Raw genomic sequence first — 288,358 nt, forward strand, 5'->3', positions numbered from 1 at the left:
TCATGTTTTATTGTGAATTATTTGTGAATATTATTTGGACATTTAGGCTATTTAAAAATGTTAATCATTTATTAAGAAATGGATAGATGTTTAGATCTAGTAATTGAAGTCTGAAATTAGCTACAATTAGGTAACTAACTAATTATATGCTTTAATTTCAGGTCATCCAAGTAAGATTATTTTATATTTGTTTCAGAATGCTTCAATCTATGATAACTGAAAATTTCATTCAGTTCTCTTAATTTTTAAGAAAGTTATGGGCTTTTGACTGTTCACGATCACAGCTTTTTTGTTATGTCCATAGAAAATCAATAGGGAACAAGATGCTCATTTCCCAGTATGAAAATGGCCATAACTTTTTAAATACTTGAGATATGAAAGTGAATTAGGTGTCAAATTAAACTTATTTTTATGCTTTATCTGATGGGATAAATTACAGACTTGATTTTTAAAATCTCAAAATTTTGTAACATTGCTAGTGTAAGTGGAGCAATGCAATGTCGGCAGCTATAGAAAATGGACCAGGGAGAAATCAGCTCACAGTCAGTTGTCGGGAACAGTACTCTTGATGCTGACGGTCTCGTTGCTGACTCGTGGCCAAAGCGCCTCTAGAATCTTTGCTCATGGCCATGGCGCCCGGGGCCGTTGGAAAGGCGGGAGCCGCGCGCGCCCGGCGGGAGGGGGAGGGGGAGGGGCAGCCGCGCGCCCGGCGGGAGGGGGAGGGGCAGCCGCGCGCCCGGCGGGAGGGGGAGGGGGAGGGGGACGGGCAGGCGCTCGCCCGGCGGGAGGGGGAGAGGGAGGGGCAGGCGCGCGCCCGACGGGAGGGGGAGGGGGAGGGGGAGGCGCGCGCCGCCAACACCTCACCAAACAAACATGGCGCCGGCCAACGGCTGCGCGCCCTCACCTGTGGTCCCGTTACCGACTGACTAACTGAGCGGCTGCAGCGGGCACCACAGGTACAATCACCCAGATTTAAAAAAAAAAGAGACATCATATTTTGATATGGTCGTTTATATTTCATCGTGTATCGGAATGAAAGGGGGGCGTGGGGGGAGGGATGGAGCGTAGAAGCGTTGCCATGTCAACCGATGGCCGACACAAACTCCCACATAAAGCGTTGGGGCTGAACAGGCAGGCGGCGATCCCGCCTCTGGAGGGTTTAAATGGGCAACAAACTCCGAAATATTAATTGCCCTCACTTATAAAAATTACTTTTGCAGCAAAGACGTTTATGGTGGATTGGTGACGTGTCGGAATTCCAATGTTGGTGAGTGAATTCTATCCACGCATCAATGTTTTAATTAAAAAAACATTGACAAGAGGACTGAGGGTGGTAGTGGTTAAACCCATCGACTCTTCTTTGCACATCCGGCAGGAACCCGCATGTACTTTAAAAATATATTTGTTTATGCACTGGAACGCCGTCCCTGTTTAGAAGTTAGTACATTGCGGATGAGGACGAACATTATGCCCTCCATAATGTGTTGGACAAAGACAGATCATTTTTTTATTTGCCTCTGTACTCCGCAATTTGTGATTGGTAATAGAAAAAAATCATATGTGGTTAAAGTGTACATCATCAGATTTAAATAAAAGCCATTTTTATACATTTTAGCTTCACCATGTAGAAATTACAGGTGTGTTTACACATCGTCTCCCCATTTCAGGACACCTAAATGTTTGGCACACATGGCTTCACAGGTGTTTGTAATTGCTCAAGTGTGTTTAATTGCCTCAATGCAGGTAAAAGAGAGCTCTCAGCACCTACTCTTTCCTCCAGTCTTTCCATCACCTTTGAAAACTTTTATTGCTGTTTATCAACATGAGGACCAAAGTTGAGCCAATGAAAGTCAACAAAGCCATTATGAGACTGAGAAGCACGAATGAAACTGTTGGAGACATCAGCCAAACCTTAGGCTTGCCAAAATCAATGTTTGGAACATCATTAAGAAGAAAGAGAACATTGGTGAGCTTACTAATTGCAAAGGGACTGGCAGGCCAAGGAAGTCCTCCACAGCTGATGACAGAGGAATTATCTCTGCAATAAAGAAAAATTCCCAAACACCTGTCCGACAGATCAGAAACGTGCTTCGGTAGTCAGGTGTGGATTTGTCAATGACCACTGTCCACAGAAGACTTCATGAACAAATACAGAGGCTACAGTACTAGATGCAAACCACTGGTTAGCTGCAAAAATAGGATGGCCAGGTTACAGTTTGCCAAGAAGTGCTTAAAAGAACAACCACAGTTCTGGAAAAGGTCTTGTAGATAGATGAGATGAAGATTAACTTATATCATAACTTAACTAGTGATGGCAAGAGCAAAGTATGGAGGAGAGAAGGAACTGCCCAAGATCCAAAGCATACCACCTCATCTGAGAAATACGGTGGTGGGGGTGTTATGGCCTGGGCATGTATGGATGCTGAAGGTATTGGCTCACTTATTGTCATTGATGATACAACTACTGATGATAGTAGCATAATGAATTCTGAAGTGCATAGACACATCCTATCTGCTCAAGTTCAAACAAATGCCTCAAAACATTGGCTGGAGGTTTATTCTACAGCAAGACAATGATCCCAACCATACTGCTAAAGCAACAAAGGAGTTTTTCAAAGCTAAAAAATGGTGGACTGAAATGGGGGGACTGTATAAACACAGCTGCAATTTCTACATGGTGAAACCAAAATGTGTAAAAATGGCCTTTATTACAATGTGTACTTTAACCACATGTGATTTTTTTTTTCCTTCTCTATTACAATAGATAATAGGTGCAGGGTTAGGCCATTCGCCCCCCCCCCCCCCCCACCCACCCCTCCCCTCTCCTCCCCTCCTCTCCCCAACATTGGGAACATGTTTCCTGCCGCTAGTGTGTCCAATCCCTTAATAATCTTATGTTTTAATGAGAGGCCCTCTCATCCTTCTAAACTCCAGTGTATACAAGCCCAGTCGGTCCATTCTATCAACATATGACAGTCCTGCAATCAACCTTGTGAACCTATGCTGCACTCCCTCAATAGCATGAATGTCCCTCCTCAAATTTCCTCCACAACACTCCAGGTGTGGTCTCACTAGGGCCCTGTCAAACTGCAGAAGGACCACGTTGCTCCTATACTGAACTCTTGTTATAAATGCCAACATGCCATTAGCTTCACTGCCTGCTGTACCTGCATGCTAATGCCCCTGTCCCACGTAGCAAACCTGAACGGAAACCTCTGGAGACTTTGCGCCTCACCCAAGGTTTCTGTGCGGTTCCCGGAGGTTGCAGGTGGTTGCCGGAGGTTGCAGGTAGTGGAAGCAAGTAGGGAGACTGACAAAAACCTCCTGGAACCGCACGGAAACCTTGGGTGGGGCGCAAAGTCTCCAGAGATTTCCGTTCAGGTTTCCTAAGTAGGACAGGGGCATTACTTTCAGTGACTGGTGAACAAGGACCCCCCCAGATCTTGTTGTACTTCCCCTTTTCCCAACTTGACACCATTCAGATAATAATCTGCCTTCCTGTTTTTGCCACCAAAGTAGATAACCTCACATTTATCCACATTAAACTGCATCTGCCCATTCACCCAACCTGTCCAAGTTACCCTGCATCCTCATAGCATCCTCCTCACAGTTCATACTGCCACCCAACTTAGTGTCATCTGCAAATTTGCTAATGTTACTTTTAATCCCTTCATCAAAATCATTAATGTATATTGTAAATAGCTGCAGTCCCAGCACTGAGCCTTGCGGTACCCAGGGCTCTCAATTAAACTTTTTTTCTTTGTTGTCAGCCGGGCAACCTTGGCAGCTTTTTAGGTTGCCAAATGACAGTTTAGGTGGTAATTTAAGACGGCTTGCATGATGCGTGCGATATTGTGCTCGGACGAAGTGCGTAGTTACCAGTCGGAATTATGCTCAATGAAGCATTCGTATATTATTTCTGCTTCAAATAAAGTCACAAACTAAACATATTCACCAATCAAGACATGATATATACCACAATGACATGCAGCAAAATTATAATACAGTATCTCAACTCTTTTTACACGTTGCAATGAATGCAATTTCTATTATTTCTTTCCACTTCCAAACAGAATTCTGGTTGAATTATTCAGCGTATGATCAACCTCGGTGAGACCAAGCGTAGGCTTTGCGATTGCTTCGCAAAACACCTCCGCTCGGTTCGCAATAACCAACCTGATCTCCCGGTGGCTCAGCACCAACTCCCCCTCCCATTCCGAATCCGAACTTTCTGTCCTGGGCCTCCTCCGAGGCCAGAGTGATGCCCACCGCAAATTGGAGGAGCAGCACCTCATATTTCGCTTGGGCAGTTTACACCCCAGCGGTATGAACATTGACTTCTCCAATTTCAGGTAGTCCCTGCTTTCTCCTCCCCTTCCCAGCTCTCCCTCAGCCCACTGTCTCCGTCTCTTCCTTTCTTCTTCCCGTTCCCCACCCACTCTGAAGAAGGGTCTCGACCCGAAACGCCTATTTCCTTCGCTCCATAGATGCTGCCTCACCCGCTGAGTTTCTCTAACATTTTTGTCTACCATTCACACAAGTTCTGTTATCCCACTTTCCTCACCTACTCCCTACACATTAGGGGCAATTTTAGAGACAAGTTAACCTACTAAGCCAATGCATCTTTGGGATGTGTGAGGAAACCCACACACTTGCAGGGAGAATGTGTAAATCCACCACAGACAGTGCTCGAGGACAGGATCGAACACAGATCTCTGGCATGTGAGGCAGCAAGTCCACCAGCTGTGCCACTATATTTTATTTTCCAACACACAAAAAATTATACGGTGATAACTTTGGTTTCTAAAAATAAGAAACTAGCCATTTTCAGTCTTAAATCTCTGTGACGCTATGACCCCTTTTGCAGCTACTGTATGTTTTAATTCAGTTCAAGACTATGGGGCAGTACATTGGCCATAAAGTTGCTGCCTAAAAGTGCCAGAGACCCAGAATTGATCCTGAATATGGGTACTGTGTGTATGGAGTTTGCTCCTTTTCCCTTTGATTGAATGAGTTTTCTCTGGGTGCTCTTGTTTCCTTCCACATTCCACAAAGGTGTGCAGCAACCCAAAATGTAGTTTTTTCCTTTTGACCAGAGATTCTGTCTGACCTGTTGAGTTATTCCATCTTTTTGTGTCTATCTTCAGTTTAAATCAGCATCTGCAGTTCCTTCCTACACACACAATACTATACAATAGAACTTTATTAATCCCAGGAGGGTGTGTGTGTGTGTGTGTGTGTGTGTGCTGGGACGTGAGAGAATAAAACGCTCTTGACTCTTGACTTACGTCGCGAATGTATGGGATAGAACTAGTATACGGGTGATTGGTGGTCGGCGTGGACTCAGTGGGCATTAGGTCCTGTTTCCACGCTGTATCTTTAAATTAAACTAAAAACACTAAAACCAGAGGGAGTCTAAAGAAGGGTCTCTACACGAAACATCACCCAATTTCTTCTATCCAGAGATGCTGGCTGCTCAATGGAGTTCCACCGCACAATTAAAGCATGGAATAGTCTTCACCCTACCATAGTTACCCAACCAGACGCAACTAAATTTAAGGTAGCTCTTTTTTCCCAAGAACCCTTTTTTGCTTGAGTCCAAGTCAAGAGTCAAGAGAGTTTTACTGTCATGTGTCCCAGATGGGGCAATGAAATTCTTGCTTGCTGCAGCACAACAGAATATGAAAACATAATACAGAACAGGAGATAAAATTTAATGTGTTTATATACCATAGACCATTTATATACAATAAATAAACAGATAAAGTGCAATAGGCTGTTATTGTTCAGAGTTTGGTGATGGCCCCCCCACCACCTCCAGTTTAAATTTCATTTAGAATATTTTTTGAGGACCAGGAAACCAAGAAGCAAGAGTTACTCCAGCTCCAGGGAGTGATTCTGCGTTGGTTTTTGGCGGCAAGGCGGCGACCGGACAACAATGGTGACCAGATCTCCCACAATGCAAAGGGAGGGAGAAAGTGCCCGACGCCAACCAGTTACCTTGGCAGTGCGCATGTGCAGGGCGGCCGATGATGTGCTGGCCGTGACAGTGCGCATGTGCAGGAGGAGGATGTGATGGCCGTGACAGTGCGCATGTCAGGGCTCTCGCTTAACTTTTTTTCCCTGTTGCCAGCCGGGCAACCTTGGCAGCTTTTTAGGTTGCCAAATGACAGTTTAGGTAGTCATTTTTGCCGGATTGCATGACGCGTGCGATAATGTGCTCGGACAAAGTGCGTAGTTACCAGTCGGAATTATACTCAATGAAGCATTCACATATTATTTCTGCTTCAAATAAAGTCAAACTAAACATATTCACCAATCAAGACCTCATATATCCCACAATGACATGCAGCAAAATTATAATACAGTATCTCAACTCTTTGTACACATTGCAATTAATGCAATTTCTATTAGTTCTTTCCACTTCCAAACTAAAATGTGGTTGGATTATTCAGCGTATGATCAACCTGTGTCAATAAATCCTGGACCATGGTAACATATATGCTTAACCATGCACACTACAGATTGATGCAAGCATGTTTTCTGTGAAGGACTGAAAATTACCATAACATGGCCATAGCATGGGTCGTTATGCTATTGGTACAGAAACACTCTCGCTTCCCACATAATTTATCCACAAACAAAATATACAGATTGCAAGGAAAACATTACACTAGCTGACACTAACTGACAAGAGATGGCCAAAGGACATAACTGCAGCAAATGTTCTTTTGGTAATATATTTAAAGGTGTCAAGACGCCACATTTCCAGACATTCAGATTAGATGTACGTGTTGTGAACAGCAATGAAGATACCCAGTTTGTAAGCACCAGATTTAAATAAAATTATTGATAAACGCTTTTTCCATCATTCCCACTTCAGAATTAACATTAAAATTTCAACTGAAATATCTCCTGACCAAATTTGTGATGTATATGATCGACTGTAGAAGTAAAACCTGGATAAATCCAACGTATAGTTGTGAATGTTGCTCATTAAATAACTACAGTACTCCATATTAAGAGCATTGATTTGCCGTTAAAATGAATTCTGTAATAATGTGTCAACGGCAGCAGTGACAATCGAACACTGCGGTTTTAATGTTTCACGTGTTCACGTGATATAATTAATCCATCTTTATGGACTAAAACAAACATTTCCAGCACAATAGGGTCAAGGAGGGGTGTGTGTGTGAAACAGTGCGGGATGGATAGATGGCGGGGGTTAGAAGGCAGTCGGTGCAGAATGGATGGATTGAGGCAGGTGAATTAGTTTGTGTAGATTGGAGTAGGTAAAATTGTGAGGGGAGAGCACGGGGGATGTCAATGGTGTTGAATGGGGGGGTTCAGTACGGGATGGATGGGGGTAGACAAAAGTGCTGGAGAAACTCAGCGGGTGAGGCAGCATCTATGGAGCGAAGGAAATAGGCAACGTTTCTTGCCTATTCAGACTGTTCCCCCCCATTCTTCTTGAATGGGAGGATCAGCACAGGATGAATGGGGGGATGTGGGGCAGTACAGTGTGGATCGGAGGGTCTGTGCAGGATGAATGAGGGGTCACTACAGGATGAATGAGGGGAAGGTGCAGGGTAAATGGAGGGTGGGTCAGTACGGGATGAATGCGTGGATTAGTACAGGATGGATGGGGGATCAGTACAGGATGGATGGAGGAGAAGTGCAGGATGGATGGGAAGGGGGGTAAGTACAGGATGAATTGGGGGACCAGTGTAGGATGGATGAGGGGGGGGGTGGCAGGAGAATCAATGCGAGGTCGATAGGGTGATCAGCGCAGGATGACTAGATGGGGGGGGGGGGTAGATGGGGAGGGGAGCACAGGGGATGTCAGTGAGGAATGAATAGAGGCGGGAATGGGGATCAGTGCAGGATGAACAGGAGGGGTCCCAGGATAAGGGGGGGGGGGTGGAGGAGGCGTACAAGAGAGAGAGCGAGGGTGGGGGTGGGGCGAGGTGGGGAGGAAGGAAGGTCAGTGCCCCTCGGACAACATAGCCCCGCTGCCTTGGCCATTGGGATTTCCTCGCCACCGCCTCTCTCCAACAGCAAGGTGCGGGGCCGAGCGGTGCAGCTCAAAGATCCTATAGCTATGGGATCTTTGGTGCAGCTGCTTCAGAAGGGTTGGAGCGAATGACGGGTCCCACACAGTGGCAGCAGCGGCCGCGACAACGGCTCCATCCCCTCCTCCTCCCTGATAGCGGCCGCTGCTTGCAAATCCGCTAACGGCGCTTTCAAAACAAACCCTCCCGCACGCCGAGGCAGGGATGGGGAGGCCTCGGCGTGCGGGCGGGTTTGTTTTGAAAGCGCCGTTAGCGGGTTTGCAAGCAGCGGCCCTTAGGGCGGGCGGGGTGTGGGAGGAGATGGAGCCGCTGTCGCAGCCGCTGCTGCCGCTGTTCGGGCCCCGTCATTCGCTCCAACCCTTCGTCACCACGCACCTAGTATCTTTCCCCCGCACGACGGCCGTCGCCGACACGAAACGTCGCGTTCATTTTCTCCAGAGATGCTGCTGGACCCGCGGAGTTACTCCAGTTTTTTGTGTCTATCTTCGGTATAAGCCAAGTTGCCAAGCCGGGCAAAATGACTCGCCGTTTAGGTTGCCCGGCGGCACTTTGAGTGGTCATTGGCACCCGGGCAACCGCTAATTTCGAGCCCTGCATGTGAAAGGCGGCCAGCCGTGCCGGCAGATGAGGAGCGGCGGAGAGCGGAGAACCGGCAGCCCGGACACAAATGGTGGGTGGAGACGAAGAGCGACAGAGAGAGAGATAGAGAGAGGGGCACGCTCAGAGTTGAACGGCAGGTGTCCCGGGTGCTTGCCAAGTCGGGAAAATTGACATGACTTTTAGGTTGCCCAGCGGGACATTAGGTGGGCTTTGGCACCCAGACAACCGTTAATTTCGAGCCCTGGGTACCCCACCAGTCACAGCCTGCCATTCTGAAAGGGACCCGTTAACCCCTTGTTTCCTGTCTGCCAACCAATTTTCTATCCATGTCAGTACCCTACCCCCAATACCATGTGCTCTAACCTTGCCCACCAATCTCCTATGTGGGACCTTATCAAAGGCTTTCTGAAAGTCCAGGTACACTGCATTCACTGGCTCTCCCTTGTCCATTTTCCTAGTTACATCCTCAAAAAATTCCAGAAGATTAGTCAAGTGTGATTTCCCCTTCGTAAATGCATGCTGACTCGGACCGATCCTGTTACTGCTATCCAAATGTGCGGCTATTTCATCTTTATAATTGACTCCAGCATCTTCTCTCTCCCGCCTTTCTTAAAAAGTGGAATAACTTCAGCTACCCTCCAATCCACAGGAACTGATCCTGAATCTATAGAACATTGGAAAATGATCACCAATGTGTCCACGATTTCCGGGGCCACTTCCTTAAGTACCCTGGGATGCAAACCATCAGGCTCTGGGGATTTATCAGCCTTCAGTCCCATCAGTCTACCCAACACCATTTCCTGCCTAATGTGGATTTCTTTCAGTTCCTCCTTCACCCAAGGTCCTCTGCCACTAGTACATTAGGAAGATTGTTTGTGTCTTCTTTAGTGAAAACCGATCCAACTTGTGTGCCATTTCCTTGTTTCCCATAATAAATTCACCTGTTTCTGTCTTCAAGGGTCCAACTTTGGTCTTAACTATTTTTTTCCTCTTCGCATTCCTAAAGAAACTTTTACTATCCTCCTTTATATTCTTGGCTAGCTTACCTTCGTACCTCATCTTTTCTCCCTGTATTGCCTTTTTAGTTATCTTCTGTTTCTCTTTAAAAGTTTCCCAATCCACTGGCTTCCAACTCATCTTTGCTACTTCTCTTTTGTTTTTATACTCTCCTTGATTTCCCTTGTCAGCCACAGTCGTCCCTTACCCCCTTTAGAATCTTTCTTCCTCTTTGGAATGAACTGATCGTGCACTTTCTGTATTATTGCCAGAAATACCTGCCATTGTTGTTCCACTGTCATCCCTGCTGGGGTATCTTTCCAGTCAACTTTGGCCAGCTCCTCCCTCAAGGTTCAACTGTAATACTGACACTTCCGATTTTCCCTTCTCACTCTCAAATTGTAGATTAAAACGTATCATATTGTGGTCAAATTATGGAGTACGGAGGCAAATAAATAAATGATGGGTCTTTGTCCCTAGCGTTATGGAGGGCACTGTAAGTCTTCTGTAAAACAGATTAAACTCTTCATACTGCGTCTCTGATTTGTACATTTAATCCAAGGCGGAACTTGGAGGTTCTGCATTGTTAATTATTAAATTTGCATTTATTAATGATTGAAATTGCAATTATTTGATCAGCATTATCTGGCGGCCATGACCCTGAACTGGTATTGATCCCCGTTTGCATCGTTGTTTATAGCTTGGCCCAGTCACAGAAATCAAATTTGTGTGCTCTGGATAACATCTAGGGTAATGTTGCAAGGATGTCGGCCTGACATAACAGTTCTTCACGTGGTGTCCTTTTTCCAAGAATTCCCTTGTGAGCAGTAGAAGAAAATATTGAACCTTAAGTTGTAACATGCAACAGTTTTCACTGTTTTATTATAATATCTTACAGGGGTTATTAGGTTAAGACACATGTTGCAGATTTATTTACATTTTTCATTATAATGCAAACATTTTTACTTTCAGCAGTGATTGAGTACAGCTAACACCATGCGGAAGAGGACCCCACAACTTGTAATCAGTGGACCACAAGCATCAAATAGTGATATGCAAAGCCCGGTCTCCTCTGTTATAAATCCAAGGACTAGATCACCGTCCCCAACGAGTAGACCTCATACTCCAGATTTATACAACCCCTCTGATTTTGCCGTGCAGCAGCTTGATATCAGTGATGAAAGCGAAGGAGGATCTGCCATTACATATTACACTGGAAGGGGTAAGCATTTAGATTTTGCATAGTTTAAAATCTACATTAACCCATATTTTCCTGTCAACATACCAACACTAATCGAACTTGTTTTCCTCTAACACCTTCACAGTGCAGTAAGCGAGTTTGGTATTCCGAAAAACGGAAGGAATCATGGGATTTGTCAAAGGTCACTCGCTATAAAGAAAAAGCTAACAAAGCGCTGTCTGTATAAACTGTGTATAAATTCTTATCTTTATTCATGATTTATGTGTAAAAATATATTTAATCTGAGGAACGGGGGTGCCAGTATCAGGAGAGCGGGGTGTAACAGCAAGATAGAGGGGGCACATGGGGGCACATGTGAGTGGGAGACGGGGCTGGGGAGAGACTGGACCGGCGGCTAGACATTTTCAGCAGCTGCGTGCACATAGACCCGCGCCTCATCCGCAGCCAGGATGGAACCCAGGTCCCCGAACCGCCCTGTCCCCGTCCCCCCTCCCTGAATGCACCAGCCCGGAACAGCGGCCCCCAGGCCCACAGCCAGCGCGGAGAAGCGCCAACCCCAGCTCAACTCTGCCTGCCTCCGCCAGGCCAACCGACAGTCCAGAGACCTGGACTCTACCCCGACCACGGACGAAAGGCAGGTCTGCACCCATGCAGATTCACAGCTACCGAGAATGTTTATAGCGAGTGACCTATGACCTGGGCATAAGCTGTCGGAATATTGAACTCGCTTATTATGATGGTTACATTGCCATAATTATTCTTGCTGCTGTTTCATGTTTTAATTCTAATAGATTTTTTTAAATGATTAAATTAACTGGCTGATGATCACAAATAGGCTCCTACTGCAATGGAACTGAATTTAAGTGCACAATGTGGACTGTATAGAACGCAGCTGGCAACTTTCAATGGGAAATGATGATTCCTGTGGAACTGTGAGAAAGTGCTGTGCTCTGGACTAGCTTAAGAGATGATCTGGAAAAGATTAAAGATTGATACACTGATGGAACTCCAATTCACTGTGGTGTATTATCATTACATATGTGTATTTTTACAATACTGGAGCGATTTTGAGGATCAAGATTATTATTCAGGTTTTTACACCATTACACTGTTCTTAACAAAAATCTATCCATCATGTGAAACCTTACAAATAACAGACATCTCTATACTCTGATCTTGGATGTGGATGAGTGTGTGTGTGTTTATTTGTTTGTGTGTTGTCACATCTTCACGAAAAAACAATGCGAGAACGGTAAAGTTTTTACATATTCTGGTAGAGATTTTTCCCATGGAGTCCAAAATCGACTTATCTGAAAATTTCAGGCTTTATTGCTCAAATTATTACTGAAAATGTTAAAAAATCTGAAAATACTGAATTTAAAAACCGCTGTCTTTCGCTGATGATGTCACAATGGGTCTGCTCCATGCGCCCTTCTTCCACGCGCTGAGAGTGACGTCACCCCCCTCACCTCCCCCGGTTATTCAAAAGACTTGGCTGGCTCGTGTAGCTCGGGTCCGGCCCTCGGCCCGGCCTGGGCCTCCCCCCGCCCTCTCTCTCCCCCCGCCCTCTCTCTCCCCCCGCCCTCTCTCTCCCCCCCGCCCTCTCTCTCCCCCCGCCCTCTCTCTCCCCCCCGCCCTCTCTCTCCCCCCCGCCCTCTCTCTCCCCCCGCCCTCTCTCTCCCCCGCCCTCTCTCTATCCCCCCGCCCTCTCTCTCTCTCCCCTGCCCTCTCTCTCCCCCCCGCCCTCTCTCTCCCCCGCCCTCTCTCTCTCCCCGCCCTCTCTCTCCCCCCGCCCTCTCTCTCCCCCGCCCTCTCTCTCCCCCCGCCCTCTCTCTCCCCCGCCCTCTCTCTCCCCCCGCCCTCTCTCTCCCCCCCTCCTCTCTCCCCCCGCCCTCTCTCTCCCCCCGCCCTCTCTCTCCCCCCGCCCTCTCTCTCCCCCCCTCCCCCCCGCCCTCCCCCCCGCCCTCTCCCCCCCCCGCCCTGTCTCTCCCCCCGCCCCCTCCCCCCCCCCCGCCCTCTGACTCCCCCCTCCCTCCCCCCCCCCTCCCTCCCTCCCCCCCTCTCCCTCTCCCCCCCTCCCTCTCCCTCCCCCCCCCTCTCCCCTCCCCCCTCCCTCCCCCCCCCCCCCCCTCCCTCCCCCCCCCCTCTCCCTCCCCCCGCCCTCTCCCTCCCCCCTCCCTCTCCCTCCCCCCGCCCTCTCCCTCCCCCCCGTCCCTCTCCTCTCTCTCTCCCCCCCCTCCTCTCTCTCCCCCCCTCTCTCCCTCCCCCCCGTCCTCTCTCTCCCCCCCCCGTCCTCTCTCCTCTCCCCCCCCCTTCCTCTCTCCCCCCCCCGCGCCCTCCTCTCTCCCCCCCCCGTCCTCTCCCCTCCCCCCCCTCCTCTCTCCCCCCCCCTCCTCCTCTCCCCCCCCCCTCTCCTCCTCTCCCCCCCGTCCTCTCTCTCTCCCCCCCCCTCTCCCTCCCCCCCGTCCTCTCTCTCCCCCCCCCTCCTCTCTCTCCCTCCCTCCCCCCCGTCCTCCTCTCCCCCCTCCCTCCTCCTCCTCCCCCCCCCCCGTCCTCTCTCTCCCCCCCCCCCTCCTCTCTCTCCTCTCTCCCCCCCCCCTCCTCTCTCTCCCCCCCCGTCCTCTCTCTCCTCCCCCCCACTCCCTCTCTCTCCCCCCCCCCCTCTCTCTCCCCTCTCCTCCCCCCCCCCTCCTCTCTCTCCCCCCCCCCGTCCTCTCTCCCCCCCCCCCCCTCTCTCCCCCCCCTCTTCTCTCCCCCCCCGTCCTCTCTCTCCCCCCCCCCCTTCCTCTCCCCTCCCCCCCCCCTCTCCTCCCCCCCCCGTCCCTCTCTCCCCCCCCCCCCTTCCTCTCTCTCCCCCCCCCCCGTCCTCTCTCTCTCCCCCCCCCCCCGTCCTCTCTCTCCCCCCCCTTCCTCTCTCTCCCCCCCCTCCTCTCTCTCCCCTCCCCCCCGTCCTCCTCTCTCCCCCCCCCCCCTCCTCTCTCATCCCCCCCCCCTTCCTCTCTCTCCCCCCCCCCTCCTCTCTCTCCCCCCCCCCCCTTCCTCTCTCTCCCCCCCCTTCCTCTCTCTCTCTCCCCCCCCCCTTCCTCTCTCTCCCCCCTCCTCCTCTCTCCCCCCCTTCCTCTCTCCCCCCCCCCCCCCGTTCTCTCTCCTCCCCCCCCCCCCGTCCTCTCTCTCCCCCCCCCCCGTCCTCCTCTCTCTCCCCCCCTCCTCCCTCTCCCCCCCCTCCTCTCTCGTCCCCCCCCCTCTCCCCCCTCCCCCCCCGCCTCCCTCTCTCTCGCCCCCCCCGTCCTCCTCTCTCTCTCCCCCCTCCTCCCCCCCCCCCTCCTCTCTCTCTCCTCTCCCCCCCCTTCCTCTCTCTCTCCCCCCCCTCCCCTCTCTCCCCCCCCCTCCTCTCTCCCCCCCTCCCCCCTCTCTCTCCCCCCCTCCTCCTCTCCTCCCCCCCCCCCCGCTCCTCTCTCTCCCCCCCCCGTCCCTCTCTCCCTCCCCTCTCCCTCTCTCTCCCCCCCCTCCTCTCTCTCCCCCCCCTCCCTCTCTCTCCCCCCCCCCCCTCTCTCTCCCCCCCCCCGCCCTCTCTCTCCCCCACCCCCGCCCTCTCTCTCCCCCCCCCCCCCGCCCTCTCTCTTCCCCCCCCCCCGCCCTCTCTCTCCCCCCCGCCCTTTCTCTCCATTCTGGAGTTGGACATTTCCACCCTGGGGAAAAAGTTTCTGGCTGCCTACCCATTTTTTGCCCCTCATAATTTTATATACGTCTATTACGTCTCCCCTCAACTTCCGGAAGCTCCACAACGACCATTACGGAGACATTTTACTTACTAAAAAATCATCCCAAATCAAACCTTCTGACGAATCAATGGTCATCGATATAGCTCAAATCCATAAGGTAAAGTACTATTTAGATCACATTGTAGGTATGTTGCAAAACTTACCTTCAGCGTCGCTGCAGGTCTGTCGCTGCCCGTGTGCGCGATTTTGGCGCCTTTGAGAGGGGGGCGGGTTTAAAACGCGATTTTCTCTCGGCTATTCAAATCAAGGTTGTTCAGCCTACAATACAATACAAATTTATTGTCATTTGAGCCCCAGTGAGATTCAAACGAAATTTTATTTCCACAGCCATACAAACAAAAACAATGTCCTACAGACATACACACAATTAAGTTCACACAAACATCCATCACAGTGAACCCACTGTGATGGAAGGCAAAAGTCTTTTCTCTCCCCTGCTCTCCATGTCTCTCCCGATGTCCAAGCCCCAGGCGGGCGATGATAAGTCCCACGGCCATTTTAGGCCGTGCCGGGCGATTTACGGCCCCGCTCCCGGTCTAGAAGTCTCGAAGTTGGAGCCCCCGGCGGGCGCTGTAATGTCCCACGGCCACGAAGCCGTGCCGGGTGATGTACTTCCCCGCTCCGGGTCGTTCCAAACCCCGCGACACGGGCTGGAGAAGTCGCGTTGCGGGAGCTCCGGGAAGCGGTCTCTCTCTCCCCCCGGACCCGCGAGCTCCCGATGTCCCAGTCCACCGGACCTGCGGCTGCGTTGCTGGAGCCTCCGAGCCCCAGGAGTCGAGTCGCAGCAGCGAGTCACCACTGCTCCCCACGTTCCGAGGCCGGCCAGCCCCACGATGGTGAGTAGTCCGCACCTCCGCAGTCTCCCGAGCCCCCGGGTCGTTCAGGTTGGAGGCCGCTCCACGGTGCTAGGCCCCAACGACAACGGAGACCCGACAGGGAAAAGGTTGGGTCTCCCAGACAGGGAAGAGATTTCAAACAGTTTCCCCCTTCCCCCCCCCCCCCCCGCCCCCCACATATACACATTTAAAAACCAGTATTAAAAAACACCAACACTACATTTAACTAGACAAAAAATAAAAAAAAGACAGACAGGCTGTAGGAGCCGCTGCAACGAGTCGCGCCGCCACCAGGAATTACGGAGACATTTTACTTACTAAAAAATCATCCCAAATACTTAGTTGCTGACGAAAAATCGCTGCGACATTAGTTCGCTGCAGCTATTTTTAAACTATATTGGTTTATTTAATTGTTATAGTAGGTTAAAAATCATTCTCTAAACCCGCGATAGCCGCCAACGGGACGGATCTCATGTAGGGGACAACGCAAGGTAGGCTGTTTATTTTTACATTAAAAAGCACTTCTTAAGATCCCTTTATACAAAATTTTATGTTGCGAGTAGCTCATTTGGGGGCCCATTAAATCCTGCAGTATTTCTCTGGGCATATGGGGTACAAATTCACCGCAATGGGAACGTCCCAAACCATCGCGTTCCACACGATCCCACTCGAAAGCTGATTTAAATGGCCATTAATTTACAGCAATTGAACACTAAATTCCTTCCATTTGAACTATAAATTAATGTCAATGAGAATTAAAAATCATGTTTTATCGTGAATTCTTGTCTGAATGTTCTTTGGACACCTAGGCTATTTAAAAAATCTTAATCTTTCCTTAAGAAATGGATAGATGTTTAGATCTAGTAATTGAATTTTGGAATTAGCTACAATTGGGTGACTAACTAATTATATGCTTTAATTTCAGGTCATCCAAGTAAGATTGTTTAATATTTGTTTCAGAATGCTTCAATCTATAATAACCATATAACCATATAACAATTACAGCACGGAAACAGGCCATCTCGACCCTTCTAGCCCGTGCCGAACACGTATTCTCCCCTAGTCCCTATACCTGCGCTCAGACCATAACCCTCCATTCCTTTCCCGTCCATATAACTATCCAATTTATTTTTAAATGATAAAAACGAACTTGCCTCCACCACCTTCACTGGAAGCTCATTCCACACAGCCACCACTCTATGAGTAAAGAAGTTCCCCCTCATGTTACCCCTAAACTTCTGTCCCTTAATTCTCAAGTCATGTCCCCTTGTTTGAATCTTCCCTACTCTCAGTGGGAAAAGCTTATCCACGTCAACTCTGTCTATCCCTCTCATCATTTTAAAGACCTCTATCAAGTCCCCCCTTAACCTTCTGCGCTCCAAAGAATAAAGCCCTAACTTGTTCAACCTTTCTCTGTAACTTAGTTGCTGAAACCCAGGCAGTAAATCTCCTCTGTACTCTCTCTATTTTGTTGACGTCCTTCCTATAATTAGGCGACCAAAATTGTACACCATACTCCAGAATTGGCCTCACCAATGCCTTGTACAATTTTAACATTACATCCCAACTTCTATACTCAATGCTCTGATTTATAAAGGCCAGCACACCAAAAGCTTTCTTTACCACCCTATCTACATGAGATTCCACTTTCAGGGAACTGTGCACAGTTATTCCCAGATCCCTCTGTTCACCTGCATTCTTCAATTCCCTACCATTTACCATGTACTTCCTATTTCGATTTGTCCTGCCAAGATGTAGCACCTCACACTTATCAGCATTAAATTCCATCTGCCATCTTTCAGCCCACTCTTCCAACTGGCATAAATCTCTCTGTAGACTTTGAAAATCTATTTCATTATCCACAACCCCTCCTATCTTAGTATCATCGGCATACTTACTAATCCAATTTACCACACCATCATCCAGATCATTGATGTACATGACAAACAACAGTGGACCCAACACAGATCCCTGTGGCACCCCACTAGTCACTGGCTTCCAACCTGACAAACAACCATCCACCATTACTCTCTGGCATCTCCCATTCAGCCACTGTTGAATCCATCTTGGTACTCCACCATTAATACCCAACAATTGAACCTTCTTAACCAACCTTCCGTGAGGAACCTTGTCAAAGGCCTTACTGAAGTCCATATATACAACATCCACTGCTTTACCCTCATCAATTTCCCGAGTAACCTCTTCAAAAAATTCAAGAAGATTAGTCAAACACGACCTTCCAGGCACAAATCCATGTTGACTGTTCCTAATCAGACCCTGTTTATCCAGATGCTTATATATATTATCTCTAAGTATCCTTTCCATTAATTTGCCCACCACTGACGTCAAACTAACAGGTCTATAATTGCTAGATTTACTCTTAGACCCCTTTTTAAACAATGGAACAACATGTGCAGTACGCCAATCCTCCGGCACTATTCCCGTTTCTAATGACATTTGAAATATTTCTGTCATAGCCCCTGCTATTTCTACACTAACTTCCCTCAATGTCCTAGGGAATATCCTGTCCGGGCCTGGAGACTTATCCACGTTTATATTTTGCAAAAGTGTCAGTACTTCCTCTTCTTTGAATCTCATAGTTTCCATAGCTACTCTACTTGTTTCCCTTACCTCACATAATTCAATATCCTTCTCCTTGGTGAATACCGAAGAAAAGAAATTGTTCAATATCTCCCCCATCTCTTTTGGCTCTGCAGATAGCTGTCCACTCTGACTCTGTAATGGACCAATTTTATCCCTCGTTATCCTTTTGCTATTAATATAGCTGTAGAAACCCTTTGGATTTACTTTCACCTTACTTGCCAAAGCAACCTCATATAACCATATAACAATTACAGCACGGAAACAGGCCATCTCGGCCCTACAAGTCCGTGCCGAACAACTTTTTTCCCTTAGTCCCACCTGCCTGCACTCATACCATAACCCTCCATTCCCTTCTCATCCATATGCCTATCCAATTTATTTTTAAATGATACCAACGAACCTGCCGCCACCACTTCCACTGGAAGCTCATTCCACACCGCTACCACTCTCTGAGTAAAGAAGTTCCCCCTCATGTTACCCCTAAACTACTGTCCCTTAATTCTGAAGTCATGTCCTCTTGTTTGAATCTTCCCTATTCTCAAAGGGAAAAGCTTGATCACATCAACTCTGTCTATCCCTCTCATCATTTTAAAGACCTCTATCAAGTCCCCCCTTAACCTTCTGCGCTCCAGAGAATAAAGACCTAACTTATTCAACCTATCTCTGTAACTTAGTTGTTGAAACCCAGGCAACATTCTAGTAAATCTCCTCTGTACTCTCTCTATTTTGTTGACATCCTTCCTATAATTGGGCGACCAAAATTGTACACCATACTCCAGATTTGGTCTCACCAATGCCTTGTACAATTTTAACATTACATCCCAGCTTCTATACTCAATGCTCTGATTTATAAAGGCTAGCATACCAAAAGCTTTCTTAACCACCCTATCTATATGAGATTCCACCTTCAAGGAACTATGCACGGTTATTCCCAGATCCCTCTGTTCAACTGTATTCTTCAATTCCCTACCATTTATCATGTACGTCCTATTTTGATTTGTCCTGCCAAGGTGTAACACCTCACATTTATCAGCATTAAACTCCATCTGCCATCTTTCAGCCCATTTTTCCAAATGGCCTAAATCACTCTGTAGACTTTGGAAATCCTCTTCAATATCCACAACACCCCCTATCTTGGTATCATCTGCATACTTACTAATCCAATTTACCACCCCTTCATCCAGATCATTGATGTACATGACAAACAACAAAGGACCCAACACAGATCCCTGAGGTACCCCACTAGTCACCTGCCTCCAACCCGACAAACAGCCATCCACCATTACCCTCTGGCTTCTCCCATTCAGCCACTGCTGAATCCATCTTGCTATTCCTGCATTTATACCCAACAGTTTAACCTTCTTAACCAACCTTCCATGAGGAACCTTGTCAAAGGCCTTACTAAAGTCCATCTAGACAACATCTACTGCTTTACCCTCGTCAATTTCCCTAGTAACCTCTTCAAAAAATTCAAGAAAATTAGTCAAACATGACCTTCCAGGCACAAATCCATGTTGACTGTTCCTAATCAGACCCTGTTTATCCAGATGCTTATATATATTATCTCTAAGTATCTTTTCCATTAATTTGCCCACCACTGAAGTCAAACTAACAGGTCTATAATTGCTAGGTTTACTCTTAGAACCCTTTTTAAACAATGGAACAACATGCGCAGTACGCCAATCCTCGGGGACTATTCCCGTTTCTAATGACATTTGAAATATTTCTGTCATAGCCCCGGCTATTTCTACACTAACTTCCCTCAATGTCCTAGGGAATATCCTGCCAGGACCTGGAGACTTATCCACTTTTATATTTTTCAAAAGTGTCAGTACTTCTTTTACTTTGAAACTCATAGTATCCATAACTACTCTACTCATTTCCGTTACCTCACATAATTCAATATCCTTCTCCTTGGTGAATACCAAAGAAAAGAAATTGTTCAATATCTCCCCCATCTCTTTTGGCTCTGCAGATAGCTGCCCACTCTGTTTCTCCAATGGACCAATTTTATCCCTCGTTATCCTTTTGCTATTAATATAGCTGTAGAAACCCTTTGGATTTACTTTCACCTTACTTGCCAAAGCAACCTCATATCTTCTTTTAGCTTTTCTAATTTCTTTCTTAAGATTCTTTTTACATTCCTTATACTCCACAAGCACCTCATTTACTTCATGCTGCCTATAATTATTGTAGATCTCCCTCTTTTTCCGAACAAGATGTCCAATTTCCCTTGAAAACCAGGGCTCTTTCCAATTTTTACTGTTTCCTTTCAACCGAACAGGAACATAAAGATTCTCTACTCTTAAAATTTCCCCTTTAAATGTCCACCATTTCTCTTCTACATCTTTCCCATAAAACAAAATGTCCCAGTCCACTTCTTTTAAATCATCTCGCATCTCATCAAAGTTAGCCTTTCTCCAATCAAAAATCTCAACCCTAGGTCCAGTTCTGACCTTCTCCATAATTATATTGAAACTAATGGTATTGTGATCACTGGACCCGAAGTGCTCCCCAACGCATACCTCCGCCACCTGTCCTGTCTCATTTCCCAACAGGAGGTCCAGCACTGCCCCTCCTCTAGTAGGTACCTCTATGTATTGCTGCAAAAAACTATCCTGCACACATTTTACAAACTCCAAACCATCCAGCCCATTTACAGAATGTGTTTCCCAGTCTGTGTGGAAAGTTGAAATCTCCCACAATCACTACCTTGTTCTTACTACTAATATCTGCTATCTCCTTACATATTTGCTCTTCCAATTCTCGTTCCCCATTTGGCGGTCTATAATACACCCCTATAAGTGTTGCTACACCTTTCCCACTTCTCAGTTCCACCCAAATAGCCTCCCTAGATGAGCCCTCCAATCTATCCTGCCAAAGCACTGCTGTAATATCTTCCCTGACTAGCAATGCAACACCTCCACCTCTTGCCCCTCCAATTCTATCACACCTGAAGCAACGAAATCCTGGAATATTTAGTTTCCAATCACAGCCCTCCTGCAACCATGTTTCACTGATCGCCACAACATCATACTTCCAGGTGTCTATCCAGACTCTAAGCTCATCCACCTTTCTTACAATGCTCCTAGCATTAAAATATGCACATTTAAGAAACCCCCCGTCTCTTCTTCTCTGTTTATTTCCTTTTTTTTCTTTCTCCTCTTGTGTCTGAGTGCTTCCCTTTTCTGCTTCCTGCCTCCCATTCTGTCTACTAGCTTTCTCTATTTGAGTCCCTCGCCCCAACCATTCTAGTTTAAAGTCTCCCCAGTGACCTTTGCAAATTTCCCCGCCAGGATATTGGTCCCCCTCGGGTTCAAGTGCAACCCATCCTTTCTGTACAGGTCCCACCTTCCCCAAAAGAAGTCCCAATGATCCAGAAACTTGAATCCCTACCCTCTGCACCAGTCTTTCAGCCACGCATTTATCCTCCACCTCGCTCCATTCCTACTCTCACTGTCGCGTGGTACAGGCAGTAATCCTGAGATTGTTACCTTTTTGGTCCTTTTCCTTAACTCTCCTCCCAACTCCCTAAATCCTCCCTTCAGGACCTCTTCACTTTTTTTACCTATGTCATTTGTACCAAAATGTACCACGACCTCAGGCTCCTCTCCCTCTGATTTCAGGATATCTTGGATGCGTTGAGACACGTCCGAGACCTTGGCACCAGGGAGGCAGACCATCATCCTGGTCTCCCGACTGCGTCCACAGAAACGCCTATCCGACCCCCTAACAATAGAGTCCCCAACTACAATATCTTCTTTTAGCTTTTCTAATTTCTTTCTTAAGATTCTTTTTACATTCTTTATACTCCTCAAGCATCTCATTCACTCCATGCTGCCTATAATTATTGTAGATCTCTCTCTTTTTCCGAACCAAGTGTCCAATTTCCCTTGAAAACCATGGCTCTTTCCAATTTTTACTATTTCCTTTCAACCGAACAGGGACATAAAGATTCTGTACTCTTAAAATTTCACCGTTAAATGTCTTCCATTTCTCTTCCACATCTTTCCCATAAAACAAACTGTCCCAATTTACTTCCTTTATATCCTTTCGCATCTCCTCAAAGTTAGCCTTTCTCCAATCAAAAATCTCAACCCTAGGTCCAGTTCTGACCCTCTCCATAATTATATTGAAACTAATGGTATTATGATCACTGGTCCCGAACTGTTCCCCAACGCATACCTCTGCCACCTGACCCGTCTCATTTCCTAACAGGAGGTCCAGCACCGCCCCTTCTCTAGTAGGTACTTCTATGTATTGCTGCAAAAAACTATCCTGCACACATTTTACAAACTCCAACCCATCCAGCCCATTTACAGAATGTGTTTCCCAGTCTATGTGTGGAAAATTGAAATCTCCCACAATCACTACCTTGTGCTTACTACTAATATCTGCAATCTCCTTACAGATTTGCTCTTCCAATTCTCGCTCCCATTTGGCAGTCTATAATACACCCCTATAAGTGTTGCTATCCCTTTCCCATTTCTCAGTTCCACCCAAATAGCCTCCCTAGACGAGCCCTCTAATCTATCCTGCCAAAGCACTGCTGTAATATCTTCCCTGATAAGCAATGCAACACCTCCACCTCTTGCCCCTCCAATTCTATCACACCTGAAGCAACGAAATCCTGGAATATTTAGTTTCCAATCACAGCCCTCCTGCAACCATGTTTCACTGATCGCCACAACATCATACTTCCAGGTGTCAATCCAGGCTCTAAGTTCATCCACCTTTCTTACAATGCTCCTAGCATTAAAATATACACATTTAAGAAACCCACCCTCTCTTATTCTCTGTTTATTGTCTTTTTCTTCTCTCTCCTCTACATTTTGGGTCAGAGTGCTACCATTCTCTGCCTCCTGCCTCACACACTGACTGCTAGCTTTCCCAATTTGAGTCCCTCCCCCCAACCATACTAGTTTAAGGTCTCCCCAGTAGCCTTTGCAAATCTCCCCGCCAGGATATTGGTCCCCCTCGAGTTCAAGTGCAACCCATCCTTTCTGTACAGGTCGCACCTTCCCCAAAAGAGGTCCCAATGATCCAGAAACATGAATCCATACCCACTGCACCAGTCCCTCATCCACTTATTTATCCTCCACCTCGCTCCATTCCTACTCTCACTGTCGCGTGGCACAGGCAGTAATCCTGAGATTGTTACCTTTGCAGTCCTTCTCCTTAACTCTCTACCTAACTCCCTAAATTCTTCTTTCAGGACCTCCTCTTTTCTTACCTATGTCGTTGGTACCTATATGTACCACAACCTCAGGCTCCTCTCCCTCCCATTTCAGGATTTCTTGGACACGTTCAGACACATCCCTGACCCTGGCACCAGGGAGGCAAACTACCATCCGGGTCTCCTGTCTGCGTCCACAGAATCGCCTGTCCGATCCCCTGACTATAGAGTCCCCTATTACAATTGCCCTCCTCTTCTTTTCCTTACCCTTCTGAGCAACAGGACCGGTCTTTGTGCCAGAGGCCCGGCCGCTGTCGCTGCCCCCAGGTAGGCTGTCTCCCCCACCCTTACTCAAACAAGAGTACTTATTTTCAAGGTGTACAGCCACCGGGGTACTCACCAGTCCCTGCCTCTGCCCATTGCCCTTCCTAACTGTGACCCAGTTTTCTATCTCCCGTGGTCTTGGAGTGACCACCTCCCTGTAACTCCTTTCTATGACCTCCTCGCTCTCCCTGAGCAGACAGAGGTCATCGAGTTGCTGCTCCAGGTTCCTAACACGGTCCCTTAGGAGCCCCATCTCGACGCACCTGGCGCAGATGTGGACGTCTGGAGGGCACTCAGACTCCATGACCTCCCACATCTGACATCCAGAACAGTAAACTGCCCTGGCCCTCATTCTCCCCCTTATCCGAATACAATAAAGCCTTACCTGGGATACAAGCCAATCAGCTGCTTCCTCTGGTCCTCTTCCACCAATCAGAGGCTTCCACCAGACTCCTTCTCTGGAAGTGAGATGGAACGTTGCAGATTTGGGTATACTCACAGCTCCAGGTAACTCCTCCTCTCTCCAACGGCTCCCCGGGCCTCTGTAGAAGCAAGCCCCGCGCTGTTTTTATACTCACAGCTCCAGGTAACTCCTCCTCGCTCCAACGGCTCCCCGGGCCTCTGAAAATTTATTTCAGTTCTCTTAATTTTTTATAAAGTTATGGGCTTTACTGTCCTCGATCACAGCTTTTGTGTTGCGTCAATGGAAAATCAATAGGGAACAAGATGCTAATTTCCGAGTATGAAAATGGCCATAACTCTTTTAATACTGAAGATATGAAAGTGAATTAGGTGACAAATTAAACTTATTTTTATGCTTTATCTGATGGATAAATTGCAGACTTGATTTTTAAAATCTCAAAATTTTGTAACATTGCTACACATTGGTGAAAATGTTTTGAAGGAATTTGAAATTTGACCCCCTTTGTCCCATTATTGTGTGCAGTACTGTAAAAAGACACATATATAGGAAAGTATTGGGAAACAGTTCAGTGTGCAAGATAGTAAATGTATTTAAGTTACTGAATTTGGTGTTGTAGGAAAATCTGAACTGTGCATATAAATGCAAGTGGATGTTCCAGAAATGTAAGTGACGTTCCGTCAAGTTCCCCACCACCAATTTTTTAATTGTAAAGTTGGTTATTTATTTCGTTTTTCTATGCAAATATGTGGTACAAGTGAAAGTCATGAAAATGTATAGTACATGTATGGGGTTCTCAAAATGGTGACACAAAATAACTGATCAATTAAGTTTTCCGATAATTTTCTTATGATTTATGCGTTTTGAGGGTAAACCAAGCTGCAACAATATGCCAGCAGCCCTAAGGGAAAAACGGAGTGGGAGTGGAATTGTGTTTCCCTGTCTATGTCTAATAGTTCAGCAAGGTTTTTTTTCATACAGTACATTGTGTATCAATGGAAAAAACTAAAAGTATCATGTTTTGAAAGCACTCTGATCCATACAATTATGGGAGAAGTTGAAATGTAACTAAATATCATGCAGTTTTTTTTTTCCTCCTTGATCATGGCCTCCTCTTTAAGTTTTCTTTTGTGATGGGCCTGGCTTCCACTTAGGCAAGAGAACTTCAGAGAAGGCTGCAGGACCCAATATCTCAAAGATTGGAATTGTCGGGTGGTGTTTTCCAACCCCAGAGCTTTATGTCAATGAGCATGGGTCCAAAAAGAAGCTTTCTTACCTCTAACCCAAACAAAGTACAAGACAGATGGTTTTGCCAAATCCAGCTCTTTCTCATGAGAGAGACGCAAGGATCTGCAGATTCTGTAATGTTGCATAGAATACAAAATAACACAGCAGGTTGGGCAGTATCTCTGGCGGATGTGGATAGGTGTTGTTTTAAGTCTGGACCTTTCTTCAGGCTGTTTCCCGTGTGGACATGGGAACCTCACAAATCCTTCTCAAACCAGTCTGCGGAAGGGTCTCGATCTGAGGCATCACCGATTCCTTTTCTCCAGAGATGCTGTCTGACCCACTGAGTTACTCCTGCATCTTGTTTGGCCCAAAGTGTTTGTGCCAAACATACCTAGCTGAACTGATCTTTTCTGTGTGCACATGATCCATATCCCTCTATTCCCTGCACTTTGAAATGCCTATCTAAACGCCTCTTAAACACCGCTATTGTATCTTACAACACCTCCCTTAGCAATTTGTTCCGTGCTCCCGGCAGCCTCTGTAAAAAAAAATTGCCTTGTTCATCTCCATCAAACGTTTCCCCTCTCACCTTGTAGCTATGCCTTCTGGTGTTGGACATTTCCACCCTGGGGAAAAAGGTTCTGGCTGCCTACCCATTTTATGCCCCTCATAATTTTATATACGTCTATTACGTCTCCCCTCAACTTCTGTGTTCCAGTTTAAGTCTTTCCAACCTCTCCCTATAGCTGACTCTCTCTAATCTAGGCAGCATTTTGATAAACCTCCTGGTAAAACACTAAAGCTTCCACATCTTTCCTGTAATGGGGTAAAGTCCTATAGAACTGCATCATGACTTCCTGACTCTTATATTTGATGCCCCGAGCAACAAAGTAAAGCATGACATATGACTTCATTACCACTCTTTCTACTTGTGTTGCCAAAATATTGAATTAAAGGTCAAGCGAAAAGGTCAAGGCCTTGAACTCAAGTTGTTGAATCTTGTTTGAGAACCTGGCTACAGAGTTTATTATTTAGAATCATCATGACCACATACTTGCATGATTTTAGGGCAACCTGGGCAGAAAAAGGATATTGATTGATAAATCAAAACTGCATTCTTTTAACTTTTCAGATACAGTTTCTAAGAGCCCTGGAATCCGATACATCACTGAGAACCTGATCAAAAAATTGTCAAAACAAGAACAGTTGAGTTCTGTCCAGTCCCTCAATCTTTGCCTATCGAAAGCAGGAGGGAAGAAGTTTAAGGTAATACATAGGATTAAGTGCATTGATATAATGATTCAAAAGATTAAAGGGGACAAGATTTAATAGGAATCTGAGGGGTAACTTTTTCACACACGGTGGTGGTGGTTGTCTGGAACAAGCTGCCAGAGGAGGTAGTTGAGACAGGGACTATCCCAACATTTAAGAAACAGTTAGACAGGTACATGGATAAGACAGGTTTGCAGGGATATGGACCAAACGTGGGCAGGTGGAACTAGTGTAGCTGGGACATGTTGGCCGATGTAGGCAAGTTGGGCTGAAAGGCCTGTTTCCACACTGTATCACTCTATGACTCACGTAACCTGAATTAGGTTGCTGAAAAATATGAATTATATTCCATTTGTAAAGGTATTAGTATGGCGCATAAGTTGTACAATATCTATCTATCTATATATTACTAAAAGTCTGATCTTGACCGCTTTTGGTTCGCTGTGGTGTGATTTCCGAGGGAACGCTGCCACCCACGGCCGTCATTTTTGGCCACCCTCCGCCTTCCTGGACCAGAGGGTTTTTCCCATCGATGAAAAATCAGAGAGATATTAATGTTTTTAAATAATTTGCCATTCTCTCTGCTGCCCCTGCTGGAGGGAGGGGGAGGGACTATAAAACCAGGAGTGTGCCTCACTCAGTCTCTGCAAGATGGAGGAAGCCAGAGGGTCACGTCTCTCTGAGCTCTGAATAACACTGAACACATGTCTACTCCACGGTGAGTGCCCTTAATGTGGTTCTAAAATGCTCTGTCTCTGGTGAGTGTGTTTGTTGGGTGTTATTTAAAGCACGTTTTTGCTTCATCACCAACAGGAGGCTTTAAACATTCGTTTTACACACTGTATATTCAACACGTTCTGAAGTTACTTAGCATTTTAGTATTGGGTGTGTGTGAGTGAATGAGTCTGTGTGTGAATGAGTGGGTATGTGTGAATGAGTGTGTGTGTGTGTGTGTGTGTGTGTGTGTGTGTGTGTGTGTGTGTGTGTGTGTGTGTGTGTGTGTGTGTGTGAATGACAAGGAGCAGAGTGGGGGGGGGGGTGAAGGGAGGAGGGGTGACTGAGTGAACTGCCAGCATACCAGGCGTGAGTGACTGCACTGCCAGCCCACCAGCCGTAGGTGAGTGAACTGCCAGCCCAATAATCCATTCAGTCCACCCTCTCCCCCTTCTCTCTCACAGTCTGTCACCTGTTTTGGGCAGAATTTCTGGCAGTTTCTCAGCTGCCAGCCTGCCAGGTCCGAGTGACTGTACTGCCAGCCCAAGAATCCATTTGGCCCACAATGTCTATACTAGCCCTCTGGAAACCAGTACCTTTGGCCCACAACACCCATATTAGCGCAACAGAAAGCCCCCCCCCCACTGGCGAGCAATATTGAAATTGGTGGAGAGGTGGAATATTGCGTTGGGTGACAAGCCCTCCTGTGTGATGCTGGGACCCAACGGGTCCCACTTAGTCCAGTATTTACTACTTTCTTGTCGGGGGCACCAACATATTGCATATCACTCAGATCTGTCCAGCTTCATTCTGAGTTGTTTTACATTAATATTTGAAAAGCAGGCTACATTCTCTGTCACACCCATCCAGTTTGTTAACTTCTGGGAGATTTGATGCTAATTGCAGTGACAAAGAGCAATTGTAATCTCAAGGTTGCAATGGATAAGAACCTAGACAGTGCTGCAAACAACCATCCCCCCCCCCCCCCTCAATAGATAAGGAAGCCTACTTTTCAGCAGGGTGTATTAGTTTTAGCTATTTTAATTAAGGTGCGCTGTGAAGGCAATATACATTGACACATCTATTTATTACTGTCCTAACATTCTATGTTGGACATTTTTGCCATCATGCTTCCCCAGTATGTGAGCTCTAGGTTAACCAGACTATAACCTACTCATCAATCTATACATAATTAAAACTCTGATCTTCTGCTCTTCCGGTTTGCGTGTTTTTTCTATTTGCGCAAAAACGGTACGTGATAGGACTGCGGTTGTTCGCCCCCTTACTCATCATTCTCCTGCGATGCGAGTGTAACAAGTTTCGTTCCGATCGATGGTATATTGTAAAGGTTATCAAGTTATAAAAATCGTAAAAAACGCGCTTGCGCAGATTGGTCTCTCCTGTCAGTCAGGAAGGAGCGTTGCGTTGGGGAACGGGTTGCATTGGGGGACCAGGCCTCTCGTGTGACAGGGACCCAACGGGTCCCACTTAATCTAGTCTGCCTTATAATTTTCAAATTTCCGACAACAGGTATGAACATTGGATTCTCCAATATTAGGTAGCCCCCTCACTAACCCGTCTTAATCTCCCTCTTCCCTCCCATGTGCCTCACCTGGACTCCCACCTATTTCTCCCTTCTACCCACCCACCCTCTCGCTCACTTTACTCCCTCCGGCTTTGCAATCCGTAACTCTTCAAACGTGTGTTGCACCTTCCTTCCTTTCTTGTCTCTGGCCTTTGTTCCAACCATCAGCCTATCAACATCACCCCCCTCCCCTGCCACCTTACATTCGTACAATTAGTGTGAAGAAGGGTCTCCACTTGAAATGTCACCAATGTCCATGTTCTCCAGGGATGTTGCCTGACACACTGGGTTACTCTTGCACTTTGTGTCCTTTTGTTTATTAACCAGCATCTACAGTTCTTTGTTATTTAAATTGTTCACCTCATATCACACAATCTCCAATTGCTGCACAAAATATAGGTTTCACTTCTGTTAGGAGGCCGAGTCGCCGTTGCCTCTCCCTGTGTGTTTCATAATTCAGATTTAAGCAATCCATGTTCAACTTCGGTTCCACTTCAATTAACGTTTTGCATTCATTTTCTAACCTAAGAGCACAGGTGATCTTGAGTCTTAATCTTAAAGGAAAAAATAAGAGAAAAGGCTGATGGTTAATGATGCCTTGCTAAAATACCGGTCTAACAATAGAAGGTAAATTTTAAATTTCCTCAGACTGACATTGTACTAAACAAAATAATGTTTCAAGACATTTTGCTAACTGGATTTGAATGTTCATTTCAAATGGAAGTCAAACTTATAAGCTCATAATATTTTACTCAGCAGTAAACTATTTGCATTTTCTGAAGAATTTATTTGGGGAAAGAAAAATTGTGAAAATGTTGTGCATGGATGCGTTCATTGAGGAGTAAATTCCAATAAAAAACAGTATTTAACTTGTTAATTCCTGCAACTATTAGTGAACTAAGTCATAATAATGTTTTGTGTTTAGTTTATAGAAAAGCTAGAAAAATGTGACCATCTACTTGTCCTGAATTTGAACAATAATGTTATTGAGAAAATAGAAAAACTGGACAAACAATTGAAGCTACGTGAACTTAGTCTTTCATACAATCGAATCCGGTGAGTAACAAAAGATGCATACATCCACAAAGTAAATGGAGAAACAAGATTAAACTCTTGATTAAATGGAGCATTTTATATGTTAAAGACAAAAAGTGATTTATTCACTATTTGATAAGTAAGCCAAATGTCAAGATTTATTCTTAATAGTATGAATCATAGTTTTATTCTATGGTGAATTATATTGGAGGTCTGTGCATACCTAATCAGCTGATACATTTCATGCCTCTTGACTTTTCAAAAAACAAAATCAACTTTTTCCTGCATATAGTAAAATTGAAGGTCTGGAGCACATGGTAAACCTTCAGAATCTGATGCTTGCTGGAAATTATATTGAACAAATTCCTGCATGGGTTGGAAAGAAGTTGCGATCTCTTCATGTCCTCAGCCTCAAACAGAACAATATTACATTGGTAGGTTAATTTCATTTATCAGTACCGCAAGGCATTTTATTATTAATAATATTTTGAAAGTTTGAAGGAAAATCGGGTCAAGGAGTAAGTCATATTTGTCTGATGCGAACTAAGAGAAGATTAAAGGTAGACAAAAATGCTGGAGAAACTCAGCGGGTGAGGCAGCATCTATGGAGTGAAGGAAAGGCAACGTTTCGGGTGGAGACCCTTCTTCAGACTATGTACTAGTTCGCTTTTACAGGATCCAGCTTTTAAGAAATTCACTAGGTCTCAATTTTAAGATTGAAACAACTATTACAGTGTTGGAAATGCTGAAAAAGGACATATGTGGGAAAAAAAAGTAACATTTTGGGAAACTGATCATAATCATTTCATTGCATTGATGAAAGACCACTGACCTGAAATGTTAATTCTATCTGAACAATTCTAGCATTTTCTGTTATGATTTCTCAGTGATATGATGCCACCTTGACTTGTTTCAAGGAAAACAGTAATAAAAAACATGTGTAACTTCAGATAATGGGAGTTGGGCAGTGAGATCTAATGATGCAAATGAAATGCCAAACTTTATGAAGCACATAGAAGATGAATCTCCAATTATCTGGAGTACTTTATTTCATCTTTACATTTTGATTACAGTCCTGGCCGTAACGTTTCCGTTTAAAGTCGTTTGCAATATGAAAATGTTATTTCTGTTTAGACAAAAATAATAATTTCATTGACTTCAAAGCTTCACAATTGATGTTCTTCCTAATATTTTTTCTGTTTTCTTAGCTTCAAGATATATCCAAACTGAAATCTTTGAAAGAGTTGACTTCACTAATCCTGACAGATAATCCTTTAGCTAGTCTTCCACATTATCGACAGTATGTCATATATCACTTACGCTCTTTGAACTATTTGGATGGGCGGCCAATAACATTCCAGGAAAGACAAGAGGCTCACGATCGATTTCATTTAGGTAAAATCATATATTATTTTATGCTAATAGTAATTCTATTTTATTTTAAATTCCTTCATGCGATGTAAATGTCATTGGCAATGCTAATAATTTATTGTCCATCACTTATTATCCCAGAACTGAAAATACATTTAAAAAGACATTTAAAGACGTTGGTAGTCTGGAGTTGTAGGAGATGATAAGGTTTTACAATCTTCCAATATTTTCAGGGTCATCATTCCTACAACTAGTTTAAAAAAAAAAAAATTATCTAAATTTTGTGGTGGAATGGAACGCTAAGCCTTGGGTGTTAGTTTTAGTAATACTGGCAGTTCCCAAGTAATGTAAGAATTCAAGGACGGCACAGTGTCGCAGCAATAGAGTTGCTGCCTTACATCGCCAGAGACCCGGGTTTGACCCTGACTATGGGTGCTGTCAGTACAGAGTTTGCACGTTCTCCATGTGACCGCGTGGCTTTTCTCTGGGTGCCGCGGTTTCCTCCCACATTCCAAGGGCGTGCGGGTTTGTAGGTTAATTGGCTTCCGTAAATTGTCCGAGAGTGTAGGGTAGAACTAGAGTATGGGTGATTCTTGGTTGGTGTAGGCTCGGCGGGCCAATTTGGCCCAAAGGCCTGCTTCCATGCTATATCTCTAAACCAAGTATAACTTCTATTCCTGAAGACTGTGAACAGATTTTTCCATGGTTCATTTCATATAGCTAACTATATTGCATTGCTCTCCACACACTTGCTATAATTATTGTATCATCACTCATACACTACCCATATTCTTTATTCAGTCGCTAATAGGAACCAAGAACCAGAGGACAACGGTTTAAGATGAGAGGGGAAAGATTTACTAGGAACCTGGGGGGCCCCTTTTTCACAAAGGGTATTCGGTAAGCTGCCAGACAAAGTAGTTGAGGCAGGTACTATCGCAACTTATAAGACACTTGGGCAGGTGTATGAATAGGAAAGATTTAGAAGGATATGGGCTGAATGCAGGCAGGTTGGACTAGTGTGGATGGTTGGCATGGGTAAGTTGGGCCGAAGGGTCTTTTTCCATGCTGTATGATAAATGAATACCAGGAAACATTTTCTTCTTATTGTCTTGAAAATGCTTTAAAAATGCATGGGAGAATGTACATAAAGTTTGTATTTCCATAAGTCTGATTGTCTGTAACCCAGGGTGTCGCTGGATAACCAATATGGCGATCAGTAGACGGGTAGAAATGTATCGTTGATTACACAAGGATTAATTGTATGATATGCTACATGAAATGCACTACATTTCTAAAATTTGGTTTCATTGACTTCATTGGAATCAAATTTCAGAAACAAAGTAAGAAAATAGTCTTGAATATGTCACATGTTGCAGTCATGGTTGTCGGGACAAATTTTCAACCCTATATTTTTACGCCAAAATAACAAAGATATGATGCTAATTTACTTGATGTGCTCTTGAACTTTTGTTTCAAGTTTCAGGTTTTCATGAATTATCAATTTATAAAATGAATCCCTTATGCTTTGTGAATTGCTTAAAAATGAAATTCTGATATTGTAAAAATGGATTGAGAAGAGTCACTACAGTTTTCAGTGAGCAAAATTACTGTGTCGACATCCATCTGTTTTTAATTGTTTCAGTTGGGTTTCCAACACTTCATACATACAATTTATATTAAATACAGAAGTAATAATAAGCACAATAAATAAAACCAGGCACTTAAATGAGAAAAAATATGTATGAATAACCAGGAAAGCAATTTGGAGTGAACAAGCAAAAAGAAACAGGAAGACAACAACAATTGTGCTCGCTCAATCTCATCGGCAACAATTCCCAACCCTTCCCAATACAGTACGTGACGATTGTTCAAGCAGCATCTGTCACCTTCCACAAATGTCAAGACAACCATCCCATATCCGTGTTGGCCCTCAACAAGCCAGAGAAAATATAGTTGATCATTCTTTTTGGCTAATTTGTTTTTATTGTGTCGATGCAGAGGAACTAGAGAATCTTGAGAACGAACTTGAAAGGAAGAAGAAAGAGATTCAATTGTTAGAACAGAAGCAATCCAAAACAATGGAGAACGTCAAAAACCAAGAACAACTGAACAAGTCACTTCAGCTAGAACACCAACAACAGAAGAACAGCTGCAATAAACTGGAGACAGAGGTGGAGACCAAGAATGAGCTGGTATGTTTGAATTAAGAGTAATACGTAATCAGGCAGTAATTAAAAAGGGAATATACTGTTGGGGGAAAAAACATGTAATGGAGTGGATTTAACGGAAGTAGAATCTAAACATTATTCCCTTATCATGTATCTATACACTGTAAATGTCGGCGGTAATCATGTATTGTCTTTCTGCTGACTGGTTAGCACACAACAAAAACTTTTCACTGTCATGTGACAATCAACTGAGCTGACTTGATGTTGAAATGTTTTAATTTTATACTCAATTTACAAAATGTTCTGAGTGGCTGATGCAGAATTCAAATTTCTGGGGTTTTAAATGTCATGGATAGTTTTATGGAAGTATGGTGTAAATTTCTTGAAGAAGAAAATGTTGTGCAGCCAGTTTGCACTGGTTTCACACAAAAATATGATGATAACAAATGCTCACGTTCAAGTTCACATTTACTGCCACGTGCACCAATTAAGGTACAGTGGAATTTGATTTACAATGCAGCCATACAATAAAAAAATAAAAAAATACTCAATAGAATATAACATGAACATCCCCCACAGTGGAATCAACATTCTGGAATAACGTTCAGTCAGTCCTCCTATGTTCACGCGTGGTCGAGGCCATGAACCCTCCATAATCGCCGCTACGAACGGCCTGATATACAAGCCTTCTCGTCGGGATGCTCGAAACTCCGACGACAGGACGGATAGACACTCCGCTGCTTGGAGGTCCCGAATCGGCCACTTCCTACCGGCGACCGCGGCTTCACGATGTTATAGGCCACAGGCCGGCGGTCAGAGCTCTTCTCCGGCGATCCCCAGCAAGGGATCGCCCGGCTCTGCGATGGAAAGTCCGCGCTGCGCACGCTGCTGAAGTTCTGGGCCCAACTCCAGGAAAGGCCGCAACGATCCAAGTTGTTAGGCCGCGAGGGAGGAGAAGATGCGATATGGAGAAAAGTCACATCTCTGTCGAAGTTAAGTGACTGTTCCCCCCTATTTCCCCCCCCACCACCCCCCACACTAAAACACGCTTTTAGACATACTAAAAACAACAAAAATAACAGCCCATGTTGATATTTTGGAAGTTAAAATCCCTCACTATTATAACCCTGCTATTCTTGCACCTATCTGTGATCTCACAAACGATAGAATATGGAAAAGGACAGCACAGGAACAGACCCTTAAGTGTAAAAACCTTGCTTGCACATCTCTTTAAAACCTTGCCCTTTCATCTTAAAGCTATGCCAAATGATCTTTAACATTTCCACCCTGGGGAAAAAGGTGCTGACTGCCTAGCTTATCTATGCCTTTCATAGCCTGTTTCCATGCTATATTTCTCAATGACTCCATGTCATTATACTCTAATCCTCCTACAGTAAAGCCATTGGACCATTTGCCTTCTTTAATGCACACTAAACTTTCCTCTAAACATCAAAGATGTTACCTAAATGTTACATAATAGTAATGACGTAGAAGTCATATTTTTTGTTACTGGTCAAGTGAGTACCTAATCAGGAAATTAAATTCCTCTCCAGTAGACCCCTTTTAAGAGTGAGCAATTGTAAGACTAAGTTAAAGGAGAATTTAACTGCGACTGGAAATCTTAAACAAGCTGTCTTCAGAATTATAGGATGTTCATGGACTTTGCATATGGATTGATTGAAAGCCGCAGTATGAACACAGGCACATTGGCCCTCCTTTTCCATGTCAATTATCGATCATCTGTTCACACTAGTTCTGTGTTATCCCACCTTCACATTTAATCCGTACAAACAAGAAGCAATTTACCGAGAACAATTAACCTACAAACCCGCATGGCTTTGGGATGTGGAAAGAAACCAGAGCATCTGGAGGAGGCCGTACACATTCTGTACAGTCAGCACCTGGTCCAGTTGGAATTCAGGCCGCTGGTGCTGAGGCAGCAGCATTGTGCCCCAAATATCTTTCTAGTATGTTTTTCAGTGTGCTTAAAATTATGTACCAGAGTTTGAAATTAAATTGAGAGTTCCAGATGATACCAAAGCCTTTAGACTCTGGTGAATGTGTTTGTATTAATAAAACATCTAATAAACTGTCTTGCCATCAGTTTGGTAAGGCTTTAAGGTACTCAAAAGTGTAAACAGAATTGAGTAAAATAAGTTTGCATTCAGTTCTGGAAGGAAATGGTGCTGCAAATGTTTTTGTACCATTTACAAATTGTATTGATGACTGTGCTTGATTTATTTGCACACTACATATTTCAATGCACACTACATATTTGTTTGCATATGAAGGCAGTTTTTTTTAATAAAGTAAAACAAATTTGATTTTATTCTTTTCTGACCCGTTTGCACAATTAACTGAATCTTGTTTAGTTTATTATTATTGTCATGTGTACTGAGGAAAGTGAAAAGATTTTGTTGCGTTCTTTGTCCAGTCAGAAAAGACTATACATGCTTATATCAAGCCATCCACGGTGTACCAATAAAGCGTACAACATTTAGTGCAAGGTAAAGTCCGACTAAAGATAGTACAAGATCACCAATGAGGTTAGGACCACACTATCTCACGAGATGGCAGTTCAGTTGTCTGATAACAGCTGGGAAGAAACTGTCCTAGAATCTGGAGGTATGCAATCTGTACCTCTTGCCTGGTGTGAATGGGGTGAGACTGGTCCTTGATTATGTGGGTGGCTTAGCCAAGGCAGCGTGAAGTGTAGATGGAGTCAATGGAAGGGAGCTGCTCCCAAACCATGCTGTCTGTGATGCATTCGATAAAACCCTCAACATATATAGAAATTGGTGAAGGTTGTAGGAAACATGCCAAACTTTCGAAGTCTTTTAAGGAAGTAGAGGCATTGATGTGCATTCTTAGATATAGCTTTGATATGGCTGGTCCAGGACAAATTGCTGATGATATTTATTGCTAACATTAGCAGACATTTGAGAATCGAGTTTTTTTTCTTGAGCACAACTAGGTAACGTGTATACACACATCAAGACAATGGAAGATTCATTTTTTAATTTAATTTTTTGAACAAAATGTGTTTTAATTGAATATTTCTATGGTAACAATTAGTATAATTCTCAAAGCTTGCTTCATTTTACTCGGTTTTCCTTTAACCTGTTGCTTTTCTTCAGTTTTTCCTGCCGATGTCTATTGAAGCCTTGCTGCACACTTGTCTTCAGGTATCTGGAGCATGTAGCATTTAGGTTGCATGTCACAGAGATCACATAGGGATTTATTAGACTAATTCAAAAAATATTTGAAGCTTTTATATTATAAAACATAAGTGCTATAGCAAAATAAGTTGTGACTTGAAAAACCTTTAGTATTGTAAAAAAGGACTGTGATAGTTGATTTTCACCAGTTTTGTGTTTGGCCATTAGTAGCAATATTCTGCATTAAGTTGAAAAAACAAACAGCTGGACTATCTGTGGGTTAGGCAGCATCTATGGAGAGAAATATTCTGCTAATAATATTCTATTGCTCATGATATCCATAGCATTTGGGAATAGCAGAATATGTTGTATATGACTGAGGGATGTGCTGTGGTTGGCAGGTAAATGAAGCTTGGTGGGGAATAGGGAGGATTAGTGTTGAGTTACTTGGATTTATTGGAGTTGGAACAATGGGCAACAATAGGTATACGCCAGTGGGATGTTGGGATCAGAGATGCAGTAAGGTAGCCCAAATTGCATTGTTAACACAGGTGCTGTGAACATAAAACATACTCTTGAAGCAGGACCTACTTCACTGATTCAGACCTTGTACTATAAATGCAGACTAAAATTTAAAACTCGCATGCAGATAGCTTTTGTACAGGCATGCTGATAGCTGAATTGACTTTAGAGGGCAGAATATTTGTGGAGTGGTGATGTGCTGGGATAGTATCTGTGGCACAGCATGTAGAGCCTCACTCCACTGATGTAAACATGACCTGTGCCAGCTGTGTGGTGTCTACACAGTCGCTCTGTGACCACGTGGTTTGTCCTGGGTGTTCCAGTATTATCCTACATCTCAAAAACACTTGAATTGGTAGGTTAATTGGTTATTCCAAAGTGTCCTAAGCATGTAGGTTAGTGGAAGATACTTGGAGAGGTGGGCGATGGGAGTTGATGGAAAAGAACAATGGGGAGGGAGGGGGTTGAACAATGGACAATGGGGACCCTGCGTGGGGGGAACCACTGTGGGGGAGGGGGGGGGAACAAAAAAGGACCCGGCATACTTTGTAACTTTGTCAGTGCCGTAGGTGGCCACTATTTGTATACCAAGCAAAGAGTTTAATGGTGCCTTGTCCCATGCGACAATAAAGTATTCCATTCCATAAAGCATGCCATTCCATTCCAAATGTGAAGAGAAAATGGATTTTGAATAGATTTATGTCAATAGGGATACCTGGTGATTAGTGGAAACTCAGGTGGACCAGAGTCTGTATCTGTGTAAGTCTCCAACTTTATAATTCTTGTTTAAGAGATGTGTAGAGTTTTATTAGTTAAGATTTCGACTCCTTCATCAAACCATTCTTAAAAATAACAGATATTTTTCAAAATATCCCTAGTGTGATCTCTGTGTTGTTAAATTGTACTGTTGTGTGTATGTGCATGTGGGTATACATGCATGCATGTAGGTCATGCTGAGTTCCTCCAGCAATTTTGTTATTTGTTGATGGAGAAATGTTAATACCCGTGGAGCTGTTCAATATCAAAATTATAAATGTACACAGTGAATGCCACAAGAAAAGCAGCATTTCTACATAACCAGGTTGCCTGCAAGTTACAGTAGGGTACTATTCCTGTGAAAATCTGAACAGTATGCAAGTCAGAAATGTGGATGCAAAATGAGTTCTGAGTTGGCAGATGATGCCTGCAGCCCTGTAGCAGCCTGCAAATCCATAACACCCCTTCCCCAAATGCTCCAATGTATGTTGGGCTACACATACGTTGGCTGTTTGTAAATTAGGGAGGGCCAGTACTAAGGAATACATAACATATATTGAAGATTACTTTGTGTAGGAAGGTTTGATCTTTGAAATAACTTTAATGCTTTATAAGACATTGTTTCGCATCTTGCTTGTCCCCATTGTAATTAGAAGCTTGAATGAGCTAAAGTAATTTCGCTTCAGAAACTAAAATGTTAAATAAATAAATAATTATTCCTAGGTGGTAAGTAACCATGTTAGCTTAGCTGCATGTTATTGAGAACTTTATGTAGGATATTCTAAAGCCAAACCCAATCAGTTGCTACAGTTGGGTTTATTGGGTTTCCCATTAACAATCTCCCCATTGTTGGGTTTATACAATAATTCAAATAGAGTCTGAAGAAGGGTTTCGGCCCGAAACGTCGCCTATTTCCTTCGCTCCATATATGCTGCTGCACCCGCTGAGTTTCCCCAGCAATTTTGTGTACCTTCGATATTCCAGCATCTGCAGTTCCCTTTTGAACACAGTTGCTACAGTTTACTATTTCAGTTGAATGAACAATGTTCATCCACATTTATCATTGGGGATTTTTTATAAATGACTAATAATTCGGGGGGGGGAGGGGGGCCTGGTGTCACATGGAAGGGCTGGTCCCCAAACGCAATATTCCACCATTCACCCATTGCTCCCAACTGCGCAGGCGCGGCTAACAGGTTCCCGTTGTGACATAGAAGATGGAGACATTACTGTGCAAGCTAAGTGCAGACCCGTTGGGTCTGCTCCCCAACGCAAGATTCCACCACTCACCCGTTCCCCCAACGCAAGCCGTTCCCCCAACGTAATATTGCACCACTCGCGCATAGCCCCCAACTGTGCTAACCAGATTGAGAGAGAGAGAGAGAGAGAGAGACAGACACACACACACACACACACACACACACACACACACACACACACACACACACACACACACACACACACACACACACACACACACACACACGTCCCACACACACACACGTCCCACACACACACACGTCCCACACACACACACGCCCCACACACACACACACAGCCCCACACACACACACACACACACAGCCACAGAGAGAGTTTTAGTTATAGATAGATAGATAGAAAGATGAACCTTAGATGTTTGAATTATTTGGGATAATGCTTTTTAATTGCAATCAATACTCCGTATCTGCTGAATTCATGGTTCTTTGCATTCACAATGCCATTGAAATCTCCTGCTGTAACTCCCACACTGAAATAATTCAAATAGACTCAACAGATTTACTTGATTCCACAAATTGCAAGTCTTAGCATTCAGAGACAATAGTTATACAGGGCTCTAAATTAACGGTTGCCCGGGTGCCACAGACCACTCAAAATGCCGCCGGGCAACCAAAACGGCGAGTCATTTTGCCCGGCTTGGCAACTTGGTTTATACCGAAGATAGACACAAAAAACTGGAGTAACTCCGTGGGTCCGGCCGCTGCTGCCACTCCGCCAACGGCGCTTCCAAAACAGACCATTGGAGGAGGGAGGTGTCGGTCAGAGGCGGAAGTAGAGTAGGAGGGAGGGGAGGCTGAGGATAGAGCGCGGTGATTGGAGGAGGGAGACGAGCCAAAACACTCTCGGCAGATCTGCACCGCAGCCAGGATTGATCCCGCTCTCCGGTGCTGCAATCGCTGCCGAACCGCTACTGGACCATCCCCGTCCCCGCCCGAGAGCCCCCACCCCCGGGGGTGGCCAGAGGCGTCGGGAGTCAGACGGGCGCGGCGCCCCCAGCCAGCACAGAGAAGCAGCGTTAAACCCAGCTCACTCTGCCTATCCCGCCAGGTTAACCAACAGCCTGTCTGGATTGAGACAGGGCTGTAGGCGAGACAGGCAGTTCAGCTGCATTTAGCGCTGGATTGAGCTGAAATTAACGTTCACAGAAGCCTCGCGAGTGTGTGTGAGTGTGCGCATGCGCGTGCGGCCGCCAAGACATTCTGTCCGCGGTCCCCTCCACGGACCCGGTCCGCGCTGGCCTTCCTTCCCACCTCCTCTGCCCCTTCCTCTCTCTCTCTCTCTCTCTCTCTCTCTTGTACGCCCCCTCCACTCCCCTTATCCTGAGACCCCTCCTCTCCATCCCGCACTGATCCCCATTCCCCCCCCCCATCTATTCATCCTGCACTGATCTCCCTAGCCACCTCGCATTGATTCTCCTGCCACTCCCCATCAATCCTACACTGGCCCCCCAATTCATCCTGTACTGACCCCCCTTCCCATCCATCCTGCACTGCTCCCCCCCATCCATCCTGCACAGATCCCCCCCATTCAACCCCACTGACATCCCCCGCGCTCTCCCCTCACAATTTTACCTACTCCAACCAACACGCACTAATTCCCCTGCCTCAATCCATCCAATCCTCACCGATTGCCTTCTCAAGCCCCCCCCCCCCATCTATCCATCCTGCACTGATTCATACACTCCCCCTCCCGACCCTATTGTCTTCAGAGCTAACATTGCATTCCGTTATCAAACATAGTCAATCAAATATGTTTTAATTCCCGATGTTGTTATTTGTTTTAATCCATAAAGATGGATTAATTAAATTGTGAACACGTGAAACATTAAAACCGCTGTGTTCGATTGTCACTGACACGTTATTACAGAATTCATTTTAATGGCAAATCAATGCTCTTAATATGGAGTATCAGTACTGTAGTTATTTAATGAGCAACATTCACAACTATACGTTGGATTTATCCAGGTTTTACTTCTACAGTCAGTCATATACATTACAAATTTAGTCAGGAGATATTTCAGTTGAAATTTTAACATTCTGAAGTGGGAATGATGGAAAAAGCGTTTATCAACAATTTTTTTTTTAAATTGTGCTTACAAACTGGGTATCTTCATTGCCACATACATCTAATCTGAATATCCGGTAATGTGGCGTCTTGACACCTTTAAATATATTACCAAACATTTACTGCATTTATGTCCTTTGGCCATCTCTTGTTAGTTAGTGTAATGTTTAACCTGTCAGATGGTTATAGTCAGTTTTAACAGCTATTATCATAAAATGCCTTTAGAAAATTCCTTGCAACCTGTATATTTTGTTGTGGATAAATTATGTGGGAAGCGAAAGTGTTTCTGTACCAATAGTAATAACGACCCATGCTATGGCCATGTCATGATAATTTTCGGTCGTTCACAGAAAACATGCTTGCATCAATCTGTAGTGTGCATGGTTAAGCATATATGTTATCAAGGTCCAGGATTTATTGACACAGGTTGATCATACGCTGAATAATCCAACCACATTTTTGTTTAGAAGTGGAAAGAAATAATAAAAATTGCATTAATTGCAATGTGTAAAAAGAGTTGAGATACCGTATTATAATTTTGCTGCATGGCATTGTGGTATATATCATGTCTTGATTGGTGAATATGTTTAGTTTGTGACTTTATTGGAAGCAGAAATAATATGTGAATGCTTCATTGATCATAATTCCGACTGGTAACTACGCACTTTGTCCAAGCACGTGTCATGCAAGCCATCTTAAATGACCACCTAAAATGTCATTTGGCAACCTAAAAAGTTGCCACGGTTGCCCGGCTGGCAACAGGGAAAAAAAGTTAAGCGAGAGCCCTGTTATAGTTTGAAGCCTAAGACGAGATCTCAGCATTTGATCTAGAATGTTCCTCGGTTTAAGATGTGGGCAGTGCTATACTGTTGATGGTTTCATCTTTCAATGTGAAATCAAACTAAGTCCCCATCTGCTTTTTATATTAATGTAAAAAATGATTTTAATCGAAGAACAATAGAATTCTCCCGTTTCTTGGCCTTTGCATATCCCACAATCAACATTACGCAAAGAGCTTTTATAGTCGTCATATCATTGTTGCTTTTTTGTATATAGGTTTCTACATAACCCTACGTTGGAAGGCTGTTTATTTAATTTGCTATTAAGTGATTGGAGACTTCCTAAGATCATGAAATCGCACTGTATCAGACAATTTTTCTGTCACTGAACAGAAATAAAAGAGATGGATATCGTGTTCATTTTCCATCTATTTACAGTCTCCTGCTTTGCTGCTTATGTTACTGGCTGATTCACTCTTTTGCCTTCCGAGAGATCAAATGTTTAATTAATTTCACAATATCAAGAGGAGAAAGAAAAATGCATTCAGAGAATTGAAAAAGTTTTCTTTAAAAAAAAAAGTCAAATTTTTCATGATGAAAGTGTACAATTTTCCATATTGTTTTATTTCCGTTACAGCTTAAGCGGAAGACAGCAGAACTAACGCGGGCTTGTCAAAAGCAATACCAGCTGGAGCAAGAATTAGCATTTTACAAGATTGATGCCAAGTTTGAACCGCTGCATCACGTCCCAACTGAAGTAATATGTCACCTTTAGTTTGGAGGCTAATTAACCAGTCAAAAATAAAATATCCAGATCAGTTTTAATAATAAAAGGAATCCCAAGGCGATGGCATACATTGGTGAATGCACAAACAGTGCATGGCACAATGGAACAAATGTAAAACATGGAAGAGCTGTCAATTTTGATAAGACACTTTTACTTCTGTTCCATTATATCCTTTAATTCTTACCATAAAGTAGATTAAATGCCTCATAGTAACTTATTAGAATTCTGGAATCAAATCTGTCCACCTATTCAATTGCAGAATGCTGTACAACATGGAAATCATGAAGGTAGAACAGATTTTCCGAGCAATGAGATTTTAGTATCTTTGCAAATGCTTTGCTTTTCGGTGTACTTTTCTGTTAAGATTTACACATTTTCCAATGGTTCATCTTATTTTTGGTACATAGTACAAATTGTACTGGGTTGGACTGGAATTAATGGCTCCAGTCAGTGCAACCAACTATTTCCAGCAATTGAAGTTGCATTAAGTCTTTACTTCCACACATGCACTGGTCAATTTAGAAGTTTGAGACCTTTTGAATAACAGAAGAATTCAAGGTGCTGGAGTTTCTGATCTTACACCAGGATAGATCAGGCATGTGATTAGAGAGCCGTTTAGTATAGAATGCAAGGAAAAGAGGAAGGTGATTTTTTTTTTAGTTTACTAATTTAGCATTATATTTTTTTTAATCTTGATTTAATTAATAACTATGAATATGTTTTGATTTTAAATGTCCTCAAATGTCAGAAACATATTTAAAATAATTATCATAAAACAGACACCACCCATCTTTGACTGCCAGCAACATGCTTGGCCCAAGCAGTATGCCACCTCAGATATCAACATCTGACCCGAGGTTAGATTGGCCTTTTCAAATGGCAACGGTAGTTTTATTGCAGGCAAGTGCCATCAGGAATCTGACTTTCATTTTTCTGTTCCTATTCATAAACTTTGTGTTCTTTCAGGATTTCATTTATTGTCATCTAGTTTTCAACTGAAAAACATCAGTCTTCCTTTTCTAAATCTCACCATCTCCATCGCAGGCAGACTACTGACCGACTTTTACTACAAACCCATTGGCTCCCATAGCTATCTTAACTACACTTCTTTCCACCCTGCTTCCTGTAAGGACTCTATCCCCTACTCCCAATTCCTCCGTCCAGGGCGCATCTGCGCCCAAGATGAGGTGTTTCATACCAGGGAATCTGAGATGTCCTCATTCTTTAGGGAACGGGGGTTCCCCTCTTCTATTATAGATGAAGCTCCCACCAGGGTCTCCTCTATATCCCACAGCTCTGCTCTTACTCCCCATCCCCCCCACTCGTAACAAGGACGGAGTCCCCCTTGTCCTTACCTTCCACCCCATCAGCCGTTGCATACAACATATAATCCTCCGAAGTTTTCACCACTTCCAACGGGATCCTACCACTGGCCACATCTACCCATCTCCTCCCCTTTCTGCTCTTGCAGCCGGCAGGCAGGCGGCAGTTCCCTCCGTACATCCCTGGTCAATTTGTCCCTTCCTACCCAAACCACCCCTCCCCGGGTACTTTCCCTTGCAACCGCAGGAAATGTTACACTTGCCGTTTTACCTCCCCACTCGACTCCATCCAAGGACCCAATCAGTATTCCCAGGTGAGGCAAAGGTTCACCTGCACCTCCTCCAACCTCATCTACTGCATCCGCTGTTCCAGGTGTCAACTTCTCTACATCAGCTAGACCCAGCACAGGCGCGGCGATCGCTTCGCCCAACACCTCCGCTCAGTTTGTACTAACTTCCCCCTCCCATTCCCAATCTGACTCCTCTGTCCTGGGCCTCCTCCATTGCCAGAGTGAGGCCCAGCACAAATTGGAGGAACAGCACCTCCTATTCCGCTTTGGTAGTTTACACCCCAGTGGCATGAACATTGATTCTCTAATTTTAGATAGCCCTTGCTTTCTCTCTCCTTCCCCATCCCCTTCCCAGTTCTCCCACAAAGCCTACTGTCTCCGCCTCTTCCTTTCTTTTTCCCACCCCCTCCAACATCAGTCTGAAGAAGGGTCTCAACCCAAAACATCACCTATTCCTTCTCTCCATAGATGCTGCCTCACCCACTGAGTTTCTCCAGCATTTTTTGTCTACCTTTGATTTTTCCAGCATCTGCAGTTCTTTCTTAAACAATCTTAAATCTAATAATCTGTATTAACTTGGAATTCCATATACATAGTACAGCACAGATACAGGCCCTTAGGTCCACACTGCCTGTGCCAAACATGATACATATCTGCCTGTACTAATTTGTGCCCCTCCACTGCCTAATCAGCCACGTGCCTATCCAGAAGTCTCTTACTTGTCATTATCATATCTGCCTCCACGATCACGCTCAGCAGTGTTCCAGGCACTTGCCACCCCATGTGTAAAAAAAAACCTTGCCCCACACATGTCCTTTAAACTTTGCCTCTCTCACCTTAAAGTTATGCCTTTAGCATCTGATATTTTCATCTGGGAAAAGGTTTAGACTGTCTACTGTATCTGTGCCTCTCATTTTATATACTTTTTATCTATCCCATCAACCTCCGGCATTTCAGAAAAAGCAATCCAAGTCTGTTCAATCTCTCCCTGTAGCTAATGCCCCCTAATCCAGACATCATTCTAGTAAACTTCATCTGTACCCTTTCTAAAGCTTCCACATCCTTCCTGCAATGGACAACCAGACTGCAGACCGTAATCTAAATGTGGCCTAGCCAATTACCTATAAAGCTGCAACATGTCTTCCTGACTCTTATGCTCAATGCCCTGACCAATGAAGGCAAGTATATCATATGCCTTCTTTACCACTCTATCTACATGTGTTTGCCTCTTTTCATCTTCTTCTTGCGTATGGCGTGCACAGCCTAAAGTTGTAAGAAAACTTGTTCTGTTTGATCTTCTGTTTGTGCACGCCAGGTTGATTGCATTTGTCGAAACAGGGTGGACCACACGAAGGTTGCAATCTCCCACCCCGCCTCTTTTCATAAGACGTGGGAACGGAGTTCGACTGAGCAGCTCATCGAGCCTACGCCGCCATTTTATCATGATTGATTTATTTTACCCTCTCAACCCTATTCACCTGCCTTCTGCCTTTGATGTCCTTCCTATTCAGGGAGTTATAGACTTAGGCCCCATGATCCCTCTGTACATCAGTGTTATTGATCATGCCAATAATTGTGTATATATTCAATAATTCCCCATACATTCAACCTCCGAAAGTGCAACACCTGTTGCTCGTATTAAAAATGTTTTTTATTAATTGAACCATTTTACAGAATTTTGATGTGGATGATATTCCAAATGAGAGTCCTTACATTGGGAAGGCCATGTACAAGAGAAACCAATACATCCAAGAAGCACATATCCTTGCCCCTGAGCAGCATGGAAACATTGGAAAAATTCAATTTGATGTCGATGATGAACAAAAGAATGAATTAAGAGTAAAACTTAATCAGGCACTGGATGCCCAGCTGGAAGACAAGGAAAAGAAAATTCTGAAAGGTAGAACCATTGAGATGTTCTTAAACAATTTATAGCTTCTAAACATCTTCGATCATTAATGCAATGACATTTTAAATTAAAAACTAGAATCTGTTTTGATCACAGATCTGGCTAGTTTTAAACTGACTAGTTTGATTGGAAGCATTCATAATTGGTTTTGGAGAACTTGGTTAAAAGTAAATATGGTAGTAATGTAGACCTTTGGCACGCTGGTCTTCAGTCAGGGAATTGAATGCAGTAGTTGGAACTATATGTTACTATTGTGCGACATGTTAGTGAGGCCGCATTTGGAGTATTGTGTTCAGTTTTGGTCACTCTGCTATGAGAAAAATTCTATGAAGCTGGAAAGAATGCAGAGAATGTTCACAAGAATGTTGTCAGGACTTTAAAGCCCAGACGAGAGGGAGAGGTTTGGCATGTCAGGATTAAGAGGTGATCTTGTAGAGATGTATCAAATCATCAGGGAAATGGGTAAGGTGAATGCACAGCCTCTTATTTACCAGTGTAGGAGAATTAAGAACTAGTGTATATACATGAGATGGGGCAAGATTTAATAGGAATCTTTTTCACACAAAAGCTGCTGAGCATATGGAATGAACTGCCAGTTACAGTTATTGAGGCAAGCACAATAACAACATATAAAAGACATAAAAGTCCATGGGTAAGAGAGGTTTAGAGAGATATGGGTCAAGCACAGGCAAATGCAACTAGCTTGGATGGAGCATTTTGGTCGGCGTGGATGAGTTGGGCCAAGAGGCTTGTTTCCATGCTGCATTGCTCTGTGATTCAAAGTAAGCAATATTTTCCATTGCAAATTGCTGTCATTTGATTTTTTTGGGCAAATTTTCTTTGGAATGACCTAATAGGTTGAGGTCTGAATCATGCTCTGTTTGATGCTGCTAATCATCAGTGTCCACTATCTTGTCAGAAATTGAGACTAGCTGCTTAAATGAGGTTGCACCATTGGAACCCTTAAGAAAATTTGAAGTCCTTTTTAATTTCTTTAAACTTGCATAAAGTTTAAAAACTTCTGTTAGAATTTTGAAAAACAAAAATTTGCCTCAAAATAAAGCGGTTTGAAGCAATGCAATGTGACAACTTCCACTTATTTTTTTCAAATCTTTCATTTTTAATATGAAGCAGTCAACATCAGTGCGGTGACCTATTTATGGTGATGTTTTGAAGGAATGCCAAAATCAAATAAAAAGTGTAACCAGATCTTCATCTATATTACTAAAAGTCTAAAAGACCGGTTTTGGCCATCTGTACTGCGATTTCCGAGAGAACGCCGCCACCTACTGCTGTCATTTTTGGCCACCTTGCTCAGAGCCCCCCTCTGCCGCATGTGTGCCGAGGATTTTTCCCGTCGATTAAAAATGACAGAGATATTAATGTTTTTACAAAATTCCCCATTCTCTCTGCTGCCCCCGCTGGCGGCAGGGGGGAGGAATTATAAAACCGGGAAGTGGTGTGCCACACAGTCTCTTCAAGATGGAGGAAGGCAGAGGGTCACGTTTCTCTGAGCTGTGAATAACACTGAACACATGTTGCAAAAAAGCTTGCAAAAAAGTGTCTATTGGTTCTAAAGCTTGCAAAAAAATGTCTCTATTGGTTCTTAATCTTGCAAAAAAATGTCTCTTGGTTCTAAAGCTTGCAAAAAAAATGTCTATTGGTTCTAAAGCTTGCAAAAAAAAGTCTATTGGTTCTAAAGCTTGCAAAAATATGTCTATTTGTTCTAAATCTGGCAAAAAATATGTCTATTGGTTCTAAAGCTTGCAAAAAAAATGTATTGGTTCTAAAGCTTGCAAAAAAATGTCTATTGGTTCTAAAGCTTGCAAAAAATGTCTATTGGTTCTAAAGCTTGCAAAAAGTGTCTCTATTGCTTCTAAAGCTTGCAAAAAGTGTCTATTGCTTCTGAAGCTTGCAAAAAATGTCTATTGCTTCTAAAGCTTGCTAAACAATGTCTATTGGTTCTAAAGCTTGCAAAAAAATGTCTATTGGTTCTAAAGCTTGCAAAAAATGTCTATTGGTTCTAAAGCTTGCAAAAAAATGTCTATTGGTTCCAAAGCTTGCAAAAAAATGTCTATTGGTTCTAAAGCTTGCAACAACAAAAAAGACTATTGGTTCTAAAGCTTGCAAAAAAATGTCTATTGGTTCTAAAGCTTGCAAAAAAATGTCTATTGGTTCTAAAGCTTGCAACAAGTGTCTCTATTGGTTCTAAAGCTTGCAAAAAAAATGTCTATTGGTTCTAAAATGGTTCATACTAGCGCTCTAGAAAGCGCCCCTCCCCCCCTCCCCTGGTTGGCTTGGCTTGGGTGTGTCTTGAAATTGAAAGGCACTACTTACTGCAAATGGTGGCATGAAGTTGAAAGGCACTACTTACTGCAAATGGTGGCTTGGGAGCTTTGGCTTGAAGTTGAAAGGCACTACTTACTGCAAATGGTGGCTTGGTTGCTTTGGCTTGAAGTTGAAAGGCACTACTTACTGCAAATGGTGGCTTGGGTGTGGCTTGAAGTTGAAAGACACCATTTACTGCAAATGGTGGCATGAAGTTGAAAGGCACTACTTACTGCAAATGGTGGATTGGTTGCTTTGGCTTGAAGTTGAAAGGCACTAATACTGCAAATGGTGGCTTGGGAGCTTTGACTTGAAGTTGAAAGGCACTACTTCCTGCAAATGATGGCTTGGGTGCAATGGCTTGAAGTTGAAAGGCACTACTTACTGCAAATTGTGGCTTGAGTTGAAAGGCACTACTTACTGCAAATTGTAGCTTGGGTGCTTTGGCATTAAGTTGAAAGGCACTGCAAATGGTGGCATGAAGTTGAAAGGCACTAACTGCAAATGGTGGCATGAGGTTGACAGGCACTACTTCAAATGGTAGCTTGAGTGCATTGGCTTGAAGTTGAAAGGCACTATTTACTGCTAATGGTGGCTTGGTTGCTTTGACTTGAAGTTGAAAGGCACCTCTTACTGCTAATGGTGGCTTGGGTGTGGCTTGGGTGTGGTTTGAAGTTGAAAGCCACTACTTACTGCAAATGGTGGCGTGGGTGCATTGGCTTGAAGTTGAAAGGCACCACTTACTGCAAATGGTGGCATGAAGTTGAAATGCACTACTTACTGCAAATGGTGGCTTGGGTGCTTTGGCTTGAAGTTAAAAGGCACTACTGTAAATGCAAATGTACTTCCTGTTTGCACTGTATATTGATTTTAAATAAAACGCTACCACTTACGGCTGTGATTTTTGGCCATCTTACTCAGTCCCCCTCCGCTGAGCAGATGCAGAGAATTCTTCCCATCAATGAAAAATAAAAGTGTTATTAATTTTTTTTAAAATGTTGAGAATCTCTCTCCTGTCAATCACTCCATGAAAGCCACATCTTTTCTGGGGGGGGGGGAGGGGTTTTAAAACCCGGAAATGTGGGTGTGGCTCAGTCTCTGCAAGATGGAGGAGGGAGAGGTCACGACTCGCTGTCTTTAGTGGCTTTGCACCCTACTTCAAATGGTATGAAACTGCACTTGAATTTGGTGGCCTTGCACCCTGCTAGAAGTGGTAAGAAACTGCACTTGAATTTGGTGGCCTTATACCCTGCTTGAAATAGAATTTCAAGGATTAGCCGTGAGTCAACTACCAGCCCACCAGCCGTGAGTGAGTGAGTTGCCAGCACAACAGGCTTGATTGACAGACGCCAGCCCAAGAATCCATTTGGCGCACAATTTGCATACTAGCCCTCTGGAAACCAGTCCCTTCAGCCCACAACACCCATACTAACGCTCCAGAAAGCCCCCCCCCCCCCAACTGGCCACCAATATTAGAATTGGTGGAGAGGTGGAATATTGCGTTGGATAACCAGCCCTCCTGTGATGCTGGGACCCAACGGGTCCCACTTAGTGTAGTAAAGAGCTAAAATGTGTATTGTGGAAAGTTTTTTTCATATTATTAGATTTGAAAAGGTCAGCAAAACAGTATCAATAAACTGTTATTGGTAGATTATTGTGTTTAAAGTGTGACTTGTTTTAGCAAAAAAAAAATTGTAGCCCTGCTACTCAATGTTCAGATTAAAAACTTCACAATGTAATCTGATTATTGTTTGAACTAGGACCCTGAAAGCCGAAACACTAATGCTGCATAATCTTCACATGAACTGTACTAAACTTATTTTTTCCCATAGCTGAAGAGTCACTAAGACAACTGCAGGATGAAAAAGAAAAGACACAACAGCAAGTTTTGAGAACAGTTGAAGAACTAAAAAATCTGGAAGAGTTAACGGCACAAAAACAGGTCTGTATAGTTCAACAAAAAGTTAACGTTTTAGACCTACATATCTACAGTTAGAAATAATGTAATCAATTGTGCTTTTCCCACATTAACTAACTGGGTTGATAAGTACAACGCAAATTTATTTATTTATTGTTGGTCAAATGGGTCCGAAAATTTGCTTTTGAAGTAATCAAAGCATTTAAAGCACTTTTAGCTCTTGGTGTAATATTGTTCACAGTGGAATCACAGGTGGAAATGGCAATATGCTCTAAGCAATTGTGCAGGCTTGTTGAAAGTGAAGTGTTTCTCAACACGAAGGAAAGAAGTTGCATCCGAATAGACTTTTTGCTTTAATGTGCATCCTGGCAGAAACCTTGCTGATGGTTGCCTACCAAATCTTTTATTTGCGAATAACACAAGACACGGTGCTGAAGTAATTCAATGGGCCAGACAGCATCCCTGGAGAACGTGGATAGGTGATGTTTAGGGTCAGGGCCCTTTTCAGACCCTTGGGAATGATGAAAAAAAATTAAATGAAAGGTGTAATTTAAAATTTCTGGATTAATGCAAACATAAAGACAGTACGATGAAGATAATGAAAATCTATACAACATGATGGGAGAATATTAGGATTTCCATTCAGAATCGACCTAAAAAAAATTGCTTTTTCCTATTTAACAAAGATTTCGGAACTTGAGAAAGAGCAGCTACAACAGCAGTTAGCTGAGAAGCTCCAGCTTATTAACCATTTGCGGAAAGAGACTGAGAAAGTGGAGCAGCAGATGGAAAGACAATGGAAAGAGATGGAAAGAAAACAGCATGAGATTCTTGATCTTGAAAGGGACTTGAAGTCTGTTGATCCTAAAGATCCAAAACATGTGAGTAAAATTAAAATGAGATACAAGATGGGCATTTTGTTTCTTTTAATTGTGGATCAAGCTTCTTATTCCCCCTTTTTAGTGTTCATCAATGGGTGAACAACGTTGCAACATCTAATTGGATGTTTTTGGCTCCATTGAGTACGTACTATTAACTTAAGTCCATTTTTAACATGTGTTCATAGCTTCTTTATTTTGATAAATAATAAATATGAAGACCACATGATCTTATTTACATAATGTATAAACTCTAGCCTTCAAAGAGAAGTTCTTATTGAAAATCAGTGCCAAATGTAATTGGTCAGCTTTTGCTGCAAAAGATATGTGTAACGGGTGATTATCTTAATTACAAATTCCCCAGCATACTTTTAATGAAGAATGTCACGATGATGAATCAAAGCTACTTGTACTGCTCTTGTTTTAATTTTATGAAAATTATTTTCTTTCTAATTATCCTTTCATTTTTATCGTGCTTTTGTGTTGATTTGTATTTTTATGTTGACTGTTATTACATATCCCACACAAAATTAATTTTTATACTTAATACTAAGTACCCTTTTAATGATGTGATAATTGTGAAAATTACATTTTAAATGTGCATTATTAATGGGTGAAGGCCGTATATAAATCTCACCTCTTAGTTTCTTTTTTTTCTCCCCTTCCCCTTTCTTGCCCTATGACTGATGGCACAAGGGACTTCTTAACATCTTGTCCTGTGTATTTGATTCTAAATTCATCTTCCTTTTTCAAATCTTTCTCGTTATTTCTCAGTTCTTTAGTTTCCATATATATGAAGACACAGTAAAACTCAATTAATCCAGTGTCCGACCATTGGGAAATCCCGAGGGTTTGCCTTTGGGTTCAGGTGAAAGAAAGAAACGAGGCAAAGGGCAGGTGCAGCTATTTTAAATGGCATCTTTGATTACCCCGACCAAGTATGAATGGCATCTCCCTGTTCACTCACCTGGATCCCGCATGCACCATTCACTTAGCAGGCCCATGTTCTTGAGACCCGAAACGTCACCTATTCCTTTGCTCCTTAGATGCTGCCTCACCCGCTGAGTTTCTCCAGCATTTTTGTCTACCTTCGATTTTTCCAGCATCTGCAGTTCCTTCTTAAACAGTTTATTTTGTAATGTCATTATTATTCACACCTTCCCAGCCAAAAACTATACAATACAATCATAGGAATAGGCCACTCAGTTTCTTTAGCTTGCTCTGCCATTCAATAAATTTCGCATTCCATCACCCAACCGTGCCTTTTCACACCCTTGTTTCTCAAGAATATAACCACCGCTGCCTTGAAAATATTCAAACACACTGAAACACTCTTCCTCAAAGAACGGTGGAAGAAAGACTCGCAACACGCAAATTAAAAAAATTGCCTTCTCATCGTCCCTGTTTTGAATGGGCAATCGCTTAAATGGTGATTTCTAGTTATAGATTCTCTCATAAAGGGAACCATCCTCGCTACATGCGCCCTGTCAAGACCACTCAAGATCTTGATTTTCTATCAAATTTCCTCTCGCTCTGCTAAACTCCAGATACAAGCATACCCAGTCAAAAATTTCCTCATAAGCCGACCTGCCTATGTCAGGTTTTAGTCCAGCAAACTTCCCTGATCTGCTAAAAATGCACTGATATATCTTCTTAAATAAGGAGACCAATACTGTACACATTACTCCAGCTGTAGTCTTCTTAGGTCCCTATTTAACCTCAATATGTTTGTATTAAATTCCTGTACCAAAAGTGGAAGTGTAGAAAAAAAACTGCTTTCTATAAACCTGCATAACCAGAACTGTTCAGAGCAATTTGGCATTCCTTATTAGTTCTTATACCAATACGCTTGTCATTTATGAATCATGTATTAGGGTATCTGCATCCTTTGCATCTCAGAGCTCTGCAGACTCTCGTCATTGGAATTTAAGTAAAACTAGTAAGTGTGGGAAGGCATATCGGAAGCTCTCTTGCAAATCTATCACGTTATTTATATTTGGCTGAAAGTTGACATTTCTGTACTCTTTATGAATTTGTGTTTTGATATAAGGCTATCTTTTAATCTTGTGTGAATGTTACAACCTTTATAAAGTTGCTCCATACATTTTATGAAGTTGCTGTGGAAAAAGCTTTGGTAATTTGAAATGTATTTTTGACAGGATTTTGTATACATGCAGGTTTAAACATCAGAAATTGGATTAATAAAAGCGGGGTTTATAATATAAAAGAATTAATGAAATGAGGCTACATAGGTGGATGTGAAAAATAAGAAGGGGATGCTCGTTTTAATGCAATTGTACCACAGCTTCTCAACAGTCAACAGGTGATGGAGGAGGAAATATGTAATGGAGATGACAGATGGCTGCAATTGGGTGGTGATGGAGTCATAGAGTGATACAGTGTGGAAACGGGCCCTTTGGCCCAACTCGCCCACACCGGCCAACAATGTCCCAGCTACACTAGTTCCACTTACCTGCTCTTGGTCCATATCCCTCGAAACCTGTCCTATCTATGTACCCGTCTAACTGTTTCTTAAACGATTTGATAGTCCCAGCCTCAACTACCTCCTCTGGCAGTTTGTTCCATACACCCACCACCTTTGTGTAAAAAATTACCCCTCGGATTCCTATTAAATCTTTTCCCCTTCACCTTGAACCTATGTCCTCTGGTCCTTGATTCCCCTACACTGGGCAAAAGACATCCACCCGATCTATTCCTCTCATGATTTTGTATACCTCTATAAGATCTCCCCTCATCCTCCTTCACCCAATGGAATAGAGACCCAACCTACTCAACCACTCACTATAGCTCACACCCTCTAGTCTTGGCAACATCCCGTTAATCTTTTCTGAACCCTTTCAAGCTTGACAATATCTTTCCTTTAACATGGTACCCCGAACTGAACACAAAATTCTAAAAATCAGTCTCACCAACGTCTTGTACAACTGCAACATGACCTCCTAACTTCTATACTCAATACTCTAACTGATGAAGGCCAAAGTGCCAAAAGCCTTTTTGACCACCTTATCTATCTGTGACTCGACTGTCAAGGAACCATGCACCTCTACTCCTAGATCCCTCTGCTCTACAACACTACCCAGAGGTCTACAATTTCCTCTTTTAGTTTATTCCGTAGTTCCCGAAACTCCTCCAGGGATGCACTTGATCCCAGCTGCCTATACATGCCCCATGCATCCTTTTTATTTTGAACTAATGTCTCAATTTCCATCGTCAGCCAAGCTTCCTTACGTTTGTCCTCTTTGTCCTCTAACGGGGACGTACACATCCTGAGCGTTCTTCAGTACACTTTTAAAAACATCTCACTTGGCCGATGTTCCTTTCCCCTCTAATAACATGCTCCAGTCAACTTGAGCGAGACCTTCTCTCATACCCTCAAAGTTGGCCTTACCCCAGTTGAGCATTGTGACAAGTGGACCCACCCCGTCCTTATCCATAACTATCTTAAACCTAATCAAACTGTGGTCACTGGTCCCAAAAGGCTCCTCCACACACACTTCATTAACTTGTCTTTCCCAATGCTAAATCCAGCGTTGCCCTCTCGCGTGTGGGGGCCTCCACATACTGCTAAAGAAAACTCTCCTGAACACTTTTGAGGAATTGCACCCCATTTAAATCCTTCAAGCTATGATTTTCCCAGTCTATATTGGGAAAGTTAAAATCCCCTACTACAACAATCTTATTTAAGCTGCAGCTGTCTGCAATCTCACGGCACATTTGTTCTTGTAATTCCTGTTGACTATTTGAGGGTCTGTAGAACACCCCCAATAAGGTGATCATCCTTTTCTTGTTTCTCTGCTCCACCCATATAGCCTCACTTGACGAACCGTCCATGATGTCACCTCTGAACACAGCCGTGACATCCTCCTTAACCAACAATGTGACCCTCCTCCTCTTTTTCCCTCACCCCTGTCTCTCCTGAAGCTCCTGTACCCCGGAACATTGAGCTGCCAGTCGTGCCCCTCCTTTAACCAGGTTTCAGTCATGGCTGCAACGTCCCAGTCGCTCGTACCTATCCGTGGCCTGAGCTCATCTGCCTTACCCGTCGGGCCCCTTGCATTAAAATACGTGCAGTTTAAACCAACCCTCCTTCCTCACACTCTGCCTTTCACCTGCCTTTTCTGTCTACTAACCTTTCCCACACCACCCTCCATACCAACTTCTAGCCTCTCTCATGCCTCTGTCCTGCACGAGATCCCACCCCCCCCTGCCAATCTAGTTTAAAGCCTCCCATGTAGCATTAGGAAACCTTCCTGCTAGGTGATAGTGGAGGATTTTAAGTTTTAAGAGAATCCAAAGAAGGCATATGAGAATGATCCCAGGGATGATTGGATTAACGTATGCAGAGTGTTTGATGGCTCTGGGCCTGTACTTGCTGGAATTTAAAAGGATGAGAGTGGACCTCATTAAAACTTACCAAATAACAAATGGATAGAGTGGAAGGAGAGAGGATGATTTGTCGAGGGGTCGGCAACCTATGGATCCGGCACGTAACCCAAAATCATGCGGCCACAGGCGTTTTTTTTTTTCAATTCGTTTTCGCGACCTGGGAACTGCAGCCTGTCCCGGGACTCGCAGTCGACATGGGAACTGTAGCCAGACCCGGGGCTCGCAGGCGACCTGGGAACTACAGACAGTCCCGGGGCTTGCAGGCAGCCTGGGAACTGTAGCCAGACCCGGGGCAGGCGACTTGGGAACTGCAGACAGTCCCGGGACTCGCAATCGCCATGGGAACTGTAGCCAGACCTGGGGCTTGCAGGTGACCTGGGAAATGCAGCTAGTCCCGTGGACGCGAGGGATTTGGGAATTGCCGAAAACTAATTGAAAAACACATGAAAACTAATGCGAAAAACAACACCAAGTTTCACACTAGTTAGTATATATTATTACTAATTTATGTATTATTGGTATGTATTATTACTAATTATTTATTTAGTTAGTATGTATTATTATTAACTCCATTTATTAACTATGGTGATAGATGTAGCGCACCATTCGCTCACAGACATGGGTCCCGGCCCCTATGCAGAACAAGGTTGCCGACACCTGGTCTAGAGCAAGAGCGCACAGCCCCAGAATTAAAGGACGTACCGGTAGAATGGAGAAGAGTTAGTTGGTGAATCTGTCTAATTCATTACTACATGTGGCTGTGGAGGCCAAGACATTGGAGGGTAGCTAATGTTATCCCACTTTTTAAGAAAGGCAGGAGAGCGAAAACGTAATTATAGAGCAGTTAGCCTGATAACGGTGGTGGGGAAGATGTTGAATTATAAAAGATGAAATCTCGGCACATTTGGATAGCAGTAGCAGGATCGGTCCGAGTCAGCATGGATTTACGAAGCGGAAATCATGCTTTACTAATCTACTGGAATTTTTTGAGGTTGTAATTAGGAAAATTGACAAAGGAGAACCAGTAGATGTAGTGTACCTGGACTTTCAGAAAGCATTTGATAAAGCCCCACGTAGGAGATTCCTGGGAAAAATTAGAGCACATGGTATTGGGGGTAGGGTGCTGACATGGATAGAAAGTTGGTTGGCAGACAGGAAACAGAGTAGGGATTAACAGGCCCCTTTCAGAATGGCAGGCAGTGACTAGTGGGGTACCGCAAGGCTCGGTGTTGGGATCGCAGCTAATTACAATATACATTCATGGCTTAGATGAAGGGATTAAAAGTAACATTAGCAAATTTGCAGATAACACAAAGCTGGGTGGCAGTGTGAACTGTGAAGAGGATGCTATGAGGATGCAGGGTGACTTGGACAGGTTGGGTGAGTGGGCAGATGCAGTTCAATGTTGATAAATGTGAGGTTCTCCACTTTGGTGGCAAAAACAGGAAGGTAGATTATTTGAATCATAGAATCATAGAAAGTAGGTGCGAGAGTAGACCACCAGGTCCGTCGAGCCCGCACCGCCATTCGCTCATGGCTGAACACTAAACAGACACACTTACCCACAAACAGTAGACACAAGACACAGAACACAAGACACTACCCTCCCCTTTATACCGCTATCACCCCTCTCCACCCCAAGAACCGCGTGATCTCCTGGGGGAGGCAAAAAAACGGATAAAAACCCAGGTCCAATTCGGGAAAAAAATCCGGGAAATTCCTCTCCGACCCCAATCCAGGCGATCGACACTTGTCCAGGAGATCACTCAGGTCTTACTATACTAACCATACCTAGGTCCATATCCCTGCCCTCTCCCCGTAGCCCCTTATCCCCTTGGCAGCTAAAAAACCATCTATTTTTGATTTAAATACATTTAACGTTTCTGCTTCCACTGCTCCCTGGGGCAGTGAATTCCACAAACTAACCACCCTCTGGGTGAAGAAGTTCTTCCTCATCTCAGTTTTAAAAGAGCCCCCCCTCACTCTGCAACTATGTCCCCTAGTTCTAGCCTCCCCGATCATTGGGAACATCCTCGGTGCATCCACCCGATCAAGGCCCCTCACGAATGGTGTCAGATTAGGAAAAGGGGAAGTACAACAAGACCTGGGTGTCCTTGTACATCAGTCACTGAAAGTAAGCTTGCAGGTACAGCAGACAGTGAAGAAAGTGAATGGCATGTTGGCCTTCATAACAAGAGGAGTTGAGTAAAGGAGCAAAGAGATCCTTCTGCAGTTGTACAGGGCCCTGGTGAGCTACACCTGGAATTTAGAAGGATGAGATGGAATCTTATAAAAACATATAAAATTATTAAGGGATTGGACATGCTAGATGCAGGAAACATGTTCCCAATGTTTAAGGGATTCCAGAACCAGAGGCCATAGTTTAAGAATAAGGGGTAAGCCTGTTAGAACTGAGATGAGGAAATACTTCTTCACACAGAGAGTTGTCAATTTGTGGAATTCTCTGCCTCAGAGAGCAGTGGAGGCCGATTCACTGGATGCTTTCAAAAGAGATTTAGATAGAGCTCTTGGGGCTAGTGGAATCAAGGGATATGGGGAGAAGGTAGGAACGGGGTACTGATTGTGGGTGATCAGCCATGATCACATTGAATAGCGGTGCTGCCTCGAATGGCCTACTCCCGCGCCTATTGCCTATGTATCTAACTGCACTAGGGTTGCCAACTTTCTCACTCCAAAATATGGGACATAGGTCAAAATAAGGGGAAAATTGCCAACGGCAATTCATTGACCGACTCGGCCGTGGCTAGGTGAATGATGAGTCGGCCCGGGTGCTGGACTGCACACGAAGCCCAGCCGGCGGGCCAGCTGGGGAGTTTTGGCCCGGGCCACGTGACATCACGTGCAAAGTCTGGCACCCCATCCAACTTATGACCCGATGATCGGCCATGAGAAGGAGGGGTGGTGGTGTCGGCGGTAAGCGAAGGTCCGAAGGTCGTACAGCTGGCCGGGCTGCCAACCAACGGGGCCACGGGCGAGGCACTGCTGCTGCACTCCATGGGCTGCACTATGTTGGGACTGGTGAAGCAGGGCCGGACGCGACGCTCCTACACGACAGTCCCCTCGACCTGAGTAGTAGCAGTCAAATACGGGACAAGGGCAGTCCCGTACAGGGCAAACCAATTTAGCCCAATATACGGGATGTCCCAGCTAATACGGGACAGTTGGCAACCCTAAACTGCATGCAGTACTTCAAATGCGGCCTAACCAAAGTCCTATGGAGCTGCATCATGACTTTCTGACTCTTATGCTCAATGCCCCTAACAATGAATGCAAGTATACCATACACCTTCTATACCACACTATCTACTCGTGCAGTTGTGAACTTGTACTCTAAGATCCCTCTGCATATCAATGCCGTAAAGTTGGGAGAAGGGGAAGTACAACAAACTCTGGGTGTCCTTGTTTATCAGTCACTGGAAGTAAGCATTCATTCAGGTACAGCAGGCAGTGAAGAAAGCAAATGGCATGTTGGCCTTCATAACAAGAGGAGTTGAGTAAAGGAGCAAAGAGGTCCTTCTGCAGTTGTACAGTGCCCTAGTGAGACCACACCTGTGCTGTTTTGGTCTCTCAATTTGAGGAAGGATATTCTTGCTATTGAGCGAGTGCAGCATAGGTTCACCAGGTTATGATGGCGGGACTGTCATATGTTGATAGAATGGAGAAGATGGGCTTGTATACTCTGAAATTTAGGATGAGATGGTATCTTATTGAAACATATAAGATTATTGAGGGTTTGGACACGCTGGAGGCAAGAAACATGTTCCCGATGTTGGGAGAGTCCAGAAGCAGGGGCCACAGTTTAAGAATAAGGGGTAAGCCATTTAGAACTGAGATGAGGAAACACTTTTTCACACAGAGAGTTGTTAGTCTGTGGAATTCTCTGCCTTAGTAGGTGGAGGCCGGTTCTCTGGAAACTTTCAAGAGAGAGCTAGACAGAGCTCTTAAATGTAGAGGAGTCAGGGTTTTGGGGAGAAGGCAGGAACAGGGTGCTGATTGTGGATGATCAGCCATGATCACATTGAGTGACGGTGCTGACTCGAGGGGCCGAATGGCCTACTCCTGCACCTTTTGTCTATTGTATTTTTAAAGCTGAGTTCATGATTAACAAGGACAACGAGAGTTAGTCAGCATGGCTTTGTGCATGACCAAGAAGATTGATAAGGGCAGTGTGGTGGACGTTGTTTTCATGGACCTTAGCAAGGCTTTTGACAAGGAACCACATGACTTTTGGACAGGAGGTCTATAATAAGTGTGATATCACACGGAGCGATGCTGGGTGCACAGATTTAGACGTGAGTGTAGATGATATGGTAGTAGTTTGTAGGTGATATAATATCGGTGGTATAGTGAACAGTGAAGAAGGTCACTTGTGGCATCTTGATCACTGAGTCAATGGAAGGAGCAATGGTGGATGGAGTTTAATTCAGGTAAAATGCAAGGAATCGCATTTTGGTGGGACAAACAAATGCAGGATTTGTATGGTAATTGGTTGGGTTCTGGGGAGTGTTGTGGAGCAGAGACATAGAGGTGCAGGTAATTCCATGGAAGTAGCAACACAGGTGGACAGGATGGTGAAGGCTTTTGGCATGCTTGCCTTCATCGTTCAGAGTGTTGGACGGGTGATGGGATGTTGTCTACAGCCACATTGATACGTTGATACTGCCACATTTGGAGTAAAGTATACAGTTCTGGTCGCCCTGTTTTTAGGAAGAATGTCATTAAACTTGAAACGCTGCAGAAAGGGTTTCCAAGGATATTGCTGAATCAGGAGGGTTTGTGTTATAAAGTGAGTCCGGATAGGCTAGGTCTTTTTTCCCTGGAACGTAGAAGACTGAGGAGTGGCCTTTATAGAGGCTGAAAAATCATGAGGGGCATAGATAAAGTGAATCGTCACAGTCTTTTCCCAAAAGAAGAAGTGTAAAATTAGAGGATGCAGGTTTAAGGTGAGAGGATAGATTTGAAAGGGACCTCAGGAGTAACTTTTTCACAGAGAGGGTGGTGCATGCATAGAACATACTGTCAGAGGAAGTGATACAATTTAAAAGACAGTTTAAAAGACACTTAAACAGGTACATGAATAGATAAATGGTAGATTTCATCATCGGTGTTCATTTACCACATGACTAGGTACATTTCTTTGTTTCCACATGAATAGAAAAAGTTTAACGGTATCGAGCCAGGCACAGGCAAGTGTGGTGTTAGGCAACTTGGTCAGCATGAATGAATGAATGAATGAATGAATGAATGAATGAATGAATGAATGAATGAATGAATGCCCTCTTTCTGTGCTGTTTAGCCTTTGACTCCAATGTTTGAAAGTAATCACCAGGCTGTTTTTGGAACCACTGTGTGATTCTATCTGAAGCTGCAGTAGTTATGCGTGAGTAGTTCACAGTCATGATGAACACTTTAAGGTTGCTGAATTCTGCTGTGGGTGCATTTAGCCCATCTGCTGAACAATTGTGTCCTGAATTAATCTTGCAGTTAATGGACCAGAACTTGGTGCCTATGTTTATTAACTTACTGGCAAATTGAGTTGAATAATGCCTACACAGTGTCTCACAAAATGGATATAGTGGTTTAATCCTCAAGGCACAAATGAGCCATGACCAGCAATATTGCATATCTTATTCAGGCAGTGCATCATTCTTAGCAGAATCCAGACCAATTTCGCGATGGATTTGTTCAAGGATAAACAGTTTAGCATTTTTAACACTTCAAATTCGCAATTCTTTGAGTGGTTTGAACACGGGATTGTTTACATAACTTAAAGAGGAAAATGTTGTTTCTAGAACAAAGATCACTTCTGCCTCAATCATTGAGATATAATATGTGCATCCACTGAAGCTATTTTTCACATCATTGCTGATTACTTCTTCACTGAAGTGCACGTAAGAATGGGTTAAACATACGGAAGATAAAGCTTTTCACCAGCTTGTTCTTGACACACCACTGCATTCCTTACCGATCAAGGACCATTTAACGATCTTTGTTAAATAACGTCAAGTTTGATTTAGAAACATAGAAAATGGGTGCAAGAGTAGGCCATCTGGCCCTTCTAGCCATTCAATATGATCATGGCTGATCATCCAAAATCAGTACCCCGTTCTGGCTTTTTCCCCTATATCCCTTGATTACCTTAGCCCAAAGAGCTAAATCTAACAATTTGAAATTGAAAAGGGTCCCAACACGAAATGTGTCCTATTCATGTTCTCCAGAGATGCTGCCTGACCTGCCGAATTATTCCAGCACTTTGTATCTTTTTCAGTTTTGGTCACCGTGGATGTCATTAAGCTGGAAAGGGTGCAGAGAAGATTTACGAGGATGTTACCAACGTTCAAGGATGAGCTATAGGGAGAGATTGGGCAAGCTTGGACTATATTCATTGGAGTTCAGGAGACTGAGGGATAATTTTACAGAAGTGTTTAAATTCATGAGGGGAATTGATAGAGTGAATGCACAGTCTTTAACCAGGGTAGGAGCATCAAAAGCCAGAGGACCTAGGTTTAAGGTGATTAGACGGATATGGGCCAAATGTAGACAAAGGGGACTAGCTTAGATGAGGCATGTTGATCGGCATGAATGAGTTGGGCCGAAGGGTGTTTTTCTGTACTGTATGACTCTAATTTTGGTCATTCTTCCTATTTTGGATACCTGTTAAATGGGGAAACATCAATGATAAAATCTACCACAGCCTTCAGTATGCTAACTCAACCTCTTCAGACCTTAAATCTGATACTAAACCTGATCTATAAAATGACATTAATCCGTGCTCTACTGTATGCATTGGACACCTGGAGAACTCGTTGATAGGCTTTTCAATGAAATCCTTCAAATTCACTGGTAAGAAAGGCAAATTAACTGCACTGTTTCCATCCCGACATCTGAACTGTCAACTGTCATTACCTGAAAATGCTATGCCACATGACCATACTGCTGAAACATGAACTCTGCGTGGTCGCACACTGACAGAAGCATCCAGGAAGGCACACAGCATTTCGCTCAGTCCATCTGGTAGCATATGGAAGACAAGCACATAGTGTACAACAGTCCAAACCACACAGTCACCTGCCTTTTCAAGCTCCACCTCTCCCATCTGTGCCACACTCTGTGGATCCTGCAGGGAACTCATTAGTCAGGAGGGAGTGCCTAACAAGAAGATGATGGCTTAATCTGGCTGAAACATTTTTGTAACTTGATTGACAACATTTAATGTAGTGTTCAATGTGTAGTTATATCACTAGGTTTCAATCGTATCTTTTGGCCTACATTAATAAATTGGTAGTATAAACATGCTTTTGGAACGTTCTGGTCTTTTTTTATGTAACATGTTGATACTTACCATCTATCTAAGTTTTACGCAAGTAGTATTTTTTAGGGTTCTGTAATTAGATAATTTGTGAAATCCAGTAATATTCAGAATTAAAGCTGTAGCAATAATGGGAAACAGGAGCACATAAGAGGACAGGTGAGCCCAAGAGTGACTCTCAAGGAGAAAAGAGGGTGGAAACTTAGGAGCAGCTTTGATCAGAGAGAAGCTCAGTTATCACGCTGAAAAGTGAGAGATGATTTGTCCATATGTGCAGGTTGAAGAGTAGAAGAGCAATGGCATGATTTAAAGAGGGAATTGATAGAATCCTGGCGAGTTAATATCATTGGAAGGGAAATGTCTCTTGGAGATGAGAAGCTGTTCAATCAGGTGTGCTTGCTTTGGGTGAGTTTTATTGGAAGGGGAGTTAATCATATGTACATGCTCTAACTCCATTTGCAAGTTTGTAGATGACACCACCGAAGGGGGAGAGATCTAAAACAATGTTGAAATAGTACAGTAAGGATATTAAGTTCAGTAACATGGTGTCAACCTCTCCCTCAATGTCATTGAGATGAAGGGACTAGTTAGTGACTTGAGGAAAAGAGGTGGTGTACACATCCCAGTCAGCATCAATAGCACTGAAGTAGAGATAGTCAAGAGCATCAAGTTCCTAGGCGTAAATATCACCAACAATTTGTCCTGGACCAGTGATAATGAAGCTATAGCCAAGAAAGCATACCAATGCCTCTTCTTGTTTAATAAAGAACTACAGATGCTGGAAAAATCGAAGGTAGACAAAAATGCTGGAGAAACTCAGCGGGTGAGGCAGCATCTATGGAGCAAAGGCATAGGTGAAGTTTCGGGTCGAGACAGAGTGAGTCTCACCGCAAATTGGAGGAGCAGCACCTTATATTTCACTTGGGTAGTTTACACCCCAGCGTTATGAACATTGACTTCTCCAATTTCAGGTAGTCCTTGCTTTCTCCCTCCTTCCCCTTCCCTTCCCAGCTCTCCCACAGCCTCCTGTCTCCGCCTCTACCTTTCTTCTTCCTGCCCCCACATCAGTCTGAAGAAGGGTCTCGACCCGAAACGTCACCTATTCCATCGCTCCATAGATGCTGCCTCACCCGATGAGTTTCCCCAGCATTTTTGTCTACCTCCAATGCCTCTTCTTCCTCAGAAGACTAAGGAAGTTCAACATGTCCCCAATAACACTTGCCAACTTCTACAGATGCACAACTTCTACAGATGCACTAAAAGCATACAGCACAGCTTGGTTTGATGACAAATCTACCCAAGACCATAAGAAATTGCAGAAATTGGTGGATATAGAATAGTCCATCACACAAACCAGCCTTTACTTTCCTCCCCCCCCCCCCCCCCCCCCCCCCCCCCCCCCCCTCTCATTGGACAGAAGATACAAAAGATTGCAAGCACCTACCACCAGATTCAGGAACAGCTTCATCCCCACTGCAATGAATCGTCCTCCTTTAAGCTAACGGTATAGTCCCAGTCTTCCAACCTACCTCATTGGGGTTTGCACTTTTTGTTTATTTCCATTCTATAACTGTAGCACTAATACTATATACTGCACTCTGGATTTTTTATCTTTACACTTCATCTTGTACATGTAATGGCATGATTGTACTCATGTATAGTATAATTTGGCTGGTTATATTTTTCACTGCAACTTGGTACACATGACAATAAATATTTGGTATGTGTACCGAATAAACTTGGAACACATACCAAAACCAATGATTGTAGGGGAAGAGAGAATTTATTTACCCAGAGAGCAATAAATCATTTGAATTATGTGCCTATGAGAATGGTAAGTTACGGTATGATCTGTTTTTTCTATATAATTCTTCCTAGGTTTTTGGTCTCACAGAAATGGCAGATGAGATAGTTGAATTCTCATCCTGCAGGAATTTAAAAGTTGGGGATTTCCTGTGCTCCTGAGGACTTAACCTGCAATAAGTGTGTTCAGCAGCAGCTCCTTAAGGGCCATGTTCAGGAACTGGAGCTGCAGCTGGATGACCTCAGGATTACCTGGGGGTGTAGGAGTGTCATAGATAGGAGTTCTAGTGAGGTTCAGGCAAGAGGTAGATGGGTGAACACCAGGAAAGGGAGGAGGCAGAGAGGGCAGGAATCCCCTGGGCGGTTCCTCTGGACAATAGGTATGCTCCTTTGGATACTGTTGTGGGGGAGAACCAGTCAGGAGGGAGCAGCAGCAGCAGCAGTCCAGTCAGCAATGACTGGCCTGGCTCGAAGGCACAGCCAGGAAGGATAAAGTCATGCCAAAGCCATATAGTAATGGGAGATTCATTCGTTGGGGGGGGGTCACAGTGGAGATTCTGTGGCAGCAACCAAGACTCCAGGATCCTATTTTGTCTGCTTTGTTCCATGGTCCACGATGTTTCCAAGCTGTTGCAAAATATTTTCAAGGGGGAGGGCGAGCAGGTGGAAGTCATTGTGGCACTGGCACAAATGACATGGGTAGGAAAAGGGATGAGGTCCTGTGAAATGAATATCGGGAGTTAGGCAGAAGATCAAAACGCAGGGGTAATAATCTCTGGATTACTCCCAGTGCCACATGCTAGTGAAGGTAGAAATAAGAAGATAGAATAGATAAATGTGGCTTAGGAGTTGGTGCAGGGGCAGGGATTCAGATTTTTTAACTATTGGGATCCCTTCTGGGGCAGAGGTGACTGCATAAGAGGGACGGGTAACATCTGAACTGCAGGGGGCCCAATATCCTTACAGGAGGTTTGCTGGTGCTACACAGGAGTGTTTAAACCACAGAGTCATGGGGGTGGGAATCAGAGCAGTAGGTCAGAAATTGTAAGTGATAGGATGATGGCGATTAAGACCAGTAAGTCTCAAACAAAGGACAAACGGGAAGAGAAGGAATATGGTGAAGCTGATGGGCTGAATTGTGTTTATTTGAATGCAATGAGTATTGTGGAGGAAGCCGATAACTTATAGTCAGGATCATTGCTTGGGACTACGATATTTGGACCATTGTGGAAACGTGGTTGTGAGAGGGACACGACTGGCAGCTCAATGTTCCAGTGTTCTGATGTTTCACACATGACCGAGAGGAAGGTAAAAGAGGTGGAGGATTTGCGCTACTAATCCTCCAGACTGCCACCACGGCACTCGGAGAGAACAAGCTGGAGGGTTTGTCCGTGAGATGATATGGGAAGACTTAAAGTGCAAGCACTCTAGTGGGATTGTACTATAGGCCTCTCACAAGCAAGTGAGAAATAAAGTGACAGATACATAAACAGATTAGTGAAAGATGCCAAAGCAACAGGGTTGTCTTCGTGGGTGACTTTTGCTCATTGCATTAGGTAGAGCAACATTTGTGAGGTATATTCAAGTGGGTTTGTTGAAACAGTATGTGGATAATCCAACCCAAGAAGGGAACCTACTGGACCTTGTGTGTAGGAAGGAACTGCCGATGCTGGTTAATACAGAAGATGGACACAAAGTGCTAGAGTAACTCAGCAGGTCAAGTAGCATCTCTGGAAAAAAGGATGGATGACATTTAAGGACGGAACCCTTTTCTTTGTGTTGGGCCTGGCCAGGTGACTGTTGGAAGGGCATTTTGGGGAATGGGATCATAACTCCATAAGTGGTAAGATTGTTTTGAATAACAAGAAGGTTGGACCTTACAGGAAGGTACTTAATTGCAATAAAGCAAATTACAACGTTATTAGGAAGGATCTTGGGAAAGTACATTAGGAGGAATTGTTATTAGGCAAGAACACATCTGGGAGTCTTTTGAAGGCCAGTTGATTGAAGTTCAGAACAGGCATGTTTCAGTAAGGAGGAGGGATAAAAACAAAGTAAGGGAACCTTAGCTGACAAAGGAGGTTATAAATCTGGTAAAAAAGAAAGAGGAAGTGCGTGCAAGATGTAAGAGCTTGGAATCAGACAGGGCCTATGGTGAATATAGAAAAAGAAGGAAAGAGCTCAAGCGGGCGATTGGAAGGGCCAGAAGAGGCCACCAAATGGCTTTGGCAAGTCGGATTAAGATAATCCAAAGCTTTTTATACCTATATTAAAAATAAGAGGGTAACCAGGGAGAAGGTTGAACCTCTCGGGTATAAAGGAGAGGATTTGTGCTTGGAGTCTGGGGATGTAGACGAGGTACTAAATGAGTACATTTTATCTGTTTATGAATGAACAGAGTGGCGGCGCCTTGTGGCTATGGCTCACCTGCAGTCCATCTGTCTTTCTTCTTTCTTTCTTTGTCTTATCGTTAATGTTAGATGTATGTTTTAGTCTATTTTTAGATGTATTATGTGGGGGGTGGGGAAACTTTAAAAAAAATGTCCTTTTTCCATGTCATATCTCCGTTTGCGCTGAGGCCTAACATCGAGGAGCTAGAGGCCTCCAACTGTAATCGACATTGAGGGCTCCGGTCACAGAGTCTGTGGACTTACCATCACGGAGCTGACTAACTTTCGGAGGCTGTGGTGGCTCTGCAATGCGGCTGTGACTCGACTTTGGAGGCATTGGCCCCGGGCCCTGTGGACTGCAACATCGGGAGCTCGCAGGTCCCATGTTGGTGACTGATTTTCGGGAGGTTCAGCAACAGCAGCTTCATCTGCCCCGAATCGTAAGGCTTGAATCGTCCTTTGGCGGGACCTTTCGTCGCCCGGCGCGGCTAAAAATCGGCCGCGGGATCTTCCATTGCCCGGCGGGGGCTTCAACGTTGGGAGCCTCAATCGCCTCGACGCAGCAGTTTGACTGCCTGACCGCTGGAGAAGAAGCAAGGAAGAGATAAGACATGTTTTAGCTTCCATCATAGTGAGGAGGTGCCTGGAGGAGAGTCACTGTGATGGGTGTTTGTGGTTCATTGTGTGTTTTGTTGCTTTTTTACTGTTATGACTGCATGGTAACAAAATTTTGATCAAATTTGATCTCAATGATAAATAAAGAAATTCTAATTCTTAAAAAAGGCACATGGTATACTTGCTTTCATAGGTCGGGGCAGTGAGTATAACAGTCAGGAAGTCATTATGCAGCTTTATGGGACTTGGGTTAGGCCGCATTTGGAGTATTGTGTACAGTTCTGGTCACGCCATTACAGGAAGGATGTAAGGCTTGGAATGGGTGCAGAGGTTGTTTACCAGAATGGTGCCTGGATTAAGGACCATTAACTATAGGGAGAGGTTGGACAGACTTGGATTGTTTTCTCTATCAGATCTGATAGAAGTATGTCAAATGATGAGAGGCATAGATAGGGTAGACAGGCAGAACTTTTTTTTACCCAGGATAGAAAATTAAATACGTGATGACGTAGCTTTAAGATGAGCGGGAAGTTTATTTACATAGATGATGGTGAGTGCCAGACACACTGCACTGGTGGTTGAGGTAGATCCAATAGTGGCATTTAAGAGACTGTTGGATAGGCATATGGCTAAGCATTGAATGGAGGGATATGGATTATGTGCAAGTAGATAAGTGATGGTCTTGGCCACATGTTTGGCACAGACATTGTGGTCCGAAGGCCCTGTTCATGTACTGTACTGTTCTTTGTTCTGTGTTCAGTACAGGATAAACTTGAGAGGGATTTGAGCAATTCTCTGTTGATTTGATTAAAGTATTGTTGTGTTCTATGTGGTTGTCCAAGAGTGTAATGTAACTGGATGCTGTTAACAACTTTGGATTCATACGGAAAAGATACAGATAAGTTCAAACTATTTGTGCCAAGCTAGTATGTGGAATGCTATCAATAGTAAAGTAGCATAAACTTATTTTTAAATGTATTTCTAGAGGAGTAACTGTGTTAATTTGAATAGATATATTAATACTCACAGTTGGGCTCCATCATTGGTAGTTCACAAAATTCAAACATTCTGTGGAATTGTGCCAAGTAATGTGGTGAATTTATTAGGATGTGTTAATTGATTATATGTAGTGTACATTTACTGTACAATGTGGTGTGCTGATGATTGGTCCGATGCTTTGTTTAAGACTTTAGAGACTTGAGCGGCTTATCAGCTAATCTCGTTTGCAGAACATTCTTAGTTTGCCTTTGTGACAGGCTGTCAGTAGTAACGTGGGCTGTGGTATTTTGCAACTGGTAGTGCTGCCTTTGGGGAGAGCTTAGAGAAGCAGTTAGGTCAGCTGCTTTTGATTGGCTGCAGAAAGCACTTCCCGTGTTGTGATTTGAAGCATATGGTTCATTTACAGTTCTCCGGAAAACATACTGGCTGAGATCACTCGCGCAGTATAGTTGCAAAAAAAGTGAAGGCTGAAACGCTGACCAAAGTTTTAAGAAGTGCCTTAAAGCCGTAAAGCCTAGGGGTCGGCAAGACCAACGTGAGTAATGAGAACAGGAAGTTAGAAAGGACTGTGACGTTTGACTAGTTACTTGTTCAAAGATCTTGCTTTGTACCTTCTTAAACTTCATCAAATTTATCTCATTTTAAGGGGCGATTCAGGAATTGTACTGTCTAAACACTGAGCACAAAGGTGCCTGTCCCTATTTACTTACTACATTTATTTAGTGTCTTTGTTCAGATAATCGGTGTCTTTGTTTTATGTGGCAATCATAGCACAATTAATGTATTAGTTATATTGTGCCGTTGTGGATTATAGTAAAAGGAACACAATATACAGTTGTTAAAGTAGTTATTTATACTCTCTTTATTTAAATATTCACAAGCCAGTTGCACTTTAGCGTTTCAGGTGTTGATAATGGTTTACAAATTGTGGAATTATCTTTGTACTTTTAAAAGTAATTAGGTGCCATGTATGCAGATAGAAGAGTTTTTCAAGTAAGACAGTAATTTTTGAGCCTCTACATAATGGATTGCAGATATATTCAAAACCGAGATAGATCTTTGGATTTTAGGGATAAAATGGGGGGGGGGGAAGTAGGTGAATCTATAACTTGATTAATCTGGGTCTTACTAAAAAAAAGACCAGATTTGAGAGATGATATTCCTTATGTTTCTAATTCAATCTGCAGAAGAGGCAATATATCAGCACAGTGTTATAGATCTTGATGTTTTTGTTTGTAAAGCTGATTTTTAGATTATTTCAATGTTTTAACTATTAAAAATGTGCATTATTCCAACAATTATTTAGAAAACAGACCAGATTAGTGTGACCATTAGTAGTTTAGAGTCTCAGCAATAATAATTTGTAGGCATTCAACAGTTCCTTGCAGTTGATAAAGTGATTATCAAAAAGGAGCTGACTATAGGAATCAGGACATATCAAAGCTGATGTCAAAGTTGACAGAATTTGGACAGATTGCCGATGTTGGATTGAGTATAGGCTGACAGCAGAGCTAAATCACATCTGATTTGGGATAACCATATAACCATATAACCATATAACAATTACAGCATGGAAACAGGCCATCTCTTATCTCTTTTTAATTTGGGAATTAGATTAGATCTCTGCCAACAGTAGTGGTGATATTAATAAGGTGGTGTTGGCATATGGTCAGCATCGCAGAATGAATAATGGACCTTCTTAATCAAGGTTAGCAATTGCTTTATATAGGAAAACAATTCAGAAGTTTGCCAAAAACATGCAAATCCAGCTCTTTATAAAGATTATTATTTCAAGACAGATCCTGATAGACCAGTTTTGACTTGATAATTATGATCGATTTAAATATGATTGATACATTTGAAGTGAACCACTGAGCATTGCTGTGCAGGTTTTGCTTCACTAATTCCTACCATTCTTTGAAAATAAAATGTATATCTATATTGATGTGTTGAAAAAGGCATTTTTTAATTGCACAAATTTGCAATCTAAACCCTAAAAATATTTAAATGACCCTTGACTCTTACTGAAAGCGTAAGGGAAATGCAGATCTCATTTAAATTTCATTTTCTTAATACCCTGTCATTTTGGGAGTTGGTAAGGAAAAGAAAGAGTGGTATTGAAGATAAAGCATGTTAACTAATATCCTAAAAATACTAGATTAATTTTGAACATTTAAAATCCGATGTCTGCCCCTGTTTTTCCTTCATGCTTCATCTAGTTAATTACTCTGTAAAAATGGGTTTAAAGTTGATTTGTGGACCTTACTAACTGCATACAAGAAACAAGATTAATGTACTTATTCTTTGTAAACCTCTCTATACCGTTTGTGGGTAATTCATTTATGAGGTCACTTTAACCTTGTCGTTTGCTGACTATTTTACCCATGTAAGCTGTTTATTTATTGTAAATATGAAACAGCAGGAAGGACAATTTCTGACAGGATGATACCATGTGTTATGACATTATTGCTGGTCGAGTTTAGATCTAGTGATAGTGGTAAAAATACAATTTGCAGGTGCTGTTTACTTTTCAAGTGCTAGTCATAAAGTGATACAATGTGGAAACAGGCCCTTCGGCCCAACTTGCCCACACCGGCCAACAAGTCCCAGCTACATTGGTCTCACCTACCCGCGTTTGGCCCGCATCCCTCCAAACCTGTCCTATCCATGCACCTTTCTAACTGTTTCTTAAATGTTGGGATAGTCCCTGCCTCAACCACCTCCTCTGGCAGCTTGTTCCATCCCCCACCACCCTTTGTGTGAAAAAGATACTCATCAGATTCCTATTAAATCTTTTCCCCTTCACTTTAAACCTATGCCGTCTTGTCCTTGATTCGCCTACTCTCGGCAAGAGACACTGTGCATCTACCCTATCTATTCCTCTCATGATTTTATACACCTATTTGCTACTATTTGTGAATTTATTGATTTTATGATAATTAGTGATATTGTAGACAGTGGAAGTTTATCCAACATGACAGTGGGATTTTATCTACTGGGCCAATGGGCTGAGCAGTGGCAAATGGAATTTAAGATAAATACATGATGTTGATTTTGGTAACACAAGCTCGGGCAGGACTTGCATGGGGAATGATGTAGTTCAGAGAGACTGAGGGATACAGTTAAATAGTTCCATGAAGATGACGAAACAGCTTGGTAGGATTATTAAGAAGGCATTTGGCAGGCTCTCATTCATCAGACAGGTAGTGCAAGAGTTGGGATGTCATTTGATAGGTGTACAAGACATTGGAAGGCCACGTTTGGAGTACTGTACAGTTCTGGGTACCATGCAAGTGGAAGGATATAATTAAACTGGAAAGGATGCAAAAAAAGATTTACAAGGTTGTTAATGGGTCGGGAGAGTTATAAGGAGAGACTGGATAGACTAGGTCTTTTTTTTCCTGGAATGCAGGAGGTCGAGGTATATAAGATCATGAAGGGCATAATTAGGTGAATAACCACAGTCTTTTCCCCATGGTATTGTGTATATAGAAAGAACTGCCAGAGGATGTGATACCTACGACTGCACACCTGTACATGGTACTAACACCATCATCAAGTATGCAGATGATACAACGGTGATTGGCCTCATCAGCAACAATGATGAGTCGGCCGATAGGGAGGAGGTCCAGCTCCTAGCAGCATGGTGCGCTGACAACAACCTGGCCCTTAACTCCAAGAAGACCAAGGAGCTCATTGTAGACTTCAAGAAGTCTAGGGGCGGCACGCACACCCCCATCTACATTAACGGGACGGAGGTGGAATGTGTTTCCAGCTTCAGGTTCATGGGAGTCAACATCTCCGATGGCCCCTCTTGGACCCACAATACCTCAACTCTGGTCAAGAAGGCTCACCAGCGTCTCTTCTTCCTGAAGAGACTAAAGAAGGTCCATCTGTCTCCTCAGATTCTGGTGAACTTCTACCACTGCACCATCGAGAGCATCCTTATCAACTGTATCACAGTATGGTATGGCAACTGCTCTGTTTCCGACCGGAAAGCACTGCAGAGGGTGGTGAAAATTGCCCAACGAATCACCGGTTCCTCGCTCCCCTCCATTGAGTCTGTCCAAAGCAAGCGTTGTCTGCAAAGGGCGCTCAGCATCGCCAAGGACTGCTCTCACCCCAACCACAGACTGTTTACCATCCGGGAGGCGCTACAGGTCTCGCCGTTGCCAGACCAGCAGGTCCAGGAATAGCTTATTCCCTGCGGCTGTTACACTACTCAACACTGTACCTCGGTGATTGCCAATCACCCCCTCCACCCCCCCCCCCCGGACACTCCTCCCACCACTATGACTGTATGCACGTAAACAGATGTATTTATTGCTCATATTTATGTCGCTCTTCTAGGGAGATGCTAACTGCATTTCGTTGTCTCTGTACTGTACACTGCACAATGACAATAAAGTTGAATCTGAATCTGAATAGGGTAGACTCATGACATTTAAGACACTTGGACAGGTACATGGATAAGAAAGGTTTGGAGGCACATGGGCGGGGCCCTGGCAAGTGGGCCTAGCTCGATTACGTAAATTGATCTGCATGGCTGAGTTAGGCGAAAAAGCCGATTTCCCTGCTGTATAGCTCAATGACTATGACTAATTAAAATTGAATGTTTTACAACTAAATACATTATATCTGCCTAAAAATCGAAACATTTTCAACTGACTCTTCTTAATTCACATTTAATTTATAATTCCTCCAGGCATAGCAGGGTAGATAATGTGTTGTAGTGTGCCATGTGGGTGCTAATGTGATCCGAAAATTGATCACCTCTCCGGGAAGGTAAGAACCTGAAAAAAAGTTTCCCCCCCCCCCCCCCCCACATTAAACAAACAGAAGAACATTAAAACAAACTTTAAACAAATGCTAAAAATAACAAAAGGATGAAAAAAAACGAACAGACTGCCGGCAGGGCCGCCATCTTGGTTCTTGGTTTCTTGGTCCTCCAAAATATTCCAAATGGAATTTAAACTGGAGGTGATGGAGGGAGGACTTAAGCCAGAAAGGGTTTTTGGGAAGAAAGAGCTACCTTAAATTTTGTTGCATCTGGTTGGGTAACTATGGTAGGATGAAGATTATTCCATGCTTTAATTGTACGGGGGAAGAACGAATTGCTGTACACATTTGTCTTGGTAGCTGGAATCTCAAATTGGATTGAATGCCCTCGTCTGCTCCTAATTGATTTGGGTTTGGTGTAGGTCTTGTAATTTATGTCGAGTTGACCATTTAACATTTTGTAAAAATAGGTCAAACGGTGAGCTTCACGTCTGTCTTGGAGAGGGTTCCACACCAGTGAATTCAGAAGTTTGGTAACACTCGCTTTTCTCTCATAGGTGTTAGTAACAAATCGAGCTGCCTGTCTTTGGCCATCTTCCTCCTCCGGCGCTCCCTAATGATTTACTGATATTTACTGATTTACATTTACTGATATTTTGCTGATTACGTAGATAGTACCGTTAAATTGGAAAAGACTATATCTTTCACATAAAAGGACTTCAAAATGCCTGCATGATGAAAATGCCTGCTCTCAGATTTTTATCTTTAATTAATCTGTGAGTTGTTCTGTTCTGCCAAGAACATGTCTGCCATTATTCCACAGAATGTGATGGGTTTATTGTTTGTCCAAAACCTTTATTGGTTTAGTTAGAATACGTATGAAGCTACTACAGTATGTTTCATATATTTTCAAAATGAACTGTGAAAGTAAAGATTTGTTATGTTTTCAATTATTTTAATGGTTTGTACATTAAATTTAAATATATTAAATATATTGCACTGGCTGTTGTTATTTTCAACATCTCAATTCAATGGGATTCTTTTTAGGCACATTTGAGAGCTCAGATGGTGAGTAAAACCCAACAGCTTGACATGATGTCCAAGCAATACAAGCAGTTGGAGAAACACCTAGATGAAATGCTTTCTAGGATTGTGAAAGAAACTGAGAGCATCAAAGATCTGGAAGAGCAGCTGACTGAAGGTAGGTGTTAAGAATTTGAAGTTTTTTCTCAGGATGGAGGGGAGGGGTGTGTGGGAGAATGAGATTCATCAAAAAAATATTGTAGTATTGGTTGGATTGCAGCCCTTGAAACATCCTGATGAATGAATAAGAATGTTACTGGTGCACGAGGATTAACAAATTAGAATGTTTTTTAACAGGCCAGATAGCAGCTAATGAAGCATTGAAACGAGACCTGGAGGGTATTATTGCTGGATTGCAGGAGTATTTGGAGAGTGTAAAGGGACAGGCAAAGCAAGCTCGGGAGGAATGCACAGAGTTGCAGAAGGAAAAGGGGACACTATTGCATCGACTGGCTGACCTGGAACAACAGAAGAATCAACTAGAAATAGTTGCCATGGATGCAGATAACTTGAGAAAGGTCTGTATGTGAATGGCTTAGAATTGTTAAGGTGTTGCACTGAAAATGTAATCATTGTTTAATTATTTAAAATATAGTGAGTTACAATTCAATTATATTTTTGTTTTAACTCCTGTCAATTTGTGACAGTTTTGGGTAAAGTATTAATGAATAACAGCTTGACTTTAAATACAGGGCCACAAACATTTTATACATTCAGTACTATGATTATGTAAATAGCATTTTGGAAGTAAGATGCATTTGTAATTATATTGCACTATTCAAAATGTACCTTCATTTCTAGTTAAATAATGAATTCATTTGAGCAAGTGCATCTGTACATAACTCGCTTTTAATTTATAGATGTAAAGAATACATTATTTTTTATTGCAGGAACTGTCTGACATGGAACGTTCTTTACAAGAACAGCAGGAATTGAATGAATCCTTGCGCCATGCTCAAGGTGACTTCAGTGAGTATGAGGCTGAATTAGAATCTCAACTTCAAGCAAGGGACATTGAAGCAAACCAACTAAGAGAGGAACTGGATCGACTGCGGAAGCTCAGTCAAGTAAGTGCCAATCTGAGTGAAGAATTCTCAGGAAGTATTTCCCAAGTAACTATTTAACTGAAATTAGACACAAAAAGCTGACAAAAGGTCTTGACCAGAAACATAATCTATTCCGTTTCTCCTGAGGTGCTGTCTGACCCGCTGAGTTACTCCAGCTTTTTGTGTCTATCTTCGGTTTAAACCAGCATCTGCAGTTCCTTCCGACATATTTAACTGAAGTATTGAATTTAAATATTGGTGAAACTTGGGGTTGAGTGACATTCTACATACTTGCATATATAAGTAGCTGGACTTTAAAACTTTTCTTTTGAAGTTGACCTTGGACCTCTTAAGGGTTTTATACTTTTATTATCACACACAATTACTAATGTACAGCTTTAAAATGACTGAAGTCTATTTTCATTGATTCTTTGTTCTTTTGTTAACTATGAATTGCTGTCTTAGTACAATCAAATCAATTTAATAAATCAACTTTCAGTTAGTGCTACATAGTCTGGACAGTAACAGAGTGAAAATATTTTTTGCACATTTCTAATTAAAAACATTTTGTGGAATGCAAACTTCCCATGTAAAATCATTTCAGATTATAGGCACGTCGTGTTTTATGTGGAGGTTACATGCGTGAAAAGTGATGTACTTCAAAAATGGGTAAATTAAACATACGCAATTATGCTGTCCATACTAAATTTGAGCCCATTACTCCCAAAATACCAACACACAAATCACGCTTTAGTATTAAAGGAACAAGCGCATTATTTCAAAAATGCATAAATCAAACACATGTTAAACACAAGCTGCCTGTATTGGTTAATTTGCCCTTATTGTTACTCCAGCATTTTGTGTTGCTCTCATTGTTTATCTCTTTTATTGTCTTCTTTGATGAAAGCTTAGCATTTTAAGTAAAGAAACATAGTGTTCTGAGGATAGACACAAAATGCTGGAGTAACTCAGCTGGATTGGCAGCATCTCTGGAGAGAAGGAATGGGTGACGTTTCGGATCGAGACGCTTCTTCAGACTGAGTTCTGAGGAAGAATGTTGACAGCAACATGGACATTCAGTCATTGTGGCATTTTAGTAAATTGCCATCACTGATCCTTAATAGAACTTCCCCGTAAATATATAAATATAAAATGAGAATGACAGTGCTTTATAGACTCTGAAAGCCAAATTTAATATCTTGCCTTAGTAAAGGAATTACAAGTTCATAAGTTATAGTAGTAGAATTAGGCCATTCGGCCCATCGCGTCTACTCTGCCATTCAATCATGGCTCCGAACCCCATTTTCCTGCCTTTTCCCCTTGACACCCGTTACTATATTATACCCGTCACATTAAATTGTCTTTGAAAATTTTGACATATGCTTTTGTATTTATAGGCATATGGACATGCAGGGAATGGAGGCATATGAGTTATGCAGACAGATAAGATTTGGTCTTGGCATCATGTTCAGCATATAAATTGTGGCCCGAAGGGGCCAGTTCCTGTGCTGTACTGTCATAGGTTCTATTTAATTTGAGATTTGAGTCTCAATTTTTGAGTCTGCCTACCTATCAACCATGAGCTGGGAAGAGTTTCTACAAATGGAGGATTCTCTATGATAATTTCCCTAAGTGTCCAATGTCTGTGTGCTGAACATAGATAGTTCCAGTAGGGTGAAATTACTGGAGATTATAGTCAAGCACTATCCTTTATTTCTCAATTCACAGTTCCAATTTCCAATTTGGATTGGATTCCTCCACTTTTACAGTTGATAATTAATAATTATATTGGCTCAAACAAAATAAGTTAACAGCACATATTGAACTCATATCAAGACTTTCCAAGGTCCTTTACGTGCAGTTACTGTTCAAATTATCATTTCACTTTGAATTTGAAAAGCATGTCTTCTGCCGTCCTTTGGATCAATTTACAATGTAACATAATATAACTAGTCTCATGTCACATGGCTGATGCCTACTACTAGAATGCATCTTTGACTGCGAGAGATGGAGATTAACGTAAGCATGCATGTAACTCCTAGTTTGCTTAATGAATATATTTCTGTGTTCATATGGGAGACAAATCTGTCAAATAACAGTTGTCTGGTTTACTTTCTAGATGGAACAATCTGCCCTGCAAGCTGAATTGGAAAAGGAAAAACAAGCATTGGAGAATGCTTTAGTACAGACTCAACTAGTGGCTGAAAAGGAGCATGTAAACAAAAAGCTTGTTGCACAAGTAAAAAATCTACAGGTAAAGCTTGTTCATTTGCTGAACTCTTTTACTGTATAAAACATACGGTGATGTCAGTGATACACAATAATAATAGTAATAATATAGGATTTTCTCACAAGTTAACTCGATAAATGGAAATCTAATATGAATACTTAATTTGGTTTCTGAAAAATCAGGAAGGTTATCTCGCAAAAATTATTTTTCCATGTAATTATTTTTTTAAATAACTAAAAATAATTTAAGTTGTTTAATTTTAATTATACAATTAAAAATTGTACATGTACTCGTATTTTTACTTTTACTTAAAGTTAGGTTGTAAGCGTAAAATACTCAAAATATATCTTATAGCAAAATATATCACTCACAATCTATATTTGATAGGCAGATTAATGTAAAGAATCCTGTAACTGAATATCATATGAATCACTCAATTAAATTCACCCTAGCATAACATATTCTTAAAGCAAATGCTGTTTTGAATGTTTAAGAAGGAACTGCAGATGCTGGAAAATCGAAGGTAGACAAAAAAGCTGGAAAAACTCAGCGGGTGAGGCAGTATCTATGGAGCGAAGGAAATAGGCAACGTTTCGGGCTGAAACCCTTCTTCAGTCTGAAGAAGGTTCTCGACCTGAAACGTTGCCCATTTCCTTCGCTCCATAGATGCTGCCCCACCAGTTGAGTTTCTCCAGCATTTTTGTCTACCTGCTGTTTTGAATGATTTGACTGTTTTGTAGATTAAGGTTATGTTCAATATCAGAGATAGAAAGTTATTCCTATTGTTTTGCAAATGTATTTCTAATAGTTTAGTGGTTAAGGCTTCCACATTTCATTCAATTCCATATATGGGCCAAAATCAAGCAGATGATTTAGCTTCCATATAAATGACAATAAAATAGCATTACAAATAACAATTAACTCATCTCAGAATCAAAGATTCACCTGCTGTTAAATTACATTTCTGAAATCTTGGCTACTTCTGTTTTTTTCTAACATAATGGCACGGGTATGGTCTACATTCAAAGAGGATGTCACTGTGAGAAATATATACCGACTATATTATCATCTATTAATTTGAAATATGCTGGCTGTTCAGATTTCTTAGTTTAATAACATTATTTGTGTTACTAAAAAAAACTACTTTGCCAAATTAGATTTACAAAATTATTATGCTCATAATACCCACCAAATGTAAATATAGAACTACATTTTAAAAGAGTATAACGTTGTAATGTGAGTTAGTTATCAAATTGAATTTCTACAAGTGAAAGATTATCATTAATTATAAGATTTTCCTTTCTTAGTTGCAGTCACAACATTGTTTGTAATTAATAATTGGACTTTGATGGTTACCCAGCAGAAGAAGCTTTACTTTGTATTTAAGCCCTGGCTTTCCCAGATCTGGCATTGCTCAAAACCCACAGAAAGTGTCAGTAAAGGATAATTACTATTCCCAGCTCTATTGTTATTCCTTTCTCTAACTTAGTTTTTTGGAGTTTTTGTATGTGAACAGTGTCCCCTCATGACTGATGCATTTGTGACCAATAGCATTGTATACTTTAAAATTACAAGTTAATATCCAATGTGTTAACTAGTCAAGAGTGAAAATATTTTACAATAGATGTTTAGTTTATTGTCACAGGTGCAGGGAAAAGCTTTTATTGCGTGCTAAGCCATCAGCGGAAAGTAAATACTTGATTACAATCGAGCTATTCACATGTTAAATGGAATTAATAACGATATTAACATGATAACGTGAATATTTGCAACAAGGTAGTTACATTTTTTCCAGATTGATAACTCCTTGTTGAAAGAACAGCTTAAGGAGTTACAGTCTCGCATGAATCAAGCAAGCAAGACCATGATTCACCCAGATGAGGTGTCTGCTCGTATCTCTGAACTTCGAAGAAAACTGGATTCTGGTATTTGGGAAATCAGGTAAGAATATTTAGTATCAGTCTATTAAACTCAAGTTACAATACTTGCCCATGAGAATATCATGACGGAAAATGAGGAATAATACTTTTTTTTGTAGGCCTTATAACCAAGGAGATACTTTGGGGAGGAACCTTGCCGAATTGCAGAAGCAGTTGAATGAAATTCTAAGGCGTTCACAACAAGAAAAAGAGGAAGTATTATGTCACTGCAGGAGATTAGAGCAGGAAATGATGACATTACAGGAAGAATTGAAGAATACTCAGGAGAATTCCAAAAGCGCTTATGAGAAAGCAGCAGAGACATTGGTAATAAAATATGCTTGGTTTAAAAAGTAATCAATGGCATAGCTCAACCAATATAAAATTCATTTATAAAGGTATATGAGTGAATAATTGTAAGAAAAATAAATATTTTAAGTAATTCACTGACAATCGTCAGGAATATTTTCATACAAGGTGATATTACAGAAAACCCTCGTTATAACGGACCATAACAGGGGAGATGGTGCCCATGGCTGCTATATCCGAGTAAGATATTATCATTGTATATAGTTGAAGCAAAGAACTGCCGTTGATGTTTAATACACAAAAGGACACAAAGTGCTGGAGTAACTCGGTGGGTCAGGCAGCATTTCTGGAGAACATGGAAAGGTGACACAAAACCCTTCTTCAGTCCGATTCAGTCTGCTGAGTTTCACCTTTAAACTAGGCGCCAATGCTGATGGGCTGCACCAGCGAACACTTCGAGGTTGACGCGGCTGTTGTAGCGGCTAATGTTGTAGACGCGCTTTCTTCAGGCCAACGCTACGGACTAAATGCACGTGGTCACCGTGGGGCTTCCTCCCCTCTCACCCGTCGCTTTGTCTGCACGCCTCCTCCTTCTCCCCCACAGTCGCCGATATCTTCCAAGGTGGAGCATGGTGGCGACTGGGGGAGGAGGAGGCGGTGGTAGAGGGGGAGAGCAGAGAGGCTGAGTGGACAGTGCAACGAGAGAAGGTGGAGGAGGCTGTGGCAGTTGGGGGGGGGGGGGGGGGAGGGAGATGTTGAGTGGAAAATACAATGGTCAAATACGCTGGCGAGAGGGGAGGGAGCCCTACGATGACCAAACGCGTCCTGTCAGTGGCAGTGGCTTGTGGAAAGACTGTCCCCAGAAGGCTACAACTTGAGTAGCAACAACAGCCGTGTCAACGGAACCCATACGGTGGGTGAATAAAGGCTCGCTGGTGCACATTGGGGGCCGGGGATTGCATTTGAAACCGGTGCTGGGAGGGCGGTGTGAGCCGGGGTGGCATCGGCAGGTCGGTCGCTAAAATAGAAGTTCATTACAAAGTGGTCCATTAAAATGAGCGTTTACTGTATTGTCCTTCACTCATGAAGTAAAGTAATAGTTTGCATCTTGATAGTTTAAGCACCCTAAGATGCATTAAGGAGAGGCTAGTTGTACAAGATGTTGGCATGGCCGCACTTGGAGTATTGTGTTCAGTTTTGATCACCCTGCTGTAGGAAAGATGCCAGAGCTGGAAAGTGGGTAGAAAAGATTTATGAGGATGCTGCCAGGACTCGAGGGCATGAGCTATAGGGAAAGGTTGGGCAGGCTAGAACTCTATTCCTTGGAGTGCAGGAGACTGAGGGGTGATCTTATTGAGGTGTATAAAATCATGAGGGGTATAAATAGTCTTTTATCCACAATAGAGGAATCAAGAAGGTTTAGGTTTATGGTTGGAGAGGAAATATTTAATAGGAAGTTGAGGGGTAAACTTGCACACACAGAATGGTGGGTACTTTGAACACGCTGCCAGAGGAAGTAGTTGAGACAGGTTACTATAACCACATTTAAAGGACATTTGGAAGGTTGCATGGATAGGAAGAATTTAGAGGGATATAATCAAGGTTTTGGCACACGAGACTAGCTTAGATGAGGCTTCTTAACATGTTGAGCCGCAGAACCAGTTTCTGCGCTGTGTGACTCTAATCGTTGTTATAACTCTTGTCCATTTAATGTTTAATATATGATGGAAATTGAGCAGTTATATGTGGAACTAGAATTTCTATTTGTTAATCTCGAGTAATATCCTGCAAATACTGCATTGTGGTTATTCCAGTTAGCTCCTGAATGACAAAGTTAGCAATAAAACCAAGAGATTAGGAAGCCAAGAAGCACAAATAAATACAGGCATCCATTGACAAATTATCAAATATTTTACCACACTTATCCCAATAGTCCAGGGATTCTGGTTTAGAAATATTTTCTGTAAAATGGGAAGAGTATTCAACTTTATTTCTCATTGAAAATATATATTTTTTAGGTAGACAATAGACAATAGGTGCAGGAGTAGGCCATTTGGCCCTTCGAGCCAGCACCACCATTCAATGTGATCATGGCTGATCATCCCCAATCAGTACCCCGTTCCTGCCTTCTCCCCATATCCCCTGACTCTGTTATTTTTAAAAGCCATAACTAGCTCTCTTGAAAGCAGCCAGAGAACCTGCCTCCACCGCCCTCTGAGGCAGAGAATTCCACAAACTCGCCACTCTCTGTGAGAAAAAGTGTTTCCTCGTCTCCGTTCTAAATGGCTTACTCCTTATTCTTAAACTGTGGCCCCTAGTTCTGGACTCCCCCAACATCGGGAACATGTTTCCTGCCTCTAGCGTGTCCAAGCCCTTAACAATCTTATATGTTTCAATGAGATCACCTCTCATCCTTCTAAACTCCAGAGTGTACAAGCCCAGCTGCTCCATTCTCTCATATGAAAGTCCTGCCATCCCGGGAATTAACCTTGTAAACCTACGCTGCACTCCCTCAATAGCAAGAATGTCCTTCCTCAAATTAGGGGACCAAAACTGCACACAATACTCCAGGTGTAGTCTCACTAGGGCTCTGTACAAGTGCAGAAGGACCTCTTTGCTCCTATGTTATAAAGGCCAACATGCCATTCGCTTTCTTCGCCGCCTGCTGTACCTGCATGCTTACTTTCATAGTGTTTAAGAAGGAACTACAGTTGCTGGAAAATCGAAGGTACACAAAAAAGCTGGAGAAACTCTGAAGAAGGGTTTCAGCCCGAAACGTTGCCTATTTCCTTCGCTCCATAGATGCTGCTGCACCCGCTGAGTTTCTCCAGCTTTTTTGTGTACCTTTGCTTACTTTCATAGACTGATGTACAAGGACCACCAGATCCCGTTGTACTCCCCTTTTCCCAACTTGACGCAATTTAGATAGTAATCTGCCTTCCTGTTTTTGCTAGCAAAGTGGATAACCTCACATTTATCCGCATTAAACTTCATCTGTCATGCATCTGCCCACTCCCCCAACCTGTCCAACTCACCCTGCATTCTCATAGCATCCTCCTCACAGTTCACACTGCCACCCAACTTTGTGTCATCTGCAAATTTGCTAATGTTACTTTGGTGCTTACAGAAAAGTATAACATGTATTTAATTACATTTTTCCACATTTTATGTGACAAAAAAAAAGTTTTGTAATGATAAAAAAAAAACAAGAAAATAATGAATATTTTACTTTTCTGTAAGCACCAAACTCATTCCAAATCCTTAACATGTATGCTGTGCTAATTTGATTCAACTGATCCAATGGTTTATAATGGTTCTTTCCATATAATAGTTGTGGTTTCTGTGACAGATAAAGTCTGAGAAGCGGATTGGTCAAGCTCAAGCACAGCAGCTGAAGAATAAAATTGCAAGTCTCCAGGAGCAATTGAGAAATATGCAAGAGTTACAGGCTCTTGCCGACAAGCAGCTCCAGGAGGCGGACGAAGACCGGGATCAACTTTTACAAGAACTTGAAGATAAAGAGAACAAAGTAACTTGATAATTTAAAAAATACTTGCAATTGGATGACCTGTTTTAACCCAAAAATCACGTAACACTTTGCCGCTGACACTTCATATGAACATATCTCCTGTGATTTATCACTCTGTTGGGTAATTGTAATAATAGAAATCTCTTCACAGAATTTGTGGGGCTTGATTTGGGCCAGCCCCACATTAGCAGTTGACACAGTATCAGTTTTCATGATTTTAAAACGGATATCTGCCCTGAGGTGCTTTACAGGGTATAAATCTAAAAATGGAATGAGAGCCATAAAAGAAGAAATTTGTGGGAGTGATTAAATGTAGAGCTCCTTTGATGGAAAGGCTTTGGAGAAGCTTAGCACAAAAAGCTGGAGTAACTCAGCGGACAGGCAGCATCTCTGGAGAGAAAGAATGGGTGACGTTTCGATTGGTCCGCCATTTTATGTGAGAGAGAGGGCGACAGAGATAGTGCCTCTGACCAGCAAACTGCTGGCTCAGTCCAGTTGGAACATTCGCCAAGTTGCTGCAAAACAAGCTCATCACATAGCTGGTCCTGACTTCCATGACAGATATGGAAATGTTATCCTGGCAGGAGGATTAGTTTTCTGTGTTTCAATTTGGAGTTATGTTCGTACGCAGATTGGGATCACTTGGAGTTCCTTCTTACACACTTTGGAGAAGCTTGCTTGGTTAATGATAAGGTTGCAGAGTTGTGAGATGAAAGGAGACACAAGGTACTGCAGATGTTGGTTTATACAAAAAAATGACAAAGTGCTAGATTAACTCAGCAGGTCAGACAACATCTCTGGAGAATATGGATAGATGATGTTTCTGGTTGGGACCCTTCTTCATTCTGATTGTGGAGAGGAGGAGGACATACATGCGAGAGGAATTTTGATAGACATTTGGTTGGACAAAACACAGAGATAAAAAAACAGAAGGCTAGGACTTTATCCCTTGGAGCTCAGGAGGTTGAGGGTGTTCTTATGGTTGTGTATAAAATCATGAGGGGTCATCGGTAGGATCTTTTACCCCAGATAGGGAATCAAGAACCTACGGTGGACGTATGTTTAAAGTGAGAGGGGAAAGATTTAATAGGAACCTGAGGGCAACTTTACACTCAGAGGGTGATGGGTATATGGAATGAGATGGTTAACATGATTAGTGGTTGACTTGACAGCATTGGGTCTGTACTCGCTGGAGTTTAGAAGAATGAGCGGGGATATCAAATAGTGAAAGACCTGAATAATGTGGATGTGGAGAGGATGTTTCCACTATTGGGAGAGACCAGGACCAGAGGTCACAACCACAAAATAAAAATACGTACCTTTGGAAAGGAGATGAGGAGTGAGTGAATCTGTGGAATTCATTGCCAAAGAAGGATGTGGAGGCCAAGTTATTGTGTATTTTAAAAGCAGAGATTAACAGGTTCTTGTGTGGGAATCAAAGGTTACGGTGAGGTGGTTGGAGAATAGGGTTAGGAGGGAAAGATAGATCAGCCAAGATTGAATGGCAGAGTAGGCTCGATGGGCTGAATGGCTTAATTCTGCTTCTATCACTTATCAAGTTAATCAGGAGGTCTTGTTCTGCACATGATTAGGTATGAGCCTGCTTTGTTCAGGAAGGTCTTGAAATTAGAAATATGAAAGTGTCAAAACAAGAATGAATTTAATGAATAGATAAATGTTGGCATCGGGCTGCAAGAAAATGCTGCATCAGTGACAATTTCTTCCCTCCCCCCCCACTCCACCGATGCTATGTAACCTATTGAGTTCCTCCAGTAATTTGCTCTTTGCTCCAGATTCTAACTTCTGCAATCTATATGTCTCCAGTATTTATTGTAATTCTTTTTTTTTTTTTAATGGTTACATACTTTTTTGAAGCATTGAGTTTATAAATGTATTGATATTGGGGGGGAAAAACGCTCAATATGTTACATTGTTTTACTGTTATTTGCAGGGTAAAATGGAGGATGCAAGAACTCACTTAAAGTTGTGTAATCTTGAGAAGGAGGTGAAAGACTTGAAGGCAACCATGACTGCTTCTGACAAGATGGATTCCAAAGAGCTCTTCACGGCCAAGGACCGCATGAGAGCTCTTCGGGGAACTGTTCAAAAACTCAATCAAGAGAGGACAGAGGTGACATACATTGTAGACAGTTCGGCCCATCCAGGACTTCTATTTTCAAATGTATCCAAATTGTTCGTCAAAGCATATTAACTCTCAATTTTTTTTCTGCTGTAAATCACTCTTCTCGTTTTAGGAAATGGAAATAGCAGAAAAGTTCCACGCTGAATCAATTCGGGCGGCTCGAGGTCTTGCCAAAGCAGAGGCTGAAATTGAGCTGCTGCAAAGCCTACTAAAGGACAAAGAAAACCAGGTGAGGGCTGAAGGTGGAAAGCAAAGGTTACTTGAAGTTAGAGAAGTTAATATTCATGTGTAGGAAGGAACTGCAGATGCTTGTTTAAACTGAAGATAGACACAAAAAGCTGGCGTAACAGGCAGCATCAATGGAGAGAAGGAATGGGTGACGTTTCGGGTCAAGACCCTTCATCAGACAAAGTCACGGGAAAGGGAAACGAATGATATAGAAGGTTATGTAGAGAGATAAAGAACAATGAATGAAAGATATGCAAAGTAATGATAAAGGACACAGACCATTGTTAGTTGTTTGTTGGGTGAAAATGAGAACCCGGTGTGACTTGGGTGGGGGAGGGATATAGAGAGGGAATACCGTAGTTACTTGAAGTTAAATAAATTAATATTCATACCACTGGGTTGTAAGCTGCCCAGCGAAAAGGCACGGCTCGCAGTTTTCCGTTGGCACCGCGCTCAACCCAATGCGAGGCCGAAGTCCCCACCACCGAGCACCTCCAGTCTGTGTTATCCCCTTGACTTATCAGTAACATTTCAGGGTTAACAATTCGTAGTAATTGCGAAAAGTAATTACAGTAAACCCTTCTATTATGGACCTCTTTGGATTTTGGTTGTAGCAGATGGACCTTGCCACTCCGCTGATCCTTGCCACACCCCTGACCACCAGCAGGCTGGGGCTGTCAACGCATCTGGATTCCAGGCCCAGTTCCAGACCTAGAGTCTGAAGACGGACCTTGACCTGAAATGTCATATTTCCATGTTCTCCAAAGATGCTGCCTGACCTGCTGAGTTACTCCAGCACATTGAGTCCTTTGTTTATTAACCAATATCTGCATTTATTTGTTTCTACTGCAGGTCCACCACCGATTTTGTGGCAACTGGTGGTCCGGCACCTCCTTTAATCCCACCACCCCTCCCCCCACCCCATGGTCCTTTATAACGAGTGTTTACTGTACACAAATTTGCAACAGAATGTTCACTCAAGGTTACTATTGAATGCTCCCATTCGATCCTTGTGGCCAGAATCTATTTACTGTTGCCCTGTAGCCATCTAGTTGCTCTCCATTTCTCATGCTATCCCTTTAACCATTTTCATCCAAGGAGTCACTACACAATAGGTTACAACCTAGCCAATTCCTTTCAAAGTTAACAGTATTTTACAAGTAGGAAAGACGCTTGCAGTACATGGTGTACTAATTCATATGTACCTTTTTGTATCCATGGATGACTAATGGTTTAGATTCTGGATGAAATGCAGACTTTTGAATTTGGAGCAAAAAGTGTGAATACCCAGCAGCTGGAAATTGAAAGACTAAGTCGAGCTCTAAATCGACAACAAGCAGAAGTGAAGCGCCTCCAAGATCATCTGAATCATACAAGAGAGGGTGCAGTGCAAATACATTTTATTTTTACATAGCTTTGTGATTGTGACTGTAGGTTTCTTTATATATGCACATATATAAGGCTTGTAAGTCCAGTTGACAAAATTTCAACTGTTACATTTTCTCTCCATTGTCAACTGAGCCATTTGTCTTTGCATCGAAAGACCAGAGAGTCTGACGCTGGTAATTTTAAAAATTGAGTGGGCATAGATGTAACCATAATTTGATTCCACACGCAATAAAATTATCAACATTTTTACATTTGTCTGAAACTGTTCTGGGAAGTTTTAAAACTTATTAAATATTTGTTATGTCTACCATTGTTTCTGAGTTCACAGAAACTTTCCCAATTTGGTTATGAAGTGGATTATCAATTTGCTCACAGAATCCTATCCTTGTAAAAACTCCATGATTTACCGACGGTTAAGGTGATTGATCCATACTACCAACTTCATGCCCCTCAAAGAAGTTGAAAATGTAACCTTAATATTTATAGGAGTTATTTATTAGTTTAGAGGTACAGCATGGAAGCTGCCCATTGTCCCCCCCCCCCCCCCCCCCCCCCCCTCCCGAGGTCACGCCAGCTATTGATCACCCATTCACACGTTCAATATTATCCCATTTTCGCATCCGCTCCCTACAAATTTAGGGGGAATTTACAGAGGCCAATTAAGCTGCAAACCCACATGTCTTTGGGATGTGGGAGGAAACCAGAGCATCCGGAAGAAACCTCACTGGAAAAACGTGCAAACTCCACACAGAAATCATCCGAGGTCAGGATTGAACCCAGGTTACTGGCTCTGTTAGGCAGCAGCTCTGCTAGCTGCGCCACTTTTGATTCTCAATTTATTTAGTCAGGTCCAATTAAATTTTAAGTTCATACAAAAAGCACAATATCTCTGAAGGCAACTGTAAAGAAACTGTTTAAGTTTAAAGAATGATAAAATAAAATTTCTGTTTGTGTTCCAATTGTATATCTACATGGATATGCTACTTGCCATGTTAAAACCAAGTGTCAGGTCCATAATAAACAATACGCTCTGTCGCCATAAGGATTTCTCACTGATGGCTCCTTCCAGTCCAGCTGACATGATTTTACAAGTGAATATTTTTGTCTTTTAGGTAATTTAACTGAAATGGAAGACTTGATGGATGAAATCTCTGCTCTCAGAAATATCCTAAGCAATCAGAATGATTACATTACCAGTATAACGGATCCATTGAAAAGAAGAGGGTACTGGTACTTTGTGCCGTCTTCAACAAAAGTGAGGCAAATACAAAATTATCAATGTTTTTGGTTGTCATCAATTTTTTCATAATTTTAGTACGTGCCAAACCGGTGAGAAAAAAATAATTTCATATCTAATGAGTTATGTTTTTAACAAGTAAAGCACCAATTTTAACATAGAACAATACTGCACAAATACAGGACCTTTGACCCACAATGTATGTACCAAACATAATGCCAAGACCACCTCTTATCTTTCTGCACATAATCCCCTCCATTCATTGCAGGTCCACATGGCTATCCAAAAGTCTCTTGAATGCCTCTATCATATCTGCTTCAGCAGTGTATACTAGACATTCACCACCCTCTGTGTAAAAAAATAACCTGTCCCACACATCTCCACTAAGCTTTGATCTTCTTACATTAAAGCTATGCCCCTTATGTATTTCATTTTTCCATCCTGGGGAAAAAGGTTCTGACTCTTTATCTGATCTGTGACACTCATCATTTTATTTACTTCGACCAGGTCAACCTACAACTGGCGGCATTACAGAGAAAACAATCCAAGTCTCTGCAACTTCTCCCAGTAGCTAACATCCCCTAATCCTGGCATCATTCCGGTAAACCACCTCTGCACCCTTCCAAAGCCTCCACGTCCTTCCTGCAATGGGACGACGACCAGAACTGTACACAAAACTCCAAATGATGCTTAACTAAAGTCCTATAAAACTCCTTCCTGACTTCCGACCTTTCTGTTTGCCCCATATAACACATTCATTTTGTTTTCTATTTTGAGGGTTTGGACTTTTTAGAATTATATAGTTCATTTCAAGGTGTCGTGGCTTTTTACGTGATTGCAATTAAGTCACTTTGTAAGGTACTCTAGATTTATTTTAGTTTAATTTAGTTTATTAGTATCACATGCATTGAAGTACTGTGAAAACCTTTTTGTGTGCTATCCAGTCAAAGAAAAAACTATTTCTGATTACATCAAGCTGTCCACAGTGCACAAATAAAGGATATTGATTACAACAATAAAGGATAAAGGACAAAAAGGGGTCAGGAAATAGCTAAAGGCAGATAGCATTAAGGACAATCCCAAGAGATTTTATAAATACAGAAGGGAAAAGGGTAACCTGAAAGAGATATTGGGACCCCTCAGGAATCAAAGCAGTCAACTCTATGTGGAGCCACACAGATGGCCAAGGTCCTCAGTGAGTAGTTCTCTTCTGTATTTACCGGGGAGAAAGACAGGAGGGCAGAGGTACTTGGGACAGTCAATGGAAGTGTCTTGAGCGCAGTCAGTGTCACGGTTGAAGAGGTGCTGAAGGTACTATCATGCATGAAGGTAGACAAATCTCCAGGACCTAATCAGATATATCCGAGGACATTGTGGGAAACCAGAGAGGAAATTGCGAGCCGTCCTTAAATACAGGAGAGGTGTCGGAAGACTGGAGGGTGGCAAATGTTGTGCCTCTATTCAAGAGGGGCTGCAGGGAAAATGCTGGGTACTAAAGGCCAGTGAGCTTAACATCTGTAGATGGAAAGTTACTAGAGAGTATTCTGAGGGATAGAATATGCAGGCATTTAGACGGACAAGGGCTAATTAGGGATAGTCAACATGGGTTTGTACATGAGAGGCCGTGTCTCACAAATCTTTTTGAAGACGTGAGCAAAAGGGTCGATGAGGGCAAAGTTGTCGATGTTGTATATATTGCATCAAAGCATTCGACAAGGTAGGCTGCTCTGGAAGGTTAGATCGCATGGGATCCAAAGAGATATAGCTGAATGGATAGAAAATTGGCTTCATGGAAGGAAGCAGAGGGTGATGGTGGAAGGTTGCTTCTTGGACTGGAGGCCTGTGACTAGTGGTGTACCTCTAGGTTCAGCGCTTGGCCCGTTACTGTTTGTAATCTATATCAATGATTTGGATGAGAACATGCATGGCAAGATGAGCAAATTTGCAGAAAATACAAAAGTGGGTGGTTTTGCAGACAGTGAAGATGATTGTGAAAAATTGCAACAGGATCTTGATCGATTGGCGAGGTCTGCTGAAGAATGGTTGATGAAATTTAATACAGAGAAAATTGAGCTATTGCATTTTGGGAAGTCTAACATGGGCAGAGGCAGGGTCTCCACAGGTAGGGCTCCACAGGTAAAACAGAGGGATCTAGGAGTGCAGGTGCATGGTTCCTTGAAGGTGGAATTGTAGGTAGATAGGGTGGTCAAAAAGGCATTTGGAACTTTGGTCTTCATCAGTCAGAGTATTGGGTATAGAAGCTGGGAGGTCGTATTGCAGTTGTATAAGACTTGGATGAGGCCACATTTAGAATATTGTGTTCAGTTCTGGGCACCATGTTCTAGGAAAGATGTGGTCAAGCTGGAAAGGGTACAGTTACGATTTACAAGGATGTTATCCGGGCTAAAAGGTTTGAGCTATAGGGAGAGTTTGAGTAGGCTGGGACTGAATTCGCAGGATGATGAGGGGTGATCCTATTGAGGTGTATAAAATCATGAGTGGCTAGATCAGGTAGATGCGCAGAGTCTCTTGCCCAGAGTAGGTGAATCAAGGAACAGAGGACATAGATTTAAGGTGAAGGGGAAAAGATTTAATAGGAATCTGAAGGATAACTTTTTCACACAAAGGGTGGTGGGTGTATGGAACAAGCTGCCAGAAGAGGTAGTTGAGGCACGGACTATCCCAACATTTAAGAAACAGTTAGACAGGGACATGGATAGGACAGGTTTGGAGGGATATGGACCAAACGCAGGTAGGTGGGATTAGTGTAGCTGTGACATGTTGGCCAGTGTGGGCAAGTTGGGCCGAAGGGCCTGCCTCCACACAGTATCACTCTATGACCAACATTTAGTCCAAGATGAAGTCCAATTAAAGATAGCTCAAAGGTCTCCAATGACATAGATATGAGGTCAGAACAGCACTCCATATGATGAGAGGCCAGTTCACTTGCCTGAGAAGAAACTGTGCCTGAATCTTGAGAGATGCTTTTTCAGACCCCTGTACCTCTTGCCTGATGGGAGAGGGGAGAAGAATACAGGGGAGTGAATACAGTCGTATCATCTCAGGGCTCTCGCTTAACTTTTTTTCCCTGTTGCCAGCCGGGCAACCTTGGCAACTTTTTAGGTTGCCAAATGACAGTTTAGGTGGTCATTTAAGATGGCTTGCATGACGCGTGCGATAATGTGCTCGGACGAAGTGCGTAGTTACCAGTCGGAATTATACTCAATGAAGCATTCACATATTGTTTCTGCTTCAAATAAAGTCACAAACTAAACATATTCACCAATCAAGACATGATATATCCCACAATGACATGCAGCAAAATTACAAGACAGTATCTCAACTCTTTTTACACATTGCAACTAATGCAATTTCTATCAGAATCAAATACACAGGACAAGATGTTAAGAAGTCCTTTGTGCCAATAGGTGGGGAGCATTTCACGACATTCGTTGATTGTTGAGAGTGGTAGACGCTCAACATCGGTGGGGGTTCTTTCCACTTCCAAACAAAAATGTGGTTGGATTATTCAGCGTATGATCAACCTGTGTCAATAAATCCTGGACCATGGTAACATATATGCGTACGTATAGTTGTGAATGTTGCTCATTAAATAGCTACAGTACTGATACTCCATATTAAGAGCATTGATTTGCCGTTGAAATGAATTCTGTAATAACGTGTCAACGAAAGCAGTGACAATCGAACACTGGTTTTAATGTTTCACGTGTTCACAATTTAATTAATCCATCTTTATGGATTAAAACAAATAATGGGAATTAAAACACATTTGATTGCATTCCGTTATCAAACATAGTCAATGTTCGCTCTGAAGACATTTCCAGGACAATAGGGTCAGGGAGGGGGTTGTGTGTGAATCAGTGCGGGGTGGATAGAAGGCAGTCGGTGCAGAATGGATGGATTGAGGCAGGTGAATTAGTACGTGTTGGTTGGAGTAGGTAAAATTGTGAGGGGAGAGCACTGGGAATGTCAGTGGTGTTGATTGGGGGGGTTCAGTACGGGATGGATGGGGGTAGGCAAAAGTGCTGGAGAAACTCAGCGGGTGAGGCAGCATCTATGGAGCGAAGGAAATAGGCAATGTTTCGGGTCGAGACCCTACTTCAGACTGTTCCCCCCCCCCCATTCTTCTTGAATGGGAGGATCAGTACAGGATGGATGGGAGGGGGGGGGGGGGGGGGAGCTCAACGCAGGATGAAGGGGGGGGGGGGTCAGTACAGTGTGAATCGGAGGGTCTGTGCAGGATGAATGGGGTATCACTACAGGATGAATGAGGGGAAGGTGCAGGGTAAATGGAGGGTGGGTCAGTACGGAATGAATGCGTGGATTAGTACAGGATGGATGGGGGATCAGTATAGGATGGATGGAGGAGAAGTGCAGGATGGATGGGAAAGGGGTAAGTACGGGATGAATTGGGGGACCAGTGTAGGATGGATGGGGGGGGGGGGGAGGGGCAGGAGAATCAATGCGAGGTGGATAGGGTGATCAGCGCAGGATGAATAGATTTGGGGGGGGGGGGGATGGGGAGGTCCCGCACAACGGCGTCCCGCACAACGGCGGCTGCGGCAACAGCGGCCGCGACAGCTGCTCCATCACATCCTCCTCCCGCCCCCCGCCCGCCCTGATAAGGGCCTCTGCAAATCCGCTAACGGCGCTTTTAAAACAAAACCCTCCCGCACGCCGAGGCCTCCCCCTCCCTCCCTCCTCCCGGCCTCGGCGTGCGGGAGGGGTTTGTTTTAAAAGCGCCGTTAGCGGATTTGCAGGCAGCGGCCGCTATAGGGGGGTGGGAGGAGGAGGAGATGGAGCCGCTGTTCGGGGCCCGTCATTCGCTCCGACCCTTCCTCACCCCGCACCTAGTATCTTTCCCACGCAATACAGCCGTCACCGCCGACACAACATGTCGCGTACCTTTTCTCCAGAGATGCTGCCTGACCCGCTGAGTTACTCCAGTTTTTTGTGTCTGTCTTCGGTACAAACCAGTATCTGGTTGCCAAGCCGGGCAAAATGACTCGGTGTTTAGGTTGCCCGGCGGTGCTTTGAGTGGTCAGTGGCACCCGGGCAACCGTTAATTACGAGCCCTGCATCTCATCAATAGCTACACATAAACCCCTTGATCTTCAAGTACAACTGTCCAACTAACCAAAGCTGGAGGTATAATACCTCATATTCCACCTGCGTAGTTTTAAACCCAACAGTATGAACAGTGAATCCTCCAACTTTAGGTAACTACATCACCCTCTCCCTTCTTCCCATAGATAACCCCATCATGGCCCACCTGGACTTGCACTTATTTCTATCCTCTCCTTCCACCTACATTCCTTCATTTAGCTTCACAATTCGCAACTCTGCAATTCTTTTCTCACACCTTCTGTCTTTTCATCTTTTTTGTCTTTGTCCGACCACCTGCCTATCAACCCCACCACCTGTATCAATCGTTTACCTGCCATGCTTTGTTTTGCCCCTCCTCTCTTCCAGTTTTCTAACTCCTCTCCCCTCTCCCCATCAGTCTGCAGAAGGGTCCTGAAATGAAACATTATCCATGTTCTCTAAATATGCTACCAGACCCACTGAGTTGCTCCAGCACTTCCTATCTTCTAACCAAAGTTTAACTTGGTATTGTAATCTGCAACGTTAAGGCCAGGAAAATGCTTCCTGGCAATTAATCCTGAATTGACAATGGGAAACTCATCAATTAACTAATCGGCACTGAATTTTATTTTGTGTTGAGATGCGATTAGACTCTGTGTGTAAACAGGGTTACTGAATTGCATTTTCTTATTCTTTTATTTTAGCCATCAAGCCTGAAGTCTCAAAACAGTCACACAAAAGATTCTGGATTCAGTTCTCTGCATCAAGTTCCACCATCTCCAAGTCCTGGATCAATTCCTAGAAGAGGAGGCAAGGAAGAGTATACGTCATCAGTTCCAGGAGGCTACTGGGTTTATTCACCAATAAGACGTACCTCACAATGGACTCGTATCCATAGAGGTATGAAACATAGCAGAAGAAAGGAAGTCACTACTTATTTAAAATATCGTACTGTGGAGAATCTTTTCTTTGATTGTTATTAAAGAAAGCAATGAAACTCAGAAAAAATCATTAGAAAAGTAGCATAATTTGACGTTAAATATTTTGGATAATGCTGTATGTCTAAAGACACTATTTATAATCCAGAATTTTCCAGTTGAAAGCGTGCTTAAGAAACTAAATCAACATTATTTGGGTCACATTCAACAAAGATGACAAATAAAGGAACCGCAGATGCTGGTTTACAAAAAAATACACATAATGCTGGTAAAACTCAGTGGGTCAGGCAGCATCTCTGGAGAAAAAAGTTTTAAAATTACAATTGTATTTAACGGAATATAAATAGATTTTTTATCATAATTGGCATGTGCAAATGTGATAAAGAAAATAATGGATTAACTATTTCAAATGTTATAAGACTTTTAAAATATATTAGCAGGTGATGAAGAAGATAGTGGGACCGAAAGTGATGAAAATGGAACTCCTAAACAAGCATTTATTGCCCCACCTGGATCAGTTATTTACACAATGTACCCTGATGCTACTCCTTTGCCGCAAGGGACTGTAGTATATGGACCTCCACCTGCACAACCAGCCAATGTTACACCTGTCTGCCCAGGCACAATTATTTATGGACCACCACCACCTGGTACACAAGTTGTTTATGGACCTCCTCCTGTCAACTTTACCATCCCTCTTATTCCTGACGGTGTTCTTCACTGCAATGTGCTGGAGCACCATGATCTGGTGAGATGTCTGTGTTATGTTGTCAGTTGCTTATACAGTCTTGTTTAAACTAAACTCTGGTAAATATAGTGATATATAGAAAGATTAATTTTGTTGCAATATAATTAGCAGTCCTTCAGCTAGATTTAAAAGTGTATTTCCATGACATAACTCAATTTTTACATTCCTCTGTCCTTTAGGAGAATGAAGTCAGTAAACTAGAAGATATAGTAGCACATTTAAGATCTCGTAAATCCAAGGATCCAAAAACAACTGCTTCCGTAGAGCGTCATCATGAGCAGATTGAACAACTTCGTCGTGACATCCAAGACCTATTGCATGACAGGGAAGAGTTGGAGCAAGAAGTTGAGGAACTGCACAAGGTGGTCCATAAACGCAGCAATCAAAAGTAAGAAACAGATCACTGAAGAAAGGGTTCAGTACTTTGCTAATGGTATGCCAGAACCTAAGAGTTGTTGCATTTTAGGCAAGCTTTTGACAAAGATCTAGATTTTTTTAAAGATTCATAGGAATTGCCTTTTTGGGACCAATACAAATCACAACACATAGTTGAAAGGGTGCTTAAGAAACTAAATCAACATTATTCGGGTCACATTCATCAAAGATGACGAATAAAGGAACCGCAGATGCTGGTTTATAAAAAAATATACATAATGCTGGTAAAACTCAGTGGGTCAGACAGCATCTCTGGAGAAAATCTTTAGGTGACATTTTGGGTCGGAACTCTTCTTCACGCTGACTATGGTGGTGGGAGGGAGAAAGCTGGAAGAGAGGTGGGGCAGGACAGAGCCTGGCAAGTGACATGTGGATGCAAGTGAGAGGAATGTTTTGATATAGGAAAAAAGACAAAAAGCTGTGAGATAAGGAGATGAGAAGAGATGTGAAAGCATTTGGCAACTAATTCATCGTTATTTTTTGCTACGATCTTACAAAATTAAACAAATACTGTTCCATTAATTTGTCTTTTAAGTAAATGTTAAAGGGAATCTACCTTGGGTCAAATGTAATAATTTTATATATTTAGAAATTATTCATAATCATAATGACCTGGATCATACAGCTACCCACATTTTTGGTCGTCTGGCTTCAGGGCAACTTATGGAGCTGTTCTCCAGAAGTAATCTTCATTGGGGACCCTTTTGCATTATAGGTTAATTGCGCTTAGAAACACCAGTAAAATGAATTCAATGGATTTATTTTCCTTATGTCTCATCTATCTCCATGGACCTTCCCATAGATCTGTAGTAAGAAAATTGGGAAACTTGCATTGAAATTAATGTCCTATGATTTTTGTTGCTAAATCTGTCATTGAACCACCTGCAACCACTCAATCACTATCAACAGTGTGGGTAATTGCTTCCTAGATTTAATTAAGTTTTAAATTTAAATATATTCAATTTCATTTAATCGCATTCTAGTGTTTCTAACTGCAATTAAATGTGTTAAGTGTTTTAATTGTGATACCTGTGATATATAATCAAGTTAATTTTATTTAGATGCTAGACCATCTGGGACCTGTTGGGTCCCTGTCACATGGGAGGCCTGGTCCCCCAACGCAACCCGTTCCCCAATGCAATATTGCACCACTAAGCCATAGCCCCCACGGGAGGTGTGGTCCCCCAACTCAACCCGTTCCCGAACGTAAGATTCCAGCACTCCCCTGCCTCCCTCAGCAGTTGACTTTATAAAAATTTCAATTGGACTTCCTCTGCCTGCCGCAGCAATTGCAATACCAATTGGCCCTTCCCTTCCTGTTGAAATATCCCATTGAGGTGAAAAGTTCAAAGTGTTCCTGTATTGCAACTTTGTATTGATGTGTGTTAGAAGCTGGCAGGAAGGATTTTAACAGTAAAAAGTGGGCATTAGTGAAGCTTTAATCATGAATAACATGAAATATAGGATGAAATCTTAAGTGAACATGCTTACGGCGTGGAGGGGGAAAATGTGAGTCATAATATGTAAAAATATAAGCATTAGCGTGTAGCGTTTTGATGAAGATACACAACATACATCACACACGCACAAGATTAGACTTTTATAGGTATATACTAGACTGAGTGGGACCCGTTGGGTCCATGTCACATGGGAGGCCTGGTCCCCCAACACAACCCGCTCCCCAATGCAATATTCCACCACTCACCCGTTCTCCCCAATGCAACCCGTCCCCCCAACGCAAGATTGCACCACGCACACACAGCCCCCAACTGCGCAGGTACGGCTCATTTCCCCTCATCTCTCCTCTTCACCCCCCCCACATCTTTCCCCTCTCCTCCTCCCTTCCCCCAATCCCTCCGTCACCTCTCCAGGGCTCACACTGTTTTTTTCTCTGTAGCTAGCCGGGCAAGCTGGGCAGCTTTTTAGGTTGCCAAATGACAGTTTAAGTGGTCATTTAAGACGGCTTGCATGACGCGTGCGATGTGCTCGGACGAAGTGCGTAGTTACCAGTCGGAATTATGGTAAATGGAGCATTCACATATTATTTTTGCGGAGGGAGAGGGGGAAGAGTGTGGAGAAAGGGGTAGGGGGGAGAGGGGGAAGAGTGTGGAGGGAGGGGGAGAGCGGAGAGAGGGGGAAGAGTGGGGAGGGAGAGGGAAGGGAGGGGGGAGGGAGATGGGGCGGGGTGGGGGGAGATAATTGGAAGAATGGGGAGGGAGGTGGAGAAATGTAGGGGTGAGGAGAGGGGGAGGGGGGAGTGGTGGAAGAGGGGGAAGGGGTGGGGGGGGGAGAGAGGGAAGGAGGGGGAGAGAGGGTGGGGGATGGAGGGAGAGGGGTGGGGGAAGGGGGGAGATAAGTGGAAGAGTGGGGTGAGAGGGGGAGTGGTGGAAGAAGGACAGAGGGGGAGAGGGGTGAGGGAGGGAGAGGGGTGGGGTAAGGGGGAGAGGTGGGGTAAGGGGGAGAGAAGTGGAAGAGTGGGGAGGGATGAGGAGAGTGGTGGAAGAGGGGTAGGGGGAATGGGGGTGGGGAGAGAGGGATGGGGGTGGGAGGAGAATGAGAGGGGTTTGGAGAGGGGTGGGGGTGGGGGAGAGCGGGATGGGGTGGGGGGAGGAGTGGGTGAGGGGGAGGAGAGAGGGATGGGGAGGAGGGGAAGAGGTGGGGGAGGGAGGGGAGGAGGGAGATGGGGTGAGGGAGGGAGGGGGAAGAGTTTGGAGGGAGGGGGAGAGGGGTGGGAGGGGAGGAGGGAGATGGGGTAGGGGAGAGGGGGAAGAGTGTGGAGGGAGGGGGAAGAGAGGGAAGGGGGTGTGGGGACATAGGGAAGGGGGGTGGGGGAGAGGGAAGGGGGGTGGGGGAGAGGGAAGGGGGTTGGGGGAGAGGGAAGGGGGGTGGGGGAGAGCGGGATGGGGGTGGGGGGAGGAGTGGGTGAGGAGGAGGAGAGAGGGATGGGGAGGAGGGGAAGAGGTGGGGGAGGGAGGGGAGGAGGGAGATGGGGTAGGGGAGGGAGGGAGGGGGAAGAGTTTGGAGGGAGGGGGAGAGGGGTGGGGGAGAGAAGGGAAAGAGTTGGGAGGGAGAGAGGTAGTCCAGCTATTCCCCATTCCCTATCACCCCCAATCCTCTTTCTCTATTCCCACACACGTGATCACGCGCTTCGTCACAGGCTGCGGGGGTGGGGGGGGGGGGGGGACTGGGGTTGGGGCTGGTGCTGGTGCAAAGGCATATGTAAATGAGATCCATTTCGATTGGATATCTGTGAGGGATGGCATTGTGACATCACACGATGGAACGTTCACCAACATTCTATGGATGAGAGCTGGGTTTTTTTTAACATCTGAATTTTTTTGGGGGGGGGAAGGATTTTATTAAAAATGTGTACATAAACACGATGAAATGTAATGAGGAGTGGATTAGTGAATGTAAAAGTGAAATCTCTACCGAAATGGAAAAAATCTCGGAGTTTCAGCGTGTGGTGTTGGCCGACCAAGGAATCAAAGGGCCTAATCTGAAAATGGAATCTGACATACACCCACAAGCGCGCGCTCTCACACACACACACACACACACACACACACACACACACACACACACACACACACACACACACACACACACACACACAGTTTTAATATATAGATAGATATATTCATACACTAGACCAGTGCAGACCCGTCTGTTTCCCGAATGTGCGGTAGAGGGGGAGAGAGGGAGGGGGGGAGAGTGAGGGGGGAAGGGAGGGAGGGGGGGAAGGGGGGGTGAGGGAGGGGAGAGAGCGAGGGGGGGACAGAGAGGGGGGGGGAGGAGAGAGGGAGGGGAGGCAGGGGGGGAGGGGAGATGTAGGGGGCGAGTAGAGAGGGAGGGGGGGAGGAGAGAGAGAGGGAGGGGGGGAGGAGAGAGAGAGAGGGAGGGGGGGAGGAGAGAGAGAGAGGGAGGGGGGAGAGGAGGGAGAGAGGGGGGGAGGAGAGAGGGAGGGGGGAGGAGAGAGGGAGGGGGGAAGGGGGAACATACAAGAGGGGGGGGCAGCCGTCTCGCAGCGCCCCCACCAACCTACGTCTTATTTTGTAAACCAACATCTGCAGTTCCTTGTTTCGCCAAATTAATTTATTTGCTTTCTCCGCGACTGAAGTAAATGGAAACAATAATAGTTGTTGAATAGTAAATTTTATAACCAAAATAGCTCAATTCTTGCAGATTGGGAAAGAAGCTCGACTATAGTGTGGTTTCTGCATAATTGTCAAATGTTATGGACATGTGAACAGTACATTACTTTGAATTGTGCATATACTTTGATTTCAAGTTATCCCCATTTATTTTATGCAGGATGCATTCATGATAAATTCAGAATTAATAAATGTTACTGGTAGTGCTGGATTAAAAAGTAACTGCATCACATTTCTGACAAATGATCATTATTTTTCACAGAGACTTTTTAGATGGCCATATAGATCTGCTTGTGAATGAACTTGAAGTAGAAAAGTCCCTGAAGAGACATGATGATGTCATTGATGAAATTGAATGTGTTGAATTAACTCTCTCAAAGCGAAGGGCAGAGTTACGAGAAGCCGATAGACTATTAATGGAGGCTGAGACGGATCTCAAAAGTACGAGGGAAAAGGTAAATCTGCATTCAATTAGTTTTGCATTAGTGACAATGCAAACAGAATTCGACATCTTTTAGTTATGATGGACTGAGAATTGTGCTTTCTTTGGGCCATGAACACCAATGGTAGTTGTTGAATAGTAAATCTAATAGCTAAAATATATCACCTTGCAGAATTTGAAATAATTTATTGCCAAATAAGTTATCTTAAATAGCTAATGCCTTGGAGAGTTGCCTTGAGCTGTGAGAATCATCCTGATATCTAAGGAAATGTGGGGAAATACTTAACAGGGCTGACAGCATCTGCAGAAATGGGCTATGTATAAACACAGCTGTAATTTCTACATGGTGAAACCAAAATGTATAAAAATGGCCTTTAATAAAATCTGTCAATGTGTACTTTAGCCACATGGCATTTTTTTAAAATAACATAACTCAAATTGTGGAGTACAGAGGAAAATAAATAAATGATGGGTCTTTGTCCCAAACATTGTGGAGGGCACTGTAGGTACTATGACAACGTTTACAAGATGTTTGAACAGGTACATGGACGGGAAAGGTTTAGAGGGACATGGGTTGTTTGGGCACGTGTGACTAGCATACATGGGACGTCTTGGTTGGCATGGGCAAATTGGGGCGAGTGGTCTGTTTCTGTGCTGTAGGACTCTTACGTGTTCCTCCTCAGTCCATTCTTGCATGTCCTGAGGGGAGCATTATGCTTATAACTACCAATTGACAGAGTTCTTGACCCAATCTATATTTTCACCTCTTCAGTTTCCAAACAGAGCAAGGATAGTTCCCCTAATCCTCACTGTACTCCAGCATCTGCTTTTAACAGATCAACCTTTTAATGTTTGCAACCCATGAGATTCCACCACCAGACACACATTTCTCTTCCTCTACTTTTTGAACATTCTGAGAGGACCTTTACCTTTACTACTCTGTGCTCTGCGTTTCTGTCATCTCCAGCCACTCTCTTATGCAATTACAGGACATGCAACACTTATCCCACTATCGCTTCCCTTTTCACCATCCGGGGTAAAAACTTTCAATCCAGGTGAAGCATTACCTTGAGGGTCTGAGCAATGGGAAAAGGTTGGACAGACTAGGGCTTTATTCCTTGAAGCACAGGAGGCTGAGGGTTGATCTTACAGAGGTGTATAAAATCACAAGGGGAATAGATGGGATGGATGACCCTGGGTTAGGAAAATCAAGGACCAGAGGACATGGGTTTAAGTTGAGAAGGCAAGATAGGAACCTGAGGGGCAACCTTTTCACTCGGAGGATGGTGAGTATATAGAACGAGCTGCCAGAGGAGGTAATTGAGGCAGATACAATAACAGCCTTTCAAAGATGTTTGGACAAGTACATGGATGGGAAATGTTTAGAGGAGTGTGGGCCAAACACAGGCAAATGGGACATGTAGATGGAGCATCGTGGTCAGCATGGACAGGTTGGGCCAAAGGACCTGTTTCCATGCTGTATGGCTCTGTGACGCTCACATTTATACTAATCTGGTATACAACACTGGAGAAACAAAAAGCTGATTCGATTATTGTTTTCAGTTCACAGGGGGAATCCAGAGCTCCTTGTTGCGTTAATTTAAATACTTTAGACTTTAGAGAAACAGCGTGGAAACAGACCCTTCAGCCCACTGTGATCATCCCGTACACTAGCACTAATTTACACACTAGGGACAATTTACATTTTTATCGAGGCCAGTTAACCTGCAAACCTGTATGTCTGAGTGTGGGAGCACCCGTAGAAATCCCACGCTGTCACAAGGAGAACATACAAACTCCATACAAACAGCACACGTAGTCAGGATTGAACCCAGGTCTCTGGCACTGGAAGGCAGTAGCTCTACCGCTGTGCCATTGTGCTGCCCTCGTTCCAAGTCTTCTCTATCCAAACCTCCTATCAACCTATCAGTTTGTTGCTTCCTATGCTGCAATGATGAAGTGTGACAATTTTGAGGAGCAATATTTCATGTTCTGCCTGGGTTTCTTGAATATTCAATATTGAATTCAGCAATAGAAAATGCTGGAAATCCATTTTGACAAAGAGTCTTCAACCTGAAGCGTTTAACATGTTTCCAGCATTAGAACATACAGTGCCCTCCATAATGTTTGGGACAAAGCCCCGTCATTTATTTATTTGCCTCTGTACGCCACAATTTGAGATTTGTAATAGAAAAAAATCACATGTGGTTAAAGTGCGCATTGTCAGATTTTATTAAAGGCCATTTTTATACATTTTGGTTTCATCATGTAGAAATTACAGCTGTGTTCTTCTTGCATATGGCGTGCACACCCTAAAGTTGTAGGACAACTTGTTCTATTTGATCTTATTTGATTGTGCACGCCAGGTTTATTGCATTCGTCGAAACAGGGCAGACCACGTGAAGGTTGCAATCTCCCACCCCCACAGCTGTGTTTATACATAGTCCCACCATTTTAGGGCACCGTAATGTTTGGGACACATGGCTTCACAGGTTCAAGTTCAATTTCACCTTTATTTATCACATTTATTTATTATACATAGTCCCCCCATTTCAGGGACACAGCAATGTCATGCAAATTAAAGTAGTCATGTTTAGTATTTTGTTGCATATCCTTTGCATGCAATGACTGCTTGAAATCTGCAATTCATGGACATCACCAGTTGCTGGGTGTCTTCTCTGGTGATGCTCTGTCAGGTCTGTATTGCAGCCATCTTTAGCTTGTTCTTGTTTTGGAGGCTAGTCCCCTTCAGTTTACTCTTCAGCATATAAAAGGCATGTTCAATTGGGTTCAGTTTGGGTGATTGACTTGGCCACTGAAGAATTGACCATTTTTTAGCTTTGAAAAACTCCTTTGTTGCTTTAGCAGTATGTTTGGGATCATTGTCTTGCTGTAGAATGAACCGCCGGTCAATGATTTTTGAGGAATTTGTTTGAACTTGAGCAGATAGGATGTGTCTATACACTTCAGCATTCATTATGCTACTACCATCAGCAGTTGTGTCATCAATGAAGATAAGTGAGCCAGTATCTTCAGCAGCCATACATGCCCAGGCCATAACTGCCCCACCACCATGTTTCACAGAAGGGGTGGTATGCTTTGGATCTTGGGCAGTTCCTTCTCTCCTCCATACTTTGCTCTTGCCATCACTCTGATATAAGTTAATTTTCGTCTCATCTGTCCACAAGACCCTTTTCCAGAACTGGGCAGTCAGTGGCGCAGCGGTAGAGTTGCTGCCTTACAGCAAATGCAGTGCTGGAGACCCGGGTTCGATCCTGACTACGGGTGCTGTCTGTACAGAGTTTGTACGTTCTTCCCATGATCTGCGTGGGTTTTCTCCGAGATCTTCGGTTTCCTCCCACACTCCAAAGACGTACATGTTTGTAGGTTAATTGGCTTGGTAAATGTAACAATTGTCCCTAGTGGGTGTAGGATAGTGTTAATGTGCGGGGGGCGCTGACCCGGTGGGTCGAAAAAGCCTGTTTCCGCACTGTATCTCTAAACTAAACTAAACTGTGGTTGCTCTTTTAAGTACTTCTTGGCAAACTGTAACCTGGCCATCCTACTTTTGCGGCTAACCAGTGGTTTGCATCTTGTAGTGTAGCCTCTGTATTTCTGTTCATGAAATCTTCTGCGGACAGTGGTCATTGACAAATCCGCACCTGACTCCTGAAGAGTGTTTCTGATCTGTCGGACAAGTGTTTGGGGATTTTTCTTTATTATAGAGATAATTCTTCTGACATCAGCTGTGGAGGTCTTTCCTTGGCCTGCCAGTCCCTTTGCGATTAGTAAGCTCACCAGTGCTCTCTTTCTTCTTAATGATGTTCCAAACAGTTGATTTTTATAAGCTTAAGGTTTGGCTTGGTTCTTGGTTTCTTGGTCCTCCAAAATATTCCAAATGGAATTTAAACTGGAGGTGGTGAAGTGAGGGCTTAAGCCAGAAAGGGTTATTGGGAGGAAAGAGCTACTTTAAATTTAGTTGCATCTGGTTGGGTAACTATAGTTGGGTGGAGATTATTCCATGCTTTAATTGTGCGGGGGAAGAACGAATTGCTGTATACATCTGTCTTTGTAGCTGGGATCACAAATTGGATCGAATGCCCTCGTCTGCTCCTAATTGGTTTGGGTATGGTGTAGGTCTTGTAGTCTATGTCAAGCTGACCATTTAACATTTTGTAAAAACAGGTCAAACGGTGAGCTTCACGTCTGTCGGAGAGGGTTCCACCCCAGACGTGAAGGCTGATGTCTCTAACAGTTTTATTCTTGTTTCTCAGTCTCATAATGGCTTCTTTGACTTTCATTGGCACAACTTTGGTCCGTATGTTGATAAACAACAATAGTTTCCAAAGGTGATGGAAAGACGAGGAGCTGAGAGCTCTCTTATACCTGCATTAAAGAGGCAATCTGAAACACACACCTGAAAAATTACAAACACTAATTGTCATCGGGTGGCACCGCAAACGGCAGCCTCGCCAGCAGCGTGTTCGGCCTTTCAACTTTTTTTGTTTTTTAGTATGTCTAGATGTATGTTTTAGTGTGTGGTGTGGGGGAATAGGGGGAAACCGTCTATCAGTCACTTATCTCGACGGAGATGCGACTTTTTTCTTTGTAGCATCTCCGCCCCCCTCGCGGCCTAACAACTGGTTTGACGCGGTCTTTCGCAGAAATCGGCCCAGAGCTTCAGTAGCAGGCGTGGCAGACTTACCATCGCGGAGCGGGGCGATCCCTTGCCTGGGATCGCCAGAAGAAGTGCTCCGACCGCTGTCCTGCGGCCTATAACATCATGCAGCCGCGGCCTCCGGTAAGAAAGTATCCGATTCGGGAACTCCAAGCCGTGGAGTGTTCCGATCTGTCCCGACGTCGGAGTTTCGATCATCCCGACGAGAGGGTTTGTACATTGTTGAGTCCGTAGCGGCTGCTACGGAGGGTTCACCACTGGTGAACAATGGAGGAAGATTGACTAAATGTTATTGCCTTCCATCACAGTGAAGAATGTTGATTCCACTGTGGTGGATGTTTATTAAATTCTATTGTGTAATGTGTTCTTTTTCATTGTATGGCTGCATGGTAACTCAATTTCACTGTCCCTCAATTGGTGCATGTGACAAATAAATGTGAATTTGAACTTGAACCTGTGAAGCCATGTGTCCCAAACATTACGGTGCCCTAAAATGGTGAGACTATGTATAAACACAGATGTAATTTCTACATGGATAAAAATGTATTAAAATGGCCTTTAATAAAATCTGACAATGTGCACTTTAACCACATGTGATTTTTTTTCTATTACAAATCTCAAATTGTGGAGCACAGAGGCAAATAAATAAATAAATGATGGGCCTTTGTCCCAAACATTATGTAGAACAGTGCAACACAAGAATGAGTACTTTGGCCTACTGTGTTTGTGCTGACCATGATGCCAACAAACTGATCTCATCTGCCTGAACTTGATCCCTATCCCTCTATTCCTTGCATTTCCATGTGCCTATCTAAAAGTCTATTAAACCCCACTATCATATCTATCATATCTGGCCCTACTACCACTTCTGGCAATGCAATCCAGGCAACATTCTCTGTGTAAAAAAAAAACAATTTCTCCAAACTCCCATTAAACATTCCCACCTCACCTTGTTGCTATGCCATTTAGTGTTGGACATTTCCAGCCTGGGAGAAAGATTCTGACTATCCTATCTATGCCTCTCATAATTTTATATAGTTCTAGCAAATCCCCCTTCAACCTCCAATGTTCCTGAGAAAACAATCCCAGTTTATCTAACTTCTCCTTGTAGCTGAAACCTTGTAGCTGAAACTCTGATCCAGGCAGCTTTCTGGTCAACCTCTTCTGCACCCCCTCCAAAGCCTCCACATCCTTCCTGTAATGGGGTGACCAAAATTGCATGTAATAGGCCAATTGCAGCCAATTGCAGCCTAACCAAAGTCTTATAGAGCTGCATCATGATATCCTGACTCTTATACTCAATGCCCCTAACAATAAAAGCAAGCTTACCATACACCTTTGTTACCACCCTATCTACTTGTATGGCCACCTTCAGTGAAATATGAACATGCACTCCAAGATCCCTCTGCACATCAATCCTGTTAAGGGGTCTTGCATACTTCCCCCCCCCACCCCCTACATTCAACCTCCCCAAGTGCAACACCTCACACTTGCTCGGAATATACTCCATCTGCCATTTCTCTGTCTATTACTGCAGCTAATTTATATCCCGCTGTATCTTCTGACAGCCTACCTCACTGTCTGCAACTCCTCCAATTTTAGCATCATCTGCAAACGTACTCACCAACCCATCTACATTTATGTCCAAGGTACACAAAATTGCTGGAGGAACTCAGCGGGTGCAGCAGCATCTATGGAGCGAAGGAAATAGGCGACGTTTCGGGCCGAAACCCTTCTTCAGACTGATCAGTCTGAAGAAGGGTTTCGGCCCGAAACGTCGCCTATTTCCTTCGCTCCATAGATGCTGCTGCACCCGCTGAGTTCCTCCAGCAATTTTGTGTACCTTCGATATTCCAGCATCTGCAGTTTCCTTTTGTACATTTATGTCCAAGTCATTTATATATATATATATCACAAACAGCAGGGGTCCCAGCACAGATCCTTGCAGAACTCCACTGGTCACAGACCTCCAAGCAGAATATCTTCTTTCCACCACAACCCTCTATCTTCTATAAGATATGATTCTAAATACCATCTATAAGCCAGTTCTGAATTTATACGACCAAGTCCCATGCATCTTAATCTTCTGGATACATCATCCATTGCCATACCTTTATCAATCTTCTTCGTCACCTTGTCAAAAAATCCACCTGCTGCTTTCAAAATCATGCTGGATATCCCTAATTAACCCATTAGCTTCCAAATGGGAGCAAATCCTATCTCACAGAATTCTCTCCAATAGATGTGAGGCTCACCAGCCTATAATTCCATGGATTTTCTCTAACAACATTGGCCACTCTCCAGTACTCTGGGACCTCCTCCCCTGTGGCTAGAGAGGGAACAAAGATCATCCCACAATCTCCTCTGTTGCCTTCCTCAATAACCCAAGGTAGATCCAATCAGACCCTGGAGACTTATCCACCTTGATGCTCTTCAAGAGCCTCAGCACCACCCTCTTCTCAACCTCAAACTGTCGTAGCATATTTGTATTTCCCACACTGCTCTTGCTGTCCTCCAAGTCTTTCTCGGTGAATGTAAATACAAAGTATTCTTTTTGCACCTCACTTACATCCTCCTTTCACCATAACATGAATCACCCAGCTGGATTTGTTTCCCAACACAAGGTTGTTGTGGTCCTTCCTCAAGTCGGACTGTCAACATACTATTTAAGGAAACCTTCTTGGATACATTCCAACAAATTGTCCCCTGTCTAATCCTCTTGCACGGAGTAAATCCCAGTCAATGGGACTATTAGGGATTTTTAAAATTAATTTCCAGAATCTGAATTTTAAATTTTCATTGAATTCAAGAACTTCAGTTTACTTGCTTCTCTGCTGCAGAACTGGCCAGGAGGTTGTTGGCTGAGTTATTCTTTCTTCAATGGCACTTCTGACCTTTGGGCAATTTGTAAGCTCTACATTTCACAGTTGTTGTGTTCCTTTGTTGAGCTCTCTTTAACTGCCCTTGTTAACTCGTCAACCAGATATCTCAATAGCTTATTACCATGTAGACCTTGAGTCACAAAAGCTGCCATTTCACTTTTATTGTTGCTAAGTTGTCAGCAGTAATTTATTGAGTTGATACCACCAGCAGGATAGAATAGAAACAGAATAGTAAGTAGCCCAGTCAACCACCAGCCCCCATGTAATGTAGAACTGTCGAGTCCTCACGATGGTTGGAAATATATTTGTAGCAAATCACCAAATTGCCATCTAAAATGGGTTCATCTTGGGTTTTGTTTCAAATTTGTGATATTGTTAGTGCATGCCTTCCAGATATTATTTTTAATTTAATAATTATTAAATCAAGCAGACTAAATATAAACCATTATCTAATTACAGATCAAAGCCAATGCGTGGCACCAGTTTGGCTCTTTGCTGTAAAATTATGCCTCATAGCCCTGTCCCACTGTACAAGTTCATTCTAGAGCTCTCCCGAGTTTAAAAAAAAAATCAAACTCGTGGTAAACACGTAGAATGTATGTAGCAGGTACGTCTGAGCTCGGGGACGTCTCTTAGCGGCTCGTAGCGCTAACGGCAGGTACTCGGGGAAACGCGGTAAGCTCGAGAAGTCTCGTGAACATTTTTCAACGTTGAAAAATGTCCACGAGAGCCCCGAGTACCTACGAGCGGCCATTACCGTAAATCTCCGAGTTTGAATCAGGGCAAACTCGGGAGAACTCTTGAATGAACTCGTACAACTGACACTGTAAATAATTTCTTGTTTGCTCCAAATTTACTTCCGCCGTAATTTAATAGATTATTAATATGCCTTGTAAACCCTTGAAAGGGGTTTCTGAGAATCTGGCGTTGATGGCTCAGTGAAACAGATATACTTCATGAAGTAGTTTGTATTCAGATTTCCATTAAATGCATGTTATTCTTACAGACAAAAGAAATGCTCCAACGATATGATGATTCCAGAAAACATTTGGAAGACACTCAGAAAGATGCAGAAGAGCTGGAGCAAAGGGCACATGACACTGCAGTTAAATTAGTTAAAGCTGATAAGCAACTCAGGTACTGAATAGAGTTCCAAATTACAACAGACATGAATTTAATAATTTAAACAGATTACAGTAAACCCTTGTTTTAATGGACCTCTTTATAAGAGATTTTGGTTATAATGGACGAACCAGCTCCTGCTTCTTTCTGTTGGCAATGGCTTTGTCCACTCGGCCACCACCGTCCCTCCACCACCGTCTTCCTCCTCCTTTTCCCATGGCTTTGTCCACTCCACTGCTCTCACCTCCACTGCCGCCTCCTCCTCCCGTCGCTCTTTCCACTTGCGTAGATTCTATGAATGAAAATCAAGAGCTTTATTTGTCTTTTTACCAATATTATGTCTTGCTGAATGTTTATTTTAGCCTTAAATGTATTAGAAGTGAATTTAAATAGTGTTCAGGATATTCAGAGCTGCTGAGAAAAAAGAACTATTTATAACTTTTGGAATATCAGATGGTTGTGAAATTATGTTTTTTTTTAAATTCTACATTGATATGGTCAGATAAAGAAGCAGGTATATACATCTGATACTACATGCCAAAACGATGAAGTATTTTTCTCGCCTATTGAATTTATTATAGTCTGATCAGGATTACAACATTTAGATTTATCTTCATTTCTTAATTTCTTGATTTCTTTTGACTAACTCATCTGCATACAGCTAAGATTCTTTAGCAGAACTGATATTATCATATTTGTTGTTCAAGGTAGTTCTTTTTATATGGTGAACTTGCCTTTATCTTTTGGCAGCTGGACAACATTCCTCTAACACCTCATATCTGTCCTTAGATGTTCACTCATTATTTCTCCATGTTTTCATTTTTCTCTAGCGATCTTCCATCCATTACCATCATTATCTTAACCCTTCACTTTCCACTTCTACCTCCCCCTTAAGATTCACCTACAGTGTTGTACGTAATTGAGATAATGGAGTTGGAAGTAATGCATAGAAGATCGCTAAATTAAAAATGAAACTAATGACACAGTTTGAGAGATAAAGATAGGCCACTATTTATGGCTGCCTGTCCTTGCCCAAGGAACTTAATTTCCCAATCTTGACCTTATTTTTCTTCCCCTCAGTTCTGGAGGTATACTGGAGCATTTTGAGATCTATAAGTGTTGTTGGATCACTTGAAGATCATTTAGGTGGATAAATCCCCATGGCCTGATGGGATCCATCCCAGATTTTTGAGGGAAGCAAGAGAGAAGATTGTTGGTGCTGTGACGATCATCTTTGCATCCTCTCCAACCACATGCTTGGTCCGGGAAGGCGAGAATCGCTATTATTGTTCCTTTTGTTTAAAAAGGGAAGTAGTGACAATCCTGGAAATTATAGGCTAGTGGACATCTCATCGAGGAAACTATTTGGGAGAATTCTTGGGGATAGGATTCAGTCGCATTTGAAAGAGAATGACCTAATTACAGTCCACATGGCTTTCTGCAGGTAAATCATGTTTTACAAACTTGATTGAGTTTTTTGAGGAGGTGACAAAGATGATTGATGAGGGTAAGCCAATTGATGGTTTCTACATGGATTTCAGAAGGCATTCCACAAGGCATCTCAGGGTAGGCTGATACAGAAGATTAAGATGCATGGGATCAATGGTACTTGCTAGCTTGGATTCAGAACTGGTTTACCCATAGAAGACAGAATGTAGTGGTGTTATTCTGGCTGAAGGTCTGTGGCCAGTGGTGATCCACAGAGCTCTATGCTGTAATCTCTGTAGTTTAAAATATACAAAAATGTAGATGGGTTGGTTTAAGTTTGCAAGCAACACAAATATTGGTTGGGTTCAGCTACAGTATTTCTACATTTAGTTCTTAAGAGATCCATGTTTTATTCGATTTAGTTATTTCATTTTTCCATTTTACCTGAATCATCACACCTCTGTCAAATATCTGCTACATCCACCTTATTGTAAATCTTCTTTTTCTTCTTAGAAACATAGAAACATAGAAATTAGGTGCAGGAGTAGGCCATTCGGCCCTTCGAGCCTGCACCGCCATTCAATATGATCATGGCTGATCATCCAACTCAGTATCCCGTACCTGCCTTCTCTCCATACCCTCTGATCCCCTTAGCCACAAGGGCCACATCTAACTCCCTCTTAAATATAGCCAATGAACTGGCCTCGACTACCCTCTGTGGCAGGGATTTCCAGAGATTCACCACTCTCTGTGTGAAAAAAGTTCTTCTCATCTCGGTTTTAAAGGATTTCCCCCTTATCCTTAAGCTGTGACCCCTTGTCCTGGACTTCCCCAACATCGGGAGCAATCTTCCTGCATCTAGCCTGTCCAACCCCTTAAGAATTTTGTAAGTTTCTATAAGATCCCCTCTCAATCTCCTAAATTCTAGAGAGTATAAACCAAGTCTATCCAGTCTTTCTTCATAAGACAGTCCTGACATCCCAGGAATCAGTCTGGTGAACCTTCTCTGCACTCCCTCTATGGCAATAATGTCCTTCCTCAGATTTGGAGACCAAAACTGTACGCAATACTCCAGGTGTGGTCTCACCAAGACCCTGTACAACTGCAGTAGAACCTCCCTGCTCCTATACTCAAATCCTTTTGCTATGAAAGCTAACATACCATTCGCTTTCTTCACTGCCTGTTGCACCTGCATGCCCACTTTCAATGACTGGTGTACCATGACACCCAGGTCTCGCTGCATCTCCCCTTTTCCTAGTCGGCCACCATTTAGATAATAGTCTGCTTTCCTGTTTTTGCCACCAAAATGGATAACCTCACATTTATCCACATTATACTGCATCTGCCAAACATTTGCCCACTCACCCAGCCTATCCAAGTCACCTTGCAGTCTCCTAGCATCCTCCTCACAGCTAACACTGCCCCCCAGCTTAGTGTCATCCGCCTACTTGGAGATATTGCCTTCAATTCCCTCATCCAGATCATTAATATATATTGTAAATAGCTGGGGTCCCAGCACTGAGCCTTGCGGTACCCCACTAGTCACTGCCTGCCATTGTGAAAAGGACCCGTTTACTCCTACTCTTTGCTTCCTGTTTGCCAGCCAGTTCTCTATCCACATCAATACTGAACCCCCAATGCCGTGTGCTTTAAGTTTGTAAACTAATCTCTTATGTGGGACCTTGTCGAAAGCCTTCTGGAAGTCCAGATACACCACATCCACTGGTTCTCCCCTATCCACGCTACTAGTTACATCCTCGAAAAATTCTATAAGATTCGTCAGACATGATTTACCTTTTGTAAATCCATGCTGACTTTGTCCAATGATTTCACCACTTTCCAAATGTGCTGCTATCCCATCTTTAATAACTGACTCTAGCAGTTTCCCCACTACCGATGTTAGACTAACTGGTCTGTAATTCCCCGTTTTCTCTCTCCCTCCCTTCTTAAAAAGTGGGGTTACGTTTGCTACCCGCCAATCCTCAGGAACTACTCCAGAATCTAAAGAGTTTTGAAAGATTATTACTAATGCATCCACTATTTCTGGAGCTACTTCCTTAAGTACTCTGGGATGCAGCCTATCTGGCCCTGGGGATTTATCGGCCTTTAATCCATTTAATTTACCCAACACCACTTCCCGGCTAACCTGGATTTCACTCAATTCCTCCAACTCCTTTGACCCGCGGTCCCCTGCTATTTCCGGCAGATTATTTATGTCTTCCTTAGTGAAGACGGAACCAAAGTAGTTATTCAATTGGTCCGCCATATCCTTGTTCCCCATGATCAACTCACCCGTTTCTGACTGCAAGGGACCTACATTTGTTTTAACTAATCTCTTTCTTTTCACATATCTATAAAAACTTTTGCAGTCAGTTTTTATGTTCCCTGCCAGTTTTCTTTCATAATCTATTTTTCCTTTCCTAATTAAGCCCTTTGTCCTCCTCTGCTGGTCTCTGAATTTCTCCCAGTCCTCCGGTATGCTGCTTTTTCTGGCTAATTTGTACGCATCATCCTTCGCTTTGATACTATCCCTGATTTCCCTTGTTATCCACGGATGCACTACCTTCCCTGATTTATTATTTTGCCAAACTGGGATGAACAATTTTTGTAGTTCATCCATGCAGTCTTTAAATGTCTTCCATTGTATATCCACCGTCAACCCTTTTAGAATTAATTGCCAGTCAATCTTGGCCAATTCACGTCTCATACCCTCAAAGTTACCTTTCTTTAAGTTCAGAACCATTGTTTCTGAATTAACAATGTCACTCTCCATCCTAATGAAGAACTCAACCATATTATGGTCACTCTTGCCCAAGGGGGCACGTACAACAAGACTGCTAACTAACCCTTCCTCATTACTCAATACCCAGTCTAAAATAGCCTGCTCTCTCGTTGGTTCCTCTACATGTTGATTTAGATAACTATCCCGCATACATTCCAAAAAATCCTCTTCCTCAGCACCCCTGCCAATTTGATTCACCCAATCTATATGTAGATTGAAGTCACCCATTATAACGGTTTTGCCTTTGTCGCACGCATTTCTAATTTCCTGTTTGATACCATCTCCAACTTCACTACTACTGTTAGGTGGCCTGTACACAACACCCACCAGCGTTTTCTGCCCCTTAGTGTTTCGCAGCTCTACCCATACCGATTCCACATCCTGCAAACTAATGTCCTTCCTTTCCATTGCGTTAATCTCCTCTCTAATCAGTAACGCTACCCCACCTCCTTTTCCTTTCTCTCTATCCCTCCTGAATATTGAATATCCCTGGATGTTCAGCTCCCAGCCTTGGTCACCCTGGAGCCATGTCTCCGTGATCCCAACTATATCATAGTCATTAATAGCTATCTGCACATTCAACTCATCCACCTTATTACGAATGCTCCTTGCATTGAGACACAAAGCCTTCAGGCTTGTTTTTACAACACTCTTACCCCTTATACAATTTTGTTGAAAAGTGGCCCTTTTTGATATTTGCCCTGGATTTTCCGGCCTGCCACTTTTACTTTTCACCTTGCTACCTATTGCTTCTACCCTCATTTAAAACCACCCGTGTAGCAGTGGCAAACCTGCCTGCCAGAATGCTGGTCCCACACCTGTTAAGATGTAATCCGTCCCTTTTGTACAGTTCCCCCTTACCCCAAAACAGATCCCAGTGATCTAAGAATCTAAATCCCTGCCCCGTGCACCAGTTCCTCAGCCACACGTTCAGGTCCCGTATCTCCCTGTTCCTGCTCTCGCCAGCACGAGGAACTGGAAGCAAACCGGAGATAACAACCCTGGAGGTCCTGCTTTTCAGCATTTTTCCGAGCTCTCCAAAGTCACGCTGCAGAATATTCATCCCCTTCTTTCCGACATCGTTTGTGCCGACATGCACTACCACTTCCGGATGTTCACCTTCGCCCTTGAGGATTTTCTGCACTCTGTCCGTGACATCCTGGATCCTGGCACCAGGAAGGCAGCACACCATCCTCGCATCCCGTCTGTTGCCGCAGAAACCCCTGTCCGTACCTCTCACAATGGAATCTCCTACTACAATGGCGTTGCCTGCCTTAGGCCTTTTTGGTTTTGGCTCAACAGCCCTATTCGCATCACAAGCTAGTCCGCCGCCCAGTGTAAACACCTCTTCTGTCCCGACAGCTTCTAAGTGGGTGAACCTGTTCACAAGAGAGTATTGCAAGAACATTCTTTTCTCCCCTCCTCGTTCCCCTTGCCTCTTACTTTGCTTTGCACCTTAGAAGTTATGAAGCAAAAAAATTGTACTGAGCACAGAAAGGTGTATTTACTCAGCAATACATTTCACCAATGATTATTTAGTTTGGAGACTTTTTGCTGCATGACTCTACAGCACATGAGGCCCTTCTACGAGGTCCAAGTATTTTACCTGGAATACCTCCTGCGATAGGCACCCAGTCTGAGACTCCATGACTCTAACAATGAAATGCGTCTTAGCCTTTTGAAGACTTTGGTCTGTGTGAATGACTCACCCTATCCACGGATGCATGGACCAAAGTCGTGTATGTGGCATCTAATCCACTGTTCAATACCCCTGTGCATGTCCAGCAGCTTCATGAGGGAGGGACTTGCTAAGGAACCTTGAAAGACAATCACAATCTTTGTGAAGCTCTCAGAAAGCTTCTAATTTTCTAATGAAAATTGTAGTGCTCATAAACATTGCATTACACTATGCAATTTAGAGCCTGTTGTTCAATTTAACTGACTTGAAACAGACACTTTCTGACTGCCTGAGTATTGCAAGAACATTCTATTTTTATTCCAGATTTCCAACATATGCAGTGTTTTCCTTTTGTAATATTTCCCAGCATTATTGCTGTCCTGATGAATATCTCATGAGACTCCAGCAAGCGATGTAATCCTTTTCGTCAAACCATTTTAAGATTAACTATGTTATAAAAATATTAAAGTCTTTCATAGCTATACTTATCCTGGTGATAATAGAAGTTGTCACCATCAAGCTGGTATTTGATTTCTTCATTAGGATTTCCATTAGCACAAACAGCTGTGAAGATAATGCAAGTATCAAGAGTGTTTTATTGTCCATCTGCCAAAACGGAACAATGAGATTCTTACTTGCAAATGCAAAGAGCTAAAACATTTATAGTAATGCAACACGTTTTTTTTAAATTTATAGACTAATGAAGAATGATTTGAAAGACCTTGAACAACATAAGGCAGAACAAGAGAGTATGCTGAGAAAAGTTAACAAAGAAGTATCTACAGGAAATTTAGAATTACAGACACTTGTACAGAAAATGGAAAACATGACTGAAAGGTATGTGGTTAGAACTGTTAAATGAAACTTTTTGCCGCTTCATTTTTCATTTAGGATTCTGCTGGGTTATTGCTTTAGTATGCCACTTAGTCACTTTCAGTACCTTGGAATCTTTAATGTCTGCATCTGACTCCTCTACAGCAGTTGAGACATGTGATGCCTACCTCCAACAGACAGCACGTATAACTGATGCTATTCACTGTGTGAGGTATGCTCTTCTAATCTGAAGAGGAAGAAAGGTTAGCTTTACGTAAAGGCCAGTGAAATAAGCCGGTTTGTCGCACAGAGAAAAGTAGAAATAAGAAAATAATAATTGGGTTGCAGTGACACAGTGCAATAAAAACCACTCCCAGGTTACGAACATCTGATTTATGAACATCCTGTGCATACGAACTATCTCCAATGAATATTAGTATATTTAAAATGGGGACCAATATTGGAAAATAAAAATTACATTTAAACCCCTGTCTCACGGTGCGAGTCGACCTACGAGTGACCCCGAGTTTAAAACAAAATAAACTCGTGGTAATCACGTACAATTAACGTAGCGGGAACTTCGGAACTCGTGGACGCAACTTAGCGACTCGTGGCGCTAACAGCAGGTACCCGTGAAACTTGTACACTCTTGAAAAATTTCAAACATGTTTAAAGTTTTCCATGAGTCAAATTTACTCTTGAAGTTAAAAACTGAAACATTTAAACTCGTTGTAAGAACGTAGTAGCCCGTGAGTTTACCATAGTGACTCGTGAGTCTACCGTGGGCACTGTTTAACTCAGCGGGCAGGCAGTATCTCTGGAGAGAAGGAATGGGTGATGGGATGACTTTTCCAAATTTCTGCAGCGTCTTTGTGTTACTCCAGCACCGTGTGTTCACTTTTTGTCAACCAGCATCTGCCCTTTCTTGTGTATGACATTATTAGTATCCGTGGCAGTTGATTGTCGCTCCCTTCAGTTTCCCAGGGGGTCGGGACGGACTGGAGTTGGGAGGGAAAGGTGTCTGGGGGGAGGAGGGAGGGGATGGGTTGGGGTGACTTAGTACGGGAGACAAGTGTACTGACTGTGTGAGCAGACACTTTGGTAGTGATTGCCCATAGGGTTCACTGTCGAGGACTTCATAATGCAGAGAGCATTATAAACAGTGGAGCGATGAACCCTGGAAAGGGGGGAGACTTCTCTCTGAGTTGGACCCAGGAAACTGAAGCAGGAATTTTCTTGAGGTTATTAACGACAGATAAATGGATGGGTAGGGTTTAGAGGGCTATGGGCCACATGCAGGCAAATAGGACTACCCCAAGACTCCAACTTCGACGGCACGACTGGGCCGAAGGACCTGTTTCCGTGTTGTACAGCACCATGACTAAGGCCTATCCAGTGGGATTGACATATTTTGTATTTTTCCTTTCTAAAGATGCAGTGTATTTTGGTGATTATTGCACACTGCAGACCAGAAGCGCCTTCAATACCCAGAGAGAAGGGATGGGCGGGTTAGGTGAGCAGGAGAGTGGGGTTGTTTGCACTTGCAGAGGGAGGGGGCAAGAGCAGTACAGTACAGTTCCCAGTCTCAGCTCCTGTTCTACCGAGCGTGTGGACATGGACGGGTGGCTTCGTTGGCGGTGGCCCATGGTGTGGCAAAGCCGGCATGCCCGCTGACTCCCCCCCCCCCCCCCCCCCCCCCCCCCAGAAACACCGACGTGCAAAGGAGACCTACAATAGTGCATGATCTGTCTTGCGTTATGGCGGGTGATTGTCGCCTGCCCGCTGTTTCTGACGCTAAAGCCTTGGGATCGTTGCCCTTCGTGTTGGCGTGGAGGGGGAGGGGGTATTGCGCTTTGATCGCCCCCTGCTATCCCAGGGACAGGGAGACACAGTGGCTTTTGAGACTGGTGGTCGATCACTACCAAAGTCACTACCTACACTTGTCTCCTGCACTAAGTCACTCCCCTCCCCCAGAGTTTTAAATCAAAGTTTTAAAAGGTATATGATATACAAACCACTTAGATCAGCTACAAAAGAGGCAGGTAAAGTTTAATCCAAGCAAGTGTGAGGCATTGCACTTTTGAAGGTTGATTGTAAAATAAAAAAAATAGTTTAGGACAAGAACCAAGCTACATTTGGAGTAATGCGTGCAGTTCTGGTCACCCTATCAACGGAATGGTGTGGAGGATTTGGATAGGATGCAGAAGAGGTAATCAAATTTATAAGTAATCGTGTTCAAATATCTTAATTCCTGGCTAAACCCAGAGCTCTCTGCAATTGTGAAAACTTGTGAGGAGACTTATTTTATTTACATTAATGAACAGAACACTGCAATGTTGGCATTGTCTGTTGGCCATACCTTTGTCCACGGTTTCATAAAGCGCAGCAGTTTTGATTAGGCTTGTGAGATAGACCTCTAATCAAAGACAATTCACTATCAAAATATTCATCTCGTTAGCCAAGAGATTTTAGAGTTTTAAGTAAAGACCATGAAAGGATTAATGATCAATAGGGAAATGCAGCATGCAGTATTCCTGGTTACTGAGGAGGAAACCATTTTGGAGCAAACAGGCAGTAATTAAACGTGCCTTAAGTTATTGCAAATATATATCAAGAGTTTATGTTCAAGGCTTTAAACATTTTGATTCATCTATAAAATTGAATTTGTAGTCCAATGACAATTTAATAGTTTTAAAGTATGCTTGTCTTTGGATTAATAACAATTGGTCATTTGTTGTTATGAATTGCATATTATGTTTTGCAAATAGTAGGTCACATGCCATAGAGTTTACTAATTGGCCTTTTTTCCTATTCAGCCTAGAAAAACTGCAAGCTGAAATTATTTTTGCAGAAACCAAAGAGAAACAGCACTTGGACATATTGAAAGAAGCAGCAATGTTGTTAGAGGAGAAAAAGAGTGAATTGGAAAGATTGAATAGCGAGGTACTTACAGAAAGTGCGACTAAACCCAATTAAATAACATTATTAAAAGCATGACCCATCCTTGTGTTATCTAAAGATATTATACATTGTGTGGAAATAATGATATTAATTGTTGTAATTGCAATAAATGAGATGCCACAAGTTAAAATATTCTGAAATAATTAAATAAACAGTCACATTCTCCGTTATTTCCAGTGATAGATTAGTATTGTTAGAGATTTGAACGATGATGCACTGGTGAGTCCCATAGCCCAGTTGTTGTTAGTGGGATGGGAAGATTTTACAGCCAGAGAAATGGCTCGCAATAAGTATTTTTGAAATAATCATACATGGTGGGTACATGCAAAGCAGACTTAATTATATGCCATCCAGCTGTATTAGATCAATGGCCAAAGGTAATTTATTAGAGGATTTGTAACAATGATGTATCTATTTGTTCCTTCACCATTAGGTTAAAGTGCTCCAGGAAGAGTTTGTGATGTTGGACAGATGTTCGGGCCAAAAGAAAGAAGAGCTTAACTTCCTGCAAAATGATATTGACAAGAAGAAAGCAAGCCTTTCAGAGGTTCTTTTGGATGGTGAGGCAGAGGTGGTCAATAAACAGCGACAAATTCGGGTCAGTAAATGCATTTGTTTTGCAAAGGAGATTTTTGTGGAACTTTTACTATATATATTTACTATATTTTTATTTTTATTGCTAAAGAAGTGTGTTTTTCTTCAAGTTAAAGTTATTTAGGAAAATTCTGTTTCACCCCACGTAATCTGATTTTATGCCTATATAGGAAGTACAGGATTGTTGCTTAAAATTTACTTGAATTTTGGGTAACCCAACTTGCTTGGCCTCGTGCTTTTGGATGGATTTGTTCATCTCTACTTTGGACTGCCCCACTAGAGAATATTAGCTGTCTGTCCTTTATCTGCTATGTGCATTGAACCTGCCTATAGAACATTTAGAGTCATGGAGTCATACAGCATGGAAACAGGCCCTTCAGACCAATTTGCCTGTATTTGGTCCATATTCCTCTAAATCTTTCCTATCGATGTACATGTCCAAATGTTTTTTAAAAGTTGTTATAGTACCTGCCTCAACTGCTTCCTCCAGCAGCTCGTTCCATATATCCACTACCCTCTGTATGAAAAAATTGCTCCAGGTTCCCATTAAATCATTCCCCTCTTACCACAAACCTATGTCCTTTGGTTCTTGATGTCCTTACTCTCGGTAAAATACTCTGTTAATTCACCCTATCATGAACTTGTGCACCTCTATAAGATCACCCATCAGCCTCCTGCGATCCAAGCAATATAGTCCTAACCTGCCCAACCTCTCCCTATAGCCCAGACCTTCAAGATCTGGCAACATCCTTGTAAATCTTCTCTGCATTCTTTCTAGCTTAACGACATCCTTCTGTGGGGACCAAAACTGAACATAATTATCCAAATGTAGCCTCACCAATGCCTTCTACAACTGGAACATACCATCCTAACTTCCGTATCCTGACTGATGAAAGCCAACGTACCTAAAGCCTTTTTGACCCTATCTACCAACGGCACCATTTTCAAGGAACTATGTACCTGCACCCCAAGAACCCTCAGCTCTACAACACTCTCCAGGGCCCTGCCAGATCAAAGTGCTTGATCGCTCAGACCAAACTGCTTGATAAATTACCCAGTAAATGTGAAATACTACACTCCATTGAAGTTAGTGGAACTACTCCAAGGACAAGTCATCTTTAAGGCGAAATCTCCCCTGCGTACAACAGGGTTCCGTTCCATTTAAATAAAAATATGAAATAAGTCCATCGCGCTGGTCTGTCAAGCCCCGTATGTATAGACTGTTTGTAGTCTGGAGTTGGACCTTGACCGCAACTTGTCCATAAAATCTCCATGGTGGGTTTGAGAAAATCACTTCAAGTAATAGGACGAACACTGCTGGATTTACTTTCTATCCCCTCCATTATTTATGCTAACCAAAAGTGCAATCTCGAAAAATTCTTCCCTGGTAGCAATAGAGTGTTACATTGAAGTCTTGTTGAAATTTTGTTCCATTAATTTAAATGGGACTGAATTTTTGAAGCACCACACCATGCACTGGTACTGCCATCTTTGAAAGACGTGCATTTTAATGTGAATGTCTTCACTGTTTAAACCTGAAATGTGGGTGTTGTAGAAACAAGCAACTGGTGGTGGTTTACAAAAAAACACACAAAGTGTTGGAGCAGCTCAGCAGGCCAGGCAGCATCTCTGGATAACATGAATAGGTGACGTTTTGGGTCAGGATCTTTCTTCAGATTGATTGTAGGGAGAGAAAGAAAGCTGAAAGAGAGGAGGGGCAGAACACAGCCTGGCAGGTAATAGGTTGATGCATGTGAAAAAGTTTTTTTGATGCGGTGGGGGGGGGGTGGTGGTACGAGAAAGAGAGAATGGGTTATGTTGGGGAATAAGGGACGGGGAACGGTTATGTAATTACCTAAAATTGGAGAATTCAGTGTTCATACCTTTCCTATCGAAGCGGATTATGAGATGCTGTTCCTCCATTTTGCATGTGGTCTCATTCTGGCAATGGAGGAGCCCAGGCCAGTATGGGAATGGGAAGAGGTGTTCAAATGGTAAGCAAGCGAAAGATCCTGCAGGCTGGTGTGTGAAAGGTGAGGACCAAGGGAACTGTATCCCTGTTCCATCTGGAGGGATGGGGAGCAAGAGCAGAACTAGGGGACATAGAGTAGACGAGGGCAGCCGGAGGAAACCACATTTACTAAAGAAATACAACATCTCAGATGTCCAAGAATGGAAAGCCATAATTTGGGAGAAATTGAGAGTAGAGGATAGCATCTTTACAATATGTAGGTTGCAACAAGTTGTAGTCCAGATAACTGTGGATGTAGGTAGGTTTGTAGTAGATGTCAGTCGACACTCTGTTCCCTGCGATGGAGACAGTGAGATCAAGAAAAGGGAGGAGGCAGCCCCGATGTGGAAGTCGATATAGCAGAGAAAGAGTTGGGGGATGATGTCACTGTACATTTGGAACAAGGACTGTTCCATGTAATGTAATGTTTGTTCTTTGAAGAGATGCTGATTTATCTGAACGTTTTCAACACTTATTTGTTTTGATGAGCATGTTGGATAAAATATTTTGAATGTTTTCAATGACGAGCAAAAATAAATCATGCTCTACAGGAACTGAAGGCATTGCTTGAAGAGATGAGTGCAAAGAAAGGAGAACTGAATGCTCAAATTACCGAGAAGAGTTCACACCTCTCCTTATCAAAGCAAGAAGTGACAAATGGGGAAGACAAGCTTCGGAGCATCCAAGCGCAGATAAATAAGCAAAGGACAGGTATATTTCCCAAGATGTCATAGTACATAAACTGATTTAAAAACTAGTACCTGAGACATTATAACCTTTAAATGTTCTGACTTCAATTAGGTAACACAGAAAAGTTCACAGAATGGTATGTTTATTATTTTAATTGCTTAGAAATTCAGGAAGCTGCCTTCCATGCTTTTTAGGGATTGTGCAACTGTGAAGGAAAAAACAGTAAAAGATGTACAGTGCCCTCCATAATGTTTGGGACAAAGACCCATCATTTATTTATTTGCCTCTGTGCCCAACAATTTACGATTTGTAATAGAAAAAATCACATGTGCACATTGTCAGATTTTAATAAAGGCCTTTTTTAATACATTTTGGTTTCACCATGTTAAATTACAGGAGTGTTTGTACATAGTCCCCCCCATTTCTGGGCACCATAATGGTTGGGACACAGCAATGTCATGTAAATGAAAGTAGTCATGTTTAGTATTTTGTTGCATATCTTTGCATGCAATGACTGCTTGAAGTCTGCGATTCATGGACGTCACTAGTTGCTGGGTGTCTTCTCTGGCGATGCTCTGCCGGGTCTGTATTACAGCCATCTTTAGCTTATGCTTGTTTTGGGGGCTAATCCCTTTCAGATTTCTCTTCAGCATATAAAAGGCATACTCAATTGGGTTCAGATTGGGTGATTGACTTGGCCAATCAAGAATTGACAATTTTTTAGCTTTGAAAAAAAGCTTTAGCAGTATGTTTGAAATCATTGTCTTGCTGTAGAAAGAACCACCGGCCAATAGGTTTTGAGGCATTTGTTTGAACTTGAGCAGATAGGATGTGTCTATACACTTCAGAATTCATTAGGCTACTACCATCAGCAGTTGTATCATCAATGAAAATAAGTGAGCCAGTATCATCAGCAGCCATACATGCCCAGGCCATAACACCCCCACCACCGTGTTTCATAGATGACGTGGTATGCTTTGGATCTTGGGCAGTTCCTTCTCTCCTCCATACTTTGATCTTGCCATCACTCTGATATAAGTTCATCTTCGTCTCATCTGTCCACAAGACCTTTTTCCAGAACTGTGGTTGCTCTTTTTAGTATTTCTTGGCAAACTGTAAACCTGGCCATCCTATTTTTGCGGCGGACCAGTGGTTTGCATCTTGCAGTGTAGCTTGAAGAGTGTTTCTGATCCGTTGGACAGGTGTTTGGGGATTTTACTTTATTATAGAGAGAATTCTTCTGTCATCAGCTGTGGAGGTCTTCCTTGGCCTGCCAGTCCCTGTGCGATTAGTAAGTTCCCTTTGCGATTAGTAAGCTCACCAGTGCTCTCTTTCTTCTTAATTATGTTCCAAACAGTTGATTTTGGTAAGCCTAAGGTTTGGTTGATGTCTCTAACAGTTTTATTCTTGTATCTCAGTCTCATAATGGCTTCTTTGACTTTCATTGGCACAGCTTTGGTCCTTATGTTGATAAACAGCAATAAAAGTTTCCAAAGGTGATGGAAAGACTGGAAGAAAGACTAGGTGCTGAGAGCTCTCTTACACCTGCATTAAGGAGGCAATTAAACACACCTGGGCAATTACAAACGTCTGTGAAGCCATGTGTCCCAAACATTATGGTGCCCTGAAATGGGGGGACTATGTATAAACACAGCTGTAATTTCTACATGGTGAAATCAAAATGTATAAAAATACCCTTTAATAAAATCTGACAACGTGCACTTTAAGCACATGTTTTTTTCTATTACAAATCTCAAATTGTAGAGTCAAGAGGCAAATAAATAAATGATGAGTATTTGTCCCAAATATTGTGGAGGCACTGTATGAGATGCTGTTCCTCCAATTTGCGTTTAGCCTCACTCTGACAATGGAGGAGACCGAGGGCAGAAAGGATTGAAGACTTCCGCTTTCCGAGTCTCCACTCCCTCATCTTTACTATGGACGTTCAGTCACTCTGCACCTCCATCCCCCACCAGGAAGGCCTTAAAGCCATCCGTTTCTTCCTCGACCGCAGAACCATCCAATTTCCATTTACTAACACTCTACTCCGCCTAGCGGAGCTGGTCCTCACCCTCAACAACTTCTCCTTTGACTCCTCCCATTTCTTCCAAGTCCAAGGCGTAGCTATGGGCACCCACATGGGCACCAGCTATGCCTGGCTCTTTGTGGGGTACGTTGAACAATCCATGTTCCAGGCGTACACTGGCCCTCTCCCCGAACTCTATCTCCATTATATTGATGACTGCATCGGTGCTACTTCCTGCACCCATGCAGAACTCATGGACTTCATCAGCTTCACCACCAATTTTCATCCTACACTCAAATTTACTTGGACATCACAAGAAATAGACTATTGACCTACGTCTATTACAAACCCACTGCCTCCCACAACTATCTCGACTGTCAACTACAGTTCTTCCCACCCTGCTCCCTACAAAGACTCTATCCCCTACTACCAATTCCTCCGTCTACGCCACATCTGCGCCCAAGATGAGGTGTTCCATATTAGAACATCCGAGATGTCCTCATTCTTTAGGGAACGGGAGTTCCCCTCTCCCATCATAAATGAGGCCCTCACTCGTGTCTCCTCGTTACCCCGCACCTCTACCCTTGCTCCCCTTCCCCAGTCCTTACCTTCCACCCCATCAGCCATCGCACACAACTCATAATCCTCCAAAATTTCTGTATCCTCCAAAAGGTTCCCACCACCAGCCACATTTTCCCATCTCCACCCCTTTCCGCCTTCCGCAGCGACCGTTCCCTCCGCAACTCCCTGGTTAACTCATCCCTCCCACCAGAACCACTCCCTCCCCAAGCAACCGCAGAAGATGCAACACCTGTCGCAATACCTCCTCTCTCGACTCTGTCCAGGGACCTCGACAGTCCTTTCAGGTTAGGCAGAGGTTCACTTGCAGCTCCTCCAACCTCATCTACTGTATCCGTTGTTCAAGATGTGGATTCTTATACATCAGTGAGACCAAATGCAGACTGGGCGATCGTTTCGCGGAACACCTTCTCTCAGCCCGCATGAACAAACCTGATCTCCCGGTTGCTGGACACTTTAATTATCCTTCCCATTCCTAAACAGACCTTTCTGTCCTTGGTCTCCTCCTCTGACAGAGTGAGGCTAAACGCAAATTGGAACAGCATCTCATATCTCATATTTCGCTTGAGCAGCTTACAGCCCAGTGGTATGAATATTGATTTCTCTCACTTCAGGTAGCCCCGACATTCCTCTCTCTCTAACCCTCCCCCACCAAAGTCGCACTAACTTCTCATGTTCACCCTACAAACAGCTTACAATGGCTTGTTTCCTTTATCATAGTTACTATTTTGCATATCTTTCGTTCATTGTTCTTTGTCTCTCCATATCACCGTCTATAACTCTCGTTTTCCTTATCACTATCCCTAGTATGAAGAAGGGTCTCGACCCGAAACGTCACCCATTCCTTCTCTCCAAAGATGCTGCCTGAGTTACTCCAGCTTTTTGTGTCTATCTTCGGTTTAAACCAGCACCAGTAAAATATGTGATTTTCAAGTCTTCACTGTGAATAGCACAAGCATACGTGAGATGCAATAGCTCAAAATCTAAAGTCAATTTGAAATTAATGTGAAGGCATGTTTCTTTGTGTTTTTATATTTCCCTTGCTTTTTGTATTTTTGTCCAATTAGATTTTAATTACTATAATTTTTACCCTAGAACTGAAACATGTTGTGAAAATGGTGCAGTTAGAAAATGATCAACTCTTGGGATTGAAAGAGCAGCATGATAAGAAAATCATGCAACTGGAGAGGACACACGCTACGCTGCAGAAGGTCTGTAATCTGCGTTACAGAATATGCTTTATCCACTAACGGAGGAATGAATTGCCCTTGTATAGCAGCATTACCAATGAAGCTCTTTGGAATACATTTTGTAATGTTGCTGCACATACGAACCAACACAACCTCCCCATGGGGACGGTTACCACACAACAAAGGACAAGCTGAGGCTCCCATGAGAATCCCAGCAGGAAATCACTGAACACTTTCCATTGTCCCTTATCTGCTTCCTACCCTTTAGCTAATTTCATTTCTCAGTAGCAAATATCCCTTGCAATTCAGTTTGCTAATGACGATGGCCACTGACACTCTCCTCCGGCCACTGACACTGACACTCTCCACCCGGCCACTGACACTGACACTCTCCACCCGGCCACTGACACTGACACTCTCCACCCGGCCACTGACACTGACACTCTCCACCCGGCCACTGACACTGACACTCTCCACCCGGCCACTGACACTGACACTCTCCACCCGGCCACTGACACTGACACTCTCCACCCGGCCACTGACACTGACACTCTCCACCCGGCCACTGACACTTTCCTCCGCCTAGCGGAGTTGGTCCTTACCCTCAATAACTTCACGTTTGACTCCTCCCATTTCCTCCAAATACAAGGCGTAGCTATGGGCACACGCATGGGCCCCTGCTACGCCTGCCTCTTTGTCGGGTACGTCGAACAATCCTTGTTCAATACGTACCAGGGCCCCATCCCCGACCTCTACCTCCGTTACATCGACGACTGCTTTGGTGTCACCTCCTGCACCCACACACAACTGACTGACTTCATCCACTTCACCACCAACTTCCATCCGGCACTCAAATACACCTGGACTATTTCCGACACTTCCCTACCATTCCTTGACCTCACTATCTCCATCGCAGGTGATAGACTTCTGACTGACATCCACTATAAACCTACTGACTCCCATGGCTATCTGGACAACACTTCTTCCCACCCTGCTTCCTGTAAGGACTCCATCCCCTTCTCCCAATTCCTCTGTCTACGCCGCATCTGCTCCCAGGATGAGGCGTTCCACACCAGAGCATCTGAAATGTCCTTATTCTTCAGGGAACGGGGGTTCCCCTCCTCCACCATAGATGAGGCTCGCACCAGGGTCTCTTCCATACCCCGCAACACTGCTCTCTCTCCCCATCCCCGCACTCGCAACAAGGGCAGAGTCCCCCTAGTCCTCACCTTTCACCCCACCAGCCGCCACATACAACAGGTAATCCTCCGTTAGTTTCGCCACCTCCAACGTGACCCCACCACTTGCCACATCTTCCCATCTCCCCCCATGTCTGCATTCCTCAAAGACCGCTCCCTCCGTAACTCCCTTGTCAATTCTTCCCTTCCCTCCCGCACCACCCCCTCCCCGGGCACTTTCCGTTGCAACCGCAAGAGATGCAACACCTGTCCCTTTACCTCCCCCCTCGACTCCATTCAAGGACCCAAGCAGTCGTTCCAGGTGCGACAGAGGTTCACCTGTATCTCCTCCAATCTCATCTATTGCATCCGCTGCTCTAGATGTCAGCTGATCTACATCGGTGAGACTAAGTGGAGGCTGGGCGATCGTTTCGCCGAACACCTCCGCTCGGTCCGCAAGAACCTACCTGACCTCCCGGTGGCTCAGCACTTCAACTCCCCCTCCCATTCCCCGTCCGACCTCTCTGCCCTGGATCTCCTCCATGGCCACAGTGAGCAACACCGGAAATTGGAGGAACAGCACCTCATATTCCGCTTGGGTAGTCTGCATCCTGCGGGCATGAACATTGAATTCTCCCAATTTTGTTAGCCCTTGTTGTCTCCTCCCCTTCCTCAGCCCTCGGGCTGTCTCCTCCCATCCCTCAGCCCTCGGCTCCTCCTCCTCCTTTTTCCTTTCTTCTCCCCGCCAACCCCCATCAGTCTGAAGAAGGGTTTCGGCCCGAAACGTTGCCTATTTCCTTCGCTCCATAGATGCTGCTGCACCCGCTGAGTTTCTCCAGCATTTTAGTGTACCTTGCTTATGACGATGTTGTGGCACTTGTCGAGATATTTTTAAAAGTTGACGAATCTTAAGTGTGCTACACTTATGGCCCCAAACCATTGCATATGTCATCCTTAACAAATTGATTAACAACCTAATTTTCTTTAAGTGCCGATTAATTTTGCCCTGAGTTATTGTCTCAATGTTTTCTCTACTACTGATGTTACACTGATACCCCTGTGGTTGCTGGTTATGTAACTTATTCGAACAAATGTGCAGCATATGTAGACTACTGGCACCAGCCCCATATCTAAGAAGAATATTGTGGACAAAGCCCCTGTGATTTCTGCTCTTCTTTTTAAACTAGGATCTATTCAGCTCTGAAAGCATTTAATGTACTTTCTCTATCATTTTATTCAATTTTACATGATCTTGCTGTTCATGAAATTGATAGGATCCTATCATACTATGTACCTGTAATGATATAGTAGGAAGTTTAGCCATTGGTTCATGCTGGCTGCCAGAGAGCAGTTCCGTTAGCACATCTCCCCTCCTTATTTCCCTGTATCCCTGAAATTGACGTGTATCAGTCTGTTTAAATAAGTCAGGTACGATGTACTCAGGCAGTTTCTGAGCAATATCTCTTTTAGTAAAAGTAATGACTTATCAGGTTTGCTTATATTTTTATATCAAGTATTTTTGTGGTAACTGTTACTAGTTATTGAGTCAGTTGAGACAGCATTTTTCTCTGTTTTCATTTATTGGGACTGTAAAAGTAGTATTAATAGAGAAAAATGCAGCATCGTGCAATGCACTTTGAGTCACTAGCATGAGTAGAATGTGCTATAAATTTAATAGTAGAATCTACCTCAATTATTCAATAATGTTTTATTATTAATGTTTTATGTGTCATTCCTAACTGTCACTGTATGTTGTTGTCACTTGCGGGCGGAGCACCAAGGCAAATTCCTTGTATGTGACTACTTGGCCAATAAACTTAAGCTCATTCACATTCATTATTCACTTATTAAACATAATCCAGATAAAATAATTTCTCTTGCAGAACTCAAGAAAAAAAGGCTGGTACATCTAGTTTATTTGTGGGTAAAATGATAACACTGTGCTTAAAGCAGGGCATTCTCCCATCTGGTGGTGTGTAGCACTGGACATTACAATGGGAGGTAATCATCAAAACATTGAATTTTTAATCAGCATAAATGATCATTTATTTGATTCAGAAAATGTGCAAGATGCATGCATATTCATTGAGCAAACGTGTGTATAATGGGATTTTTTTAATGGAATTTTAAACTTACTCAGATTCTAGAAGGGTGTGAGACTTTGGTCAATATTACCACATTAATTTTCACAATATGCACTAAATGTCGATTTACTTTAGGAGAAGAGTGAACTGGAAAGCCTGCAGCTTATCTCCCAGAATCAGCAAGCAGAAATAGAAAATCTGAAACAGGGTTTTGAGAAGGATCGGCAAGAAATAGACCAGCTGAACTCAAAGAAAAATTCCCTTCGGCACAATATTGAATCTCTGGATAAAGAGAAAAAACACATTGGGGAGAATTGCCTTGTGCTGGAGAATAAACTTTCTCAAACAAAAAGGTCAGTAATTGGGCAACTTATCATAGGTATGTTGCAAAGCCTACCTGAAGCGTCGCTGAAAATCTGCCGCTGCGGTGTGCGCGATTTTGGCGCCGTTTAGAGGGGGGCGGGTTTAAAACGCGATTTTCTCTAGGCTGTTCAAATCGAAGATGTTCAGCCTAGTTAATTATTAACGGGAAATCGCTGAAAGACCCCGTCGCAAAAGCTATTATTAGTTTTAAAGGCCTCGTAAAATAGTTATAGTAGTTTAAAAATCAATCTCTAAACCCGCGAACACCAGCAACCGCAGGGTCTCATAAAGCAAATATCTTAAGGTATGCTGTATATATTTACATTAAAAAGGGCTTCTAAAGATCCCTTTATACAAAGTTTAATATTGCGAGTAACTCATTTTGGGCCCATTATATCCCGCAGTATTTTTCTGGGCATTTGGGGCACAAATCTACCGCAATTTGAACGTTCTAAACCAGCGCGTTCCACAGGGACCCACTGGAAAGCTGATTTAAAATGGACTTTAATTTACAGCAATTGAACACTAAATTCCTTCCATTTGGCCTATAAATTAATGTAAATGAGATTTTAAAATCATGTTTTATTGTGAATTATTTGTGAATATTATTTGGACATTTAGGCTATTTAAAAATGTTAATCATTTATTAAGAAATGGATAGATGTTTAGATCTAGTAATTGAAGTCTGAAATTAGCTACAATTAGGTAATAACTAATTATATGCTTTAATTTCAGGTCATCCAAGTAAGAATATTTTATATTTGTTTCAGAATGCTTCAATCTATGATAACTGAAAATTTCATTCAGTTCTCTTAATTTTTAAGAAAGTTATGGGCTTTTGACTGTTCACGATCACAGCTTTTTTGTTATGTCCATAGAAAATCAATAGGGAACAAGATGCTAATTTCCCAGTATGAAAATGGCCATAACTTTTTAAATACTTGAGATATGAAAGTGAATTAGGTGTCAAATTAAACTTATTTTTATGCTTTATCTGATGGGATAAATTGCAGACTTGATTTTTTTAATCTCAAAATTTTGTAACATTGCTACTTATCAACGTTGATAATTTCCAATAAAACTTAACACAAATATTACCGATTACCTGGTTCTTCAAGTTCAAGTGTTCAAGTTCAAGTGAATTTATTGTCATGTGTCCCTGTATAGGACAATGACATTCTTGCTTTGCTTCAGCACACAGAACATAGTAGGCATTTACTACAAAACAGATAAGTGTGTCCATATACCATAATATAAATATATACACACGCGAATAAATCAACTGATAAAGTGCAAATAACAGATAATAGGTTATTAATAATCAGAGTTTTGTCCGAGCCAGGTTTAATAGCCTGATGGCTGTGGGGAAGTAGCTCTTCCTGAACCTGGTTGTTGCAGTCTTCAGGCTCCTGTACCTTCTACCTGAAGGCAGCAGGGAGATGAGTGTGTGGCCAGGATGGTGTGGGTCTTTGATGATACTGCCAGCCTTTTTGAGGCAGCGACTGCGATAAATCCCCTCGATGGAAGGAAGGTCAGAGCCGATGATGGACTGGGCAGTGTTTACTACTTTTTGTAGTCTTTTCCTCTCTACGGCGCTCAAATTGCCGAACCAAGCCACGATGCAACCGGTCAGCATTCTCTCTACTGTGCACCTGTAGAAGTTAGAGAGAGTCCTCCTTGACAAACCGACTCTCCGTAATCTTCTCAGGAAGTAGAGGCGCTGATGAGCTTTCTTGATAATTGCATTAGTGTTCTCGGACCAGGAAAGATCTTCAGAGATGTGCACGCCCAGGAATTTGAAGCTCTTGACCCTTTCAACCATCGACCCATTGATATAAATGGGGCTGTGGGTCCCCCTCCTACTCCTTCCAAAGTCCACAATCAGTTCCTTGGTTCAAACGATCTTACTGTTGCAAATCCTTGGAGTTTAATTCTGATGATTAGGCTAATTAAGCCATTTCTGTCATGGCTATGGCTCATGTTCACTCTCACCTTTGCTCCTCTGCAATGCTGAATCATGAAGTACATAGAACCCCAGAGACAAAAATGGAGAATGTGGAAATCTAAAACAAAAGCATAAACACTAGAAATGCTTCATCAATATCTCTGAGAAGAACAATGAATTTCTACATCTGTTAGACAGTTCACATCTAAAGCAGTGTGTCATAGGTTAAGTCCCACACCAGGGAATTGCACACAATGCAGACAACCATTTTGTTAAAGTACTGACAGTGTGTGGAACAATTTGAGGTGCTGTCTTACAGATGCAATGTTAACTTTATTTGGTAGATGTGAAGAATTCTGCAGCATTATTCAGAGTGACTGGAGAAGGGGGGAGTGGCATGGAAATGTTGCTGTATATTTATTTCACTGCTGTTTGTGGCACTTTACCTTGCACTACTTGACTGACGTGAATCCTACATCACAACATGGACTCCACTTAAGAAGTACTTCATTAATTGTAAAAGTTCTGAGGTTGTAGAAGTGCGACGTTCGTGGAAGTTTTTTATTTACTTTACTGTTACAATTTATTTTTGCTGCAATGTTGCACATTATGTAAACACTGCCCAGTCCATCATCGGCTCTGACCTTCCTTCCATCGAGGGGATTTATCGCAGTCGCTGCCTCAAAAAGGCTGGCAGTATCATCAAAGACCCACACCATCCTGGCCACACACTCATCTCCCTGCTACCTTCAGGTAGAAGGTACAGGAGCCTGAAGACTGCAACAACCAGGTTCAGGAATAGTTACTTCCCCTCAGCCATCAGGCTATTAAACCTGGCTCGGACAAAACTCTGATTATTACCAACCACTTTCTGTTATTTGCACTATCAGTTTATTTATTCATGTGTGTATATATTTATATCATGGTATATGGACACATTTATCTGTTTTGTAGTAAATGCCTACTATTTTCTGTGTGCTTAAGCAAAGCAAGAATTTCATTGTCCTATACAGGGACACATGACAATAAACTCACTTGAACTTGCACTTGAACTTGAACATTTGGATCAGTGTACTATTAACATTACGCAATATCCTTATTTTCAGTTTTGCTGGAGAATCCAATAAATTGCCCCCACCTAACTTTTTCATATTTCTTTGAATACATTTTGATAAATAAAAATACTTAAATTCAATTTAGATATTTTAAGTTGTAATTTACTTTTGTGTTATTCCAGAGCTGTTGAAGCCACGGAAGGTCTCAACAGAAATGCTCTATCTAAACTGCAGAAACTACAAACAGAGATGAGTGAACTGAATCAGGAAATAAATCAAATTAAGATCCAGAAGGACGAATTAAATAAGAAGACAGCATATACACAAAACTGTCTACAAGGTATAACAATTACTTTAGTAAAGTATATTGTATTGAAACTGGAAACCTCTGTACATGTCATGCTGCCTAACTGAATGGAGATTACCTTTATCTACTTTGGGACTTGGAGGTTTGCTTCTGCTTGCCAGATCATTAAGAAACAATAAAATCAGAAGCTATTGCATGACACACGGTCTACCTGGCAACCAATGGTGTAGAAATAGTTGCATGGGAATGGAAGTAATTAAAGCTAAATGAATGTTTAAGTCACCAAATTTAGTAGCATACTTTACAATGCTCTCACTTAACTTTTTTTCTCTGTTTCCAGCCGGGCAACCTAGGCAGCTTTTTAGATTGCCAAATGACAATTTAGGTGGTCATTTAAGATGGCTTGCATGACGCGTGCAATAATGTGCTCGGACGAAGTGCGTAGTCACCAGTAGGAATTATACTCAATGAAGCATTCACATATTATTTCTGCTTCCAATAAAGTCACAAACTAAACATATTCACCAATCAAGACATGATATATACAACAATGACATGCAGCAAAATTATAATACAGTATCTCAACTCTTGCAACTCCTACACGTTGCAATTAATGCAATTTCTATTATTTCTTTCCACTTCCAAACAAAAATGTGGTTGGATTATTCAGCGTATGATCAACCTCGGCGAGACCAAGCGCAGGCTTGGCGATCACTTCGCACAACACCTCCACTCAGTTCGCAATAACCAATCTGATCTACCGGTGGCTCAGACTTCAACTCCCCCTCCCATTCTGAATCCGACCTTTTTGTCCTGGGCCTCCTCCATGGCCAGAGTGAGGCCCACCATAAATTGGAGGAGCAGTACCTCATATTTTGCTTGGGCAGTTTACACCCCAGCGGTATGAACATTGACTTCTCCAATTTCAGGTAGTCCCTGCTCCCCTTCCCAGCTCTCCCTCAGCCCACTGCCTCCGTTTCTTCCCGTCCCCCCACCCACCCTCACATCAGTCTGAAGAAGGGTCTCGACCCGAAACGTCGCCTATTTATTTCGTTCCATAGATGCTGCCTCACCCGCTGAGTTTCTCCAGCATTTTTGTTTACCCATTCACACAAGTTCTGTTATCCCACTTTCCTCACCCACTCCCTACACATTGGGGGCAATTTTACAGACAAGTTAACCTACAAAGCCAATGCGTCTTTGGGATGTGGGAGGAAACCCACATGCTTGCAGGGAGAATGCATATTCAACACGGATAGTGCCCGAGGACAGGATCGAACACTGGCGTGTGAGGCAGCAAGTCCACCAGCTGTGCCACTACATTTTATTTTCCAACACACAAAAAATTATACGTTGATAAATTTGGTTACTAAAAAAAATAAACTCCAGTCTTAAATCTCTAAGTGACAGCTACTTTTTTTTTAATTCAGTTCAAGACTATGGGGCAGTACATTGGCCATAAAGTTGCAGCCTAAAAGTGCCAGAGACCCAGAATTGATCCTGAATATGGGTGCTGTCTGTATGGCTTGCTCCTTTTCCCTTTGATCGCATGGGTTTTCTCCGAGTGCTCTTGTTTCCTTCCACATTCCAAAGGTGTGCAAGAACCTTTTTCAGACCCAACCCAAAACGTAATATTTTCCTTTGTCCAGAGATTCTGTATGACCTCCATAGGTGCTGCTGCACCCGCTGAGTTTCTCCAGCATTTTTGTGTACCTTCTGTCTGACCTGTTGAGTTACTCCAGCTTTTTGTGTCTATCTTCAGTTTAAACCAGCATCTGCAGTTCCTTCCTACATACACGGTACTATACGATAGAACTTTATTAATCCCAGAGGGAAATTGTGTGTGTGTGTGGGTATATATATCATACACACACACACACACACACACATATTTATATAGTTATTTATTCTTATATGAATATACACTGTTGGTTTCTCGTTTATAACATTGTTTACAGAGTACTATGTTTACATATTCTGTTGTGCTGCTGCAAGTAAGGATTTCAATGTTCTAACTGGGACGTGAGAGAATAAAACACTCTTGACTTGCGTTGCTAATGTGTTGGATAGAACTAGTGTACGGGTGATCGGTGGTCGGCGTGGACTCAGTGGGCCGAAGGGCCTGTTTCCACACATTAAATTAAACTAAAAACACTAAACCCAGAGGAAATCAAAGAAGGGTCTCTACCCGAAACGTCACCCAATTTATTCTATCCAGAAATGCTGGCTGCTCCATGGAGTTCCCCCGCACAATTAAAGCATGGAATAGTCTTCACCCTACCATAGGTACCCAACCAGATACTTGTTTGCTTAAGTCCAAGTCAAGAGAGTTTTATTGTCATGTGTCCCAGATAGGACAATGAAATTCTTGCTTTGCTGCCAGCACAACAGAATATGTAAACATAGTACAGGACAGAAGATAAAGGTTCAGTGTGTCTATATATCATAGACCATATATATACATAATAAATAAACAGATAAACTGTTACTTTTCAGAGTTTGGAGTTTGGTTGTGGAGGGTCCACTCCAGTTTAAATTCCATTTGGAATATTTTTGGATGAGCAGGAAACCAAGAAGCAAGAGTTACTCCAGGGAGTTTCTCCAGCTCCAGGGAGCGATTCTGCGTTGGTTTTCAGCGGTCGTGGCGGCGATCGGATAGCAATGCTGGCCAGATCTCCAACCATGCAAAGGGAGGGGAAAAAGCGCCCGGCGCCGATCAGTTGCCGTGGCAGTGCGCATGTGCAAGGCGGCTGGAGACGGAGAGTGACAGAGAGAGAGAGATAGAAAGGGGGGCCCGCTCAGAATTGAACGATAGTTACAATTTACGTTTCGGTACATATGACAACAAAATGCTCTTGACCCTCTCTTTTCCGTGTGAGTGGCAGTGATTGCAGTATAAGTACTAAATAAATTAATGAAGATAGACACAAAAATCTGGAGCAACTCAGTGGGACAGGCAACATCTCTGGAGAGAAGGAATAGGTGATGTTTCGGGTCAAGGCCCTTCTTCAGACTGGTTAGGGACAAGGGAAACGAGTGATTTAGACAGGCGCGTGAGATCCCAAAACCCCGCAAAAGCGCTCCAATTTTTGGCCCACCTTACTCACCATTGTCCTGGGATGTAAAAGAAACAAGTTTTGTTTGGATTGATGTTATATTTTACAAGTTTTTGACATTTTAAACTTTACAAAAAAATTTCAAACCACTTTCCCACTTGCCCTGCCTGTCAGCCACGTTCATCGAAGTCACAATGGGATCACAAATCTCATTGACATAAAAAATCGTGATTTAACAAAAGTCTGTTTTAGTCAAATTCTTCCGTTTTTATTCACAATGATGTTGTCAAAATGGATTGATGTTATATTTTACATGTTTTTGACATTTTAAACTTTACAAAAAAATTTCAAACCACTTTTCCACTCCCTGCCTGTCAGCCACGTTCGTCGAAGTCACAATGGGATCACAAATCTCATTGACATAAAAAAATCGTTTTTAAGAAAACCTCCATTTAATCAAATACTTGTGTTTTTATTAACAGCTAACATTGTGTTTAGGTTATTTTAAAGAAAAATCACGATTTTCATTGTGAGGGGGTGGGATAGGGGAGAGGTGAGGAGCAGGGGGATAGAGGGAGAGGAGGGGGAGAGGAAGGGGAAAATGGGGGAGGTGAGGAGGGAGAGTGGGGGTAGAGGGAGAGGTGGGGGAGTGGAATGGGGGGAGGTGAGGAGTGGGGGAGCAGGAAGATAGATGGGGTATGTAGGGGGGTAGGGAGGGGAGAAGGGTTATGGAGGGAGGGAGTGACTGAGCGTATGGGAAGGAAGAGGTGAGGGAGGGAGTGGGGGAGGGGGAGGAAGTGCTGGGGATAAGGGGGAGTGGAGGAGGATAGGGAATAGGATGAGGGATGGTGAGGCGCAGTTGGGGAGGGTTGCCGTGACTCGCAACACAATGGGGATCTCTGGCGTCACAATGGGAACCCCTCAGCCGTGCGTGTGCAGTTGGGGTCTGTGGGTCAGTGGTGGAATATTACCTGGGGGGACAGGCCCAACGGGTCCGCACCTAGTCTAGTGCATTCTAGAATTAATGGGTGTGGGTTTTAGGTGAGAAGGAAGAGATTTAAGAGGTACAGGCTTTTGACTTTTCCCTTCAACCGTATAGTCCTTTTTGTCTGTGGAATTCTCTGCCTCAGAGGGTGGTGGAGGCAGGTTCTCAGGATGCTTTCAAGAGAGAGCTAGATAGGGCTCTTAAAAATAGCTGAGTCAGGGGATATGGGGAGATGGCAGGAATGGGGTACTGATTGGGGATGAGCAGCCATGATCACATTGAATAGTGGTGCTGGCTCGGAGGGCCGAATGGCCTACTCTTGCACCTATTGTCTATTGTCTAGAGTGACTTTTCACTCTATGTTTAGTCTGTATCTGGAATGAGCCTCCAGAAAAAGCTATAGAAACAGATGCAATCATGGCTTTTTAAAGATATTTTAACATATGTATGGCTAGGAGGCGTTTTTAGGGCAATGGGCTAAAAGCAGGACTTGGGACTAACTCAATATGCCAACTTGGTCAGCATGGATAAGATGGACCAAAGGGCTTATTTCCGTGCTGTACTGCTCTATGACTCGATGACCATATTTTTGTCATTTGATTTTTAAGTTGCTTTGTAGAGATATCTAATTTCCTGCAAAGTATGAAAATATCTTATTTGTTTTAAAGTATCTTATTTGTCAACATATACTTTTGTTGAATAGAGGAAAAGGCAGACCTGGAAAAGCTAATTGATAACTTCCGAAATACTAAAGATCAGCTGCAGTTAGCTGAACAGGTAATTACATTATTTTGTTCTAGGTTGAATCTGCAAACTTCGCTCTGGACTTTACTGTCAATTTTAAGAACTCACCTAAGGAGGAAAATGCACAAGCCATCCTGAAATGATTAAGACCAAATTTAGAATTTTAATTCAGATGAACTTTCTGAGTTGATTTGTTGCTGTTGATTTTCTTTTTACGTTTATTTAAGTGTTGAATGGTGGGCAGGGTTGATGTTAATAATAAAAAAAGTGTGGAAAAAAATGGAATGAGAAAATAATCAAATTTCTTGCAGGAATAAAGGAAGTGAAACTAAAATAAGGGTAGGTGGAACAAACAATATCTCTTTGCAGAGAGATCAAAAATCAGGGACAGAAATGTCAAATCATTGGGGAGAGGGGAGACGAAATCATTGAAATTGAGGGGAGACGAGGTGATATTATTTTCACCCAGTGCTAAAGATGTGGAACTCACTATATCCAGCACCCTGACAAAGCCGAGGAAATTCCATCATCTCACAGTTTGTTCAGATGTGACTCATCTCAGTCTCATGCTGATTACTGACATTGTAAGCAAGGCCCACATCTTATGCAAAAAGAATACCATAGAAACCATGTCAATATTAATTTAATTTATAGTAACAGCACCTTTCATTTTAATTTACTGTTTATTAGTAAAATATAGGTCGGAGTAGACTGTGGTCCCTCGGACTTTCAGCAAGATCATGACTAACCTAATTCGAACACCATTTTCCTGCCTATCCCCATATTTTTGTTTGATTAATGTTAAGAAATTTATTGATCAGTGTTTTGAACCCCATCAGTGACTGAGCTTCCACATCACTGCAGAGCAGAGAAGTCCAAAGATTCATCAAGAAGAAATGTTTCAGTCCTAAATGGGTTCCAAACATTGAAGTTACTGTTTAATTTTTAAAAATCTTGCAAAACTCTTACATTTTCAATTGTAAGATTAACTGTACCATGGTGTTTTACAGAATTTGTGTTAACTAAGTGGATGTTAATGCCAGAATATCATTTACATGTTATTGTGGTCTCAGGATCTTCAGAATGTCACTAAAAAACATGACATGTTAAAAGCTGAGCAGCTGACTTTGAAAGAAAATGTTAATCAAAGCAAAAGTAAATACCAATCCTACCTGGAGAATGGAAAAAAGAAAGCACAAGAGTTACTACGAATTCAGCAACAAATTGAAGAAAAGCAGTGCGAACTCGCAGAACAGCAAAAGGTATGTAAATTGATAGTGTTATAAAACTATCTCAAAGCCAGAATTGACCAGAAACATACTAAAGTTAATGAAAATGAGGATATTGACAACAAAGCTAAGGACATTAAAAGTAATTTTAAGAATAAGAAAGATTTCAAATTTATTCCTTTGAATTTAAACGCTGCAATTTTGTATTATTTTGTGTTGATGCTGCATTTCCATATGTACGATTCTCGTGATCATTTTCAGTGATTTTCATCCTATTATGTGTTCAAAATCATTCAATGATTTTTAAAATGTCATATTAATAAGTTTTTACCGTTCCTCATCACCATATAACCATATAACAATTACAGCACGGAACAGGCCATCTCGGCCCTTCAAGTCCGTGCCGAACACTTATTTTTCCCTAGTCCCATCTACCTGCACTCAGACCATAACCCTCCATTCCCTTCCCGTCCATATACCTATCCAATTTACCCCCAAATGATAAAATCGAACCTGCCTCCACCACTTCCACCGGAAGCCCATTCCACACAGCCTCCACTCTCCAAGTAAAGAAGTTCCCCCTCATGTTACCCCTAAACTTCTGTCCCTTAATTCTCAAGTCATGTCCTCTTGTTTGAATCTTCCCTACTCTCAATGGGAAAAGCTTATCCATGTCAACTCTGTCTATCCCTCTCATCATTTTTTAAAGACCTCTATCAAGTCCCCCCTTAACCTTCTGCGCTCTAAAGAATAAAGACCTAACTTGTTCAACCTTTCTCTCTAACTTAGTTGCTGAAACCCAGGCAACATTCTAGTAAATCTCCTCTGTTATTCATCTTAACGGCATTGAAGTGCAGAGGGATCTAGGAGTCCAAGTTCCTAGCTTAGTGAAGGTGGCAGCACGTGTATCACTAGTGTGAACAGTGTTGGAATCAACATCTGCTTGACCTCGCGTGATACACAAAGGGTTTACTCGCATTTCTCATTTATTCTGTGTAGATGTTGCAGTGTATTAAAAAGGATGTTAAATGTGAGGAGACAAAATTGGAGCAATCTGCAACTAAAGTGAAGGACCAGATCCAAGGTTTGGAGGCCGAATTGTCAGACAAGAAAAATGAACTGGACCAGGTAGTTGCGGAAGTGAACTTGATGGAAGAACAATCAAGAAAAATACAACATAATCAGCAACAGTGCGTTGTTTTGGAGGGCCAAATTGTCACCTTGAGTAAGTCTAGAGTTTCAGTTATTAGTAATAGTAGTTCCAATTGTTTCCATGCCTTGATATGTTTCTTGAATAAATAGCTGAACCATAGAGAGAGAGAGAGATCATGGCCAGAATGATTAGTCTATTTCAATCCAACTAATCTCAGTGGGAGCGAGTTAGCCTTGGTCGCATTATGTTGGATAAAGTAAAATGTCAAGAGTTCTGGCATTTGGTCACGTTGTGTTTGTTTTATGATAGAAAGTTTGCTGATTTGAATGTTAGGTCTACCATATGAAGAACTCACGATAGATAGGTCTAGTATGTGAATACTGGCACGTTAATCCATAACCAAAGAAAAATTGATAAAGGAGATGTGCAAAAATTGTTAAGTCTAAAACGTAAAACTGAGTATAGAAGTTGGGATGTAATGTTAAAATTGTACAAGGCATTGGTGAGGCCAATTCTGGAGTATGGTGTACAATTTTGGTCGCCTAATTTTAGGAAGGATGTCAACAAAATAGAGAGAGTACAGAGGAGATTTACTAGAATGTTGCCTGGGTTTCAGCAACTAAGTTACAGAGAAAGGTTGAACAAGTTAGGGCTTTATTCTTTGGAGCGCAGAAGGTTAAGGGGGGACTTGATAGAGGTTTTTAAAATGATGAGAGGGATAGACAGAGTTGACGTGGAAAAGCTTTTCCCACTGAGAGTAGGGAAGATTCAAACAAGGGGACATGACTTGAGAATTAAGGGACTGAAGTTTAGGGGTAACATGAGGGGGAACTTCTTTACGCAGAGAGTGGTAGCTGTGTGGAATGAGCTTCCAGTGAAGGTGGTGGAGGCAGGTTCGTTTTTATCATTTAAAAATAAATTGGATAGTTATATGGATGGGAAAGGAATGGAGGGTTATGGTCTGAGCGCAGGTATATGGGACTAGGGGAGACTATGTGTTCGGCACGGACTAGAGGGGTCGAGATGGCCTGTTTCCGTGCTGTAATTGTTATATGTTATATGTTATATGTACCCAATTTACTTTTACTGATACAGTTTAGTTTATTGTCACGTGTACGGAGGTACAGTGAAATGCTTCAGTAGTGTGCTAACCAGTCAGTGGAAAGACAAAACATGATTACAATCGAGCCATTTACTGCATAGATACATGATAAAGGAATAACGTTTAGTGCATGGTAAAGCCAGCAAAATCCGATCAAGGATAGTCTGAGGGTCACCAATGAGGTAGATGGTAGTTCAGGGCTGCTGTCTGATACAAAACTCGATACTTTTTATAACATTTACCGCACCGATGAAGACGCACCTGCATTTTGAGTTGCTAAATTTTGGGGGGGGAAAGGCTGGCGGGACATAGAATTCCTCACGCCCAATAAATAAATAAATAAATATATAGATACATAAATATAAAGAGAGTAACAATTCAATTTGCCCTAGGCTTCCAGATCTCTTCCACTCTGAATGGGTGGAGGGTGATGGCAGGTGGAGATATGGTGGGAAAAATGGGAGCACACTGGGACAGGTTGAATCAGTTGTGATCTTATTCAATGACAATACTAGTTGAAGGGAACAATTGAGGTTACTCGCGCTGACACAGGAGTAAGCTCCACCGTCCACTGTCCTGTTATCCATTGTCCGCTCTATGATCTTTGCTCTTGAAAGAAGACAAGTGAATGCCATGCAGTGTCACCCAGCGCAGCAAGTGAGGCCATGTCCTGCTCCCGGCAGCAGTCAGAATTTAAGGGTTTGCGGGAAGCGGTTGACATGAGTGAGGCCGGCGAGCGGCAGGAGAGAGGTGTTCAGACAGAGAGCAAGTCAAGTCACATTTATTTATATAGCACATTTAAAAAACAACTCTCGTTGGCCAAAGTGCTTTACATTTGTTATAAGAATAGTATAAACAAACAAACTACATACATATAGCCCTCGCTCAGAGGACGTCAAGAAAGGCTTGGGAGTACAGATACATTTTTAGTCTAGATGTAAAGGAGTCGATGGAGGGGGCAGTTCTGATGGGAAGAGGGATGCTGTTCCACAGTCTAGGAGCTGCAACCGCAAAGGCGCGGTCGCCCCTGAGCTTATGCCTAGACCGCGGGATATTCAGCAACCCCAAGTCGGCCGATCTGAGGGACCTGGAGGTGGAGAGCACTGTCAGAGGTGAGCGGGCCGGCAGAAGGCGCTGAGCTGGAGGCCGGTCCCGGCAGCCGCTCGCAGCCACCTGAGCTCCTTCCCACCCTGGCCACAATTTGGTGGCTCCGCGCCCGGAGCGCCGTGGCAGCGGTGAGTGAGTGAGTTGCTGACATGATATCCGAATCCCTCCTTCTCAACGCTCCTGCCCGTGCTGACCCCTCAGCCCAGCAGCGCTGTTGTTTTACTTCCCACTTCACAGCCGCTTTCCATCAGCTGCCAGCACTGTTCTTGATGTTGCTGTACTGAGAGATAGCCAGGTCTATCTTTCATGGCTAACAACCTAACCTTTGGCCTCCAAGATGCAGGTAAATTTTCGTGCCTTATATTTGGGCAAAAAATAGCGTCATCATTGCTGGGAAGTACGGTAATCAAACATAAGTATTTGTTTCGATTATTTGAATGATGATACACAATCATAAATCTATTAATGGTTATTCATTTTGATGAGCACACCAACTCTTGCATTATTTAGAGTCATACAGCGTGGAAACAGTCCCTTCGGCCCAACTTGCCCACACCAGCTAACATGCCCCAGCTACACTAGTCCCACCTGCCTGCGTTTGGTTCCTATCCCTCCATCCATGTACCTGTCTAACTGTTTCTTAAATGTTGGGAAAGTCGCTGCCTCAACTACATCCTCTGGCAACTTGTTCCATACATCCACCACCACCTTTACTGCAAAGTGACCCTACTACAGAACATTTAAGCTATAAAAATTAGGTACTGCGTCAATTCCTATAAGTGGTACTATTAATGACAAAGTAAGTAGATTTGCTATCCTAGTGAGTGCCTGTATTACATTTGAGAGTAGAATTTAAAACATTTCTTCTTAACCTAGGAAGCAGCAAACACATATGTTAGCTGTAAAACCTTTCTTGAACTTTTCTTGACGAATATGAAGGTTTAATTTTACTGCAGGTTCAAATTATGATTATCAGATATACTATTTTGTTGCAGGGCATCAGCTCTCTGATCGGCAGCAACAGCACCAGGAGACAATGAATGAACTGTCATTTCTTCAAAAAGAAATTCAGTTCTCAAAAAACAATGTAACCCATCTTCAAGAGTGGATTCATTCAGAGAAGAAAAAGACAGAAAAGCAAGTTGCAGTCGTCACAGAAGAGTCCAAAGCTCAGAGAGCTCAGCTGGAGAAGGCTCTTAATGTAAGCAAAAGTACCATCCAATTCATCAGTTCCAGTTAACAAAAAAGTCCAACTCATTGAAAATATGACTGTTCACGTGTTACTTTTATTGTGTCTACCATTACATGAAAAGACAAAGAACTTTCAAAATACATTTTTAAATATGCACCAATAGAGCAGAAAGGTTAAGCACCCGGGTTTCCTGTACAGACTAACAAAAAATGTGAAGTAATTTCTGTTACTCTTGTTCTCAACATAGGAACAGAAGTACGCAAATAACAGACTGCAGAAGGAATTATCTTCAGTAGACCAGGTTGCTCGTGATAACCACACCCGAGCGGAAAGTGTCATGAATGAATTGAGTGAGATGAGAGAGAAATATTTTGAACTTAAACAACAGGTACATGATAAACCCCTCTAATTTTCATATTTAGTTGAAACTAACTAAATAACGAATTGCTTGTTTCAGTTTTTGAATATGTATTATTCGCATGTATTCAATATCCCAACGTCCGATCAAAAAGTTTGCTTTTTTTTATAGTTACAAATTAGGTTCAACTGATTAATTGTCCATAGACTATATAATCTGACTTCCTGGTGGCATATTAGTTTGCTAGTAATTATCTGTTTATAATCTAGAGATTTATAATGGAGAAAGAAAAGGAATGTGCAAATAAGACACTAGGAGGCAGAATATTAAATATTTAATAATTTATGACTGGAAAAGTGATTGGTTGGGCTTTGTTTATTTGTGAACTTTTAATATATCATGTGCTTCTCTCGTTTATATTTGATTAATTGATCCTTTAGCTGAGAAGTCAGGAACAAATGGAGCAACGTCAGAAAGAGATAAAGGAAGCAATAAGAATACTTCGGTCCGATGTTAAAGCAGAAATTGGCCGTGGTTTGAAAGATTTAGATCCATCTTATGTGAAACCAGTGAATGATGTGGATACCACTTTGGAAGAGGCAGAAACTCTTCTACATGAAAAAGAAAGCCTTAAGGAGAATTTCCCCTTTCCTGCCAATGGGAGCAGGTACCCCACGTATGATGAGAAATTAAGGACGAGCAAGTACAATTTTAAGGTTTGCAAGTAATTGTGTATCCTCATAAGTTATAGATTCATAATTCATACCTGTCTGATAAATTACAGATTCATAATGAACACCCGGATAAATAGTTCAATGGCCATTCTTGTGTCTATATGTTGATTGACCCAGTGAACGCATCACACACGATGAAAATAATTTTGATAGTGGATTCACTGATGGGAGACCTCTTTACTTGGAGTGGTCTGAGCTACAATCATAGCTTCTCTGATAGGAAATGTAAAATATTATAGAGAATGGATTTTCAGTTTTTACTTTTGAAAATTGCGATTAAAAACCTGTCCTCAGCCTGAATTGGTTGATTCTGCATGAATTAATTAATACGTTATTGTCACATGTGACAAGTCACAGTGAAATTCTTTGCTTGCATACCCAAGGTATACAAATAGTCGTCCATAAAGGGTGCTGATTTATTACAGAGTATCTGAGCTAGGTCCCCCTTTGTTCTCCCCCCTCCCCCTACTTCACGGCATCATCACTCCACATGGTCCGGCCTCGTCCGTCAGTTGGCGCCATCATCGACTGCTGCACCAACCTCCATTATCGCTGCCAGGTCCTCATCGGACGCCTCTGTGGCACTGACCCCAGCCACGTGCTCCGCCGACCCAGGCTTTGTCAACTCGCGGTGTGCGGGCTCCGACCTCAGCCGCGGGCTCTGCCGACTCCGCCAGCCGTAGGCTCCAACCCGTGGGCTCTCCCGCCTCGGCTGATTGATGTTAATGCATAAAAACCATAAACCAGTATGTTTTATGAGGTGATTCTTATGTTTATAAACATCTCAATGTCAGGAAATCCATAAATATTGCTCTAGATATTCTGCTTCTTTGTATGTGGAAGTTTGTTATCAAAGTCTTTTAATACCACAAAATGACTATCATAGATCACACAGAGAATAATGTGTGAAAAAGACACCCAGGATAAAAAGAACACTTCTGCATTAAAGGGAAATAGAAAGATGGCAAAGGCAAATAAACAATAGCTGTAGTTGAAGATCTACAAATATGAAATAGAAGCAGGAGAAACATAAGGCCGCTCACACTTGTGCCACATTTAATGATTGGCTAATTTTACCGCTCATCCTGAATTGGTGCCACGTATCAAAATATCTATCGTTATTTATTTTAAATGTATTCGGTGACTGAGGCTCCAGGATCCACTGGTTTCTGAGTGAAGACATTTCTTCTCATCTCTGAATAACCAAATTCTTATATTGAAATACTTACCCATTTGGTTCTTCACATTCGAGCTAGAAGAAGCATTAATTAAATGTACCCTGTCAAGTCTTTTAGGAATTTTGTTCAATGGCTTTCCTTAGATAATCGCAGGACAAAATATAGTAGTGTGGGAATAATGTCTACTTCTTGCTTAATGATGTAAGCATTCATCAATGAACAAATGTTATAGGAACTTTATTATTTCTGTATCCAGGACGAACAGTGGCGAGGAGAGGTGCTAAGAGAAAACCTACGACAACACGAAGATCGTCTTAAGGTTGCTAGATTTATCTATTGTAAAATTATCTTTATATAACGGTGATAATACTGCTTGTATTTGTAAAAAAAGATTTAACTTCAGTCTTAGATATATTGTTATTTCCATTCCATCTGAAAATATTCATCACTTTATATGAGTACTGATGTTTTGAAGTATGAATGTATCAGAATGAATAATTCAATTCATGCAGGTGATCTAAATTTGCTGAAGGGCAAAGCCTGTCAGAGATCATATTTCATCCTGCTTTATTACTTCAGTTTACTTTAGTTTAGAGATACAGCATGGAAACAGGCCCTTCGGCTCATGGAGTCCACGCCGACCATTGATCATACTAGTTCTATGTTATCTTAGTTCCTCATCTAATTCTTTCAGGTAGAGACAATTTACAGAGGCCAATTATCCTATAAACCCACACGTCTTTGAGATGTGGGGGGGGGGGGGGGACCAGAGCACCTGAAGGAAACCCACACGGTTACAGTGAGAACGTACAATCGTGCCAGAGTTCGGGATCGCACCCGTCGGGATGAAAACATAGAAACATAGAAATTAGGTGCAGGAGTAGGCCATTCGGCCCTTCGAGCCTGCACCGCCATTCATTATGATCAAGGCTGATCATCCAACTCAGTATCCTGTACCTGCCTTCTCTCCATACCCTCTGATCCCCTTAGCCACAAGGGCCACATCTAACTCCCTCTTAAATATAGCCAATGAACTGGCCTCGACTACCCTCTGTGGCAGAGAGTTCCAGAGATTCACCACTCTCTGTGTGAAAAAAGTTCTTCTCATCTTGGTTTTAAAGGATTTCCCCCTTATCCTTAAGCTGTGACCCCTTGTCCTGGACTTCCCCAACATCAGGAGCAATCTTCCTGCATCTAGCCTGTCCAACCCCTTAAGAATTTTATAAGTTTCTATAAGATCTCCTCTCAATCTCCTAAATTCTAGAGAGTATAAACCAAGTCTATCCAATCTTTCTTCATAAGACAGTCCTGACATCCCAGGAATCAGTCTGGTGAACCTTCTCTGCACTCCCTCGAAGGCAATAATGTCCTTCCTCAGATTTGGAGACCAAAACTGTACGCAATACTCCAGGTGTGGTCTCACCAAGACCCTGTACAACTGCAGTAGAACCTCCCTGCTCCTATACTCAAATCCTTTTGCTATGAAAGCTAACATACCATTCGCTTTCTTCACTGCCTGCTGCACCTGCATGCCTACTTTCAATGACTGGTGTACCATGACACCCAGGTCTCGCTGCATCTCCCCTTTTCCTAGTCGGCCACCATTTAGATAATAGTCTGCTTTCCTGTTTTTGCCACCAAAATGGATAACCTCACATTTATCCACATTATACTGCATCAGCCAAACATTTGCCCACTCACCCAGCCTATCCAAGTCACCTTGCAGTCTCCTAGCATCCTCCTCACAGCTAACCCTGCCCCCCAGCTTAGTGTCATCCGCAAACTTGGAGATATTGCCTTCAATTCCCTCATCCAGATCATTAATATATATTGTAAATAGCTGGGGTCCCAGCACTGAGCCTTGCGGTACCCCACTAGTCACTGCCTGCCATTGTGAAAAGGACCCGTTCACTCCTACTCTTTTCTTCCTGTTTGCCAGCCAGTTCTCCATCCACATCAATACTGAACCCCCAATGCCATGTGCTTTAGGTTTGTATACTAATCTCTTATGTGGGACCTTGTCGAAAGCCTTCTGGAAGTCCAGATACACCACATCCACTGGTTCTCCCCTATCCACGCTACTAGTTACATCCTCGAAGAATTCTATAAGATTCGTCAGACATGATTTACCTTTTGTAAATCCATGCTGACTTTGTCCAATGATTTCACCACTTTCCAAATGTGCTGCTATCCCATCTTTAATAACTGACTCTAGCAGTTTCCCCACTACCGATGTTAGACTAACTGGTCTGTAATTCCCCGTTTTCTCTCTCCCTCCCTTCTTAAAAAGTGGGGTTACGTTTGCTACCCGCCAATCCTCAGGAACTACTCCAGAATCTAAAGAGTTTTGAAAGATTATTACTAATGCATCCACTATTTCTGGAGCTACTTCCTTAAGTACTCTGGGATGCAGCCTATCTGGCCCTGGGGATTTATCGGCCTTTAATCCATTCAATTTACCCAACACCACTTCCCGGCTAACCTGGATTTCACTCAATTCCTCCAACTCCTTTGACCCACGGTCCCCTGCTATTTCCGGCAGATTATTTATGTCTTCCTTAGTGAAGACGGAACCAAAGTAGTTATTCAATTGGTCCGCCATATCCTTGTTCCCCATGATCAGCTCACCTGTTTCTGACTGCAAGGGACCTACATTTGTTTTAACTAATCTCTTTCTTTTCACATATCTATAAAAACTTTTGCAGTCAGTTTTTATGTTCCCTGACAGTTTTCTTTCATAATCTATTTTTCCTTTCCTAATTAAGCCCTTTGTCCTCCTCTGCTGGTCTCTGAATTTCTCCCAGTCCTCCGGTATGCTGCTTTTTCTGGCTAATTTGTACGCATCATCCTTCGCTTTGATACTATCCCTGATTTCCCTTGTTATCCACGGATGCACTACCTTCCCTGATTTATTCTTTTGCCAAACTGGGATGAACAATTTTTGTAGTTCATCCATGCAGTCTTTAAATGTCTTCCATTGCATATCCACCGTCAACCCTTTTAGAATTAATTGCCAGTCAATCTTGGCCAATTTACGTCTCATACCCTCAAAGTTACCTTTCTTTAAGTTCAGAACCATTGTTTCTGAATTAACAATGTCACTCTCCATCCTAATGAAGAACTCAACCATATTATGGTCACTCTTGCCCAAGGGGGCACGTACAACAAGACTGCTAACTAACCCTTCCTCATTACTCAATACCCAGTCTAAAATAGCCTGCTCTCTCGTTGGTTCCTCTACATGTTGATTTAGATAACTATCCCGCATACATTCCAAGAAATCCTCTTCCTCAGCACCCCTGCCAATTTGATTCACCCAATCTATATGTAGATTGAAGTCACCCATTATAACTGTTTTGCCTTTGTCGCACGCATTTCTAATTTCCTGTTTGATACCATCTCCAACTTCACTACTACTGTTAGGTGGCCTGTACACAACACCCACCAGCGTTTTCTGCTCCTTAGTGTTTCGCAGCTCTACCCATACCGATTCCACATCCTCCAAACTAATGTCCTTCCTTTCCATTGCGTTAATCTCCTCTCTAATCAGCAACGCTACCCCACCTCCTTTTCCTTTCTCTCTATCCTTCCTGAATATTGAATATCTCTGGATGTTCAGCTCCCAGCCTTGGTCACCCTGGAGCCATGTCTCCGTGATCCCAACTATATCATAGTCATTAATAGCTATCTGCACATTCAACTCATCCACCTTATTACGAATGCTCCTTGCATTGAGACACAAAGCCTTCAGGCTTGTTTTTACAACACTCTTACCCCTTATACAATTATGTTGAAAAGTGGCCCTTTCTGATTTTTGCCCTGGTTTTGTCTGCCTGCCACTTTTACTTTTCACCTTGCTACTTATTGCTTCTACCCTCATTTTACACCCCTCTGTCTCTACGCTCACACATTTAAGAAACCCTTTCCCTTTAACTCCATCCTCCACTATCCCATTCGACACCCCACCCCCCTTATTCAGTTTAAAACCACCCGTGTAGCAGTGGCAAACCTGCCTGCCAGAATGCTGGTCCCCCACCTGTTAAGATGCAATCCGTCCCTTTTGTACAGTTCCCCCTTACCCCAAAACAGATCCCAGTGATCTAAGAATCTAAATCCCTGCCCCGTGCACCAGTTCCTCAGCCACACGTTCAGGTCCCGTATCTCCCTGTTCCTGCTCTCGCCAGCACGAGGAACTGGAAGCAAACCGGAGATAACAACCCTGGAGGTCCTGCTTTTCAGCATTTTTCCGAGCTCTCTAAAGTCACGCTGCAGAATATTCATCCCCTTCTTTCCGACATCGTTTGTGCCGACATGCACTACCACTTCCAGATGTTCACCTTCGCCCTTGAGGATTTTCTGCACTCTGTCCGTGACATCCTAGATCCTGGCACCAGGAAGGCAGCACACCATCCTCGCATCCCGTCTGTTGCCGCAGAAACCCCTGTCCGTACCTCTCACAATGGAGTCTCCCACTACAATGGCGTTGCCTGCCTTAGGCCTTTTTGGTTTTGGCTCAACAGCCCTATTCGCATCACAAGCCAGTCCGTCGCCCAGTGTAAACACCTCTTCTGTCCCGACAGCTTCTAAGTGGGTGAACCTGTTCACAAGAGGTACAACACCCGGGGACGTTGGCATTCCATGCTTCCCTCCCGTTCTCACTGTCTCCCACCTTCTCGCTTTCAGTACCTTAGGTGTAACAATCGTACTGTAGGACTTGTCGAGGAATGACTCCGTTTCTCGGACGAACCGGAGGTCATCCACTTGCTTCTCCAGTTCCCCAACACGGCCCTTCAGGAGCTCTACCTGGATGCACTTCTCGCATTTGTAGCAGCCAGAGGCACTAGCGGTGTCCTTGACCTCCCACATACTGCAAGCATCGCACTGAATCAGCTTGCCTGACATTTCCTTCTTTTGTCTCCTCGCCGAAGACTCTCGAGCCAAAGACTAACACTTTTCTCACAGGGCCGCTCACTCACTGCCGCTCGCTAAGAGCAGTCTTGCTTAAATTGACTGATAAATTGCCTGATTTACCAATTTACAAACCAAGTTGCCTGATTTACAAACCAAATTCCTCAGTTTTCAACTGTTTTCCCAGCACTGACTCACTTCTCTCCTCCCACTTGGGCTAGAGCCAATCAGTCGTATCTCTTGCTAATCTCCTGCTGCTGTTGCTCCCAAACCTACAGCAGTTCTGAGTCAAGTCTGCCTGTCCTTGGCCTCTACTTTAACTGTTTTCACTTCTCTCCTCCCACTTGGGCTAGAGCCAATCAGTCGTATCTCTTGCTAAACTCCTGCTGCTCCCAAAACTACAGCAGTTCTGAGTCTTTGACCGGGTCTTTGGCGCAGTTAGGCGGCAGCTCAACAAGCTGCACCAACGTGCTGCCCAAACGTGACAGGTTGTTTATATCCCTTATCTTTCTGCAGCAATTTCCTAAACTGTAAATTGGGCTCCAGCTAAAATTTACTAAACTCTTCCATTTTCAGTGTTCAAATTTATGAATTGCACTTGGAAGTAAAAGATGCTGAGGTTGAATGTCAAAAAGCAAAACTTCAGAAGCTCACAATCATGACTTCCCCTTGTACATGTTCATGTCCTTTTTTTGCAAGCGGAAACATTTTTGACTTCTCATGAGAAATCTTGGACAACCTAATTCTTAAGAGACCATTGGTTGCATGTCGTATCAAGCAGCCCACACAATGAGAACAGTTTAATCAGAATTGGCATGATTGCTTGAAAAGCAGAAATTAAGAATGCACAGTGAATACTAAAATATCATTTAACAGATAGATTGAGATTTACAACATTGACCTTGAGGTCATTTACTTTTAATGAGTTGAAGTTTGTGATTGATGATCTGCTTTCTCTTGTTTAGGCACAGATTCGTCAATGCATGTCAGAACAGGCTGAAGTACTCGGTATACGAAAGCAGCAGACAGAGGGTAATCTGACCAGCCTGAGAAAGCGAGTTGATGCCTTGGATGAACTTGTTACCAGCATGAATGTAACTTCGTTTCAGCAACATCAACCCTCGTTGAATGATGGTCCAAATAAGGTAGATTACAATGTAGAGACAAGGAACTGCACGCACTGGTTTACAGAAAGAGACACAAAGTGCTGCTGTAACTCAGCGGGTTAGGCAGCATCTCTGGAGAACTGGATAGATGACTGGTTGTGGCCGTTCATCAGACTGATTGTGCTAGGGGTGGGGACAAAGCTGGAAGAGAGAAGAGGCAGAACAAAGCCGGACATGTGATGATAGATACAGGTGAGAGATGTTTTTGATAGGGAGATGGGTGGACAAAGGCCAAAGATGAAAAGACAAAAGGTGTGAGATAAGGATAAAAGACAGAGGCAGATGTAGGCAGAGGAAAGTGCGTAGGTGGAGGGGGGGGGGGAAGAAACGTTGAGAATCCATGCAGGGCAAAGGGAAGGGTGGAAAGGGAAGGTGGGGGGTTTGATTAGTTACCTAAAATTGAAGAATTCAATGTTCATACCATTGCGTTGTAATTGTCCTAAATGGAATATGAGGTGCTATTCCTCCAGTTTGCATGTAGCCTTACTTTGGCAATGGAGGAGGCCCAGGACAGAAAGGTCTGTACGAGAGTGGGAAGAAGAACCAGGAGATCCAGTAGGCCTTGGTGAACTGAGCGCATTTGGCAAAAAAGTCTGCACTTGGTCTTACCGATGTAAATGAGGCCACATCAGCAACACTGGGTGGTGTAGATATGGTTCGAGGAGGTGTACGTGAACCTCTGTCTCACCTGAAAGACATGCTGTGGTCCAAAGGAGGCCACATCGAGAACTCTGGATGCAGGAGATGAGATTAGAGATGGTGCATGTAAGCCTCCACACCCCACGAGGAAGGTCTCAGAGACACACCAGTTCTTTCTTGAACAGCGACCTAATCAGTTTCCCTCTACTAACACCGCCTGGCGGAACCTGTCCTCACCCTCAACAGCTTCTCCTTTGACGCCTCTCACTTTCTCCAAGTTAAAGATGTAGCCATGGGCACTCGCATGGGCTCCAGCTATGCCTTTTTTTGGTTGTTGGTTATGTTTACAGGCAACATCCCCCAACTCTTTCACTGCTACATTGACGATTGCATTGGAGCCGCCTCCTGCACCTGTGCAGAACTTGTTGATTTCATTAACTTCACCACCAACTCCCTCGCATTCATTTACACTACCTTTAACACCTCGCTCCTCTTTTCTTCATCTTCCTGCCTTCATAAGACTCATTTTAGTCTAATACAGCCCACCGTCTCCCACATTTATCTGGATTACAATATATGTGTATCATTAACAACAGAGATCCCAGTAGACTGTGGGCCGAGCATCAAAAATGTGTCTAGAAATCGATTTTCGTGACCCACGTCATGGAACTACATGAGATTTTCCACAGATTTTGATGAAATATCATTGAGAAGAATGTCATAACTCGTCAGTGCCAAAATTTGCACATTAATTAATTAAACTTAATTAGAAAATGAGATCGGGAAAGTAAGCGCCATCTAGTGGCCAATGCCCATAGTACACCATGGGCAGGCTATTTCCGTGTTCTTGGTTCTTGGGTCGTCCAAAATATTCCAACTGGAATTTAAACTGGAGGTGATGAAGGGAGGGATTAAGCCAGAAAGGGTATGAAGAACACACACTATAGAATTTAACATAAAACATCCCCACACAGCAGAATCAAAGTTTCACACTGTGTGGGAAGGCACCAAAGTCAGTCTCTTCCTCCACTGTTCCTCGTGGTCAGGGCCACCCCAAGCCCTCCGCAGTTGCAGCTACGGGCTGCCCGATGTCCAGGACCGCTCGCCGGGGTGATACAAGTCCGACGTCGGGGCTGCGGGACGTCCTCAGCGGCGTGGACACCAGAGTCGGCCCCCTCCTACCGGAGTCGGCGGCTTCCAAAGTCCGCAGGCCGCGCCGGGTGGAGACTGCTGCTGTAGGCTCTCTGCAAGGCGCCCCAGAACTCCACGATGTTGTTCAGCGCCGCCCGCGTTGGAAGCTCTCCGCACCATAGCTCCACGATGTTGGAGCAGCGGTCCAACGCTCCGGAGCTCCAAACGGCGACCCAGGTAGGCATCGCCCGCTCCGCGGTGACTCCAGCGCTGCGCCGCCGCTTTAGCAGCCCTGGTCCGGTTCCCGGTCCCCGGCAGGAAAGGCCGCTCCGATCCAGCTGGTAGGCCGCGAGGTGGGGGGCGAGGACGCGACTCGGAGAAATAGTCGCGTCCCCGCCAGGAAGAGACTGGGAAACGGTTTCCCCCTTACCCTGCCCCCCTCCCCCACATAGAAAAGTTAAAGTTTCCCCCAACACAAACTTTAGACTAACTAAAAATTAAAAAAAGATTGAAATAACAGACAGGCTGTGGGTAGAGGCTGCTGCAGTGCAGCGCCCCCTCCTGTGTTGCAGTCCATTTAAACTATATTAGTATATCTATATATATATCTTGTAAATATGACTGTAATCATATATAATTAAGTATAATATATTATATAAAATAATATGATGAGTGTTTTTTTAATGGCACTGTTGCAGAGGTCCTGCTCCTGAACCAGCCTAATTAATGGGTGAGGGCAGTTCTTGTGGGTTCATCCCTTTACTGAACCCCACTGACTGCCAGTGTGCAGAGTGGGGGTCACCGCCATAGTGGGACTGGGGCAGTTCCAATCTGGGGGACAGTCCTGCAAGGCATTTTCCAGTTGCTTTAATAGGAACTGTAATGAGACTGCAGCAGAGGTCCCAGGTTTTAAGGGCTCATGCACCTGCCTAATTAAAGGGTCAGGACAGATCATATAATAACATATAACCATATAACAATTACAGCACGGAAACAGGCCATCTCGACCCCTCTAGTCCGTGCCGAACACATAATCTCCCCTAGTCCCATATACCTGCGCTCAGACCATAACCCTCCATTCCTTTCCCATCCATATAACTATCCAATTTATTTTTAAATGATAAAAACGAACCTGCCTCCACCACCTTCACTGGAAGCTCATTCCACACAGCTACCACTCTCTGAGTAAAGAAGTTCCCCCTCATGTTACCCCTAAACTTCAGTCCCTTAATTCTCAAGTCATGTCCCCTTGTTTGAATCTTCCCTACTCTCAGTGGGAAAAGCTTTTCCACGTCAACTCTGTCTATCCCTCTCATCATTTTAAAAACCTCTATCAAGTCCCCCCTTAACCTTCTGCGCTCCAAAGAATAAAGCCGTAACTTGTTCAACCTTTCTCTGTAACTTAGTTGCTGAAACCCAGGCAACATTCTAGTAAATCTCCTCTGTACTCTCTCTATTTTGTTGACATCCTTCCTATAATTAGGCGACCAAAATTGTACAACATACTCCAGAATTGGCCTCACCAATGCCTTGTACAATTTTAACATTACATCCCAACTTCTATACTCAACGCTCTGATTTATAAAGGCCAGCACACCAAAAGCTTTCTTTACCACCCTATCTACATAAGATTCCACTTTCAGGGAACTGTGCACAGTTATTCCCAGATCCCTCTGTTCACCTACATTATTCAATTCTCTACCATTTACCATGTACGTCCTATTTTGATTTGTCCTGCCAAGATGTAGCACCTCACACTTATCAGCATTAAACTCCATCTGCCATCTTTCAGCCCACTCTTCCAACTGGCATAAATCTCTCTGTAGACTTTGAAACTCTTCTTCATTACCCGCAACCCCACCTATCTTTGTATCATCTGCATACTTACTAATCCAATTTACCACACCATCGTCCAGATCATTGATGTACATGACAAACAACAGTGGACCCAACACAGATCCCTGTGGCACCCCACTCGTCACTGGCCTCCAACCTGACAAACAACCATCCACCATTACTCTCTGGCATCTCCCATTCAGCCACTGTTGAATCCATCTTGCTACTCCATCATTAATACCCAACCATTGAACCTTCTTAACCAACCTTCCATGAGGAACCTTGTCAAAGGCCTTACTGAAGTCCATATACACAACATCCACTGCTTTACCCTCATCAATTTCCCGAGTAACATCTTCAAAAAATTCAAGAAGATTAGTTAAACATGACCTTCCAGGCACAAATCCATGTTGACTGTTCCTAATCAGACCCTGTTTATCCAGATGCTTATATATATTATCTCTAAGTATTCTTTCCATTAATTTGCCCACCACTGACGTCAAACTAATAGGTCTATAATTGCTAGGTTTACTCTTAGACCCCTTTTTAAACAATGGAACAACATGCGCAGTACGCCAATCCTCCGGCACTATTCCCGTTTCTAATGACATTTGAAATATTTCTGCCATAGCCCCTGCTATTTCTACACTAACTTCCCTCAATGTCCTAGGGAATATCCTGTCCGGACCTGGAGACTTATCCACTTTTATATTTCTCAAAAGTGTCAGTACTTCCTCTTCTTTGATCCTCATAGTTTCCATAGCTACTCTACTTGTTTCCCTTACCTCACATAATTCAATATCCTTCTCCTTGGTGAATACCGAAGAAAAGAAACTGTTCAATATCTCCCCCATCTCTTTTGGCTCTGCAGATAGTTGGCCACTCTGACTCTCTAATGGACCAATTTTATCCCTCGTTATCCTTTTGCTATTAATATAGCGGTAGAAACCCTTCGGATTTACTTTTACCTTACTTGCCAAAGCAACCTCATATCTTCTTTTAGCTTTTCTAATTTCTTTCTTAAGATTCTTTTTACATTCTTTATACTCCTCAAGCACCTCATTTACTCCATGCTGCCTATAACTATTGTAGATATCCCTCTTTTTCCGAACCAAGTGTCCAATTTCCCTTAAAAACCATGGCTCTTTACAATTTTTACGATTTCCTTTCAACCGAACAGGGACATAAAGATTCTGTACTCTTAAAATTTCACCTTTAAATGTACTCCATTTCTCTTCCACATCTTTCCCATAAAACAAACTGTCCCAATTTACTCCTTTTAAATCCTTTCGCATCTCCTCAAAGTTAGCCTTTCTCCAATCAAAAATCTCAACCCTAGGTCCAGTTTTGTCCCTCTCCATAATTATATTGAAACTAATGGTATTGTGATCACTGGACCCGAACTGTTCCCCAACGCATACCTCTGCCACCTGACCCATCTCATTTCCTAACAGGAGGTCCAGTACCGCCCCTTCTCTAGTAGGTACTTCTATGTATTGTTGCAAAAAACTATCCTGCACACATTTTACAAACTCCAACCCATCCAGCCCATTTACAGAATGTGTTTCCCAGTCTATGTGTGGAAAATTGAAATCTCCCACAATCACTACCTTGTGCTTACTACTAATATCTGCAATCTCCTTACATATTTGCTCTTCCAATTCTCGCTCCCCATTTGGCGGTCTATAATACACCCCTATAAGTGTTGCTACCCCTTTCCCATTTCTCAGTTCCACCCAAATAGCCTCCCTAGACGATCCCTCTAATCTATCCTGCCAAAGCACTGCTGTAATATCTTCCCTGATAAGCAATGCAACACCTCCACCTCTTGCCCCTCCAATTCTATCACACCTGAAGCAACGAAATCCTGGAATATTTAGTTTCCAATCACAGCCCTCCTGCAACCATGTTTCACTGATCGCCACAACATCATACTTCCAGGTGTCAATCCAGGCTCTAAGTTCATCCACTTTTCTTACAATGCTCCTAGCATTAAAATATACACATTTAAGAAACCCACCCTCTCTTATTCTCTGATTATTTTCTTTTTATTCTCTCTCCCCTACATTTTGGGTCAGAGTGCTACCATTCTCTGCCCCCTGCTTCACACACTGACTGCTAGCTTTCCCAATTTGAGTCCCTCCACCCAACCATACTAGTTTAAAGTCTCCCCAGTAGCCTTTGCAAATCTCCCCGCCAGGATATTGGTCCCCCTTGAGTTCAAGTGCAACCCGTCCTTTCTGTACAGGTCGCACCTTCCCCAAAAGAGGTCCCAATGATCCAGAAACTTGAATCCATACCCACTGCACCAGTCCCTCATCCACGCATTTATCCTCCACCTCGCTCCATTCCTACTCTCACTGTCGCGTGGCACAGGCAGTAATCCTGAGATTGTTACCTTTCCAGTCCTTCTCCTTAACTCTCTACCTAACTCCCTAAATTCTTCTTTCAGGACCTCTTCTCTTTTTTTACCTATGTCGTTGGTACCTATATGCACCACAACCTCAGGCTCCTCTCCCTCCCATTTCAGGATTTCTTGGACACGTTCAGACACATCCCTGACCCTGGCACCAGGGAGGCAAACTACCATCCGGGACTCCTGTCTGCGTCCACAGAATCGCCTATCCGACCCCCTGACTATAGAGTCCCCTATTACAATTGCCCTCCCCTTCTTTTCCTTACCCTTCTGAGCAACCGGACCGGTCTTTGTGCCAGAGGCCCGGCCGCTGTCGCTGCCCCCAGGTAGGCTGTCTCCCCCACCCTTACTCAAACATGAGTACTTATTTTCAAGGTGTACAGCCACCGGGGTACTCACCAGTCCCTGCCTCTGCCCATTGCCCTTCCTAACTGTGACCCAGTTTTCTGTCTCCCGTGGTCTTGGAGTGACCACCTCCCTGTAACTCCTTTCTATGACCTCCTCGCTCTCCCTGAGCAGACAGAGGTCATCGAGTTGCTGCTCCAGGTTCCTAACGCGGTCCCTAAGGAGCCCCATCTCGACGCACCTGGCGCAGATGTGGACGTCTGGAGAGCACTCAGACTCCATGACCTCCCACATCTGACATCCAGAACAGTAAACTGCCCTGGCCCTCATTCTCCCCCTTTATCCGAATACAATAAAGCCTTACAATTACAATACAAATACAATACAAGCCAATCAGCTGCTTCCTCTGATCCTCGTCCACCAATCAGAGGCTTCCACCAATCAGAGGCTTCCACCAGAATCCTTCTCTGGAAGTGAGATGGAACGTTACAGATTTGGGTACATTTACAGCTCCAGGTAAGTCCTCCTCTCGCCAACGGCTCCCCGGGCCTCTGTAGAAGCAAACCCCGCGCTGTATTTATACTTACAGCTCCAGGTAAGTCCTCCTCTCGCCAACGGCTCCCCGGGCCTCTGTGGAAGCAAACCCCGCGCTGTATTTATACTTACAGCTCCAGGTAAGTCCTCCTCTCGCCAACGGCTCCCCGGGCCTCTGTGGAAGCAAACCCCGCGCTGTATTTATACTTACAGCTGCAGGTAAGTCCTCCTCTCACCAACGGCTCCCCTTGCCTCTGTACAAGCAAACCCCGCGCTGTATTTATACTTACAGCTGCAGGTAAGTCCTCCTCTCACCAACGGCTCCCCGGGCCTCTGTAGAAGCAAACCCCGCGCTGTATTTATACTTACAGCTGCAGGTAAGTCCTCCTCTCGCCAACGGCTCCCCGGGCCTCTGTAGAAGCAAACCCCGCGCTGTATTTATACTTACAGCTGCAGGTAAGTCCTCCTCTCACCAACGGCTCCCCGGGCCTCTGTAGAAGCAAACCCCGCGCTGTATTTATACTTACAGCTGCAGGTAAGTCCTCCTCTCACCAACGGCTCCCCGGGCCTCTGTAGAAGCAAACCCCGCGCTGTATTTATACTTACAGCTGCAGGTAAGTCCTCCTCTCACCAACGGCTCCCCGGGCCTCTGTAGAAGCAAACCCCGCGCTGTATTTATACTTACAGCTGCAGGTAAGTCCTCCTCTCGCCAACGGCTCCCCGGGCCTCTGTGGAAGCAAACCCCGCGCTGTATTTATACTTACAGCTGCAGGTAAGTCCTCCTCTCACCAACGGCTCCCCGGGCCTCTGTAGAAGCAAACCCCGCGCTGTATTTATACTTACAGCTCCAGGTAAGTCCTCCTCTCGCCAACGGCTCCCCGGGCCTCTGTGGAAGCAAACCCCGCGCTGTATTTATACTTACAGCTGCAGGTAAGTCCTCCTCTCACCAACGGCTCCCCGGGCCTCTCCCAACGGCTCCCCGGGCCTCCCCAGATCCTCTGGGTTCCCCCGTTTACTGAACCCCACTGACTGCCATATTGGGGCGGATGGGTGTAACGGCCATAGTGGGACTGGGGGCAGGGCCAAGCTGGGTGACAGACCTGTAAGAGACCTGTCTTATTTCTGATGTAAATGTCACATCCTGACCAAGAATGGAATGCTCTGATGTTTACTTGATGAGTATTCATTTTAAGGTACAATGAGCCTATATTTATGTTAGAGAACCCCCCCCTCCCCCCCGATGGTGCCTTTGCAAATGAGGGCTATTACCTTTAACCTAAAATAACTCTAAAAGTGTTGCATTGTTTGAGTATCTGTAGTTTGTGTGTGTGTCTGTGTATACCTGTCAAACATGTATATGTGGATGTAAGTGTGTATGTATGTGTGGATGGATGTATGTGTGAATGGATGGATGTGTGTGTGGATGTATGTATGCATGGATGTGTACATGTATGTCTGCATGCGGATGGATGTGTGGATGTGTGTGTGTGGATGTACGTGTGTGTGTGTGTGTGTATGCATGGAAGTGTGCGTACAGATGGATGTGTGTGTGGATGGGTGGGTAGACTGTCACACTGTCATTCACCAGTACGCCATTATCATAAGTAATTCACTCATTGTTCCAATAATTTGACCAAATAAACAATGAAACAATAGACATTAAAATAAAACTTTATATAATCATTTATTTCCCCAATTTATTTGTTTACATTACATCTGATCTTCATTTGAATATTCTTCATCAGATTCCAAGTCTTTTGATAAGTTTTGATGTCAATTTCATTGTCCTATCAGGGACACATGACAATAAACTCTCTTGAAGTTAGTTCAAGTTCAAGTGGAGGGTCAGGCAGAGGCTACAAAAAACCCCATCTCATAGTCATTAAGTCTGCATGGACTTCAATTCATAAAATGTCAACCTCTTCTTAATGTTAATGAGAATAACACTGTTACTACCATAGATAAATTAGTTCAAGTTCACATGCACCAATTCATTTCTACATAAACATCAGCCATTTCTGAGCATTTCTCACTCCAATGGAAGCCTATAAAGTGCAATCAATATTCCTCAGTTTTTCTCCCGTGGTCGGCTCCTGGAAACGGCCGCTACGGACGGCACTATGTACGGCCTTCGCCCCCCCCCCCCCCCACCCGCGGAGATGACCCAAACACACTCCGCGTTCGCGAATCGGCCGCTTCTTAATTGAGATCGTGGCTTCACTATGTTAAGTACATAGGCCCCGCACTATTATCGCAGGCAGCTCCGAGAATAGATGTTAAAGAAAACTTATTAGACTTCAACAAGCTGGCATTAGAGAAAATGTTTAATTTACTTTGTTATGGATACACATAGTTTAGGCCCTCAACTTCATGATTGAATGAGTGAATGAATGAGCGAATGAATGAGCGAATGAATGAGCGAATGAATGAACGAATGAATGTGCGAATGAATGTGCGAATGAATGAACGAATGAATGAGTGAATGAATGAATGTACAGCCTCCAAATCTCATTTTTCACATTATAAAAGCGTGCAATTAAATTAATTAAAGTGCATACAGATTAATTTTCATAAATTCAGCATTTAGATCTTACCTTTCAGTTCCAGTTGATTCACAAAGTTTGACTGCAGCACCTCAGCAGGGACTTTGCTTTCAAGGCTTTGTTGCACTTCTATCCACTTAGCTGCACATTCTTCAGACTTCTTAATGCTTTTCTCACTAAATTCAATTACCCTGCTGCAAGTTTCCACGACATGTATTCCACAGAACAACAAAGAACCTTCATCGGAATCTCCAGTAAAACTGGCATCAGTAGAAGTACTCTCAGCCATGTTGTGTGCTCCCTGCTTAGCTAGCCTGAAACAAAGCGTGTGATTGGCCTACTGGCGTCCGACTCAATGTCAAACGTGCTTTGATTGGACAAAAAATACCCAACAATTTTCCGCTTTTTTTTCTAATTTAATAAAAAATGTGCAAGTTTTGTTCATGACGAGTTTCAGGGATGATTTATATAATATTTTTACACAATATGTGAAAATTTCATGTAGTTCTGTGAGTTGGGTCATGAAACTGCACAAAAAAGCTCCTCGGCCCACAGCCTACAGTTTATGTTACTCGAGATATGATTGTTCCAACGTAGAAGCAAGCAACTGCCGATACTGGTTTACAAAAGCAGCAGGAATGAGAGAGGGTCTCTCAGAACTCCGGTTGGAGAGAAGAAGTAGCCATACTATGACTTTTTACAGTGGAACAGTGAAAATCTGAAAAATGGTCCTGACTCAACACATGTTCCTTATCCATGTTCCCCTGAGATGCTGAATGACCCGCTGATTTACTCGGAACTTTGTCTTCTTATGACTGGCCCCACAGTTTCCACCCTTCATAAATGTTATCTCTGTTTTGCTGATCTTTTCCTAATTTGATGCACAATTATTCACCCTGCTTTGCTGTGTTCACTGATCCATACGAGAGCAGAACACCAAAAGTTCAGTTTGAATGAAAATGTTTCATTAATTTTACTTTTTTCGATTGCCTCAATGTGCAAACTGCTTTGACCCTACAAATCTCCATGAGCTCAATATACCTTTGTTCATCTTTAACATTGCTGATTTTAATCACTCCATCTTTCATAAGTGATAGGAGCAGAATTAGGCCAATCAGCCCATCAAGTCTACTCCGTCATCAATCATGGCTAATCTATCTTTCCCTCTTAACCCCATTTTCCTGCCTTCTCCCCATAACCCTGACACCCGTACTAATCATGACGTCTTTGCCTTGAAACTCATATAGTGGTGAGTTGAGCAGTATGTCAAGCATGTGTCTGGAGCTTAGTATTCCCTTCCAATGCCTCTCATTCCACCATTCTTGAAATATTCTTTGTTGTTCAAGCCATTGCTGAAATTTTGTTTATCAATATCTTCTCACGGCTTAACTCTGTACCACTTGATAATCTTTGTGAGGCATCATATCTGAAGCATTTTACAGTGCAATGTTTAATGAGCTAACTGCAAGTATTGTTGTTTCAGACTCCAGTCCACGGAATATTGAGGTCACCTTCCAGAAGACCAAGTGAAAAACCTTCACAGACAAGGAGTTCCCATTTGCTTATTACTGAACCACGAATTTCTGAAAAAGATCCAGGTAAAGAAGGACTTGAGCAATGTATTTTTTTAAGCTTGGTTTTCCAATTGCCTTTAAGGTCAGTAAGATATTGCAAGGGTTTCTACATGCATCCGAATGCATGGGGCAGATCGAGAATAGGCAGCACGGCATTGAGAGTAAGAAATGATGTCTCATGAATTTAACTGAGTTTTTTTTGAAGCGGTGACCAAGAAAATCGATGAGGGCAGTATAGTAGATGTTGTCTACAGACTTCAGCAAAGCCTCTGATATGGTATGTTGGTCTGGAATGTTAGATCACATGGGATCCAGAGCAAGCTAGCCAATTGGATACAAAATTGGTTTGAAAGTAGGCAAGGAAGGGTGGTGGTAGAGGACTGTTTTTCAACAATTGGTGGTGCGTATATGGATTGAGCTGCCAGAGGAAGTGATAGACGTGGGTACAATTACGACATTTACAAAGTCAAAGTCAATTTTATTCGTCACATACACCCAAAGGTGCAGTGAAATGAATTTGCCACAGCGATACACTTAAAAAGAACACACAATACACAGTAAAATTTAACACAAACATCCACCACAGCATTCTTCACTGTGATGGAAGGCAACAAAGTTCAGCCAGTCCTCCTCCTTTCTTTGTTCACCTGTGGTCGGGGCCATAAGCTAAGACTCTTAGACAGCTATATGGGTATAAAAAGTTTGGAGGCATATGGGCTAGGTATAAGTAAGTGGGACTGGCTCAGTTAGGCAACTGGGTCAGCATGGACAAGTTGTTCTGAAGGGGTCTATTTCTGGGCTGTATATATCCATGAGTCAATGAAGATTCTACAACATTAAAAGATGTTACTAGGAATATTTATCCCAGCTAACTGACTTCAAGGTAAATATTCATCCAGATTAAAACTTTCTGCAGTAGTTTCAGTTGAATAGAAGTATGATGGGGGGATTTCATTGAAACCTACCAATTAAGGAAAGGCCTAGATATAATGGATGTGGAGAGGCTGCTTCCACTAGTGGATGAGTCTAGCACCAGAAGGCACAGCCTTAGAATAAAAGGACATACCTTTAAAAAGGAAATGTAGAGGAGTTTCTTTAGCCAGAGGGTGATAAATCTGTGGAATTCATTGCCACAGACAGCCATATAGACTTGATGGGTCGAATGGCCTAATTCAGCTCCTATGTCTTATGAACATTAATAATTTGCTGCAATAAAGATGTTAAAACAACAAGCACAGGGCCACGGGCAAAAATCGTCCATGTCGAACATGATGCCAAGTTAAACTAACATTTGCCTGAGTTTAGATTAGTTTAGAGATACAATGTGGAAACAGACCCTTCAGCCCACTGAGTCCGCACCGACCAGCGATACCCGCACATTAACACTACCCTACACGCACTAGGGACAATTTACATTGCTACCAAGCCAATTAACCTACCAGCCTGCACGTCTTTGGAGTGTGGAAGGAAACCGACGCGGTCATGGGGACAACGTACAAACTCCGTATAGACAGCAACCGTAGTCGGGATCAAACCCAGGTCTCTGGCGCTGTAAGGCAGTAACTCTACCTCTGCACCATCGTGCCGCCCTGGGCATGTTCAATATCCCTCTATTCCATGCATATATACAGTATGTGCCTGTTTAAAAGCAAATCGCACGTTTCAGGCACCTACCACTCTAAGTGATCTAATCATCTCCTTTAAACTTTGCCCCTCTCACCTTTGCCATTTTCACCCTGGGGTAGAAGGTCCTGACTGTCTACCCTATCTGTGCCACTCATAATTTTACTCACTTTATCAGATCTCCTCAACCTCCGATGTTCTAGGGAAAACCTCTAATCCAGACAACATTCTTGTAGACCACTTTTGCACCCTTTCCAAAGCCTCCACATCCTTCTTGCACATAATGCACAGATAAAAGGACTGAAATATTCCCAAAATTAATCCCCAAAATAATGCAGCCTAACCAAATTCCTGATTCTTATTCTCAGTGTCCTGACAAATGAAGAAAAGCATGCCATATGCCTTCTTTACCACTCTATCTACTTGTGTTGCCACTTCCAGGAAGCTGTGGCCTGGAACCGAAGCCCCCTCTAGGTGTCTGGCCTGGAACTATACTTTCCCCTTACTTCACTTTGGGAGGTCAAATGTATCACATACAGGTGCACAACCTTTTATCCGAAAGCCTTGGGACCAGACACTTTTCGTAATCCGGTATTTTTCGGCTTTCGGAATGGATGATTTTTAGCGTAGATTTTAACGGCTGGCTCAGTGGTAGAGTGCTCGGCTCATATCCGCAAGGTCGCGAGTTTGCGCCTCGATCCCGGCAGTTACTCGATCGCGAGTTTGAGTCTTCAATGTAGTTTTTTCTTGCAGAATAGGAGAGAATAGGGAGGGTTAGCCTGGGATCATTCTCTGCGAGATGATCTTAGTGCGGGAGACAAGTGTAGGAGAGGTGTACTGACTGTGTGGGCAGAACTTTGGAAGTGATTGCCCACCATTCTCAAAAGCCGCTGTGTCTCCCTGTCCCTGGGATAGCAGGGGGCAATCAAACAGCACAATACCCCCCTCCCCCTCCAACTCCAGAGGAATCAGCTCCCCGATGGGCCGCTACGGCGACAAGTGGCAGTTCGCCCACAGCCCGAGCTGCGCCCCCTCATCCGCCACCCCAAGAACAAGACGTACCTTGCACACCATCAGCTTCTGCCCCTACGGGGAGCGTGTTCCTCTGGAGTTGGAGCGGGGCTGGGCTGGAGTTGCTGATCTGGGATCTCCGTGCTTGCAGTGGGCCTGGGGGTCGGTGTCCCAATGAGGGGGCGCAGCTCGGGCTGTGGGCGAACTGCCACTTGTCGCCATAGCGGCCCATCGGGGAGCGGCTTCTGGTGGTCCTGACGTCTCCGGCCAGTTTGCAGTTTTCCTCTGGAGTTGGAACGGGGCTGGGCTGCTGCTGGCTGTGGGTCTCTGGGATCTCCGTGCTTGCAGTGGGCCTGGGGGTCGGTGTCCCGTTGGTCCTGACGTCTCCGGTGACTGGCACTGACCTGCTGGCATCGCCGACGTGAAGACAGTGCAAAGCCCCCGCGCCGGTGCAATGGGCGGGGAGCTGGAGAGGGGAGGGAAGGGGTCACACACATGGCCGGGAAGCAGAGGGGTGTAGGTGGGGTGAAACTGAAGGGAGCGACAATCTGCTGCTGCCTGCCCGCTGAGTTAAAATGTTCCCACGCAAGACTCACGATACACTTTGTATCGTAAGTCTATCGTGGGAACTTTTTAACTCAGCGGGCAGGCAGCAACAGATTGTCAATTATTAACCCTCCCGCGCATTATACTCTCACCTTCTCTTTTATGAATGGGGATTTAGTTCCCCTTTCTTCGAGGACCGACCGGAGGTTCCGCTGTCACCTCTGCGGGCCGGCCTCAGTGAACGTCTTCAAGGACCTTTCTTCAAGGACCGAAAGAATGTCCGCTATTCGGAGCTTTTCGTTATTTGGAATTTCGGATAAAAGGTTGTGCACCTGTACTTGTTCGGATTCAACTCCATCTGCCATTTCTTTTCCCATTTCTGTAGCAAATCTATATCCTGCTATATACTTTGAGAGCCTTCCTCACTGTCTACAACTCCACTAATTTTGGTGTTGTCTGCACGCCTGCTAATCAACCCATGTACATTTTACCTCTATCTCGTTTATATACATCATAAACAACAGAGGCCTCAGCACCGATCCCAGGACTTGTATCAGGCCTTATCATGCTCAAGCTCAGAGGGCAGCTGTTTCTGCCAAAATGCTGGGAACTGAAGGCAAGTCCGCAGGTCATTGAACTTACCTTTGGCTTGCTAATGGAAGATCAGTGCCATTGCTCTAGAGTTTAAGCCGTTATCATGACTGTCCGTAAATTTTGCAAATTAAACATCTCCATGGCGTAGACAAATGTTTTTCTCATCAATATAACCATTGGAAACTTGGCAACCATGAACCAGAGGTGACTGGAAACCAGGGTCACTAGAACCACAAGTACACTAAACTCCAGGGTGCTGTGAGCAAGAGTGACAAACTGCAAACCAGATAGTTCAGTTTACTTTATTGTCATGTGTACTGAGGTACAGTGAAAAGCTTTTGTAAAGATACTTAAAATTTGTGCAAGATACATTTCAGTCCTGTTATTCTGCTAATTTTGAATATAACTTCATCTACAACATTAACCTGCAGCACAGTGGCTACCTTACAGCTGCAGAGACCCATGTTTGATCCTGACCACGGGTGCTGTCTATATATAGTTTGTATGTTCTCCCTGTGACCCTGTGGATAAATGTGAGGTTATCCACTTTGGTGGCAAAAACAGGAAGGCAGATTATTATCTGAATGGTGTCAAGTTAGGAAAAGAGGATGTACAACGAAATCTGGATGTCCTGGTTCATCAGTCACTGAAAGTAAGCATGCAGGTACAGCAGGCAGTGAAGAAAGCGAATGGCATGTTGGCCTGCATAATAAGAGCAGTAGAGGAGCAAAGAGGTTTTCTGCGGTTGTACAGGGCCTTCGAGAGACCACACCTGGAGTATTGTGTGCAGTTTTGGTCTCCAAATCAGGGGAAGGACGTTCTTGCTATTAAGGGAGTGCAGCGTAGATTCACGAGGTTAATTCCCGGGATGGCGGGACTGTCATATGTTGAACGAGTGGAGCGACTGGGCTTGTATGCACTGCAATTTAGAAGGATGATAGGAGATCGTATTGAAACATATAAGATTATTAAGGATTGGGCAGGTAACATGTTCCCGATGTTGGGGGAGTCCGGAACCAGGGGCCACAGTTTAAGAATACGGGGTAGGCCATTTAGAATGGAGATGAGGAAAAACGTTTTCACCCAGAGAGTTGTGAATCTGTGGAATTCTCTGCCTCAGAAGGCAATGAAGGCCAATTCTCTGGATGCTTTCAAGAGAGAGTTAGATAGAGCTCTTAAAGATAGCGGAGACAAGTGATATGGGGTGAAGGCAGGAACGGGGCACTGATTGTGGATGATCAGCCATGATCACAATGAATGGGCCGAATGGCCTACTCCCCCACCTATTGTCTATTGACCTGCATGGGTCTTTTGGTGTCCAAATTTTTGAACTTTTCAATATTCAAATGATATTGAAAATAATGTTTACTTTAAAAGCAGGAAGCAGTCTTCTTGTAGAGTGGTTTAAAGGCTCATTGGTACATAGGTTGTATTTTTAAGGAAAATATCAGGGCAATATTGGCAGGCAGAAGCCTCGGTAAATATTTGGAGCTTCTCAGTTTACTGGTAGCAGGCTCATTAACCTTGAACAAAGTCCATCATAAGGAACATAACCAATACAGAGCTTAAAGAACATTAAAATCAACACAATTTCAGTTATTTAATCTTAACAAAATTAACGAGTCACAAAGGGGTTGCATTCCTGGAAAACCATCTTTGTTACGATTTTATGCAAGGCAAAACACTTGTTCCCATAGAATCCCGTCTGATAAGGCAGATGTTTTATGCCAATGTTAAGTGCAGACTTTCCTGTGGGATGCTCTTTTTCGGTATTTTATCAGTAATGGCCAAGTGATGAGGTCAAGGAAAAGCCTCACGCTGAATAAATCCCCAATAAATGATGTTAATAATTATTTCGAGTCACTTTGTGGTGTTGAGCAATAAGATTTGGATAAGACATCACATCGTTGACTGGGTTAGCAGCCATAGCAGTGTCCCTTGGACACACCTCTGGAAAACCCGAGGTTGTAGGGAGACCCGATAGAAGTGTATAAAATTATGAGAGGCATAAGACCAAAACATAGAAGCACAGCTAGGCCGTTCGGCCCACAGCGTCTGTTCCACCATTTGATCATAGCTGATCTATTTTTCCCCTCTCTTGCCTCTTCCCATAACTATTGACTTCCTTACTAATCAAGAACCCATCAACCTCTGCTTTTAAAATACCCAATGACTTGGCCTCCATAGCTGTCTGGCAATGAATTCCACGGATTCACCACTCTCTCGGTAAAGAAATTCACCCTTATCTCCTGTTTAAAGGTATATCCTTTTATTCTGAGGTTATGGCCTCAGGTCCTAGATTCTCCCACTACTAGAAAATCCTCTCCACATCCGCTCTATCCAGGCCTTTCATTATTTGGTAAGTTTCAATGAAATCTCCCCCTATTATTTTAAACTCCTGCAAGTACAGGCCCAGAGCTATCAATCGCAGTTCATACATCACTGGGATTATACTCGTGTACGTCCTCTGCTCCCTCCCCAACACCAGCATATCCTTCCTCAGAAAACTGCTCAGCCATTTCCAAATGTTGCCCCACCTCCAGTACCATATAAAGCCTCAGCAGTGGGTCAGAAATCAGTCAGTGGACAGTCAGAACCTTTTTCCCCATGATGGAATAATCAAAAACTAGAGGACGTAGCATTAAGGTGAGAGGGGCTAAATTTAAATTTTGCGTGGGTCAACTTTTTTCCCACAATGATGAATACCTGTAATGTCCTTAAGGTATTGGAGCAGATTTAGGCCATTCAGCCCGTCACGTCATTTGGAAAGTCTTCTATAACTTTATTCTACCAAAGTGCTTAACTTTGCTGTGCTGTATTCCATTTGCAACTTCTTTGCCCACTCTCCCAATCTGTCCAGTCCTTCTGTAGACTCCCTGCTTCCTCAGCACATCCTGCCCATCCACCTATCCTTCATATCATCTGCAAACTTGGTCGCAAACCCAATCAATTCCATCATCCAGATCATTAATATTTAACGCGAAAAGTAGTGGACCCAACACGATCCCTGCTGAACATCACTAGTCACCGGCAGTCAACCAGAAAAGGCCCCTGTTAAACCCCTGTCTCACGGTGCGAGTCCACCCACGAGTGATCCCAAGTTTAAAACAAATCAAACTCGTGGTAATCACGTAGAATTAACGTAGCGGAAACGTCGGAACTCGTAACGCTAACGGCAGGTACTCGTGATCGGGAAACTTGTTAACTCGTGAAAATCTTTCAACATGATGAAAGATTTCCACGAGTCAAATTTACTCTTGAAGTAAAAATGTTTAACTTTTAAACTCGTTGTAAGAACGTAGTAGCCCGTGAGTTTACCGTAGTGGCTCGTGAGTTTACCGTGGGCACTCTTTAACTCAGCGGGACAGGCAGCATCTCTGGAGAGAAGGAATGGGTGACGGGATGACGTTTCCAAAATTCTGCTTTCCCGTCTGAAACAGTGGAGTTCCATTTGTGATTATTCCAGTCCTCTGGAACCATTCCTGACTCTAGTGATTCTTGAAAGATCACTACTAATGCCTCTACAATCTCTACAGCTTGATGTTTCAGAATCCTAGGATGTAACCCATCAGGTTAAGCTGGCTTATCCACCTTCAGATCTTTCAGTTTCCCAAGCACCACCTCCTCAGAAATAGCGACAGCATACACTTCTGCACCCTGACTCTCTTGAATTTCTGGGATATTGCTGGTGTCTGCCACTGTGAAGACTGACACAAAAAATGTATTCAGTTCATCGGCCATGTCTTTTTTCCCCATTATCAATTCTTCAGCGTCATTTTCCAGTGGCCCAAAATTTTCTCTTGTCTCTCTTTTATTCCTTATATATCTGAAAAAAACTTTTGGTACGCTTTTCTATATTATTGGCTAGCTTACCTTCATATTTCATCTTTTCTCCACTATTGCTTTTTTAGTTGCCTTCTGTTGTGTTTTTAAAAGGTTCCCAATCCTCTGGCTTCCTGCTAATCTTTGCCATGGTATATGCCTTCTCTATTTAGCTTTTATGCTGTCCTTTGTCAGCCACGATGGCCTCATTCTCCCCTTAGTATGTTTCCTCCTCCTTCAGATGAAAAGATTTTTCGTCTTCCAATTTACTCGCAGACTCCTGCCATTGCTGCTCTACCGCCATTACTGCATGGATCCCCTTTCAATCAACTTTCGCCAGCTCCTCCCACATGCCTCTGTGATTATCTTTATTCAACAAAAATACCAATACACCCAATTTCAGCTTCTCTCTCTCAAACTGCACAATGAATTCCATCATGTTATGGTCATTACCTCCGAGGGGTTACTTCACTTTGAGCTCCCTAATCAAATCTATTTCAAAGCACAACATCAAATCTAGAATTACCTTTTCCCTGTGTAGGAAGGAACTGCAGATGCTGGTTTAAACCGAAGATAGACACAAAATGCTGGAGTAACTCAGCAGGACAGGCAGCATCTCTGGAGAGAAAGAATAAGTGCCGTTTCGGGTCGAGGCCTTCTTCAGACCTTCCCCTAGTGGGCTTAACCACGAGCTGCTCCATTTTATTTATTTTATTTATTTATTTATTTATTTATTTATTCGGAACAAGTAAAGACATTAAAGACATTAATAGTAACAAAATCGAAATTATCAAACAATTGGACATTACAATCAATATTTACAAAGCAATGAAAAGAACAAAAGCAAAGTTCCAATGTGTCTGTACAAGCTCGAAAAGGAGTAAAGCCATTTTACTCATTCCTCCTCTTGGGATCCAGTACCAACCTGATTTCCCAAGTCTACTTGCATATTGAAAGGTCCTATGACCATTGTAACATTGTCTTTCTTACATGCCGATTGTGTAATCCTAATGTCATTTGTGCCTTACACCCTGACTACGATGCAGAGGCCAGTAGGTATCTCCCATCAGGTTATTTTTACCTTTGCAGTCTCTTAACTCTACCCTCAGGAATCTATATAATCTGATCCTAGGTCACTTCTTGTTAAGGATTGGATTTCATTCCATAGCAACAGTCACCCCCCCCCCCCCCCCCCCCCCCGACCACCTGCCCGTCACTACCAGAGGATGTGTATCTGTAACTGATCAGCTCCAAGCTCTGTTCCTGTCAACCATAACTCTGTGATGCGCACAACGTTCTACCTGACAATTTCTAATGGTGCTATAAGCTCATCCACCTTATTTCATAATACTACGTGCATTTAGTTAGATATAACACCTTCAGTTCTGTATTCACACTCCATTTCTCAAAATGGTCCCCATGTTGCCTCGCATTAGACTCTTATCCCTTTCCAAACTTTCTGTCCTATTTCTTATTCTGGAGACTTTGGTAACTTCTCCGACCTTCATGCTTAATTTTATCCACACTTTCTAATCTGTTGAACCCACCCTATGCCAGTTGTTCATGGCCCAGGTAGCAATCCAGAGATTATTAACTTTTTGGTTCTGCTTTTTAATTTAGTTCCTAGTTGCTCAAATTCCCTCAGCAGAACCTCTTTCCTTGTTTTACCTATGTTGTTGCTACCATAATGGACCACGGCAACTGGATCTTCCCCCTCTAAATTCCACTCTAAATTCCTCTGCAGGTCAAAGGAGATGTCCCAAACCCAGGCAGCAGGCAGATAATTCAGGACTCTTGATCATTGCAACAGGGAATTGTGTCTATTCCCCTAAATATACTTTCCCCAATTGCAACTAGGTGTCTCTTTTGCCCCTCCTCTTAAATGATCCACTGAGCCATAGTTAGGTTGCTCATCTTCCCTTCCACTCCAATCTCATCCACACAGGCAGCAAGACTCAGACCTGATAAGGGCCTGTCCCACTCTGTGATTTTTTTCGCCGACTGCCGGCGTCATTGACTGACGTACCAGGTCGCCGAAAAAGCGTTAAGTTGTACGACAAGCTACGACACAAGCTGCGACAATTTACATCATCCGGTATCACAAATATTTGGGACCTGGGACAACCACAACAGCGACAACCTACAACAATCTATGACAGAACCAGGGGCCACAGTTTAAGAATAAGGGGTAAGGCATTTAGAATGGAGATGAGGAAAAACATTTTCTCACCAGAGTTGTGAGTCTGTGGAATTCTCGGCCGGTTCTCTGGATACTTTCAAGAGAGAGTTAGATCCGTATCTTGACACAGGCATTGTCGCCGGTTGACGTATGATGACGCAGGTTGTCGCAAAAGGAATTCGCTGAGGTCATGATCTTGTGACATCGTACGTCACCTTGCGTCATCCTGGCGACAACCTCAGACAGCACGTACGACAGGAGACGACAGGCAACGTCAAGCCCACTGTCGCCGTAAGGTTTTGAACATTTCAAAATACAGCGACGACAAGGAAAAAGTGAGGACACTTGCGGAGACGGCTCACGACAACACAGGCGTCAGCCCGCTTCACACCCCAACCATGAGGTGACAGCCTATTTTTCAGCTGTCGCCGAAGAAAGTCACCAAGTGGGACGGGCTTTAGATAAGCTCAAGCGGAGGCTCAGCCAACACTTAGTTTAGGTTAGTTTATTTTTGTCACGTATACCGAGGTACAGTGAAAAGCTTTTGTGTTTGGTATGTTATTCAGTCGAAAAGACTATACATGAAGATGATCAAGACATCCCCAAATATAGATGGATTCAATGGATGGGAGGTTGGTTTGTGTGATGGTCTGGGCTACGTGCAAAACTTACTGCAATTTATTGTGGTCTTGGCTGGAGCTGTTCCTAAACCATGCTGTGATGCATCCCGATAAAATGCTTTCTCAGCACAACTGTCGATGTTGGTGAGGGTTGTTGTCCATTCCTAACACTCACTGTGTTTAAAAAAAATGTGCCTCACATATTTCTTTAAACTTTGCCCTTCTCATGTTAAAGCTATGTCCTCTAGTATTTGATTTCTCCTTTCTGCAACAAAGATTTTGACATGTAGATACGTACGCTATCTGTGTGTCTCATAATTCTATACATTTCTATCAGGTCTCCCCACAACCTCTAGTGTACCAGGGAAAACAATCCAAGTCTGTTCAACATCTCCTTGTACCTAATGCCTCTCTGCACCCTCTCCAAGCCTCCACATCCTTCCTGTAATGTGGGTGACCAGAACTGCACACAGCCCTCCAAATAAAGTTCCATTGAAGGACCATCAATAGTAATAGACACAATTTTCCAGTCTGTTTATTTTAGAGTCATGGAGCCATGCTGCACGGAAATAGGCCCTTTGCTCCTAATTGCCCATGCTGACCAAGCTGCCCCACCCACACTAGTCCCGCCTGCCTGCGTTTGACCCACATCACTCTAAACATTTCATAGTCATAGAGTGATACAGTGTAGAAACAGGCCCAATTTGCCCACACTGACCAACATGTCCCAGCTACACTAGTCCTACCTGCCTGTGTTTGGTCCATATCCCTTCAAACTTGTCCTATCCATGTACCTGTCCAAATGTTTTTTCATAAACATTGGGATAGTCCCAGCCTCAAATACCTCCTCTGGCAGCTTGTTCCATACACCCATTACCCTTTGTGTGAAAATGTTACCCCTGAGATTCCTATAAAATCTTTTCCCCTTCACCTTGAACCTATCTCCTCTGGTCCTCGATTTCCTGCCAATTGCAAACAGTATAGAGCAAGTGCTATTCACATCTCAAATGTTGGGACGTGAATTTCACAAGGGTTAATTTATGATCCTTAAACAATCGTCATGCAGGGTTCACTTGGAACAATGTATGAAGTAGATTTGGAACAGTGGAAAAATACAATACATGAGCCAGGCTTAATATGTCAACATGCAGAATTCTACGTCTGTTACCTAGAATTGGTCACAGCTCAATGACTGACAACTTACAGAATTTCATGTAGATGCAGGACATGTTTAAACTTTACACTTTAGAGATACAGTGCAGAAACAGGCCCTTCAGCCCACCGAATCCTTTGTCCAAAGCAAGCGTTGTCTGCGGAGGGCGCTCAGCATCGCCAAGGACTGCTCTCACCCCAACCATGGACTGTTTACCCTCCTACCATCCGGGAGGCGCTACAGGTCTCTCCGTTGCCGAACCAGCAGGTCCAGGAACAGCTTCTTCCTGGCGGCTGTCACTCTACTCAACAACGTACCTCGGTGATTGCCAATCACCCCCCCCCCCGGACACTTATTATTATTTATTCAAATCATTTGCAATGTCGCTCTTCCAGGGAGATGCTAACTGCATTTCGTTGTATCTGTATTGTACACTGACAATGACAATTAAAATTGAATCTGAATCTGAATCTGAATCCACGCCGACCAGTACGATCACCATGTACACTAACCTATACACATTCGGGGCTATTTCACAACTTGGCAAAGCCAATTAACCTACATACCTGTACGTTTTTGGAGTGCGGGAGGAAACCAGAGCATCCGGAGAAAACCCACACGGACACAGGGAGAACGTACAGACTGCACCCGTAGTCAGGAGCAAACTTGGGTCTCTGGTGCTGTGACTTCTACCATTGCCATCCCATGTTCTGAAAACAATTCCAGTAATGATCATGCAATTAAAAACACATCATTAATAATTGTTCTGAAGGAGAACAATAGTAAATTCTAGCACTAAATAGCACTGATAAATAGCACCTTCACTCATTTTTACAAAGTATTCTACTTTTCATAGAAATTTTGACCATACGTTTTAGAGAAATTTGATTAATAGAATATAGAATAATACAATAGAATAATAGAAATGGCTTTCAATGACTGTGCCAAACTTGATAAACTATTCTCTACTGCATGTGACCAATCACCATTCCTGCATAATTTATGTGCCTATCCAGAACCCTCATAAATACCACTATCATATCTGCCTCCACCACAGCTCCTGACAATATATTCCACCCACCACTCTCTGTGTTCAAATAAATTTCCCTCAAACACCTCCTCTAAACTGTGCCCCTCTCATCTAAAGGCTAACCCCTCTAGTCTTTGAGATTTTTACCCTGGGGAAAAAGGTTCTGATTGTCTACCTTGATCATCTTATGTACTCTATCAGGGTTCCCCTCATGCTCCAGAGAAAACAATCCAAGTTTGCAACATCTTATAGCTAATACCCTGAAATCCAGGCAACATTATGGTAAACTGCTTCTGCCACCCCCGCCAAACCATGTTATGGGGAGACCAGAACAGCATACAATTCACATTTTTCATTTAGTGTATTTTATGAATGTGATTGTAGTGTAATCTCCCTGAATATACCCACGAAACATGAAATTGAAATCAAATTATTTTATAATGTCTCCTGACCTCAGATTGATAAGAACATTTTAATTACAGAACTTGATGACGACAAATGTAAAATAAAACATTGTGTGGAATTGAAGGAAACACAACTTACACTGGCCATGTTGCTTCATTCACAATGCACTCTTGCAGTGCGCCACAGTTAGCTCCTGACCTGGTTCTTGCATCATGTCTTGAATATATCCAGACCACCCCTAATCCTTCTGGGGGGCAACACACGGATAAGGTTGAATGAGCTGGTGTCCAGCCTGTCATTTTCATTGTACACTTGTGAAATTAGTATTTGAATGTGGCATTAAACGATTCGATGATTCAGACACCAGTGAAAGATTTCACATCAGTTGGCACATGCTTTCATGGAATCCATTACTCGCTCGACAAAGACAATCTTAAAAAATAAATGCAGTAACTTTCCTTTTGGTGGATGTTGCTGTATGTTACATGGATGCTGTGTTTATATCTTTAAATCACTGTACTTCAGAAGTAGCTCATTCAGTGCTATATGTGGTAATTTATATTATGAATGAGAATTTCCTTTTCTCTTTTACAGATGATAGTTGGTAACTTTACAGTGATCGTTGTTTCATGATAAAGAATCTTCAATGGTTGGAGGTGTCACTAACCACAAGTACTTCCAAGAAAACTGATCTACCTCAGTTACTTCACTCTCCTGTGGATCGCCTTATACAGGTTGTTGTCCTGTACACACTGTTGCCTTTTTACAATGGTTGCTATGAAAGTATTCAGCAAGCAGTCCAATGCAGGTATTCGGGGATACTGTTATCTATCTTAGTTGCTGTTGTAAGATCTGGATATTTAAATTTAACAATATTTTTATACAGTTATTGTACACAGTTCTGTGCTGTGATTGCACCGTAAGTTCGTATTTTGTATTTATATAAATCTTGTGCATTTATCTGTACATTTTACATTTTATCTTTTTGCAATAATAAAGATTCATTGAAATACTGGCAATCTTCTTCCTTACTTCAATAAAAGCTGCCTAATCTTCTGCAGCTGTCATTCATAGACAATTTAGGTTCAGGGGTCCAGTTATTAAAAAGGTGGTTAATATGGTTAAAAACAAAAGTGGTTACTGAGTTAATGCTGAGAGAAATATGGAAGGCACTATCCCTGCGACACACCGTAGTCACAGGCTTCCAGTCCAAAAAACAACCTTTCACCACCACCTTCTGCTTCCTTTCATGAAGCCAATTCTGTATCCAGTTAGCTCTCTCCGGATCCCATGTGATCTAACCTTCCAGCACAGCCTATCATGCGGAACCTTAACAAGGGCCTCGCATGAGTCCATTTAGACAACATCTACAGCCTTGCCTTCCTCAACCTTCTTGTTTATACATAGAACAGTGCAGCACAGGAACAGGCCCTTTGGCCTACAATGTGCTGAACATGGCACAAATAAGTTAAACTGTTCTCATCTGCCTGTACTTGATCTGATTCCCTCTATTCTTTGCACTTCCGTGTGCTTGCTGGAACAGCACGCAATACACCAAATGCAATGTAATCAAAGTCTTATAGAGTTGCTTCATGACTTCCTGACCCTTATACTGGATATAACAATGAATACAAGTATACCATACACCTTCTTTATTACCCTATCTACTTGTGCTGCCACCTTCCGCGAGCTATGACTCCAAGATCCCGCTGCACATCAATGCTGATAAGGGTCTTGCTATTAACTGTCCACCAACCCTTGACATTCAACGTCCTAAAGTGCAACACCTCACACATGTTTGGTGCTCACAGGCAAACGGTTTGTTTGTATGTATAATTGATTGGAATAAATTGAATCATGATGGAAGTGACAGCCAAGGGTTTGTGTCAAAAGGAACTGCACTTGCTGGTTTATACCGAAGATAGACACAGACTGTGGCACGGTGGCGCAGCGGTAGAGTTACTGCCTTACAGCGCTTGCAGCGCCAGAGACCCGGGTTCGATCTCGACTACGGGTGCTATCTGTGTGGAGTTTGTACGTTCTCCCCGTGACCTGCGTGGGTTTTCTCCGAGATCTTCGGTTTCCTCCCACACTCCAAAGGTATACAAGTATGTAGGTAAATTGGCTTGGTAAATGTAAAAAATGTCCCTCGTGTGTGTAGGATAGTGTTAATGTGCGGGGATGGCTGGTCGGCATAATTCGGTGGGCCGAAGGGCCTGTTTCCACACTGTATCTCTAAACTAAACTAACTGCTGGAGTAATTCAGAGGGTCAGGCAGTATCTGGAGGAAAAAGTTTGGTGATGTTTCGGGTCGGAACGGTTCTTCAGACTGAAAGTAGTAGGGAGGGAACTGGAGGCAGGTAAAGGCCAGAACAGATGACCAATAAAAGCCGGCAACAGATGACCAATGAGGGTTGGAGCTTAGAATGCCCCATACACCCCAACTGTATGATGTGGATTTCTCTCAAGTCGCTTGGGCAGCTTACAACCCAGTGGTATGAACTTCGATTTCTCTCATTTCAAGTAACCCTTGCTCTCCCTCTCTCTCCATAACTTCCCCACCCTGGACTTCCTGCTAGTTCCATTGTTCGCATCCTTGTATCCTTTCATTATCACCTCTTCCCAAGCCAACAATGGGCCATTGTGGGCTCCAACCATCTTTGGTCATCTACTGCCGGCCCTGATTTATTCTGGCCTTTTCCTACTTCCAATTCCGTTCCCTCTCCTTTCTGTCTGAAGGAGGGTCCCGATCCGAAACCCCGTGATAACTCTTTCCCGCCAAACCCAGTCACCTGACTCCGTCCCCGACTGCCGAGGGTTCGCACAGTAAGTGGCCTAACCACCGGGTGGCGCCACATCACCCTGTATCTCCGGAGACGCTGCCTGACCCGCTGAATTACTCCAGCATTTTGTGTCCATATTCACAACCAAGAGTTTGTTTGCCATGGCTATTTCCAGCGGGGTAATTGACTGTCCCATGTGCACAGGGAGAACACGGAGAAGTGACAGTGGGAAGATGAGCCTTGCCCGTAGACAAGGTTTAGCATTAGGAAGGTCAGGCCGGCAGAGGAACAGTTTACAGAAAATGTAGGGTTTTGTATGACAGTAGGAGCTACAATAATTGCAAGATTAAATGCACAATATTGTTCAGCAAATTATTGAAGTTTCTGTCAAATTGAGATTGTGTGCAGGAGCAGAGTAACTGGCCCGTAAACCTATTCTGTCTTTCTGTATGATCAATCGCGTCCTCAAAGCCACTTTATTTCCCAAACCCCGTGAGGATACCTGCGAGCCACCAGCAGACCGGCCTCGCCCGCTGCGGACCGGGAAGCTGCCCTCAGGGACCTGGCACAGCAGGAGTCAGCGAGGGCGGTCGAGAGGAGAGAGGACAGTCACCTCTTCACGGCAGAAGATCACCCTCGCCGTGCTCGGCCATGCCCTGACAGCAGGCCCGGCTCACCCGCCCACAGAGGAGGGAGTGGGACGGAGGGGCGGTAAACAGACGGGCAGAGGGAGGCAGTGCCGGTTCTCGACGGTGGAATGGGCCGCTGGAGGCCCTGCAGCAGCCTGGGACTTCGTTGGCCGCGAGTCTAGTGACTAATGGGGTACCGCAAGGCTCGGTGCTGGGACCGCAGCTATTTACAATATACATCAATGATTTAGATAAAGGGATTCAAAGCAACATTAGCAAATTTGCAGATGACACAAAGCTGGGTGGCAGTGTGAACTGTGAGGAGGATGCTATGAGAATGCAGGGTGACTTGGACAGGTTGGGTGAGTGGGCAGATCCATGGCAGATGCAGTTTAATGTGGATAAATGTGAGGTTATCCACTTTGGTAGCAAAAACAGGAAGGCAGATTATTATCTAAATGGTGTCAAGTTGGGAAAAGGGGAAGTACAACGGGATCTGGGGATCCTTGTTCATCAGTCACTGAAAGTAAGCATGCAGGTACAGCAGGCGGTGAAGAAAGCAAATGGCATGTTGGCCTTCATAACAAGAGGAGTTTAGTATAGGAGCAAAGAGGTCCTTCTGCAGTTGTACAGAGCCTTAGTGAGACCACACCTGGAGTATTGTGTGCAGTTTTGGTCTCCAAATTTGAGGAAGGACATGAGGGAGAGCAGCGTAGGTTTACAAGGTTAATTCCCAGGATGGTGGGACTGTCATATGCTGAGAGAATGGAGCGGCTGGGCTTGTATACTCTAGAGTTTATGAGGATGAGAGGGTATCTTATTGAAACATTTAAGATTATTAAGGATTTGGACACGCTAGAGGCAGGAAACATGTTCCCGATGTTGGGGGAGTCCAGAACCAGGGGCCACAGTTTAAGAATAAGGGGTAAGTCATTTAGAACAGAGGAAACACTTTTTCTCACAGAAAGTTGTGAGTCTGTGGAATTCTCTGCCTCGGAGGGCGGTGGAGGCCGGTTCTCTGGATACTTTCAAGAGAGAGCTAGATAGGGCTCTTAAAAATAGCGGAGTCAGGGGATATGGGGAGAAGGCAGGAACGGGGTACTGATTGGGGATGATCAGCCATGATCGCATTGAATGGCGGTGCTGGCTCGAAGGGCCGAATGACCTAATCCTGCACCTGTTGTCTATTGAGTCACGCCACTAGGCGGTAGAGAGCTCTGCCCGAGCTGTCAGCCTGCCCCTTTTCCGGGGTTACGTCCGCGCCCAAGTGGTATTAGAGAGGAACTGCGCTGTCCCAGTGCTTCCACACCAAGTAAAAATGTCCTTCAATAGTATCCCTAATTTCCTGGAATTTGATGGTATTTTCTGAAATTTTCAAAAATGCTTCCAGCGTGCTATTTGTTGTTGGGGTTTTTTTGCGGGCACACGTTAACAACACGAATAACAATGTAACTGCAATCCCACTGCCCACTGGTAACCTTTCACCACTAGGCTTATCCAGAATTCTACCACTGTGTGAAAAATAATCAAAGGCGCAACTTCCACTGAGAAAGAGAATTCCAAAGACTCATTATTATACGAGAATTTTCCCGAACCGTCTGTGACCCATAGCGCTATATTTAAAGCCCATAGCACTGCAGCCGATAGCGCTTTATTTAGCACCCATAGCGCTGCGGCCAACAGCTCTTTGTTTAAATTCCCACACATTAAACTGACAGCGCTCTGTTTAAACCTTTGAGCGCCAAACCAGCAGTGCTGTTTGTATTACCTTTAAATCCCTTCGCAGGTCGGATGCGGAAATTTACCGAAATTATTCAATTTCTCTAAAATTACCTGAAGACCTCCTGAATTTCGGGTAATTTCCTTCAAAGTGGAAACACTGCCCTGTTCACGGACACCCTGGGGGATTTCCGGGACCACTGGGCACCGCGGAATGCATCCTTAATAAGGATGGGGAAATAGTTGTTTGGGGAAATTTGTTTTACTTGTATTGTGGAGGTGGGTTTGTTTTGAATAATTTTATATTGTACATATTATTGTAAATAGTTGAATAATTAAAATCTAATTAAAAAAAACAAAATAAAAACAAAACACAAAACAAACACAAACCTGGGACAAAACACAAAACAAACACAAACCTGGGACAAAACACAAAACAAACACAAACCTGGGCTGGGTTGGACCAGGTGCCGATCCAAGCAGCCGAGCGCATTGACCGGGCGCGGCCTGCAACTGCACAGAGGATACCACGGCCATGCTTGGCCAGGCCGACCCTACAACGTCACCAGGTCAACGGGCCTTCATGGTCAGGCCTAGAACTCTACACTTACAAGAACTGGGACGACAATGGCGCAAAATCTGGCAATTGTATACTGTCTCAGTGTCCTACTGCTGTACAGTTGTACAAACAGCCTCTTGGCATTCACTCTGCTAATCCCCCTCAGAATTACTTGATGTTGTAGTATTTGTGATGTTGTGTCAACCTTTCTTCATGCATATTCAACTCAAGAATCAACATAGTGTCCCGGGGAGCCACGCAGGCCCGATCCACCCGCCGAACAACCGCTGCGCTGACCAGAACGCCGCCCGGTAGGCCCGACTCGCCCCACAGGCCTCCCAGGGGACAGCGGAGAGACAGTGGGTGAACAAAGGGGGACCTGGTGTGGGTGGAGGGGTGGGGAAGGGTACACTCTGGTTTAGAATCCTCTGCCCAGGGGATAAGCCTGCGTTTGTTTGTTCCGGTGAAGGCGCTGTGCACACGGCAGCCAGACAACTTGTCTCTTTCTTTTTACTTTTTAATTTCAAGTTTTTCGTGTGCCTTGTTGTGTTCGGACTGTTGGCAGATAAATTTCCCTCCGGGGATGAATAATGTTTTACAGTCTTGCTCCATTTAAATAAACATTTGCAAATTCATTTGTTCTTCCCAAGTATTTTCTCACATTGTGCTCCATCTGCCAACTTCACGCCACCCACTTAAACTGCCCATAATATCTCCCTATCAAAAGCATCTACACAAGACGCTGCCTCAAGGAATCCTCCCACCGCTGAGATTGCTGCACAGAGAAAATATTGATAAAACAAACGGAATCATATTGGCTGCACCTAGAGCAGACATAAGCAAAATGGAGCAATATTGGTCAAGAGCTGAGCCTATACAGCAGGAGGAAGAAAATATATTTACCCCTTGCAAGATTCAATTAAATTATAGCTGATGAATCCATCAATCTCTCTTATCCATTTTTCTCCCTCTGGTGACTGAGAGCAAAATCTGTCTCGCAATCACCTGTACTTGTCAAGGCACCTGTAATATAACATGTTGCCAATAGAGCAGCCCAGTACCTGATCAGAAGTATTATCATGGTGTCTTTTGATATGTCTTCATGAATAGCGAAAGGCCTGGATAGAGTGGATGTGGAGAGGATGTTCTTCTAGTGGAAACCAGGACACAGCCTCGGAATAAAAGGACATGCTTTTAGAAAGGAGATGGGTGGTAAATCTGTGGAATTCATTGCCACAGACGGCTGTGGAGGCCAAGTCATTGGGTACTTTAAAAGCGGAGATTGACAGATTCTTAAAAGTACGGGTGTCAAAGAATGGCAGAGTAGATTTGATGGGCCGAACGGCCTAATTCTACTCCTAAGACTCATGAAGTCATGAACTTTTTCTCTCTAGCAGCCCTGGATATAGGTTATGACAAGGCCGGCCCTCTCTGGGCATTGTGTTGGGAGATGTCCATTGATTGAGCTTTCCCTGCGCCCTCCTTGGAAGATGATTGCGTTATCTCTGGGCCTGGCACATGATTACAATCACCAGTCCACAGTGCACAGGTAAAGGATAAAGGGAATAACCTTTTATGCAACGTAAGGTCCAGTAAGGTCCGATTAAAGATAGTCAGAGGGTCTACAATGAGATACGTGGTATGACAAAAAAACCTCTCTAGTTGGTGGTAGGATGGTTCAGTTGCCTGTTAACAGCTGGGAAGAAACTGTCCCTGAATCTGTTTCAATGCTAGTTACCGTGAAATTCTTTTTTTCCCCCTGCAGTTCAGTAACAATCCTATTATACACTGGGCACAATCATACTCAAGAGCAAGAGTGTTAGCTAGTAGATGACACTGAGGCAGTGCACAAGAGTCACCATATTTCGATTCCTGTACTCTTCGGAAAGGGAGGTGCCGTAGTAGTATGGCGGGCTAACCTCTACCTTGAGACCAGGCACCAGCTCTAAGACACCTCCTCATACCTACCCCTTGCCCATGACCCCACGGACAAACACCAGGCCATTATCTTTCAGTCCGCATCGGATTTCATCACCTCTGGCAACCTGCCCTCCACAGCCTTCAACCTTATCATTCCCCAGCCCCGCACTGTCCACTTCTAGCTCGTCCATAATATCCACAAACAGCAGTGGCCTGACTGACCCATCGTCTCTGCCTGCTTCTGCCCCACTCATCTCATCGCCACAATCTCCATGCTACCCCATCCCCCTATCAAATCCCTTCTCCTCTACGTCTGAGACACCTCGCACACCCGTCAACTCTTTCATAACGTTCAGTGTCCAGTCCTCTCATCTTTACCACGAAGGTCCAGTCCCGCTACCCTTCCCTCCGCCACCACAACTGTCTCAAGGTTCCCCATTTTGTCTTTGAACAAGGACCCAACCAGTTTCCCTCCACGAACACTCACCACCTAATGGAACCTGTCCTCACCCTCAACAACTTATCTTCTGACTCCTCTCACTTTCTACAAGTTAAAGGTGTAGCTATGCGCACTTGCATGGATCTGCCTTTTTGTGGCTTATGTCAAACAGTCCGTTTCTACCTCCTCCATAATATCCACAAACAGCAGTGGATTATTGTGTTTATTGTGTGTTTTTGTTATTTTTATTATATGTATGACTGCAGGCACGAAAGGTCTGAATGACAATAAAGGTTCAAGTATTCAAGTTCTTGTTCCAGGTGTACACGAGCTCTATCCCACAACACAAGCTCTATCCCATTGGCTGCATTGACGACTGCGTCAGCGTTGCCACCTGCAACCGTGACGTTATTAACTTCACCACTAACTTCCACCCTGCCCTCAAGTTCACTTGGACTATCTCTGACACCTCCCCTTTCTCGATCTCCCCGTCTCCATCACAAGGGACAGACTATCAACAAACAGCTCTCTGCACTACACTTCCTCTCACGCTGCCTCGTGCAAATACGCTGCCCCCTTCACTCAATTCCTCCCTCTGCCACATCTACTCCCACATGAGGACATTCGAGATGTCCTCATTCTTTAGTGAACATCGTTCCCCCCATTCTGTCATAGATGGATTGTTCCCCCGCATCTCCCCTGTGACCTTTTGGCCTCGCTCCCTCTTCCCCGGGCCCTGACCTTTCACCCCAGCAGCCTCCGCATCCAACATGTCTTCCTTCAACATTTCCATCACCCCTAATGTGATCCCACCACTAATCACATCCTCCCATCTCCACCCCTTTCTGCCTTCCGCAACTCTTTGGATCACTCCCCCCCCCTATCCCGCCCAAGCCCACCTCTCCCCAGATACTGTCCCCTGCAACCGCAGGAGATGTCACACCTGTCATTTATACCTCCTGCCCCAACTCCCTGCAAGGACCCCGACAGTCCTTTCAGGTGAGGCAGAGGTTCACTTGTACCTCCTCCAACATCATCTGCTGTATTCCTTGTTCCTGATGCGGGCTCCTGTACATCTGCGTAGACTCACAAAAACGCTTTCGCTGAACTTTTGCATTCGGTCCGACAAAGCCAACTGGATCTCCCGATTGTTAATAGTGAAAGGCTTGGATGGAGAGGATGTGGAGAGAATGTTTCCACTTGTGGGAGAGTCTAGGATTAGAGATCACAGCCTCAGAATCAAAGACGTTCCTTTAGGAAGATGTGGAGGAATTTCTTTAGTCAGAGGGTGGTGAATCTGCGGAATTATTTGCCACAGAAGGCTGTAGAGGCCAAGCCAGTGGATATTTTTAAGGGAGAGATAGATAGATTCTTGATTAGTACAGGTGTCAGAGGTTATGGGGAAAAGGCAGGAGAATGGGGTTAGGAGGGAGAGATAAATCAGCCATGATTTCACCTGTTTTTTTCTTGTTTCTTGTCCCCCTCATCCTCCCACCCCCATCCCCCCATCCCCCATCCCCCCATCACCCCCCCCCCCCATCCCCCACCCCCACACTACAATCAGCCTGAAGATGGGCCCTGATGCACAATTTCCCCTATCCGTGTTCTCCAGAGATGCTGCCTGACCCGCTGAGTTTCTCCAGCACTCTGTGTCTACCTTCTGTACCCTTCAAATTTATTTGCTAAAAATGTTAAAACTGATTGGCACTAGAGTTACAACATGTTTTAAATATTAGCGTGGAGCTCGGCTTGAAGAATTGTTTTTGGCAAGATATTTGCTGAATACACTATCAGGAGTCAAGGCTGAGGCTGAGTCATCGATCCAGGGACAGGAGCTTTGAAAGTGAATCACACACAGAGAGCATATTTACTGTGTCACACACAGCACACACACACACACACAGCACACACAGCACACATCTATGTACCAGACAGCACCAGAAAAGGCCCTTCGGCCCACCGGATCTGAGTCCAACAATAATACCAAGGGCGGCAGGGTGGTGCAGCGGTAGAGTTGCTACCTCACAGCGCCAGAGACCAGGGTTTGATCCTGACTATGGGTGCTGTCTGTACGGAGTTTGGGCGGGAGTTTGGGTGCTCCGGTTCCCTCCCATGTCCCTCGTTTGTAGGATAGTGCTGGTGTAACAGGGATCACTGGTCGGTACACACTTGATGGGCCCAAGGGCCTATATCCGTGCTGTATCTCTAAATTAAACTAAACAAAACCATCTCTTCTCTGCTGCACATAATCCGTACTCCTCCATTTCCTGTATATCCATGTGCCCGTCCAACAGACTCTGGTGCCATCTTGAGGCTGTCAGAGGATCAGCAGAGGCTGCAGAGTGGAGTGTGGTCTGTGGTCTGCCCCGTCATCCACACAGAAGATTCTCATAGAAACATAGACAATAGGTGCAGGAGGAGGCCATTCGGCCCTTTGAGCTTCAATATGATCATGGCTGATCATCCAAAATCAGTACCCCGTTCTGACATTTTCCCCATAGCCCTCGATTCCTTTCGCCCTAAGAGCTAAATCTAACTCTCTCTCGAAACCATCCAGTGAATTGGCCTCCACTGCCTTCTGTGGCAGACATTTCCACAGATTCACAACTCTCTGGGTGAAAAGGTTTTTCCTCATTTCAGTCCTAAATGGCCTACCCCTTATTCTTAAACTGTGACCCCTGGCTCTGGACTCCCCTAACATGGGGAACATTTTTCCTGCATCTACCCTGTCCAATCCTCTAAGAATTTTAAATGTTTCTATAAGATATCCTCTCATCCTTCTAAATTCCAGTGAATACAAGCCCAGTTGTCTCATACTTTCCTCGTATGTCAGTCCCGCCATCCTGGGAACCTACGCTGTACTCCCTCAATAGCAATAATGTCCTTCCTCAAATTAGGAGACCAAAACTGCACACAGTACTCCAGGTGCGACCTCACCAGGGCCCTGTTCAGCTGCAGTTGGGCCTCATTGCTCCTAAGCTCAAATCCTCACACAATGAAGGCCAACATGCCATAAGCTTTCTTCACTGCCTTCTGTACCTGCATGCTTACTTTCAGTGACTGATGTACAAGCACACCCAGGTCTCATTGCACCTCCACATATTCTAATCTGACACCATTCAATAATAATCTGCCTTCCTGGTCTTGCCACCAAGAACTCCTCTTTAGTCATGATGACTGGCACTGCTTTTAAAAATTATTAATTGCCAGGTAACTAAATATATTAAAAAAATACTTAAAGCAAATGAGTAAACTTTGCACAATTGTTGACCCATCAGACTAACCCTTCAGTCGCGCAGCGAGTAGTGTTGCTGCCTCACTGCGCCAGAGTCCCGGGTTCAATCCTAGGCTCGGGTGCTTCAGTTTCCTCCCACATCCCAAAGTTGTGCAGATTTGTAGGTTAATTGGCCCTCTGTACATCGCCTTTAGTGTTTTGGGAGTTGATGAGAACGTGGAGCAACATAGAGCTAGTGTGATGGGTGGGCTGAATCTCTGCACTGGGTGGGTTGAATCTCTGGACTGGGTGGGTTGAATCTCTGGACTGGGTGGGCTGAAGGACCTGTTTCTCAAAACTAAACTAATCAAATTTACCTTTAGACAGGAGAGAGGGGTAAGCATTAAATAAGCTTTGTTCATCAGGGTTAAAAGCCATGTGTGATCAGACAGAGTATTTGGTGTAGTTAGGGCAACATTTAAAGAGTTGCCCGATTTTGACAGAGCTAAAAGGTTCAACAAAATAGAACAGCACGTCACGCAGATAAAGATGGCTGTAGGAAGAGTCTCATGTGGAACACAAACACTAGCTTGCATAAGTGGAAGTGAATGGCTTGAATATGACTATTGATTATTTGCAAACAATGATTTCACCAGCGAGCAATACATGCAAAATGGCAAGTCATTTTTGCAGAATAGTCTCATTGTGCTCCAGGGACCCAGCCTGGCGATATGCTTTAATAACACACTGCTGCATTGAATTGGGGAAATCTAACACGGATGAAATGAAAATAGACTTTATGCTATTGCATGACAAATTACTTTCCGCATGCTGCCAACCAAAAGTACATCAGCATTGTTCATGCACTCGCTAAAAGAAGAATCCCAAGTGAAAATAGATCCATATTGTAGTTTAGCGCACTTGCAGAAGTCTTGGGAAAGACTGCCATCTACTGGAGATAGAAACAAAGAACTACAGATGGTGGTTAATACAAAATGCTCAGCGGGACAGGCAGCATCGCTGTAGAACAGGACTAGATGACGTGGGTACACAAAATTGCTGGGGAAACTCAGCGGGTGCAGCAGCATCTATGGAGCGAAGGAAATAGGCGACGTTTCGGGCCGAAAGCCTTCTTCAGACTGATGGGGGGTGGGAAAAGAAAGAAGGAAAAGGGGAGGAGGAGGAGGAGCCCGAGGGCGGGCGGATGGGAGGGTGGGAGGAGACAGCTAGAGGGTTAAGGAAGGGGAGGAGACAGCAAGGGCTAGCCAAATTGGGAGAATTCAATGTTAATGCCATAAGGACGCAAGATCCCCAGACGGAATATGAGGTGCTGTTCCTCCAATTTCCGCTGTTGCTCACTCTGGCAATGGAGGAGACCCAGGACAGAGAGGTCGGATTGGGAATGGGAGGGGGAGTTGAAGTGCTGAGCCACCGGGAGGTCAGGTAGGTTATTGCGGACTGAGCGGAGGTGTTCGGCGAAACGATCGCCCAACCTACGCTTGGTCTCACCGATGTAAATCAGCTGACAACTAGAGCAGCGGATGCAGTAGATGAGGTTGGAGGAGATAACGGTGAACCTTTGTCGCACCTGGAACGACTGCTTGGGACCTTGAATGGAGTCAAGGGGGGAGGAGAAGGGACAGGTGTTGCATTTCTTGCGGTTGCAACGGAAAGTGCCCGGGGAGGGGGTGGTGCGGGAGGGAAGGGAAGAATTGACGAGGGAGTTGCGGAGGGAGCGGTCTTTGCGGAAGGCAGACATGGGGGGAGATGGGAAGATGTGGCGAGTGGTGGGGTCACGTTGGAGGTGGCGGAAATGGCGGAGGATTATGTGTTGTATTTGCCGGCTGGTGGGGTGAAAGGTGAGGACCAGAGGGACTCTGCCCTTGTTGCGTGTGCGGGGATGGGGAGAGAGAGCAGTGTTACGGGGTATGGATGAAACCCTGGTGTGAGCCTCATCTATGGTGGCGGAGGGGAATCCCCGTTCCCTGAAGAACGAGGACATTTCCGATGCCCTGGTATGAAATGTCTCATCCTGGGAACAGATGCGGCGTAGGCGGAGGAATTGTGAGTAAGGGATGGAGTCTTTACAGGGGGCAGGGTGGGAAGACGTGTAGTCCAGATAGCCATGTGAGTCAGTGGGTTTGTAATGTATGTCGGTCAGGAGTCTGTCCCCTGCGATGGAAATGGTGAGGTCAAGGAATGGTAGGGAAGTGTCGGAAATCGTCCAGGTGTATTGGAGTGCCGGATGTAAGTAGGTTGGGCGATCGTTTCGCCGAACACCTCCGCTCAGTCCGCAATAACCTACCTGACCTCCCGGTGGCTCAGCACTTCAACTCCCCCTCCCATTCCCAATCCGACCTCTCTGTCCTGGGTCTCCTCCATTGCCAGAGTGAGCAACAGCGGAAATTGGAGGAACAGCACCTCATATTCCGTCCTTAAGGCATTAACATTGAATTCTCCCAATTTGGCTAGCCCTTGCTGTCTCCTCCCCTTCCTTAACCCTCTAGCTGTCTCCTCCCATCCGCCCGCCCTCAGGCTCCTCCTCCTCCTCCCCTTTTCCTTCTTTCTTTCCCCCCCCCCACCCCCCATCAGTCTGAAGAAGGGTTTCGGCCCGAAACGTCGCCTATTTCCTTCGCTCCATAGATGCTGCTGCACCCGCTGAGTTTCCCCAGCAATTTTGTGTACCTTCGATATTCCAGCATCTGCAGTTCCCTTTTGAACACCAGGACTAGATGACGTTTCAGGTTCAGGCCCTTCTTCAGACTGTCTTGAACCGAAACATCACCGATCCATGTTCAGCCTGAAGAAGAGTCTCGACCCGAAACGCCACCCATTCCTTCTCTCCAGAGATGCTGCCTGACCCGCTGAGTTACTCCAGCATTTTGTGTCTATCTTCGATTTAAACCAGCATCTGTGGGTCCTTCCTCTACCCATGTCCTGTGGTTCTCGATTCTCCTACTCTGGGGAAGAGACTCTGTGCATCTATCTGATCTATTCCTCTCATGATTTTGTACCCCTCTATATCATGTTGCCATTCGGGTTCATGCAGGTGTGGCCATTCTGGGGGAGTCAGCGGGCACACCGGCTCTGCCACACCATGGGCCGCTGCCAACCAAGCCACCCGTCCACGTCCACACGCTCGGTGGAACAGGAGCTGAGACTGGGAACTGTACCGCCCTTGCCCCCACCCTCTGCAATTGCAAACAACCCCACTCTCCTGCTGACCTAACCCACCCATCCCATCCCCCCCCCCCCCCCCCCCCCCCCCCCCCACCTTTCCCTCCCAACTCCAGTCCTGTCCCGACCCCCTGGGAAACTGAAGGGAGCGACAATCAACGGGGGGGGGGGGGGGGGTCAGGTTAAACAGCTGTGCATGGAGCCCGCCACCGGAGTCGTGTATAACTGCCTGGGCTGCCTGAGGGTGGCAGATGCACCCTGCCCGTGGAGTGGCCGCGGAGTGGCCGCGGAGAGACTACGGGGGGAGTACCTCACTCTGACTGTGATAGGCAGAGACAGAGGCACGCGCACACACACAGTGTGGAGTTCCTCTGACTGACTAACTGTCTGTGTGTTGGTGTGGGGGGTGGGACAGAGAGAGAGAGAGACACACACACACACACAAGCAGCGTGGTGTACCTTTAACTGTGTGTGTGGGAGAGAGAGACAGAGGCAGACACACACACACAATGGGCAGTGTGTACCTCTGTGTGTGTGTGTAGGGGAGAGAGAGACACAGAGACAGTGTGGACCTCTGACTGTGTAGGAAGGAGAGAGGGGGAGAGAGACAGAGTGAGAGAGAGAGAGAGGCACAGAGGCAGTGTGATGAAGGGAGTGACAATCAACTGCTGCCAGCCCGCTGAGTTAAAGAGTTCCCACGGTAAGGTAAACGCACGGGCCATTACGTTCTTACAATGAGTTAAAATGTTTCAATTCTTAACCACAAGAGTAAATTGACTCGTGGAAAACTTTAAATATGTTTGATTTTTTTCAAGAGTTGATAAGTTTCACGGGTACCTGCCGTTAGCGCCACGAGTCTCTAAATTGCGTCCACGCATTTGAAGTACTGCGTGCAGTTTAGGGTTGCCGATTGTCCCGTATTAGCTGGGACATCCCGTATATTGGGCTAAATTGGTTTGCCCTGTACGGGACCGCCCTTGTCCCGTATTTGACTGCTACTACTCAGGTCGAGGGGGCTGTCGTGTAGGAGCGTCGCGTCCGGCCCTGCTTCACCCGTCCCAACATAGTGCAGCCCATGGAGTGCAGCAGCAGTGCCTCGCCCGTGGCCCCGTCGGTCGGCAGCCCGGCCAGCTGTACGACCTTCGGACCTTCGCTTACCGCCGACACCACCACCCCTCCTTCTCATGGCCGATCATCGGGTCATGAGTTGGATGGGGTGCCGGACTTTGCGCGCGACATCGCGCAGCCCTGGCCAAAACTCCTCAGCTGGCCCGCCGGCTGGGCTTTGTGTGCAGTCCAGTACCCGGGCCAACTCATCATTCACCTAGCCACGGCCGAGTTGGTCAATGAATTGGCATTGGGAATTTGTCCCTTATTTTGACCTATGTCCCATATTTGGGAGTGAGAAAGTTGGCAACCCTAGTGCAGTTAGATACATAGGCAATAGGCGCAGGTGTAGGCCATTCTGCCATTCGAACCAGCACCGCTATTCAACGTGATCATAGCTGATCACCCATTATCAGTACCCCGTTCCTACCTTCTCCCCATATCCCTTGATTCCACTAGCCCCAAGAGCTCTATCTAAATCTCTTTTGAAAGCATCCAGTGAATCGGCCTCCACTGCTCCCTGAGGCAGAGAATTCCACAAATTGACAACTCCCTGTGTGAAGAAGTATTTCCTCATCTCAGTTCTAACAGGCCTACTCCTTATTCTTAAACTATGACCTCTGGTTCTGGAATCCCCCAACATTGGGAACATGTTTCCTGTATGTCGCATGTATAATCCCTTAATAATTTTATATGTTTTTATAAGATCCCATCTCATCCTAAATTCCAGGTGTAGCTCACCAGGGCCCTGTACAACTGCAGAAGGATCTCTTTGCTCCTTTACTCAACTCCTCTTGTTATGAAGGCCAACATGCCATTCACTTTCTTCACTGTCTGCTGTACCTGCAAGCTTACTTTCAGTAACTGATGTACAAGGACACCAGGTCTTGTTGTACTTCCCCTTTTCCTAAACTGACACCATTCAGCTAATACTCTGCCCTCCTGTTCTTGCCACCAAAGTGGATAACCTCACATTTATCCACATTATACAGCATCTGCCCACTCACCCAACCTGTCCAAGTCACCCTGCATTCTCATAGCATCCTCCTCACAGTTCACACTGCCACCCAGCTTTGTGTCATCTCCAAATTTGCTGATGTTACTTTTAATTCCTTCATCTAAATTATTGATGTGTATTGTAAATAGCTGCGGTACCAGCACCGATCCTTGCGGTACCCCACTAGTCATTGCCTGCCATTCTGATAGGGACCCATTAATCCCTACTCTTTGTTTCCTGTATGCGAACCAATTTTCTATCCCCAATACCATGTACTCTAATTTTGCCCACCAATCTCCTATGTGGAACCTTATCAAAAGCTTTCTGAAAGTCCAGGTACATTACAACTCATTCACTGCTGCCTCGACGCATTGTGGCCGGGGAGGGAAGTAGCTTGGATGGCTGCGAGCGGTCGTTGGGACTGGACAGTGAAACCGACCGCCATCTCAGCGCCTTCTGCCGCCCTGCTCACATCTGGCACTGCGGGCGGTGGAGGTTACTCCTGTGTCAGCGCGATCAAGGGACCAATTGAGGCTACTCGCGCTGACACAGGACTAAGCTCCATCGCCCGCACTGCCAGAGGTGAGCGGGCCGGCAGAAGGCGCTGAGATCCCGGTGGCAGCTCGCAGCCACCCGAGCTACTTCCCTCCCCAGCCACAATGTGGTGGCTTCGTGCCCGGAGCGCCGCGGCAGCGGTGAGCGAGTGAGTTACTGGCATGATCCCCGACCCCCTCCTTCTCAATGCTCCTGCCCTCCCTGCAACTTTACCCCTGGCCATACTCCCCACAAGCTGTTTAAGGAACTCTCTCCCCCAATTGGTCCCTTGAACTAATATTGTCATTCAATAAGATCACAACTGATTCAACTTGTCCCGGTGTGCTCCCGTTTTTCCCACCATCTCTCCACCTGCCATCACCCTCCACCCCCCACCCATTCATTCATTCAGAATGGAGGAGATCTGGAAGCCTTGGGAAAATTAAATAGTCACTTTATTTATTTATTTATTTATTTATTTGAGCGTGAGAAATTCTACGCCCCGCCAACCTTCTTTCCAAATTTACAACTCAAAATGGGGGTGCGTCTTTGATGCAGGTGCATCTCATTGCCAGGAAATACGGTACTTTATTGAGAGATATGGCTTTTGAAGACTTTATAAAAGCCGACTAACTGCCTACCCTGAGTAATTACTCACGGCACATACCTGGGGCCCCCTCTTTCACCCCCCCTCTTTAACAGTTCAAGGCCGATTCAAACCCCTCGATTCGAGGGGGCGAAGTTGAAGTTGCCGTTGCGGGAGCTCCCTGAAAATCAGTCTCCCACCAGGGACCTGCGAGCTCCTGACTCCATCGTCCACAGGGCCCGCGGCCGAAGCTCCGAAGTCGGGACGTAGCCGCAGCACCACCACAGCCCCCGTAATCAGTCAGATAGTAAGTCCACAGGCTCTACGACTGGAGCCCTCAGGTTGGTTCCGGTTGGAGGCCGCCAGCTCCACAATGTTAGGCCCCAACGACAACGGGGACACGACAGGGAAATGTCGCATCCCCCCCTTCAGGGAAGAGATTAAAAAGTTCCCCGCCCCCACATATACACACAGTTAAAAATAAACCTAAAACATATACCCAACAAGACAAAAAGAAAAGACAGACGGACTGCAGGCGAGTCGCTGCCACATCTATGTAACATAAACAAGGATCACTCACATCCCTCTCTCCTTTGTCCCCTCTGACGTCAGGCAGCAGATACAATTTTGAAAGCACACACCACCAGATTAAAGGCAGCTTGTCACCACGGTTATGAGACTCTTGAACGGAGCTCTCAGAAGCTAGAGGTGAATTCCCAATCTTCCAACCCACTTTATTGTGCTCCTTGCACTTTCTTTTAATCTGCACTTGAAACATGATATTCTGTACTCTTCTCTTCTGAATGACTTGATGTATCTACCTTTGATATGATCGCCTGGATAGCAGCACAACACTATCTCAGAGCATGGACAATCCAGGAAGACAATTCTATTGGTTCTCAGACAGCGTTAAAGATTGTAGGAGAGGGAGAACAGGAAATTATAGCCCGATATCAACAGTAGGGAAAATGTTGGAATCTAGTGTTATTGAAATGGTCCACCACGTCATTATTAAACAGCATAGCCTAGGGGTAATATATGGGCATGGACTGAGGATTGGTTTACAGATAGAAAAGAGTAGGAATGAGTGGTTAATGTTCAGGTTGGGAGTCTATGATCATGGGAGTGCTCCAGTCGCACCCTGCTCATGCATGATCTGCAATGTTTTGGACGAGGGGAGTCACAGCTCCAAAACAGGCCCTTCAGCCCATGGAGTTCGCGCAGATTAACGATCACCCTGTACACTAACATTTTAGAAACATAGAAACATAGACATAGAAATTATGTGCAGGAGTAGGCCATTCGGCCCTTCGAGCCTGCACTGCCATTCAATATGATCATGGCTGATCATCCAACTCAGTATCCCGTACCTGCCTTCTCTCCATACCCTCTGATCCCCTTAGCCACAAGGGCCACATCTAACTCCCTCTTAAATATAGCCAATAAACTGGCCTCAACTACCCTCTGTGGCAGAGAGTTCCAGAGATTCACCACTCTCTGTGTGAAAAAAGTTCTTCTCATCTCGGGTTTAAAGGATTTCCCCCTTATCCTTAAGCTGTGACCCCTTGTCCTGGACTTCCCCAACATCGGGAGCAATCTTCCTGCATCTAGCCTGTCCAACCACTTAAGAATTTTGTAAGTTTCTATAAGATCCCCTCTCAATCTCCTAAATTCTAGAGAGTATAAACCAAGTCTATCCAGTCTTTCTTCATAAGACAGTCCTGACATCCCAGGAATCAGTCTGGTGAACCTTCTCTGCACTCCCTCTATGGCAATAATGTCCTTCCTCAGATTTGGAGACCAAAACTGTACGCAATACTCCAGGTGTGGTCTCACCAAGACCCTGTACAACTGCAGTAGAACCTCCCTGCTCCTATACTCAAATCCTCTTGCTATGAAAGCCAACATACCATTCGCTTTCTTCACTGCCTGCTGCACCTGCATGCCTACTTTCAATGACTCGTGTACCATGACACCCAGGTCTCGCTGCATCACCCCTTTTCCTAGTCGACCACGATTTAGATAATAGTCTGCTTTCCTGTTTTTGCCACCAAAATGGATAACCTCACATTTATCCACATTATACTGCATCTGCCAAACATTTGCCCACTCACCCAGCCTATCCAAGTCACCTTGCAGTCTCCTAGCATCCTCCTCACAGCTAACACTGCCCCCCAGCTTCGTGTCATCCGCAAACTTGGAGATATTGCCTTCAATTCCCTCATCCAGATCATTAATATATATTGTAAATAGCTGGGGTCCCAGCACTGAGCCTTGCGGTACCCCACTAGTCACTGCCTGCCATTGTGAAAAGGACCCGTTTACTCCTACTCTTTGCTTCCTGTTTGCCAGCCAGTTCTCTATCCACATCAATACTGAACCCCCAATGCCGTGTGCTTTCAGTTTGTATACTAATCTCTTATGTGGGACCTTGTCAAAAGCCTTCTGGAAGTCCAGATACACCACATCCACTGGTTCTCCCCTATCCACGCTACTAGTTACATCCTCGAAAAATTCTATAAGATTCGTCAGATATGATTTACCTTTTGTAAACCCATGCTGACTTTGTCCAATGATTTCACCACTTTCCAAATGTGCTGCTTTCCCATCTTTAATAACGGACTCTAGCAGTTTCCCCACTACCGATGTTAGACTAACTGGTCTGTAATTCCCCGTTTTCTCTCTCCCTCCCTTCTTAAAAAGTGGGGTTACGTTTGCTACCAGCCAACCCTCAGGAACTACTCCAGAATCTAAAGAGTTTTGAAAGATTATTACTAATGCATCCACTATTTCTGGAGCTACTTCCTTAAGTACTCTGGGATGCAGCCTATCTGGCCCTGGGGATTTATCGGCCTTTAATCCATTCAATTTACCCAACACCACTTCCCGGCTAACCTGGATTTCACTCAATTCCTCCAACTCCTTTGACCCGCGGTCCCCTGCTATTTCCGGCAGATTATTTATGTCTTCCTTAGTGAAGACGGAACCAAAGTAGTTATTCAATTGGTCCGCCATATCCTTGTTCCCCATGATCAACTCACCTGTTTCTGACTGCAAGGGACCTACATTTGTTTTAACTAATCTCTTTCTTTTCACATTTTACTACATACTAGGGACAATTTTTACCAAAGCCAATTAATCTATAAACAGTACCTTCTCTGCCTGCTTCAAAGTCTCCACTATTGTCCCTTTACCCAAAAAGGCAAGGATTAGAAACATAGAAACATAGAAAATAAGTGCAGGAGTAGGCCATTCAGCCCTTCGAGCCTGCACCGCCATTCAATATGATCATGGCTGATCATCCAACTCAGTATCCTGTACCTGCCTTCTCTCCATACCCCATGATCCCTTTAGCCACAAGGGCCACATCTAACTCCCTCTTAAATACAGCCAATGAACTGGCCTCAACTACCTTCTGTGTCAGAGAATTCCACAGATTCACCACTCTCTGTGTGAAAAATGTTTTCCTCATCTCGGTTCTAAAAGATTTCCCCCTTATCCTTAAACTGGGACCCCTTGTCCTGGACTTCCCCAACATCGGGAACAATCTTCCTGCATCTAGCCTGTCCAACCCCTTAAGAATGTTGTAAGTTTCTATAAGATCCCCCCTCAATCTTCTAAATTCTAGCGAGTACAAGTCGAGTCTATCCAGTCTTTCTTCATATGAAAGTCCTGACATCCCAGGAATCAGTCTGGTGAACCTTCTCTGTACTCCCTCTATGGCAAGAATGTCTTTTCACAGATTAGGAGACCAAAACTGTATGCAATACTCCAGGTGTGGTCTCACCAAGACCCTGTACAACTGCAGTAGAACCTCCCTGCTCCTATACTCAAATCCTTTTGCTATGAATGCTAACATACCATTCGCTTTCTTCACTGCCTGCTGCACCTGCATGCCGACTTTTAATGACTGGTGTACCATGACACCCAGGTCTCGTTGCATCTCCCCTTTTCCTAATCGGCCACCATTCAGATAATAATCTACTTTCCTGTTTTTGCCGCAAAAGTGGATAACCTCACATTTATCCACATTATACTGCATCTGCCATGCATTTGCCCACTCACCCAGCCTATCCAAGTCACCTTGCAGCCTCCTAGCATTCTCCTCACAGCTAACACTGCCCCCCAGCTTCGTGTCATCTGCAAACTTGGAGATGTTGCATTCAATTCCCTCGTCCAAATCATTAATATATATTGTAAATAGCTGGGGTCCCAGCACTGAGCCTTGCGGTACCCCACTAGTCACTGCCTGCCATTGTGAAAAGGACCCGTTTACTCCTACTCTTTGCTTCCTGTTTGCCAGCCAGTTCTCTATCCACATCAATACTGAACCCCCAATGCCGTGTGCTTTCAGTTTGTATACTAATCTCTTATGTGGGACCTTGTCAAAAGCCTTCTGGAAGTCCAGATACACCACATCCACTGGTTCTCCCCTATCCACGCTACTAGTTACATCCTCGAAAAATTCTATAAGATTCGTCAGATATGATTTACCTTTTGTAAACCCATGCTGACTTTGTCCAATGATTTCACCACTTTCCAAATGTGCTGCTTTCCCATCTTTAATAACGGACTCTAGCAGTTTCCCCACTACCGATGTTAGACTAACTGGTCTGTAATTCCCCGTTTTCTCTCTCCCTCCCTTCTTAAAAAGTGGGGTTACGTTTGCGACCCGCCAACCCTCAGGAACTACTCCAGAATCTAAAGAGTTTTGAAAGATTATTACTAATGCATCCACTATTTCTGGAGCTACTTCCTTAAGTACTCTGGGATGCAGCCTATCTGGCCCTGGGGATTTATCGGCCTTTAATCCATTCAATTTACCCAACACCACTTCCCGGCTAACCTGGATTTCACTCAATTCCTCCAACTCCTTTGACCCGCGGTCCCCTGCTATTTCCGGCAGATTATTTATGTCTTCCTTAGTGAAGACGGAACCAAAGTAGTTATTCAATTGGTCCGCCATATCCTTGTTCCCCATGATCAACTCACCTGTTTCTGACTGCAAGGGACCTACATTTGTTTTAACTAATCTCTTTCTTTTCACATTTTACTACATACTAGGGACAATTTTTACCAAAGCCAATTAATCTATAAACAGTACCTTCTCTGCCTGCTTCAAAGTCTCCACTATTGTCCCTTTACCCAAAAAGGCAAGGATTAGAAACATAGAAACATAGAAAATAAGTGCAGGAGTAGGCCATTCAGCCCTTCGAGCCTGCACCGCCATTCAATATGATCATGGCTGATCATCCAACTCAGTATCCTGTACCTGCCTTCTCTCCATACCCCATGATCCCTTTAGCCACAAGGGCCACATCTAACTCCCTCTTAAATACAGCCAATGAACTGGCCTCAACTACCTTCTGTGTCAGAGAATTCCACAGATTCACCACTCTCTGTGTGAAAAATGTTTTCCTCATCTCGGTTCTAAAAGATTTCCCCCTTATCCTTAAACTGGGACCCCTTGTCCTGGACTTCCCCAACATCGGGAACAATCTTCCTGCATCTAGCCTGTCCAACCCCTTAAGAATGTTGTAAGTTTCTATAAGATCCCCCCTCAATCTTCTAAATTCTAGCAAGTACAAGTCGAGTCTATCCAGTCTTTCTTCATATGAAAGTCCTGACATCCCAGGAATCAGTCTGGTGAACCTTCTCTGTACTCCCTCTATGGCAAGAATGTCTTTTCACAGATTAGGAGACCAAAACTGTATGCAATACTCCAGGTGTGGTCTCACCAAGACCCTGTACAACTGCAGTAGAACCTCCCTGCTCCTATACTCAAATCCTTTTGCTATGAATGCTAACATACCATTCGCTTTCTTCACTGCCTGCTGCACCTGCATGCCGACTTTTAATGACTGGTGTACCATGACACCCAGGTCTCGTTGCATCTCCCCTTTTCCTAATCGGCCACCATTCAGATAATAATCTACTTTCCTGTTTTTGCCGCCAAAGTGGATAACCTCACATTTATCCACATTATACTGCATCTGCCATGCATTTGCCCACTCACCCAGCCTATCCAAGTCACCGTGCAGCCTCCTAGCATTCTCCTTACAGCTAACACTGCCCCCCAGCTTCGTGTCATCTGCAAACTTGGAGATGTTGCATTCAATTCCCTCGTCCAAATCATTAATTTATATTGTAAATAGCTGGGGTCCCAGCACTGAGCCTTGCGGTGCCCCACTAGTCACTGCCTGCCATTGTGAAAAGAACCCGTTTACCCCTACTCTTTACTTCCTGTCTGCCAGCCAGTTCTCTATCCACATCAATACTGAACCCCCAATACCGTGTGCTTTAAGTTTGTATACTAATCTCTTATGTGGGACCTTGTCGAAAGCCTTCTGAAAGTCCAGATATAACACATCCACTGGTTCTCCCTTATCCACTCTATTAGTTACATCCTCGAAAAATTCTATAAGATTCGTCAGACATGATTTACCTTTCATAAATCCATGCTGACTTTGTCCAATGATTTCACCACTTTCCAAATGTGCTGCTATCCCATCTTTAATAACTGATTCTAGCAGTTTCCCCACTACCAGTGTAAGACTAACTGGTCTGTAATTCCCCGTTTTCTCTCTCCCTCCCTTTTTAAAAAGTGGGGTTATATTAGCTACCCTCCAATCCTCAGGAACTACTCCAGAATCTAAAGAGTTTTGAAAAATTATCACTAATGCATCCGCTATTTCTGGGGGTACTTCCTTAAGTACTCTGGGATGCAGCCTACCTGGCCCTGGGGATTTATCGGCCTTTAATCCATTCAATTTACCTAATACCACTTCCCGGCTAACCTGGATTTCACTCAGTTCCTCCATCTCATTTGACCCCCGGTCCCCTGTTATTTCCGGCAGATTATTTATGTCTTCCTTAGTGAAGACAGAACCAAAGTAGTTATTCAATTGGTCTGCCATGTCCTTGTTCCCCATGATCAATTCACCCGTTTCTGACTGCAAGGGACCTACATTTGTTTTAACTAATCTTTTTCTCTTCACATATCTATAAAAACTTTTGCAGTCAGTTTTTATGTTCCCTGCCAGTTTTCTTTCATAATATATTTTCCCTTTCCTAATTAAGCCTTTTGTCCTCCTCTGCGGACTGAATTTCTCCCAGTCCTCTGGTTGGCTGCTTTTTCTGGCTAATTTGTATGCTTCATCTTTTTTTTTGATACTATCCCTGATTTCCCTTGTTATCCACGGATGCACTACCTTCCCTGATTTATTCTTTTGCCAAACTGGATGAACAATTGTTGTAGCTCATCCATGCAGTCTTTAAATGCCTTCCATTGCATATCCACCGTCAACCCTTTAAGAATCAATTGCCAGTCTATCTTGGCCAATTCACGTCTCATACCTTCAAAGTTACCTTTCCATTAAGTTCAGGACCCTTGTTTCTGAATTAACAATGTCACTCTCCATCCTAATGAAGAACTCAACCATATTATGGTCACTCTTGCCCAAGGGGCCACGCACAACAAGACTGCTAACTAACCCTTCCTCATTACTCAATACCCAGTCTAGAATAGCCTGCTCGCTCGTTGGTTCCTCTACGTGGTGGTTTAGATAACTATCCCGCATCCATTCCAAGAAATCCTCTTCCTCAGGACCCTTGCCAATTTGATTCACCCAATCTATATGTAGATTGAAGCCACCCATTATAACTGTTTTACCTTTGTTGCACGCATTTCTGATTTCCTGTTTGATGCCATCCCCTACTCCACTACTACTGTTAGTTGGCCTGTACACAACTCCCACTAACGTTTTCTGCCCCTTAGTGTTTCGCAGCTGCATACTCTCCCCTCTCCTCTACTCTCTCTACACCAACGACTGTACCTCCACAGACACCTGTCAAGCTTCTCAAAGATTGGACTGATCCAGGATGGGAAGGAATCTGCCTACAGACAGGAAGTGACACAGCTGGCGTCCTGGAGCCATCGCAACAACCTGGAGCTCAATGCTCTTAAGAGAGTGGAATTGATTGTAGACTTTAGGAGAGCTCCTCCTCCCCTCACCCCACTCACCATCATCAACACCACAGTCACATATGTGGAGAATTTTAAGTTCCTGAGAACCATCATCTCCAAGGACCTTAAGTTGGAGGCCACCATCGACTCTCCAGACAAAAAGACACAACAGAGGATGTACTTCCTGCAGCAGCTGAGGAAGCACAATCTGCAACAGGCAATGATGGTCCAATTCTATACGGCCATCGTAGAGTCTGTCCTCACCTTCTCCATCATGGTCTGGTTTGGCTCAGCCACCAAGCACGACACCTGGAGGCTGCAGCGAATCGTCCGATCAGCTGAGAAGGTTATTGGCTGCAACCTTCCCTCCATTGACGAACTGTACACTGCAAGGGCCAGGCAGCGAGCGGGTAAGATCACCTCTGACCCCTCTCTTTGAATCACTTCCCTCTGGAAGGCGACTCTGGACAGTCAAAGCCTCCACAATCAGACATATAAACAGCTTTTTTCCACGAGTAGTAGCTCTACTCAATAACCAAAAATTTGTAGCCTCCTTTTGCTCTGGTATTTTATTTAATTCACATGTTTAATCAATAATGTTTAAAGTTTTATGTGTCATTCTTAACTGTCACTGTATGTCATGTTGAAACTTGTGGGCGGAGCACCAAGGCAAATTCCTTGTATGTGAATACCTGGCCAATAAACTTATTCATTCATTCAAATCTGTATGTCTTTGGAGAGTGGGAGGAAACCAAAGCATCCAGAGAAAACATACAAACTCCGTATAGACAGCACCCTTAGTCAGGATTGAACCTGGGTCTCTGGCGCTGTAAGGCAGCCACTCTACTGTTGTGCCACCTTGCCGCCCCTCAGGTGTCCCAGTTTGGGATATGGAGCTAGGAAGCAGGGTGGACAGTGAGGATGAAAATCAAGATGGTGATCACAGATAGTGAATGGCTGCAACTTGCTGAGAATATGGAGGACACATCAATAGGCTTTTAGATATTAATGAGAATCCATTTATTGAGGAATAATGCAGGGAATGGGATTCCTCAATTTAATGAGGGATAAAGTGGCAGGGAAAGGATTCGCTGTGACTTTGTTCGATGGTATAGGATGCAGGGGTGGCTTCATGAACTACTGCTGCTGCCTTTTCAATTCTATTGAAAGCACTGCCTTTCAGTTAGAGATGCAGCATGGGAACAGGATCATCGACCCAGCAAATCTTCAGCAACCATAAAACACCCATTCATTTTACATTAATCGCACTTCTTACTCTCTCATTTCTCATCAACACCCCCCCCCCCCTCCCTCCTCCAAATCCACCATTGAACCTACCATCCTCAGTATGGGCCAGATTTGGAGCATTTTGTTCAGTTTTGGTCATCCTGCAACAGGTGTTGCCAACATTTATGAGGATATTCCCACGACTCGAGGGCCTGAGCTACGGTGAGAGGTTGGGTAGGGTCGGGCTTTCTACCTTGGAGCGCAGAAGGATGAGGGTTGGTCTTATTGAGGTGTTTCCAGATCATGAGGGAATACATAGGGTGAAGACACAGGCTTATACATGAGTTGGGGAATCAAGAACCAGAGGACAAAAGTTCAAATGAGTGGGCAAAGATAGGGAGCCGAGAAGCACCTTTTTCCACACAGTGGGTGGTAGGTGTATGGAACGTGCTGCCAGAGGGGGTAGTTGGGGCAGGTGCTATAACAACATTTAAAAGACACTTGGACAGGTACAAGGATAGGAACGGTTAAGAGGGATATGGGCCACATGCGGGCAGGTGGGACTAGTGTACATGGGGCATCCTGGTCGGCATCGGCAGGTTTCTATGCTGTATCATTTTGACTCCAAGATGGCAGCATGTATACCGATCAAACAGAGTCAAAGTGTTATGGCACGGAAAGATCCAACTTGTCCATACTGCCCAAGATGTCCCATCTAAGTTCATCCATTTTCCTGCATTTAGCAAATATCCCTCTAAACCGTACCAGCCCGAGTATCTGTCCAAATGTTTTTATTGTACCTGCCTCTACCTCCTCTGGCACTTGTTCCATATATCCACGACCTGTATGAAAAGGTTGCCCCTCTCACCTTAAACCTATGCACTCTGGTTCTTAATTCTCTAACCACGGGGGGGTGGGGGTGGGGGAGTACCCTGCATTGACCCAATCCTCCACATGATTTTATAAACCTCTACAAGATCCCCCTCAGCCTCCTGCACCCTTAGGGAATAAAGGCCTAGCTTGCCCAAACCTCTCCCTATAGCCACATAAAATGTATCTGCAACCTTTCCAGCTTAATGCATCTTTCTTACAATAGGCTGACCAAAGCCGATCACAATACTCCAAGCACGGTCTCGATATGTTGTTCAACTGTAACATAACGTCACAATCTCTGCTCAATTGAGCAACAAAAATATATACAATAGCTGTTGGAACTCAACCAGTCATCAGGCACCATTTTTGGAGATATGATGTTTTGGGTCAGGACCTTCTTCAGACTAATGAGTGTGAGTGATGGGAGAAAGCCATAATCTGTGGTAACATTTATATAGTATCGACACACTAATCTGTATCCTCCCTATTAAAGAATTAAATGCAAATGCAAGACTACAGAGTACTACAAATAATTAATTTTTTACTGCTGATTGTATAAAGCACACACAGTATGTGGCAGTAAACTGGAGGAAGTTCAAACAGAGCAACTGATTAGTAGATTACTTGCTTCATGTCCATATTTGCTAGCCATCTTTAGTTTAGTTTGGAGATACATGAAAAAACAGGCCCTTCGGCCTACCGATTCCGCGCCAACCAGCGATCACCCATATACCAGTTCCATCCTACACACTGGTGTAAATTTTCAGAAGCCGACTAACCTGCACTTCTTTGCAATGTGGGAGGAGTCCAGAGCAGCTGGAGAAAATCTACATGGTCACAGAGAACATACAAACTGTATCGACAACACCCAGAGGCAGGATCGAACCAGGGGCTCTGGTGCTGTAAGGCAGTAACTCTACCACTGCACCACTGCTACGGTGCCCGAGATGCTGTGAACTAGTCCAGCACATTGTCTTCAAGTAATAGGTGGATATAGGTGAGGAGTGGTGCAGATTAGTGCTTGCTGCACATTCCTTATGTCACTCATACTACTGGTCCGCCGACAGGCTTATTAGTGAGCTCTCTCTCTCTCCAGTAGTCTAGCTGAATGCATGTTGGAGACAAAAGCACCTTGTGTTTCCTCCACAGAGTTGCTCATAAAGGACTATGGATTCTAATCACTATGTGTGAGTCTGATCATTCCTATGTGGTGTCAGAAGAAGTATTTCAACGCTATTGTTTGCAGGTTGCCCATGCTCCATCATAGTTGATGATATACTTGTTGCTGGATAAACCATTCAAGAACACGATGCGAATTTAAAGAAGGTTCTAGACCGCGCTTAAGAAATCAACCTCAAGTTAAACCCTCTAAAGTGCAAATTCAGAGTAAATGAGGTGAACTATGTTGGCCATGTGTTCACTAAAGATGATTATCAACCGCTGATCAGCATCTTGAACAAACCAATACACTCCAGGATGCCTTCAACAGATGTTGCGACAACTTCACAAGTATGACATTGTTCTAACCTACAAATGAGACATGTTCATACTTGGTCAATGCCAATGCGGCACCTTCATAGGAGGCAACACTTCCTGCCGTGCTATCCTGACCACACAAGTTTACTTCCATCCACATCCAGCGGCATCGGCCCGCCTGCACCAGCACGACAACCTGTTTCTGATCCGGTTACTTTGTCGATGGTCACGCCACCTCCACCTGTGCCAAAGTCTCCTGTTTCGTCACCGGGAGTGCCGTTTCAATCTCCAACACCTATTTCACCACCGAACGTGTCCCCAGTGACAGGAGGAGATGCAGGACTGTACCGTCCGTGTGCTGGTCGTGTTTGTAAGCCCATCGTAAAGTACCCGAGCTATGTTTGAACTTCCTCCAGTTTACTGCCACATACTATGTGTGCTTTATACAATCAGCAGTAAATTTTTAATTCTTTGTAGTACGCTGTAGTCTTGCATTTGCATTTAATTCTTTAAGAGGGAGGATATACATTAGTGTGTCGATACTATATAAATGTTACCACAGATTATGCTTGCTGCACATTCCTTATGTCACTCATACTACTGGTCCACCCACAGGCTTATTAGTGAGCTCTCTCTCTCTCTCTAGTAGACTAGTAGAATGCATGTTGGAGACTAAAGCACTTTGTGTTTCCTCCACAGTTGCTAACAAAGGACTATGGATTCTAATCACTATGTGTGAGTCTGATCATTTTCTACAGAGGGTAATGAATGTGACAAAGGCTAGAAGACACTAGAGAAAAGGGGATCAGATAAGGAGGAGTGAAATGTAAAGCTATATCGGGAGGGAAGACACAGGTGAAAGGCCCGAGGAAAGAGGAATCATAAAAGGGATTGGAGATAAGCAAGCGCAGGAGGGCAAAGAAGGTGACTAGGTTGACAAAAGTGAAGGAATTGCAGATTTTCCAGCATCTGCAGTTCCTTCTTGAACAAGGTGACTAGGTTTGTGGGAGATGGTGGAGAACTGGGTGCACACATCAGGGCAAGCTAAACTGGAGAATTCAATATTCATACTGTAGACACAAAAAGCTGGAGTTACTCAGGGCGACAGGCAGCATCCCCAGAGAGAAGGAATGGGTAACATATCAGGTTGAGACTCTTCCAGCTCTCAATATTCATACAGTCGGGCTGCAAGCTGCCCAAGCAAAATATGATGTCCTGTTCCTCCAGTTTGTGTGTCCTCACTCTGGCAATGGAGGTGGCCCACGACAGAAAGGTCAGTATGGGAATGGAAAGGAATTAAAATTGTTAGCAACCTGGAGTCCCAGTAAGCCTTAGCAGAGTGCAAGTGTTTGGCGAACAAGTGGCCTAGTCTATGCTTGTCCTCTCCGATGTGATCCCCTTTACATCAGGACCACCAAATGCAGTGGACAAGGTTGGAAGAGGTGCAGATGAACCTGTCTCACATGGAAGAGTTGCTGGGGTCATGAGAAGGAAGAGTGTGGTGTAGGGAGGGACATCTCCTGCAGTAAGGAGAGGGTGGGTCAGGTGGGAAGGGAGGTGAAACTAGTTGCAGAGTGCTCTCTACAGAAAGCAGCAAGTGGTGGGTTCACGTTGAAGGTGATAGAAATGTCGGAGAATGCTGGTGGGTGAACGGTCTTTATTTGTGTTGCCAATTTATACCTAAATACTGATGGATGAAGGCCAGTGTGCCAAAAGCCATCTTCACCACTGAACCTGCGATGCTGGGAACTATATACGTGTACTACCCAGATTCCCTTTTCTCTATAACACTCCAAGGCCCTGCCGTTCACCGTACAGGTCCTGCTTTTACCTCCCAAAATGTAACACACCACACATATCCAAATTAAACTCCAGCAGCCATTCCTCAGTCTACTTGCCCAGCTGATCAAGATGCTGCTGTAATTCATGATAACCATCTTTACCAATTCTTGATTTACCATTCTATTTTAGTGTAATCTGCAAACTTACTAATCATGCCTTGTACATTCCCATCCAAATCATTGAAACAGATGACAAACTGCAATGGGTCCCCGACTGATCCCCGAGGCACACCACGAGTCAATAAGTGCAGGAGAATGGCGTTGAGGGAAAGAAAGATCAGCCGTGATTGAATAGTGGAGAAGATGCGATTTACTCCTATCTTATGAACATTTCCAATTCAGAGGTTAAGATTTTTCTACTTAAAGCACAGAACTTGCAAATGAACATCTGAAATTTGAGATTAGTGTGCAGTCTTTATACAGAAGGAAAATGGGAGGATATTAAAATCCAAGGCTGAAGATGCTGCATTCAATTTCTCATCCCGTTAACTTTGTTTCAATGAAGACATTAAGTGTAGCAGCATCCCTATCAGAACAATGCCTTCAACGTAGTAAACTTAACAGTCATGCACATTTGATTATATGCTGGCAGTTTAACTTCCTGAATACAACAGGACCTTAAAGTTCAACGCGGCGGTGTTGTGTAGGCCCAGATTAATTGAAGGCATTTCCAAACACACTATGAATGACGAGAGAAAAGCACGCCAGCGAGAAGGCTGTCGACCCTTTCAGAAGCACAAGGCCATGGAGGTAGGATTTTAATATGTGGGGAAATATTAAATTAGCAATAACAGTTCATTCAGCAAAACTGTTAGTTTAAGGAGAATCCTCGAGCGGGGAAAACATTTGAGGCCTAGCTTGGTGATATCACTGCTTTGGTTTCAGGAATGGGAGCCTGGGCCAACAATGGTTTTTAGACAGTAGTTAAATAGAATGCCCAAGATGCTTAATCTTAGATTGAAACTTTACCAAGATGCTGGAACTCTAGAATAGTAATCCTGTAGATGTGGAGCAGTGAAGACAGTCACCTTAATGGGGCTGTCCCACTGTACGAGCTAATTCAAGAGTTCTCCCGAGTTTCCCCTGATTTGAACTCGGAGAATTACGGTAATAGCCGCTCGTAGGTACTCGGGGCTCTCGTGGACATTTTTCAAATCTTTACGAGTCTTCCCGAGCACCTGCCGTTAGCATTACGAGCCGCTGAGAGACGTCCCGAGCTCCGACGTATCTGCTACGTACATTCTACGTGCTTACCACGAGTTTTTTTTTTTTTTTTTTTAAACTCGGCAGAGCTCTTGAATTAGCTCGTACAGTGGGACAGCCCGTTTACTCAGGGATTTCAGCTGGTACCCTCCAGATAAAATCCAAACATCATTCAAACTAAACCAGGGTCATGGATTTCATAAGTCCCAGAACAGTACAGGGAAATACTGGCATCGGATTGGGACATGTAAAAATGGATCTAGGCAAGGATTATTCTAAAGAATTCGTGGCAACATAGATTCCACAAACCTTGCCAAGGAGTTGCCGATTTTGACCAGTACCATCAACATTGGCGGAAGAGATGCACTGCTGTAAAATGGTGTTTAAACTCAGTGAAGGGGAAAAGGGAGTGTTTTTGGAAAATGAGGAATGCAAAATGCTGGTTAACATGTTCAAATACCAGTCATAAAATAATCCTTCAAGGAGGTATCCAGAGGGCACCTTTGAGTACAAGATTGGTGTAAAATAACAAATGCAGTCTGGGATGTTTCAGGACTATTTTTTGTTTAAAAATGTTGCTTATTTTGTAAAAATAATGAAAGTCTGCTTCATCTTGGCCAAGGTACACTTTGAATTCAGTTAAGTATCTTCTATACAATTCATCGTCCCATTTTCTGCAGCTTTGCAATTGAAGGCAGGAAGACGAACTCCCACCCCGAGGTTAAGCCTGCACGCACCGTGGCCAAGCACAGAATACATTGTGTCCCCTATTGCCACATCCCTAGGGAATACCAATTGACCCATCAGAATGTGAGACGGCCTGGTGAAAGATACATTCTTAATGAGTACAAGGACAGATTAACTAGATACAGGTACTTTATTTACAAATATTCAGATTAATAGCATCTGTTTCATCAAATGAAAGGTACAGCAGTTCAAAGTCTTTTTTTTCTGTCACATATAAACAAGATCTACTGTAAGCTGTTCAGGAGTAGTCCAGATCTCATACCACCTAGTAACTCACGCAAACTTTAGCAAATTTAGAATGAAATACCTTGCCAAATTCCTGCATGTTGAACGCACAGACCATGGTCCCTGGGCAACACCTCACTAAAGCAAAGGCTTAATATCATAATGAAAACAACAGACTCCTAACCACACTGCCTTTGACAACACTCCCATATATTCAACATAAAGGCTCACATTCTTAAAATTAATAGCAAGACTACAAACAAGGGACAGTGCACAGGTTGACAGATTTTCCAATATATTGCAGATTCCAGTTTGGCCTTCCCACAGCATTTCTGTACAGGATCCCATTTTTCTACAAGAGTGACAATTTCCCATCTGGTTGTGTCTTTATTATGGGTATTGTGAACATTAGGCATCGTTTCTATCAAAATCTAATAAGCAGTGCAACCCCATTTCATACATAACTCAAGATGCATATTGTTAATTAGCATTGTAACCACAATGATGCCACCCAGGTAAACGTGCTGAATCATGGACATTTATACTACTTTCATCCCTTAAAATAAAATCAGAATCACCCGACCCCAAAGTAATATTTAAACAATATTTAAAAAAGAAAACAAAATCTCCTTAAGTCTGCTTTAGGAATGAAATTTGGCTATTCAATTCATTGAGGTCAACTGCACCTAAATGTGTTGAGTAAAAAGCACGCATTCACCCAGTTATTTTTTCCTTGAACGATGTTCTGCAATAAATACAGCCAGAAGTGCGGGGACATCTACAGAGAGCATTACATGGTTGATTGCACAAGAGGAGGATTGTTAATGGTCAAGCTTTTCCCACAGTGCAATGATGGAACCAGAAGACAAGAGATTATGAAACCCAACTAGTGTTAAAAGTACTGCTCATTTGTTTCCTTTAAAATGTGATTATATCCATTCTAGTGCTCTAGGGGCAACATGGTCACTTAGATTGTACTGTACAAACTGGTACTTATTGCCAGTGATCAATTTGTTTCTTCATTAAAATCATATACATACAGGTGTATTTAAATGTTAGTTCAGTTCTTTCAAATTTTATACATATTTACGTATGTTAATAAATGTAAAGAATAAAATGAAAAAACACACTAAAGCCTTCTTTTGCATCTTAATAGGGAAAGATGAGTAATAGGCATTTCCCCGTGCAAAGATAAGACGAGAGCTGGAATTCAAACCCCACGAGGACAGGTAACTGGGCGGGCGGGGGGGACGCATGAACAGCAATAAGCATACTCGACATATTGTGGACACCCTAGAGTTTGAGCTGGATGTCAGTTCACAGTCAAAGAACCTCAGTAACTTTGAACAGCCTAGACAACAATATATGGGCAAGAGGGGTTATTAACTGTACAAGAATCTTTTAATGGATCACGAGGTTATGCCTCTGTGGTGGCAAGATGGAATTGTACAATTATCAGCATGATATTTATTTAGCTGACAAGCATTGAAATCAGATCACAGATTGAGGGATGATGATGATGAACTACCACAAGAATGAGTAAGAAAATATTTCAATTCTAAATTCCATGCGGGAGAGGTTTTATTACTCTATTCATTTTCCTTGTAACCTGATAAACATCTACGGTGGTTTAGCGAGGAGCCATTTATCATTGTGTTAAACTGTTGTCACAGCAGCAAAATTTATCTTGTCAGATTATCAGCAGACAAGGAAGCAGCTAGAAATACTGCTTTGACAAAGACACAAGAGTAAGATGTGAGAGAGAGGGGGGGTTGAGGTTTGCTGGCTGGAGGTCGTCACTAGCAGCCGCAGCCTTCCCTCTGGGGCTGGGGCTCGCTGATTAATCGGCCGCCTTGAGGAGCGGACGGCTTGTGCTGTACGCCAGACTCGGCAGCATTCAGGTCCAGGCTGCCATCCTGAATGTTCTGATAGATTTTCTTGGCTGCCTCCAGGAATGCATCCTCCACATTCTCACCTCTGGGAACAAAGAAAGGGTTTACTGTAGCAGTGGCCAAGTGAAAAACCCATTCGCGCCCCCCAAAAAACAGGAAAAAACACTAGCGCAGCAGTAGAGTTGTCTCAAAGTCAGGGACCCGGGTTCCATCCTGACTAGAGCGGCTGTCTGTGTGGAGTTTGCACAATCTCCGTAACTACATGTGCTTCTCCAGTTTCCTACCTCATCCCAAAGACGAGAAGGCTTGTCGGTTCATTTCTTCTGTAAATTGCACCTGGTGCGCAGGATGTGAAAGTGGGATAACATAGAACTAGAGTGAACAGGTGATCAATGGTCAGTATGAACCCGTTGGGCCAAAGGGTTTGTTTCCAAGCTGTATCTAAGCTACACAAAAAATCAATACACCTGCTTTTTGCATTTAGTTGACAAGGCATCACTGACTACACTTGGGGAACTTGGGGCCAGATAGCTGCTTGCTAATTTAAAAAAACCCAATACAAATACTGCAAGATCTGCCAAGAATAAAATCCATCCTGCTTTAGAAAAGAAACTACACTCATCCAGCACCGTTCCAGCAACCGATAACGCAGCATACTTACGTTTTTGCACTCGCTTCAAGGAATAGCAGACCTACATCAAAATATAAAAAAGACTTTGTGGCATAAATTATATCCAAAACAGAAGGAAGTTACAAAACAAGTCTCAAAACAATTCAAACCTATCCAAGATCCTGCAGTAACTAAATTAAGCTACATTTTGAAAGCTGACGCCATGCAGGTCTCGATGGAATTTTACACTCAAGGTAAACTACAAGGCAAATCCAATACTGCCTGGTGCAGATTCCAATCAACAGGAAAGTAATGCCTTGGGATGGCAAGTAGGGAGTACAGAGGGTGGAGATTTAGATTGCATTTTAATGTGTGCTACCATTTCCAACTAAACAATGATATACAGAATGTAAACCAATGTACAACATGGTAATTTTCCTCTCTCCACCCATCACCACACTGATTCATTTAGTTGTATAATTCAATGAAAGTTGACTACAAAAAACTGTACAAAAAGTTTATGTATGACCGTATTAGTATTAAACATTAGCTGAAATTTGAATTTAAAGTCTACATAGCAGAAGACACACCCTCGGATGACACAACATATGTGAATGAGCAAGCTTCGAATTGCCAAAGCCAAAACACAAATGGCAAGGAATTAAAAAAAATTGCTGAGTGTTTTAAGAATAGATGATAAATGCGTAAGAATTTTATTGGTTAAGTAGTAAATGCAGTTCTGGACATCTCATTTTGCAACAGACATCTTCCAGAGCATATCAATTTAATCTTGGTGAATCTTTGCAGTAATCTATTGTAATGAAGAGACTCGAGATACCAGGACAGGTGCCAATGGAACAGACCGAGAGAAGGTTCAACTGAATTTTAAAATCATGTCAGTTTGCTTTAAAAATTTCCTTTCGTTTCAAATCAATGATATGGGCTCTTCAAAAGCTAGGGACTGTCAGAGGAAAGGAATGGCTTAGAAAGACCAATGCATTTTTGCTTCTTAAAAAGAAAAATAGATAAAGCAAAGATTTTGAAAAGATTCCAGGAAGGAATTGGCATCTTTCAGAGTATAGCTAAAGCCGTCACTAAACATTCTCTGGCTTGATGCAGTGGAAAATTTCAATCAGAGACTTTCTCCCATGGTTATACTGCTCACCATCACAATGCATGATCCGAGCTTAATTACAACCAGATCTTGGATAAGCAATGCCTTGCTGGAGAAGTGCATACATCCAACTTTTAATCCACACCCTGCAATCTCTTGCTGAGCTAGGAACTGCAATGATCGAGGCTGATGATTCCGTTTCTACAGCTAACTCCACATTTCTCGGAAATATTTCAAGAACATCACATCTTGAAAATATTTAGATATTTTACAGTACACAATAGATACATTTGTTTGAACAAGAGAGTAACAGAAGCCCAAAATCCATTCTTGGAAACCTTTATGGTGTTACAATTTCAAGCACAATGTCAGATTTGAATTCTTCATTCGAAGCTTGGGGTGGGGGAGTTTGGGGGGGGGGGGGGGGTAGAGGACGAAACAAAAATCACAAACCCGCATCATTTACATTCCCATGATAACTCTTTGCCTCTCTCTGACAGAGGGAACAGCTAACACAGAAAGGCCAGCAACTCTGAGAAAATGGTGTGATTTGTTTTTGAAAGATTCATGCAGACAGCAAACAACTCTGAAAGTTAATATCAAAGGATGAAAATATATTACATTTTCCCTTTGGGCAAGATTGAGGAATTACAAATTTGATATAACTGGGTTCCTCCCATGTAAATTGTCCTGTGTAGGATATAGTGTAAGTGTGCGTAGGGATCGCTGGTCGGCAAGGACTCGATGAGCCAAAAGGATTGTTCCTTCACTGCCTCTAAACTAAACTGAAAGGTGCAGCTGCAAACCTACCGTTTTCTTCAGCAAACTGCTTAGCTTCTTCATACGTTACATCTCGTTGAGCTTCAAGATCGGCCTTATTTCCTATAAGAATAATCACCTGTGGGAACAGAAATCAAAAGACAATACTGCAGAAGTGAAAATAAGGACGCTAGATGCTGGAAATCTAAAATAAGTAAACAGAATGCTGGAGATTCTCAGATTAAGTCACATCCATGGACAGCAAAACTGTTGACGTTATGTATTTCTCTTCCTATACATGCATTTTTGTTTTAAATATTGCAGATCACTTTTCCTGTCAGATTATCAGCAGACAAGGATTCTGTCAAAGTCAGTTTCCTTGCTTATAAGATTAAATATCTGGCAGCAAATTTGATAACTTTATAATCAATAATCAGTTTTTGATGCTACTTAACCATTTCTAAACTCCCCAGATTATTCAGTTAGTTGTACTTTAGCTTCTGCCACATTCTGCACTGCAGAACAACATTGACTTAAACATTGGTAGTGGGTTGGGAGCCACCCTGCCACAAAGGGGGCAAGGATGGCATGGTGGCGCAGAGGAAGAGTTACTGCCTTACAGCGCCAGAGACCTGGGTTCGATCCCAACTACGGGTACTGTCTGTATGTAGTCAGTACTTTCTCCCTGTGATCTGCATGGATTTTCTCCGGGTGCTCCAGTTTCCTCCCACATTCCAAAGGTGCAGGTTTGTAGATAAATTGGCTTGATAAAATTGTAAAATGTCCTAGTGTGGCGTTAATATGCGGGGATCGTTGGTCGCTACAGATTCTGTGGGCCAAAGGGCATGTTTCTGCGCTGTATCTGTAAACTAAACCAAGTTGAAAAAGTCATGTTACTGCTACACAAGACATTGGTGAGACAACACCTGGAATAGTATGCACAGTTCCAATCGACTAGCTATGGGAAGAATGTCAAGTTAGAAAGGATGCTGAAAAAACCTGGGAATGCGACCATGATTGGAAGGCTTGGGTTAGAAAGGCAAACTAGATAAGTTGGTGGCTTTTTTGCTCTGGGCAGAGGTTGAGGAGTGATCTTACAGCTGCAAAATAACATCCCAACAAAATCACAAGAGTCATTGACACTGAAATGGTCAATCTTTTTCCCAGGATAATGTCTAAAACTAGACAGCATACAAATTTAAGGTGGGTAAAGATTTAAAGAATGCAACAAGAACAATATTCTCCACACAGAGGGCAGCAAGTATATGGAACGAGTGGGTAAAAGGTGGGCACAATTCTGGCGTTTTAAAAACATTTTGACAGGTACATGGATGAGAGGTTTACAAGTTTACGGGCAGATTAAGGCAGATGGCACTGCTTAGGGAGACAACTTGAACATTAAGGACTAGTTGGGCCAAAAGGCTGCTTCTGTGCGAAATGGCCATGACAGTTGCAGTACAAGATCTTCTTTCTGGTGGAAATTATTATTTCTTAATCAAACTGGATCAAGTCAGTCCATTTCAACATTTGTCTTTCAGATCAGAAGACATAGGCAAATCACACCTCACCAACTTGTAGATCACATTCCTGCTAAATTAGCTAAATTATCCTGCAGTCAGTAGAGGTTGCATTGAAAAGGTGCAGCTTTCAGACAACAAAATACAAATATACCCCAAAACACATGCAGGCAGAGTGCAGTGAAGGAATTCACAACTGTCATTGTTTCTAAAAAACACTTACAGTATTTGGATTAGTCAAGTTTCTTGCATCTGTAAGCCAACTACTAAGATGGTTGTAAGTACTTCGCCTGGAAAAAAAACACTAAAATTTATTCAAATTCATCTTTCAAAAAATACATTCCCAAACCACCTGTTGTGAAAACACAAATCTAATAACTACAAGGCTTATGATCAAACAGCACCTGTAGCTGTAAACTTCATACAGAAGAGAAGGAAGGATACTACACACAGTTTGTCTTGCATTCAACACATCCTGAAGCACAGCAAAAAGTCTTAAACCAAAATATTGCCTACATTAGCACTCTCGCTTTTCTGTACTCATTTTAATTATACTGCCATAGTCCTCAATAAGTAAACAGCTTCTTGCCCAGTTGTTGCCCAGTTAGGTTTGCAAAACAGGACAGAAACAGTACAATAGATCACAGTACTGCTGCAAGATAAAACCACCTAAAAACTCATGTTCACACGCCAGAAAATGTGGTAGGAATTCAGATCAAAAGGATTGAGTTGGATAAGTCAGCCCCATATCCAACACTTCCAAACGAGTGGCAATTTTGATGAAGCAAAAAGATGGCAACAGTGGGCATGGGTGTGTGCAATTACCTGGTGATATCGTAGACCATGAGCGCTCCAGCAGCACCTCTGTAGTAGCTCCGTGTGACAGCCCGAAACCGCTCCTGGCCAGCCGTGTCCCAGATCTGAAGTTTGATCTTCTGACCACTAACTTCAATTATTCTGGTTCCAAACTCTACTCCAATTGTATGGGGGCAATCAGCCATAACTTGGATGGAAGAAAACATTTAAAGTTACAGGCAACATGCCAAAATTATTGGAGCAACCTCATGAAGCATTTATACATAATGACAACCTGTTTATATTTACACCTCTCGCCTGTCATTTTAGTTGTATGTGCATTATATGAGGTAACACAGGGGCAAAATACACAGCAATGTGAAAAATCACATGCTTGCAGCTCTTACTACTTGGCTCAAAGAACTTTAGATCAGGAACTGGGTAATGACAACTAATGCTGTTGAGCTTGATTCAGCGGCCATAGATAAATCAGGCAAGAGTTCAAGTCTGTGACAGTGGAACAAAAAGAAAGCAGGAAATGCAAAGTAATGAAATGCATTTAATGCATCCAATACTTTGATGCAACTGGCTGCTTGGAGCCAGAGTTAAGATGGCTTTAAGCAGAATACCGTGCCAAGTTCATTTTCCTTCACACCCCGTAATGTAATCCGGAATAACCCTCGGATATTGTGCCACGAGGGCAACTTGGATACAATGTATTTCTCACTGCAGTTCCAACGAGAGCCACCGCCGCACGTGGTATTCTTGGTTACCCCTTCAAATACTATCCAGGATCGAGTCTGCTGAGCTGCTGAGATCAGATAGGATCAATAGGGAACAAAGATCATGGGTTGGGTGTCTAGCCCCTCAAGCCTGCTGCAATTCAATTATCATAGACAATCTCCCACCCTGGCACCAACATGGGTCCCATAATGGGGCCCCATATCCGAATGATGTGATGGCGTTGGAGGGGTTGAGAGGAGGTTTACGAGAATGATCCCAGAAACGATTGGGTTAACATATGATGAGTGTTTGACGCTGGAGTTTAGAAGGACGAGGGGCAACCTCATTGCAAGTTACTAAATAGTGAAAGATTTGCATAGGAGGAATATGGGGATGATGTTTCCACTAGTGGGATAGTCATACCCTCAGAAAAAAGGTTGTACCTTTAGATAGGAGATGAGGTAGAATTTCTTTAATTAGAGGGTGGTGAATTTCTGGAATTCATAGCCACAGAAGGTTGCAGAGTCCAAGTCAATGGATATTTTTAAAGGGGGTGATTGACAGATTATTGATTAGCTCGGGTGACAGGGGTTACGGGGGGGGGGAGGCAGGTGAATCTCCTCTCCCCCAGTCTTAAATGCCACAAGAAACAGCCATTTTATCAAGCTTTTTAAGAATTTTGCAAGCTTCACTGAGTTCTCATCACCTATTAAACTCTGGTCAGTCCAATCTCAGTTGACTAACTTGCTCTTCCTACAGCAACACCCGGAATGAGCCATGTGAATTTTCACCGTGCTCCTCTTAGGCAAGGAGAGGAAAGCTACACATACCCCTGGTATGATATTATTAGCATCAAATATAACTGCAGTATATTTTCATCACTCCCATTTTCAATCGGCTTATAATAATAACTGACACACAATTTGATCCGTTAGTCATCACGGTACCGATATGAACATTCAGTAACATCTACATTTATTTACATGTGGGTCCATTTGACCATCAACACAATCCAATCTCTCACCATGGTCAAATATTCTGATTTTCAGTTATGTACCTCAGAAGACGACCCCCACATTTTATTTGATCTGTCAAGCTTGTGCCCACTCATCCGCTTTGCCCATTTCCACTTCACTACCTAGTTTTAGTACGGTCAACAAACTCATTCAAAACCAATTATTGGCTGAGGAAATTAATGTCCTATAAATGGTGAAAAGGTGGAGTCCAAGCCACAAGCCCAACAGTCCCATCTCATCATGGGCTCTGTTCCAGGACAATCTGGTCATTCCCAGTCTGTTGCCGGATAATCAATTCTCAAACCTCTCCAATATATTACCTAATTCCATGTGCTTTAACCTTGTCAACCAATTTCCTGTGCAATTCCTTATTACAGACATTCCCCAAATGCTAATACATTACTTCATCTGGTCCAACCCCTCATTATTTATTCTGGAAACATTAGAAACACCCAAAACAATTTTGCCAACCATGATTTTCCTTGCACAAATGCAGTGACTGCTGAATACTATTTTGATGGTTTTTAAAGATATTACATTGTGTATATCAACATTTTTCATACCACTGACATGAAGCTAACAAGTCTGCAGTTCCCCATTTATTCTCTCTTCTTTCTTCCACAATGGGATCACATTTGCTACCCTCCAATCCACAGCAACTATTTCTGAAGCTGCAGAGCTCTGGAAATGTGAACCAGAGCAACCACCATCTCTAAAGCCACTGCTTCATATCTCTTGGATGTGATCATTAGAACCTTTGCATTTATCAGCTTTTAGACATCAAATATGTAAAATGGTACCTCCAAACATCAGCATGCAAAAGTACAGACTTCGAAAACTTTGATTTTAACAATTTAGAAAATGATTACATAGGAAAAATGTTTTGATTAAGTTAACATAGAAACAGAAAATAGGTGGAGTAGGTCATTCTGCCCTTCGATCCAGCACCGCCATTCAATTTGATCACGGCTGATCATCCAAAATCAGTACCCCATTTTGTTTTTTTCCCCTAATATCCCTTGATTCCCTTAGCCCCAAGAGCTAAATCTAACTCTTGAAAACATCCAGTGAATTGACCTCCACTGCCTTCTGAGGCAGATAATTCCATAAATTCACAACCCCCTGGGTGAAAAAGTTTCCTCATCTCAGTCCTAAATGGCCTACACCTTATTCTTAAACTGTGACCCCTGGTTCTGGACTCCCCCAACATCGGGAACATTTTTCCTGCGTCTACCCTCTAAGAATTATATGTTTCTATACAATACCCTCTCATCCTTAAAAATTCCAGCGAATACAAGCCCAGTCAACCCATGCTTTCATCATATGTTTGAACTTGGATGTGTCTGAACGTGTCCAAGAAATCCTGAAATGGGAGGGAGAGGAGCCTGAGGTTGTGGTGCATATAGGTACCAACGACATAGGTAAAAAAAGAGAAGAGGTCCTGAAAGAAGAATTTAGGGAGTTAGGTAGAGAGTTAAGGAGAAGGACTGGAAAGGTAACAATCTCAGGATTACTGCCTGTGCCACGCGACAGTGAGAGTAGGAATGGAGCGAGGTGGAGGATAAATGCGTGGATGAGGGACTGGTGCAGTGGGTATGGATTCAAGTTTCTGGATCATTGGGACCTCTTTTGGGGAAGATGCGACCTGTACAGAAAGGACGGGTTGCACTTGAACTCAAGGGGGACCAATATCCTGGCGGGGAGATTTGCAAAGGCTACTGGGGAGACTTTAAACTAGTATGGTTGGGGGGAGGGACTCAAATTGGGAAAGCTAGCAGTCAGTGTGTGAAGCAGGGGGCAGAGAATGGTAGCACTCTGACCCAAAATGTAGGGGAGAGAGAAGTATAAAGAAAATAATCAGAGAATAAGAGAGGGTGGGTTTCTTAAATGTGTATATTTTAATGCTAGGAGCATTGTAAGAAAAGTGGATGAACTTAGAGCCTGGATTGACACCTGGAAGTATGACGTTGTGGCGATCAGTGAAACATGGTTGCAGGAGGGCTGTGATTGGAAACTAAATATTCCAGGATTTTGTTGCTTCAGGTGTGATAGAATTGGAGGGGCAAGAGGTGGAGGTGTTGCATTGCTTATCAGGGAAGATATTACAGCAGTGCTTTGGCAGGATAGATTAGAGGGCTCGTCTAGGGAGGCCATTTGGGTGGAACTGAGAAATGGGAAAGGGGTAGCAACACTTATAGGGGTGTATTATAGACCGCCAAATGGGGAGCGAGAATTGGAAGAGCAAATATGTAAGGAGATTGCAGATATTAGTAGTAAGCACAAGGTAGTGATTGTGGGAGATTTCAATTTTCCACACATGGGAAACACATTCTGTAAATGGGCTGGATGGGTTGGAGTTTGTAAAATGTGTGCAGGAGTTTTTTGCAACAATACATAGAAGTACCTATTAGAGAAGGGGCGGTACTGGACCTCCTGTTAGGAAATGAGATGGGTCAGGTGGCAGAGGTATGCGTTGGGGAACAGTTCGGGTCCAGTGATCGCAATACCATTAGTTTCAATATAATTATGGAGAGGGACAAAACTGGACCTAGGGTTGAGATTTTTGATTGGAGAAAGGCTAACTTTGAGGAGATGCGAAAGGATTTAAAAGGAGTAAATTGGGACAGTTTGTTTTATGGGAAAGATGTGGAAGAGAAATGGAGTACATTTAAAGGTGAAATTTTAAGAGTACAGAATCTTTATGTCCCTGTTCGGTTGAAAGGAAATCGTAAAAATTGTAAAGAGCCATGGTTTTCAAGGGAAATTGGACACTTGGTTCAGAAAAAGAGGGAGATCTACAATAGTTATAGGCAGCATGGAGTAAATGAGGTGCTTGAGGAGTATAAAGAATGTAAAAAGAATCTTAAGAAAGAAATTAGAAAAGCTAAAAGAAGATATGAGGTTGCTTTGGCAAGTAAGGTAAAAGTAAATCCGAAGGGTTTCTACCGCTATATTAATAGCAAAAGGATAACGAGGGATAAAATTGGTCCATTAGAGAGTCAGAGTGGCCAACTATCTGCAGAGCCAACATGGATTTGTGCCTGGAAGGTCATGTTTAACTAATCTTCTTGAATTTTTTGAAGATGTTACTCGGGAAATTGATGAGGGTAAAGCAGTGGATGTTGTGTATATGGACTTCAGTAAGGCCTTTGACAAGGTTCCTCATGGAAGGTTGGTTAAGAAGGTTCAATGGTTGGGTATTAATGGTGGAGTAGCAAGATGGATTCAACAGTGGCTGAATGGGAGATGCCAGAGAGTAATGGTGGATGGTTGTTTGTCAGGTTGGAGGCCAGTGACGAGTGGGGTGCCACAGGGATCTGTGTTGGGTCCACTGTTGTTTGTCATGTACATCAATGATCTGGACGATGGTGTGGTAAATTGGATTAGTAAGTATGCAGATGATACTAAGATAGGTGGGGTTGCGGGTAATGAAGTAGAGTTTCAAAGTCTACAGAGAGATTTATGCCAGTTGGAAGAGTGGGCTGAAAGATGGCAGATGGAGTTTAATGCTGATAAGTGTGAGGTGCTACATCTTGGCAGGACAAATCAAAATAGGACGTACATGGTAAATGGTAGGGAATTGAAGAATGTAGGTGAACAGAGGGATCTGGGAATAACTGTGCACAGTTCCCTGAAAGTGGAATCTCATGTAGATAGGGTGGTAAAGAAAGCTTTTGGTGTGCTGGCCTTTATAAATCAGAGCATTGAGTATAGAAGTTGGGATGTAATGTTAAAATTGTACAAGGCATTGGTGAGGCCAATTCTGGAGTATGGTGTACAATTTTGGTCGCCTAATTATAGGAAGGATGTCAACAAAATAGAGAGAGTACAGAGGAGATTTACTAGAATGTTGCCTGGGTTTCAGCAACTAAGTTACAGAGAAAGGTTGAACAAGTTAGGGCTTTATTCTTTGGAGCGCAGAAGGTTAAGGGGGGACTTGATAGAGGTTTTTAAAATGATGAGAGGGATAGACAGAGTTGACGTGGAAAAGCTTTTCCCACTGAGAGTAGGGAAGATTCAAACAAGGGGACATGACTTGAGAATTAAGGGACTGAAGTTTAGGGGTAACATGAGGGGGAACTTCTTTACTCAGAGAGTGGTAGCTGTGTGGAATGAGCTTCCAGTGAAGGTGGTGGAGGCAGGTTCGTTTTTATCATTTAAAAATAAATTGGATAGTTATATGGATGGGAAAGGAATGGAGGGTTATGGTCTGAGCGCAGGTATATGGGACTAGGGGAGATTATGTGTTTGGCACGGACTAGAAGGGTCGAGATGGCCTGTTTCCGTGCTGTAATTGTTATATGGTAATATGTCAGTCCCGCCATCCCAGGAATTAACCTGGTGAACATACGCTGCACTCCCTCAATAGCAATAACCTTTCTCAAATTAGGAGACCAAAATTGCACACAATACTCCAGGTGCGATCCCTGCAGTGGGACCTCCTTGCACCTAAACTCAAATCCTCTCGCTATGAAGGTCAACATACCATTAGCTTTCTTCACTGCCGACTGTACCTGCATGCTTACTTTCAGTGACTGATGTACAAGCATACCCAGGTCTCGTTACCCCTCCCCTTCTCCTAATCTGACATCATTCAGATAATAATCTGCCTTCCTGTTCTTACCACCAAAGTGGATAACCTCACATTTAGCCACATTATACTGCATCTGCCATGCTTCTGCGTTGTAAAAACAAGCCTGAAGGCTTTGTGTCTCAATGCAAGGAGCATTCGTAATAAGGTGGATGAGTTGAATGTGCAGATAGCTATTAATGACTATGATATAGTTGGGATCACGGAGACATGGCTCCAGGGTGACCAAGGCTGGGAGCTGAACATCCAGGGATATTCAATATTCAGGAGGGATAGAGAGAAAGGAAAAGGAGGTGGGGTAGCGTTGCTGATTAGAGAGGAGATCAACGCAATGGAAAGGAAGGACATTAGTTTGGAGGATGTGGAATCGGTATGGGTAGAGCTGCGGAACACTAAGGGGCAGAAAACGCTGGTGGGTGTTGTGTACAGGCCACCTAACAGTAGTAGTGAAGTTGGATATGGTATCAAACAGGAAATTAGAAATGCGTGCGACAAAGGCAAAACCGTTATAATGGGTGACTTCAATCTACATATAGATTGGGTGAATCAAATTGACAGGGGTGCTGAGGAAGAGGATTTCTTGGAATGTATGCTGGATAGTTATCTAAATCAACATGTAGAGGAACCAACGAGAGAGCAGGCTATTTTAGACTGGGTATTGAGTAATGAGGAAGGGTTAGTTAGCAGTCTTGTTGTACGTGCCCCCTTGGGCAAGAGTGACCATAATATGGTTGAGTTCTTCATTAGGATGGAGAGTGACATTGTTAATTCAGAAACAATGGTTCTGAACTTAAAGAAAGGTAACTTTGAGGCTATGAGACGTGAATTGGCCAAGGTTGACTGGCAATTAATTCTAAAAGGGTTGACGGTGGATATGCAATGGAAGACATTTAAAGACTCCATGGATGAACTACAAAAATTGTTCATCCCAGTTTGGCAAAAGAATAAATCAGGGGAGGTAGTGCATCCGTGGATAACAAGGGAAATCAGGGATAGTATCAAAGCGAAGGATGATGCGTACAAATTAGTCAGAAAAAGCAGCATACCGACCGGAGGACTGGGAGAAATTCAGAGACCAGCAGATGAGGACAAAGGGCTTAATTAGGAAAGGGAAATTAGATTATGAAAGAAAACTGGCAGGGAACATAAAAACTGACTGCAAAAGGTTTTATAGATATGTGAAAAGAGATTAGTTAAAACAAATGTAGGTCCCTTGCAGTCAGAAACAGGTGAGTTGATCATGGGGAACAAGGATATGGCGGACCAATTGAATAACTACTTTGGTTCCGTCTTCACTAAGGAAGACATAAATAATCTGCCGGAAATAGCAGGGGACCGCGGGTCAAAGGAGTTGGAGGAATTGAGTGAAATCCAGGTTAGCCGGGAAGTGGTGTTGGGTAAATTGAATGGATTAAAGGCCGATAAATCCCCAGGGCCAGATAGGCTGCATCCCAGAGTACTTAAGGAAGTAGCTCCAGAAATAGTGGATGCATTAGTAATAATCTTTCAAAACTCTTTAGATTCTGGAGTAGTTCCTGAGGATTGGCGGGTAGCAAACGTAACCCCACTTTTTAAGAAGGGAGGGAGAGAGAAAACAGGGAATTACAGACCAGTTAGTCTAACATCGGTAGTGGGGAAACTGCTAGAGTCAGTTATTAAAGATGGGGTAGCAGCACATTTGGAAAGTGGTGAAATCATTGCACAAAGTCAGCATGGATTTACAAAAGGTAAATCATGTCTGACGAATCTTATAGAATTTTTCGAGGATGTAAGTAGTAGCGTGGATAGGGGAGAACCAGTGGATGTGGTGTATCTAGACTTCCAGAAGGCTTTCGACAAGGTCCCTCATAAGAGATTAGTATACAAACTTAAAGCACACGGCATTGGGGGTTCAGTATTGATGTGGATAGAGAACTGGCTGGCAAACAGGAAGCAAAGAGTAGGAGTAAACGGGTCCTTTTCACAATGGCAGGCAGTGACTAGTGGGGTACCGCAAGGCTCAGTGCTGGGACCCCAGCTATTTACAATATATATTAATGATCTGGATGAGGGAATTGAAGGAAATATCTCCAAGTTTGCGGATGACACTAAGCTGGGGGGCAGTGTTAGCTGTGAGGAGGATGCTAGGAGACTGCAAGGTGACTTGGATAGGCTGGGTGAGTGGGCAAATGTTTGGCAGATGCAGTATAATGTGGATAAATGTGAGGTTATCCATTTTGGTGGCAAAAACAGGAAAGCAGGCTATTATCTAAATGGTGGCCGACTAGGAAAAGGGGAGATGCAGCGAGACCTGGGTGTCATGGTACACCAGTCATTGAAAGTAGGCATGCAGGTGCAGCAGGCAGTGAAGAAAGCGAATGGTATGTTAGCTTTCATAGCAAAAGGATTTGAGTATAGGAGCAGGGAGGTTCTACTGCAGTTGTACAGGGTCTTGGTGAGACCACACCTGGAGTATTGCGTACAGTTTTGGTCTCCAAATCTGAGGAAGGACATTATTGCCATAGAGGGAGTGCAGAGAAGGTTCACCAGACTGATTCCTGGGATGTCAGGACTGTCTTATGAAGAAAGACTGGATAGACTTGGTTTATACTCTCTAGAATTTAGGAGATTGAGAGGGGATCTTATAGAAACTTATAAAATTCTTAAGGGGTTGGACAGGCTAGATGCAGGAAGATTGCTCCCGATGTTGGGGAAGTCCAGGACAAGGGGTCACAGCTTAAGGATAAGGGGGAAATCCTTTAAAACCGAGATGAGAAGAACTTTTTTCACACAGAGTGGTGAATCTCTGGAACTCTCTGCCACAGAGGGTAGTCGAGGCCAGTTCATTGGCTATATTTAAGAGGGAGTTAGATGTGGCCCTCGTGGCTAAGGGGATCAGAGGGTATGGAGAGAAGGCAGGTACGGGATACTGAGTTGGATGATCAGCCATGATCATATTGAATGGCGGTGCAGGCTCGAAGGGCCGAATGGCCTACTCCTGCACCTAATTTCTATGTTTCTATGTTTCTATCATAAACTGGGGTCCCAGCACTGAGCCTTGCGGCACCCCACTAGTCACTGCCTGACATTCTGAAAAGGACCCGTTAATTCCTACTCTTTGCTTCCTGTCTACCATCCAGTTCTCTATCCATGTCAATACCCTACCCCCAATACCATGTGCTCTAATTTTGCACACTAATCTCGTGTGGGACCTTGACTCCAGATACACCACATCCACTGGATCTCTTATCCATTCTACTTGTTACATGCTCAAAAATTTTCAAAAGATTAGTCAAGCAAGATTTCTCAATCATAAATCCATGCTGACTTTGTCCGACCCCGTCACTGCTTTCCAAATGCACTGCTATAACATCTTTAATAATCGACTCCAGCATTTTCCCCACTACCGATGTACGGCTAACTGGTCTATATTTCCCCGTTTTCTCTCTCCCTCCTTTCTTAAAAAGTGGAGTTACATTGGCTACCCTCCAGTCCACAGGAACTGATCCAGAGTTGGGAGAACATTGGAAAATGATCACCAATGCATCCACAATTTATCAGGCCACCTCATTGAGTACTCTGGAATGCAGACCATCAGGCCCTGGAGATTTAACTGCCTTCAGTCTCAACAATTTACCCAACACCATTTTTCTGACTAATGTGGATTCCCTTCAGTTCCTCCCTCCCATTAGATCCTCAGTCCCCTAGTATTTCTGGAATATTGTTTGTGTCTTCCTTAGTGAAGACAGAACCAAAGCACTTGTTTAACTGAATTGAATAAATTTCATGAGCCAAGTCCATATACATACAAGGAATTTGCCCTGGTGCTTTGCTCACAAGGATAACACAATATCCAGTAGACAATTAAAAAAAAAAAAACATTATAACTTAAACATGTGAAGAATAAAATAAAATACCAGAGCAAAAGGAGGCTACAGACTTTTGGCTGTTGAGTAGAGCTACAGCTTGTGGAAAAAAGCTGTTTTTATGGCTGTCTGTGGCAGCTTTGACAGTCCGGAGTCACCTTCTAGAGGGAGGTGCTTCAAAGAGTTTGTGGCCAGGGTGAGAGGGGTCAGAGATGATCTTACCCGCTCGCATCCTGGCCCTTTCTGTGTACAATGGGGGGGGGTGGCAGCCAACAACCTTCTCAGCTGATCGGCCTATGATGGCAGTATAAAATGGACCAGTATTGCCTGTGGCAGACTTTTTTCCCCCCCCCCCATTTGCCGCAGGAAGTACATCCTCTGTTGGGTCTTTTTGACTGTGGAGTCGATGGTGGCCTCCCATTTTAGGTCCCTAGAGATGATGGTTCCAAGGAACTTAAATGACTCCACAGATGTGACTGGTGTTGTTGATGGTGAGTGGGGTGAGGGGAGGGGGAGCTCTCCTAAAGTCTACAATCAATTCCAGCGGCACAGCTCCCGGCTGGAAGGCGCTCCTGTGGGGGCAGCCCGGTGCGGGGCGGAGACGCTGCCGTGTGGGCGGCCCGGTGCGGGGCGGAGACGGTGCTCCGGCGGCTGAGGCGGCGTTCTAGCAGCGGCGGCCTGGATCCGGGGCTCGGCCGCGGGCCAGTGGAGGACAATGTCGGGAGCTCGCAGGTCACAGGCTGGTGCCTGTTTTCCGGAGCACCCGTTGCAACAGCTGCGTCCGCTGGACTGGAGGGCGGCAGCTTCGACCACCCCCGGGCCGCGGAGCTTGAACCGCGGGACTGACTTACCATCGCCCGGTGGGGTATCGCCTCGGCGCAGAGGGAGAAGAGGAGGGAAGAGACAGTAACTCTAAGACTTTTGCCTCCATCACAGTGAGGAGGTGTTTGGTGAACTCACTGTGGTGGATGTTAATTTGTGTTTATTGTGTTTTGTTATTATTACATGTATGGCTGCAGGCAACAGCATTTCGTTCAGACCGAAAGGTCTGAATGACAAATAAAGGATTCAATTCAATTCAATTCATTGTCTTAAGAGCATAGAGCTCCGGGTTGTTGCGATGGCACCAGGACGCCAGCTGTGACACTTCCTGTCTGCCGGCAGATTCCTCTCCATCCTGGATCAGTCCAATCAGGGTTGTGTTGTCCGCAAACTTGAGGCGCTTGACTGAGGAGTCTGTAGAGGTACAATCGTTGGTGTAGAGAGAGTAAAGGAGAGGGGAGAGTACACAGCCTTGCGGTGCTCCTATGCTGAGGGTCAGCGGGTCCGAGATGTGCTTTCACAGCCTTCTTGGATATGACGCTACAACAGGGCTCGAAATTAACGGTTGCCCGGGTGCCAATGACCACTCAAAGTGCCGCCGGCAAACCTAAACGGCGAGTCATTTTGCCCGGCTTGGCAACTTGGTTTATACAGAAGACACCAAAAACTGGAGTAAGTCCGCGGGTCCGGCAGCATCTCTGGAGAAAAAGAACGTGACGTTTTGTGTCGGCGAGGGTTGTGGGAAAGATGCTAAGTGTGGCGTGACGGAGGGTCAGAGTGAATGTCAGGCAGCAGCGGCAGCTCCATCTCCTCCTCCTCTCGCACCCCGCCCCGCCTGATAACGCTATAGGACCTTTGCTGATAACGGCCGCTGCTGCCACGCCGCTTTCAAAACAGACCCTTGGAGGAGGGAGGTGGCGGTCAGAGGCGGATGTAGAGTGGTGTGGGGGGCGGGGGGGTGTGTGTGTGAGTGATTGGAGGAGGGAGACGTGCCAGAACACTCTCGGCAGCCCTGCACCGCAGCCAGGATCGATCCCGGTCTCCGGCGCTGCAATCGGTGCCGAACCGCCACTGGACCATCCCCGTCCCCACCCGAGAGCCTCCACACGCCCGGGGATGGCCAGAGGCATCGGGAGTCAGACGGGCGCGGCGCCCCCAGCCAGCGCAGAGAAGCAGCGTTAAACCCAGCTCACTCTGCCTGCCAGGTTAACCAACAGCCCTGTCTTGATTGAGACAGGCAGTTGAGCTGAAATTACCGTTCACAGAAGCCTCCAAAGCCGCTCCTGCGTGTGCGCGGCCGCCAAGATATTCTGTCCGCGGTCCCCTCCATATTTTGGTTGCAATTTCCGTGCCTGACAGGTGTTGGCCGAGGAGTGCTGGCCTTCCTTCCCACCTCCTCTCTCTCTCTCTCTCTTGTACGCCCCCTTCCACTCCCCTTATCCTGAGACCCCTCCTCTCCATCCTGCACTGATCCCCATTCCTGCCTCTATTCAGTCCTCACTGACATCCCCTGTGCTCCCCACTCCCCCCCCCCCCAATCTATTTATCCTGCACTGATCTCCCTAGCCACCTCGCATTGATTCTCCTGCCACTCCCCATCAATCCAACACTGGTCCCCCAATTCATCCTGTACTAACCCCCCTATCCATCCATCCGGCACTGCTCCACCCCTTCATCCTGCACTGCCCGCCCCCCATCCATCCTGCACAGATCCCCCCCATTCAACCCCACTGACATCCCCCGCGCTCTCCCCACACAATTTTACCTCTCCAACCAACAAGCACTAATTCCCCTGTCTCAATCCATCAAATCCGCACCGATTGCCTTATCAAGCACCCCCCACCCCACACCACCCACCACCATCTATCCATCCCGCACTGATCCATACACCCCCCCCCGACCCCCCCGACCCTATTGTGCTGGAAATGTCTTCAGAGCTAATATTGACTATGTTTGATAACGGAATGCAATCAAATATGTTTTAATTCCCAATGTTATTATTTGTTTTAATCCATAAAGATGGATTAATTAAATTGTGAACACGTGAAACATTAAAACCTCAGTGTTCGATTGTCACTGACACTTTATTACAGAATTCATTTTTATGGCAAATCAATGCTCTTAATATGGAGTATCAGTACTGTAGTTATTTAATGAGCAACATTCACAACTATACGTTGGATTTATCCAGGTTTTACTTCTACAGTCAGTCATATACATCACAAATTTGGTCAGGAGATATGTCAGTTGAAATTTTAACGTTCATTTTGAAGGGGTAATGATGGAAAAAGTGTTTATCAACAATTTTTTTTTAAAAATGCTGCTTACAAACTGGGTATCTTCATTGCCACATACATCTAATCTGAATGTCCGGTAATGTGGCGTCTTGACACCTTTAAATATATTACCAAACATTTGTTGTATTTATGTCCTTTGGCCATCTCTTGTTAGTTAGTGTAATGTTTAACCTGTCAGATGGTTATAGTCAGTTTTAACAGCTATTATCATAAAATGCCTTTAGAAAATTTCTTGCAACCTGTATATTTTGTTGTGGATAAATTATGTGGGAAGCGGGAGTGTTTCTGTACCAATAGCAATAACGACCCATGCTATGGCTATGGCCATGTCATGATAATTTTCGGTCCTTCACAGAAAACATGCTTGCATCAATCTGTAGTGTGCATGGTTAAGCATATATGTTATCAAGGTCCAGGATTTATTGACACAGGTTGATCATACGCTGAATAATCCAACCACATTTTTGTTTGGAAGTAGAAAGAAATAATAAAAATTGCATTAATTGCAATGTGTACAAAGAGTTGAGATACCGTATTATAATTTTGCTGCAAGTCATTGTGCAAGTATCATGTCTTGATTGGTGAATATGTTAGTTTGTGACTTTATTTGAAGCAGAAATAATATGAATGCTTCATTGAGCATAATTCCGACTGGTAACTACGCACTTCGTCCGAGCACGCGTCATGCAAGCAATCTTAAATGACCACCTAAACTGTAATTTGGCAACCTAAAAAGCTGCCAAGGTTGCCCGGCTGGCAACAAGTAAAACAAGTTAAGCGAGAGCCCTGTACAAGCTTGTTACACCTGTATTTGGGTAGTTTTTCCCATCCTTCTCTGCAGATCCTCTCAAGCTCCGTCAGGTTGGATGGGGAGCGTCGATGCACAGCTATTTTCAGGTCCCTCCAGAGATGTTCGATCGGGTTCAAGTCTGGGCTCTGGCTGGGCCACTCAAGGACATTCACAGACTTGTCACGAAGCCACTCCTGCGTGTGCTTAGGGTCGTTGTCCTGTTGGAAGGTGAACATCCTACCCAGTCTGAGGTCCTGAACGCTCTGGAGCAGGTTTTCATCAAGGATCTCTCTGTACTTTGCTCCGTTCATCTTTCCCTCGATCCTGACTAGTCTCCCAGTTCCTACCAGTGAAAAACATCCCCACAGCATGATGCTGCCACCACCATGCTTCACCCTAGGTATTGTATTGACCAGGTGATAAACAGTGCCTGATTTCCTCCAGATGTGACGTTTGGCATTCAAGCCAAAGAATTCAACCTTGGTTTCATCAGACCAGAGAATATTGTTTCTCATGCTTTATGGCAAACTCCAAGCGGGCTGTCATGTGCCTTTTACTGAAGAGTGGCTTCCGTCTGACCACTCTACTATAAAGGCCTGATTAGTGGAGTGCTGCAGATATAGTTGTCCTTTTGGAAGGTTCTCCCAGCTCCACAGAGGAACTCTGTCAGAGTGACCATCGGGTTCTTGGTCACCTCCCTGACCAGGCCGTTCTCCCCCAATTGCTCAGTTTGGCCGGGCGGCCAGCTCTATGAAGATTCCTGGTGGTTTCAAAGTTCTTCCATTTAAGAATGACGGATACCACTGTGCTCTTCGGGACCTGCAATGCTGCAGAAATTGTTTTATACCCTTCCCCAGATCTGTCTTTCGACACAATCCTGTCTCAGAGGTCTACGGACAATTCCTTTGTCTTCATGGCTTGGTTTTTGCTCTGACATCCACCGTCAACTGTGGGACCTTATATAGACAGGTGTGTGCCTTTCCAAAACATGCCCAATCAATTTAATTTACCACTGGTGGACTCCAATCAAGTTGTAGAAACATCTCAAGGATAATCAATGGAAACAGGATGAACCCAAGCTCAATTTTGAGGGTCTGAATAGTTATGTAAATGTGATATTTCAGTTATTTCTGTTTAAATTACTTTGCTAAAAATTTCTAAACACCTGTTTTCACTTCTTCATTCTGGGGTATTGTATGTAGATTGATGATTTAAAAATAATTAAATCAATTTTAAAATAATGCTGTAACGTAACAAAATGTGGAAAAAGTGAAGGGGTGTGAATACTTTCTAAATGCACTGTATATGCCTCTTCCTTGGATTTAACCCTCGACTTCCCTCGTCAGCCACGGTTGAGCCGCCTTCCCAATTTTATTTTTTCGCCAGACAGGGATGAACAATATCTGGAGTAAATCTTTGCCATTGCATCTCCACTGTCAACCCTTTAAGTATAATTTGCTCGTCTATCCTAGTCAATTCCCATCTCATACCTTCAAAGTCTCCTTTATTCAAGTTCAGGACCCTAGTCTCTGAATTAACCGTGTCACTCTCCATCCCAATTCAGAATTCCACCAAATTATGGTGACTGTTGCCCAAGGGGTTTTGCACAACAATATCGCTAACTAATCCTTCCTCATTACACAATACCCAGTCTAGGATGGCCTAGAAAAAATTCAACCGCCTTTCCCTTATTACTTAGTTTCAACATGCAGCTTGAGGGGAAAGCAAATCATAACACACAATATCTTTCAGCTCTACTGCAATATTTTTTTAAACAATCTTGATTCTACTCATCTGCTGCTCAAAATGAAAATAAAGCCAATTCTCATCAAGTTTTAAATACAAGATCAGACACTTAAGGTTAATAAGCAATGCTTCCTTTAGAAATATCTTTCTTGTATTGGGTTGGAAGGTGAAGAAAAAGTCAGATCATTGGCACCCGCAGTAGATATAGAACAATTTAAATGTTTCCCCGGTTCTTAAGGAGGGAATGGGAAAATTATATGCTTCTGTTTAGTATTCATGCTATTATTAATTTAATTGCAAAAGTCAGATATTTCATAAGAATTTCTTCCATCCTCCCAAACTCGGTCCTTGGGAAGTGAGGCTCTATAAGGCGCTGGCAAGGGCGCGTTTGGAATATTGTGAGCAATTTTTGGCACGTAAGATGTGCTGGCTCTGGTGAGGGTCCAGAGGAGGTTTACAAGAATGATCCCAGGAATGAGTAAGTTAACCTATGATGAGTGTTTGTTGGCACTGGGCCTGTACTCACTGGAGTTTAGAAGAATGAGGGGGGACCTCATTGAAACATACAGAATAGTGAAAATCTTGGATAGAGTGGATGTGGGGAGGGTGTTTCCACTAGTGGGAAATCCGGAATTATAGACAATAGACAATAGGTGCAGGAGTAGGCCATTCGGCCCTTCGAGCTAGCACAGTCATTCAATGTGTCATGGCTGATCATCCCCAATCAGTACCCCGTTCCTGCCTTCTCCCCATATCCCCTGACCCCGCTATTTTTAAGAGCCCTATCTAGCTCTCTTGAAAGCATCCAGTGAACCTGCCTCCACCACCCTCTGAGGCAGAGAATTCCAGGCTCACCACTCTCTGTGAGAAAAAGTGTTTCCTTGTCTCCGTTCTAAATGGCTTACTCCTCATTCTTAAATTGTGGCCCCTGGTTCTGGACTCCCCCAACATCGGGAACATGTTTCCTGCCTCTAGCGTGTCCAAACCCTTAACAATCTTATATGTTTCAATGAGATCACCTCTCATCCTTCTAAACTCCAGAGTGTACAACCCCAGCTGCTCCATTCTCTCAGCAAATGACAGTCCCGCCATCCTGGGAATTAACCTTGTAAACCTATGCTACACTCCCTCAATTAATGTGCGTTCTTTTATGAAGGAGATGAAGAGAAATTTATTTGGTCAGAGGGTGGTGAATCTGTGGAATTTCTTGCCACAGAAGGCTGTGGAGGACAAGTCAGTGGACATTAAGGTAGAGATAGATACTTGATTAGAACAAGCGTCAGAGATTATGGAGAGAAGGCAGGTGAATGAGTTTGGAGGGGGATAGATCAGTCATGATTGAATGGCGGAGACGTGAAGGGCCACATGGCTTAATTCTACTCCTATCACTTATGACCTCCAGTTCCTTTCAAGTCTTCACTGATTTACATGAATTGTAAAGTTATGTCTCTGTTCACGAGTGCATTGTTAATTAGTTTGAACGTTGAACTCAACATCAGAGATGGCATTGATTCAGATCAGTATTAAGCATTTACTATCAACAATTAGTTGTCGACTACAATCAAATATGAAAATCTGTACAAACAGAAAGTTAGAGTAGTAAGAAGAATTTCAGAGAATTAGTACTATTGATCTAAGCACTCATTTCCTAATGTGTTTTAGCAGATGCCAGAAAAATTGAAGCATATTAGATTACAGTTGTAGTGAAACAATCCAAGCATTGGAACTATTAAACGCCTGCCGTGTGGACATAATGGGCTGGGTGTACCAGACAAGTAGACGAAGGAGTAATAGTACCCTGGCTTTAAATCTAATTAGGTCCCAAAACAAGGAGGAACATTTTTTCACCATTTGATTATACAAGATCAAGAATAAAAATTAACAAAAGCTTAACTTTAAAAATATTGATCTAAAATTTGGCACAAAGTAACTATCATATAGATTCTGTCTTGTAGCATTGACTGATATATTACAAAACTTTTTGTACAGGTGATGCCCATTTGACCAATGAGTGCCAAAAACAATGAGACTAACAATGAGCAATCAGTGCTGTGGCTTCACAGCTTCAGGGACTAGGGTTACTCCCGACCTTGGGTGCTGCATGAAGTTTGCACATATTTCATGTCACATGGTAGCCCTCCCCACATCCCAAGGTCATGTTAATATGCTCACCGGCCACTGAATTACTCCAGCCAGTGGCATAAGACCATGTAGGACTTGCTGAGCACGTGGACAGCTACGGGGGATGGGATTGATGGCATTGTTCTGCTGAAAGTCAGCATAGACTCAATGGCCTCCTTTGTGTCAGAATAAATCAGTTACATAGATTTACCATCAATGACATGAACTGAAAGGAGTTTTAGCCGCATCAAGTGCTGTGACCACTTGCAAGCCCGTTAACTAGACTTGGTCACATTTAACTTTCAATTGACAGTAATTATTAAACAAGATTATATGCGCAAATTCTGGACAAGCTGGAAGTCACCTGCAAATTAAGTTTAGTGCAAAGCCAAGTGAAGAAAATCTGATTTAGAACAGACATGAACTATTCTTCCAGAAGTTTTTCATATCATTTTTGAAACTGATAGATTTCCAATTCAGTAGAGATTCAGCAGTTCAATTACGAGGGATAAGTACGACAGGGTAGAAGAGCACACTCAACAAATGATGAGTACACAAGATCAAAACGTGCAGTTAAATGGTAGCATTAATAAAAAGTGCCTTCATTGCACAAGTTAAGCAAGCACACCTTTGTCTACATCATGCTGTTAGTCCGGGCATCGGCTTACACAGGTTTATTAGTTTTCTCTATTTGTTAAAATAGGAATTACTCCCTCTCCCCCCCCCCCCACCCCCCCCCCCCCCCCCCCACCCCCCCACCAACCAAAGTCATGTACATAAAGGAACTTGAAACAAAGCAGCCTTTTTATGTAAACTTCCCATTGATAGCTTCATGTTCCAAATGTGATGTGACAGTGTTACTTCCTTTCATTTTCAAGGCTCATTTCTGTACTTCAGTAGACAAGTTGGGACATAGAAGCACTGAACTGTGTTATAGTTCAGACTCAAATTCAGAATCTATAGTTCATTCATGCAAATAGATTTTTACTTACATTTCTTTTCTGTAAATTGATGAAGTAAGCACGACTTTCCTACACCCATGTCTCCTATTGTACAAAGAAACTTTCAGGTCAGTCATAAAAAAGATTAAATTCAACAAATAAAAATAGCATGTTTAACTACATCTGTTCACCTCCCTTCGTTTCATACCAAAATATATTTTCTGGTGATCCCATTTTCCCAATTTGTCTACTCATATATTGCTTCGAAAGAAATGTAGAACCTCTGGTGCTGCAAGACTATACCTGATGTCAGTAGAGAAGGTTTCACACAATGCATTTAAAGTCTAAGATAATACAAAATTTGGTGTTAAATTTCCACATAGGTTTTCAAAAAAGAATCCCGTGCCATTCCCAGCAATCTACCTCTGGCTAATACGCATTTCCTGTTTGCTATAGTATTATTTGGCCACACTGCCACATTATATTGATGTTTTTTATTTATCAGGGTGGATTTACATATTCCAAAGTAACATCAAACATTTATCCTTTTCAAAAGGCTCCCACGGGTGGGCATTTTAATTAGCAGAGGGTATGGGATCAAAAGTTTAAAAGATGCCACATAATGGGATCATCATCTAATTTTAAAGGATGTCCAAATACAGCTTTAGAAACTAGGAAAAAACAAAGCAGTTCGGAAGCCAATATAAAATTCAAGATGGTTATGGTGCTGTGAATTTATTTTAATTTTCTGCAAAATAAAGTACCAAAATTCAGATCCAGAATTTAATTGCTGGGATAATATAACTCAGTCTGAATAACAACATTTTAAATGAGTGTAACAACAAGGAACTACAGATGCAGGTTTATACCAAAGATGGACACATGGAGTAACTCAGCGGGTCAAGCAGCATCTCTGGAGAACACGGATGGGTGATGTTTCAGATTGGGGCCCTTTGTAAGGAAAGTGTTGCACTTAGCCAAACTTAGCAAGGTCGATTAAGTCCAAGTCACTCTCACATAACTGGCATCCTGAATCATAACTAGCAACCGATCCACAATGTTTCCTCCTACCTCAAGACTCCTGAAATGTCTTACTCGCCGAATAAATTTACATTTAAAATAATTTGAAACCTTGCATATTATCTTCTGATATTAATATGAAGTGCTTGAATTGGACATTATAGCTTAGATGTTTAAGAAGGAACTGCAGATGCTGGTAAATCGAAGGTAGACAAAAATGCTGGAGAAACTCAGCGGTGAGGCAGCATCTATGGAGCGAAGGAAATAGGCAACGTTTCATGCTGAAACCCTTCTTCAGCCTGAAACGTTTCCCATTTCCTTCGGCCCGAAACGTTGCCCATTTCCTTCGCTCCATAGATGCTGCCTCACCCGCTGAGTTTCTCCTGCATTATAGCTTAGATGTTAAGTATCATCATGGCATTTAGCAATTTTAATGTCCCACAGTATTATTTGTACATAAGCCAAAACCTACAAATTCAGCTAATCAATTATTCTTTGTACTGACATGATGAGCACAGCATTGAAGTACGGAAAAGTAAGATTCTTTAAAGAAACACTTGGATTACACGTTACTCTCTAGTAAAGGGTTAGGTTTGTTATTGTCTATATAGTCTATATCACACATACACACACACTTCAAACTGGATTGTGCAAAGGGGAAGATACAGAATGCAGAATTTAGTGCATCAGTTCCTTAGACAAAGTGCAATGTCCTCAAAGAGGTAGAGGTGAATCAAATAGTACCCGAGTTTATGGAAGGACCGTTCAGAAGCCTGACAACGCAAGGGATGGAGCTGTTTCAGTCTGGATGCCAAAACCAACTCTATATGGAACTGTACTGAAATAAGAGGTACATAATACTTGCATTGCCTCAATTTCAAAACTCAGAACCAGAAACCTTAGTTGCTGAAAAAGACTTTCCTTGTAAAATAATTATGCTGAGCCCTCTATGATTAGTTCAAGTGAAGAACAATACAATGGAAATCCTGAAGTCATTGTTAACCCAGGTGATGAACACAATTACATTAAAAAAAAAATGTATTCACACCAAATAATCATATTTTTGCACAATTTCTTCCAAAATCATTAACTTGGCTCAAACCGATTACATGGGATCTGTTACAGGCAATCATATTATAAATCAATGTGCTTGAAATTCAATCAAGTTTTAACATCGACTGTAAGTATACACATCACATACACAATACAATCCCAGAAAAGACAAATGGCAAATAACTAATAGGTCACCTAATAACTAATAAGTTAACTTGTTTTACGTGATTGTTGTAGAATGAAAAGGAGAGGGTGTGGCAGGGACACACAGATGTCCAGCCAGGAATAACGTAGGACACAAAGTTTGTGCAAGCAATTGTCATTGAATTGGGAGTTAAAAAGGGACATTATGCAGGGGCTAGAAGGAAAAAAGAACTACCCACTCCTCCAATTTATTAAAGGCATAATTATCACCAGCAATTTGTCCTGGAGCAGCCACTAGCAAAGCAATGGCCAAGAAGGCATATCAGCGTCTCTACCAGGCATGTGCAGTGAGTAATTACTCAGGGTAGGCACTTGGCAGTCAGTCAACCTTTAAAAATCGTTAAAAAAATAACTCGTAGAAAATCGTAAAACTGTGGATGCGCAGATCGGTTCTGTAGGCAGTCAGTCGACTTTGAAAAAATCTTTGAAAAACGCGCATGCGCAGATTGGTCTCCGCTCCTGCGCGCAGACCACGGTGCAAATGCAAAATTTCAGCTGCCATTATTGCCCGTTGTAAGTGAAGGCTTGAAGCAGCGTCCACGGCACGCGAGTTGAACATAGTTACGCGTATTGCGGATGAAAGGCACGGGAGAATTATGCCTACCTAAGATCGATTATTAAAATAATAATAATTTAATAATAAATACTGAATTTAGTAACTGAATTGGAAATCTTTACTATTTATATTTAATAATTACCTGCAAGAGAATATTTGGAGAGGAATTGAAAGTAGTACAGGAAATTTGAAAACTGCCAAATTTATTCCTAGTTCAGACCACTGATATGATTCTTTAAATATTCTCTGCTTGCTTTATGAACAGGTTAACCCATTTTTTCACATTAACTATGAAAATGCATTCGATCCCATATCTAGAAATTTAACAAAATTCAAAATAAACTGTACTCACCAATTATAATATATTTAAAGATGTAGGAATAGTTGTATGGAGCGGTGGCCATCCTGGCTCTACAAAGTAGAAGGAAAACAAATGATGAAACTTCAATAAAACAAAAATCCAGTTTGTTTATGACTACACCATTGCATTTACTAATGTACTCCAGTCATGCACATAATTGTATTTAGACTGATTCCATGATCAAAATCTGTATTATTCCTGCAGCGGCTAGTAGGCTACTTTGGGTCTCTTCCATCACTCCTCGTCTCAAACTTATGGTGAAATAAAGTTTGCAGTGAAAGCCAGATGCTGGAAATGCAGGTACACAAAATTGCTGGAGGAACTCAGCGGGTGCAGCAGCATCTATGGAGCGAAGGAAATAGGCGACGTTTCGGGACGAAACCCTTCTTCGACAGTCTGAAGAAGGGTTTCGGCCCGAAACGTCGCCTATTTCCTTCGCTCCATAGATGCTGCTGCACCCGCTGAGTTCCTCCAGCAATTTTGTGTACCTTCGATATTCCAGCATCTGCAGTCCCCTTTTGAACACTGCTGGAAATGCAGATCAGGCAGCATCTCACCACAGGGCGTGGACACTCAAATGTTAATTGTTTTCACAGATACTGCCTGACACGCTGATGGTTTACTGGATTTATGAAAGCTGGCATTCCTTGTTCCACCTTCCTCTTGTTTAAGATGGGGGGGGGGGGGGTGGAGGTGGTGGACCTTTCTGCTCAATGGCCCGTATAACTCAGAAACCCCGTTTTATGAAATGGAAGACAAAAATCTGATTTTTACCTTATACAAAATAAAGGATCAAAACATTGCCTGCTGGTTGACCTCTTCATCAAAATGTAATTGTTTTCATGAATAATAGTCACACGCAGAGGAAACACACTGATTTCAGAGTGGGAAACAGATGATCCGTTCCAGTTGATGCAGGAACAAGCTCCTCTAGTTCATACAGTCGTGGTTATATACTTCAGCTACCTCCACTGAAACTTTAAATTACAATTCCCCAATTACGAACTTTCATTTCTGTAATCATTTCCCCAGCATCACCCAATTATAGATTGATCACATTCAAGATACTAAGCAAGAATATTACACCATAACCTGTTAACCCAAATGCATATACACCAAGTAAGAATTAACATGAAGCTTTCAATAAAGCACCCAATTGCCTTCAATTTATGTTCTTCCAAAATGTCTACAGTTATTAAGTTTACAATATAAATGTTACACCAGCTTCCAACATTTTGTATGCAGAAGCAAAAGATGGCAGAAACCGAAACGCTTGGAACAAAAGCCAGAGTATTCTGGAATAAAGTTAGGAAGTTGTTGACAAACACTCCGCATTAAACTTCAAAATAACAGATCTGGGTGAACTACTATATCAAGATAAATGGAGCAAAGATCAAGTAAATGAAGCTTACGAAGTTCAGCCACAAATCTCTCAGGATCACACATGCTCTAAATGGGCTAATTCTCATGTCATTGCAACTGGTGCTTAGAAATACATTTTAATGAGGCCTAACCAATCTGCACTGTCTCCCACTCTTGCTTCAGGTGGCAACATGTTAACTTCTATCAAAAGGACCAGTCCTCCCCGCAGAAAATTGTGCCTCACACCACAAATAATGGCAGGAATTCTTATGCTCAAGTCCAAACAAATGCCTCAAAACTCATTGGCCGGCGGTTCATTCTACAGCAAGATAACGATCCCAAACATACTGCTAAAGCAACAAAGGAGTTTTTCAAAGCTACAAAATGGTCAATTCTTGAGTGGCCAAGTGAACCCAACTGATCATGCCTTTTATATGCCGAAGAGAAAACTGAAGGGCACTAGACCCCAAAAACAAGCATAGGTTATAGATGGCTGCAATACAGGTCTGGCAGAGCATCACCAGAGAAGACACCCAGAAACTGGTGATGTCCATGAATCACAAACTTCAAACAGTCATTGCATGCAAAGGATATGCAACAAAATACTAAACATGACTACTTTCATTTACATGACATTGCTGTGTCCCAAACATTATGGTGCCCTGAAATGGTGAGACTATGTATAAACTGCTGTCATTTCTACACGGTGAAACAAAAAATTATTAAAATCTGACAATGTGCATTTTATCTACATGTGATTTTTTTCTATTAATGTGGCAAATAAATAAATGATGGGTCTTTGTCCTAAACATTATGGAGGGCAGTATGTACAACAAATTAAACAGAATTTGAATGGAGATTTTGCAATACTGATCTGCTTGCAACTTTCCACCAGCCCAGAATACTGTCAATTACTTGCCTTGTATCAAGCAAGCCATTTCTCAACAACATATTAAATACTGCAATTCCCATCTCGAACACCAGCTCTTCCAAAGATGGACAAGGTCAGCAATACCATCACCATTCCACCCTTGTGATTGTACTGAAGCCACACATGTCAATGTACATTTCCTTTGTCACCAATACAATATCTAACATTTCTTGCCACCAATGGGAAAGGTAGAAGGTTCTTCCAAACAACATTTTTCTTGATCCCTCAATAATAGACATTTATCTCTACACTCCTATTGCAAAGAACTTTTACATCTAAACAGCCTTTTTTCACCATTCTTCCTCAATACTGGCAGTATAAGACTGATCATTCTTGAAACCAAAACTCCTTATTAGCCCCACTTTCCTTGGTTCAGTGTCCTTTTCCCTTACATTAACATTTCTAACATTAACATGCACTAATAGAGGTGGGAATTATAGCAATGCGTACTCTCTTACAAAATAAGTAAATCAAATGAAGGCATTTGAGCAACTTCAAGAACACGGAGCAGGAAGCGATCAATCACACAAACATAACGTGCACTGATGCTGAGGCATTTCTAATGTCCCTTTCTTATGCCACATCCTCAAACATTGGATTAATAAAAAACCTGAAGACAACCTTGACCTTCAAAACAGCTTCAACAGTTGGAGGTGAAACAAAAAAAGAAAATCACACCTTGTCCGAGTAGTTATATGCAAGCATAGCATGCATGTTAGGAACTGCAATTCTGCATTTATGATCCAGGGCTCCCACTTAATATTTTTTCGCTGTTGCCAACATAGGCAGCTTTTTAGCTTGCCGAATGACAGTTTAGGTGGTCATTTAAGACGGCTTGCATGATGCGTGCGATAATGTGCTCGGACGAAGTGCGTAGTTAACGGTACGAGTTCATTCCAAGTTCTCCCGAGTTTGCCCCGATTCGAACTCAGAGATTTACGGTAATGGCCACTCGTCGGTACTCGGGACTCTCGTGGACATTTTTCAACACGTTGAAAAATCTTCAAGTCTTCCCGTGCTTCCCTGCCGTTAGCGAGTCTTCCCGAGTACCTGCCGTTAGCAGTACGAGCCGCTAAGAGACGTCCCCGAGCTCCGATGTACCCGCTACGCTCATTCTCCATGCTTACCACGAGTTAGAATTTTTTTTTAAACTTAGGAGAGCTCTTGGAATGAACTCGTACCGTGGGACAGGGCAATTACCAGTCGGAATTATGCTCAATGAAGCATTCACATATTATTTCTGCTTCAAATAAAGTCACAAACTAAACATATTCCCTAATCAAGACATGATATATATCACAATGATATGCAGCAAAATTATAATACAGTATCTCAACTCTTTTTACATGTTGCAATGAATGCAATTGCTATTATTTCTATCCGCTTCCAAACAAAAATGTGGTTGGATTATTCAGCGTATGATCAACCTGTGTCAATAAATCTTGGACCATGGTAACATATATGCTTAACCATGCACACTACAGATTGATTCAAGCATATTTTCTGTGAAAGACCGACAAATTATCATGACATGACCATAGCATGGGTCTTTTCCTCTTCCTGTTTTCTCGAAACTTCACCAAAACGGTACACGATAGCTCTACAATTTTAGGCCCACCTTATTCACCATTGTCCTGCGATGTGAACTGCCAAGTTTCATTCAGATTTATGTCATATTTTACAAGTTATTGACATTTGAAACTTAAATTAAAATTAAAAAAAAAAAAAAAATCACTTTTCCACTTGCCCTGCCCTGCCCATCACCCGCGTTCGATGTCACACTGGGAACCCAACGCGTCACAACGGTAAGATGGCTGCCGGATCCGTGCGTGCGCAGTAGGCGCGGTATCCACGCATGCGGATTTTAAAATAACCGAAAGTCTCCCCGCGAGTGCACAGTGGGGGAAGGAAAGTTCGAGAAGGGATGAGAGAGTAAGGTCAGGGCCAATTGTGAGCGGTGTGAGAGGAGAGGTGAATACCAAAGTCAAAGTGTTGTATATGAATGCACGAAATATAAGAAATAAAGTGGATGAGCTTGAGGCTCAGTTAGAAATTGGCAAGTATGACGTTGTGGGAATTACAGAGACATGGCTGCAAGAGGGCCAGGGCTGGGAACTGAATATTCAAGGGTATACCTCCTATCGAAAAGACAGACAGGTGGGCAGAGGGGGTGGGGTAGCTCTGTTGGTAAGGAATGAAATTCAGTCCCTTGCAAGGGGTGACATTGAAACAGGATATGTGGAGTCATCATGGATAGTAGTCGAGTATAGGAGCAAAGAGGTCCTTCTGCAGTTGTACAGGGCCCTAGTGAGACCACTCCTGGAGTATTGTGTGCAGTTTTGGTCCCCTAATTTGAGGAAGGACATTCTTGCTTTTGAAGGAGTGCAGCGTAGGTTTACAAGGTTAATTCCCGGGATGGTGGAACTGTCATATGCTGAGAGAATGGAGCGGCTGGGCTTGTATACTCTGGAATTTAGACGGATGAGAGGAGATCTTATTGAATCATATAAGATTAAGGGTTTGGAGACACTAGAGGCAGGAAACATGTTCCCGATGTTGGGGGAGTCCAGAACCAGTGGCTACAGTTTAAAATTAAGGGGTAAGCCATTTAGAACAGAGATGTGGAAACAATTTTTCCACAGAGTGTTGTGAGGCTGTGGAATATTCCGTCTCGGAGGGCGGTGGAGGCTGGTTCTCTGGAAACTTTCAAGAGAGAGCTAGATAGGGCTCTAAAAGATAGCGGAGCCAGGGGATATGGGGAGAAGGCAGGAATGAGGTACTGATTGGGGGTGATCAGCCATGATCACATTGAATGGCGGTGCTGGCTCGAAGGGCAGAATGGTCTACTGCTGCACTTTTTGTCTATTTAATCCGCGGGTGTGTGATTTGAAATTACCGCGGCGCTGAGGCTAGGTCTGGGGGTGGCGGCGCTGCTCATCTACGCCCGCGGGCAGGGAGAGGTGAGGGATCCATGGCAAGGACTTGGCCGCAGCCTCGGCCTCTCCCTCCCGGCTCCAGACCTCTCGGCCCAACCCCCCCCCCCCCCCCAGGGAGAGGAGGGCAGTGGAGGAGGTGAGAAGGGAGAGTGGAAAGAAGAGGGAGGGTGCAGAGGAGGGAGTACCTGGAGATGAAGGGGAATGGAGGATAAGGGTAGGGAGAGGGATGGCGAGGTATGGAGGAGGGGAGGAGGAAGAGAGAGGAGGGGAGGGAGGGGGTGAGCAGTGGAAGCAAAGGAGGGTTGGTGGAGGGTGGGGAGAGGGAGGATAATGGAGATGGGGAATAGGGGACTAAAGAGGGAGAGTACGATGCGTTCACATTGATCTTATATTTTACAAGTTATTGCCATTTTTAAACTTTTAAAAAGTCACAGTCGTGCTCTCACATGCCGGCTGTGCCTACACAGTTGGGCGAGGGTGGCATTGACTCGCGTCACAACAGGGATCTCTGGCATCACAACGAGAACCTGTCAGCCGTGCCTGCGCAGTTGGGGGCTATTAGCGAGTGGTGGAATATTGCGTTGCTGGAAATGGGCCCAATGGGTCTGCTCTTGTAAATGTTAAAATTATATTATTCAACACTCATTTCAAATTTGTAAATACGTAGTACGTGAATGCACTGGAGAGTGTAAAGATTCACCAGGATGTTTCCCTAATTGGAGGACTTCAGTTAAGGGGAGAGATTCAGTAGGCTAGGTCTGTTTTTCCTGGGGTGAAAGGCTGAAGGGTGACGATAAAAGTTTGAGAGGTATGGATATGGTGGATAGTCAAAATAAGTATTCCCACAGCATGGTATCAATACGGGTTTATAGAAACATAGAAATTAGGTGCAGGAGTAGGCCATTCGGCCCTTCGAGCCTGCACCGCCATTCAATATGATCATGGCTGATCATCCAACTCAGTATCCCGTACCTGCCTTCTCTCCATACCCTCTGATCCCCTTAGCCACGAGGGCCACATCTAACTCCCTCTTAAATATAGCCAATGAACTGGCCTCGACTACCCTCTGTGGCAGAGAGTTCCAGAGATTCACCACTCTGTGTGAAAAAAGTTCTTCTCATCTCGGTTTTAAAGGATTTCCCCCTTATCCTTAAGCTGTGACCCCTTGTCCTGGACTTCCCCAACATCGGGAGCAATCTTCCTGCATCTAGCCTGTCCAACCCCTTAAGAATTTTATAAGTTTCTATAAGATCCCCTCTCAATCTCCTAAATTCTAGAGAGTATAAACCAAGTCTATCCAGTCTTTCTTCATAAGACAGTCCTGACATCCCAGGAATCAGTCTGGTGAACCTTCTCTGCACTCCCTCTATGGCAATAATGTCCTTCCTCAGATTTGGAGACCAAAACTGTACGCAATACTCCAGGTGTGGTCTCACCAAGTACAACTGCAGTAGAACCTCCTTGCTCCTATACTCAAATCCTTTTGCTATGAAAGCTAACATACCATTCGCTTTCTTCACTGCCTGCTGCACCTGCATGCCTACTTTCAATGACTGGTGTACCATGACACCCAGGTCTCGCTGCATCTCCCCTTTTCCTAGTCGGCCACCATTTAGATAATAGTCTGCTTTCCTGTTTTTGCCACCAAAATGGATAACCTCACATTTATCCACATTATACTGCATCTGCCAAACATTTGCCCACTCACCCAGCCTATCCAAGTCACCTTGCAGTCTCCTAGCATCCTCCTCACAGTTAACACTGCCCCCCAGCTTAGTGTCATCCGCAAACTTGGAGATATTGCCTTCAATTCCCTCATCCAGATCATTAATATATATTGTAAATAGCTGGGGTCCCAGCACTGAGCCTTGCGGTACCCCACTAGTCACTGCCTGCCATTGTGAAAAGGACCCGTTTACTCCTACTCTTTGCTTCCTGTTTGCCAGCCAGTTCTCTATCCACATTAATACTGAACCCCCAATGCCGTGTGCTTTAAGTTTGTATACTAATCTCTTATGTGGGACCTTGTCGAAAGCCTTCTGGAAGTCCAGATACAAAACATCCACTGGTTCTCCCCTATCCACGCTACTAGTTACATCCTCGAAAAATTCTATAAGATTCGTCAGACATGATTTACCTTTTGTAAATCCATGCTGACTTTGTCCAATGATTTCACCACTTTCCAAATGTGCTGCTATCCCATCTTTAATAACGGACTCTAGCAGTTTCCCCACTACCGATGTTAGACTAACTGGTCTGTAATTCCCCGTTTTCTCTCTCCCTCCCTTCTTAAAAAGTGGGGTTACGTTTGCGACCCGCCAATCCTCAGGAACTACTCCAGAATCTAAAGAGTTTTGAAAGATTATTACTAATGCATCCACTATTTCTGGAGCTACTTCCTTCAGTACTCTGGGATGCAGCCTATCTGGCCCTGGGGATTTATCGGCCTTTAATCCATTCAATTTACCCAACACCACTTCCCCGGCTAACCTGGATTTCACTCAATTCCTCCAACTCCTTTGACCCGCGGTCCCCTGCTATTTTCGGCAGATTATTTATGTCTTCCTTAGTGAAGACGGAACCAAAGTAATTATTCAATTGGTCCGCCATATCCTTGTTCCCCATGATCAACTCACCTGTTTCTGACTGCAAGGGACCTACATTTGTTTTAACTAATCTCTTTCTTTTCACATATAGGTTAGAAGGGAGGAGTTTAGAAGGGGATCCAAAGGGAATGTTTAAACTGAGTGTTTGAGATCTAGATCTCAATGCCAGGGGCAGTGGTGGAATCAAATACAGCACTGCTTGAGACAGACATAAAATAGGCAAGACAAGAAACAGCAGATGCTGGAACTCTGGGGGGAAAAAAAACAAATTACTAGAGGAAGTCAATGGGCCAGACACCATCTGTCAAGGGAACGGACAGGCAATGTATTGGTATGTATGTGAGCAAACAGGATCAATATAGATAGACAAAAGGGTCGGCATGGAAGTAGTGGCCAAAGAGCCCATTTTCGTGCTGCAAACTATGACTCTGGTCAATTAGCATCCCCAATTTCAAGGTCATTTCCAATTAACCTGCACGAACTTCAAGTTAACTGGGATATCTGCGGGATTGATGTTTTAATATCTCCACCACACCAATAAAAACCGTATAATATATTTCAGTGGCCATTCTAAAATTTTACGGTAAATCAAACCATTAAAAATGTAGAAAACGCCAGAAACACACAGGTGAAGCAGCATTTGTGGAAAGAAAAACTAGTTCATGTTTTAGGTCAAAGATCCTTCAGAATAGAAACAAAGATAAATTAATGAGTTACGAGTTGCACAGGTGGGGAAATGATGGAAAGAGCAAGCCCAGGATTGTCACTTTAATTCTCCATCCCACTCTGCTCCAGTTGTAGCCTCTCCAGTTGTTATAACAAGACAAGCTCAAGCACATCGTATCTGTCAAGGCATACTGCATCTTCCTGACTCAGTACCAAATTCTACAACTTGAGCTTCCTTTGTCTATCTGAGAACTGACCATTTCACGGTAAGCCATCAAAAAATATGGCTCTTCTCTTCATTGGTACACTCTGACCCTTTGGGTATGTCACACACCCAATTAGCAGATCATACATTATCCCATTTAATCAATTTGACAAAACAATTTCCAAAGCAACCCTGACCTCATCTCATCACATTTAATCCCTTTCCCCAATTCAACCCTACCCCATCTCCTCTGCGACATAAAACATATTTTGCCTTACTTCCCCAGTTCCGATGCAGGGTCTTTGAACTGAACCAATAACTTAATCTTCACAAATGCTGCTGACTTGCTGGGGGAGAGCATTAGTTTTTACTTCAGATTTCCAGAAAGTTTCTTACTTTAAAAAAAGATACTTTAAATGCCATCACAATATTGTATGCCTGCCAATTCAATCCAACAATTGAACAGGAATAAGCAAATAGACCACCTTGCTGCAATTATCAACTGGTGATGACAAATATTGTCAACATCTATCAAGTTTACTATTTTCTTCTGTCAGCAACATTCCCTTTAAGGATCAAAATTAATGTAGCTACTGATTACAGCAATTCGATAAGTAACTAGTTATACTGGGACAATACTTCAACTTTGATCATCGGCATTGAATCAGTGTTGCCTCTTGTGCCTTCCTGTAGCAGGTATTCATGGTACTCAATCCAATTTGCTATTGCATTCCTTGGTTACTAAAACTGGAGCTCCCTATTATGCAAGGCATATAGTTTTAATTCAAGGTACATCAATTCAGCATGAAGTAACTGGCAAATATGATACCAATTCAAATTAAAAACAGCCAAATTACAAACACATACAAATATTTTTTTAAATTGCAAATAAAGATACATGAAATTAGTTTACAAATGCTGAATAGTTTGGCACAATGGTTTAATGTACTATTTATAGCTCATTGTGCTTGTCTTTCAAAAAAGTTAAAAAACTATGACATTTCATATATTGCCTAAAGTAATCTCAGTGATTTTACTCTGTTCCACCAGAGAAGGCTGCAAACTGCACTGCTTGCTGAATTACTGAAAAATGTGGGGATTTGATTTAAATTGTCCATTCAGAAAATAATTTAAATACATTACACTATTCCTCAGAACTATCACTGCCAATACCAAAAGGAGAAAGCTGGTAAAGGGTGCATGGAAAGTACATTTTCATACAACAGCCATAAATGCCAGTGAAAATATTTGTGCCATTAAATGGAATAAAATACTTCAAAGCAGGAAACCTTGACTTTGCATGTACAGTTTTGTCTCATTATAAAATATGGCAATTTAAATAAAACAATATTCAAAAGGCCTTTGATAAGGTGCCACACGTGAGGCTGCTAAACATATTGTTATGGTTCCATGGTATTAGAGGCAAGGTACTAACGTGGATAGAAGATTAGTTGACTGGCAGAAGGCCTTTTCTGGTCGGCTGCGGCGTTCCGCAGGGGTCATGTTGGGTCCGCTATTCTCACAATATATATTAACGAACTGAACGAGGGAATTGATGGCTTTATGGCCAGGTTTGTGGACAATATGAAGATAGGTGGAGGGGTAGATAGCGTAGAGGAAGCAGGGAGGCTGCATATGGACAAGTTGGGAGAGCGGGCAAAGTGGTGCCAAGTGGAATACAGCGTAGCAAACATACAGTCATGCACTTTGGTAGAAGGAATAAAGGCGTAGACAACTTTCCAAAAGGGGAGAGGAATTGGCGGTGCAAAGGGACATGGGAGTACTAGTGCAGGATTCTCAAAAGGTTAATTTGCTGGTTGAGTCGGCGGTGATGAAGGCAAATGTAATGTTCATATTCATTTAGAAGGGACTAGAATATACTGCACCCTCCATAATGTTTGGGACAAAGACCCATCATTTATTTCTTTGCCTCTGTACTCCACAAAAAATTTAACACAAACATCCACCACAGCATTCATCACTGTGGTGGAAGGTACAAAAATTGGCCAGTCCTCCTCCACTTTCCCCCGTGGTCGGGACCTCAACCCTCCGCAGCCGTCGCTGCGGGCTTCCAGATGTGCAGACAAGGTAAAAAGTCCAGGTAAGTCCTGAATCGGTGCCTCCCCACCAGAGCCCGCGACTTCAGGCTGGTGTAGGCCGCCGGCGGTCGCAGATTTAAAGTTCCCGCCGCGTCGCAGCCAGAAGCACCGTAGACTACAGGGCCGGCGGTCTGGAGCTCCTCTTCAGGGATCCCTGACGAGGGACCCCGCTCCTGATGGCAAGTAAGTCCCCGCCGCGCCCGCGGGCCAGTAGTTGGAGCTCTTCTTCCCCCGGGTCCCCCACGAGGGATCCCGAGCTGCAGACGCAGCGCCAGCTGAAGCTCTGCAGACCTCCGGCCGCTGAAGCCCCGGGCGGGTCTCCGGGAAAGACCGCCCGATCCTCGTTGTTAGGCCACGGGGGAGGCAACATGGAAAAAGTCGCCTCTTCGTGGAGGAGGCGACCGAAGCGGTTTTCCCCTCACCCCCCCCCCACTCCACCCCCACACAAGACACACAAAGAAACATTAAAAACATACTTTAAAACACACTAAAAAAAATTTAAAGTTGATTTTAATAAAGGCCATTTTTATACATTTTAGTTTCACTATGTAGAAATGACAGCTGTGTTTATACATAGTCTCCCCATTTCAGGACACAATAATGTTTGGGACACATGGCTAAACAGGTGTTTATAATTGCTCAGACACACATAATTGCCTCCTTAATGCAGGTATGAGAGATCTTAGCACCTAGTCTTTCCTCCAGCCTTTCCATCACCTTTGGAAACTTTTATTGCTGTTTATCAATAGGAGGACCAAAGTTGTGCCAATGAAAGTCAAAGAGCCATTATGAGACTGAGAAACAAAAATAAAACTGGTAGAGACATCAGCCAAACCTTAGGCTTACCAAAATCAATTGTTTGGAACATCATTAAGAAGAAAGAGAACACTGGGACTGGCAGACCATGGAAGACCTCCACAGCTGATGACAGAAGAATCTTTATAATAAAGAAAAAACCCCAAACACCTGTCTGACAGATCAGAAACACTTGTCAGAAGTCAGGTGTGGATTTGTCAATGGCCATTGTCCGCAGAAGACTTCATGAACCTACGACACTGCAAGATGCAAACCATTGGTTAGCTGCAAAAATAGGATGGCCAGGTTACAGTTTGCCAAGAAATACTTAAAAGAGCAACCACAGTTCTGGAAAAAAGGTCTTGTGGACAGATTAGACGAAGATTAATTTATATCAGAGCGATGGCAAGAGCAAAGTATGGAGGAGAGAAGAAACCAAAGCATACCACCTCATCTCTGAAATACGGTAGTGGGGCGTTATGGCCTGGGCATGTATGGCTGCTGAAGGTACTGGCTCACTTATCTTCATTGATAATACCACTGTTGATGGTAGTAGCATAATGAATTCTGATGTGTATAGACACATTCTATCTGCTCGTTCAAACAAATGCTTCAAAACTCATTAGGTGGCGGTTCATCCTACAGCAAGACAATGATCCCAAACATACTGCTAAAGCAACAAAGGAGTTTTTTAAAGCTAAAAAATGGTCAATTCTTGAGTGGCCATGAATCGCAGACTTCAAGCAATCATTGCATGCAAAGGATATGCAACAAAATACTAAACATGACTACTTTCATCTACATGACATTGCTGTGTCCCAAACATTATGGTGCCTTGAAATGGGGGAACTATGTATAAACACAGCTGTAATTTCTACATGGTGAAACCAAAATGTGTAAGAATGGCCTTTATTAAATCTGACAATGTGCACTTTAACCTCATGTGATTTTTCCTATTACAAATCTCAAATTGTGGAGTACAGAGACAAATAAATGATGGGTCTTTGTCCCAAACATTATAGAGGGCACTGTGAAAGCAAGTTTGTAATACTGAGGTTTTATCAGGCGCTGATGGGGCCACATTTAAGAGCAGTTTTGGGCCCCTTATCCGAGGAGGGATGTACTGGCTTTGGAGAGGGCCCAAAGAAGGATTACAAGAATTACCTCAGAGATGATTGGATTAATGTATGAGAAGTTTAGAAAGATAAGGGGGGGGAGAAGAGGGGAATCTCATTGAAACCTACTGGATTATGAAAGGCCTATAGAGTAGATGCGGAAAGAACATTTCCAGTAATGGTAGAGTCGAGAACCAAAAGGCACTTCAGAAAAAAAGGACATTTCTTCAAAATGTAGGTGAGGAGGAATTTATTTAGCCAGAGGGTGGCGAATCTGTAGATTTCATTGCCAAAAATACTGTAGAGACCAACACATTGGTTAGGAAGAGAGTTATAGGTTACGGAGAGATGGCCTGAAAATGGGGTTGAGGAGGAAAAATAGATCAGCCATGATTGAATGGCGGAGTAGACTTGATGGACTGAATGGCTTAATTGTGCTCTTGTGGCTCATTAACACAGATGAAGCAGTAAAGTACAATTGATATGCAAAAAAAACACTACTACACATGGAGAAATTGAAGCAAAAATAACATTTTAAAATACAAAAAGTACAAATTTAACAAAAATATAGTCTGCTCTTTTAAGTCAACCAGTCAAACTATACTTACTTATGGCCTATCTCATTTGAAATTTCGAAAATTTCAGGGGGGAGAAAAGGGGAAAAAATCACAATTTAGTAATTATTTAAAATTGAACATCACCATAGATTAAAAAATTTATGTAAATTTCCAAATATATTCATGTATCTACAAAATAATTTGTGGGTCTTCAAAAACACACCTTTCCTATTTTGCAAGATCAGCTACAGCTCATGCTGAAATGAATGGAGTTATAAAAATAGGACATTAAAATTTGAACATATTTCCTTTAGCTGCCTTTATGGCCTTGCAGTTCAACTGGCAATATGTTTCCGCAATGGTGTCAACTGGCTGTTACAATTGACAGTGAAGCCACTTCAGCTCCTTCCTTGTGGCTGCTGCAGGGGTACTGAATACCACCTTAAAGGGCCTGTCCCACACCGATTTTTTCGGCGACTGCCGGCATCATTGACTGACGTACGACGCACGGTGTTTTTTCAAGTGTCACAACATTTTTTTTGTCGCTGCTAGATTTTGAAATGTTCAAAATCTTTATGAGACACTGATATAACGCCAGCATTCACCGAAAAAGGAAAAAAAAAGAAGAAAAACGGCAAGTGGGACAGGCCCTTTATAATGTTGCATTACAAACCCATTTGCTTCCCTTAATGCTGCATCTATTAATGTAGAGGCCACAAGGAAGTAGATTTTTGTACAATATTGGAGTTTATCCCTCTTAACGTCTGGAAAACCGAGGCATATTCAGTTCTGCAGGTCAGTAGCAACACCTGAACACCATTTTGTATAGACAATAATCGGAGCCAGCTCAAAATTGTGAAGGTAAAGGCAGGTTTCATATATTCAAAGGAAACCAAAATGGCAATTGATATTTAAATAGCCTGTACTGAATATTAAACATTTAAATTTCACGAAAGTTTCCTTTCTGGAAGTATTTCTCAATAAAACAGCCAAAATCTAAATTTCGCAGACAAGAGAAAATCACTAAGCTTGCAAATCGGAGTAAAAGTTACTTGCTGTGTTTACTGGGTTTAATCACCTGACTTTGTTTATAGAAAACTCACATCTTAAATATTCTAAGTGCCTTTGTCAACTACTTTGTTCTCACCACTCAGCAATTATCTCACATCTTAAGTAACCATGGGTACTGTAACCAAACGTATTACTTCAGTTAAAAGCATTTATTTCACATCAACACAGCATGCCAAGCAGTATTCATGCTCCTAATTTTTCTCAGTCAGAGTGAAAACAGGTGGCATGTCTAACATCCCACACATAGACACTGGTATCATCATCACAAATACAATGAGTTTAAATGTTTTGTTTTCTCACCACAAATTATCACAAACTACCAAGGACAACAACTGGCCCTGCTGATGGGTCATACACCTGCTCATATGGAGCCAAGGGATGAGAAGTGGAAACATCAATATTATCTGGTAAAGATGTAGAATGTGTCAATATATACAGGCGTTGCAAACCTATGCATTACCACATTAGGCCTCCATTACGTTATTCCACAAAGGTGAAAACATTGGAGGCTTCAAAATTCAAGGTTAAATCTGATGAGACCCAAACACACATCAACACACCTCTGCACTTTGTAATGCACACGTCTCAATTTTGTATATGCAGCATGCTTTATCCATCAATAAGAATCTTTCAAATGGGCCATCAACCAAGACTTAATCTTTATCACTCCTTCCGTGCCTCAGGTCATCTCTAAGCATTCCAAATGGGAGTATTTTTGGTCACTAGTGTGATGTAGGAAGACGTTGGATCCTAATACAAAATGACCTTACATCAGAGCAAAACTATCAACATGCACTCACACAAGACCAATGCTAGAAGGAGATTGCAGAATCAATGAAGTTTGACATAAAAGCATTTATTTACTAAAATGTTTTTTTTCTTCTCCACTCTACCAAACACTCTGGAACTGCAGCCATTGTAGCCACAGCAATGCACCACTCAATTCTCCTCTCCCCGCCTGGCTAGAACCAGCCCAGGCCACAATAGGGAACATTGATCAACCAGTGTTAAAATGTATAAAATCACACACATAATAGTTCAAAAGGAAGACCCTCAAATTGCAGACAGAATGTCAGGTAGAAAAATCAATCAATTTTCAGATTTCAAAATAACTTCAAAATAACTTGAAAGCTTTTAAAAGCTCTAATTTAATTCCAGTTGCCAGGAATAAAGTGAGATCAGTGATACTCTCCACACCCGACATATTATGAAGATCTATTTTTCAATTCTAATTAACATTACCTGTGCAACAAATAATATTTGGTTCGATGGACAGAAAATGCTGGAGTAACTCAGCGGGACAGGCAGCATCTCTGGATAGAAGGAATGGGTGACATCATCCATTCCTTCTATCCAAAGATACTGCCTGTCCCGCTGAGTTACTCAAGCATTTTGTCATTCTTCGAACCAAATATTATAACTGATAGCAATTTATCCAAAAACGCAACTAAACCATAAAGGAAAACTTTTTTTTTTTAAATTTAAAGAAACTATCATCTATTATAAGACAATGTATAAACAATTACTTACATTTGTACAATGCTAGATTTCTACTTACTTTCAAACATTTCTAAATAATATGATTAATTTTTAAGCCAATTATTGCATAAATGTACTACAATTGAGATTTCCTGGATCAGGCGAATAATGCCTTCCTAATAAACTTATTGTGTTAAGATACTCAATGATCACACATGGAAATATATATGACAAGATCAACTTTGAATCAAGAATACCTTTGAGGCTTAGTGCAGTGGGCAAAAAACTTTCACCCCGAACTTCAGTTCAAATCCGGACCAGAGTCATGGGATGGATGTCTTCTCTCTATCACTGCAAGAATCCAATGAGAAATAAGTCTGAGCAAACTCAATCCAGTTCATGTGAAACCAAGCCTATATAGCATATAATATGGCAGTTTAGAATTTCTGAGATGCCACAAGTTACTTTCTCTGAGAGACATAAATATAGATTGGTGCGTGCTACAATATCAGGGCAAGAGCACCAAGAGATGGAGGTTTTACCTGCATCTGTGTTATTTGAAAAGAGACATGACTCTGGCACTGGAGCAGTCCATTATCCAGGTTTTTTGTACATCTCCAACACTTTACATCAAAGCTAAAAGTAAATGGTATCCTGCCATCATATGCATTCCTCAATCATTCAAAAACAAAGCTTGCCCTTCCAACTGGTATAACACTACTTCCTGGCATTAATCCCAAATTTGCCTCTGATGCATGTAAAAAACTGTTCAAATGAGAAAGTTACTTAATGCTAGTCACAAATTTCCTGCATCAAATAAAAGTCAGCAATCAATATTACAACATTCAAAATAAACCCCCATTTGACATGTATCTGTGCCATTTTGAAATGGGTATGGTAAATCAAGGGAAACATGAAATCAGGAAATGTACATGCATGTAAAGAGCATTGATTAGAATCTAGGAAAGCAAAGTAGTGATGTCATTAGTGTGTGAAGCCACACTCTAGTTCATAAATGAATCCATTGTTACACAGATGAATACAATAATCCTCCCCCTACAAATACTGCAGAGGAATGTCATGAAGATCTACTGCATGATACAACTTAGCACGAGAACGTTAAAAAAAAACTCAGTGCCAACGTCCCAGCCTCACCGGGCTGTGATCTTTCAGATTCCATGCGAAAAATACCACACTGCATATGTGGACAGCTTAACAAAACACTATTGAAGCTGCTAGAACCGTGCTGCACGTCTCATAATTCATGCAATGCAGCCTTCTTCAACTGAATTCACTTCCCCACCCAACTGGCAACACCCAACCTGGCACCACCAATGTCAGCTGGATGAGGAGCTTGCAAACAACAAAAGCTGCTGGATTTTCTGCAGTGCGAAGGTTAGATGTGGGAGCAGGGGGGTGGAGGTGGGGGCAGAGGACTGAGCTGTGGCTGCAGGTCGCCTCCATCCATCATTGATCGGGGGGTGAAGTGAAGTGTACGGCGGGGAAGCAGGAGGCCAGCGAGCTGCAGGGGAGCGGCCTGACTCAGCCACACGGCCGGCGGGCTACAGCGGACCCAGCAACAACCAAGCCCCGACATACACCCAGCCGCCCTAGGCCCGGCGGCGGCAAAGAGCCGAGGACGGGCGGAGGCAAAGAGCCGGGCCACAGCCTCTGCGCCCTCCTCTGCCTGCCTGCCGGGCCCGGCCGCTCCCTCTCTTCTCCTCCTCTCCCCGCCCAGTCACAACCGGGCTGAGCCGCCGCTACACCGCAGCCCCCGTCTCCACCTCACCGTCGTCTATCAGCGTCCGTGCACGACTGTCACTTCAAAGCTGCCCCCAGGTTAAATAAATATGAAGCCCACTTTTCACAGCCTCCCTCCCGGCAACCTCCAAGATGGCGTCGACTTCCGTCGGGGTTTCCTGCAGCTCGTCACAGGGGCGGGTGAAAGGTCAGGGAGGGGCGGAGAGCGCGGAGCGGAGGGGGAGAGCGCGTCGCCGGGGTGGGGTGGGGGGCGGGGGGCGGAGCAAGTGGAGGAGGGGATGGGCGGGAAGGGGCGAGGAGGGGGGAGGGGCGGGAGGGGCGGGGGGGGGGGAGGGGGGGGCGGAGCAAGTGGAGGAGGGGATGGGCGGGAACGGGTGGGGAGGGGCGGGGGGGGAGGGGGGGGGGGGGTAGGGGCGGGTAGGGGCGGCTCTTGGAGGCGGGAGGGGAGTGGGAGTGGCAGCGCAGAGAGGGCTGTCCGTCTATCGTCCCGCCCTGTGCTCCAGGAGGCGGCTGAGGTAGGCGCAATAACAACATTTACTGTCATGCAGCACATAAACATGCCCATGCCATACTTTTGTAGGAAGGCTGAAGAAGGGTCTCGACCCGAAACGTCACACACTCATTCTCTCGAGAGATGCTGCTGTCCCGCTGAGTTACTCCAGCATTTTGTGTCTATGTTCAATCTGTCCCCTCTCACTTTAAACCTATGTCCTCCAGTTGTTGCTTCCCCTACCCTGTGTAAAATACTGCGTTCACCCTATCTATTCCCCTCATGATCTTACATACGTATATGATCATCTCTTAGTGTGCTGCACTTCAAAGGATGAAGTCCTAGCTTGCCCAATTTCACATTAGACTGAAGATCAGGCCTCATGGCCTTGCAACATCCTCAAATCTTTTCTGCACTCATTCCAGCTTAATAACATCCTTTCTATTGTAGAGTGCCAAAACAAACATGATACTCCAAATGTAACCTCGCCAGCATCTTGTACAACTAATAGAACGTCCTAACCTTGATGGATGAAGGCCAATGTACCAAAAGCCTTCTTTGCTGCCCGAGTGTTGCCACTTTAAGCGAACTATGTAACTGTGCTCCTATATCCCTCTGCTGTACAACAATCCCCAGGGCCTTGCCATTCATTGTGAAGGTCCTGCCCGGGTTTGACGTGCATACATGGAACACCTCACATTTACAGTGGCTTGCAAAAGTATTCATACCCCTTGAACTTTTCCACATTTTGTCACGTTACAACCACAAACGTAAATGTATTTTATTGGGATTTTATGTGATAGACCAACACAAAGTGGTGCATAATTGTGAAGTGGAAGGAAAATGATACATGGTTTTCAAATTTTTTTACAAATAAAAAACTGAAAAGTGTGGCATGCAAAAGTATTCAGCCCCCCTGAGTCAATACTTTGTAGAACCACCTTTCGCTGCAATTACAGCTGCAAGTCTTTTGGGGTATGTCTCTACCAGCTTTGCACATCTAGAGACTGACATTTTTGCCCATTCTTCTTTGCAAAATAGCTCAAGCTCAGTCAAATTGGATGGAGAGCGTCTGTGAACAGCAATTTTCAAGTCTTGCCAGAGATATTCAATTGGATTTAGGTCTGGACTTTGACTGGGCCATTCTAACACATTAATATGCTTTAATCTAAACCATTCCATTATAGCTCTGGCTGTATGTTTAGGGTCGTTGTCCTGCTGGAAGGTGAACCTCTGCCCCAGTCTCAAGTCTTTTGCAGACTCTAACAGGTTTTCTTCCAAGATTGCCCTGTATTTGGCTCCATCCATCTTCCCATCAACTCTGACCAGCTTCCCTGTCCCTGCTGAAGAAAAGCATCCCCACAGCATGATGCTGCCACCACCATGTTTCACAGTGGGGGTGGTGTGTTCAGGGTGATGTGCAGTGTTAGTTTTCTGCCACACATAGCGTTTTGCATTTAGGCCAAAAACTTCAATTTTGGTCTCATCTGACCAGAGCACCTTCCTCCACATGTTTGCTGTGTCCCCCACATGGCTTGTGGCAAACTGCAAACGGGACTTCTTATGGCTTTTTTTTCAACAATGGCTTTCTTCTTGCCACTCTTCCATAAAGGCCCGATTTGTGGAGTGCACGACTAATAGTTGTCCTGTGGACAGATTCTGCCACCTGAGCTGTGGATCTCTGCAGCTCCTCCAGAGTTACCATGGACCTCTTGGCTGCTTCTCTGATCAATGCTCTCCTTGCCCGGCCTGTCAGTTTAGGTGGACGGCCATGTCTTGGTAGGTTTGCAGTTGTGCCATACTCTTTCCATTTTCGGATGATGGATTGAACAGTGCTCCGTGAGATGTTCAAAGCTTGGGATATTTTTTTATAACCTAACCCTACTTTAAACTTCTCCACAACTTTATCCCTGACCTGTCTGGTGTGTTCCTTGGGCTTCATGATGCTGTTTGTTCACTAATGTTCTCTAACAAACCTCTGAGGCCTTCACAGAACAGCTGTATTTATACTGAGATTAGATTACACACAAGTGGACTCTATTTACTAATTAGGTGACTTCTGAAGGCAATTGGTTGCACTGGATTTTATTTAGGGGTATCAGAGGAAAGGTGGCTGAATACTTTTGCATGCCACACTTTTCAGTTTTTTATTTGTAAAAAAATTTGAAAACCATGTATTATTTTCCTTCCACTTCACAATTATGCGCCACTTTGTGTTGGTCTATCACATAAAATCCCAATAAAATACATTTACGTTTGTGGTTGTAACGTGACAAAATGTGGAAAAGTTCAAGGGGTGAATACTTTTGCAAGCCACTGTAAATGCATTAAACTCCATTAACCATGCCTCGGCTCACTTGCCCACCTGATCAAGATCCTTCTGTAAGTTTTGATAACCCTATTCACTGTCTGCGATACCCCCTACTTTAGTGTCAATCATAAACGTTGCTTAGTTTAGTTTAGATATCCTTTGGCCCACCGAGTCCACACCGACCAGCAATCCTCGCACATTAACACTCTCCTATACACATTCGGGACAATTTACATTTATACCAAGTCAATTAACCTACGAACCTGTACGTCTTTGGAGTGCGGGAGGAAACCGAAGATCTCGGAGAAAACAGATGCAGTCACAGGGAGAACGTACAAACTCAGTACAGACAGCACTCCGTACAGACAGTCCGGATCTAACCTGGGTCTCTGGCACTGTAAGTGCTGTAAGGCAGCAAATCTACTGCTGCGCCACCATGCTTGCAAATTCTCATCTAAATTGTTAATATAAATCACAAACAGCAATGGACCTAGCCCTGATTCTTGAAGACACGTGGATAAGAAAGGTTTGGAGGGATGTGAGCCAAATGTGGGCATCTTGTCCAGAAAGGACAAGCTGGGCAGAAGGATCGGAAGTGGCAGTGATGCACAGGGCTGCCAACATTGGGTGAGAGTTGAGAGTGAGAAATTACGAGGAAGCGTAGCGACCGAGGGGGGGAGGATGTGGGAGGGGATGTTCCCCCTGCCATAGTAGGCTCCGGAGACGGCACCAACGCCCCCACTCACCCGGTCCGCTCCTGGCTCCGAGCCGGGGTTAAATCTCCATGGGGTGTGGACAGAGCGGCCAATGGACATAGAGCCGCCGGAGGTGAGGGTGGGAGGTGTGTGCGGTGCCTCAGGGGGGAAGGGGGAGGGGGGTTGGTGCTAGGACCACCGCCGTCGTGTCTCACCTATCACACCATCTGCATGGGAGAAACTAAACTACTTTTTTTCCCCCCAAAATCATCCTGCAGGCCGGTAGTTTGATAGCCCTGCTTTAAACCAATCCCCTCTGGTGCTTGAATCACATATCCTGGGAAAAAGACTATGCATTCACCTGATATTCCCCTCATGGTTTTTACTCACCTCTAAAACAATTCTTGCTTTATTTTGAACTTTCAGCACCCGCAGATTTTTGAGCGTGAGAAATTTTGTGATCAGCGTGAGAGCATGAGAATTTTGTGAAATGCGTGAGTCTGGCAGTCCTGCTAATAATGCAAACATTTTATGCAAGTTCCAATTGTTTGGACAAAAATCACTTATTACTGCTTTATAACAATTAAGTTACTTTAAGACCATTTCAGAAATGATGGCAGTCAACAAATATTCAACTAACAAATTAAAGCAAACTAAAAAGAAATAACATGTTCCCTTTCCTGACTCTACCTCATAAGTACTTTAACGCTGTTAACAAAGCAAGGGGATATTAATCTCAAGAATCAAAATGGGGAAAGTGGGGGTAATTTAGCTTAAATGGTAATTCTAAGCCCATTCAGATCTTCATAGTCAGTTATACAACATGTACGTGGCTGGCCCAATTTGTCCATAATGATCAAGTTGGCATTCTGCGTGCCCAGGGGCTGGCTGCCGTTCCCAGATCAGCTCGCGTCCCAGGGACTAGCTGCAGTTCTCAGGTCGGCTCGCCTGCCCCGACCCTGCGAAAACGAATTGAAAAAACCCGCTGTTTTTCGGGTTACGGGCCGGATTCAGCCCGTGTGCCATAGGTTACCGAACCCTGTCCTAGATGTTTGGCCTCATTGTGGTCCTCCCCATGTTTTACAACCGATTCAGCAGGTTAGTTCTATCCGGCTACTTCATGTTGTCAGCGGTTGCGCATCCAACCAAGAAAGAAGAGAAGAGACGCGACGTCACTCACAGCCGCCAACTGACGCGCTTCCCCAGACTGCACAGATCGTTGTGATGTGGCGCAAAAAGACAAACTGTGCAGGGACTGAAGAGAGCGTGAGAATTCTGTCATCAGCGTGAGAATTGGCTGAAATGCGTGACTCTCACGCTCAAAGCGTGAGAGTTGGCAGCCCTGTCTAAGGCCAGGATGTGACAACAGACGAACAGGGAGACACATGCACAAAGGAAAACACACACACACACACAGGGAGACAGACACACACACACAAAGGGAGACAGACAGACAGACACACACACACACACAGGGAGAGTGAGAGTTGGCAGCGCTGGTGATGCAGTTGAAGAAAGGGGACGATGAAGGCATGAGAGAGGAGCTGGCCAAGATAGACTGAAAAGGGATCCTAGCAGGAATGACGGTGGAACAGCAATGGCAGGAATTTCTGGGCATAATCCGGAATACGCAGGATCATTTCATTCCAAAAAGGAAGAAAGATTCTAAGGGGAGTAGGAGGCAACCGTGGCTGACAAGAGAAGTTAAGGATAGAATAAAACTAAAAGAAAAGATGTATAACACAGCAAAGAGTAGCCGGAAGCCAGAGGATTGGGAAACTTTCATAGAACAACAGAAGGAAGCAAAACGGGCAATACGGGCTGAAAAGATGAAGTACGAGGGAAAGCTGGCCAGGAATATAAAGAAGGGCAGTAAAAGCTTCTTTAGATATGTTAAGGGAAAAAGAGTAGCAAATGTGGGTCCCTTGAAGGCAGACAGGGGGGAAATTATTATGGGTAACAAGGAAATGGCAGAAGAGTTGAACAGATACTTCGGATCTGTCTTCACTAAGGAAGACACAAACAATCTACCAGATGTACTGGAGGACAGAGGATCTAAGGGGGTACAGGAACTGAAAGATATTTTCATTAGGCGAGAAATATTATTGGGTAAGCTAATGGGAGCTAATGGGATTGAAGGATGATAAATCCCCTGGGCCGGATGGTCTGCATCCCAGGGCCCTCAGGGAGGTGGCTCTAGAAGTAGTGGACGCATTGGTGATCATTTTCCAATGTTCAATAGATTCAGGATCAGTTCTTGTGGATTGGAGGATAGCTAATGTTATCCCACTTTTCAAGAAAGGAACGAGAGAAAACGGGGAATTACAGGCCAGTTAGCCTGACTTCGGTGGTGGAAAGATGCTGGAGTCATTTATTAAAGAGGTAATAATGGGGCATTTGGATAGCAGTAAAATGATTAGTCCAAGTCAACATGGATTTGTGAAAGGGAAATCATGCTTGACTAATCTTCTGGAATTTTTTGAAGATGTGACAAGCAAAATGGATGAAGGGGAGCCAGTGGATGTAGTGTATCTAGACTTTCAGAAAGCCTTTGATAAGGCCCCGCACGGGGACTGGTGACTAAAATTAGAGCACATGGTATTGGGGGTAGGGTGTTGACATGGATAGAAAATTGGTTGGCAGACAGGAAGCAAACAGTAGGAGTGAACGGGTCCTTTTCAGAATGGCAGGCAGTGGCGAGTGGAGTGCCGCAAGGCTCGGTGTTGGGGTCGCAACTGTTTACCATATATATTAATGATTTGGAAGAGGGAATTAGGAGCAACACTAGCAAGTTTTAGATGACACAAAGCTGGGTGGCAGTGTGAACTGTGAAGAGGATGTTAGGAGGTTGCTGGGTGACCTGGACAGGTTGAGTGAGTGGGCAGATGCAGTATAATATAGATAAATGTGAGGTTATCCACTTTGGCGGCAAAAACAAGGGGGAAGATTATTATCTCAATGGGGTTAGGTTAGGTAAGGGGGAGGTGCAGCGAGACTTGGGTGTCCTTGTACGGCAGTCACTGAAGGTTGGCGTGCAGGTACATCAGGCAGTGAAGAAATCTAATGGAATGTTGGACTTCATAACAAGAGGATTTCAGTATAGGAGTAAAGAGGTTCTTTTGCAGTTGTATAGGGCTCTGGTAAGACCACATCTGGAGTATTGCGTACAGTTTTGGTCTCCTAATTTGAGGAAGGACATCCTTGTGATTGAGGCAGTGCAGCGTAGGTTCACGAGATTGATTGCTGGGATGGCGGGACTGTCATATGAGGAAAGATTGAAAAGACTAGGCTTGTATTCACTGGGGTTTAGAAGGATGAGGGGGATCTTATAGAAACATATAAAACTATAAAAGGACTGGACAAGCTAGATGCAGGAAAAATGTTCCCAATGTTGGGCGAGTCCAGAACCAGGGGCCAATGTCTTAGAATAAAGGGGAGGCCATTGTGAGAAAAAACGTTTTCACCCAGAGAGTTGTGAATTTGTGGAATTCCGTGCCACAGAAGGCAGCGGAGGCCAAATCACTGGATGGATTTAAGAGAGAGTTAGATAGAGCTCTAGGAGCTAGTGGAATCAAGGGATATGGGGAGAAGGCAGGCATGGGTTATTGATTTGGGACGATCAGCATGATCACAATGAATGGCGGTGCTGGCTCGAAGGGCCGAATGCCCTCCTCCTGCACCTATTTCCTATGTTTCTATGATCTGCTTCCATGTTGTGTGACTCTGTGACATTATTTTAAAACATGTTGCTATAAATTCCATTAAATCATCCATTTGCCTAATTACAACTTAGATGCAATTATCATTGCATGTTGCCCCATTATTGTCTTATTACATACTACATTGGTCAGTTTTCACTTTTTTCTCTAATTTGTAAGGTGCATCCAATACTCACGGCAAACTATAGTACTCTTACCGATTTCCAGCACCAGCAGTTTGGGTTATGACAAGGTAGATGGAGAATAAATGTTTTGGCCTGCCGTGATATTTAGTTTAGTTTATTGTCACATGTACCAAGGTACAGTGCAATACTTTTTTGTTGCGTGCTATCCAATCAGCAGAAAGACTACCATGAGTACAATCTAGCCATCCACAGTGTACACGTACTGGATACAGAGAATAATGTTTTGTGCAAGATAAAGTCTGAAGGAAAGTTGGTTGGCAGACAGGAAACAAAGAGTAGGGATTAACGGATCCCTTTCAGCATGGCAGGCAGTGACTAGAGGGGTACCTACCGCAAGGCTCAGTGCTGGGACCACAGCTATTTACAATATATATTAATGATTTAGATGAAGGGATTGAAAGTAACATGAGCAAATTTGCAGATGACACAAAGCTGGGTGGCAGTGTGAACTGTGAGGAGGATGCTACGAGGATGCAGGGTGACTTGGACAGGTTGGGCGAGTGGGCAGTTGCATGGCAGATGCAGTTTAATGTAGATAAATGTGAGGTTATCCACGATTATTATCTGAATGGTGTCAAGTTAGGAAAAGGAGAAGTACAACGAGATCTGGGTATCCTTGTTCGTCAGTCACTGAAAGTCAGCATGCAGGTACAGCAGGTAGTGAAGAAAGCGTTGGCCTTCATAACAAGAGGAGTAGAGTATAGGAGCAAAGAGGTCCTTCTGCAGTTGTACAGGGCCCTAGTGAGACCACACCTGGAGAATTGTGTGTAGTTTTGGTCTCCAAATTTATGGAAGGACATTCTTGCTGTTGAGGGAGTGCAGCGTAGGTTCGCGAGGTTAATTCCCGGGATGGCGGGACTGTCATATGTTGCAAGAATGGAGCGACTGGGATTGTACACTCTGGGGTTCAGAAGTTTGAGAGGGGATCATATTGGAACATATAAGATTATTAAGGGATTGGACTCGCTAGAGGCAGGAAACATGTTCCCGATGTTGGGGGAGTCAACAACCAGGGGCCACAGTTTAAGAACAAGGGGTAGGCCATTTAGAACGGAGATGAGGAAAAACCTTTTCACCCAGAAAGTTGTGAATCTGTGGAATTCTCTGCCTCCGGCAGTGGAAGCCAATTCTCTGGATGCTTTCAAGAGAGAGTTTGATAGATATCAAGGGATATGGGGATCAGCCATGATCACAGTGAATGGCGGTGCTGGCTTGAAGGGCCGTATGGCCTACTCCTGCACCTATTGTCTATTGTCTATTAAAGATAGTCTGTGGGTCTCCAATTAAATAGATGGTACCTCAGGACTGCACTCTAGTTGTTGGTAGAATGTTTCAGTTGCCTGATAACTGCTGGGAAGAAACTGTCCAGGAATCTGGAGGTGTGCATTTTCAGAGGGGAGAAGACGGAGTGTCCAGGGTGAGACCCGTCCTTCATTATGCTGGTGGCCTTGCCGAGGCAGTGTGAAGTGTAGATGACATTAATGAAAGGGAGGTTAGTTTGAGTGATGATCTTGGCTGCGTCCACAATTCTCTGCAATTTCTTGCTGTCTTGGATGGAGCTGTTCCCAAACCATGCTGTGATGCATCCCGATAAAATGCTTTCTTCGGCGCATCTGTAGAGGTTGGTGAGAGTTGTTGGGGACATGCCGAACTTAGTGACATGGTGTCAGGACAACAACCTCTCCCTCAACCTTTCCTGTCTGCAAAACAAAGGAGCTAGTTACCAACTTCATGAAGCATGGTGAAGTACAGGCCCCATTCAGCATAGTCAAAGAGCAGGAGTTCGATAGAGCTCTAGGGACTAGTGGAATTAAGGGATATGGGGAGAAGGCAGGCACGGGTTATTGATTTGGGACGATCAACCATGATCACAATAAATGGTGGTGCTGGCTCGAAGGGCCGAATGGCCTCCTCCTGCACCTATTTTCTATGTTTCTATGTAGCATATAGTACAAAAATGGGCCTCTCAATCCAACTCGTCCATGCCAATCAAGATGCCCCTTCTAGCTTGTTGAATTGGTTGTGTTTGGCCTATACCCTTCCAAACTTTTCCCTATTTATGAACTTGTTCAAGTGTCTTTCATACGCTGTTATAATAGTTCCTCAACTCCCTCCTCTAGCAGCACATTCCATATACACACCATTCTCTGAGTGAAAAAGAACCCCTTAGGTTCCTATTAAAGCTGTTCCCTCTCATTTTAAATCTGTTTAAACCATCGGTTCTTGATTCCCCCACCCTAGGTAAAAGACTCTGCATTCGCCCTATCAATTCATGGGAAGCACGGTGACACTTAGGTAGAGATGCTGCCTTACAGCGCCAGAGAGCTGGGTTCGATCCTGACTACGGGTGTTTGTCTGCATGGAGTTTGTATGTTCTCCCTGCGTGGGTTTTCACCAGGAAGCTCCAGTTTCCTCCCACACTCCAACAGGTTTGGAGGCTAATTGGCTTGGTATAAATGTAAATTATTCCTAGTGTTTGTAGGATCATGTTAGCGTACGAGGATCGTTGGTCAGCGCAGACCCGGTGGGCCGCTGGGCCTGTTTCTGGGCTAGTAGTAGTATTTGTCATGTCTCCAATTAATCTTACAAACCTCTACAGATACATCATAGAAAGCATACTGTCATAGAATACAGCACAGGAACAGGCGCTTCGACACACAATGTCTGTGCCGAACATGATGTCAAGACCAACTCCTATCTGCCTGCACATAATCCATATTTCTCCATTCCCCCAATATTCTTGTGCCTATCCAACAGTCTCTTAATGTATTGTATCTGCCTCCACCATCACCTCTGGCAGCACGTTCCATGCAGTCTGTGTAAGAAACTTGCCCCACACATCTCCTTTAAACGTTGCCTCTTCCAACTTTAAGCTATGCCATCTAGCATTTGATATTTCTATCCTGGGTAAAATGTTCTCACTGTCTACCCCATCTATGCCTTTTTTCATTTAATATACTTCTATCAGGAGAAAACAATCAAGTCTGTTCAACACTCCCTGTAGCAAATAGCCTCTAATCCAGGCATCATTCTGGTAAACCTCTGCCCCCGTTCCAAAGCCTCTACATCCTTCCTGTAATGGGGCGACTAGAACTGCACACAATATTCCAAATGCCCCAAACGAAAGTCCTTCAACACCTCACACTTGCTTAGATCAAACTCAATCTCTGTACCCATTTCTCTACCAAATTCTGTATACCTCTGACAGCCTTCCTCACAGTCTGCAACCCCAGAAACGATACGATACGATAGAACCTTCTTTATCCAAGAAGGGAAATTAATCTGCCAACAGTAGGCTGTGGGCCGAGGAGCTTTTTTGTGCAGTTTCGTGACCTAACTCACGGAACTACATGAAATTTTCACATATTGTGTTAAAATATTATATAAATCATCCCTGAACTCGTCAAGAACAAAACTTGCCCATTTTTTATTAAATTAAAGAAAAAACAGAAAAATTTCGGGTATTTTTACTCCAATCAAAGCACGTTTGACATTGAGTCGGACGCCAGTTAGCCAATCACGCGCTTTGTTTCAGGCTAGCTAGGCAGGGAGCACACAACATGGCTGTGTGCTTCTACTGATGCCAGTTTTACTGGAGATTCCGATGAAGGTTCTTTGTTGTTCTGTGGAATACATGTTGTGGAAACCTGCAGCAGGGTTTCGTGAGAAAAGCATTAAGAAGTCTGAAGAATGTGCAGCTAAATGGATAGAAGTGGAACAAAGCCTTGAAAGCAAAGTCCCTGCTGAGGTGCTGCAACACAAAGAGGACAGCCAAACCAGTCAAACTTTGTGAATCAACTGGAACTGAAAGGTAAGATCTAAAGTCTGAATTTATGAAAATTAATCTGTACGGATAATTAATTTAATTGCACCCTTTTATAATGTGGAAAAAATGAGATTTGGAGGCTGTACATTCACTCATTCATTCACTCATTAATTCACTCATTCATTCATTCATTCATTCATTCATTCATTCATTCATTCATTCATTCATTCATTCATTCACTCATTCATTCACTCGTTCATTCATTCATTCATGAAGTTGAGGGCCTAAACTATGTGTATCCATAACAAAGTAAATTAAACATTTTCACCAATGCCAGCTTGTTGAAGTCTAATAAGTTTTCTTTAACATCTATTCTCGTAGCTGCCTGCGATAACTTACCGGGAAAAAGTGCTCCGATCGCGGGGCCTATGTACTTAAAACCGCGGTCTCAATTAAGAAGCAACCGATTCGCGAATGCGGAGCCGCGGTGTTTGGATCATCTCCGCGGGGGGCGGGGGAAGGCTGTACATAGTGCCATCCGTAGCGACCGTTTCCAGGCCACGACCACGGGAGAAAAACGGTTTATTGATTGCACTTTATAGGCTTCCATTGGAGTGAGAAATGGTCAGAAATGGCTGATGTTTATGTAGAAATGAATTGGTGTATGTGAACTTGAACTTCAAAGGTATCAAAGGTGTTTTATTGGTCACATTCACATACACCTAGGTGTAGTGAAGTGAAATGCTTCTTGCCATTTTGCAGCACATAAAGAAGGAATACAGACATAACATTAATAAGAGTTTTAAACATAAAGAACATCCCCCCACAATGGTTCCCATTATGAGGGAAGGCACAAAGTCCAGTCCCCAACCCCAGTTCACCCATAGTCGGGCCTATTGAGGCCTCCACAGTTGCCTCTACGGAGGCCCGATGTTCCAGACCGTTCTCGCCGGGTGATGTTGCTCCGGCGTCGGGAGAGTCCTCTCAGCGGCTTGGGAACCCTGGAACGGCCGCTTCCGTACTGGAGGCCGCGGCTTCCGAAGCCAACAAGGCCGCGCCGGTTGGAGCTCCACAACTGGCGATCTCATCTAGACATCCCAGGCTCCCGGTGTAAAGTTCAGCGCCGCCGCCCACAGCTGGTCGCTCCACAGTCCCGCAGCTCCACGATGTTGTTCCCGGAGGTCTCAGCTCACCGGAGTTCCAGCCCGGCGACCCGGGCAAGGCATCGCCCTCTCCGCGATAGCGCTCCAGCGCTGTGCCGCCGCCGAAGCCGAGGTTCTGGGCGGTCCCCGACAGGAAACGCTGCTCCAGGCCCGCTGGTAGGCCGCGAGGACGGGTCGAAGCTGCAGCCCGGAGAAAAGCTGCCTCTCCGACCAGGTAGGGACCCTGAAAGGTAGTTTCTCCCTTCCCCCCCCACCCCCCACATAAAAAAGTCTAGACCTCCAAACAAAAGACTTAACTAACTAAAATAAAAAATAAAAAGATGAAAAGACAGACAGCTGCTGGCTGGGCAGCCGTGCCCAGGACAGCGCCCCCAACTTGAACGAATTTATCTATGATAGTACAGTGTTATTCTCATTAACATTAAGAAGAGGTTGAAATTTTATGAATTGAAGTCCATGCAGACTTAATGACTATGAGGTTTTTTTTTTAACCTCTGCCTGACCCTGCACTTGAACTTGAACAAGTCTTTTGATAAATTTTGATAAGTCCATTGATAAGTTTATCAATGGACTTATCAAAATTTATCAAAAGACTTGGAATCTGATGAAGAATATTCAGACGAAGATCAGATGTAATGTAAACAAATAAATTGGGCAAATAAATGATTATATAAAGGTTTATTTTAATGTCGATCGTTTCACTGTTAATTTGGTTAAATTATTTAAACAATGAGTAAATTACTTATGACAATGGTGTGCTGGTGAATGACAGTCCACCCACCCATCCACACATCCACACATCCATCCGTACGCATACTTCCATGCATGTACATGCACACATACATCCGCACACACACATCCACACGCAGACATACATGTACACATCCATGCACACACATACATCCACACACATACATCCACACATACATCCACCCGCACATCCTCACATACATTCACACATACATCCATTCACACATACATCCATCCACACATACATACACACTTACATCCACAGATACACGTTTGACAGATATACACAGACACACACACAAACTACAGATACTCAAACGATGCAACACTTTTAGGGTTATTTTAGGTTAAAGGTAATAGCCCTCATTTGCAAAGGCACCATCGGCTCATAAATATAGGCTCATTGTAGCTTAAAATGAATACTCATCGAGTAAACATCAGAGCATTTGATTCTTGGTCAGGATGTGACATTTACATCAGAAATAAGACAGGTCTCTTACAGGTCTGTCACCCAGCCTGGCACTGCCCCAGTCCCACTATGGCCGTTACCCCCACTCTCCCCAATATGGCAGTCAGTGGGGTTCAGTAAACGGGGGAACCCAGAGGATCTGTCCTGACCCTTTAATTAGGCAGGTGCATGAGCCCTTAAAACCTGGGACCTCTGCTGCAGTTTCATTAAATTTCCTATTAAAGCGACTGGAAGATGCCTTGCAGGACTGTCCCCCAGCCTGAAACTGCCCCAGTCCCACTATGGCGGTGCCCCCCACTCTGCACATTGGCAGTCAGTGGGGTTCAGTAAACGGAGGAACCCACAAGAACTACCCTCACCCATTAATTAAGCTGGTTCAGGAGCCAGACCTCTGCGACAGTGTCATTAAAAAAACACTCACAATTATCTTCATATTATTATTTTTATATAATATAATTATATTTAATTATATATGATTACAGTCATATTTACGTCATATATATATATATATATATATATAGGTGTAATAATATATAGTTTAAATGGACTGCAACACGGAAATGTGCCCCTTTGCAAGATCATTAATATTAATGATCTGGATGAGGGAATTGAAGGCAATATCTCCAAGTTTGCGGATGACACTAAGCTGGGGGGCAGTGTTAGCTGTGAGGAGGATGCTAGGAGACTGCAAGGTGACTTGGATAGGCTGGGTGAGTGGGCAAATGTTTGGCAGATGCAGTATAATGTGGATAAATGTGAGGTTATCCATTTTGGTGGAAAAAACAGGAAAGCAGACTATTATCTAAATGGTGGCCGACTAGGAAAAGGGGAGATGCAGCGAGACCTGGGTGTCATGGTACACCAGTCATTGAAAGTGGGCATGCAGGTGCAGCAGGCAGTGAAGAAAGCGAATGGTATGTTAGCTTTCATAGCAAAAGGATTTGAGTATAGGAGCAGGGAGGTTCTACTGCAGTTGTACAGGGTCTTGGTGAGACCACACCTGGAGTATTGCGTACAGTTTTGGTCTCCAAATCTTAGGAAGGACATTATTGCCATAGAGGGAGTGCAGAGAAGGTTCACCAGACTGATTCCTGGGATGTCAGGACTGTCTTATGAAGAAAGACTGGATAGACTTGGTTTATACTCTCTAGAATTTAGGAGATTGAGAGGGGATCTTATAGAAACTTACAAAATTCTTAAGGGGTTGGACAGGCTAGATGCAGGAAGATTGCTCCCGATGTTGGGGAAGTCCAGGACAAGGGGTCACAGCTTAAGGATAAGGGGGAAATCCTTTAAAACCGAGATGAGAAGAACTTTTTTCACACAGAGAGTGGTGAATCTCTGGAACTCCCTGCCACAGAGGGTAGTCAAGGCCAGTTCATTGGCTATATTTAAGAGGGAGTTAAATGTGGCCCTTGTGGCTAAGGGGATCAGAGGGTATGGAGAGAAGGCAGGTACGGGATACTGAGTTGGATGATCAGCCATGATCATATTGAATGGCGGTGCAGGCTCGAAGGGCCGAATGGCCTACTCCTGCACCTAATTTCTATGTTTCTATGTTTCTAAATAGGCTGCCCATGGTGTAATATGGGCATTGGCCACTAGATGGCGCATAATTTCCCGATCTCATTTACTAATTAGTTTAATTAATTAATGTGCAACTTTTGGCAATGACGAGTTATGACATCCTTCTCAATTATATTTCATCTAAATCTGTGGAAAATGTCATGTAGTTCCGTGACGTGGGTCATAAAAATCGATTTCTAGACACATTTTTGATGCTCGGCCCACAGGCTACAGTCATAAAAACACAGAATACATGAAATTAAAGTGATGAAAGGTTTGGGGGATGTGCAAAGATTGGGGGGGGGGGGGGGTCAGTCTGCCCTATGACAGAAGAGGGAGGAGTTGTAAAGTTTGATCGTCACAGAGAAGAAGGATTCTGTGGCAGACACAAAAAGCTGGAGTAACTCAGCGGGACAGGCAGCATCTCTGGAGAGGAGGAATGGGTGACATTTCAGATCGAGACTCTTCTTCAGACACGTCTACTGACTGTCCTGCTGAGTTACTCCAGCGTTTTGTGTCTACCTTTGATTTTAACCAGCATCTGTAGTTCTTTCCTAACCAGATTGGTAGAACATCTGCAGCATCTCACTGCAGACATTGAAGGAACGGAGCCTTCTCAAAAAGTACAGCCGGCTGTGTCCCTTCTTGCACAGGGCCTCAGCATTCCTGGACCAGTCCAGTTTACGGTCGTTGACTACACCTCAGTATTCAGCTTTCCTCCCCTCACTGATGCAGCCCACAATTGCAGAGTCATCTGAAAACTTCTGCAGGTGACAGGAAACCAGGGCTGCCAACATTGGGTGAGAGTTAAGAGTGAGAAATTGTAAGAGACCAAGCCCGAGGGAGCATAGCGACCGAGGGGGGGGGGGGGTGCTAAATTACATTCCTAATTACATTCCACAGTAGAGCCAGGCTCTGTTCAACAGGTGCAGTACATGAATTATCTTAGTGTACTTAGTTAATATACTTCTATTTACAAACCCCCCCCCCCAAAAAAATGTTGGCAGGTTGAATAGAAATGTCCCCAATCTCGTTGTTTTATTAATTGAACGTGTAGATGAACATCCTCAAGGAGTGTAATCAGATGGAAACTGATTCAGATGCGATGTTTAAGAGCTTGTCCAAAGAAGGGGCATATTTTAAAGGAGTGACCGAGATACTTGCAGGGGAATGTGTGAGTAGGTCTTTAGGGTGAGGTCTTTAGGTTTAGCTTGAACCAGGACATCTGAAGATTCAAAGTTCAATATAGTAATTGTGCTGATACTGACTACAACCAACCACTTAATAAATATCATCCATTCCGGAAGTTTTATTTTTCTGATGCCATTTAAACTTCATTTGGATTTCAATCACTTCAATGTAAAAGTAATTGGGAATGGGGAGCATTGGAACAAACATTTGCCCTCAGTACATATTAACTGTAATATAATAATGTATGAATGTTGGTAGGTGCAATGGATGAGAAATTGTGTTCAACCAATTGATGACTTATTTGACAAAGTAACTAGCATGTTAGATAACAAGGAAGCCAATGGATGTAGCAAATTTTGTTTTACAAAATTTGGTCTGAGAAGTGCCCCATAAAAGATTACCGTATTAGATAAACACCTGTGGACTTGAACGTAATAGGTTAAGTCCAGGGGGTCAGATATGGGGCTTTATGTGTGGGCCAGATATATTGTGAGTGCAGAGGGGCTAGGAGCAAGGCCAAGTGTGCATTCAGAGTCAAGGTCTGGAATAGTACAAGGTGTGCAGTCAAAGCTGGGACCAGGAGAGTGTTCAACACTGGGAACCTAGGCAGGTAAGCAGCTATGATCAGGGTAGAATAGGAGTCCAGGTGTAAGGCTGGACTCAGGGTCAGGAATTAGAGAAGGTATGCAACTGGAGTCAGGGTCAGGAGCAGTACCAGTACCAGGTGTGCAGTGAGACCCATGTTGGTCAACATGGGCCAAGTGTTTGATTATAATCTGATTTCCATACATGAATATACTAAGATCATTTATTTGCTGCACCTGTTGATCAGAGGCTGGCTCTACTGTGGAATGTAATTAGGAATGTAATTTAACCTAACATTATTCATAATTAATCCAATTTAAAGCATAAATATTGCATTCAAGTGTAAGTTAAAAGCCTCGCTACAGTATGCACCAGATTGCACAATTTCAAGCTGAAAAATACAAAAGCTCCGTACCAATGGGAGGGGGAATACCCCACTCCCACATCCTCCCCCCCAACCCCCTTCTCCCCCCCCCCCCTCGGTCGCTACGATCCTTTGGGCTTGGTCTTTCGCAATTTCTCACTCCCAACTCTCACCCAATGTTGGCAGCCCTGCTATGGGTCCCAACTTGAAATATCGCTATCCATGTTCTACAGAGATGCTGCCTGACCCGCTGAGCTACTCCAGCAATGTGTCTTTTTTTGGTTTGGTAATAGTTCTTCCAAGACCTCAAGAAATAGTAGAGTTTTAGATGTAGTTCAGACCATCACACAGATCAAACTTCCCACCACTGACTGCATCTACTCCTAACGCTGCCTTGAGAAAAGAGCCAATATAATCAAAGACCTTTCCCACCCCGGTCATTCCTTTATCTCTCTGCTTCAGTCGGGCAGAAGATACAGAAACGCGTACCATCAGACTTGGAGGACACCTTTTCCCTTCCATTATCAGACTTCAATTGGTACTTTCATAAATTAAGGTACAGTTCCAATTTTAAATCTACCTCATTGCAGACATTGGATTTTTTTCCTTGGTACTATTATGCTACAATGCTCAGAACTATATCCTGCGCTTGTATTTTTCTCTTTGCTTTATGTTTTGTACTTGTTTGGCTTGGTTGGATTCATAAATAATATTATCTGATGTGTAGATAATTTAAACATCAGTACATGCGACAAAGACACTGAATCCACACTGACCATCGATCACCAATTCACACTAGTTCTATGTTACCCTATTTTTGTATCCACTCCAAAACACCAGGGAAAATTTACAGAGGCCAATTAATCTACAACCCCGCCTCTCTTTGGCATGTGGGAAGAAAACGGAGCACCCGGAGAAAACCCACGTGGTCACAGGGAGAACGTACAAACTCCACACAGACAGCACCCGAAACATGGATCAAACCCAGGTCTCTGGTGCTGTGAGACAGCAGCTCTACCATCTGTGCCACTGTGCCACCAAATCTTTGGATTTTTCGAGTTAAAAAAAATTGCTAGATTTTTAGGCATAAGGGATAAAGAGTTTGTGAAGGGATACTGGAATAAATTACCCATGATCTTACTGAATGGCAGAGCAGGCATTCGGACAAAATGGCCTGTCCCTCTTTCTATTTCTAATCTACATCTGGAATGATGCATTTTAATTTTATACTGTGTTTTTAAATGCTATTAATATGTCCTCACTACCTTGTAACATTGATGCAAATATCATGGTATCAATTTCATCTTTATCTGATTTTATCTTTCAGTTCACAATTATCACAGTTTGAATAAGGGTCTCGACCCGACACATCACCCATTCCTTCTCTCCAGAGATGCTGCCTGTCCTGCTGAGTTACTCCAGCATTTTGTGTCTATCACTATGATCTTCCTGATTTGTTAGAATCCATTCAGGACATTCAGAAAAAAAGTACATTTGCCGAAAACTATTTACTCTTTAAATCATGGGATCTGAATATGATCTTACACATCTGAAGAATTGTCCTGACCCAAAACGTCAGCTATCCATGTTTTCCAGGGATGCTACCTGGCCACTGAGTTACTCCAGCACATTGTGACTTTTTTTAGTGCAAACCAGCATCTGCAGTTCCTTGTTTCTGCATTACTTTAAATTGTCTTTTATTGCAACTTTGATATATTGACTGCAGCATCATTGAATGTTAACTTGAACAGCACGACGATTCGCAAGCATTTGTGTGTTTTAAGATGGATTAAAAGAGAATTCAGGTAAATGGAGAAAGGGACACGTTATATTAAAGGGATTAGGTAATGAGGCATGTGGGCAAACACCAGGAAAACAAAAACAATATTGGACCAAACACTGATGTATACATTTTGTGTAATCTTTCATAGAGCCATTGGGCTCTGGATACAGTTTTGTAACACAAACATCATTCACATTGATTCAGTACACGAGCTATGTTGTATCTTGTTGGCTACATTGATTCAGTTTTGAGTGAAAACCTGTGCGTTCAAGCCGCATTCCAGAGGCTTAAACAGAAAGGCCTAAGGCAACAACTTCATACAGTAATGTGGTGACGGTTCTTAATGGTTGGGGCTTGGGATTTTAAACCTGCTTTCCTATGGTGCTTTTAATATAGCAAAACATCCAAGATGTTTAACGAATATTATGAAATAGAATTTCACACTGAGCAACACAGGGAGATGCTTCAACAAATAAAAGTAATTGACTAGTTAAACCATTGGGAGAAGATGAGCATTATCAAGCAACAATCACTAACTGCCTATTTTTATTTCTTGAAGGTGGACACAAAACTGAGTGGGACAGGCAGCATCTCTGGAGAGAAGGAATGGGTAATGTTTTGGGTCGAGACCCTTCTTCTCAGAGGAGGCTGCATCTACTGGCTCCCTGTGCGGTTCTGAATAAATTTCAAGATCCTTCTTTATGTCTACAAAGCCCTTAATGGGCTTGCCCGCACCTACATCAAAAGTCTGCTTACCAACCACACCACCTCCAGGTCCCTCAGATCGGCCGACTTGGGGCATAAGCTCAGGGGCGACCTGTCCGAGTCCAAGCTTCGGTCTGAGTCAGCATGGATTTATGAAGTGGAAATCATGCTTGACTAATCTTCTCGAATTTTTTGAAGATGTAACTAGGAAAATGGACAAGGGAGAGGCAGTGGATGTAGTGTACCTGGACTTTCAGAAAGCATTTGATAAGGTCCCACATAGGAGATTAGTGGGCAAAATTAGGGCACATGGTATTGCGGGTAGAGTGCTGATATGGATAGAGAAGTGGTTGGCAGACAGGAAACAAAGAGTAGGGATTAACGAGTCCCTTTCAGATTGGCAGGCAGTGACTAGTGGGGTACCGCAAGGCTCGGTGCCGGGACCGCAGCTATTTACAATATACATCAATGATTTGGATGAAGGAATTCAAAGCAACATTAGCAAATTTGCAGATGACCCAAAGCTGGGTGGCAGTGTGAACTGTGAGGAGGATGCTATGAGAGTGCAGGGTGACTTGGACAGGTTGGGGGAGTGGGCAGATGCATGGCAGATGAAGTTTAATGCAGATAAATGTGAGGTTATCCACTTTGGTAGCAAAAACAGGAAGGCAGATTACTATCTAATGGCATCAAGTTGGGAAAAGAGGAAGTACAACGGGATCTGGGGGTCTTTGTACATCAGTCTATGAAAGTAAGCCTGCAGGTACAGCAGGCAGTGAAGAAAGCGAATGGCATGTTTGCCTTTATAACAAGAGGAATCGAATATTATTATTGCTTTATTTATATAGCACATTTTAAGTCAACTTGCACTGACACCAAAGTGCTTTACATAAATTAAATAATAAGTTTACATACAAACCATAGAAAAAGGTTAAAAATAAAGAAAGAAAGAAAATGGACACAACACATTATAGAGTTCAATACAAACATCCCCCCACAACAGAATCAAAAATTTCCACTGTGCGGAAAGGCAACAGAAAGTTAAGTCCTCTTCCTCTGAAACACCCGAGGTCGGGGCCCATTTGTGGCCTTGCAGCCAGTCCGATGATTTTCAGGGCCCTCTTGCCGTGAAGATGGAACACTGGCGTCGGGTGAAACAATTCCTCAAGCGGCTTGGAAAGTCTGGAGCGGCTGCCTCCTCCCCGGAGACCGGAGACCAGGGCACTCGTAGACTTCAGGCCGCGCCGGTTGGAGCTCCGACCCCGGCGAACTCGATCCCTGGCTCTGCGGCGCTCCAAATCCAGCGCCGCCTGCGGCCGGACGCCCGCAGCCCCAGCTCCGCGATGTTTGGATCGACGGCCACAGCGCTCCGGAGCTTACCGCACGGCGACCCGGCAAGGCATCGCCCGCTCCGTGGCTCTGCTCCGTGATGGTGTCCTTGCGCTGCGCCGCCGCCGAAGCTGTAGTCCCGGCCGGTCCCGACAGGAAACGCCGTTCCATTCTCGATGGTAGGCCGCGAGGACGGGGCGAAGAAGCAGCTCGGAGGGATGCTGCCTCTCCGACCAGGTAGGGGACTAAGAATTAAAGTTTCCCCCTTCCCCACCCCCACCCACCACATAAAAGACCTCCACTAACATTTTGTACAGGACTTAATATAAAAAAAAGGTGAAGAGACGGACTGCGGGCAGGCTGCCATACACAGACGGCGCCCACTCCTGCACATCCGCCATCGAATATAGGAGCAAAGAGGTCCTTCTGCAGTTGTACAGAGCCCTAGTGAGACCACACCTGGAGTATTGTGTACAGTTTTGGTCCCCTAATTTGAGGAAGGACATTCTTGCTATTGAGGGAGTGCAGCGTAGGTTTACAAGGTTAATTCCCGGGATGGCGGGACTGTCATATGCTGAGAGAATGGAGCAGCTGGGCTTGTACACTCTGGAGTTGAGAAGGATGAGAGGATATCTCATTGAAACATATAAGATTGTTAAGGGTTTGAACATGCTAGAGGCAGGAAACATGTTCCCGATGTTGTGGGAGTCCAGAACCAGGGGCCACAGTTTAAGAATAAGGAGTAAGCCATTTAGGATGGAGACAAGGAAACACTTTTTCTTTTTTTTTTTTTTATATATTTTTTTATTAAAGATAATCAATTACAATGCTTCAAACAACTTTATATCAAATTAATTCAATTTGCATTAAGTAAAACACTAGTAATACTTATCTACTATTTTTTTAGAAATAATGATAGAGAAAGAATAGAACAGTTATAAATCATTAAGAGAGTGATTAAATAATAATTTGATTATATATAAGAAAGAAAAGAGAAACGAAAAAAAAAAAAAAAAAAAAAAAATTTGAGTAACCACAATATGTATTATTAATAACACTACTACAAGTGATAGTATCAATAAAGACATATATGTTAATTCCAATATAAAATGAATTATTCTCACCAAATCCCGCAGGGTGCACGCCGAGCTGTGTTGCCAAGAACAGCTACTTCTCTAAATACTGTATATATGGAGACCATATCTGTTCAAAAGAATTATACTTGTCCAGTAGGACAAATCTAATTCTTTCCAGATGTAACGTCTCCATCATCTCTGTTGCCCACATTTTGGTTGTGGGGGATAATGTTCCCTTCCAAAATTTCAATATGATTTTTTTCCCAATTATCAAACAGTAATCAAAGAAATTTCTTTGATTTACTGTAAGTGATAGATGTAAATCCGGAATTCCAAATATTATTAGCTTTGGGTTAGGGTCCAATTTAACTTTGATGACTTCAGAAATAACTTTAAAAATTTCTGTCCAGTAATAATTCAATTTAGGAGGAAACACTTTTTCTCACAGAGAGTGGTGAGTCTGTGGAATTCACTGCCTCAGAGGGCAGTGGAGGCGGGTTCTCTGGATGCTTTTAAGAGAGAGCTAGATAGGGCTCTTAAAAATAGCGGAGTCAGGGGATATGGGGAGAAGGCAGGAATGGGGTACTGATTGGGGATGATCAGCCATGATCACATTGAATGGCGGTGCTGGCTCGAAGGGCCGAATGACCTACTCCTGCGCCTATTGTCTATTGTCTATTGACTGCGCCTTTGCGGTTGCAGCTCCTAGACTGTGGAACAGCATCCTTCTTCCCATCAGAACTGCCCCCTCCATCGACTCCTTTAAGTCGAAACTTAAAACTCATCTTTACTCTCAAGCCTTTCTTGACGTTCTCTGAGTGAGGGCTATATGTATGTATTTATGTATGTACTTAATCTATGAACCACTGTTGTATAACGTTAGTGCCTCCACCAATGTAAAGTACTTCGGCCAACACGAGTTGTTTTTTAAATGTGCTTTAGAAATAAAAGTGATTTGATCTCTTTCTCTTTCAATATGTTTGTTTTTTCATCTCACTAACTTTTATTAAAAGGAATTGTCACCTTAACAACTTTGGTCTGTATGACAGGAGTTCCCTCTGTTCTCTCCAGCTCTTCCCTTCTCTGCAACATAAAACACGGTTCTAATGAACTGCTCACATACCCTGCCTGATCTGCGGAGGACATCGTGCTTTCTTTGCTGCTGTTTAAGTACAGGTCCACCACCGATTTTCGGGTAACTGGTAGTCTGGCACCTCCTTTCTTCTGGACAAAATTGTGAGACCACATTTGAAATCCCCCCCCCTAAATGTGGTGCCTATCTCATCGGCAATCCGCACCGATTGGCGGGTTTAATTTTCTCTGTGTGGTCGGGGAACTGTAACTCTTTCCCGGCTTGAGCCGACAGATCCGTTCCCATAGCCGATGCTGACTTTGTGGGCCGGTATCTTGTGGCCAAGGTTACCGGTAGGACTTCTCTCAGAGGCCGTGACCTCTGTCAGTCCACCAAAACGAACAATCCAGAGGCACTGGAACCAAGAATGCCGGAAAATCGGTGGTGGGCCTGTATGTAGCACTGTAGATGAGTGTACATCCATGATTAGCTGTACATTAACTGACCATTTTGTTGTTGTCTAATTGAGGTTGGATCATGGCATTGATTCTGAGAGCATGTGATGGAGGTAGGTAGCTTTGTAGCGAACATGGTCCAGAGTGAAGCAACTGGTGATGAGAGGATTGACAGCCACCGTGGTAAAGATTGCTGCTCAGGTATAGATGTGAATTTCCATACCGCCTCATCATTACCATGGGCACCCAGTCCCTTTACCCTTCCATTCTCCATCAGGAATATCTCATAGATCCCTCTTTCCACCTCAAAGACCCAACCAGTTCCACTCAATTGCCCATCTCCTCCGCCTGGTGGGACTTGTTCTCACTCTCAACAACATTTCTTTTGGTTTCTCTCACTTTCTACAAATCAAAGAGTGTCCATGGGCACCCGCATGGGCCCCAGCTATGGCTGTCTTTGTGGTGGCTGCATTGAACGCTCTTTGTTCCAAACATACCCTGGCATCACTCCCCGATATTTTTGCGCCTATGTTGAGGATTGCCTCCTGTGCCCATACTGAACACAAACAGGAGTGGCACGGTGGCACACCCATAGAGTTGCAGCCTTACAGCGCCATAGACCCAGGTTCGATCCTGACAATGGGAGCTATCTGTACGGAATTTGTACGTTCTCCCCGTGACCTGCGCGGGTTTTCCCTGGGTGCTCTGGGATTTCCTCCAAACTCCAAATACATACAGGTTTGTAGGTTAATTAGCTTCGATAAAAATTGTAAATTGTCCCAAGTGTGTGTAAGATAGTGTTAGTGTACGGGGATCGCTGGTCAGCACAGACTCGATGGACCGAAAGGCCTGTTTCCATGCTGTATCTCTAAACGAATAAACTAAACTTGTTAATTCATCAACTTCAACACTATGTTCCACAGTGCCCTCAAATTCACCTGGACTATCTCTGACATCTCTCTCCCCTTTCTGATATCTCTGTCCACATCTCAGGAGATAGACTATCCACAGATCTCTAGTACAAATCCACTCACTCTCACAATTAGCAAAACTAAACCTCCTCCCACCCGGCCTCTTGCATGGCATGATAACCTTTCCTGCAGTTTCTCCGTCTCCACTGCGTCTGGTCTTAAGATGTGCTTTTCCACTCTGGGACATCTGGAATTTCCCCTTCAGGTAACATGGTCCCCCTCCCACTACAGTTGTGGATGGACCACCATTCACCACAGTTCTGCTTTCTCCCATGCAGACAGGACAAGGATAGAGTTCCCTGGTCCTCACCTTTCACCCCACCAGCCTCTGTGTCTAACACATTATTTTACCATATTTCCGCCACCTTCAACATGATCCCACCACCAGCCACATCTTCTACACTCCACCTCTTTATGCTTTCCTGGAAATCACTCTCTCACTCCCTGATTCGCTCATCCCTCCTCACCCAGCTCTACCCCTTGCCAGGTACCGCAAGAGGTGTAACACCTGTCCCCACGCCTCCTTTCTCACCCCCATTAAGATAGAGGTTCACCTGCGCCCCCTCCAACCTCGTCTGTTACATTCGGTGATCAGTACGTGGCCTCCTTTACTTGGAGTCCAAGTGTAGACTAGGCAACTCCTTTGCCGAACACGCGCTCTGTCTGCCACGACCAGCTGGATCTCCTGGTCGCTAACCATTCCAATTCCTCTTCCACTTCTCATACTGATCTTTCTGCCCTGGGCCTCTTCCATTGCCAGAGTGAGCTCACACGTTAACTGGAGGAACAGCATCTCAAATTCCACTTGCGTAGCCAATGGCCTGAATGTTGAATTCTCCCCTTTCAGGTAACCCCTCTCCCCACTTCTCTCTACTCCTGATCTACCTAGGTCCCCTCACACACTCCTTTCCTTCCACTACCTTTCCTTTCACTCAGTTCCTTTCCCCTTCAACTTCTCCCCCTACTATCTTCACCCATCTCTTCTCCCATCTGACTCAACTATCTGCCATAGATAGGATAGACAGCCAGAATCTTTTTCCCATCTTGCTCCCACCCTTTTCCTCACCTCTTACAACCAGCTATCCCATTTCTACTCCAGTCGTGGAAAAGGGTCCTGACCTAAAACATCATCTGTCCATTCCTCCCATAGATGCAGATCCTCCAGCAGCCTTTTGTTCAGGTTCCAGCATCTGGTGTCCCTTGTGTCTTCACAGCTCTCCAAGTTCAGGCACCAAGGTGTGAAACAAATCAACCTTCAACCTCTCTGAGAGCAGGGCAAATCACACAATAAAATTCATCAACATCATGTAGATCCATCAAAGTAACTACAGGAGTCTCTGCCTCAACATGGCAGCAGCATCATCAGAGATCCACATCACCCTGGTGACACTCTCATTTCTCTCCTGCCATCAGGAAGAAGGTAAAGGAGTCTGAAAACTGTAATGTTCAGGTTCAGGAGCAGCTTCATCCTTACTACCATCAGCTAAAGGCCCTGTCCCACTTACGTGTCCTTGGCATGCAAATTATGCGACCTCGTCGTCGTGTTGAGGCGGACGGGCATCATGTGGCCACGCGGGGCCGGTCCCACTGAGAAGCGCGGAGGGGTATGGAGTTGTGCGCGGTATTGTGCGGGGCTCCGAAATTTTGTAGCGAACAAAATCTTCGCGCGCCACCGGCCTGTCGCATAACTGACGGCCAAAGTGGGACAGGCCCAAGACCCTGGCGCGACGCAACGTCTCACCTCCAACAGCAGCAGAAGCAGGCAAACAATCGCCGAGCTCGGCCTGGAGCTCATGGCAACCACCAATAGGCTCTGAACTACATAGTCTTGGGGCCATTATTTTAGTCTTTGCACTATTCTTGTTTGTTTATATATGTACATGTGTACACACAATATTTGTTTATTGTGTGTTTTACTATGTTTACATATCTGTACTGCTGCTGCAAATAAGAATTTCATTGTTCCGTTTCCTGACATAAGACAATAAAACACTCCTGACTCCTGACCAGTCGTGAGGAATCAAATGACCTGTGAGCTGAGAGCAAGTGTTGGGGCGATTTGTACAAACACGACCTGATCATCTAATTCCTTGTGGTGAGCCCAGCATCCAACAGCTACAAGTTTACACGTAAGTGGAGATGGCACCAGCATGTTTGATTTTGTCTCCGACAGTCTTTCAAAAATGGTTAAAATCTGAATCATTTGAATTCAAATCCATTCACCGATCTGTCATCATTGATTAGCTTAGACATTTCCCTTTTGTTCTGGTAATGGTTGACTATTAAACACAATGATTTTTGTTTCTCCCTCGTTCATTATATTATTTACAGTGTACTATGTTCCCATATTGTGTTGTGCTGATCAAGTATGAATTTCATTGTTCTATCTGGGACACATGACAATAAAACACTCTTGACTTGACTCTCTTGATTAATTGGACTTTTCATGATTTGGAAGCAGCGAACAGGATAAAGATACTGCAATCAAAGCTCCAGGACTTGAGGACCTGAGCTGTAGGGAGGTTGGGCAGGCTATGGCTCCATTCCTTGTAGCGTAGAAGGCTTATAGAGGTATAAACTCATGATGGGAATAGATATGGTGAATGCACAGTCTTGTGCCCAGAGTAGGGGAATCAAAAACCAGAGGTCATAGGTTTAAGGTGAGAGGAGGAAGATTGCTCCCGATGTTGGGGAAGTCCAGGACAAGGGGTCACAGCTTAAGGATAAGGGGGAAATCCTTTAAAACCGAGATGAGAAGAACTTTTTTCACACAGAGAGTGGTGAATCTCTGGAACTCCCTGCCACAGAGGGTAGTCGAGGCCAGTTCATTGGCTATATTTAAGAGGGATTTAGATGTGGCCCTTGTGGCTAAGGGGATCAGAGGGTATGGAGAGAAGGCAGGTACGGGATACTGAGTTGGATGATCAGCCATGATCATATTGAATGCCGGTGCAGGCTCGAAGGGCCGAATGGCCTACTCCTGCACCTAATTTCTATGTTTCTAATAGGAACCCGAGGGACAGCTTTTTCACACATCTTGGTCGACATGGACAAGTAGGGTTGAAGAGTCCATTTCCATGCTCCGTGACTTTATGACTCTAAACTCAATCAAATTGTTACCAGGGAGAGTTACATCTTATTATTATTTTTTTGTTTTAGAGATATTGCATGGAAACAGGCCCTTCCATGTGGACCTGCAATGGGTTCAGGACCACCGCAAAGGATGAGTGTGGGCCAAACCGGCACTGGTTGACTTTGTACCAAATAGGACAGCCTTTGCTCTGACATTAGCTCAGATTCCAGCTTCAGTTGTTCGCTCTGCATCTGATGAAGCACCTGGTATGCATACATATACATCAGAATATATTGATGTCTAATGTCACAACTCATTCTGAAATTATCAAAGGAAAAATGACATTTCATTTTATACCTTTTATCAAGAATGTATGCAATTCTGGGTATGGTCGTGTAGTGGACCAGTGGAACATAGAAGTAGATTGGCAGGCAGGGGGGGGGATACAATTCATTACTAAGGTGAGAGACTGGAAGTCTGTATGGATGGTGATGAAAGAAGGTTTAATGGACAGAATAGGCAGGAGTACAGCTTCGTTTAGTTTAGGTTTAGAAATACAGCACGGAAACAGGCCCTTCAGCCCACCGTGTCCAGACTGACCACCATCCCCATACACTATCCTACACACTAGGAACAAATTGACAATAGTTACAAGGAAGGTACACAAAATTACTGGAGGAACTCAGCGGGTGCAGCAGCATCTATGGAGCGAAGGAAATAGGCGACGTTTCGGGCCGAAACCCTTCTTCAGACAGTTACAAGGAGTTACAAGGAGTTTGGGAACCGAAGTGTGCACATAAGAAGGAAATCAGGAGGGTAGAAGGGGGGCAGGAGATATCTCTGGCATATAATATTAAGGGAAATCCAACCAGAAATCCAAAAATATCAAAAGAAAATCCAAAGATATCCATGTGGTGGTACAGTGGCAGGGCGGTAGAGTTGTTGCCGTACAGCACCAGAGACCCAGACCTTGGGTGCTGTCTGTTAGGAGTTTGTACGTTCTCCCTGTGACAGCGTGGGGTTTCTCCGGGTGGTCTGGTTACCTCCCACATTCCAAATATATAACCATATAACCATATAACAATTACAGCACGGAAACAGGCCATCTCGACCCTTCTAGTCCGTGCCGAACACATAGTCTCCCCTAGTCCCATATACCTGCGCTCAGACCATAACCCTCCATTCCTTTCCCATCCATATAACTATCCAATTTATTTTTAAATGATAAAAACGAACCTGCCTCCACCACCTTCACTGGAAGCTCATTCCACACAGCTACCACTCTATGAGTAAAGAAGTTCCCCCTCATGTTACCCCTAAACTTCAGTCCCTTAATTCTCAAGTCATGTCCCCTTGTTTGAATCTTCCCTACTCTCAGTGGGAAAAGCTTTTCCACGTCAACTCTGTCTATCCCTCTCATCATTTTAAAAATCTCTATCAAGTCCCCCCTTAACCTTCTGCGCTCCAAAGAATAAAGCCCTAACTTGTTCAACCTTTCTCTGTAACTTAGTTGCTGAAACCCAGGCAACATTCTAGTAAATCTCCTCTGTACTCTCTCTATTTAGTTGACATCCTTCCTATAATTAGGCGACCAAAATTGTACACCATACTCCAGAATTGGCCTCACCAATGCCTTGTACAATTTTAACATTACATCCCAACTTCTATACTCAATGCTCTGATTTATAAAGGCCAGCACACCAAAAGCTTTCTTTACCACCCTATCTACATGAGATTCCACTTTCTGGGAACTGTGCACAGTTATTCCCAGATCCCTCTGTTCACCTACATTCTTCAATTCCCTACCATTTACCATGTACGTCCTATTTTGATTTGTCCTGCCAAGATGTAGCACCTCACACTTATCAGCATTAAACTCCATCTGCCATCTTTCAGCCCACTCTTCCAACTGGCATAAATCTCTCTGTAGACTATGAAACTCTACTTCATTACCCGCAACCCCACCTATCTTAGTATCATCTGCATACTTACTAATCCAATTTACCACACCATCGTCCAGATCATTGATGTACATGACAAACAACAGTGGACCCAACACAGATCCCTGTGGCACCCCACTCGTCACTGGCCTCCAACCTGACAAACAACCATCCACCATTACTCTCTGGCATCTCCCATTCAGCCACTGTTGAGTCCATCTTGCTACTCCACCATTAATACCCAACCATTGAACCTTCTTAACCAACCTTCCATGAGGAACCTTGTCAAAGGCCTTACTGAAGTCCATATACACAACATCCACTGCTTTACCCTCATCAATTTCCCGAGTAACATCTTCAAAAAATTCAAGAAGATTAGTTAAACATGACCTTCCAGGCACAAATCCATGTTGACTGTTCCTAATCAGACCCTGTTTATCCAGATGCTTATATATATTATCTCTAAGTATTCTTTCCATTAATTTGCCCACCACTGACATCAAACTAACAGGTCTATAATTGCTAGGTTTACTCTTAGACCCCTTTTTAAACAATGGAACAATATGCGCAGTACGCCAATCCTCCGGCACTATTCCCGTTTCTAATGACATTTGAAATATTTCTGCCATAGCCCCTGCTATTTCTACACTAACTTCCCTCAATGTCCTAGGGAATATCCTGTCCGGACCTGGAGACTCATCCACTTTTATATTTCTCAAAAGTGTCAGTACTTCCTCTTCTTTGATCCTCATAGTTTCCATAGCTACTCTACTTGTTTCCCTTACCTCACATAATTCAATATCCTTCTCCTTGGTGAATACCGAAGAAAAGAAACTGTTCAATATCTCCCCCATCTCTTTTGGCTCTGCAGATAGTTGGCCACTCTGACTCTCTAATGGACCAATTTTATCCCTCGTTATCCTTTTGCTATTAATATAGCGGTAGAAACCCTTCGGATTTACTTTTACCTTACTTGCCAAAGTAACCTCATATCTTCTTTTAGCTTTTCTAATTTCTTTCTTAAGATTCTTTTTACATTCTTTATACTCCTCAAGCACCTCATTTACTCCATGCTGCCTATAACTAGTGTAGATCTCCCTCTTTGCCGTATCATTAAAACAAATTTCCCTTGAAAACCATGGCTCTTTACAATTTTTACGATTTCCTTTCAACCGAACAGGGACATAAAGATTCTGTACTCTTAAAATTTCACCTTTAAATGTACTCCATTTCTCTTCCACATCTTTCCCATAAAACAAACTGTCCCAATTTACTCCTTTTAAATCCTTTCGCATCTCCTCAAAGTTAGCCTTTCTCCAATCAAAAATCTCAACCCTAGGTCCAGTTTTGTCCCTCTCCATAATTATATTGAAACTAATGGTATTGTGATCACTGGACCCGAACTGTTCCCCAACGCATACCTCTGCCACCTGACCCATCTCATTTCCTAACAGGAGGTCCAGTACCGCCCCTTCTCTAGTAGGTACTTCTATGTATTGTTGCAAAAAACTATCCTGCACACATTTTACAAACTCCAACCCATCCAGCCCATTTACAGAATGTGTTTCCCAGTCTATGTGTGAAAAATTGAAATCTCCCACAATCACTACCTTGTGCTTACTACTAATATCTGCAATCTCCTTACATATTTGCTCTTCCAATTCTCGCTCCCCATTTGGCGGTCTATAATACACCCCTATAAGTGTTGCTACCCCTTTCCCATTTCTCAGTTCCACCCAAATAGCCTCCCTAGACGAGCCCTCTAATCTATCCTGCCAAAGCACTGCTGTAATATCTTCCCTGATAAGCAATGCAACACCTCCACCTCTTGCCCCTCCAATTCTATCACACCTGAAGCAACAAAATCCTGGAATATTTAGTTTCCAATCACAGCCCTCCTGCAACCATGTTTCACTGATCGCCACAACATCATACTTCCAGGTGTCAATCCAGGCTCTAAATTCATCCACTTTTCTTACAATGCTCCTAGCATTAAAATATACACATTTAAGAAACCCACCCTCTCTTATTCTCTGATTATTTTCTTTTTCTTCTCTCTCCCCTACATTTTGGGTCAGAGTGCTACCATTCTCTGCCCCCTGCTTCACACACTGACTGCTAGCTTTCCCAATTTGAGTCCCTCCCCCCAACCATACGAGTTTAAAGTCTCCCCAGTAGCCTTTGCAAATCTCCCCGCCAGGATATTGGTCCCCCTTGAGTTCGTGCAACCCGTCCTTTCTGTACAGGTCGCACCTTCCCCAAAAGAGGTCCCAATGATCCAGAAACTTGAATCCATACCCACTGCACCAGTCCCTCATCCACGCATTTATCCTCCACCTCGCTCCATTCCTACTCTCACTGTCGCGTGGCACAGGCAGTAATCCTGAGATTGTTACCTTTCCAGTCCTTCTCCTTAACTCTCTACCTAACTCCCTAAATTCTTCTTTCAGGACCTCTTCTCTTTTTTTACCTATGTCGTTGGCCTATATGCACCACAACCTCAGGCTCCTCTCCCTCCCATTTCAGGATTTCTTGGACACGTTCAGACACATCCCTGACCCTGGCACCAGGGAGGCAAACTACCATCCGGGACTCCTGTCTGCGTCCACAGAATCGCCTATCCGACCCCCTGACTATAGAGTCCCCTATTACAATTGCCCTCCCCTTCTTTTCCTTAACCTTCTGATATGTGCAGGTTTGTAGGCAAATTGGCTTCTGTAAATTGTCCCTAGTGTGTAAGATGCAAAACTGGGATAATACAGAATTAGTATACGAGGTGATCATTGGTCGGCTCAGACACGGTGGGCCGAAGGGCCTGTTCTGCGCTGTATCGCTAAACTAAACTTTAAAAAAAAGATTTTCGAAGTACATTAAGGGAAAGAGAGAATATGGTCCTTCAAAAATCAAAACCTATCTCTGTATGGAGCCAAGTGCTAATGATCAAAGTCCTCCATGAATATTTCTCCTCTGGTTTTACCGTGGAGAAAGACATGAAGACTTGGGAGAGTTAATGGAAGTGTCTTGAGTACAGTCTGTATTACCATTGAGGAGGTGCTGAACATCCCAATGCACGTGAAGGTAGACAAATCTCCTGGGCCTGATCAGATATATCCGAGGACACTGGGAATCTAGAGAAGAAAATGCAGAAGCCCTGGAAGAGATATATGAATCATCTTTAGATATGGATGAGGTGCTGGAAGAC

The 288,358-nt window shown here is 43.7% G+C and overlaps 2 protein-coding genes across 10 annotated transcripts; one reads left to right on the top strand and one right to left on the bottom strand.

Moving 5' to 3' along the window:
• The first annotated feature begins 825 nt into the window (after positions 1–825).
• On the top strand, positions 826–176,939 carry cntrl (centriolin). Of its 8 annotated transcripts, none has more exons than XM_033048981.1 (46): positions 852–956; positions 1,221–1,267; positions 10,641–10,890; positions 26,375–26,508; positions 29,739–29,869; positions 30,141–30,282; positions 31,057–31,243; positions 33,221–33,414; positions 36,528–36,575; positions 42,588–42,707; positions 46,024–46,249; positions 50,419–50,528; positions 51,191–51,385; positions 74,753–74,906; positions 75,086–75,306; positions 75,679–75,855; positions 77,954–78,088; positions 79,860–80,005; positions 80,103–80,310; positions 83,642–83,821; positions 85,773–85,952; positions 86,077–86,193; positions 87,430–87,574; positions 88,694–88,836; positions 94,629–94,824; positions 95,300–95,610; positions 95,790–95,998; positions 100,462–100,654; positions 109,208–109,338; positions 115,908–116,048; positions 118,841–118,967; positions 119,419–119,583; positions 122,142–122,301; positions 125,981–126,096; positions 129,473–129,690; positions 132,883–133,040; positions 137,752–137,825; positions 138,866–139,054; positions 140,021–140,246; positions 143,379–143,584; positions 143,823–143,963; positions 144,374–144,649; positions 146,102–146,164; positions 151,719–151,898; positions 162,847–162,961; positions 176,515–176,939. In XM_033048981.1, the coding sequence occupies exons 3-46, from the start codon at positions 10,665–10,667 to the stop codon at positions 176,526–176,528; spliced, it is 7,128 nt and encodes a 2,375-aa protein (XP_032904872.1). In that variant the 5' UTR covers positions 852–956; positions 1,221–1,267; positions 10,641–10,664; the 3' UTR covers positions 176,529–176,939. The 8 variants fall into 8 exon arrangements, with proteins under 8 accessions (XP_032904877.1, XP_032904874.1, XP_032904880.1 ...); XM_033048985.1 differs by having other exon boundaries at positions 95,303–95,610; XM_033048982.1 differs by having other exon boundaries at positions 10,644–10,890.
• Positions 176,940–209,028: 32,089 nt separating this feature from the next.
• Positions 209,029–255,679, bottom strand: rab14 (RAB14, member RAS oncogene family). 2 transcript variants are annotated; one of them, XM_033049092.1, is made up of 9 exons: positions 255,527–255,679; positions 253,995–254,088; positions 237,907–237,965; positions 234,773–234,826; positions 215,860–216,037; positions 215,258–215,324; positions 213,569–213,656; positions 211,696–211,726; positions 209,029–211,119 (listed from the first exon to the last, which is right to left on the bottom strand). In XM_033049092.1, the coding sequence occupies exons 3-9, from the start codon at positions 237,956–237,958 to the stop codon at positions 210,942–210,944; spliced, it is 648 nt and encodes a 215-aa protein (XP_032904983.1). In that variant the 5' UTR covers positions 237,959–237,965; positions 253,995–254,088; positions 255,527–255,679; the 3' UTR covers positions 209,029–210,941. The 2 variants fall into 2 exon arrangements, with proteins under 2 accessions (XP_032904983.1, XP_032904984.1); XM_033049093.1 differs by lacking the exon at positions 253,995–254,088 and having other exon boundaries at positions 255,527–255,676.
• Between the last annotated feature and the right edge of the window lie 32,679 nt (positions 255,680–288,358).

This window comes from Amblyraja radiata, chromosome 32 (assembly GCF_010909765.2).
Source record: "Amblyraja radiata isolate CabotCenter1 chromosome 32, sAmbRad1.1.pri, whole genome shotgun sequence".
Lineage (NCBI taxonomy): Eukaryota > Metazoa > Chordata > Chondrichthyes > Rajiformes > Rajidae > Amblyraja > Amblyraja radiata.

Coding starts and splice junctions, on each gene's coding strand:
- rab14 (XM_033049092.1), bottom strand. CDS start 237,958: ATGGCCACCGCTCCATACAACTATTCCTACATCTTTAAATATATTATA. Junction 215,325..215,859: donor ATGGTCTACGATATCACCAG/GTAATTGCACAC, acceptor TTTTTTTTCCAG/GCGAAGTACTTACAACCATC. Junction 211,727..213,568: donor GCAGTTTGCTGAAGAAAACG/GTAGGTTTGCAG, acceptor ATTTTGATGTAG/GTCTGCTATTCCTTGAAGCG.
- cntrl (XM_033048983.1), top strand. CDS start 10,665: ATGCGGAAGAGGACCCCACAACTTGTAATCAGTGGACCACAAGCATCA. Junction 33,415..36,527: donor TGGAGACCAAGAATGAGCTG/GTATGTTTGAAT, acceptor GCTTTTCTTCAG/TTTTTCCTGCCGATGTCTAT. Junction 100,655..109,207: donor TCAAAAGTACGAGGGAAAAG/GTAAATCTGCAT, acceptor TTATTCTTACAG/ACAAAAGAAATGCTCCAACG.